This window comes from Plectrocnemia conspersa, unplaced genomic scaffold (genome assembly GCF_051122295.1).
Source record: "Plectrocnemia conspersa isolate PC_06_02 unplaced genomic scaffold, ASM5112229v1 ptg000014l, whole genome shotgun sequence".
Lineage (NCBI taxonomy): Eukaryota > Metazoa > Arthropoda > Insecta > Trichoptera > Polycentropodidae > Plectrocnemia > Plectrocnemia conspersa.
The window spans coordinates 7790185-8047362 of record NW_028277178.1 but is presented as its reverse complement, the minus strand read 5'-3'; the positions used below and the strand labels follow the sequence as shown (position 1 = coordinate 8047362).

Below are 257178 nucleotides of genomic sequence, written 5' to 3'. Positions count from 1 at the left end.
GGGGGGCGCGAAGGGGTTTAGAAGAGTGAATTTGCAAACGATTTGTATGTAAAAATTAGCATCGTTACTGATATTTCATCTACGATATATTATTCATCAAGTATGCGTATTTTATTGGGGTTCAAGATTTTTTATTGCTGTTGTAACAATGTTATTTAAAACCATAATAATATAAATTTACGCACTGAGTAAATTATTTCTAAGATATGCTTATGTAAATTTAGAATAAAGAAATAAAAAGTTTGAGGGCAAACCTTTTAGCCGAATAGGCGCTGAAAATTTTTTCAACAGTTTATTTTATAAACATATAAATTACGACATCGATAGAGAAGTATAGATACCGTTATCAAGCGATAAAATTAAAATATCAGGACTTCGAAGTCGAAGAGTTTTTGCTGGCGTGTCGAGTTGTATTATTGTCGGCTGTGATTTAATCAGCGGTCACAAAACTTACATACCCTATGGTTCACTAAGCTCAAAACGTTATATCCTGCGGACTATAACCATGCTTTCTTCATACAAGTAACATTATAAATATTAAATTGTATGTTTTTTGCACTCTATGGTTATGCAAAAAAATACAGTTTTTTACTTTAAAAAGGACAAGACGAAGAAAATATTTGTTTTAATATTACTTTATATAAATCAAAGTAGACACATTTACACTTGATTTATTATATGGTCTGCATTAAAATTTTAAATCATATTTTTATGTGATTCATATAAACACGATTGCGTTTGTATCTCATGCGTTATTTATTACATTACATTTAAAGCACATACATATGTACCCGTCTCGTAAAATCTGCTTTATACAATAATGTAATGTATACTGGTACATATGTATTGTGCGGAGGTATTTTGTACGACTTATGTACGATTTTCAGCCGAGCGTAGAAAATCTTCTCGAAGAGAGTTTGCGCGCCGGGTTTCGTGTTTATACTCTTGCTTTAAAGGAAACTTTGAAAAGGATTTTCTGTCATAATAAAGAAAAGTTTGCAACCAAAGAACGGGAGGAAATGACAGTTTGTAGGGGATGGCTATTATATTTTTCGTACGCTTCAAATGTATCAAACTTTCTCGGTTCCTGCTCCTTACATCGCGAAATTCAGCTTAATATATAGTAGTTTAATTATATTATAATATTCTTGATTAAAGATAGGTATATGAAATAAAATATTATTTTTTTTACAGAATCTTATAAATAATTTCTAATAAAATAAATACTCAAATAATAATATTTTTTTCAGAATAATGCATAGGAAAAGACTGAAATTTACCGGACGAAATAAATTTGTATTCAATATGGCCAGGTAAAATGACTCTAAGTTTCCAAGCACAAGCATCTTTTACCTTCTTACGACAAATATTACTACGAGTCATTATCATAAAAATGCCACAGAGGCACTTAGTGCTTCATTAATTACAAAACATTTAACTTTGAATGTATAAAGTAATTGAAAACATATAAACTTGGACTATTTTAATAATGAACGAACTTCGTTCAGTGATTCACTTTTTCTGTGATACAAGAAGAACTACTGCTGAAATTATTTTTTAAATGGCCCAAAACTATTTTTTTATAAAATATTTGATTTTTGGAAACTTCGTGCGTTTTGAGTGCTGAAGTAGCACTAAGAAACTCGTTCTCAGTTTTACTAGACGCATTAAAATAAAGGTTATCTATAAAGGTAATATAAATTAATCTAAAATTTAGATGTTTTTTTTATCTAAGCTTTTCAAATATCCCTCATTAAAGGTTGAAGCAAAACCACTTATTTAGCATAATAAAGCGTTTCAAAAATATTTATGTGTGTCGAATTGATTTTAACAAAATTTTAAATACTGTGTTTCCGCTGTAGCAATCAAAACACATGTTTGCCCCTTGGTTTTAAGTTTTTTTCCTGTTGTCCTTTCGCGTTTTACATGTGGGGGAGTAGCGTGTAAAATTATGCATTTTATGTTTTCGAGAGTATCGGGGAGAATCTGGCAGCACTTGAAGTGCGTTCTAAAAGCAGACGCCGCTTAAAATCCACTGAGTGCATTCCGCTATCGGAACTTTGAGGGGTTTTCTTAGAAGCGATTGTCTCACACTTTTTACGCCAGACCTTACAGAGGCCCAGAATCGCACATGTCTCCGGAAGATGTAAAATCCCCCGTTTCTTAAGAAAATTTCAAATTACACAAAGAAAGTCATAAAATGTTTCGGTAAAAAGTGAAGTAGCGAATGCTGTTCGGTATCCACTTATCTTTGTATATAGTATATAATATGGATTGCTCACTAGTTTTCCACATGCAAGCTTAGTATGCCCATGGGGCCTCTTGCGATATGTTTAACACCTTGACGACTAGTCTATCCCCATGTGCGAGTTTAACACGTTCACTCGTCGGTGGTTATGTACATATAAATTTGTGAAAATAAATTGTTTGGGGTTAATTAAGTAATGCTCATAATAGTTCAAGCCAGCGGTTTTTAACTGGGGTCCGCGAAACAATTTTGACATAAATAAAAATAAAAACATACAATGAGACATAATATACTTAATCGTTATGTATTTGTGGTAAAGCTAAAGCTACAGATTTTATTTTAAACATATTTAGTTCGAACATATTAAAATCTTTGATGTGCTTGATGATAAGATCCGAATGGATTGGCAACGCCGAGACTGGACACTTGAAGATTGGGTAGAAAGTTATTTGGTTCGACAAATCTAATATAAGATACATATGTATGTTTAAAGCAACCCTTGTTTGTATAATTATAAATTAATAACTTTATTCATCGTTATGGTATCTAAGATTTTAGGGAACCCTGGTATATTTAACCAAGCAAATGTATTAATCATATTCACATGCGAGTCTACGAGAAGTACTATTTAAAACCCAATAATAAATTTTCTTTGGATAACATTACTAATATGACCTACGCGATCATTTGATTCTAATAAGAAAATCATAATATATATAATATAAATCATAGTTTTGATTGGTCTGCACATGCACCAGTTTAAAGGAATAAGGTTTTTCGACAAAATTGCAAATACTAAAATTAGCCAAAGGTGAAGTGTATGAAATTGCCTTATTATAGAATAGATGAAGATGTATATTTAAACAAATTATGTAATAAATCTTGATATTTTTTTATTAATTTATAATACATATATATTCTCTTGAATTATTAAAATATACTATTTTGACCACGGCTTTCCTTTTCTTCTTTATTTTACCATTGCACTTGTTAATCTAACTTTTTCTTCAATCATACCTCACTTTCGTAACTTTGATATTCTAATTTAACTTTAACCATTTCTTAGAGATCCAAGCTGGAGAAATATTTCCAAGATGCATAGCTTCGTTCAAATCAAAAACACCTCACATTCCCGTGTAAGCTTTGATTGGTCACCATATTAAAACTTCCATATACGGCCGAAGAGAATAATCGTAGCTATATAGGCGTCGAAACGTTTGTACATACATACATACATATCTTATCCATATGTAAAATAACTTTGACAATCTTCTTGTCTGACGCCTCTCCGCTCGGTCCATTTACTCCACGCTCGTTTAACCGTAACAAGTTAAGAGTAAAAACCGCGTTCTTATCTTATGTGGTGGTAGTCTCTGTACCGGAGCATCCATGATCTTGACATGTGCTTCATACTAAATTAAACCGACAATTAGTTATCTCGCCCAGAGTCATACATCACCGTTTTTATGATGCAGATAGCGCTGGAAACGAGAATTAGAAAGGGTGTGTGTATATAAAAGAACGCGACTGTTAATTAAAAGTTATTTCCAAGTGAAGTCTCACGGAACTTTTTTATCTTTTTATATATTTTTTTGGTGTTGTTGTTGTTGTTGTTGTGAAAGCTCAGAGGTCGAGCCAAAATCACATTCGAGTATTATATTAATAATTAGTTTTTAGTGCGCAACAATATATGCAATGCGAAAATGTAGTTATAATTTACTTTTATTATGATTAGCTCTGTCTCTTTATCTTAAAATTATTGGTTTTCATTTACAAGTTTTAGTACAACAATATATTTTTCTCAATTATATTTAAAATTAAGCATGTCGTTATTTTCTTAGCATGATAGTTAAAAGTAAATTATTAGTTATAATTAAATACAACATTATGCTAATCAAAACTATAGTTAATGGTATTTTCTTTTAATATTTAATTTTAATAAATCAAATATATAATAACTAATCATACACATGCAATAAAAGTTATTTTTTAGTATTTAGTAAAAGCAAAAGTTTTTCAACAATATCTTAAAAACAAAAACACACTAGTGATCAGCGTTTAATTTTTCATAAAAATTTGTTTGTGGCAAAAATGAATAATTAGGTACTAAACACAGATAATTTTTATTAAAAAAATATTCTATACAAATTTAATGTCAAAGAGTCGTTTTTATATTTTTAACTACGATGTATGTTGATAGTAATATTAGTTTAAATAATAAATAACATAGTATTTAACACTTAAATATTTAATTGAAATGGTTACAATGTAAATCCTAGAGAGCAGAATTAATTACAAACCACAACTGGTTAAATTACATTTAACCTTAACAGTGGCAAGATTATTAATTTATTTTGAGACCCTTGTACTCGTTAACCTAAGATAGTATCTTATAGGAATATTATAAATCAGATTAAATCCTTAATAATTGGTATTTTTACAATATTTATTCATTAATAATATTAAAAATATTTTTTTCTCTCGTATAGTGGAGTCTAGAGTTTAATTAATCAACAGATATTCGTAAAATACGTAGTAATTAAAAATAATAGAGTATACAATATACAATTGAAAATTAAAAAGCTGTTGTTATTACTGAAAGCAATTTATTTTGCTTGAAATCAAATTAGATTAATAAATAGCATATAATGTGGGACTTTTAAACACCTATCAATTTATATTCATTTATAGGTAATTCTAATGACCATTTCGAGCAAATAAAAATAAATACCAACTCGTGTCGTAAACATCTATAAAAACTAATCTTTGTTTGGAAAGGATGCGCGATAGAAATATGTATTAAATCCAGTGCAAAATTACTTTTGTTTTTTACTCTTTTGTTTCCAATCGCCAAAGTCTATAAGTTTCACTTTTAGGGAGTAAACATATTTCGTGGGTGTATCCAAGAAGTGATACAATTGATCCGCTATCGTCCTTATTTGCAATTCGCCAGAGCTGCCTTGAATCAGAAATATAAAAGATGCGATACTTAGTCACATCAAGGAGACAGGCAGAGAATTATGAAAAATGAGACAGGCATGAATTCTAAAGAGTCCCAGCACAAAGCACATCAGCTGATACTCCAGCATCAATTTTTTTCCGGCACTTCAGCGAATACTATCATACATTTATATGGTATTTTATATATGCTTAATAAAATAAACTGTAATCAACATGTTCATCAAAACTAAAAAAAACTAGTAATATCAGATTTATAAAATGAGCACATTTTAATTAACAATTAGACCACTCAATAAAGAGATTCAATCGACAGGTACCAAACGGTCAAAAAGCGTTTAGCCAAATTCACTGACATGGGAATATAAATATTACGTTTTCAATTTCAATCATAAACACTGGTGATAAGGCCGGTTTCAGAAAGCCATATCTAAATATTGGTTTTAAAATCTAGAAAATCTAGAAAATAATTATTGCATATTAAGTCATAAAGTAGCTGCCATAAATCATAAAAATTAAATAATCTGTCGCTACTATGATGAAGAATGCGGGATTGCTGCTACGCAATCTGTTTAATCCAAACGGCCGTTTGTTATCTACTCTAACGACCAACAGCAGTCTGTTTCGAAACTCACAACAAAGTAACAAACACGCTTTTTAATTTGCCATTCCACCGAAAGAGGGTGCAAAACAAAATCTCCAGTAAAGGAGGCCATGGAGAATTAATACGGGAACGCAGAAAAATAACTACCACTTAGCAAGATACGCTTTGAGCTTCAATGCATCTAAACTACATCGAAGATCGAATAAGCTGCCGCTTCTCTCTTCGCATTATGCTTCAGAGACGCCAGGACCCTTCGAACGCATCGAAATGATGAAAACTTCACGTATAAATATTAACACATTTGTCTTAAACGAAAATAAACACTCCTAACTCGAAGGTTATGACAGTTGTGTAAAATCATGGGAACTTTCGCTGGAACAATAAATTAAAACATCTAGATTGTTATAATACTACAGAAACTACTAAGAAATTAACAGAGATACATTTGAATTACCGAAATGTACAAAAAAAATTAGAGAAAAATATAGACAATGCATACATATCACGCGGACCCTAGCAAAAACTGCAGAGTAATCATACGTTTTTGGGACGAGATCTGTACTTAGTGACTAATAGATTTTTTCAGTTTATACGACTGCTTATTTTATGCCAATTTAATTTAATATTCTGGATTTTTTATATTTTAATAAAATCATATATAATTCATTGCTACAAGCTGTATCTCAAATTCATACAGAATTTTTTGTGGTGCTAAAAATTTCATTTTCACAATCATTGGATAATATAAAAAGTATTAAACATTTAGAAAATTTGAATTAAAATATTGAATTATAGGCTTAAGTAATAAAGGCTCAATCAATAGAACAGAGATTAATTAAAAAAATCGGAATTAATTGAAAAATTCGCCCTCGCGTCAAATTCTCTCAATCTGCAAGATGAGCTCGTTAAAACTTTTTAATCATCCTGTTGCCGATAACGTAACGTTTCAATTCCGCGGCCAGCGATCGTCAACCGCGTCGTAAATTTAATGCAATTGCGGTAACCAGACAAAGTTCGCGGCACGTGTCACTTAAATTCAATTTGTGTGTTGTTTCGTTTCTAACTTGGCACCAGTTCAAACGAACGTTCGAAGTTTGCTCGTTCGCCGGAATTAATTCGACCCCGTAATAAAAATTTGCGGGCGCAAGCGAAATTTTACATCGAACAATGAGCAAAATCGTGAAAATCATACGAATGAATATGATATATAATCGTGCATCGTTACATAATTTTTATGTAGTTGAAGCTGAACGAATTTAAAGCTTCGATGTGATTTAATAGGCTTTAAAGCAACAAAAATAATGCCTTAATACTTTTATTTTGATTCAATATAAAATCAAAATATTTTATGCTATACTATTTACCTATAATCAATATTTTATATCTTTACAATGATCAATATCAAACACATTAATCCAATTTATTGACAGAGGCGCGTAGCGCAAGGGTTGTAAATTACTGCATTATCCTGATTAATTGCCTATGCAGTAGTCATTCCATTGTTATGACTACATATCAATAACTAATTGACGTGATTATCAATATTTTATAAGCCATAAATATCAGAAATATGACTGAAAATAATATTGTTTATTTGATAAATTCATCGGTGAAACAAATGTAGAAATAAGCATCATATAATCGATTCAATCAATCATTATATACAGTTATTATACGCAACAGAATTACATTTTACGAATTTTCTAAGCTTGTCTTAGGATATTTTTTTGATACTTAAAACCTAAGTTTATATGTATTGCAGCAAAAAATCACATATTTAGTTTATTAAACCAGTGAAATATACATTTTCAGGTTTTGAGGCTAAATGAATGTGATTTTGTAGCCAACATAGGTATTAAAACAACTAGTAATAATTTATTTTATTACCATATATATTTTATCACATATATAGATATTCTGCAGCGTGCTTCAGTAGAATGCGGACGTACGCTCCGCGCGCCTCTCGCTTCCATCGTACGCAGTCTGACTACCTACGTCACAAAATACAAAAGAGAAAGCCCCTCACTACCGCCATCAAGAAGGCACAAATGCGCAAGCATGCAGTGGGTACGCTAAAAGCGTTTCTTATGCAATCTACGACCACGAGCCACCCCCTAGACGCAGTTTTCCAAAGAAAAAATGAGACTATACACCGAGCAAAAGACATTAGTAATTTCGCGGAAGTGACTGTAACGTCTAAACCATCAAGGATACCTCTCGTAATAATAAAGATTACAGGAACACACGTCGAAACGACTGCCTTGATTAAATCAATTCTCAAGTCAGCAAATTTTACGCTGAGATGCATCAAAAAGGGCAATATTTCCGTACAATGTCGCTCGAAAAGGTCTGCTAGGATTATGCACCTTTCAAGCTTTAAATGTTAAATATAGAAAATACTTTCGACACAGTATAACACGACGGTTTGATTCATAAATTATACAAAAGCAAAACTCCTATTTGCTACGCTAAATACGATCATACCTGAAAAGTAGAATCTATTTTTCTCCACTAAATAATGATCACTCCATTCCGCGTAGAATTCCAGCTGGTAATCCTCAGGGAAGTTTTCTCGGGCCGTTCCTCTTTATCTTCTATACGAACGATATCCTAAAAATAAAAAAAATACGCGTTTATATATGTACATTGACGATATAGCTATTTTAACTAATTCTTATGGTCTTAAACCAATCGCGAATAGATTACAAAAATCTTTTAAAAACTTAAATAAATATTTTGAGAGGTGGAAAATTAAAATTAACCAAATTAAAAACAGAAGTAATTGTTTTCACAAAACGTAGATTAACTTTGCAAGCACAAGGGCAATAACGTTATATAAAAATAAGCGTTAAATACATGGCCTACACCTGGACTCCAATATTAAATTGAATTAACATTTTTTGGAAATTTGCTCTAAAATGTTTGCCGCCATTGCGGCCCTTTAGAGCACGTTAACTATAAAATAAATTTTATTTTCTAAATAATTATTTAGACTTATTTTAACATATGGTGTGGAGTAATACCAGTAATATTTATTTTTTTAAATTACAAGTCATTCAAAACAAAGCTACAAAAATAATATTTAATACACCTTTTTATACTTATGATATGATATTGGACGATCCGTGCAATATTTCCAATTATAACACAATTGTTTGGTCAAGAGATCTCTCTCCCATTGCTTAGTAAAATACTGTGTACACCTTATTTTTGAAAAATATTGTTTTTTTTTTCGTTTGAAATGGCTGTTAGAACGACCTCTAATTTTTAACAAAAAGTCATGTGAAATCTTATGGTATGTAATTAAGCTAGCATTTAACGTATAATTTATATTAAAAGTTTTGATTTTATGCAAGATGTAACGCTATGTTAATATAGTAAATTTTACAATACAGCATCTTTCATATGTCAAGCGACAAAAATGAGTCATAAATGAGAAATCACTCAGCGCCGTCAGTGAAATTAGCCAGACGCTGGAGAGCTTTTATTGAGCTTTCTCGCGAGCTTCTCAGCAACAAATCTTAGCGGGACGCCTCACAGTTTATTTTAGGTGACTTTATGATTTACTCCCGCAGATCATTACGCCTCGACCGACACGTGTTTTTCGGCCGTTTAAATCGCAACAAAAAATAAGTGAAAGCTCGCGAGTCATTATGACCGGCCTCTTTGTGACTGACCGGTCACAACATCAGTCACGACCGCAACACGAGCGCACCTCCCGAGGATAATTGGATGCGAAAGGTGCGATTTGCGCTGATTAGTACCGGGAAAAACGCACGCTCGGCCAACGCTGATAAATGACCGGGGAAATAGAGGCGAAATTGTTTTTCGTGGAAGCTTTTTCAAACGTAACGGCGCCAGGAAAGCTCAGTTCTCGGAAGCTTTTTTGTGTGTATGTGAGGTTGCGGTGCTAATTCATTACTTAGGAGAATCAATTGTAACAATGTGAGTATATGTATGCTGTATGATATATTTTTACGATGCATAGTCAATAGCTAAGCTATTTTTAGGTTTAAAAGCAGCTTAGTGAATGCATGTTTATTGCATAAAACAAAATAAGCTTACCAATAGGTGGAGTTAAAAATCAATGTTTGACATGAAAATGCAGGCGCTGGTATTCGAGAATATTTTCACTGGTATATACTCAGCTTATACAGAGTCAGATTACAAGCAAGTCTAATCAAATGATGTAGGTAGAATCGTTGAGAGTTGTAGGGTATTATTATCTCAGAAAAGAGTTTAGTCAACATCATAATTAATCACATACGGATAATTATTCAACCTATTAGATTAAAGTATCTATACTTTTAGCTAGATGCACCTTATACATACATAATTTTCTCTATGAGCTACGGTAGCGCATCACTAAAAATTTTATACCTAATATGTACGACCTAACTAAATTTAAATTAATCATCACTTTTAAAAGAAAAACAATTTTATTTTACAAAAAACTGCTGCTATTAAAAATCAATAAAAACACAAACCACTGGTCTATTTTTTTATAAATTAATTTTAATTATTTTTAATTAAAACTTGATCATTGTAAAAGCAATTAATATAAATTAAAAAGTTTAAGAAATACAAATATCATAATTTTACAAAATCCAAAATACTTCCTGTAAATAAAAAATAATTTTATTTAACAAAAAATCTGATGCTACGGCTTTAACCTTTGAATTGAAAAATCTTTAGTTGATAAATTACTTATTAAATGTACAAGAGATTTTACGATTGTCAAAAAGTCACGTGATGTAATTTTAAGATGAAAAGTGTAAAAGAAAGAATTCTAGATTTTTTAAAATACCCACAGCTAATATAATATGTATTAAGCATGTGTTTTTAATGTCAGGGAAATATCATTTTACGAATGAATACAATAATCTCCTACCTAAGTTATATTTGTTGCATAATTTAAAATTATAAAAGCAATATAATATTCTGTATGTCAACTACATATTATGTAAGCATTTATCATTTATTTATTAATCGTTTTCACATCTTTAATCTTAGGACTCGAGAAGCAGAATCAATAATAAAATCAATGTTTAAACAAGATATCTACGTATGTTAAACATATTAAGATAAATCTTATCATTTATTTACACTTTTGTCTCACGATAATTTTACTGTAAAATTTATTTTAAAATAATTTAAAATACTTAAATTCTGATAAATATTATTTAAATTATATTTCCTAATTGCTAAAGTTAACATTTTATTACGCCATTTTATGTTATAGGTATATTACATGTATAATCAGTGCTTTATTGTCAAAAACGCATTGGAACTGCGTTCCATGTTTTTCCAGGATTTTGAAAATGTTATCTATCGGATTTTTACCAAAAAGAATTATCATAATATTTTAAAGTAAAAATGCATGGTTATTAATAATAATGATAAAAATAAATCTGAGGTCAAAACTATTATTTTAATATTTTATTACGTTTTATAAAGGTGTATTTTAAATTTAAATAAAATAAATTTAAACTAGCTATGAAAATCAGACATTACATACGCACCACAATCGTAATAAAGTATAGTATTGTCGCTTACGAAATGTCGGATTTTTTTAAAGTTTATTTTTTAAGGCTCTTTATACCTGTTTATACTATAAATACATTTTATGGTATAGCACATTTCTCCAATAAAGTGTTTTATTTCCATCTATTCTGATTTTCTCTAAATTGAGGTAATTATATATTCAAGTTGTTTATTTTACTGGCCGTCTTACAACCATAGCAACCTTTTATTAATAATTAAATAACTTTTGTTACTCATTTAACAAAAGTTATTTAATTATTTAATTATAAGTTTTTTAATGGTAACTCTATAATATTTATTAAGATTTAAAATGGAAAATATTGCAATATTGATACAATTCTTAAAATCCTTTAAATAGAAACAGTAAATTCTTGCGAAATGTATCTTTTACAAACTAAATAAAACTTCAGCATTATTTAAGTTGAAACATTGAATATAAAAATTCCCTATACAATAAACAAAATATATTATTTACATTCAAATATAGAAAAGACAAAGAAACTCATATATTATTCATATATTTTTCTCACAAAATTTCCGTCATGTCTCACCGTCATCGCTCGTCCCAAATTTCCGGTTGTTCCTGCGAAAATATCGAAATTGGACCATGTCCTTATTCAAGCGAGCCGCCGTACGTGAGCAAGATCCAACACAGGGACCCTTCGCCAGAAATAAGGACTTGTCCAATCGTTCCGAAATGTCAGCCCAAAATTCCAGAAGCAAGGGAACACCGTTCCAAGAGATCCATGTCTCCAGAGCTAAGGTTTCCACCTGTGCTTCCCATATGTAAGCCTAATAAAAAGAAAATAGAACCAGTGGTGGAAAGGCGAGAGGAGTTCGATTATAAACCAGCTCCATTACTACCAGAATGCGTTTATATAGAGCCTGAGCCTGAACCTGAGACGCGGAAGATGGACTTTGAACCTCCCAATGTTCCAGCACCTTGCTGGTTGCCGAGATGCGTCGGACAATTACATGATATCGAATGGCCCAGTGAAAGGCTTCAAACGGAAGATGAACCGGAAAGGCCGATATGTAAATACTCTTACGTACATTACACATGTAAAAGATGTAGAAATCAAACGTGTAAGAATTGTAGAAAATAGTTTTATCTGTAGTTGTATGGGGGGGCATTAAGCTTGAGTTTGTATACGGTACAGCGATCGTATGTTAAACAAGTTTATGTTTTTCATATTTGTGGAGGTCAAGTGGTTGAAAAAGATACGCGAGTGGTTCTCCTTTAAATATCATTTTCTATAAAATGCTCAAATTTATGTTGTATAATATGTATCGGGATATATAAATGTAACGGAAAATTTTAGAGAGCATAAGGATGACGTGTAAAATTATTGTATAAATAAAATATTAAAAAAATATGGTTTTGATTTTTTATTTTTATTACAAAATAATATAACATTAGTAATAATTTAATATCTATTTTATATAAAGTCAGTTTAACACACTTATTTTAAACTTCAAGGCAAAAATTTAAGAACATGATAATCAGGTAAATATTGACTCTTGAAAGGAAATATATTACTATGCAGTTAAAGTACCTTTTTATAATAAATGAAACTAAAAACTAATAACATTAATAATAAAAGATACGATAAAATAATATTATAATAATTGTGCTAAAATACGATAAGAAAATATTTAATTTCGGCAAACAATATTTTTACACTCTTTGTAAAAAAAGTAACAAAATGGCAACGATGTATTGAGATTAAAATGATTGCTGTTTTTCTTTATATCAAATATTGTATACCATCCTAATACTATAATCATATAAAATTGTTATAAAATATTCATAGATAATATTAACACATAGAATTTTTTACATTTTTACAGTTTACAGAATGATTTTTTTGATTTTTTAATTACAAGTTATTAAATTTAATTTTTAGTTAATAAGCTAAATGTTGTTTTATTATTGTTTTTTTAATATGTAGTTCTTAAATAAATTTAATACAAACATTTCTGTAATTTATTTTGTGTTAAAACTGATATTTCATTATTGTATTATTTATTTGTTTACTACTCATTTGTCATGACCACCAATAATTGTCGCATTGCTTTTAGTTAATAAAACTCATAAAATAGTTAAAGTTACTCTCTTGTAGTTCTTAAAAATCAAATAAACGAAGCGAGAACTACCTTTGCAGCAAGTGTAAAAATGGGATCTATCGTAGCGACACAAACGACGAAACAATGTAGACTCCTAATGAACCTTAAATGCTGTTTTTTTTTTTGTATTTTAATCTTGAATTTTAGTTTTAAGTAAGTCAGTACCAACAAGATAAATTAATAAGTACACAATTAAGTAGAGTAGGACACAGTCTAAAATCAATAACATATTGTTAAAAATAAAATATTAATACAGTTCACAATGAGTAGATAAATGGCCAGTATTTTTAATAACCACGCATTTTTATAAATACAATTTTTAGGATCTGGATTATTAGTACAGTACCTTGTAGAACACGCAATTTCAACCTTACCCAAAATAATGTCACCGAGCAAACAGGTAGATATTCCACTGTTGCTGAACTTACACAGTTTAAATCAAATTCACCGTTATATATATATAGTGTAGTTTAAACAGATATTTATCAAAAGCAATAAATAAAAATAAATATATATGTTCCTAAATTATCAAGCGACGTTAAGCTTCTTCTTTTTCTTTAAACATATATAAGCCAGAAAGCTGCCACTTTTACTATAACTTTCAATTAGATTACTAGTTCGCTTCTTATTTTAAATATTTGAGATTTCAGCACTGTAATACAAATAATCAAAGTTTTCGCTGAATTGACACAGAGAGCTTTTATAGTTCAGATAAGCAGCACTTCCACTTTGATCTTTAGATACCTTGATTCTCCAAAAATTAAATTCAACACTTTAGAAAACTGAAAAGCTTTTACCTAATCTGTAATAATCGATAAGAAGAATAGTTATATATCAAATCTCCCAGACACGAACAAAATTTATAATTTAAGATTCAAACCGATTACTTTTAAGTGTCAGTCACTGACTATAACCACTAGTCTCTTGTGTTAGTATTAAAGCTTATAAAAAACTGTATTTTATGGCACTGATGCCAAAAGGATGTATCTTTGCAGACAAAATAGGTTCTTGAATAGCTGGTTACAGTTTATTTGATATTAATATGAATTATATGTTATAATAATTATATATAATTTTAATTTAATGAAATATAAAATTATAAATGTATATAAATTAACTTATACATATATATGAAAATGTAGCTGCTGCTTCGGCAATATTCATTTTTAAAAAAAAAATACTAAAATTTTATAAGGAAATTTGGAATAAATCGCTATTGATAGAATCTAGTATCAGACATATTAAACCCAATATCATAAATGAATAACACAAAAAGCCTAATAATAATGCGGTTGAACACACATTGCCAATTGTAACATCAGTAAACCGCATGGAGTTGTCAAATACCGCAGTTGATCGTAGACCGTGATAATGGCTGGAATATACCTGCCGAAACGTTGACCAAACGAAAGTGGCTTTTTTGATTTTGCAATTTAATAAGACTGAAATCGCCCAAATTTCGTCACAACCCAACTTTGCATTAATAATATTAAGATATAATTCAAAGGTTTTGAGATTTTATGTTCATGGCTAGTTAACCTACCTTGATAAATAAATCTATCTAAAATTTAACCATGGCGTTAAACTTTCATAACGTATAAATTTCCACCTCGCTCCATTGCCTCTTGTAATTTTTCAAATATTAAATTTTATCCGATCCATTAGTACGGATAGAAACGCTTTCGGAATATACAATATTGACTCTGGTCCCAGCTTTTTCCACCCCCACTTCAAAAAAAAGAGAGCTTTCGCGAGCTTTAATACCCCTCTATATACGCCATTGTGCCGAAAGCGCCCGCACCCGGCGAAATGACGGAGCATTCCGCCAAATGACAACATTTGTATTTTAATACGGCCTCGTTGAACACGGGGCCGGGGTGGGAAAAATTGTCAGTTAGACGCCTTCGGATTCGAGTCACGGCGCGTCGCGGGAGGGTTAAACCGTACATCGGCGCACAGTGCGGCTAAACGGACAACATCTCACCTAAAATAGTTCATACAAAATAATAGCTAATTCTATAAAAAAATTTCAGTGTATAAAAAAATACAGTCAAAGTGTTTACTTAGCCAATGCATACATTGACTAGATAATGTATACATTTTTAAGGTTTGAGAACACTAGGAGTGTGACTCAGAGTGGAATCTAGCTAGATTTTTATTACATTATATTTATATATGTTGCGACAGACGATAAATTGCATAATGTTTTCTCCGAGTGGTGATGGAGAAACTGGCGCAGGGATGATGTCCGTCGGAGGTCCTCAGCGAAAGTTGATCCCTCTCTGCTACTATACTGCTCGGTATAGAGGTGTTCCTCTCTAGATGTGAGCGTTCATGTCAGTATTTTGTCTGCGGTCTGCTGGTCTCCTTGAGTGGCTGCTGGTGACTACCTTCTCCTCATCGGAGTCCAGGCTTTCGAAAAATTGTCTATTTTAATAAAAATTGAAAATTTACGTATTTTTATAATGCTATAAATAAATGAAATAAAATGTATGTAACTATTGTCATTCTATCAATAATTATCAATGCAATGATATATGATGCTTAGCCGCACTGTGCGGCGACAAGGACGCATTCCATAAAATCCTCGACCCCGTCCGGGATGCGGGTCGTTTGGCCCTTAAATATTTTCAGATTTTGCCATTCGTATGGTGGGCTGGTGATTTTCCCTTTTGTGGATAAACGGAAATCAGGTGAGCGCGCGATAGGTCGCGCCTGCTTATGGCCTCATGCATATAAAAAAACGAGGATGTAATGGTAAGTTAGGGCGATTAAAGATAATACCAGGATATCTTTAAAACATGTATTTTTTATAAAAGGTACGTATCATGTACAGCATACGTAGGTAATTTTGCGATATAATTACTTACGCTTATGAGGTTTTGAAATATATTTAAATTAGGTGAAAATGTTTTAAGAGTAAATTGTTCATAAATTCTTAGATTATTGTATCGATTTTTAACGATACAATTATTAAGTATTAAGGACAAAGTATTTTCAATGAATAAGTTGTTTTGAATAAAGCCATTTTGGTGCAAATATTTACTCACTGTATTGTGTAGTTAATAATAAAAAAAAATATTCAACATTTCATTTTAAAATTTTCACTAAAATCACAATTTAATAATCTGGCAAAAATGTGTCATATAATCTATTATGTTGAAAATAATTTTAATGCTATTGTTTTGCTTGCTTTAAAGTGGCAATAGCATTAATCGAATATATGCAGCACATGCGTCATTTTTACTTATTAAAAAATATTTTTAATTTAGTTTATATATTACATGCCGTGCACGATAATATATTTTTTCGACGTAGGAAATTAAACTTGGCGATTTTTGCGCGCTTTTCCGATAAGCCGTTTCGCGTTAATTAAATAGGGGAACGATGCACACAACCGTGAAGGCCGATAAGGCAAAATGCTACCTCCGTTAAGTTGCCCGATAAGGCCATTGCCTTACACCTGATACAGGCCGGCGTTAATTCGGCGAAAAGCGGAAAAACAAATGAGCGGGAAAATGAAAAACACAAATGCGAAAGTGAAAATAAGCTGAGGTGTAAAATATTTTTACCCTCTGTCCCTATCTGCTCGACTTATCACCCCGTATTTCATTCCGTGTTAATATAGCCGCGGGCGGAATGCAAGAAAAATATTTTATATTTTTTACGATGCACACTTTAAATCCTATTATAGAGATCTGCGTGTTGGATTGTTAATAAAACGAGAGGCGTCTTCTTATTATAATAAAAATATTTTTACATTTTTGTAAATATTTTTCATTTTCTGTATATTCATATATACTACAGGCTTATTTTAAAAGTTTAAGTAATGTTTTTTCAGACAGTAAACATATATACAGTATGTTGATTTATTGAATAATGTATTTTTAGGTATGGTCTGTGGACGAGTAAGATGCGTTCACATACCATCTGCTCGTTTAGCTTACTATGAAACGCTATATTGTGTTTTATTCGAAAGCGCGATAGTTTGTCGTGGGATATTTTAGATTATTTTTAGACGGCCTGATAGGGAATCCCAGAGACGATCAAAGCAGAGAGGAACAGACATAAACTACACCACCATTATTACAACTACAAGTCCTCCGAAGACCATCTTCTGAACATCATCCCTCCGCCAGCTTCTCCACCACCACTCGAAAAATAAAAATACTCGCCCATCATAGTTTGTCGCAATATATGTAATATTATACAATTAATTATTACCAGTTTTTAATTGCGGATGCGTTACGGCTTATATACTATCTTGGAAAGAGAAGTAGATCAACGATTCTCTCTTGATCTTAAACGATTCAATCTGCGTTTTTGCGAAAGCAAAAACGCAGATTGCGGTCTGTACAAAAGCGATAAAGTAAGTAGAAATACTTACTTTATCGCTTTTGTACAGACCGCTTAAGTGGTTTTGATCGCTATTATATGATTATCTTTAACTAAATTTTATGTATTGGTATTCGTTCGCGATACGCATTTTTATAAAAAAATATTTAAAGAAAAAGCTTAAACACGTGATTGTTCGGTCACATTCAAGTATAGAATTTCACGTCTTCGTGAAGGATACAATTCGGTTGCAATTCAAACGAAGATATGCAACAGCTGTTGTTACAAGGGCATAACATTGAATGGAGAGCGAGCGTTAAATATCTGGGTATACACCTGGACTCCAGACTAAAATTCAATAAACATATAACTGAACTCCGGTCGAAAGGGCTCGGCGCTATTGCGGCTCTAAAATCAATATTTAATAGAAAAAGTGCGCTTACAATAAAAAATAAAATTCTAGTCTATAGACAATTAATCAGACCTGTTTTAACTTACGCTTGTTCAGTGTGGAGTAACGCGAGTAATAGTAATTTTAATAAACTTCAAGTAATCCAAAATAAAGCCATAAAAATAATTTATAATACACCGTTTTATACTAACCTTAAAAAACTCCACACCAAACATTTAATTCCTACCATTAAAGAATACTGTTATTATCAAACCGAAAAATACTATAAAAAAATCTCGCGAGACCACGCAAACCCACTAATTTCAAGAATCGGTGATTACGACAAAGCAAAACTTAAATTTAAATACAAACATAAAATGCCTAAGCACATATTGCTTTGATGCAGTTAAGCTCATCACAGTGTCATCAGTTTCAGGTCTACAGGGCTAGGTTTATTTACCTTTGTATGTGTTTTATTTTGTATATTATGTATTTTGTATAATTTGTTTTTCTCATCTGCTTCATTCTTTTCCAAAATTTTTTTTTTTTTTTTTTTGGATTTTTTTTTTTTAATTTGTAAAAGGTTTTATGTATTTTTCCTTTAATTTAGTATATTCTCGTATGATTTATTATTCTTTTTATGTTATTGTATAACTTAACAATTTGTAAACAATGTAAATGGTTATGAACCAGTATTGTGCATTTAATATATCTGTATGCTATTTTACCTATGTCTATTTAAGAAATAAACTTTTTTATAAAAAAAAAAAAAAACAGCTGTTGTTTGTGTTTGTTGGACACACATATTTGACATGGAAGTTACACCGAAAATACTTGGCGACAAATCCGTCAGCTTACGCGGGAAAATCCATCGGCTTCCAAAACTATAAACAACACACATACTTGAAACGAATACGATTTTTCTAAACAAAAATATTTCAAGCTACAATAATTACAAGATAATGGATATAAAATATTTGCCTCAAATTATCGTATACTGTGTATAACGTGACCGTGAGTTTAACATTTCAGGGGCGCGTTTGCCCGAAAGACACTGACACTTGAGAGGGAACCTGTGCACGTTATTTTACATAATTAATGGACCAAATGAAAGATAAATGATAGGGTCGCCAGGGTCCCTGTTAGTTGTCCGACAGACAAGGTGGCTAGAATTACCATAGTAAAACAAACCGCACCTTTTCGCACAGCTGACTTTAAATTCCGTCCCTTAGCGCAAATTTTTAATATGAATTATGAATATTCTTATTGCTTGAATCTCTCGCTAAGCATTCTGAATTTATTATATTAATTATACAGAATATTCACATTTATTTTCAGTTGAAAAACATTATTACACTGTACAACAGGATTTTGATACGAATTTATATGTATAGGTGAATATAAATGGTTAAATATATTTTAACAGCCATTATTATGTTTTAATAGTAAAAACATACCAACATTTGCAATTCAGCAAATTATTGTTATTTAAAATAAAACTATCTATCACTTCTGTCTAAACTTGCCATATAGATTTTTACAGAAGATAGATCGAATTAAGTAGTTAATTTTGATTTTTTTGCACATGTGATAAGTGATAATAGAGTAATAGTTAAAACATTGCATGGCTATAAAAGTTTTAAATGTTGTAAAAACGCATACTATATAAACAAACATCGATATATTTAATTCCTACAAAATTAAATTTTAATTTTATATTTTATATAACGAGTCTTTAACCTTACACGAGTAAATAAAAATTTATTTAAATTACCTTTACATAAAATATTAACAATACATTGATATATGTTTTAAATATCAATGGTCTTTATGTTTATTTCATAGGTTAAGCATATTTCCAATTGTACATCTGCGTTAATTGTAAATTTTGATATGACAATAAGTACTTCCGAGTACTGCTTAATTATCCTGGTACAAGAGCTGTCGTCCTTCGTCATCCCAGGGCCGAAATCAGGACTTTACAGTGCCCGTAAGAATCGGTCGCAAATGTCACCGGCGGTAATCCCAAAATAAATTCGTCCAACCATAATAATACTCATGGTATATATTTTATTATGTCCATAAACAGGGCTTGTTTATTCTCTCAACCGACAAATTTATTATTACATAAGCTTTGAGAATTATGTTCAACATTAGGGATATGTCAGAGAAAAGTTTGTGTGCAATAATGACGACTTTGTGGTAGCACTATATAATACGAACCACGCGCTTCCAATTAAGTGTTTGAAACGTTTTTTATGTTGAGCTTTTAACTCGTCAAAGTTCCATTCAATTACTTGCTTCGGCTGGGGCTTTTATTTGTGTTTTTGTGAAGCAGCGCATTTAAATTGGTGATTTATATTGAAAGATCATTCCGAGTCCATTGGTGGAGTGTTTTATACGTCCATTTGATCGTATAAATTGATAAATGAGCCAATCGTGCGAATGCAACGGGTACTTGAGTGTTTAAATAAGGCAGTTAAAATACCGCGATACATAAAGTGCATAATAAAATCCACACAATATGGTAAGTGAGAATAAAAAGTCGTTATTTTTTTATAATGGATTTAACAATAAATGTGAACACATACACATGTCCTCAAATATATAGAATTATGTGTATCGCGTGTCATTGGTAATTTTAAGGCTTTTCTGCATTCTAAGGCATGAAATGCCAAAGAAAATTGGACACCAATTTGGTAAAAATGCTTTACATTTATTTTGTAAAATCGTCTGCATCATATTTAATAAAAAATATGTGCATAAACAATTTATTTTAATATCTTTTTAAATATTTTTATATGCAATATTTAATATAATAACTTTTAAGTTAATATTATGCCAATCGTAATGTAAATCGATATCCTATCCGTTAAAAAAAATTAATATATAGTACATTAGTATATGTTGACCAATAATTTTCCATATTTATTATCCGTATTTTTTTATTTATATTCAAAGCGCATTTTAAGAATATTCTGCAGTTTTATTGTTGCATTTTATAAATACAGATTGATTATAGCATATGAGAATAATATTTATTATTTAAATATGTAACTGGCGACTAACTTTATAAATAGCCTATGTTTATAAAAACACTTTGTATGTACATAAATTGTATACGTTGTTTATACATAAATTGTATACATAAATATATAAAATATATTTATTAGTCCTTTTTATATTTTAATGCACGTCAATTTTGGATGCATAGTCTTACCCCTTCGGCCCCAAATCCCGAAAGAAGTATTTTATAATAAAAATACTGCTTTTTGTGGTATCACTTTACTTTTTAAAAATTTCTTACATCAGGAACCCATTTGGTTTTGAACCAATCTTCCAACATCTTTAATTTCTATCCACCCATGCTTTTTTTTTGGTTATAATAAGCAAAAGACATTTGTATTATATGTAACATAAGACACTCATTCTCATTAAAAAATGAATTTATTTCAAGCACGAATAACCCGCAAATCGGATTATCCTTACCCAGATAACCTAAGGTACACTGTATAAATACATAAACAATAGATAAAACATTTATAGTATGTATACAAAACATATTATCCAATAATATGTGCGTAAACACCAGTGATTTATTACACTTCGCCTCTATACATTACCCTAGAAGTGCACAAATATATTATTTAAACGCACGTTTTTTTTGCTTGTCAAGATAGATAATGTTCGGGAAAAATTACGGCCGAGCCTTTGGGCACCTGAGGCAAAAAAAGGGAAGACGAACAAAAAGGAAACTAACAAACTATGGGGCACCTGCTGTCGAAAAACCGGGAAAATTTAATATAAACCTAATTTGGCCGGATGAGACCGGCGTACGCAGAGGAGCTTTTTCTCTGAGAATACATTTTTATATACATACATACGCGTTTGTATACTTTTGTGTATATATTTACACGTACGTATACACCGGAACATACCATTTCTGTTTATTTTTCTAGCGTTCCTTTGTGAAATTCACACTCGAGGATGAAAACGCTCTTCGTATTCTTCTCGGTGTCGCTCCTCCGAACACATTTCTATAACATTCCATTATATATTATTCAATGCTTTCTTATATGCTGACACATATTCGCTTTTTGCATATGTTTATTTGCAGTAAGTGCTCGCTAAAGTAGTATTCATAAATATGCTTCAGGCGATTTTATTATTGTATTTTATATTGGCTGTAATATATTTTTACGCAGTATAAACACTATAAAAAAAATAAAAGCTGAAAATTGATAATGTAAAATAACGAAAATTGTTATTTACGTAGATCACAAAGCTATCACAAATATAGATAAAAATATTATTTTGCAATGAAAATACTTATCATTGTAATGTCATTGATATTTGTAATATATTCGGTGTGACAATTTTATTCCAGCATTAAACTTGCTGCACTGGAGTTAAATAAAATTATACAAATTGTGTATGTAAAAAGGATCATGCCATTTAATTCTCACGTAAAACATATTCCTAATAAGGCAGCAAAAATGTTGGATTTTATGATACGAAATTCAACGAATCTCAACAATGTAGGTACAATAATATGTTTTCCTAGAACGATGAAATTGGTTATTATTATTTAAGGAATGTATTTATTACTAAATAAATATTACAATAAAAATTAGTGTAAATAGATTTTTTATATAATCAAACTCAAAGTCTTAAGGATCCTGCAAAAGTGAACCATTAAAAAAATCTTTGAGAAAGCAAACATTCGCTTTTAGCAAAAGTAAATTTGGCTATTGTAGTTAATATCTGCATATATATATATAGTATACCTTATGTTTTCCATTTGTGTTGTTTTATTTATTTTATATTAATATATTTTATCCGTACTTATGTTCTTATATGTATTATATTATATGATACTACACCTTTATTTCTAGTGACTCGTTTCTATTATATATAGAGAATTTATTGGGTTAATTAAAGCTTTAATTACCAATAAACTTAATACCGGTATTTTGGCAGTTACAATTTCATCTGCGTATCAGATCCAATAGCTACAATATTTTTTAATAATTTATTTTTTATTGTAGACTGTAATTATTAAATACAATAAAAGCTAAATCATTTATCAGCTTGCCAATGAAGCATTGTAGATAATGTCTTGTATATAGTTTTGGGAAAGTGGGATATCGAGCTATTATATAATATTTTATATGATATAAAGGGCAAATGAATCCTGAAGTACATTACTAGAAAGTATCGATCTGGATATATGCCTTTAATGTATGAGTTATAAGTGTCAGTGTTTTTGCAAGAAATATGTAGCCTAGGAAAGTTTATTTTGAAAATTAAATAAAATATATTTTAATTATATATTATATAAAAATGTAAAAAACATACTTAAATTTTATTTTTATTTAAAAATTATCAGTATAAAACGCTGTTAAGGATACTGTAATAAAATATTTAAAAGCCTTTGTGTTTCGCTTTTAAACTTCACTAAAATATTATTTTTTAACGAATTTATCATAAAGTTTAATTTATTTAAAAAAAGTATTGTTTAATTTTAATAATATTAAAATACCGATGTCAGGATATGTTAATGAATAATTGTCAAAAATGTCTAAAACTTATTTCTATCCTTTAATTTACTATCAGGATTTTAATTGACGAATCAAACAAAAATCAGGTAGAGTACGCTCGGGATAAGGATGCCAGTTTGTTATTGTGTTCGTGTACATATATATGAGAGGGAGAAGCGATGCAGCGTGTATTTCGTTGTCTTGCTTGCTCTTTTAAGGACAGTCGCTGATTCGTCAACGCTGGTATTCGTCATTAAAGTGCAGTGTGGCACAGAAGTTCGATCTTCTCTAGTGATTTATTTTAAATAATTTTGTTTTGATATTGGTTTAACCCAGATATGCCCACTGTCCCATGGGTAGGTCACTAAACTCGTACTACTGTTTTTTATTTATAAATAAAATTTTAAGAGAAGAAAATTTATTGGGCATATCTGGGATAATTGATATCAAGGCTTCAAATATACACTGTAAGTTATTCGTTCTCTTACCCGTGGATTAAAATATTTTAATTATTTTTCCATTAATCCGTACGTTGTTGGTTTTTTTACGCTATTCTCTGTAAGGCTTAAAATAGTTATTATTCTTATCGTTCCGCCAATGATCATTTTTTAATTTATTCAATGGACTCTAATGATTTAATAGAGTCGCCGAGCCAATAAACAATCTGCGAATAATTTCTTTTCCCATTTTATATCTTTTTGCTTTTGAAGAATAGCTAAAGACTTCATTATTTTTTTGACAAGTGAAAGATTTTGAATTTTGCAAATATTTAATTAATGACGTCAATGTCTGGTTTCTTCGATTATATAATATATTTCTAATTGTCTGGTGAAATTTTCAACTTAGCTCAGATGTATCTATGTTAACATATATTTTCTTTTAAAATAAAAAAATTAAATATTCTGAGCGAAATTATTTTGAGCCACACAGTTCACGCACACAATAACAAACCGGAATCCTTATCCCGAGCGTACTCTATGTTTATTTATGCGGATTTTCATAAATAAAGTCAAAGCACTTGCATCAAAACCGTTGGACCCTACTTTAAAAATATATAAATAAATATATAAAATTATAGTTACGCATTCAAAAACAAATATAAACTATATAATTAGGTATTTTGCTACTAAATAACTTCTTAATGCCTCTATACTATGTACAAAGCTTAAATCGATTCGAGACTGTTGAGCTCTAAATTTGCATCAGAACACACGTTTATTTGTAGAGCGAGCCGACGCTTTCCGCACAACGTCAACTGGCAAGTATAAATATTTGAACATCTCATTACTTCACTTTAACACTGATTATAATGGAAGTATTCACGGGGTGCTCATGAATAATGCATCGCTGTGCACTCTGACGCCGATTCAGATGTAAAGAAGCTGCGTTCCATCATCCGGGAACGAGAGGAAGAAGGCGCGATAAATTTCCTCGAGGCCCTTGGATATAAATCGGCGCTGAAATAAGGGCCTGAGAACTTTGGCACATGCCGGCCGACAGGAAAGTTTATACGGCAATTTTTCATTATCCTCTTACACGTAATATATACTACGTGAAATGTGTAAAATAAAGTGTTTCGCAAAGTAATACGCGGACGAAGCGAACAGCGAGCTAAGTAGTAACTTACTGCTGAAACAAAGATTAAAAATCATTATTATGTTTTAAAACTCTGACTTATATTATAAAAGTATTTTTTACATTTTTATTACTCGTGTAAAATATAAAGCTGTTATTATGTTTAATTATTAAACTTGAATTGTTATTATATTGTAATAAAACAGTACGTTTTCAAATAAAATTTTAAAGCTTATTTCTAAAGGCTACTCGCTTATATTTTATCTACTTTATCATCACCCTTATTTTTAAAATGAGTAAATTTATAAACACTTATTTGAGTATAAACATTGATATAATGAAATACATTGAAGTTAATTTAAGGACTAGTAAACATGGATATATTACAGTCGTTGAGTAGCAGGATCGTCATTGAGTTTCCTAATATAAATAAATATTCAGGATTGTTGACCTTGAATTAATATTATGTATTATTTAAAAATCCTTTTGCATGTATTATAACTTATCACTATGTTACTTCCATGTCTAGAAAATATTATTGGCCTATCTCTAATATTCTTAACACCTCATAAATATTGAGATGAAAAAATGTCTTTATTTTAATGTCACAATTTATTTTAATTTTTTTTGAAAGATGCAAAATATCTAGATTAAATTAATTTTAATAATATTGTTTTTAATAAATATTATATTAACACATAAATAAATTAGTTTGTTAAATGCATACATTTTTCTTGAATTTAATTTTTATTTGCAATATATTAAAAAAAAAAATAACTAAATAATTAATTTAAAAAAAAATCATGACTTTATTATTAAAAAAGTAAATTTAAAAACATATTTTAACTGTATTTAAAAAAAAAAATATATATATATTGAGTTTTATTTTACTATATTCTGACATCAGTACAGATTCTTAAAACATTAATATTTAATTAAATACAATCAATATATTTTTAATTATTTATTGTGTTTTAACTGCTGTGTTTTTCTATTTATTCAATTTAGTATTTCAGTCTCCAAATTTTTAACCATATTTTGCATTTTTATCATTGATATATTAAAATAAGTCAATTATTCATTTATAACCTTATTTTAAAATCTTTTATTAAAATACATTTTAGACGTTTTATTATCTTTTTTAAATTTAAATTGTCATTTTAATTTACAATTTGATTAATTATTACAAATATTATTTAATAAGTCATATTGTTGTGCAATCTCTTTATTTATAAATGTATATGTAAATATATAAATTAAAGGTATAGCAAAAAAAATTCGTTAAGCATAAATAATATTTAAGTGTTGGCAGACAGACAGTTTCAAAGCAACAGCATCTGTATGTAGCATTTTTTTCCCACATATTCGCAATACATATCTACACCTATCTTGCTTGTACAACTAACCCACATAACATTTATTTGCTTACCTCTAAACGGAAACCTCCTTTGATCCATATATTTACAATCTTCCTAACCGTATAGCATTTGACAATCGGACGCCGCTTCCCACCTTTCATTGTTTATCCACGATCGAATCTCTATCGCCTAGAATCAACATTTATGCGCATACAAGGAAGGGTTCTTGCCCAAGTCTCGTTTTAAGGGTCTGGCACGTGTGCAAGAAATTCCCTGTAGGTGCACATTATTTGCCAAAGTTATAGGAAAGAGCGACAAGCAAGACGGCGGCTTTCTACACACGCACACCATCATAGTCCATTAAACGCTGTCGGTTATTTGCATAATCGTTCAGCACACCCCACAGCCCTGGGGCTGCAACCCCACAGGGGGTGTTACTCAAATAATGAGCGGCGGCGATCGATCGGCAATAACTTGCGGCAAGTGGCCCTCGAAAGCATCCATATCCACCTATTGCGGATGACGCCTATGGAAGCTGGGTTTTTATTTCATAAAACGAAAGCTCCCCTTAACGAAAGCTGACGGCTGAATCGACGGCGCTTTTCCGTCTCGCTAATAGGAAAATGTCAACTGTTGGTATTTTCCGACGCGTGATTTTATCTATTATACATTGAATGACGCTTTTTAACACTAAACTGGAACATTGTATTTGTATTAAAGTTGCTAAACGGCCGAATTAAAAATGACTTTGCTCTATTTACAGATGGCATTTGGATTTATTATATTTTGTTTAATTAGTTAAGTTACACTATAATTTGATTCGATTTGATAGTCGTACCTGCCAAATCAGGCTAGATTTTAAATTCTTTGTGGATCGCAATGCAACTCGAGCTAAAATTTGTTTAATAATTATTTTACCATGCAGCATTATTGTATATTTAAAACTAAGCAGAATTACCTGAAAAACTGCAACTTTTTTAAGAATTTTTAAGCTTGATTTAGTGGCAGTTATTTTTTTATATACATAACATTTTTTTAACATTTTACTTTTAAAAATGCTAAGCAATATTTTTGTTAGAAATAAATTACGAGATTTATTCGTTTCAATTTTTTTAAGCATATACATATATACAGTAAAACTAATATTATGCTTAAAGAAAAAAAATTTCAGCACTAAAAATAGAAATGCAAAAATTACAGAAACTGACGATTTTGCATGCAATATTATTTAAAAATGCATGTCGGATAATTAGGGTTGATTAAATGTGGTTTATATTTTTGTTTATATCATAAATAATAATAAATAAAATGGTTATATAATAATATTATCAGGTATTTAAGATATATTGGATTTTTGGATTGAATGTCTATAGATACGCTTTTTATATGTATTTTATTTTAAATTAATTTTAATATTTTTATTATTATATTCACGTTTATGCTTAGTTGTTTATTCAATTTAATGTATTTTAATTTAATAATTTTTTTTTTATTATATAATATTTTTGCAAATTTTTTTCTTAGCCTTTGCTCCGTTATTTATATATTAAAAGTTTGGGAAAACTAATTATTTATTTATAAATAATTATTTAAGATAAAAATTAATTATATTCACTCTTATTTTATTTCAAAGGAAATGTTTTTTTTATCTATACGCTTTCCCAAGTTCTAAAGAGCCGACGCTGCACATACTAGACATAGATATTAATAATTTTTTTAATAAAATCTATATAATAAATTATTATTTATAAAAACGCATCTATAGCCGTGCAAGGGGTCCTATTCTTAAAATTCGCTTTAAAATCTGTGACCAAAATATTTATTCAGCAATAAAGATAAACTAAACAATAGTGAGATCACTCAAAGGCCATCGTTACGACTAGAAAATAACACGCAAGAATTCCCCGGTACATTGAATGAATATTTCTTTGTTATGAAGCGGTCACGGGAAACAATATATCGCCATAAGACAAAAATCACCGCAAGGCCACAACATTCCCGTTGCACAATTTGACCTCAGAAATGTCCATCAAGCAAATGTCACTTAAGGCGTATAAATATTTCGTTGTTCTAAGAAGCGAGTGCAATCATTCGCTGGATGATTGGTCAGCAAGCTTTGCAGCACTAAATACATAAGGCTGGTTCCCAATGAGGACCAGGGAGACACCGATAGACTAGCAGACATCCGCCCGCGGACAACATACAATCATGGACGCTCACATACTGAGAGTAACTCCACCATTTTATATCGCGCATCCTTTCTAAACAAAGATTAGTTTTTAGTAATGCTTACAAGTGATTAACGTCTGATTCGTGAAATAAAACAATTATTTACGCAATTGCATAATTCTGAGATCTACTTTTATTAAGATGAGCTGATTTTTATTTTTATTTGTTTGAAACGGTCATTAAAATGCCCCTAAATTAATTGTGCAAGTAATTAAAACCCAGAATTTTAATTCAAAAAAGCAATTCTTCTAATTGTATACGATATTTAAAATGTTATCAAAAATATTTTATTGTATTTTTTAACTACACCACTTTTTGATTAAACGTTAACGTTTTTTACATGTAACCAAATATATCAAAGTTAGACAGGATATTTTAGATAATTTTCGTGCGTTTTACATAAATAATAACACGTGTAAACGAACGTCACATATGAGTGATATTTTCCCGCAATATGAAAACGCGTCTCCGAGTTGGCATTAGTAGATCGCATAATATTTAATAACGCGTCATATTTCAAGAAGACTGTCACGAACGAGAAATGGGGGAAATCCGTAATAACGAGGTACGTTGCGTATACAACTTTACGATACGACGACCCCTGATAATATGAACGTGTATCGAAAAACTTTCTGTGCTAATCACACTCGAATACTAAGAAATAATAATAAAATAGATTTAGATATGTAATAATAATTGTATATAACTAGGAATTTATATAGTTTGCGGAAATACATTATATATTAGAAAACATTAGCTAAATATTATTTTGCTTTAATTTGTATAATAAAAAACATATTTATTATTATATTTTCCTAGGCAATAAAATAAAAATAAATGCTCACGTAATTTTACGAGCTTTATATCTAAAGTAACCCTAATTCCCTAATATGTGTTTGCGTAGATTAGATTAATTTCTTCCGCAGTTTTATTATCAACACCATAAGTATTATTGCCCAATAAACCATAAACTGTTAACGACCCTTCCTGATAACTCAAATGCGTGTCATCGCGGTCAGCATGTCGATGTCTGTACAAATATTTACGCTATAGTGGCGGCGCTGTGATAAAGATATTTTTAATAACACGTATGATACAGATATGATGTAGCACGTGTATCTGCAGTAAGAGACTTCAGTAACAACACTAACTCAATTTTAATTTAACCCGGAAAGTTAATTTATTACTATAATTTTTTTAATTGAAAAACACAATATAACCGCCGATACATACTAAGAAAAACCATTAATATTTTATTTAAATCTCAATCAAACGGCAGGTAAGTTTGTCTTTCCTAAGTTCGAGACGTCTTTGCAATAACCGATGGAATTTAACTCGATTCGGATCCTTGCTTAACTTGACTCGAACCCGAAGTGCATAATTAACGAAGCTTTTACACGCGCATCCAGTATCGATCAACTGGCATGCGAGGGAGTGCGCTTCTGAATAAGTGATGATTTCGCAATATCAACAAGTTCTAATTGGAGTTTTGGAACTGCATTAACTGTTGAATTTGAACCGGCTATGTGACCCAAAGGGTGTATCAGCCAGGGGCGCCGCGTGCCTTAACTATATTGAACTAATTGGCTCGTAGCCAAAGGCACAGACTCAAGACTTGGCCAAGACACTCACGAGAAATGATTATTCAATGAATCGATTGTCGTTAAATTTAAATTGAAAATGACCTTTAGCGTTCGATATTTTTTTATAGTTATAATGGTGGTTCGTAGTAAGAAATCTTGGCAGTGTTGCATGACACTATATATTAATTAAAATGCTTTACAAAATATGTATATAATGTATCACTAAACTGGCAGTATAATTAATATTAATATATTTAAATAAATATAAAATACTTATTTTTAGCACTAAAATTATTGTCAGTGTGTTGCAGTTAGATGAACCAACACAAATGGTTATAAAAATTTAAAATCTTAATAAATTTAACTATGTAGTAACCACTGAATCCAATTGTATTAACGAGGTTCAAGCATCGATGTGTAAACAGTGCGAGACGTGGATAAACTTCAAAATTATGCAACACATACAAGTTAACTAATTAATAACACTAGCTGAATTTGTAATCTACGAATTTTCCCAGATTAAATAATCTATTAAGTTTATATATAGAGTATATGATTTAAAAACTTGGTATTTAATTTTATTATAATATTATAAATTTGATTTTATTTTATTATCTGAAAATCTAGGTTAACCTAATCACTCGAATTTATAATTTTAAAACAATCACTAATGACGAACTCCCAGACACGATGGAAATAAAAAAAACTGTTCAGCATCTTATACCACATTATTAGTCTATCGTGCTTGTTAAAATGTAAATTTTAATAAGTTCCTATAGAAGCAAAAGAAAGATTTTAAACGATTTTAAAATTTAAAAAGGACTGCGATAAAAATATTTATTGTCTACAATTTTGTTCAGAATTTTCTTAAAATAATAATATGGACCGCAGTATTGTATTTATATATTAATCAGTGGTTAAATTTGGGGTAGTAGTATTATATTTTATTTGATCGAGAAATAAATTCAAACAAAACCAAATACAAACATAGAAGTGTCGAAGGATATCGTTAAGGATGAATAACTGTGAAATAGAAAGGGTGAAATTTTTTAAATATTTACACACCACCCTCACTGACGACAGCAAATTATATTATATATCAAAATAATTAGAACAATCCACAGTAAAATAAAATGGCCCGAAAATTACGCTTAGCAATAGGTTGCTATAAAATTTAAAAAAAATTACATCATTATAATAATGTTAACATATTTATGTAAAATTTGTCTGTGCATCTTCACGGCCTTCTTAGCAACGTTTGTACCCTTTTTTTAAATATTTTCTTACACATAATTAAATTTTATTGCCTAAAACTGAATGTTACTTTTATGTTAAGTAAATTTTAAAACAAAAAATCGCTGAGCGTGGCAAGCACAAATTCTGCATCTAATATGGCTGACAAAATTGACATAAGCTTATTTTTTATATTTTTATAAGCCTCGTATTGTATATATATATAGTATATATGTTATAGTGATATAGTGAGCCGCCAACTTAATTGTCTAATTGGTTCAGAATGATTTTTAAGTACAAATTCACGAAAGCTAAATAGAACATCCAAGCCGAGACGTTAATCATCCATAAGTACTAGTAAAAAGCTACCTCTTGTTTGGAAAGGACGCAAGTTAGACATTACATACTAGCCTGCGAATAATACTATTGTTTTTATACACTTGGTTACTGATCGCCGGAGTGATCATCTGGATCGTTTTTCTTTAAAACGTAAACACAGTTAGAGGGATATCTAGGAAGTGACGCAATTGGCTCTTAAATATCATTAGAGCTGTCTCAAATCAGTGCTATAACATATGTGACACTTAGTCATAGGGGAGAGACGCGGTAAATGACGCCACACTCATGGCAGCAGAGACGAGCCAGGAGATTGCATTAACACGAGAGACACCAGCAGATCATCCAGAGAGCGTTCAAGTATACATCACAACAAAATCACAGCCGACAATAATACAACTAGACATGCCAGCGAAGATTCACCGACTTCCAAGACCTGTCATTTCAACTCCACCGCCTACTAGCATTATCTAAAGACAAGGTCTCAAAAAGGTCTGAAAATATTTTCGAGAAATTCATTTATATAACACTATTGATTTATAACAGGTGTAAAACTAGACATATTTTAGCTGAATAAATTTAAATTTGACATATAATTTTAATTCTCGAGGGAAATTTTAAAAATATTTTCGTGTTTCAAGGTTTATTTTATATATTATATGAAAAATTTCGTTAGAGGAAATTTTTAATTTTCAAATTTAAATTTACTTTAATATATATAGAATTATAATTTATATTGTCGATAATGTATTCGTTAATAATTTGCCTGGGGATTTGCATCACAAATTCGATCAACTCACTACAAGATTAATCCGTCTTACTCCTCCTCGTGGAGTAATTAGCCTAATTTCACCGAAAAGGCGTATCGATGGGGGGTCAGTTTAATTGTTCCCCCATCATGGGCGGTACATGGGAGGTATGTAGTATATACCCTGCGGACATTGCATAGGTGCACACTAATATGCTCCCCCATGCAATAGGGGTGCCAGGGGGCTTATTTAAATATTTCACGAGCCTGCTCTCTTTGTTTACATGGGACCGATGTAACTGTTCTCAGTGTACAATTTGCGGGGCATGAGGGCGCCCGAAGCCCACCCACACGGTTAACTTTATTTTATTTTCTAGACATAGTCCAGAATATGTGGTGTGACTATTCGCCTATTAGTCATCGGTTCGTTTTTACGATTTGAAAAAAAATACAATAATGAAACGAATTAAAAAAATGGCACACATGTGTTTCTGGAACGATTTTCTTTGAAATGCACCGCATCAAAGGATGCGAGATAAAAAACAGACTTAATGCGAATTAAATTTAGATAAATGTCCCACATGATTTAGTGTGGCTTTTGAAAAATGTACGAGGATGTATATTGTAACAGGAATATATGAATAATCGTCTCGGGTAATGTCGCAATAATTATCTCAACATGCATGTGTGCCTTACAAATTGCTTATTTTAATTTTGTACGTTGTGCTTTTTGGAGGATATAACATGTGTGTTAATATTTATAGTATATAATTTTATCATGTTTCTAATTATAACGATATTTCGGTATACTAACATCAAATATTTTTTTGATGTAAACAAGTACCATTACTATTTATATATTTCGCATACAAGATTATTTGCGTTAAACAAAATCTCTAGAGAGTAAAATTACTACCGAACAGTACTGTTGAAAGAGAGATAAATATAATATATAATTCACTATTTATACTTACTTTAAAAACTTCATAATAGGCAGAAATATGTTAATAGAAATACTGTCATAGGCGCTCAAATCCTGAGAGGGACTCCTCTATACGAGCACCACCGTAGCAGAGAGGGATCATCCTCCGCTATACTGTCGCTGCCATGCCACCTATGAGACCTCTGAGGATCTCTCACGGACATCATCCCTCCGCCAGCTTCTCTACCACTTTTTGGAGAAAACATCTGACGATTTATCGTCTGTCACAGCATATGTAAATGTAATCTAGATTCCACCTGTGTCTTACTGACTACGAAGTCACACCCCTTAGGGTCATAAAACCTTTTGGAATTTTTAAGAAATGTAATAAACCACTCACCAACTTAATATGCTAACTAAGTATATTTTAATAAATTTTAATATAATAAAAACAACATGATTATTAATGTTAGGCATAAAAAATGTTGTTTTGCTAAAAAAATGAGCTCCGAAAAATACCATTATATTTTATTAAATAAATTGCAATAATTTAAAGACATTTTTTCATAACCAGAATAATTATTTTCGTAAATAAAAAAATAAATTATACCAAGAAAACTCAAGTAATATTTTTTAACTTACAGAAAACTTTATTTAATAAAAGTGAACAAGGACACTGAAATACATAAAGAGCAAGTGTCAAATACCTGGTAGTAAATCTGGACTCCAAGCTTAAATTTATTACCTTAGCTCTAAAAGGCTTGCTGCCATTGCGGCCCTAAAACTGATAGTTAACAGAAGAATCGTACTAATTAAAAAATAAATAATAAATCATTTCAGTATATAAACAGCTAATTATATTATATCAGTAATTTAATGAATATAAATTTCACATTTTCTGCTTTATACATACATATGTATATGTTGCAAATATTTTTATAACATTCATTACATACTAATATAAAGTCATAACAATTCTAATAATAAAAAAGAATAACTAGGGAGTTTAAAATAGAGCGTAACTCGCAAATACCACTAGCTTTAATTAAAAAATATAATTATTTCAGAATTTTTTTTTCCTTTAAAACAGTGCTTATCAAATAATTTAATTATAAAAGCAATTATAAAAATACAATTAACTTCAGTTGTCCCATCTCACGTCAATCAATTTTAATAAAACTCGATTAAAACGTTCAAAAAATTACATGCACACATTTCCTATAACAAGGGGAGGGTTTGTTTATAACTCGACGACGTTTTTTTAATTGCCCCCACGATAATGGAGATAGATTGAAGATTGTATAATACAATACTTGAAAATTGAACCTTTAATTATGACATGCATATTAATAAAAATAACTGTCGTCTAGTGACACGATGCAATTACGAAAACTCGTGTCGACGAATTGAACTCTGACCTGGCGTCATACAGTAGTACTGCTACTGGTGCCAGTCACAAATCATTCGATAGCGCAACGCATAGTTTAGAAAGCTGGGACAATGGAGTCAGCTAACAAACTGGATGCAATTTGAAAAAGTTTCATCTGATATCTTTCTTTCTCTCTCTCTCTCTGTCTCTCTCCTACCGACGCGGGACGATTCATTATAATTTTCCAATTTAAAGTTTGACGGCAGCTACTCTCCAATTTATTTCTTTCAGCAGTAGAAAGTTTGCAATTTTGATTTATTTCTATTTATGCCCGTGGAACATTTTCATTAATGCGTTTTTCACAAAAAATGATACCTGTGGTTTGTGTATGTGGGAAAATGCGATTGGGTAAAAGTCGGTGCGTTTTTATTACCCTCCTTCCTTTTCCGCCCGGGGGTTTATACAAAACACACCTATTGAGTGTTTTTGCTTTTTGAAAAAAGCGATAACATAAATTGGGTTTAAATGGCTTTTTGTCGTAAAATATATATATTTTTTTTATTGTGACTTGCACTTATAATCGTTATCAACATATTTTAAACCAGCGTTAAATTTAAATTCATTTACATTTAAGCAACTTACAGTGTCTAATATTTATTTTTACCAGTTCCTGGCCAAAGCCATTTACCTGGGTATCTATTAATTGGTTCTCACTTTTATTTATTTATTTTTAGGACAAACAAAAAAAAAAAAAAAAAAAAGTAAAAAAAAAAAAAAAGTTGTTTCTTATTACGTTAGCTAGCACTTTTTTTTACAAATATTCATGTTACCTTATTAAGGTTTTTAACTAATGGGTTAGAATGATTTTTGTTTCTGTCATGGTAATTTACTTTAAGTTTATCGAAATAATCGCGTAAAGTGTCTATTTTTAAATCTTTATGTATATTTGAGTTTCGGACAAACCATTGGGCATTTGTCGCCATTCTTAGCGCAATATTTTGTTGCGTTTGTAGTGATTTCGAATAATTACGACTAAGTATACCACCCCAGACGGGGGAGGCATATGAAATAACTGGTCGGATGATCGATTTGTACAGGAGCAGTTTGTGTTTTACATTTAGTTTGCTCTTTCTGTTTAATAATGGATATAGACGAGCACGAGTTGTTTTGACTCTTAAAGTTATGTTATTTATATGGGATTTCCATGTTAATTTGGAGTCCAGAGTTAATCCTAAGTATTTGGCAGAATTTTGCCATTCGAGGCTTTTATCGTACATTTTTAATTTAGAGAGATTATTATTAGCATAAGCGTGTTTTCTCCTGCGATTAAACATTACAGCGACGCTTTTGTTGGGATTTGCTGTTATTAGCCACTTATCGAACCACTTTTGAATAGTGTTGAGTTTGTTTTGAAGATGAATTATTGCACGATGGGGGTTTTTATAAGAGCATAAAATGGCGGTATCATCCGCGAATAGGGCAGTAATTACTTTTTTATATGGCTTGGAGGGAAAGTCGCTAGTAAAAATTGTAAATAATAATGGACCCAGAATTGATCCCTGCGGAACGCCTGCCAGAATAGGTCTCGGACTCGATAGATGGTTTTCCAATTTAATTTTAAAGGTTCTATTTTTAAGAAAAGATTCAATTATTTTGACCAGTTCAGATGGAAATTTGTATTTTATAAGTTTAAATAGTATACCATCATGGTATACTTTGTCAAACGCTTTGGCTATATCCAAAAATACTGCTCCTGTTGTCATTTTTTTATTAAAGCCCGACTGGATGTGGTTCACAACTCTATGCAGCTGCTGCGTAGCCGAGTGTTCCGTTTAAAACCGAACTGTTCATTGGGTAATATTTTATTTTCTATTACATGTTTTAATAATCTACGTTGGATAAGCCTTTCAAATATTTTACTCGCGACGGGTAGGAGGCTTATGGGTCGATAGCTCGCGGGAAGAGTTGGGTCGGTACCGGGTTTTCTCAGAACTATCACATTAGCTTGTTTCCAAACTGTTGGAAAATACAGACAGTTAAATGATGCGTTTATGATATTAAGAAAAAAACTGATAGCGCTAGGAGGAAAGATTTTGAAAGCTTTACTAGGGATGGAATCGTTTCCAGGGGCTTTGCGGTTGGCTAGTGATCGAAGAATATTTTCTAGTTCAATTGACGTTACTGGTTCTATTTGGTTGTGTTTTTTTCCTAGAGTAGTTCTAATTTCTTTTTCTATTTTGTTTTTAAAGTCTACATTTATTAAAGATAAGTTAATTGTACATTGATCTTGGAGGCTATCGGCAATAGCTTCTGCTTTATCTTCTAAAGAATAAACTAGCACTTGTGAATGAGTCATAATTTTTTTTATATCTACTGGATCTCTACGTAAAATTTTTGACATATTCCAAAGGGAATTGTCTTCAGGGTTTAGGTCGGTAAGTTTATTCTCCCATAGTTCATTATTGTATTCTGAAATTGCAGTTTTTATTTCGGACTGTAAGCGGTTTAATTTTGATTTATCTGACTTATTCTTAGATTGTTGCCATTTCCTACGAATTTGATTTTTAATTTTAATAAGTTCGCGAATATTATTTGGTAAAGAAATATCTTTGTTTGTCTTTCTTTCGAGAGTAACTCGTTCTATCGATTTGTTTATTGAGCAAGTGAGAGTATTAATTTCTTCTTCTATTTCTACCTTGTTGTTAAGCTCTTTTTGTTCAGGAAGGGTTTGCTCTAAGTAATAAGGGAAGAAATCCCACTGTACTTTCTTTATGTTTCTTCTAATGTTAATATCAAAATTTATTGGAAGGCAAAAAATGACTGGGTTATGATCAGACGCGAGACTATTGTGGACCTCTATATTGCATGTGGGTAAGTTGTTTGTTATGGTAATATCTAAAATATCTGAAACACCCCGTGTTGAATAGTGGGTTGGATCTGTTGGGATTTCTAAGTTTATGTTATTATTATCTTTGGCAAATTTATTTAGCGTTCTACCATTTTTGTTAGTCGCCCTGCAATTCCATTCTCTATGTTTGGAGTTAAAGTCCCCTGCAGCAAAAATAGGTTGCGAATAGTTAAATAAATGTTGTAAATCTTCAATGGGATACGCCGGTTTCGGTGGGGTGTATACAGAATGAATAATTATGGGCGATCGAGCATCAGCTTTAACTTCTAAAGTTGTAACTTCAAGCTTATTAAATGTTTTTGTAAGCGCATCATTATGCTTTATCTCGTTTTTAATGTAAATTGCAGTTCCTCCCCCGGCACCGATTTGCCTGTCCGAGCGATAGGTTTTGTAATTAGCAAAGTTAATTTTAATCGATTCTTTTAGGTGTGTTTCGGAAATAAGAGCTATATCTATGTTTTGATCTATGAGGAATTGATTAAGTTCGAATTTTTTATCGCGAAGGCCATTAGCATTCCACGCTAATATCCTTAAAATTTTGCGGTGGTGGGTTTTCCCTTTTTTTTCGCACATCATAATGTTGGCAATAGGTGGGAACTGATAAATTTCATTTTTTCACTTAATTCCATAAACATCTTGATTATGACGTCGCGATTGGAGGGGTTCTCTGTTGTCACATTATTGATAGGAGTCTCTTCCGGGTTTCCTTTAAGTTTTTCGGCGAATGAGCAGCCGTTTATTTTATTATTAATATGGTTATGGGTTTTTTTATTATCTCGCGGTTTCTTGTAATCTATATTTTTTTATTGTTTGGGTTTTTAGCACATCCCCCGTAATTCGCAGGATGAGAACCGGCGCAGTTACTGCATAAGGGCTTATCAATTTTTTCCTCGTGGGAGCAATCTCTGGTGAGATGGGGACCGGCACATTTTACGCATGCAGGAGTAGCTCTGCAATTAATCGCAGAGTGGCCGAACAATTGGCAACGGTGGCACTGGAGAATGCCTTTTGGTCTATTCTGCTGCTCCACCGTAATACGCTGGTGCAGGAGATATCCCAAATTGTATATTGATTTATTGTGCTCGCTTTTTTTTAGCGAGACTGCAAATAATAGCATAGGTTTGCTTGACTTTTTATTTTTTAATTGGTTGATGGATTCAACCTCGAATTTAAGCGACAGGAGCTCCTCTTTAATTTCGTCGCAAGTAAAGTCAGCGTTCAGCCCCCGGATGACTACCCGAAGAGGTTTGTCTTCGGTTAGTGTGTAGGTATGAAAGGAGAATTTCCTTTCATCTAGCAAATTAGTAATTTTGCGGAAGTCATCGGTTGACGCCGCAATAATTTTTGCGCAGTCGGTGCGCTGAATAGAGGAAAACGACAAACCATTGTTGATAATGGTTTGTCTCGCCGCTTTGTAATCTGATGGATTATTAAGTATAATTGGCGGGATATTCGCCTTTTTTATTTCCGTTTCTACTATTGGCGGTGTGCTAGGCCGTAGCCTCTTCTTAGCAGGGGACGATTCCCTATTATTCGAGGGATAACGAGTACTCGAGGGCGCGGTCAGTTTATCAGCGAGAAATGTCGCGGGTGCAGAGACAGTGTTCAATGTCACTATTCCGGTCGAAACGTTACTCGCGGGTATCGCGGGTGCAGATGCGGTAACAACGATTGGTACCGCAGATACGTTTTGTTTATTATTTTTTTTTATTTGAGAAGAATATGCGCCTTTTAGAGGCGCAGAAATAACTGCCTCCGTTGCGGACGCGGAAGAAACGGAAGCCGTTTTTTTATTTGATTTTTTGCCCTTCAGGAGCTCGGCAATTTGCACCTCAAGGTAGATGCGGAGTCGACGTTCCTCAAGGAGTTCCTGGCGAAGGATCTCCATTTCCTCCCTGAGGTTCGTCAAGTCTGAGGCATGCTCACTTACTTGAGTGAACTCCATGCTTAGGGAGTCCACGTCAAAGATTGGCTCCGCCATGACAGAGCCGGTCGGAAGACCGATGAGTCAGCGGGGGAAAACCGTCGTTGGAGTGGTGTGCTCAGAGCGTGTATCTCGTCCGGTAGCCGAAACAAGAATGATTTAAGCAACTTATCTCTTCCTAACTAAACAATAACCTTAACTTTCTTTAATGTTAATAAAATCAAATAATTAAATATAAGCTGCTTAGCGTTCTGCAAAAAGCTCGAGAATTAAAAAGTATCATTTATTTAAGAACAAAATTAAAGCAACCTAAAAAAACGATGGCAAATTTTAATTAAAACATTTTACAAAAACGTTAAAAAACACATGATCTTTCAAAGCAATATAAACAATATAGCACCCAAAAGCTAAAATTACTATAAATATATATCTTATTGTTCTTGGCCCACTCCATAAAAGATTTTATTTTTCACCCCTTTCAGTGGAACGGCCAAAAGAGTAGCGAGTTTTGGACATTACAGCTAATTTGATAACAATCCTAAATACACGTGTTATCCTTTCTCAAAGCATTTGCAAAGGATACTTTTAATTTTTCTAATTAATTGCTGGTATTTCGACCTAATCTGCAAAAGGTTTTCTCACTGTGGTGTTCCATTTTAACAAAAAAAATTCCTCTTTTATAAAGTTCTTTTAAAACTCTTTTAGTCATTATGTCATGCCAGGTTGTCTTTGTTCTGATAATTTATTTATTGATATTATTATTCTTGATAATATTTATAAGACTTTAAGAAATACGTCATTAATTTTTTCTTTGTTCTGCCGGGTTCAGTAATTGAACTAAGTTTATATCACCTGACAAGCTTCTCCCTGAAATTTAATAGTGTTAATTATTCCACGAATCTCTTTATAATTAAAATGGGAGTAGTAAATATGTATAAATACATTACAATACTAAACTATCCTACGCAAGCGAGAGATTAAAGGCAAATTACTTTATTCCGCATAATTCTAGTTTTAATTTGTACTTACAAAACAATATTTTTAATTCTAAGGCTCTATGGGAAAATCAATTTCTACTTGGCGTGTTGAAAATTTCATCCAGGTCCGGCTTGTTAAGGGCATTAACGGCTTATCCCGCACTCCTCCAGATTTCACTGGATTCCCGGACGAAAATTCCGGATTACAAAACCAACTTGGTCGTCGGTGTCTGTTGCACTACGTACTTACGTTTTCCTGGCAGAGGGTGTTTTCAATTTGAACACTGACCTTAATTAGGTCGATGTTAATTAAAACACATAAACAGCGCACTTTTTAATTAACCGATTCACATATTACGCAAGAGGGCTTTTGGAATTTAGTGAACTTAATTGCTCCAATGCATAAAGGTTCCAGGGTTAAACTTCAAAAGGGAAATACTGTAATGTAATACTATTATATAATTTCATTTTAATTATGTTGTGAATAAAATTGTTTAGGGAGAGAACGTTATCTTATTAAAAAACACATTTAAGAAATCAATTACGTTTGTTTTATAACATTTTTTACAAAAAGTATATATGAGAGTAATTAAGGATTATTACAGTTAAAAATAAAAAAAAGATGAGAGTAATTTGGTAATTATTTTTTTATTCAAGTTAAAATTTTATATCAACTTAGCAATCAAGATTTAAAATACGTCTTTAAAAGATGATTTGCTTAGGCGTTGTATCTATATATCGTGATTAATCAAAAGTTTTTTTTTTGTTCTCGCCAAATTTACTAGTAGCTAGGCTTATATTTAAAAGTTTTGTGACAACCCAATAATAACGTTTATTGAAACGTAAATGCGAAAACATTATTTCTTAAATATTTTACTTAGGAAAGAATGATATAAAAATACAGTTTGCAATAAGGCAAAATATTTTATATACACTGCTTTAACACAGATTGACCGAGCCTTTGAAGCAATTATATTTAAACACCGCACATTTACCCCACCGTATTATACAAATATTTTATAAATAATTACTTGAATAGTGATTTCCTAGAGCATTTCTACTAAGCTTTACGACCGTTGCGCACCGCAAAACTATTACAGCGTGCATTATACGACTATTACACGCTTACCATGCGAATCGAAAGCTTCAAAAAATCATACCCCAACCGTAAATCACGGTTGATTTATTTACGCATTTCCAAGATCACACAACCGACCGACCCGACATTTGACGACGTAACGACTCCGCGTCGCGGTTCCTATGAATGTGTGGTCTCTTTGAAGAGTGCACCGATAATAAATTACACGTCACAATATTTCGCTACGCCCCCGTGAAAACATGAGTAATAATATGAGGAGTAATGCCCGGGATTTATTTGATATGATTTGTCTTGCGGCGCTGTTTCTAAGACTAAATTGACCGTAAATCATGGGTGTGCCTGGGGGGGCCTTCGCCCTTTTAACGTAAGGCCCGGTGAAAGTGGTCATGGATTTTTATTATTGTAGCTTTATAACAGTACAGTGTTATTAATTACTTACTTATTTTTATTGGTACATTTTAGTAAATATATTTTATTAAATATATAATAAAATAAAATATTTTCACAAAGATATTTTTGGTAAAAATATGATTCTTGTTAACCTTAACATCATTTAAAATTCTTTTTTTAAACTAGTATTATTTTATTTAATGAATTAGGTGTGGAAATATTTATTAATATTATATATACTCAGTTCTTCGCAACCTTTCAAATATATTTTGCTAGTTAAATTAAAAATAAATATAGATACGATACCCATTTCTTAACGATCGCCGGAACAGCCATCTATCAGTTTCACTTTTGAGGCGTAAACACATTTCGTGGGTGTGTCCAAGAAGCGATGCAATTGCCCCGCCAACATCCGCATCTGGGATACGCTAAAAATGTTGCGTAACAGCAATATAAAATATGTGGCACTTAGTTACAGAGAAGGGCAGACAGGCAAAGAGGAGCGGACGGTCAGGAAAGCAGCGAAAAGTAGATGGAGGAAGACGCACAGAAAAAATCAATCACAGCACAAAAACACATCATAGCCGATGATAAGTTAACTCGACACTGGAGACAATACTCTGACTTCCATGACCAGCAATTTCATATTCTCCTACATATTCGTATATATGTGTTAATCCTTATATGAATATAAAATAAATGTTACCAGCTTTTCCGGCGTCTATTTAAGCTGCAAAGTGACACTTCTTTTGCCTCAAAACACGAAAGTTCTAGTTTATTATTACTATATTCAATTTTCTTTTTTTTTTGATTGATTGATTTTGGTTTAAAATATAAGAAGCTAATATAATAATAGCACAAAAAGAGGTATAGTTACCTAAGATTATGCGTTTCTCTTTCACTCTTTCACATCTAAACCATTGATATGATTGATATTTATACTTTATAAAATATAGCATCACAGATCTGATAAAATTTTGCTTTACTTGGAGCTTATCTTAGGCGATATAAGATCGATGTTTTCTATCATTTCGCACCCCAACGCACAAGGGTTATTAACTTGCTCTCGGATAACCAAAGCACTAATTGTTCTATTAGGCCCAAATGCCTACGCAAATTGAATTGGCCGAATGTATTTCTCGAGAGAAATGCCTTCTATCCAAGTTTCTAATACGTCCAACACAAAAGAAAAGCGTTCTATCCGCAAAATAGATACCCTCAAAGAAAAACAAAGACAATCCGTTTAAGGTACGGTTTTCTTTTTCCGAAAATTTTATATATATCTCGCGATAAATATACCTAGGTTTATGTATATATATATATATATATATAGATAAGAATAATGGGGCGCAAAACGAGACGCTCCTTTGAATTATCCATTCTATTACAAAAGCAAATAATTATTATGAAGCTCGAGCGATTGTTCTATGGGGCAAAACGAAGAGATTTCTGTGTTTGAACACGGTACAGATTAAATTTAAATATTCATCAAATTTGATTCGGTAGATTATTGCGATTCATATTCAAATTTGTTACACTGCGGAATATCTTTATAATGTGGTCGATTTTCCAGGAAATGCTTTAATGTTTGAATAGGAAAAACAGAGGCACCCATGACCTGTCTATTAAAATTATTAAATTTTAATTTTACTGTTTTAGTTTTTTTTTTTAAAAAACTTCATAATAAAGTACAAATTCAGGAAAATTACATATTAAAAGTAACACTATTCAGGTGTGCAGTATCGCGTTGCAAACATTGGTTAAAATCTTACCTCAAATTTGTTGAAACTCGCTGGCACATTGCGCGTTTTTATTTAATATTAATTTTCAATTGGGCTGTCGTAGCTGGTTTGTTGTTGTAAACCTGACTATTTAAGTATCCTTAGAGAAAAAAGTCAGGAGGAGACAAGTCAGGACTCATAAGAGGCCATGTGATGCGAAATGAGTTTTCCTGCAAACATTTTATTTACGAAAGTCAAAGATTCGTTAGACGCGTGTAGAGTCTCCAAATACTCGAACCATCAAATACTCGAGTATCGAATATTAAAATTTTAAAATACTCGAGTATCGAATATTAAAATTTTAAAATACTCGAGTACTCGAGTACTTTCGACTATTTACCAAATGTACCAAAATAACTATTATTCGTGCACATATAAATAAATAAATAAATTACTTAGTATGTTTATTTTTACAATTATTTTAACTTCACGAACATACTTTTTAAAAACAATAATGCAAATAGTGTCTCGAATTTAATAAGACTGCTAACCTTTGGTTTTATTATTCCCGTTATGGAAAAAACCCTTTCCGTTGCTGTTGATGTTGGTCTTATTGTCATTAACGCGTTGGATAAGGCTTCTAATTTATATCTGTTCGCTTTTTATAGATATAAAATTTTTTGAACTCTCTTTTTATGTTCTCTTCTTTCATTCCCTTCTCTGCTTTTCTCTTATTTCCTTCGACTATTGACAAAATAGTATTTTGTAATTCTTCTTGAATAGATTTTTTTTCTTAACAATATACAATATTCTACTCCTTCTGATTAATGCGAAGAATTTAAATCTATATCCTTCGAAGATGTATTTGGGTGAATCCCTTTCCTTCTAGAGCTAAACGGTTCGCAAAGAACTGACTACTTTAAATGCCTTTAAAACACACAATTGTTTTGATTTATATTTTAAGCTGAGGGATCAGTATAAACAATTGACAACACTTTACGCTACAATTGCATAGTCATAAAACCTAAAAATTTTTTGTTGATATTTCATATTGTTCATTGCCATAAATTAGATAAGTTGGGACTGTCGAACAGAAAACACAAAAGAAATTTCTCCGTCGTACCCACTAACATAGCCGACGACCAGAACTATGCAACTATGGAATTATGAAAAAATTATACCTGATAGTAACCGCTCTAACTCGGGACTTCGGGCATAAACGCCAAATAAAAGAAAGACGTTTACCTTTACCGGACCGAGTTAAAGTTATTTTTGTTTCTGAAATATTTAAAAAAAAATTTAATTTCGAGTATTAACCGAGTAATTTTCAAAATACTCGATTATCAAGTACTTGAAGAATAGACAAAAATACTCGAGTATCGAGTACTCGATTACTCGAATTGGAGACTCTAGACGCGTGGCATGTGGCACCATCTTATTGCAACCATCCTGTTGTTGTAGGCTTCAAATTCTTGCAATTCCGGGATAAAAAATCAAGCAATGATGATTTTAAAATCGCTCATCTTTCTGGCGCATCTTGTACATACTTTACAATTTAAAATATTTATTTATAAAATATATATATATATATATATATGTTTTAGAAAAAATTATTTTTAATTTATGTTTTATATATCTGGCTACTACTCTAAATAAATGAAACAAATGTTATCATATAAAATTATTAAGATTTATTGATTACTTACAGTATAACAAAGTACACTATTCATTTTTATTATCACAGATATTTTTTACCATACAAAAATGCATTTATTTCGTAATAGAAACATATTTCATATATAAAAAAGGCGTTAATTTATACATATAAAAAAGTAAACATAACACTAATAGTATGTATTATTTATATTATAAGTAGAAACATATTTTTTATACAAACATATTATAGATTAACCGTTAACTTACACATTTGTTTATAATATAAAATTGTTGAATTTTTATTTGAATATAATCAATACAAAATATATAAAAAGTAAGAAAGAAGTCATAGTAGTAGCATTTATTGTCCGTTAGAAGCTTTCGCCGTAATAGGAATGTGAAATAAATCAACGACTACCATAAAAAATCAACGATTCTCTTCCAAACCATAGGTAATAAATATTTTAAGCTATAAATTACATAAAGCTTAATTCGGAGTCAATAAAAATTGCATTAGGTATGTACATATTTTTTTCATTTTCGTAACAGAAAAATCCATTAACAGCTCATATGAAACCACAAGTGAAGCGCGTAAATGAATAATGATATATTTTTGGTCGTTTTGTATGTTTTTATTTTCATATCATGAATTTAAATAACAATAAAAATCGACACAAGCCTTGAATGTTGATTTTAATTTGCATTCTTTCACAATGATGCATATAAAGTGTACGTTAAACTTTTTACGCGAAGGCGGGGACATGCAGTGTTAATTTATTATATTTAATAAATAAATAAATACACTACTCTCAATTATCCCCAAGATTTGCAGGATAGTTTAGTTTCACTGGCAATTTCGCTATTTATTTTAAATCATATAAAATATACATTGAAAAATATGGAAAAAATACCATTCTGCTACATGTAATTTACAGTTCATAATATTAAAAAAAATATTATTTTTAATTTTATTTTATCAAATGCAATATCATTTTTAGTACCCATTTATTTATTATTATTTAAATAAATAATAATATATTTAAAAAAAAATTATACTGTGGGATATTGAATTAAAAAAATGCATAAAAGTTAAAATGTAAATGTTAGTTAATATTGTATTTACTATAAAACTCAGAGTTTTTATCAATAGACTATTATTGACTATTCATAACAACATCATAAATATTATTAAATTAGAATAAAAATAATATGTTCAAGTCTTAAAATAAATTTAAATTTCAGAAGTAAAAAATAAGTTTTTTTAATAAACTTTTTTTTTATAAATTTTAAAAGGACAGAATACTGTATTAGTTTATAATAAAATTACTTTTGGAGATGTAAACTTATGATAGCATATGTATCAGAATAGATCAAGCAAAGTAAGAGTAGGGTAGGTTAATTTAATTGGTATTATTTTAATCAATACAGTTATCTGTCAAATAAGTCCAATTCAAACATAACTAATAAATGGCAATCCATTTCTATGAATATGCATTTTTTATTTATATTAAATATTGCAAATAAATGTGTTTTAAATGCTTTTTAAAATCAACACACAAAGATTTTTAATATAAAATATACCATTAAATACTTACAAACTTAAGTCGACCAATCACTCTTAAAGTACCTAAAGCCAGCTGGGACCCAAGCAAGATTCGATAATTCTCACGGCGTCGTTCCGACCCATGCTTCTGAAAATGTTGGCAAGGTCTGCCAAAGCACTGGTGTTACGGTGCCTACACTCCCACAAATCCAAAATGTGTTCCGTCGGAGAGCTTTTCGTGGCGAAGAAATTTATATACCTGTCCACGTTGAGCTTTTGAGCCAAGAGCCTCCAATCGGTGCCTCTGGCGTTCGGGGTGTCTAAACAGTTGCAAAGTTGTTTCTTCATCGTCTTAGAGAGCCTGAAAGGCGTCAGGTTATCCACCATGCAAGTATTGATCCCCTTATCGTTCACAGTCAAGCTCTTCTGCTTGATCTGAACATCATCGTCCAAGATCGATAACGACCTCTCCGGCAGCGTCTTACTCTCCATAAACCCATTGTTTGTTTGATAACCAAACGGAGAATCGCATCTGAAATCTCCACCAGATCTTACGCTAAACACCTGCTTATGCGAAGGGTTGATCTTTTGATAAACGTTAATCTTGAACTCTAGCTCATTAATGGAATCCGTCTGCTCTAAGGTGAAGCTGCAGTGTAATGAGTTGGAAGTCGAATTCCACACGTGAGGGAACGGAATTTCTTGATAGCTAGAATTCGGCTTTGCCTTCCATCCTACGCCAATGTCTTCTAATGTTAGACACAGATTAGAACCCCCGTCTTGAAACCATAACGATTTAGGATCGTCTACCAAAACTCCGCCCAATCTCTTCTCCTGATCCGAGCAATAATGCAAAGCACACGGCGTATCCTCAAATATATACACTCTTATGTTATAATCGCTCGTGTTATTAGACAAATGTGGAGCATAAGCCGCTAATTTTAAATTTTTCACAGCCTTCCCATTAAAACTCTCACCGGCTAGTACAAAAGTTGCTAGAAAGTCAGTCACTAAGAAGAGCCTATCTGAATCCAATTGCGTAAAAATCGGAGTGTTGATTGTCTCTTGACCCAAACTGATGATCTTCCTCCATTCCGATTGAAAAGAATCAGATTTGTGATTAGTTGAGCTTGAAGCATACACTGACAGATTCCAAAAACCGTGTTTTAAACTGGCGCAATGTGGGATTTGGACTATAGCCGCTTTGCTCAATGGTAATCCGGGAGGACCTGTCTTCACCACCGGACTCAGCTGCGTTGTACCTAAACAGAATAAAATTTACAATTATAAATTATACCCTTTGTATTTTAATAACGTGCTCGTTCTGAATCTGACACAAATGTTAATATTTATTTACATAATATTGCACAGGTATCGCGAAATTGATGACAGCTGCGTACACATGTATCAATTTTAAAAATGCTACAAGCTTTCGTTTTATATTGTATCGGATTGGATAACAATATTGACACGGGGAACAATGCAAACATAACCCTTTCACATCGCGCGCTTTACCGTATAAATTATTCAAACGTAAATTATGAACTCACCTATAGTTTTATGTAATGAATGATATGCTGTTATTTATTTTATAACAGCGATAAATAATATATAAACATATAAATTGAAAATGCTTTGTGATGATAATATAATTATTTATATAAATCAAACGGCTGCTAAGCAACGATATATCGTTGTTCGTAATAGCAGCAAATAACTAGATGCTTTTTGGAATTTGTTACCGCGTTAATAAATTTTATTGTTGTGTTATAAAGCAGGTTTTTTAAAAAATGTATTTAACTACACATATTTGACGTACCTTCAGGAAATTTAGGTCTATTTTTGTCGTCCTTCACAAGTCCAATGTATACGTTTTCTCTCTTGTTTCTCGCCAATGCGCCCTCCGGGACCGACAGGGCCAATCCAGCCCTGTCCAAGGCAAGCCTTCCTCCGGCTGTTGTTAAGGCCCGAGATGTATTTGTAGACGTGCAAGAATCTCCAACAACTTCGGCGAAAAGAGCAGAAACCGGAGGCGGGGCAGGTGGACCACCCAGAGTGACCGATTCGCTCGCAACGTCGAAGGTACATTCAGCTAAATTACACGAAGAAAAAGCAAGATAAAAAAACATAATAATAATTACAAATAAACAACATATTACAAGGATTATAAATTGGTCGTTAAACTTCAAACTCATCCATATTTACATATTTATTAATTCTAATGTAAATGATCATACATAATACATATATCTATAGCTCGATACAAGAATGTTCAATATCTAAAATACTTTATTTTTGTTTAATTTTAATAACATTGTGAACGTTTTATTATATAAGTCCAAAAGGCTAAGATTAAGATTATTTATAAAATAAGTATTCGATTAAATTTAGTTTGCGTAAGTCCATCAATTCCATTCCATGTTCACTTTACAGACTTTTTCAAGAACATCTAATTTCGTGTTTTGATTGTTTTTTTATTTTAACAAATTAAAAAAGTTGAGAAATAAATAATATAAGATTTATTTAATCATTAAAAATTCTAAATATGAGATGTGATATTTTTTTTTATTACACTATTTACACCAATATGTTAATTGTATTATTGGACGCATAATTTGTGTTTACCAGAAATTTTGTCAATCTTTGCGAAACCAATATTTTGCACCAACTTTGTCTTAAAAATTTATCAAAATGCAGTGAATTAGTGCAAATGTTACATAAGACCTTTAAGGAGAATGCTAAATACAAACATAGGGTTTATGCATAATACAAACGTTTCCAAAATGACTATGAATTCGTTCTTAAAAAATAAAAAAAACCAAGTAGTATTTAATCATCGCAGAATCAGCATTAGGTAGATTGTTAAAGAAGTTTGTATCTCGTACAGATCATGCAGAACCCAACTGTTGAATTTGAGCACAAATAGCAACATATAAAAATAGCTAATAAATTATTTAATGAAGTCTCTGGCGAACTAGAATTGCTCTTATACCTGCACTACACTCTCTGGAAGTTGGCCAAGGTTGACCAAGGACGGAGAATATAGTAGGTTACTTCGGTCGAGTTCGGTCTAAAATCTCTCGGAATTTGTCCGAGTTTACCGAGAACGGGAGGTAAAGTGGGGGTGATTCAGTCGACTTGGTCAGCTTCGAGCGCTTCCGAACATTGTCGGCAAACGGACCGAAGTCAAAGAAAACGAAGTCGGAGCTGCTCTTTCGAGCGCGAGCGGTGAGATACTTCCCCTTTCGCTCTCTCGCGTGTTAAGTAACGAGAGTGAAAGAGATATTGATAGGGTGTTTCGCAAACTAAAACAGAACGAGTAACTCGGTTCAATTTCAGTATGCGCGTAGGCGTCCTATGGTTAACACGCACGTCGAGCGCTGCATCGTGGTCACGTGGTCAAGTTATAATACCACATCCTCATCGGGAACTTCAATAGACTTTAACTGACATCTTTGAATATTTGAGGACACCAAAGGGGATTAATTATATTTTTGATTTTTGATAATTTCGCACGGTTATTATATTTTTTTTCATATAAAATTAAATAATTAGTGGTACTTGATTTTGTTAAAAAAAATCGTTTTGAATAGCCTTATGTATTTTCCTAGATCGGTTTATATAAATGGCACACCACAACGAATTCTTATTTAGAAACGATGGTGACAAATTTTAGGATAGTCACAGATGTGGTGTTTGTATTCTGAAGTATCATTTTTATGTCTTATGGCATTTTGCAAAAGCCGACAAAAATTTTGCGTAAATTGAATATTTACGACCGAAAAGTTTTCACTGATATTGTATTGGTGAGTGCCCACACAATCTTTTATAATTATCAGTAGCGTAATTTTAATTATATGACAATTTAAAAATTGCGATTAGTTGGCACATTTTTCGATCGCGTGCAAATATGCCAGCTGTACATGACTGCAGCCACCGTGCGTACGTCATTCACGTCCGCCGTCCGGACGGCATATGAAATTTGTGACAGTGTGGCCGCTACTCGGAAGTCGGCGACCATGGCCGACTTCAGTTGAACTTCGGTTCGGACATCTTCCAGAGAGTGTAGTGCAAGTATTATGCGTAATTAGAGGTAATGAACATAACCAAAGCACGGCAAGTTAAATTAAATGTCAATGTAATCTTTTTTGTTTTCTTTTAAAATAAGGATCTAGACCACTGCGATTTTTACTACAAGGTCATAAGTTCAATAAGAAAACGCCGTTTTCGTGAGACAGTTTGAACAAAAACGACACCGTCGTGATGCCGCAACAATTATATTCTCCAAATATTGCCCCTGCGATTATTTTCTGTTGCCACAAATAAAGAAGACATAGAAAAGATCACGTTTGCGACTTAAATGCCGAGAGAACTAAAGACTATTCACAAATACTTTGAGAATTATAATTACCAATAGAATAAATGTATTATAGCTTACACTGTCAACATTTGTGTATTGTCGTTATTTTTTTATCACATCTCGTATGTTTTATAAATTTATGATCAATAATTGTAAGAAAATATAATTAAACAAATAATAATCATGCATGATAAATGGATTTAATGATATTTTTTTGCATGGTGGAAAATTAAATTCAACTAGAATAAAACAATATAATATTTATGAAACGTAGACAAACTTTGCCACCGCCTCTCAAGTGAACATGGAAGTAGAGTACGCTCGGGATAAGAATGCCAGTTTGTTATTGTGTGCGTGAACTGTGTGGCTCAAAACAATTTCGCTCAGAATATTTAATTTTTTTATTTTAAAAGAAAATATATGTTTATTTAACATACATACATCTGAGCTAAGTTGGAAATTTCAACGGACAATAAAAATATATTATATTATCGAAGAAACCAGACATTGATGTCATTAATTAAATATTTGCAAAATTCAAAATCTTTCACTAGTCAAAAAAATAATGAAGTCTTTAGCTATTCTTCAAAAGCAAAAAGATATAAAATGGGGAAAGAAATTATTCGCAGATTGTTTAATGGCTCAACGACTGTATTAAATCATTAGAATCCATTGAATAAATTAAAAATTTATCATTTGCGCAACGATAAGAATATTAACTTTTTAAGCTTTACAGAGAATAGTGTAAAAAAACCAACAACGTACGGATTAATGGAAAAATAATTAAAATATTTTAATCAACGGGTAAGTGAACGAATAACTTACAGTGTATCTTTGAAGCCTTGATATCAATCCAAATATGCCCAAGAAATTTTGTTCTCTTAAAATTTCATTTATAAATAAAAAACAGTGGCACGAGTTTAGTGATCTACCCATGGGACAGTGGGCATATCTGGGTTAAAAACAATATCAACACAAAATTATTTAAAATAAATCACTAGAGAACATCGAACTTCTGTGCCACACTGCACTTTAATGACGAATACAGCGTTGACGAATCAGCGACTGTCCTTAAAAGAGAAAGCGAGACAACGAAGTACACGCTACATCGCTTCTCCCTCTCATATACATGTACACGCACACAATAACAAACCGGCATCCTTATCCCGAGCGTACTCTAACGTGGAATGGAAATCATGCGTTAAATTCTTGGGCTTATACCTGGACTCTAAGCTTAAATTAAATAAGCACATTTTGACTTGCGGTCATTGCGGCCCCCAGCCCGATATTTATTATAAAGAGCACGTTTACCACAAACAGTAAACTATTTAAGCAGGCTCATCTTAACATATGTGCATACTGTCCGTGGTGCAGTAGCAACAGTAATGCTATTTTTTTATAATTACAAGCCACCATAATAAAACAATATAATAATATATATATTACACCTTTTTATACTAATCAAAAAAACTTTAAATACCAGTAATAAAAGAGCCAGAAAATACTTTAAAAATATTTTGCGTAACAACACTAACCCACTAATCTCATGTATCGAAAACTACGATAAAAACGACTTTGAATTTAAATACTATAGCACATATGTATTGTTTTAGAGGTTGAAAAACGCATATCAATGGTTTTAGATCTTTAACTAAATATACTTAATGACACATAATCAAATGTTTTTCTTGTCTTTTCTTATGTCCCACTCATTTTGTAGGACTTATTTGATTTTCTCATTAGACGTTTTAATTTTAAATATTAATTTATATTGTCTCTAATAATATTTTTTTTTCTTATTCCTGAATACTTAAAAACTAATTCCATTAAAGTCATTGATCATTTAATGGTTATTGTCTTTAGAAATATGCCAAAATATAATTCACTATTAAAAATTCATTCTCACTTTTTCATCCAAAATAGTGAATTAAGCGAGTTTGATATCTAACGACACACACAAGAAGAGAAACATAAATATTATTAAATAAAAAAAATCACAAAATGACTAGCGAGCGTTTTCATCATTATCGAAGAGAACGATTAAGGTAAATTCCACACGAACGGTCTAGAATCGCTTTGGAACAGTTTATCTTAGCAAAAAGTATTTCTTGAGTATATAAAACGCGAAAAAAATTGCCCGCGGTTATTGGCGTGAGCGAATTTGATTTTTTCGCGAAATTGCGCGACTCCAAATCTAATCTGAGCATCTGAGATTTATTTTTAATGGCAGTATTGTTAAAGCTGGAAATGTGCGATTATGTGGCAATTATATACGAATTAAGCTGTTTAAAAAATAAAATATTTATTATGTTATATCGCGTGATGAATTAAATTTAATAGTAATTATTTGATTGATCACATTTAGTAAGAATTTCGCACGGTTAAACAAATATATTTCATAGCTTTATTATTTTTAAACAATATTAAAAAAATGGTTTTTGCATTTTAAATAAATTTTATAATTTCTGATGAGCAAAATAAGCTTATTTAAATCCCTTTTATTATAAATTATTACCGATCCATAATTTGCATACATTTTTATTAAATATTATATAATATAAAAATCTAACACCGACAATAAAACTCAACAATAATAGGAAAAGAAATGCATTAAAAAAAGCTCTGCTATTCTACTCACAACTAGAGAAGCAGCTGGTTGTAGAGTGTTCTGACTCACTGTAAGGCTTCTTGTCGTAATTGTCACTCTCACTTGAAGGGCTTATCTGATGATCCATTGGAAGGGCGTAACTGTAGGTATCAAAAAAAAATGGGTTAAAGCATATTGTAAAGAATTAAAAATAGCTATACACATATTATTGATTAAAATAGTAACATAAATTAGTTGAAAAGAATGTCTTATATATGAAATAATTTATCACTTTTAATCGTTTCTCAAATTTTCTCTAGTGTATTTTATTATCAAAAATAAAAAAGTATTGCAAAAATAAAATCAGCAAAATTATCACAAATTGTATGTATATTACATATACTTTTTATTTATCAATTTTTTTCGAAAACTCTAGATTCTAATTTCTCGAGAAATGAAAACATCGTGTAAACAGATTTCCTACACATATTTTTATCTTATGGTACATTTTTTTTTTAATATTAAAGAAAACAATTTTACTTTATATATTGCAGTAAAAGGAGAAACTTTGTCCTTATAATAGTATAAATTTATTTTTAGCTACATTTTTTTTGTTTAAATTAAATATATTATAAATTACACTTTTTTACAATTTCTTTAAGCAAATCTATAGTTGTTTATTATTTATTTTATTTAAACAAAAACCTAATTAATATAGCTTATATTAGTTAATATTTAGCTACCCAAAAAAACATTAAATATGTAACAGTGTTTAAAAGTTCAAGATAGCTTTATGCAATTGTAAAATAATCCGTAAAATTTAAAATAGCAAAAATTCGGGTTTAATAATTTTGATTGGAATTAACAGCTAATAATTTTGGTCTCATATTGTATTTTTGTTAACCACATCATTATTACAAAGATGCAACTATTTGTGCGTCGTTTCTTTATCCTACGTTACTAGCAATTTACTCTCACGCATGCGCAAATCTGTTACTATTTACCACTCTACTAACAAGTAACAATGTTTGATTATTTAACCTTTTTCGAATCATATATATATAGCTTTATTTCCCTATGCCCGTCTAACGCATCGACCCATGTCACTCGTCAAATTTAGCTCATACCTGTTACTCAGATGCGGCACGTCGTAGTGGTGTTCGCTGGTTCTCCTCGGAGGCTGCGGCGGAGGATGAGACGGAGAGTCTCCCCATGCACCCTGGACGGCCCCCTGGCCACCCAGTCCGTGCTGGGTCAGGTCCGGCTGCAGGGATAACGACTTCTTCTCGGGCTCTGGGTAAAACTCGGGCCGGAAATCCGCTGTGCGAATAAAACCGGAACTTGAAAAGCGTGGAAATACAATATAAAGCGCACTAATAACGCCGACACGTACACCAGACGACAACGTTACTCTCTTTTTGCCCAGCAATGGTATAAATACGGTACGTGATGTGAGATGTGTTAAGAGTTCAAATGAAAGAGAGCTGCATGGTACATATGTAGGTGAATCCTTTCAAATTTGTGTATAAAAGAGGTGTGAAATATTCTACTCGGTAATAAATTACCTATTTTAATAGAATGTATTATACTCGTATAGTAATGTCTGCCAAGGTTCACGTGATCAGGTTTTAGTCGCAGCCAAATTCAATCAAGTAAAGATTCAATTAAAGATCGACTTATTCTGTTACTGTAATTTATGGCATATGCGTTATGATATGACGTGAATTTAAAGCAGAAATAAGTGACTTAAAAGTTAAAAATACCCGAAAGTCCATATATTGTCAAAATACGTGCAATAAATTTAAGACAAAAGCATCTAACAATTTATAAACTTTTTGAAGAATAGCAAAAACTTTATTAAACATTAGTTTATCTTAAGCTTTGCGCGCGTTGGGTGCCAAAAAAGATAGCAAGCGCAAAAAATGAGAGCTATATTTTTATTGAATCCCAAAATAAATATTTTTATTTTTTTAAATACGTATAATCATAGTAATTCTATAAACTAACGTCATAATCTTATATTTAAAATTTACAAATAATACAAGAACTTGAGAAATTTCATATTTCATTAGAGTAGAAATTTCAATATACCAATACATAAATATATTAACTAAATTAAAATAAAATGATTAACTTATATGCGTTTACTTACAATTGTTCTAAAAATTGTATTAATATTATAATAATATAAAGACAGTTAAAAGATTTAAATGTATATAATGACTTTTATTTCTATTGAAAGAAATAAGTAATTTCTGATTTAAAAAAAGCTGATTTAAAATTTACATATATTCAACTACAATGCTTATAACTTTATTTTATTACCACAACTTATTTGAAAATAGACACTGATTTATAACCGTTTCTACTTCTATATTTTATTGTGTAGTTAAACTATAATTTGATATTTATTTAATACGAAATTTACATATTATAATCAAACTATAATAATATTTATTACATTTAGTCTGCATTATTATTTATAAAAATACTAACGAATTTAATAAAAAAAATATCCAACTATTTTTATTTGAGAGATTTAATATGAACTACAATAAACAATTATTGTATTTATTAAATCTATTTATAAAATTATTAATAGTATTTTTTTAAATACATTTTACTTACCAGATCTAGCCATATTGTACAAGGAATGATCTCTGTCCTTTTTTCTGAAAAACTTATACGCCAATCCTGCAGAAATGGTAAAAACTAGGGCTGCCACAAGCAGTCCTATGTACAAAGTCGCATCGCTCGAAGTGGCTGTAATAAAAATAAAAATAAAGATATACAGGGACCAAAAATATATCAGACGAACTTTCGATTATAACAAATAATAAAGAGAGCAATTTATTCTTCATCAAAAAGTTTGAAGCAACGCGCCTCTATATACATATTATCCTTTGCATGGCCCACGTGAAAAAGACGCTCGAGCTGCAAAGTGCGAGGATAATTTAGGACATTTGTATGTAAATTACGTTCTGAGTGCTTGTTATGATCATTTTTATACCCGTCCTTTCTTTTATGTGCACAATTATTTCTCGAGCAACGAGAAAACAAGGCATCTTCCTCGGCGGAAAGGAACAGTGACTGTTCAACTTTTCAACTCTTACATTACGAAATAACTTATTATATACAACAAACACACAATCGCACTCGAAAGGCAAACATATTTGATGCATTGCTAATAATGTATGTAAATGTTTTTCTCGTTCTTCATCTGCTCATGCGAGAATTGTGATAAGATAAAGTCGTTTGAGCATACTTACATATACGTGCTACCATTGTTGGATTTATGGATCGAACAATGGACGAGAATAAACAGCTCGTCATGTGTATCGATGTATTATTAATATTACAGATATGGCGATATAAAAATTATTCTCTATTGCAATGTGTCGGCAGATCGTATTAGAGATTAGTGTAACACGAGGCAGTAATTTGAATCATTTTTAGTACCTATCTAAGAACAATACGGCTGGGTATACGTTAAGTATAAACACGTCATTGTTTACAAATGAGAAACTAAAAAAATACATGATATAATAGGTTATTTGCTTGCTTCATAAGTTGAGTACTAAATTGTACTCAAATAACTATTTTTTTAAATCAACAAAAATTTTTTTTGTAAAATAGTCTTTCTTAAATATATTAAATTTGTTTTGTATTATTTCATTTAGGTAATACTTGGGCTTAAAAAAATATTATAAATGACATTCAAACATATTTTTAACATAATTTATCATTAACCATGAACTTTTACGACAAAAAAATAAAAAAATTGCCGTATAAATTTGCCGTATTTCACGCGTTAAAAGCACCATAAAGCAAATGCAAATTGCTGAGCTTTTAACAATTCCGGAATAAGATTTGTTATTTTTATTTTTTCAGATTAAATTAAGACCATCGTGGCTTAACAGGTTACCCTAATGCGCCACAATGGTCTAAAACAAATTTTAAATTCATAAAACAAAAAAAACGTATATATACATAAATAGAACAGTACTTAAAAAGAATAAACATAATAAAAAATTATAAAATATCAAAATTAAATGATACAAACTGGATCAGCTCCTCGTAGCTAATATTAAACAGGTCAATATGTAATGCCAGCGTATTAAGGAGCCGGATGGCCACAGCTATATGCGAGTCGGCAAGTGTGGACGTCCTTGCTCTAACGGCATCAAAAGTGGACGCAATCGTGATTTTCGAAAATGTTCCGGAACCCAAAACTGTAATTCCTCGAGAATAGCTAAATTTTCGACTGCACCTTTTAGTAATTTGAAAAAATGCTTAGCGACTTACAACTTTCTGCGAGAGCTCAGCGAATCGTATCCCAATGCTCCTAAAAGAAAGGCGCTGGGATATATGTACGGATAATAACCAAATGTTCTGTTGTAAAGGTATCTTAAATACCTTTTTTCAATTTTTTCCACTAAAATGGAATATTTGGCTATTCGGGGATTCCAAATTATAGATCTCGATTCAAGAATGCTACGAACTAATGTGTCATAGAGGATGCGAATAACTGACGGATCGTCAAAGTGAAAGGCATTCCTCATAACAAAGCCGAGCATCTTGGAAGATTTATCACAGACATCGTGTATGTGTAGAAAGAACCTCCATTTGCTTTAGAAAGTGATTCCGAGATCTTTAGTGGAAGTTTCTCTAGTCAAAATGTTACCACCGAGATGGTAGAAATAAGCTGATGGCGAATGGGATCGAGAAAATGACACAGTATGGCACTTTCCGACACTAAATGACAGACGGTTAACGGAAGCCCATCTCCATAGAGAGTCTAAATCACTTTGTAGAGAGAAGGAGTCTACAACAGATCGAATGCATTTATATAATTTTAAATCATCTGCGTACATAAGAAAACTTGAATTTGTAATTGCTGTATTTATGTCATTAATAAATAACACAAAAAGCAGAAGGTCCAGATTGGATCCTTGAAGAACCCCCGAAGGGGTAAAATATATCTTTCGACAATCGGATGAATGTATCTCAACGGCCGTTTTGGACCCTGAAAGTTTTATTCTATTACATTGACAAATGTAGGACATTGGAATGTGAACTGATAAGTGCAAGGTTGCCAAATTGCCAATCTGTTAAATGTTATACAATACAAATATTCATAAATGGACATAAAAACAGTTACAACTCCAAATATTTGTAATTGCCTATTGCGGTAAAAATGAGCGAGCAAAGGACCAATAAATTACGCCTATATTTTCATTATCCAAAATGTTTTTCCGGAAACACTTCATTAAATATGAAAAACTAGAACTACAATGATCTTTGACAAAGATAGAGAAGATCAAGAAAGCAGTTATTTTATTCTATTTTCACGTCAACCATATACGACGTCTAGAACCCAGAGATCCTTTAGACGCGTCTACGAAAACCCTTTTAAAAATATAATTAATACATTTGTAGATGAAGTACTTAGAAATATAAGTATTATATTTGTAGATGAAGCACCTATCTATATTAAAAAAAAATTAATTGCTGACTTTTACACATCAAAATTAATTAGGTACCTGTTTTTTTCAATGCGTGCGTTATTTACAGTGATTTGAATATTTAATCGATAAATAATCAATACCCGTAACATTTAACTAAACTAATGGACCTTAACCGTGAGACACTAACCGCGCTCGTAATTCAATAAGCAAAACGGCGTTTATTGTGTGTGATATTTTGAGTTACAGTCACGTGAGCGACTCTTAAAAAGCGTTCGCATCGCCTTGGCACAACAATAGAACAATGGGCAATAGAATTATTTTATATATAGTATGTGTATATTACATAAAGCATATAGTACACAAACACGCCATATATCTAAGCCCTACAGTCCTACGGTGCACACGGTATGGTACCTTAAGAGAGAGATATGTAAAATTGATACTTTCGACCTGAGAAAAGACAAACACGCACATAAATAATTATATGTAAAGAGGATACATAAATATTCAAGTTCGCTAGTTGTTTGGAAAGTGTTTGTTAAGGCAATGAAATTTGATCAATCTATTACCAAGTGGCACGAACCACTGACATTGAACTCTTGACACTCATCCCTCATTTTTGACAGCTACCTTACATGCTAAGTACATCCCTCTTTACATTTATCATATTCATATGTGCATGCATACCTTTTTATGCATTTTTATGATACAATATAAAAAATATTATTTTACAACTTTTTCTTGATACTGATATCTGGCTACTTAACTATGGTGAACAAATGATTGATGATGCTCAATGTAGCTTACGACCAAATGATACAGAACTTTAATAGAAATATAATATAGATTGAAGAACGGCTATTATTTTTCACACACGCCTTTGCCTTTCTCTCGGGTGGTCTTTTTTATTTTTGCCACAAGTGTCCTGGTTATAAAGACGCCACAAAGCGAAGGCCATTAGGTCATTCGCTCCGATGACATGTCATGTTTGTGTGTCTGTGTCATTTGGATTCGAGTTTCAAGTTCCGTTCCGACCGAAGAAGGTTAATTAAGATCCGATCTTGTGTATAGGATATAGCTACTAACTAATTAAAGCGGTCATGATTCTTGCCGTGGTGACTTCTCACGAAGCGACATGGGTGGCTTCGGATAAATGTATCAACGATGTGTACACATCATTAGATGCATCATTATGTACACAAGACGTCATCGTTGTGCGCGTTTTAACGGCGTATTACGTTACGATACGTATTATGTAAATATGATACATGTGGTTCGTGTTAATCGTTTAGTGAATGATGTTTATGGTGCAGCGATGGGCAGCAGAAATTGTCTTTATAAAATAATTTGACAGTTTTAATTTGTTGTCTAATTATGTCTTATATCACTACTAGCGAATGACATTAGGATATAATATTAATTCTAGTAATAATTAGAGGAATTAACTTATGCTAGTTTGACTTATTTAAAGAAAAAATAGTTTTTCGTTAAAATGGGACACGATAGGAAACCTTTTAACGGATTAAAGTACGCGCCATAAATCAGAAAGGATTAATATATCCTCCACCTTGAGAAGAGATTACCCGTGCATTCAGGTTAATCCTCAAATCGACCGTTACTGACCTGCCTTAGCGGCCAACGGAAATTCGTATTAAAAACAAACTCATATGGTTATCCCACCATAAAAGGGGTAGACATCAAAATATACCATGGAGAGAGCCTTTTGTATATATATATATATATATATATATATATATATATATATATATATATATATATATATATATATATATATATATATATATATATATATATATATATATATATATATATATATATATATATATATATATATATATATATATATATATATATATATATATATATATATATATATATATATATATAAATATATATATATACATACATAGTAGAACGCGAGAAACTATGGATAATTTCCACTTAGCACTTAGGACTACTTCTCGGAGATTTTCTCTAGCATTACTGATTTCTACACTTACGTCATCAGACTTTCAAGAGCCCTTTAATTTGTATTATAGTCGAGAAAATGCCGACTCAACATCAGATCAGCAAAAATCGCAGAAGCGGCCGCTTCTCTCTTCACAGTTTGGCGTCCGGAATCCAGAGCGAACTCACGTGCAGCTAATAGACGCACCCAAGTACAACACGTTTTAATTGTTGCGCAACAAACTTTGTCATAGCAAAATAAATGCACTGCCTTGAAGGTCAGAAAAATATGCTAGACATGGTACATAATAATATTTAAGTCTGGATTATAATTATAATGTATATCTGGTTGTTTGGCATAGTAAATTTTAGTATTTTATGTTATATTTTTTTTTAAGCACGAGTAATGTTTCATAATATTTATTTAAGTAAATAAAAATATCATTCAAAAAATGTTAGGTTTAAAAAAATAAATTAGGTTATAAAATCATTGTGGTAAATAAAAGCAATCTATTAAAACACTATTAAATTATTTATATGTTAGGGTAAAAATTATAAAAACGATTAAAACAAAGTTAGGTGAAAAAATAATTTAAATATATTACAAAAATCTAATTACATAAGTAATATTTTGATACAGTATGCCTACTAGGTTGTATTACATTCCCTAATAAGGTTACTATAATTTAAATTAATTAATAATTATAATACGATTTTAATGTATTTTGTCAGAGCGAAACTAATAAAAAAACAATAATTCTATAAGAAAATTATCAAAAATAAAATCTAATAAATGAGATTTTGCTTAAAACATTATTACAGAAATCTAACGATACCAATAGAAATGTTGATACAGTAAGCTTACTATACTATATTTGCGTTAACACAGTCAGTTCGAGGGCGAGGATTAAGAAAAAAATTATGTTGTAGAACATTTTAAATAATTCGTAAAAATTTAATTTTTAGCAAAAAAGGCTCTATGAGAAATGAGAATTCTCGAATTGGTATGTTTCTCTAAAATTTGAAAAAAGCAATAGTTAGTATTATCCACAACTTCGTAATTCCTGATCAATCGATTACAGTGGATGTATACAATAAAGCAGCTAATATTGGTCAATAGAGAAATTATAAAACAACGCTGCTGGATTTGCTTTTCTTTGTCAACCACCGCATATCACCAACTTCTTTCAGTCATAAGACTACTTCTTATAAGCTAAAATATTAAATTACTAACAAGCTGTAAATAATCATTTTAGAGATTTTCCGTGTGTCATGATAGAACGTTTGAACGTTTGAAAAATCTACATCATTAAATGGTGAAGCATAAAACCAATAGTAGGGTCAAGTAAAACCAAAAATCTTTAACGATGAGATATTATATTTAACATCATCAATAATCGTTCATCTGACAATTAAGGATGCTCTTTCAAGTTTATGATTTTGATATGTGTATTGATACGTCCTAATTAGCTTTCTGATGTTATGTTGTCCACTGTTTTGATTTTAACCGAAAATTAAAAATGTATTTTCGGTCGGTTTCTATTCAGTGAGTGAAAGATGCACTTCAAAGCATACTCAACTACCATGATGGGGGTCTGGGATTCGAGCACAGGAAGACATCCACACATAGAATGGGACTGGTCCGCGGAGGGCGCCCATGTAATTAAACCGGATAACAAAGTGAGCACTGATTGCGGTAAACATACCGACCGACTGCCCACTCGCCGCATAAATGCATAATGACGCGCATTTCGCCAATGGCGGATCCGCGGATACAAATGGCGAAAACGACTCGGGTCGCTAATTAAAGCCGGAGACCGAGGCCCCCCGGGATCGGCCGTTTTGTTCCAGATAACTCCTCTGAGGCTGTCTTCATTCAGAACAGCGCGACAGGGGTGCTCAATCGTTGAAATGGGGGCGTTGAAAAGATTGGCACCCACGAGTTGTTTCTGCCAATGGCGCTGTATATTATTTGTAAGTGAAATTAATTTTATCTTGGTGAAAGTAATGTCACTCGTTAACAACGTGAATTTTTTTTATTAAAAAGTCTTAAAGAGAATATGCTGAAAGACAATGTTACAATTTATAACTAAGTAATCTGCTGAAAGACAATGTTATAACTAAACTTAGAATAGTGCCTAGTTACTGGGAGAAGTTAGGAAGAAGGAAATGTATATTATAAGAATTGCTTTTTTTTTAGATATAAGCAGATTGTATTTTATTGAAAATAAATAATATTTTTTTAGATATGACTATCTTTCATATTTATTAAATATAATAAGCTAAAATATTTTTTATGAACTTTGGTTTTATATTTTTATATTAATTATTTAATAAAAAATCGTTTAACTTTTCTGTACATTTATTTTTTTAAATAAAAAAATAATGTAATCTACTTAATAACAAACTCGATCAATTTTATTTTTCATAGTAAAAACGTGATTTAAGAATTAATGGTCCGCGATTAAACTCGTTCACGGTTCGACGCACGTTCTCGTTTATTAATACAATTTATCGTAAGAATAAAAATAAATACATAAAATAAAATAACGTCAAAAGTTTACAATTTTACTTAATGACGTTCGAGAGCTCTAATTGCCGCGTCGAAAATTTACACAGCCCACCGAACCGAAAATTGCATTCGACTACATAGAAATCAGTAGAAACACTGACTAAAATAATAACAATAAAAACCTGAAATGCCCAATTACCTTCGTGCACCTAAATAGATACGGGGGGTATTTCACGTAAAATGGCATCGCCGAAAAGCGAAAACGTTAGTTAATAAAACTCGGTTAACGCCGGCGGTTAAATAAAAACGCATCGGTTAAACGCGGCCAACATCGATATTGTTCAATGAGCGTTAAACGTAACCGAGTGTGAACTAAACGTCAAAACGTAAAAAGTAAAAATAACAATCGCAACGTGACATCTTAACGTTTCGTGAATAATTAATTAAGGGGCATACACATAAACACAATGGCGAATAATAAATAATTCATGTCTTTATACAATCTGCGCCAGTTTTGAAACCCCTTTATAAAACGTGAATAAATTGATACGTAAATACACGAAAAATTTCATGGTTCACTTCATCGCCGATATTGATATTTTTTGTCAGTTTGAAATGGAATGTTTATGACAGCGTGTCGCATGAATAATGCATGGAGAACATTTTGTGGTGGAGGAAAATAAAAATGCGAGTGGCGCGCTTAAAAGTAGCCCTTGACGTCAACATTGTGTTATATAAAATATTGAATCATTTTAAATATACATTAAAATCGAAAGATATTTATTTTTAAGGAATATAATATACCGTAGCTACATAATTGAATTGGATAAAATATAAAATGAAATACTGATACAAATATTTGTAATAAAGCTGACAATTAACAAATTCATATGAACAGTTGTTTTTGAAAGTGGGGCAAGTCCATATTATGGACTTGATTTTTATGAAAATGTTGATTTCCTGTTTTCAAAAGTTTACTTGTAATGCGAAAAAATAGAATAATTTATTTCTTCACCTTTCTATTTTATTTCAACACTTTTTTCGAATAGGTGCTTTGAACTAAAGATTATTATTATTTTATAGAAAAGAGAGAACAGCAAAAAAGAAAAAAATATTAATTATATACATAACAACATAAATACAACACAATAAAATACCTAAAAAAATATTACTATTTTTTTTTAATTAAGATGGTGCAAATTTTTTAAGTACTTATGATGGGGTTGTGTTTAAGAGATTGAGATACTTCTCCTTTCGCTCTCTCGCGTGTTAAGTGACGATAGTGAGAGAGATAATGGCATGGTAATTCCGAATTCTTATTTAGAATCGATGGCTACAAACTCTAGGATAGTCACAGATGTGGTGTTCGTATTCTAAAGTATCATTTTTATGCCTTATGGCATTTTGCAAAAGCCGACAAAGATTTTGCGTAAATTGAATATTTACGACCAAAAAGCTGACACAGATATTGTATTGGTGAGTGCCCACACAAACTTTTATAATTATCAGTGGCGTAATTTTAATAATATGACAATTTAAAAATTGCGATTATTTGGCACATTTTTCGATCGCGCGCAAATATGCCGGCTGTACGTGACAGAAGCCGCCGTCCGGATGTCATTCACGGCCGCCGCCCGGACGGCATATGAAATTTGCGACAGTGTGGTCGCTTACTCGCATGGCCGATTTCAGTTGTAACTTCGGTTCGTACAACTACCAGAGAGTGTTTTGCAGACATAACATATTTATTAGACTGTTAAGCTCATCTGACCATCATTATAATACATTTTTATACTAATCGCAGCGCCTGTGATAAGCAGCAAGGTTATATAATGTCACTAAAATTAATCCGTCCTGGGATTGTTAATGCAATAAATTAACTATATTATTGTACAATGTCATAAAAAATAGTATGGTGCCTCATATATAGCATACAGCAGCGGTGGTTTAATCGTTACCACCGCCGCTCTATTACGGCTACCATTCCAGTTACCCATTTACACCCACAAACGGCTCTCTGGCCCACGACACAAAGCTCCACTGGGCATTCGTGTTAATTTAGAAGTTTATATCGGCCACTGTAATTAAACGAAGGCATTACTGCAATGACCGCGAGACTTTCAGGTTTGTGCGCTGGCCAGGTACTAAATTGTGACGAATACTACGTTAAAACGTCACATTTTGTGGCTGTTGAACTTGAGATATGCACATTTATGATGGTCATGACTACCCACGAAAGACTAATTTTAGCTCAAGTGTTATTAAAATACTGTAAGTTGCGATAGGACATGATTATATTCTATGCATTGCAATTGATGCGATGCAATGTAAATTGCTAAATATAACACAATAAAAACAGTATGTATAAGCATACTAATAAAATAAATATATGGCTATTATAATAACCCATGCATACTACATATTAATGCCAGCAAAACGCTAACAAAATATTTGACCCATACACACATATGTGTTCTTTACTATTTTACGACTTTCATTAGATTCTCATCCCTTTATCTTCATCTCACTCACTTTATGATTCTCGCACTTCTGTAAATTTCGCACGATTCAATAAATCCAACCGCACACGTTTCAGAAACGTCGGTTCCAGAAACATCATTCGAATCGATCACGATATTACACGGTCGGTAACTCAATAATGGCAGACATTCAATTATCCCTTGTTAACGCTGTACGTGTTGTGTACCTACGTTCGTATAACTCTGTTATGAAACTGACACCCCGGGATGCACGTGTGAATATATAGCACAACTATAAAATAAAATTCATCTGCGAAAGCAAATTTCAACAAAAAAATATGTCTGCCTGTCACATGTACTTGGCGATATGCTACGATGAAAATTCATGTAAAATAAACATGGAAAATTTATTATAATCTATTTCGTATTCAGCTTCAATACTTACACGAGTATGGTAAAACTAAAACCACTATTTTGTGATAAAAAATAGTGATAGTTATATATAACTTGATAAAAAATTCTTACGTATAATTTATACATACATAAAATATATGTAAGATATCTGAAATAAAGCTTTAAAATAAAATATAATTGTATATAATTTGTTAATGGAGAAACAATTTATTTGATGAGAAATAAAGGCTTAGTGACAGTAATATTACAGAGACTGCTCTACAAATAGTAATTAACAAATGGATAAAAATATGAAACCATTTAAAAATAAATTGAAATATATTTGACACACGGTTTGTGATTTAAAATGAGCCTTTAAAAAGAGTAATGCCTGCACTACACTCTCTGGAAGTTGTCTGAACCGAAGTTACAACTGAAATCGGCCGAGACATACGACATCGAGTAAGCGACCACACTGTCGCAAATTTCATACGCTGTCCGGACAGCGGCCGAGAATGACATCTGGACGGTGACTTCTGTCACGTACAGCCCGCATATTTGCGCGCGATCGAAAAATGTGTCAAATAATCGCAATTTTTAAATTGTCATATTATTAAAATTATGCTACTGATAATTATAAAAGTTTATATGGGCACTCACCAATACAATTTCAGTGAAAACTTTTCGATTGTAAATATTCAATTTACGCAAAATCTTTGTCGGCTTTTGCAAAATGCCATAAGGCATAAAAATGATACTTCAAAATACGATCACCACATCTGTAACTATCCTAGAATTTTTTGCCATCGATTCTTAATAAGAATTCGTAATGGTGTGACATTTATATAAACCGATATAGAAAAATACATAAGGATATTCGAAACGATTTTTTTTAACAAAATCAAGTACCACTAATTATTTTTTAATTATTTTATTTTATATGAAAAAAAATATAATAACGATATCTGTTAGAAGAATATACTATCAAAAATATAATTAATCTCTTTTGGTGCCCTAATATATTCATTAAAAAAACTGCATTCAATTTTCTAATACACTAACCCAGCCAGAAACTATGCCAACGTTCATAAAGTCAAATAGGGGTGAAACTGGTCAAAGACAAAGGCGAAATATCGACAATTCGCAGTCGAATCGGGTTCAGTGGGGCTATTACCGATTCACAGTCCCCACCTGGAAATGTTCTTCCTATAACAAGCACGTAGCTTTTCTATGGCCATTACCTGGATTGGTGAGCTTTCAATAATTCACGCCGGAGACTTACCTTAAGGCACACACAGACAATGGCAAATGATCGAACTCGAGAATTGGCCGTAATCGTTTTTATGTTCCTCTATATATCTATAATACACGTATAAAACGCACGCGGGTTGGTGGAAAGTGCACGAGATAAACGGACATATAAATGAGATTTGCCAGTTTATGACTTCCGCATATGTTGATACATTGGGGTCATAAATCGGAAAGAGCTAAATTGCGAAAATATAATGATAAAGACACAATATATGTTTGTCCAAAAATAGTTGTTTAAGATTTTTTGTCATACAAAATGTACTTACCACATATATAATCATATTCACAATTGCCTATGTATAGCACGTGGCAATAAAAGACCACCTTAAAGCACGAATATAAATTCCTCAACACGAAAACATCGATTCCCAAACGTAATTCCAATAATTCAATCGCCTTTATTAATAGTTTATTCGTTCGGTGTCGCGTTTCATTCCATACTGATTAAGCCCATTTTATAGCCATATTTTATAGCTGTTAAGCACCTAGCCAGGAGCTAAACGTCGTATGGCATTGTTGTAATTCAATCGACCGTTAGTCCATATAATCTATAATAGATTCCAGAAATGTAATCTCTAAATACAGAAGAAAAAGCTTTTAACTTTGCCATTATTTTTTAATAACGCCATAAAATATTTCGATTGATAATACGGACCTTTTAGTATATCATTCGGTCGTTAGCGTCGTAGCTCAATTAAGATTTTATTGTTAGCGAAACAATGTTTAATTAAATGCGGCAGTAAATTTTTGAAAAAAAAGCTTCATAGTGCAATAAAACGAGAGCGCGTTAAAACTGAAATTTATTATTATGGAACAATGGCGGTGAGTATAAAATTATTAAATAATTTATTGTTAGAGCTTAAGTGCGAGATGCGCACCACAATAAACAAACAAAACTATCTAGATAAATTAATCTTTCATATCTACCATTGTGTATTATATGATATTGTAAATAATAGCGAGTTTAATGACGTTTATGATGCTATAATATTAAAACTTATAAAATTCACTGAAAGGTTTTATATTAGGATTCTTAACATGTAATGAAATTTGATAGTTTGTTGTTTATTGCCTGCATTACACTCTCTGGAAGTTGGCCAAGGTTGGCCAAGGACGGAGAATATAGTGGGGAAGGTAAAGTGGAGGTAATTCAGTCGACTTGGCCAGCTTCGAGCGCTTCCGAACATTGTCGGCAAAAGGACTGGAGTCAAAGAAACCGAAGTCGGAGCTGCTCTTTCGAGCGCGAGCGGTGAGATACTTACCCTTTCGCTCTCTCGCGTGTTAAGTGATGAGAGTGAGAGAGATAATGATATGGTTTTTCGCAAACTAAAATAGAACGAGTAGCTCGGTTCAATTTCAGTATGCGCGTAGGCGTCATATGGTTAACACGCATGTCGAGCGCTGCATCGTGTTCACGTGCTCAAGTTATAATACCACATGCTTATCAGGGACTTCAACATACTCTTACTGACATCTTTGAGTATTTTAGGGCACCAAAAGGGATTAATTATATTTTTGATAGTATATTCTTCTAACAGATATCGTTATTATATTTTTTTCATATAAAATTAAATAATTAGTGGTACTTGATTTTGTTAAAAAAATCGTTTCGAATATCCTTATGTATTTTCCTAGATCGGTTTATATAAATGTCACACCATAACGAATTTTTTTTAGAATCGATGGCGACAAATTCTAGGATAGTCACACATGTGGTGTTCGTATTCTAAAGTATCATTTTTATGCCTTATGGCATTTTGCAAAAGACGACAAAGATTTTGCGTAAATTTAATATTTACGACCGAAAACTTTTCACTGATATTGTATTGGTGAGTGCCCACACAAACTTTTATAATTATCAGTAGCGTAATTTTAATAATATGACATATATACATATGTATATGAACTGTTTTAAAAGTTTTAAGAAATATAATAACATTTATATATATTATAGAAAATTATTTGTACACATAATAATAAAACTAAAATATCCGCTCTTGATATGCTAATGTTATTGCGACTGCGCATCTGTCTTCAATTTATGATTCCACGTACATAAATCTAAATAAATAATACCGTTATTGGTACGATTCGTGCTTATTATCTTTATATGGCATACGTTTAAAAAACTATCCATATCGAATCGACAATTTGTACGAGTCTAATTGCTTCATTATCCGTAGAGGTCCAGTGAGGTTACTAAACCCGAATATCTCAGTAATTACCGCTTCGGAGTAGGAAGGAACCAAAAAAATAACCTGCGGTCAAAACAGACAGAGCGAGGGTGAATCGAGAGCAAAACGAAGAACTAATGCAGTAATTTGGTTAAAAAAAATGTTGAAAATAAAATTGGTTAAAAATAAACCATATACACTTACAAGTTTAGATTCTGGTATGATTGAAAACTATTTCAATTAGTGAAGTTTGGTTTCGGGCCGTAAACTTTTATTGCTCCTAATAGACAGTTCGTCTGAAAAATCGTTATCTGTTGTGAGTTTGAAAAGGATATTGTGTCCGAAAGTTTTGCGTTAATAGTTCCCTTATCAGCCGTTTGCTCGTATTGGAAAGTTATACAGTATGCCTATAAAAAAATAATAATAAATATACAATGTTTCTTTTTGGCAACTATTATAATTATATTTTTTATTGTACCTACAAATATGATACTCAAAGAGCTACATTATAAATAATATTTAAGAGTAATTGTTGATACAAAATTAAATTTTAAAGAACATTGTAATTACATATTAAAAAAAATTAGTAAAAAAATAGATTTATTATCTAGATTAAGAAATATATTAAGTATAAATACAAAAAAAATATTTTACAATAGTATAATATTGCCCCATTTTAATTATTGTGCAACACTATTAAATATGTTAAATAAATTAGATAAACAAATGTTGCAAAAATTACAAAATAGGGCAATGAGAGTAATCTTAAATAAAAATAGATTAACTAATTGTAAAAGTATGATTGATAGATTAGAATGGTTGAATGTTCAAGAAATATTGAGTATGATTGTTTTAGTATTTATATATAAGTTAGAAAATAATATGTTACCAGAATATTTAATAAAAAATAAAGATGTACATAAATATAATACTAGAAATAGAGAAAATTTAAAGATAATTAAGTATAAGAAAATGAGTACGGCTAGGGGAATTATCTACGGAGGTTTTGATTTATATAATAGTCTTCCAAGAGAAATCCGAAACAGCAAAAATATAACGGGTTTCATAAATGGAATAAAAAAACACCTTCGTACATATAGAAATAAATTATAATATTAAGAATTTATTATTGTATATTTTTATTTTTTCTTTCTGTTATGTATTTTTTATATATTTTTATATATGTTTACTAAATTTGTTAGATGTAAAGATTAGCTATTAAGCTAAATAAATTAATAAAATAAATAAATAATAATAATTAGCTGTTTATGGAGGACATTCATATCGATTACCAAGATTAAGAAAAGCTTAGGAAGCAATATCTAAAGAAATTATAATATAATTAATAGTTAGCAATAACTCTGATTTTCCAGATTCAATAAGAAATTGCAATTTAGTAACTTGATTTATTACATATAATATCGCATTTCTTAATATTGCTTAAATTAAAATATAAAATATAATAAAACACATTTATTAAGCATTAATAATTGTATGTATTTAATACGATTCCGTATAATTATCGCTACAAAAATGGTTAATATATTTTTTTTTACCATTAGCATTTTTGTTATCGTAGTTATATTTATAATATATTTCTGCAATTATTTTTTGCAATCACTACTCGAACTCATAAAAACTTTAGATGTATTTGTAATTATTGATTGGATTTATCGAAACTTGTGAGTTATGATTGTCTGTATATATGTAGATCATTAAGTTGTTTATATGAAATGATTCTAGTAGTCATAAAGACATGAACTAATATTATAATGGCATAATTTTAAGTAAGCTATATAGTAAAGTATGACATATAACGGTGAGAGAGTGATATCTAATGGATCGATAATGAGAGAAGCTCTTGTTGTTTTGTTTTAGTATCTGTTTATCTGACATTTCAGTAAATTTACTATTATACTAATAATAAAAATATATAGTCTAACTATTACATTGTCCATTGCTTCCAAATAATGCAATTCTACAGCACCCAGAACCCGTATACCTTCGTCTAGATTTACGCCTCGAAAGATTAGGAGACCTTTGCGAAATTTACGCCCGGGTCCTAAAGACACTTTGGTCACGTGCCCTTATATTCGATATGAGTGTGTGCAATAAAAAGTCCCGCATTTAAATTTGAGCACGGACACGGGAGATTCGCTTTAATCTAGGAGACCAGCTCTTCATTCCCCGGGGTTTTAAGGACGCGGAGGAATGCGGTCATCTCTGAGGTACTCGTGCTCAAATGCAAATGGTTTGAAGGTTCCCTGGGGGAATTATTGTCGCCGAGAAATAATTCATTCGCAGAAGAAGAAGATTTCAATCTTTGCAAGCACCAAGGAGTTTGCTCGTTAATTATTCAAGGGCGCGATGAAATAATTGCGAATCTGAAGCGGAGTGAAGGGAGAAGAAGGTGCAATTATTAATGCTGCGGGGCTGTGTTAAGTCTTTAAGCGTTTCACCTCTACAAGCGCTTGAAAATATATTATTATATAAATAATTGTGCACTGAAACTAATTATAATTCGTGGGAAATATAAATTGTTCTAATTAGAAAGCGTAATAAGGATTAGCGTTTATAATATATTATTGTAAATTTTCACATGACAAAATTTTCCCACATCTGTTTTAATTTTACATTGTTGTAGACAGGTCAATTTACTTTACAATGATACGTTAATAAATGTACAGTATTACAGTTAAACTCAATGGATTAAGTATATTTATATAAAGTTTAATATTATTATTGTTTATTAATTATTAATTATTTAATTAATTAATCTTTCTAAAAAAATATAATTATAAGTAAATAAAGATACATCTACACAAAACATGTAAATAGATTATAAATATTTTTATTTAAACATTTGTTTTAAGAACATATAAGATATGAATAAGTAGGCTTGAAAAAATTTAGATAAACCTGATCTGTGATGATCTATCTAAATTTAAGACACGCAAAAATTAAAAAAACATTAAAACAAATGTATAAAATTCGAAGACAGAACTTTCAGGTCAATACTCAGCGACGTATACCACTCGTCTATCGTGCTAGTTGTTATTAACTACAATGCAATGAAAATATGAATATAAAATAAAACGTTGGTTGTTGAAATTTTGTAGAAAAAAAAAACAATAAACATAGTAAATACTAATTTAAGTACATATAGCTAAATATATGTTAGAATTAGGGGGTGCGGAACGCATGTAACGCACGCTCTTATCTTTCACTCACTCTCGTCACTTAACACGCTAGCGAGCGAAAGGGAAAGTATCTCACGGTAGGTGCCTGATTTTTATTAACAAATTTCTCAAGAGAAATCTGAAAAAATGTGCCATATAATTTTTCCAGTAAATTTTGAATGTCGAGAAATCATTTTCAAATGAAATACTTATGAAGTACAGCCAAATTATTTAACCAACGCAATATATGGATTTTTAAAGCTATTGATAAAAAATTAATGTTTTATGTTTTTCTATTATATCTTGAAGGTTAAGGTGATTATTATTAATTAAAATTCTGATCGAATATTTGAGATTGGGATTTTCTAGCTTTTTATGATCATAAATGTAATTAATTTACATGATGAAGCTCATTAGAGTATTAATAAAATATATGTGTATAAGAAATTAAACATTTTAAATTTTATTATCATATTAGTTAATCTGCCATATCCTGTATAAATATAAGGCTTTGCTCAGTTCTATTCAGTGAAAATAATTACACAGTAACAAAAATGAGCAGACATTCGAGCAGTAGCTTGTTAGAGAGGCGTTAACTGGCGTAATTAATCGTGCTCATTGGCGTTCGGCAGCGTCAAAGGGCGTCGCGGCGACATATTGCACCTCAGCTGGTAGTCCACCCACCCCTTTCCGCCCGCCGTCAGGGGTCGTGAAATATACCCACGGTCACGTGACCCCGTTACACGGTACACTTATTCTCCTCTGCCCATCCCTGAAACAGGTTGCGGCCATTCGTTACTCGGCTCTTGGTCACCAGGCCTCAACACCGCATAGATGAAGATTGGACATGGTGAGAATATTTTAAATATTCTATAAACTGGATAGACTTCAAGATCCATCTCATTATAATACTGATTTGTCACAGATGGTAGTTAACATGTTCTTGCATTAGAATATATAAAATATATAAATGATTAGTGTGTAAATAAATGATCAGCACCAGAGTTCATTTATCCAAATTTAGGTAAAAATAAAAAAATACTTCTATGACTCCCAAATATATGTCAGTATTAAAAAAATAACCTCACGTTATCATTAATTGGACACTGGTATACGATTGCACATCGGCCGTCGATCGATGGTGGCAGGCAGGGGTCGTCAACCGGGCAATTTTAAAAATGGACGAGCTAGCGCTGTGGAAATTATATCGCTTTGTAATTTGTCTGGACACGCCATAAAACAGTGAGGTTTTCGAAATTGCAGACGGGCCGGACGTAAAAATTGTTCCGAAGCTGGGCGCGGTGTTTTATGGACTTGTCTGACTTTGATGGGCGACCGTCCTGTGTGGGTTAAAAAACGTGCAATTATGACGAGTGTTTGTTAATTTTTAATGGATGGGCGAGCAAAAGTTGGTTACCCTTGACGCCAACTTTGACGCTATATGCAAAATGTCAATTAGTACATTTATTTTGCAATAAATAAATTATAAATTAATATTTTGTTTTAAATGACAGTCAATCGAACAATGATGAAATCTGTATTATTAATCAATAATTATTATTTGTAATAATATAATTTATAATCAACAGATGTCACTGCAGCTGAGAATGTTTTATAATATTAGCGCAATTTTATAAATAAAAATTTGAGTGACGCTGCCGGGGCTCGAACCTGCAACCTCAGAATTACAAGTGTAAGACGTTACGGACTGCACTAAACATATATTTAAATATGTATTTTTTCACTAAGTTTTAGATAATCAACTTAATTTATTACGACTAGTTTCAGCATGTAATATACAAAGACGGATTTCAAACGTCTAAGACAAAACCTTTTTTAAAATGAAGTCAAAGTACCCACCATGAATCAGCAAGATTAAAAGTATAACACGTGCTTCAGGATAATCATTCAAACGGCCGTTCATACTCTGCTCCGGTGGCCAACGGAATTTATTTTTAATTGGCAGTTCTACCAAAAGGGGCGGAAAACATAGGAAATAGTTCTTCAGACACTCCCTTAGAAGAGTCTGAATCAATACATAGTTCTTGGTTGAAATTTGTACGAACTTTATCTAAGAGAAAGCCAACCTAACTTACGATAAATGAAGATCGCAGAAGCCGCCGCTTCTCTATTCGCGTCACCTAGTCCACCTCGATATCGGAATCCAGATTTGAATCTAATTTGCAGATGTCTAAAGCAGGTATTGCTAGCACCAGAAAATTAAATACAAACGAAGCTCCAAAAAATCAAGTATAAATTCAGGGGATTCCAAATTATAGATTCATATTCAAGAATGCTACGAAGTAAGGTGCCATAAAATACGCGAATAACTGACGGACGTCAAAGTAAAAGGCGTTCCTCATAACAAAACCGAGCATCTCTGAAGATTTATCACAGACGTCGTGTATGTGTAGAAAGAACCTCCACTTGCTCTCAAAAGTGTTTCCAAGATCCTTAGTGGAATTTTCTCTAGGCAAAATGTTCTTACTGAGATCGTAGGAATAATCTGATGACAAACAGGATCAGAAATGCCATGGTACGGCACTTTCCGACACGATTAACGGAAGCTCATCTCCATAGAGAGTCTAAATCACTCTGTTGAGAGAAGGAGTCCGCAACAGATCAAATGCATTTATACAATTAAAATCATCTGCGTACAGATAAAACTTAAATTTGTAACTGCCGTATTTATGTCATTATTAAATAACATAAAGAGCAGAGAGACAAGATTGGACCCTTGAGAAACCCCGGAAGGGGTGAAATATTTTTTCGATAATCGGCCGCCATATGTTACAGACTGTCAATTATCGCTCAAATAACTCGAGTATAACCGAGTTAAATCATCCGAGAAACCGAGGTTCGACTACTTTTTTTTAATATTTACCCATGACAAACCTAGTCGAAGGCCTTCTCAAAATCTGTTTATACGACGTCTACTTGAATTCCTGCTTCAAGAGATTGATATTTAACAATTCACACTATTTTAAATAATTATTTTAATCGACTTACCAATTTGATTATAACAAGAAATATTTAAATTTATGCATAATATTGTAATATATGTATATAAGTTATTTTTTGGACTTTACATAGGTTTAATTAGAGCAAATATAATATTCATAAGCCCTTTTGAGTAAAAATTAATAATTAAAAAAATGTTATATTTTTTTATGTTGGTTATTCTAAAGCATATTTAATTAATCAGTCTTAACTTGCATCACTATAAACTTAAATATCTCTAAAAATTAAAGCTAAGACTCACATTTGTTTGTCTACATATTTTTTTATTTTATTTACAAAAAAATAAATAAATAAATATTATCAAAGCCTGATTTTATTTTATATTCTAACTTACTATTGTCTAGCAACATACATATATATCGTAATTAAAAATACAAAACCTTATATTAGTGTTGATGGTAAATAATAAAATGATTAAAAATATAATCTATTGAAGGGGATATAAAATAAGCAATTAATACATTGTTATTTTATAATATATATTAATTTATAAAATCAATACAAAAAAAAATCAACATAAAGTAAAACGTTATGGAAATTTTAATACTCCTCATTATAACCTAAATATCTTAGCCACTTAACCAGAAACGAGATCAGTTGATTTGGGTCTCTGTGTGTATTTTATTTATAGAAAATATATAAAAATCAATGTTTATAGCAAAACAGAATCGACAGTGATACGGTGAGATTTTCATCTTCACAAGCAAGGGAAAACCGTTTATGAGCGCCTTACACCCGACGAATATCAAAACCGAACGAAAGCGATCGTTCGGAAGAAAATCCACTCCCAGGTGAAATATGGTGAAAAGTCGTGCGGGACTAGAGTGGAGCACTAGTACGTAGATAGATAGATAGAGTATATCGCCAGCTACTGCATCTCTCCACCAAGACCATTTTTCCACGACTTGTGCCGCGACGCAAATTGGATGAAAAACGTGACCAGCGAGTCAAAGCAAAGAAGAATGACGGAGGTGGAAGTTTACATCAAAACTGAACAGTCGATGGATAGACAGGAGTAAATTTCCGTTGTAAAGGCGCGGCCATTACAAACGGGAAATTGGCCCAAAGGCCGATGCAACTGTCATCGGCAGATATCATTCTCTGCCGATCGTTGTATCGAAAGGCGGTGTTAAACGGCGAAACGTGATTCCATTTAGCAGCTATATTCGAAATAAGAACTGTATACGTGTATGTATATGTATTACAAAGGGCAATAAAATCTTGTCCTTGGTTTGTGTAAATTGGAGCGTCACGCGACGCGAGCAGTTAAAATAAACTGCTCGCCGCTCGCTAATTAACCCGAGCGCCATGCACTTTAAACCTTTCGCGATACCAAGCGTGTAAAAATGATAATAATTAACTTACAATGGTTAATGATATTTCTTATATTCAATAAATGCCCGGGAATAAAAAAATACTATATCGACAGTGTACTGCAAGTCTTATATTTTTAGTATAGCAAATTTATCACAATGTAATATTTTTTTACATGAGTTATTTTAAGGCTATGGTGTTATTTTAAACAACCTTGAGCTTTAAGTGAAAAGTTTGAATCGCAAATTCTGCGAATTAATTAATCCGATTTTCAAGAAACTTTCGCAATCGGATTAATTGAATGTTCATGAAAGTTATAAGCTATAAATCTAATTTACATTCTGAAATAAGCATTTTTAAATGTATATACAGAATTTCTATTTTAATTGTTCTAAGAAAAAAAATATCTGCAATGCACCATTGCACTCAAACAATACAATATACAAAAAAAACACGCTGTAATTAAACTATAAAAATGTCTGGCCCAATTGACGATAAGCCAATTAAGATGATTGGGCGAAATAAACCGTTCACGTTCAATAAAAATCTAATTGAATAATGGTTTTTATATAACGCAGATAATTGACAATTCAATAAAAAAATATAAATACCTTCTTCTAACTTCTGAGAGTCGTCTGTGCATAGTCCTCCAGAACAGGACAATAATTGTGTTGGTCTCCCAGAACAGGAATTTTCTCCTCCTCCTCCCAAACACTGTCTTCTTCTGACTTTTCTACAATCTCTTCCACATCTGGACCACTCTGACCAAGGACCCCAATGACCAGTCACACCTAAAATATTATTAAATTCGATAGAAACATATTATAAATCCATCTTCTATGTACAGATCTATGCTTTGTTCAAAAAAATCAATGTCATACATATCAAATGATAAACTATGATTGAGAATCAGACTAATAATTTACTACACATTATCTTTTTAATTTAGTTTATAAAGGTTTTGCTTTATTAATTTTCAAAGAAATTATTTTATAGGTTAATATTTTTAATAATATTTTAAAGCTTCCGTCTATTATAACTTTTAACATAAAATTTGTTTAATAATTATTTTTCTATGATAACCACAAGTATGCATTACAACCAAATCACTAAAGTAACATTTCAATGATTTATCTATTCTTTTAAAAAAGGCAATTAATTTAATTGTGTTTTTATAATTTAAAGCGAATACAATTTTCAGTCTTTGAACATATCTTTTATTATAAATCTCCATAGCAATTTCTCTACTATCATGTTCGTTGTCTGCTTATTTATGTTTTAGAAATTTAATAATAATAATTTATATTATTATATATTTACATCGTAATATTTTAGTTAACATACAATGTGGATAAAAATATGTTTTGATTCGGCTTACTTTAGATATTCTGTGAAATAATCTAGGAAAAGAAATATTAGTTGCTTCTGCATGGACCTGTACTTTACGCTGATTTAATTTTGACATTACTATAAATAAAATTGAGAAAGATAGTGTTATTGCTAGATAGTGACATTGCTATAAATAAAGTTTAGAAAGATAGTCATTGTGAAGGTGACATTGGTTGTTTTTTATATCAAACCATAGATATTGGTTTGAGTATTAAGTCATCGCTTTATATTGCTCAACAACGAAATTAGCCTTATATAGATTAATGGTTCACTCAATTGGTTAATTGTTGGCATTAAATAATGACCTTAAGAGAGCTATTTTCTTCACACGAAATTGTTATATCATATATTGTTGACCACTTAATACTCAATATATTATTTTAAAAGCGACATTAGTTAAGGAGATTAAGGATATTGAAATGCGCCAGCTCACGCCACCTGTGTGTTATTTAATAAAGTTAAAATCACCTGTCATTATCAAGTCGGTTCGGTCGTATTTGATCGCATCGTACGAAAATCCGTCTGAGTGCGTGAAAAAACAGTAAAAAATGTAATGGAAATTTTAATGGAGGATTAAGTCTTGTAATTTTGTGAGCGTACCGTTGTGACAGGGCAGGCAATCTTGCGAACGTTGAATGGCGGCTCCCGAACAGGGCTGTCCACCGTTTAATGGCTGGGGGCTCGTACACGAGCGAGTTCTTCTTTGTCCTCGAGCTGGTTGCCCAGGACATCTGCATTCTGTCCACTGAGACCATTGAGACCATCCACCGTCAACTGTTTTATATAAAAAAAAATTAATAAAGTTTATTATAAATACATAAAAAAACGTATTGAATTTATATACCATAAACTGTTAAAAGAGCAGGTTCAGATATTCGCTTTCCAGCGACGTTTTCCGCTACACAACTATAGTTTGCCATGTCCTGTGAAATAAATAAAAAACACATGTGATGAGTATGATTGAGTATTAATATGGTTAGATATTCATTGATGTTGAATTTACGAGCATTATTATAAAATAAGACAATACATTCTGTTCAGTAACACTGTGTTTTTAAGTGTGAAAGATTCATTCATTAATCTGTTTCTTTTGTACAAAATAGCAGATGGAGTCTAAATTTGTCACTTGATATTAGTATAAATGTGGGTAAATAGTATTAATTTAAAGTAGAAAAAAATTATAAAGGCAGTGGGAAAGAATATGTTTATAGCTTATATTGAAATATGAACGATAAGCTATGTTCAGTTTTAAAAATAATATGTAGTATACATTTTTATATTAATATTAAAAAAAATTATAATAGCCTACAGATTCCAACAATCAAAGATCATTGTCGTTTTCCTACCAAAAAATACTTTTAAAATACTTCGCGTTACTACACTAACCCACAAATCTCAGTACTTCAGGAAAATAAAATAAAATTAGCACATAATATTATTTTTTTCTTGCACTTAAATTGTACAATTTTTTTAAAGTTTTTTTATATTAAATTGCAGCTATCAACGATTGATTATATATTATTGTTTTAACTTTATCGTGGCTAATAAATATGTAAAAAATATATATAAACCTGTAACATGTATTGTATTTACTAGTTAAAATTCCACAAAATCCTTGTTTTTTCTTGCACTTAAATTGTACAAGTTTCTTAAGTTTTTCCCTCTTGAATTGTAGCCATCTAGGTTTGGTTCTATATTTTTGTTTGAACTATAGCTTGGCTAATAAATATGTTAACATAAAAATGGTTTTAAACCTAAAATAGTAAAATTAATTATAAACGTTTTATATATGAGCAATGTTCAAAGCTATTCTTTATTAATAACCTCTCACAAGGTAACGCCTTTAGCATCTAATCTGCTGCCAAATTTGTTTTGGAATTTAAAAATCAATAAAACTACTTAGTGCTTATTTCGATTAATATAGTTACTGATTAGCTAAAAAAATGTAGTCCTTGTGTACATTATTTTACGTAAAAAATATTTAAACTTTTTTTGAGTTTTTCTTACGAAATATTTAGGTTATGTATAATATTATAAAAAAAAAATACTATATTTACCTGAAGTGTAGCCTGCGATACCAACAAATGCCCTTCAGCCGACACTAGCATAGTGCTACTAGTACCGGGGATCAAAGGGTTCCCATTCTTCATCCACGATATGTGAGCAGGAGGGGCCCCTTGAGGTCCCAAGCACCTCAGCGAGGTCTGACCGTAAAGCTCCACGTTCACAGCGACGGGCGGGGTCACAAACTGCTTTCGTAAATCTGCAAAAAAAAAGACACGTGGCGTTCAATGATATGACCATTATGGGGATTTATCACCGTATAAAAAATGTCTCGTATAATGCGAATATGTTGCTAATTGCTCGCGATTACCGAAGCTTAGGGATGGTGGTACCTATCCCAAAGCCCTTGCAATGCTATTGGGCCCTTTAGATTACCCTAATTTGTGCGGGCAAGGGCCCCGTGCGTTGTTAGCATGCGGATAATTTATGGCGATAAACGGGGAGATTCGCGGTTTTTTTCCGTAAAGACCAAATTCGAAAATAATATTTTTGCGAGAGAAATAATTATTGTGAAAGGGTGAAAATTATTTTTATGCTCAGTCCTTGTGTAAAAAAGTGGTTTTATAATAGAATAAATTGCATATGACGAATAAATATTTTATCTTGAATCTAATTATTACATTTAATTAAAATACTATTTTTTTATTGCAGAAATAAATATTAAATATAATTATTTTAAGCAAACCTAATTGTAAAAACCTTATTTTATAACAATCATCAGCTTGTTATTCTACAAATAAATTGATTTATTTTATCTTTCTGTATAAAACAAAATTTTTTCTGTTTCTTTTATCATATCCTTAGGTCTCCCATTTAAAAATATCCTTGCAAATCCAAGAACGGTTGTAGATAAACATTACAAATTCCACTTTTATAACTTTAATATATTCATGACGCTAATTATAAAAAGCGCTCAGCGCAGAATACGAAAACTTTAGCCGGGTGTCCCGCAAAAACTTTTCAAAAGCACATTAATGAAGATTCCGAATTCAATTTGCGCTCATATTCGCTTAAATTTTCACATTTTACCTATTATAATTTTTATAAATTATTAAATTATTATAAAAAAATAACCATAATCATAACACATTAACGGCAGGGTTAGGTACGAGTGCACTTACGTACACATGCGTAGGATACGGTTTATGGTGGGGTTCCTTTTTAAATGATTTAATGGCAGGAAATATGTTCTTAATGGCCTGTGCGCATCGAAAAAAATGAATTATGCGTTTTATGGTCATGGCGTTTGATAATTTGAATGCACGCTTTTGGATTTTAATACGAGGTCATTAAATAACGAGATTAAATTATCTAAGCGGCGCAGGTGAAAAGTGAGGGCCCGAGCAATTATTTTACAATAGTTACGATCAATAAAATAAACAATAATCTCTAGGATAAGGCCATAATAATATTATATATAGTTGTAAGGAAATTAGCAACGTTTATACTTGACTAGTAATATATAATATAATAATAATTTATGTAAAACTTAGTTTGGAATTATTCCACAAATTTATTATATTCAAATAAAGGGTTTAGATTTATATGATTTAATTAGTTTTGTTTTCGATGCAAAGTTAATGAGCGTATTATTTTATACAAATCAAATTAAATACTAATATGTATATAATATATTAATTTAAAAGAAATATATCCTACACAAAGAAATACACAATAAAAACTTAGTAATGCAAAAGATTGTTACCAAAATTCCCATAATTGACAAAATTGTGCATTAGACTTATAATATTTCTTAAGAAAATAAGATTATCTGCAAATAGCAGGAAATTAGTTAACCTTATTTTATTGTACAATAATATACATTTTTTCAAGTCTATTGTTTATTTTTAACTATATAAAATAATAATAATATATTTATGTATGTATCATTACAAAATCTTTATTTATTAAAAATTAATATATAATTATTAAAATTAAAATTAAAAATATTATATTTATATAATTAAAATTATTATATATTAAAATAAATATTAAATAATTATTTTATAATTTAATATTAAATATTAATTATTAAAATTATTAATATATAATTATTAAAATTATTAATATATAATTATTATTATTATTAATAAAAATGAATATATAAACATTAATATTTTTATTTTAAAGTTTTTTCCAATAAGTATTTCTTTTTGAGAATTATTTCTCGAGAATTTCTCAAGAAAAATATTGATTTCTCGAGAATTTTCATAAATATTAAAAAAATATTTTTTACAAATATTTTTAAATGTTTTATAACCTCTGCATGTGTTTATAACGCTGCATAGAAAAGGGTAGGTCCGTGCCAGATGTTTTAACATATATATGCTTTCGTAAGTATTTAAATGGATTTTCTAACAATTTTCTGAACCACTCTTAGCTTTTCTAATGTAAGAACAACACTAATATTCAAATACAAAAAAAAAAACGCTCTGCATGGGAATTGGCAGATTACTAAAATGTATTGGGCTTTCCACAGAGTAGCGCTATAAAATTTGCAGCGAATTTAAATCTTGATTTTAATAATTCAAAAATATTTTTATCTTTATTTTGTTCGAAATATGCGAAATGTAAAGTAGAAACAGCTGTTATTGACATTTTTCTCTACGATTTGGTTATAAATACGGGAGCCCTAAATTATTTTGTAACTCGGCACTCTATAGTCGATCGAGGTATTTTTATTTATCAAGATGATAGGCAAATATTGTACCAAGCAAATATTTACAATGTGTAATGTAGAGATGCTACCTAAATTTTAAAAGTATTTTGCATTTTTAAAGGTATAATAAAATCAAATTAAATGATGTTATTGATACTGACATCATTCAGAATATGGCATATACATCGGCATGGTTTTAAGGTTTTGTTTCCCATCAACATAGGATTTTCCATCAAATACAATGGATCGTGTATAAACGTATGTTTTTACAAGTTCCAAACCAAAATACAAGCATATTTTTTATTAATAGGTGGCAAAAATAAAATTACAATGAGACAATCAAAATATAATGATTTGTATTAATTATAATTAATGGAACAGCTTCTGGAATCAAAAATAAAAACCGTCGTTCAAATTATAAGAGACTAGTCCTTATCACTTTAATGTACAACCACATTTTCATTATTATTGGAGCAAACTATGCGATCTGGTCTCTAAAATATATGTTAAAAGTTTTCCTCCGCTTTGAATCAAATTTGAGTAAGTAAAGATAATCAAACACCATTATATTCAATAACACAAAACATTTTTTAATTTCAAATAAAATATTCAAAGCATTATCTGCGCTTTTTGTTAGACTTTTGACTCTTTAAAATTAAAAAACACTATTGCATTTCCCGGAGAATTGTCGCGGCACCGATGCGCAAATCCCACGGGAGCATTCAGCAGTAGTTCCCAGTTATAAAAGGCACTTTGCCTCCGTTCTTCGTCTTTGTACTTATTAGCTATATATGCGCATAAGTTAACCACGGTTCAACTTTCCAAACAGCCATTACTCTGGTGAGTTTAAGAGACGCGGGATGTCATCTCGTCGCCGTTAACTGCGGATAGATTATGCAATTAAGGCGTTAACTTCTGAGACGACAAAACAAATATCCGTCTACTCCTCTCTCTCCTGTGGGCATCACTAATTTTCATCTGAGAAGATGCCCAAACGGGAATTGACGACAATTTATCATGACCGGCTCATTGCTCTAACTCTCTTGAGCGGATGGAATGTGATACACGGTTGACATTGTTTTTTTGTGTATGGTATATCAAGTGCCGTTTTATTTTTTAAAACTGTATTAAAACAATTAAGATATAAATATCTATAAATAAAATTAATAACTTTAATTGCACTTTCTGGCCTAACATTTTAATCAAAATTATTTACGCATAATATAAATTTGTTGGAACTTTTTATAACATATTTTATTTGTAGCATTAGTGAGAAATAATGTGAAAGCAACATTCAGATATAAATAAAATATTCCCATAGAATTTAACCGCAGCTGCAGTTTTATTTTTTGTATTAGTATCGAGTCTTCAAATTTGTACCTTTTAGTGTTTTATCGTTGATTCCAAAAGCCATATAGAGAAATCAAAGATTGCCATATGTAATACTTATGTATTTGCTTATAAAAGCAATTTATTGCATACAAAATGAGATTTGTCTAATATATATAATTTTCATTTATTATATTACGCTTTTACAGTAGCATAAAATTTTCTGTAAATTTGTATGTTTTATTATGATATTTATTCTCTGTACCTATTATTTTGACGTCACTGTATACATATATTATGCATCCGTATATTGTTTAACTATATCTTAATTTAAACATAGTTTAATTATTGAACTGCTAATATATGTATATATATTTTTCAATTTTCTTTACTAAAAAATTCTAAGTGAATTGCTGTCGCTTTCCCATTTTTTTGTATTGGAGTTTAAAAATAATGAGGCAAATGCTATATCTGAATATTACAGATAAATAAAAAAAATAAAATGCTTAAAAAATGTTAATCGGGAAAACATCGAGGTGTGGTTTGATCGTTATTTAAATGATCCGGATACGGATATCGTTTCTATTTTCACTCAAACAGTAGAGGAAGAATACAAGTAAAAAATACTAATAATCACGTTAGTAACAAGATGAAACTGAATTAAGGGATTCGAATATGACGATATAATAGCTCTCAAAAAAAAATGTACTGACATTCAAAATTATTGAGAGATCCTCAAAAGCATATGAGAATCAGAGATTTTTTTAATAAATAAAAATGCTGCTTATCTGTATTGATATTATATATTAAACATGTTTTAAAACTAAATAAATATCAATAGTTTGGATTTTCACTCCGGATAATCTAAAGTATACTGTATTTTAAAATATGTACGAATAAAATAATCATTCTTCAAACACATGGAAACTATATGGAAAGGTTTATAGTCAGTGTCAACCTCAAACCAAGAGTTGAACCAAGTTACAAGGCGATAGACACATCATTAAGAATAGCACTTAAGTCTACAGTGTTGGAACCGTTAGAGAAAACCCATAAAGATATCCAGCAAAGCAGCAATTGTGGGTTAAGTCAATGGGTAAACGATAAAGAAGCTTATTTTATATTTTGAGGTTGATCGTAATATTTTTAATAATGGATAACTATTATATAATAACCATATAAAGCACAAATAAAGTAGACCATCGCCAAGATAAATCACGAATAGATATAAATATATTGTATCTCTAGATGTTTTTTGCAATATCATACTTTGCCAGATTTTCTTTTTAAGAATTATATGTAAAAGATATTATTAAAAAATAAAATAGAAGTCTTAAATTAAACTTATTATTTTAGAATATTACTAAGCAATAAAAAATCAGTTTTTCCTTTAAAAATAATTTAAGAACTAAATGTTCTCCAAATAATAATGTGTACATATACAGAATTATACATTAAATAGCGTTATGATTTAATATTTTTATTTTTATTTTATATATTAAATTAATAATCATTGATAATAAAAAATGTAAATTTAATTTTAATTTTTTTTTACTTTTTATCGGTTAGTGATACTGTACCTAATGTATGTTTGTATCCAAAGTTTCACTAGAATTGGGGCTGGCAGGTCACACAGGGAATCAAATCGTGGGGGCATTCCTCTCAAATGGTAACTTTATACTGAATCAATTATATCCGCATCGGTTGGGGATGTCTTGACTTTTGGGGGTTGCCAAAGAAACTGCATTCGGTAGGGTAGAGTGCAGCTTGATTGATTGGATTCAAATGAAAAACGCGTGTTTGGATGGCTTTAGAGCAAACAGGGCGTAAATACGAATTGCCTGCTTACTACGTTCAACTAACCACAGTTTCCCAAGGGGAAAATCATAATTAAAAAAATAAAATGTATAAGGGGCAGTCGTTTTAATTACAATTTATATTTTATGTAAATACACAATGAAGGATATTTGGGAAAAATAAATAAATATTAAATAATAAAATTAAAAACGATTATTTCTATTTAGTTTTCAGTATCATAAGGTTTTATGAAAATGTTTAATGCGAAAGCAGAAACTAATGCTGATATTTATTGCAAATATGGTATCATAAATTCATAGTAAAAATACCTCGAATTGGTTTCATTTGTGATTATTTCTTATAAGTAAAAATAAATCTCATAAAAAAATTAAAAGTATTATCCAATAATATTACGTAAAATACTTTTTAGTATATATTTTTTTGTAATACAATTTTAAGATCAATTAAATAGCACCTCTGTACTCTTATAAACATATTTAAATGTTGGTATTATATGTAAATATTTTTATACAAAAGACGATAATTTTTGTAAGGCTACAATTAAAAACGCCTGATATATTAATTAGCACATTATCGTGCAACAACAGTACTCCTCAAATGACTTTCTACGTATTTTTCTATGATTGTTACACGCAATTTATGCAGAAGTAAAGCATAATATGTCACGTAAAATAGTATTTCAGTAATTAAATAAATTACTACCATAATAACATTATTTGATATTCGATTGATTTAAAAGTCGTATCAAATCACTATTGTTTTATATCGAATGGCAATCTATTCTATAACTTTTTACTTTAATTCAGAATTAATCTTTAAGCACAAAGTAGCTATTAAAAGGATTTTAAATAGTAAGTCTTACGACCGGAATTTTGCACAAACGAAAATTATGCATACGAAAATATCACACAGCGAAAATTCTGAATAAAGGCGACTATTTGATTGTCAAATATATATAACTGCTTAATATTTTTATTTATTATTAAGTATAAAATATGTAATAATTGGAAATGTATGTAGGTGAATGATATCAATGTAAATTACTAATATAATTACAAAATATTTTTAAATAAAATTATAAAATAATATTTAAAATAAATTTAAAAAAAAAACAGTACGATAGACGAATGGTATAAGTATCTGATTTACCTGAAAGACCTGTGTTCGAATTCCATATGGACTTTTAAATTTCTATTGTGTCTGAAGGATCGGAATTAGTGAATATTATTAAATTATAATTTCGATCGATCATCACAGATTAGGTTGACCTAGATTTTCCTAACCTCACGGATAAATATCGTGATGACTTATTAAAATGGAGCTATTGAAAATTCTCTAATAATGAGATAAAAATTAAAAAAATATATAAACATCTGTTATATATAGACATTATTTTTTATACATATATATTTACGTATCTTAAATATACATAGGTATATGTATGTGTATAAAAATTATCTTTGATCAGAATTTTTGTTATTTGCAATTTTACTGTGCGCAATAATCACTGAAGCAATATTCTTTGTAAGATCTGTATTTTTAAACTTTATTGTCAATCACTTAATACATATTATTCGATAATATTGATTGCTTCATTCAGACCCTCAATCTAATGATCTTTAATGGACAACTTAATGTTTCATTGTATATGATTCTTAAGAAAGAAAAAACACTCTTAAATCAATTTAAAAAAATTTTAGACTTCCTGCGTTTTCATTAAAAATATTTATTAAACAGTGCCGTATTATTATTTATTAATCTTTAGCATACGATGCTAATGCCAGGTACAGATATGTTATTTTATGTCTTGGCGAACAACTTTTGATTGCCTTATAATTTGTTTCTGTACTTTAGACATGTAAAGCGCAGAGACAACGTTGTGGAAATACACGTTTTCATTGTGGAAAATTATGAAACATAGTCAATACCGAGAAAAGCGCTCGCGTGAAAACGACAAATAAGCGCAAATTTTCCACAAACCAAAAGATACCATACACACGACGAAACAAAGCGTACTAACGGAACTTTCGGTCGATGTGTAAATATTTCCCCGAATAATAATTCATCCTTATATAATATATGTATATAGATGGGGTGAGAGAAAGTTCGGCTAACAAGAGCAGTTTGCGGTTTGTCAAGCGCACACCTCCGCTGTACACGGATTTTCCACGGAAAACAACGCAAAGTTTTTCCTTTTTTCACTCCCAGGCCGATTTTCGCGCGGCACGTATTCTGGAAAATGGCGTGACACGTACAGCCTCCCTTTTTGCAAAAAAAAACAATGAAGTTGTGCGACTCGCTTTCGGGCGTCGATATGCTAGATTGGAAAAAAAGTCAATATGTTGTCCACAATTTAATTTATGTGGTAGCAATTCAATAATTTTTTAATGTGTTAAGTCATTCATATTCTACTTAATAAAGCACATTTTAAAATTGCTAAGTGGCAGTATCAATAGCCTGTCAATTTCGTTGATTTTCGGCTTAAAGCCTAGAGTGCATTAGAGAGTCGCGATCGCATTCCTTATTCTTACATTTTAGGCCATACCGTCAGCGCTTGAGAACGCTTCTTTCAGATTCTCAACGAAATTTCAAAAAAAAAAGATTTTTGGCAATAGATATGAGCTACTAAAAAATTTATGTACCTTAATTGTCAAGTCATGATAGTCAAATTTGTGAAATAAAATAAAATAAATATATGAAGCTTATTAAAATGAGTAAAGAAATACACTGTATGCTATACAGAATATGGTAAAAACTAGATTTTAAATTATTGAGTACCTTTGCTGTAAATATTACAAACGCGTGGAGAAAGAATATGGAAAGTGACTATTAGTGAAAATTATGAGAAAACGGATCTACAGAAATGATTATTTTAAATTTAAGCTTTGAACTTCATCAATGTGATTCAATCGACTTCTTCCTTTCTTTCCGGTTCACCCACGCGACTCACAATGAGTCATTTTCAAACTTAGCAACTTTCATAATCGTCTAGGATTACTAATGCATTACAATATATTGCAAACGTACGCTTGATGTGTAAATATATACCCATAATTCCATTACCAACTTTGCGACAAAATCCTCCGGGGGCATTACCCGATATACGTTATACATACAACATTATCAGTTACATATTAATAGAAAGAGCGAAAATGTCCTACCATTGTTTGTTTCCTGAGCCCGCTGAGTTTCTACCTGTGCAAACACAGCGGGCGTTCTGAATTAAATTAAAAGCTGTACACGGGTGTAGGATTACAGTTTTCCTCGGTGACAGATCGAAATTCGATATGTTAATATAGAGGCATACAAACTTTGTGCATTTACAAAATTCGTATATGTGAGTGAATATATATACTCAAGAGGGGCAAACAATATGTATTGAATTTTTTCACCCGGGGTGTTTGCTGTGGGTCAACATAAGTCCAGTTCAAAATATAGGATAAATATTTAACGGGAAAATCATATAAAACGGATAAAATCGGAGATACTTTAAAACTGCTAGCATTTATAATGTAAAATATATTTTGAATATGTATATCATATTCTATTAAAATTAATCATATAAATCTAATCAAGTATTTTGTCAGAGAAAATATATTTTGTATGTACAGGTAAAATCAGCGTGTATTTTTACATACAAATCATGTTGTTATATTCCAAAGTTCTTTACTGTGTACATATATCCTCAACAAGCTCAATTGAAATTCGTTAAAAATAAACAAAGCTGTTTTTATTATTTTTCCAAAATCAGTTTATGAATAGGCACATGATCTCATCTTTTAATAGGCCAATAGACAATCCGATAATTGCGCGATTCGCTCGACGATTCAAACGTCAGCGATTAATTAGTCATCCCATTATAAACGGTTCAAAGCGAATTTTCGCTTCGGATAAACACAAACGAGAATTAATCACTATTGATCCATATCTTTTATACATTTTTTTTCATCATTTAATTTCGTACATGGATGTTTGACGAAGAAAAATTAAACAGGCTAATCTCTACGAGCGGAGCAATTTCGGCAGAGCAAACAATCTTTTATGCTGCCTCTCTGTGATTAAACACAGAAATTCTGGTCATCAAAGAAGCTGGCTGGCTGGCCCTCATAGCCAGAGCGCCGGCTAGGTACTCATTCAGCAAAAAAGGAAAAATGTTTATTTTCTCCTTTTCCTTTTATCAGCGTTTTCACAGGAACAGTCGGCGGACCGGAAACGAAGAAAAATAAAAAGGCATTAAGCAAGAAGCCAAACAGAACGATCGAATAGAACGCTCTCAGAACTGGACCCGCGCTCTCTATACGCCCATTATGTGGTACAACATTAAATTAATATTTTTAAAGGCTTGTTATCTTGATTTTCTCTAGGGAAACTCTGCTTACACAAATATAAGTATCTTCCATTTGCTATACAAACATAGAAAATAAATCCTTTTTTTAAGAACAATGTTATAAGATCGTAGTTGAATGTGATTGCGTACTTCTAGTCAATTCTCACTGCTTTCAAGCAAAATTAATATTAAATTAGGTAATCCCGAAATGAATGTTGTTTTTTAAATAGAACAAAAAATCACTTTTCTTCCTCCCTATGGTAAAAATATAATAAGAAAATAGAAACCATAAAGCAAAATAATAGGATTTATTCCATTATCATTAGGATTTAAAAATATTCTTAAAAAAACAATGTGCTTAATTTGTATGAAAGTTTTTACTAGAGATATTTATGCATTCTAAGTACATTGGAAAAGCAATATAAATTTTTAAAACAATTTAAATCATCCTAATAAAAACAAGCAAGTGTGCAAGAAAATAATTCTGTATTATCAAATGCTTCGTATGAAGTTTTCTACAGAATCGCAAAATGTAATGCCTGAACTACACTCTCTGGAAGTTGGCCAAGGTTGGCCAAGGACGGAGAATATAGTGGGTTACTTCGGTCGAGCTCGGTCTAAAATTTCTCGGAAGTTGTCCGAGGTTAGTGAAAATGGGAGGTAATTCAGTCGACTTGGCCAGCTTCGAGCGCTTCCGAACATTGTCGGCAAACGGACCGAAGTTGGAGCTGCTCTTTCGAGCGCGAGCGGTGAGATACTTCACATTTCGCTCTATCACATGTTAAGTGACGACAGTGAGAGAGATTATGATATGTTTTTTTGCAAACTGAGATAGAACGAGTAGCTCGGTTCAATTTCCGTATTTTCCTAGATCGGTTTATATAAATGTCACACCATAACGAATTTTTATTTAGAATCGATGGTGATAAATTCTAGGATAGTCACACATGTGGTGTTCGTATGCTGAAGTAATATGGCATTTTGCAAAAGCCGACAAAGATTTTGCGTAAATTGAATATTTACGACCGAAAAGTTTTCACTGATATTGTATTGGTGAGTGCCCACACAAACTTTTATTAATTTGTATAAAATAACAATTTAAAAATTGCGATTATTTGGCACATTTTTCGATCGCGCGCAAATATACCAGCTGTACATGACAGCAGCCGCTGTGCAGTCGTCATTCACGCCCGCCGTCCGGACGACATATGAAATTTGTGGCAGTGTGGCCGCAACTCGGAAGTCGGCAGCCTCGGCCGACTTCAGTAGAATTTCGGTTCAGACTTCCAGAGAGTGTAGTGCAAGCATAAAAAAACACATATAATAGTTGAAAAGCTTATTTTTCCAACAGCTATTGATTTAATTAAAATAATTTTACGTAATTCATATGCGACAGATACCACTTAAAAATAATACAGTAAAGAAGATTGCTGATATATCCTACTATCTCTGCGATAAGTTAGTTTCTTGACTATGTACATCAAAATTTCCAATACAACGACATAAGACAACATATGTAAATATAGATGCTCATTTAATTGTATATCTTCGATATATACAATAATATTGAAGATGTATGTCATTTTATAATTTAGTTTCTGGAAAAGCCATGTCCAAAGATTTTTTTTATGCAAATGAGATAAAGTGAAATAGCTGCATTAGATTCATATTCAATAATCAAAATTAAAATAAAGCACCCAAACTTATCTGGAAGCACTACATGCTTCACAGAGCAGCTTTCGTGTGGGAAAAATGTGAGCGAAGAATTTTCATAAAAGTTCTAAATTACATTATAAATAGTCCTTTAAAATTAAAAAGTTTGAAATTTGTTAGAATTTATAAGAATTAATACACCTAACTTATATACTAATTTAATGATTAATGATAAAAGGGAAAAATTTTCGATTTTCTTAATGAGAAGACCAAGAAACAAGCAATTTTATTTTAAAACAAAAATTTATTTTTAAACTTAAACATTTAGTTTATTTTATTTTTATTTCAGATAAATCATTAAAATATATTAAAGCAAGTAAAAACCACTGATGCATACACTTATCCAAAAAAACAGCAAGTGAAAGCTATGGAAATCTAAAATTACAAAAAAATATGTTTGACATGTTTCTTCTTTAGAATGACTTTGGCATCAAAAATGACATTTTTTTTACTGAAATACATGTATAACTTTTGTTATTTTAATGATCTTGATTTCACAAAATTTACACTGTGTGCAAAATTTATTTGTTGATAAACAACAAGATGCGTTTATATTAACAACTAGAGCTGAAAACGAGCAACTGATAAAATTATCATGTGATACTGAGACTGAAACTTTTGGGTAAATTAAAGCTATACAAGTGCTATTTATGCGAAACGGGATTTTTTACATTAATTGCTAATAAATCAAAGTATCGTTTTAGTTTTGTGGTAAAAAAAATCCGTAAAGTACTTTCATCAATAACATATCAATTTAATAAGCTTATGTAGCTCATTATAAACAAATTAATTTATGAACATACATATAAGTTAATATTAATTTTATTTGTTAATTATTTTTTTTCAATTTTTTTTACTATTTAAAAATGTCCTTAAAGATTATTTTTGTATATAGGTTGCGGTAACATAAGGTTTTGAAACCAGAGAATAGGACATTACCTACAAATAAATTAGCACAGTTTCATTTTTACTTGCCTACATGCCAATTTGTTGAAATTTAATCGCATAAAATTGTTATCATAAAGGTAACTTTTATTTTATTTACTACCCTTATTATGATCACTTAACAGCAATTTAGCATAACTACAACGATAAATGTGGTATAAAAATTAAAGTAAACAAAATATAGTGATCTTATGAATTGATTAGATTCGTGATAGTTAAAAATAATATTTATATTTCATAGCATAATAATAATTGAGACAATTTAAAGAAACGTCTATCGAGCTCTAAATAAATTTTAATTTACAAGTTAAATTTGGAAAATATTTTTATTGTACAAACTTTCTTTACGCTGCGCGACCAAAACCGTTTAAGAACCCTTATTATTAGTAATCAATACTCATTTTTTATTATAACGTAAAAATTGTATTTAATAGATATTTTATTACGAATATTCAACAAAAATATTAGTTAATATATTCTTACTCTAGCTACATTTTATAAATCTCAAGCACAAAACATTTCCTTTACAACTTAACAAGCACAACTCTGAAATATTACAAAACCAATATCAGCCTTATTCCGAGCACAATATTTTAATATAGTGCGCATCTTGAACAACTTAAAAGCTCACCCATTGATGTTTGCACACAACATAAAAATTATATTAAGCACCTCTTATATTGCGAAGCCACGTTTAGGGATATTCCCTTCGAAGCGTGTATGATCTGGGTGTATCCGCTTCAACCCCGCAATATTGAGTAATATGAACCACTCGTATAAAGAATTCATATTACAATTTTACATGTGTGTATCCCAAGATACACGTATGCAGTGTACACAGGTAGGTACACCGCAATCAGACGAGCAGAAGAAGGAAAAGCCCGCCGCATAAAGTATTTACGGATGAAACGAGACGCGCGGATCGATCCGAAGCCTAACCCAAAGTGAGTAGTTTTAATCAAAGTTTGGATATGTTAGATACCTGGGTGGTGAGTCTTTGTGGTTGTTTAATTTTGAAATTCTTTTAAAACGGTCGAAAAGTTACTGGAATATTATTATTATTATTTTTAGGATTAAACCTATAAAATATTTTCTATGAGTAATATCTAATATGTACGATCTAGCAAGATTTTAATTATTGATTACAACATTCATCCTTAAGATTAGGAAAGTATAGAATAATCTGTAAAAAGCTCCAAAACTGCTATGCATGTGAGTGATTTATTAGTGGTGATTTAATATAAATAAACATATAGTGAATTATGATGCTCTCTTTTTATTTATCGTTTACTCCAACCTCTTTTTAATTATATTGTTGTATATTTTTAAAATACGATTATTGACTGTTCCGTTAACTTTTTGGTTGCACTCTTTAAAAACGCAAAAAATCGAAACAAATCGCAGTAAGGGGTGCGTCTATCCCAGAGACGTTCGCAATTTAGGAATTCGTCTCAGATGGGGGAAGGTTGGAATATCCGAGTATTTCTCGGACAATGAAAGGACGAGAATTTATCGAGATGGCGATTTATGTCCTTTCATTGTCGGAGATGGCGTCTCCCATCCCCTCGCCCCTGTAAGATATTTGGCAAAACAAGATTCTGCAATAACCACAAATAAAGATATAGTTGCCGATTCTAAGGGCGTACGAATGATTTTTCATGTTAAACGCACGATTACTCAAACTTATCGCGGCAATTTGTTAACTCAACTCCGGCTAACTTAGAATGGTCGTTAGGGTTAAAATCAACAAAGGGCGTGGGAATACTGTTTTTTTTTTTAATTTAATGCAAATATTTTATTTTGTGTCAAAAAGTTCAATATTGACATTTTTTAAAACATATTCGCCACAAGATTATTTAAATGCCTTTGGTGGAAACGCTTTGGCTAAAGAAATTTTTACTTAAAATTAAAAAATCACTTTTAAGAGCGAGTGAAGCTTCTCTCTACACGTAAACGACTTCTGCAAAAAATCTTTTAATATATTCGGATTTTTTACGAGGAACGCGTTTGACTTCATCGATCCGTCAGTTATTTAACGTATAAAAGAGTTCAGTCCTTAGCTCGCATCTAGCGAAGTTTACGGTAAATTGACACAGGAATTAAGCCACCAGATCTTTGGGACAAATTGAAAATTTTTCATCACAGCTTCACGGCGCGAATAACGTATCACTTATCTACGTAATAATATACATATAAAATGTGCGCGAGTAATAAATTATATGTTAATTTTCTTAATTACTTATATCAGATAAACTCTTAATTTGAGTTACTGTGTCTAATAAAACCAGAACTATCTAATTATCACATCTCTGTTTGTTTACAGTTATTAAACCATTACATGCTCACATACGTTATTACATTTTATATGACTTAATTAAAATAAAATACGACCGAACACACTGCCTATTAAATTCTTAACAGCTTCCGTTGATACACGATATGCAAATAAAACACACTTCGATAAAGTTATCTCCGTAAGCTCGCCGAGTGTAAAATAACTTTCCAATATCAGTTTGCAGCAATTGTCGTCTTTCTGCGTCTGTTTTATGAACTCCAATAAAATTTCAGAGCACAGCTCAAATTTGTAGATAAGGTCAAAGTTTCAGATGCGCAAGGGTAGGCAAATACAATTTCGTATATTATACGTATACATATATAATAACAATATACATATATTCGTGGCAAACTTTACGACAGAAAATATTATTAACGCGATCGACGAAAAATATCACAGGTATACACGAGTCGTTAGGCTTCAAAACTATTTTTTTAGAATAGTAAATATTAAGAATAATAATCAAAACTTTCTTGGACATGTAAGCAACAAAATTTACGTGTCCATGGAATTGCAAATCATTACATTATTCACAAGATAAAAGTCTTTACATCACTTTCTAGTTAGTGTTTGCTGCGGTGTCTTTTTTAAACCCAACTTATAATATATATTTTTAACAGAACCGTGTTAACTAGAACAGCTTTTAGTTTCTAATATAGAAACTAGAGAAAGATATATCTGATACATCCACCCCTGATGTTTTTATGGAACTATTGATCATTTAAATAATTTACTTCAACAACCCTTTAAATTTAGGACCATAAAGGACATTAAAACACAAATAAATGATGCACTTCTATTTTTCATAAATGTAAAAAGATTCCCTGATATTTTTTCACCAAATTTATTATACGATTAATTTCTCTAGTGTAAAGTGCAGCGTAAATTTCCTTATTCACAGTACCTTTAAAAAATTACAAATACCTATTTACAATAGTTTTAATAAAAAATCGATCTTTTAATATATTTTCAAAAGCATAAAGTAACCCTTACAACATGGAAATAAATTTGATAATAAACTTAGGCATCATAATATTAACATTAGCCTCAAATCTGATCGAGATTTTATGTATCGGAAGTTGTGCAAAGTCGACGTAGTTGTGTACAGTTTTCCTTTACGCCAAAATCCAATAAGGGCTAAACTCTTGTTTGGGGAAAAATCAGGACACTCGTTAAGGGCAAGGGTCGTTCCGTATTGAGTTTTCTCCTCCAATTCGGACCGACCGGAGAAACTTTCAACGTTTCATCACTCCTGTTTCTTATTTCACGGCGTAACTTTTGCGATTTCGTCTCCGCTTTATTATCATTATATCTACGTCTACCTATCGATAATACATTTTCGGGTTTGCGTGTCCATCCCCCGCGGCAACTGCCGTTTTTACGATACACCCACCGTAATCTCTCTGGTTTTGCCCGCTTACGGATGTAAAAGTTCCAGGACGTAAATTACTCACGTGTCACGTATTATGTGTCATGCCAGGTACGTTTTATTATAAGTGAGTCGTCTAGTTTCAAAACCGTCGACAATTCTTTTAAAGCGGGCACCAAAAGTTCGACCAAAGGCATCCAAATACACGGTTCTCGGGTATTTTTCCATAAATGAACGGAGTACCCGGTTCGGTTTCAGGTATTATTTTACAGGATATTACATGCATAAGATTTTAATTTTTTTTAATACCAAAATAAAATTTATTAAAATGGTATCTATTTATTGCTGATATTTTTTTTAAAAAACAATATTTAAAATATCAATGCATCTAGTGCCTTTTTTTCGTGAATGTGGGACAATTTTATTATAAGAATTAGCTTATCGTAAAAACACGTTAAAAAACTCACCCGTCCCAATATATTATTGACAGCAAAAATGTGTTTCTACTATGAGTCAAATAATTAAAAGAAACTTTAATAACTTTAAATCATCATAAATTTATATTTATGAATCACTTAATTGTCCATACAGTTTTTACTTTTTTATATTTGTAAAAGTAAAAAATCAACATTTGTTTCTACTTCCTTAACAATAATAAATATTAATTATCTATTAAAATAATTTATGACTAAATCTTAGGTTACAAGGAAAAGCTTTTATAATTGAACGCCATTGTTTAACTCTTGACCCATTGTTAAATTAAGCAAAGGTAGTATTTTCACAATAAACATTATTATTCAAAGGGACAGATTATAGTTTTTCGACGCAGCTCTGTTTTTATTAAAACTTGCTCGCAAATTATTGTTGACTTCATTGCTTTTTGAACATTAAAAAATATTAGACATGAAAGGAAATATTCAACGAATATAAATTAATAGCAGTAAATTTAGGTATTTGAACTGAATTTTCAGATCGAATACATAAGGAACAAGCAAAGGACTAACAAAAAATCAACAACAGCACCAGCTAAATTATATAAATTTAATGTTTTTATAGATTGTCATATCAGTTATTTGACAACTGGATTTGTTGTAGCAAAATATATAAATAATGCATTCAGTTTCACGTAATTATTCCTAAACGAAAATCAAGACAAAATATTCTCAAATTAATTCCGAAATTTTTTTTAAAATATGTCATTTCAGTAAAATTGTGTCGGAATACATTTTTACCAGTAGATATATATTTTTATCAGTGAAAATTTAAATTATCTGGCAGAAGTCAAAAATTTAACGGTAAATATTATGAGTAGATATTTTTAATAATTTTTAATGCTTAATTAAAATATTTCGCATAAAATATGATTTCAGAAAATATGTCGCAACGGTGGCTAATTTTTATATTTATTTGTAGCATAGAAAGGGCTAACTTATACCTATTATTATTTATTTAAGAAATTATATTACGATGTTAAAAAATAGATAAAATAGCATTATTGTCATGAGGCCCGGAATCGTTGTTTTCCCAGGGCCCGGGTTCGCTCTCGGGGGCACTGCCGACTCCTGCGAGGAGCGGTTTTTTATTTAATTCATAATATAGTTAGCAAATTATTAAAGCAAACCATTCAAATAATTCTGACCTCTACTAAAAGCTTCCAAGAAAGCATGCATATTTCCAAACATCTGTCACGGACCTACATATACTTATGCAGCGGTATAAAAAATGCTGCGGTTGTAAATTATTTAACAATATTTGTACAAATTTAATTTTTAGCAAACAATGGCTCTATGAAAATTTGGGAATTTTCTCAAAAAAAGAAAGATAGAGAAATAATTTTCAAGCAGAAATACTAGTTAGTAGACCCACAACACAGCCAGAAAGCTAACGCTCGTTTATTCTGCTCTGATAAAAATGTTTTCATCGGTGGATATGAGGAGTTTTCTCTTGAGTCAAACAAGTTTTCACTTGTTTGACTCAAGCGAATGCTCTTTTTCTTCCTTTTTCATACATAAAGGTCCATTTACTTTTATTAAAAAATAATTATATATAAAATAAAAAATGCTCTAAACTTATCTAAACAACCCTGCATCGACGCACATACAAAATATATCACCATTTAAATAAACCTAAATATTTACCCAAATAGTGCACCCTCCCTCATCCCCAAGCTTAATATCGATATTTATTCTCACGCACCGACGAATTGATGTATGTCTACTACATTTTCGTGCCGGTAAAAATGGAAAAGCGTCCGTTTTCTCGCGATTTTCCACCCCCAATTCCCTCCTCTCGCTCGTCTGAGACATGAAATATTAATACACGATGGGGGCGAATTCGTTTCGCCTAGGCCCCGTGGGGCGGAAGAGCTCCTTTATTTACCACTTGTACCTGTCACCCCCGAAGAACACGTAAACGCTGCGCGTTATGTCCGTCATAAATCACATCTCGCTGTTTGCGCGGTAAATATGAACACACGGAAAGAACACTACACGTCCTCGGGCTCATGTCTAATGCACGACCCTGGCGTCTTACCCACTCTAGTCCTAACCCATTTCTCCGTATAAGAACGTAGGCATTAAACACACAGACATCCCTGTCCCGGATAATGGAGGTCTCTGTGTCAGCCGGAACGATATGTATGGTAACCACTCGGAGCGATAATGGCGAAGCGGATGTTTGATATCGACGTTTTTTTACTTTTTCTACATAAATTCACTTAAAGTATGCTTAGCCTCAACTACCCTCGTTAAACTAGTCCTTAATTAAAAAGCAACTATTGTCACAAAAATGATTTTTTGCAGGAGAGAACAAATTATATTATAAAATAATATTTTTACTGTTTAAATATAAATATTACTTAAATACCAACAATCACTTTTAATAATTAATTCAGGCATAATTTCACTCGCTTGATTAATATGAGAACTTCCTTTCACCCTTGCTATTCTAATTAATTTTTGTGTACTCTAATTTAAAAGGCGTTTTTTTCTTTGTACATAGTTAAACTATATGAGTTAAGATTAAAAGTTTTGTCTTATCTCCTCATTTTACAGATTATTACATTTTTAAACATTTAAACTTATTTTTTCGAAATACCTAATTCAATAATCAGAGTGATATTTAAAGATCCTTTGTCGACTTACATTATCATTTATTTTTTTACTTTAATATATCACAGGAACAACTAGGTGTTCTATATAAAATTAAAAGATGAAGACTGATAAAATAAACGAAACGATCTGCTCAAGTCAAATATACTAGTATTTATATATATACGTATATATGTGGCAATACATTACAAAAACAGTCTTATTGAATAATTATTATTCACACTTCGCTGATAAATATGACACCAATGGCAAATATTCCTTATGAGAAAGCTTGTAGGTGTTAATCTCAATGATTAATCTACACGACCAGCTTGTTGTTCCATGACTACGATTTTTCATTTCACAACAAATCCGCCGCGGAATTTTTAGACTATTCCACGGCCGCTTATTTCCAGATGTAATATTTATACAAAAGAGCACCTGCTGTTTCCATTTAATAAATCACTCTCTCTGGTGCAATAGACTTAATGAATTCAAGATATGTCTGGCGTTTTGTTCCAATATATGCGAAAATAGCTCGACCGGATTCAATTCTATTGCGGTCAAAGGTCATAGCAATCGATCAGGTATGTATTAAGCGTACCAACAGTTCTAAAGCACTGTATAAATAAAGTACTAGTGTACCATTTTTTTATAATTTTATGAAGCAGTATTTCATTAAAAATAAATCTATATAAATAAAACAATTTTTAAACACATTACACTAGCTAGAATTTTTTTAAACAATAGTAAAGAGAATGAAAATTTATAAGCCACTGCGAGAAATAAGTAGAATTTAACACAAATAGGAAGTAGAATTTAACACGAGTATTTTTTTGCTTTCTATGTCGCTCGTTTTTAGAATCTATAAGTATTATTGATTTATAGCAATCAGCTACAAATTCATTTTTAAATAAAGCAAAAATTTACATATATACTCAAATTAAAGCTCAAATTAAAAATTCAAAGCTTTAAGTTTGACGTTTTAAAAGCACTTTTAAATTATTGACTATATGAGTTATATTTGAATATCAATATTGCTCTTTAAATATTTCTTTTATCGTTTTCACTGCTTCGCATGAGAAAAGTTTTATGCCTGCACTACACTTTCTGGAAGTTGTCTGAAGCGAAGTTACAACTAAAGTCGGCAAATTTCATATGTCATCCGGACGGCGGCTTCTGTCACGTACAGCTGGCATATTTGCGTGCGATCAAAAAATGTGCCAAATAATCGCAATTTTTAAATTTTTATTTTATTAAGTCTGTGTGGGCATTCACCAATACAATATCAGTGAAAATTTTTCGGTCGTAAATATTCCATTTACGCAAAATCTTTGTCGGCTTTTTCAAAATCTCATAAGGCATAAAAATGTTACTTCAGAATACGAACACCACATCTGTGACTATCCTAGAATTTGTCGCCATCGATTCTAAATAAGAATTCGTTATGATGTGACATTTATATAAACCGATCTAGAAAAATACATAAGGATATTCGAAACGATTTTTTTAACAAAATCAAGTACCACTAATTATTTAATTTTATATGAAAAAAAAACATAACGATATTTGTTAGAAGAATATACTATCAAAAATATAATAAATCATTTTTGGTGCCCTAAAATATTCAAAGATGTCAATAAGAATCTGTTGAAGTCCCTGATAAGCATGTGGTATTATAACTTGACCACGTGACCACGACGCAGCGCTCGACATGCGTGTTGACCATAAGATGCCTACGCGCATACTGAAATTGAACCGAGTTACTCCTTCTATCTTAGTTTGCGAAATACCATATCATTATCTCTCTTACTGTCGTCACTTAACACGCGAGAGAGCGAAAGAGGAAGTATCTCACCGCTCGCGCTCGAAAGAGCAACTCCGACTTCGGTTCTTTTGCCGACAATGTTCGGAAGCGCTCGAAGCTGGCCAAGTCAACTGAATTACCCCACTCTACCTCCCGTTCTCGGTAACCTCGGACAACTTCCGAGAGATTTTAGAGCGGACAGAACCGAACTCGACCGAAGTAACCCACTATATTTTCCGGTTTTGGCCAACTTTGGCCAACTTCCTGAGAGTGTAGTGCAGGCATTAGCAATTTAAAATTAGTTCATAATTATATGGGATCGACTATTGTACTAAAACGACTAAGAAACGACGCAAATTGATTATTATCACATGTTAAATAATATGTACACATAAACTTTTTATAAGATATTGCAAGTATATCCTACGTGTGCAAAATCTCGATCATTTTAACCGCATATTTGCACAACAAGGCGTTGAACGACTAAGAAAGCAAACAACACGACTGGTACAGTTCTGTACAATAAAATCACAACAAATCAGATTTATCGCGTATCGATTGAGCCCAGACGGAATGATGCATCGGAGCGCGCACAGCATCCGGACTAGCAGATAAATCACACAACAAGAACCGCGGATTAACCCTCGCGCCGACTGATCCCGATCCCGCAAAACATTCATCATAATTCCATTCCAATGGCTTATCTCCGAATCGCACGCTTCGTAGCCCAAGTGTGTCCGTATACTCGATGGTAACAGGTTAATTATGAACGACGTGATGAATGGGAACCTTCAAGGCTGGAATTGTACTAAAAATGGTCGAGTGCAGCAGGTACTTGCTGGATAAATACGGCTAATTGAATGGCTAATGAGGCCGTGGAATGCAATGAGACTGTCGGCTAACGATCGGAATTTATTGCGGCTGAAAGCACCGCAGATTGCGACTGTAAACAATAATCAGCTTTAATGCCGATCAAGATATCCTTATTGATGCGATAGTTATCGGCCGTGATGAGACGACGGTTAAACCGTTGTATAAATTAATATAAAGCTTTGCATAGTATAGTACATATTATTATCTCGCGCGTATGATGCACAGATTTGTCGTATTTCAAACGTCAATTTATTTTACATTTTTATTTTTAAAATAATGAATAGCTTTAATTAAATAATTTTTAGGCATTTGCATTTTTTAATAACACACTGTAGTCCAGTCAAATAAGGCGAAATAAAGGCTAAACCTCGGAATGAAAGATACCAAGCTGAAATTTTGCACAGACCTTTGTTTTGATGTTCTAAGGACAGGGTGAAAAGTCTTATAAAATATCGTGTCTGCTAATCAAGATATCAAAGGTCACAAAATTTGTTTTTTTGCAAATATCTCGCGTTTTATGCGTTGCACGTCATTAGATGCTTCACAAAACTTGTAAAGCATAAAATTATCTACAAGTTCAGATACTATATTTGTTTTGTATCATCAACCGTTTTTGAGATATAGCGCGAAGAGTGGGAGGCGTACATCCGTTTATAGAATCCAGCGAGTATTTCTACCTGCTTAACTTGGTATAAGCTTTGAAAAAGTAAACAATCGTGAAAAAAGTGGTCTCGGCAAGTCGTTTGAACCATAATTTTATTACTTTCTTCATTGTATTATTAGGAATTAAAAATGAAATATTGCTCGACAAGAAATTTGTGCGAAAAAATTGAAAGAGTTGAGAGATGTCCTTACGGAGTATGTACCAGATGATAAGAAGATCATTTCCAAATTAAGAGAAAAATATTTAACTGATATTATAGTTATAACGAAGATTGGATCATTCCCTATTTTTTCTTTTCGCGATGCTCAAGCTTAAGTTTTATCAATAGCTTGGTATGAAAATAAAAAAGGCACTTCGGAAGAAGAACACTTGCGCGTAGTGGAAGCTGCTGCGGCGATTATTAGAGAAGATATTCGATCTTCTGTTGTTGAGACCAAGTCTTATCCGCCCCCGAGTAAAATATTAATGAAGAAATTCCGAAAACTTTATTACATTTTCTGCAAGAAATTATTATAAAGAACAGAAAAGGAAAGACGGGGCATTTTAAAACGAAATACACAGCTATAAGTAATGCTATAATGACTTCCATACGAAAACGGTCCTTTTCTTCGCAGTTATTAATAGGCCTATCTGTATTTCTTCATAGAAAAAATACAGATAGGCCAAACATCCAAAAAGACTTTTGGATGTTTTGTCAAGTTTAGGTTTTTTCGCTTCATATAGTGATACTGTAAAATGTTAAATTTTAGCTGTTTATCACCCACAGCCTCGTAATCAACCATCATAGTCAAGTGCCTTAGTACAGTATGCAGCAGATAATGCAGAAAAATATAATATTTATACTCTTGATGGCTATAATACTGTTCATATAATGGGAATGATAAAAATAATAACTCCAAAATCTGAAGTTATATCTGATGACCGCATAAAGAAATTTACAACAAAACCAAGTGCAAAGGAGTTAGCAGCACTATCACATATACCCCTTCTAGTGTATGAAAATCATGTCGTACCCGGATTGAGCAAGAGATTCAAGTTCAAAATTTTAATGATGTAGAAGAACTAACCCAACAAATATTTAATGTAGTTGATTTGTTGTGGAAGTACGGAAAGTGGAAAAATATCTCACCGTTGCCAGGGTGGAATGGATTTATTGAACAACTTACAAAAAACAATGAGAACTTTGTAACTGTTTCTTACTTTTATTCATCATCCTGTGAGTAATATGGACACAATTTACACTACATTACAGTGTGCTATAAACACTGCCAAGAAACATGAACAAAGAACATGCTTAATAACTTTTGATCAGCCGTTGTACATAAAAGCACGTGAAATCGTAGCAGCTTCAGATGCTAGCTCAGACTTGTCCAGAGTAGTTGTGAAACTAGGAGGCTTTCATATGCTTATGTCTTTTATTGGATGCATAGGGTATATAATGAATGGAAGCGAAATCAAGGAAGCTCTCAGTACAATTTATGCATCGAATTCTGTCGACAAAATGTTGGATGGTCCCGCTTTTGCAAGAAGTATCAGAGGCCATACGTATTACTTTTTGCATTATCGATGATGATTTTTGAAGATATGGAGATTGAAAGTTATAATGCTTTAGATGAGTTCATTCAGCAGATAACAATTTGCGATGTTTTCTACGAAACTGTGGAAGAATGTACAGGTAACTCTGGCTCCGTAGTTTACATAGCGTTATCCTATAAACGGATGCGCGCTTCCCACTCCCCGCGCTATATATCGAAAACCATTAACCATACGAAGAAATAAATTATAACAAACTTGTAGAAAATTTTATTTTCTATAAGTTTTGTAAAACATTTAATGACATGCGACGCAAAAGAGGCAAGATATTTGCAAAAAAACGATTTTTATGACCTTTGACCTTTAATATCTTGATTAGCAGACACGATATCTTTTGAGACTTTTCACCATATATTTAGAACGCCAAAACAAAGGTCTGTGCAAAATTTCAGCTTGTTATCTGTCATTCCGAGGTTAAACCCTTATTTGACTGGACTACTGTGCACATTTAAAAAATTGAAAGCTAAATTAGGTTTCAAAATAAGATTTAAAAATTAGAATAAGTGAAAAAAAATTTGCGAAGAAAAATAAAATTTCAATTTTTTGCAACCATATTGATAATATATATAAAAGGTATTTTTTATTATTTGGAAGTGCAATTTTCGACCACTTTTTCGAGCAGCTAGGGCCGTATATCAGCAATAGACTTCACATATATCCACAGAAAATATTCCAAAGGTGTTAAATCACATGATCATGGAAGCCAATTTACAGTTTCATTACGCGAAATTATGCGCTCAATAAATTGATTGTGTGGCATGTCTTGTTGAAACCAAAACTCTTCCACATTAATGCCATTAAATTATGTAACGAAAAAGTTAGCAATCATGGATCTAAGTGCAGGTCGGCATAATTTTTAATGAAATATGGACCAATGAATCCACCAGTCCATAAAGCAAATCAAACAGTGACTTTTTGTGGATGCAACGGCATCAACAGAAAACTTCCTGGCCGAAGGCCATAACAGTCATGATTTAAATAATAAATAATAAATCTTGCATTGTTTTAATTTTCTAAATCGACACACTTTTCTGAAATATCTATCATATATTATTATACATAAATTCTTATTGAATTTATTAGCGCATGTACGTATCTCATTAAATTATATTATGTGCCTAATCCATCAAGAATGATTGATATACGATAGCGGAAATCGGGCTACTGTTCTCGAAAATTTATTCGTATAAAAGAAGCTAAGAAGTGAGACTTATTGATATTGACAAATGAGTTGATAACGCATGGCAAACCCTCTTCACTCTCTACATAATCACGGCGTGTTTAACGTCCATCAAAACCTCCATCATGACATGTAAACATCAAACATTCAACAGCGCGATAATGGAACGTGTCAACAACGATCCAAGTCTGGATACGACTGGCAAGTTTTTCCTCTTTTTTACACACGCAGCAGAGAGAGGACCATTGTTTGCTAATTTCATAAAACGGATACGAATCCGACGTCACGGAATGACCGAAAAGAATAAAAGTAAAATATATAAAATAAAAAGTAAAATACGATAGAAAAGTTTTCGTCGACACGAGATTACCCAGAGGATTAAGTCTGTTCGAAGAGTGCACATTCGTGTTCAATCACGAAACTCTGCGAAGGTGAAACAAACGGAACTGACTTTTGCAGGCTGAAATATAAAGTGTTTTGCAGCTAATCTAACTTTGAGTTTTTACTCAAAGAGCGAGTGCACACTGTCTCAAAAAAAATTAAAAAAATATTTTTTTGTATTTTCCATATGTAATTCGATTGAATTTTAAAATGAAATAGAGTATGGCAATATTTTGAAATAAAATCACCTGGATAATAAGCAGTGCTTGAGCTCGGTAATTAGAAAAAAATGTGTTTGTTTTTCTTTTATCTATTGAGTTGAATTGGAGTTTTTTATGAGCTCTCGACTTTCTATATGATATTTTTGACTTTCACTGCTGCATCGAATTTTTAAACTAGAATTATTGAAGAACAGTTCTTGCGTATCTGCCATCTGCAGGTACATCTAAATAGCAATTAAACATCTGCTATGCATATGAAATGGTATTTTATAGAAAAATATACTTTTTGAATATTTTAAAATAGTTCATCGGGAACTTGAAAAAAAATCAACATTTATGAACAGACATAGTAATTGCAACAAATTAATACTGCTCTTTGTCACTACCTCATTTAATGCATCAAATTTATAAAATAACCAATCACAATGGGAAAAAAGTTGATTATATTAATCAAATAAGAAGTTAGGTCAGCTTAATCAAGTTTAGTTGAAAGAATCTGACATATTTTTTCTAAACATAACCAAGTGTTTATGTGCCTATCTGTATGCGGTGCGTATGTGTCGTTGCGCAGTGAACCGAGTGATTCCTTTTGTCTCCGCGTAAACAAGTCGGAAAGGGCGCGCGTGAATCACGGCGTTTATAATTTCCATATTTATTGAATGCGGCCCTAACCCCGACGCCCTTTGCTCCCGGTTCGATCGTGATAAAACAACAATCCACAGGGCTGACGCGGAGGCTGTTCCCTTTAAGCCGGTTCCTGAGATTTATCTCCAGCGCCAATCCTAAAAGACCGCATCAATTCTCATTTCTCTCTCTAGACTACGATGCTCTTCGCACTGCTGTGGGATTTCTCGTGGACTTTTTTACATTTATCAGTGAAAAGACATAGTATGTAACCATCTTTAGAAGACGTAACATATGCTATAATAATCATATGCTAAATACAATCAATTAATCACATTACACAAAATGAAATAAAATCTAAAATTATATGATTTTATTTATTTCCTAAATTATCAACAGATTCTGTACTAATAGTTTTTAATTGCACTTATTTTAATGCACTATTACTAATGTTTCTCATTTTTCGAGAAATGCGAAATTTCAATTTTTGGAGAAAAAGAAATGGAATATTAGTATCTATTTTTGTGTATGAATAATCATTTTACTGATTTAATTGACAATTTAAATCCATATGTATGCATTTTTATTTGCTAACAATGAAAAACATATCTAGTGTTTTTTCTCAACAAAAATTTAATTTTCATAGAGCCCTTTTATGCTAAAAAATAAATTTGTACGATTAAATGTTGTATTTAAACCGCTGCATAAAAAAAGTAAATCCATGACAGATGTTTAAAAATATGCATGCTTTTTAAAAGCTCTTAAGATCAGAAGTATTATAATGACAAAAAATTGTTTACGATTTTTTCGACTACTCGAATCGACTGTATCTTTGCTTTGCTAATCTAAGAACTACAATTGTAATCAGATATAAAAAAACTGCTTTGCGTGGGAATAGACAGATTGCTTAAATGTATGGGAGCCTAAAATTTAAAGGTAACTCGAGGCTCTATAATAAATCGAAGTAGATCGAACCGATCTGGTCCTTCAATTATTCACGCCCATTATAACAAATCATCATCCCGTTGAAGTTTGTTTTTTAAAACGATCATCCAGTTCTGTAATTATGGATAATATTAAAACATCTACAATACTATATTATATTATTATTAAATTCAAAAAATATATTTAGCATATAATTTTTATAAATAGAAATTTCTCAAGAAAATGAGAATTATCATTTCACAAGATATTAAAAACATCGAGAAACCAGAATGCCTACATTTATTTATTAATTCACACGAGTGCGGTTTCGATTATATGTTCTATAAATTTATATCCGTGTTTTAATGTACAAATTAGGTTTTAATTTACCACGGTTTTAAATATGTATGCTATTTATATGTTATTACTAAGAAATGTGAATTTATCAATTTTTTCTTTTTTTAGTACATTTTGTTAAATATATACAAAAAAATATAAATGAATAAAAAAAAATATAAGCAATTAGGATAAATTATTGTAGTGAAAAATTGTTTTACATAACAAAAACAGACGTTGAAGATGCAAAATAGAAAAATATTTAAACTCCTCAAACCTGAACTTTAATTTTTTCTAAAAAAAAATATTTTCGTTAAATTATTTTATTTAAAGGGGCATTATAAATATTTTTTGTACATTGCAATATGCATTGGGTCTAAAGAGGTTAATAATATTTTTTGTATATTGCAATGTACACTGGGTCTGAGGAAGTTAAAGAACAATAAATTTTATAGTTATTATATTAACTACATATTAGCTTATTACTTTTAAAGGGGCTTAGTTATATTTTTTTGCTTCTAGTAACATTATTGTTGTACTGTAAACAACTTTTTTTGAATTAAATGTTCCGTTGTAACCTGACAGGAATAAGCTTAAAGCGTTACAACAAGCAAATCTGTAATGCAATCAGACAAAATGAATACCTACAGTTAAGACTGAAAGTCTGGGTGTATTAAATATAAATTATTATGTGCTATATAATATATAAGCAATATATGTCACTACAGTTGGGGCCGCTTTTTAAAAATAACGCATAAATAAAAATTCGAGTGCCGCTGCCGGGGTTCGAGCCCGCAACCTCTGATTTACTAGTCTGAGACGCTACGGACTTTATTGAAAATATTGAATAATAAATTAATAATTAAATAGGAATCAACATTTTTTGCAGTTATTTTTCAGAACATATCCACCATGTAAAAGAGAGAGATTTTTTATTTGTGTCAATATTTTTGCGTGAAAATTAAAATATATTTATTAATTAAAATATAAATTATCGCGAAAAACATTAAAACATAATTATTAAATTAATAATTTATTTTAAATTTGTAGTGTGAATATTATATTTTTTGTATTAAAATATTTATAAACAGCTATTTTGCAAAAAGATCATATGATTTGTAGCATTTACATAAAAAAATTGACTGTTTTTCATTAATTCGACGATAGCGCCCTTGTCAAAAATTTAATAATTTAATCATTCTTAAACCATTGATCCTTGCATTATTATTTGTTTTAACCGGAATATTCTTAAGGAAGTCATAACAAAATATATGCAAGTCGTAATTCCTAAAGTTGGCATTAAACTGATATTATCGAACAATGTTTTCGGAGTGTTAATCGGAAATATCTCTTCGTACTATTATACTTTAATGCAACTGTAAATTTACTGTGTTTCAAAGACTATTTGTTTTAAAAATTGATAAAAAATTTTCAAAAAAATATGATTTATCAAATAATGATACATTTTAGACTTTCAACTTACTTGAAGCTATTTATCTAAATATTTTTTAATTATGAAATATAAAACTTTTGCTATTAAAAATCTATTATACATGAAGCTGTAACAGTTTACTATTTGTAATATTCTATCAATATTCAATTCCATCTAATTTAATAAAATTAGAAAATTCTACACAATCACTAGACTTTCGAAAATAGAAATATTCTGTGAAGATCGAGATCCTCTATAAGTCCCGCTTTAGACAAAGACTACTGTTCTTATTCATACTTATATAGTATTTTAAGAAGAGATGTACAAAAAGGGATGTGAATCATATTTAGATAATTTGATTTAAATAAGTCCACAATAGATCTGTATCGCGGTGCTCAAACATCAATACAACGCGAATTCACTTAATTTGGCACTCTAAGTCAGATTAATAACTCGACAACCCGCTATATCACTAAGATTAATCTGGATTAGATTAACCAAGAGTTTAAGTGACCAGCGAATTTATACTTCTTATAAAATAAATGGCATATTATATATTAAATAAAATAATTCAGAAAAAATATTTTCACAAACGTGTGCGTATATAATATTTTGTAGAGTTGGTTCAAAGATTTTTTTGGTTGAAGGTCGAATAAAAATACAACGAATAATACTCCATGCCCCTAAATTCGTGCCTTTTACAACTCAAAGCCCTCGCAGGGTCTTCTCGGGGAGTTTACGTCACGAGCCGTGACCGAAATGCCAAAATGCCACCCCCGAGTCCTTGTATGAAAAACGAATCGTTTTGCCACCGCAGCGTTGAAAAACAGCAGCGAGTCCCATATAAAATCCGTAATGTACAGTTATGGCGGGTCACGAAATATTTTAAGGTCTGTAAAAGAGGAAGGACACTCGAATTTATCGCCATCGATGCATACGTAACCGACGAGGGCCGAACGCGAAGTGTAAACCGAGCTTAATGACCGGCCTTTGCGAGTGTTTTGGGAATTGGATACGGCCCAAATGTATGCTATATGTTTATGCGTATGAAACCGCGACGATGTCGAAGGGATGGTTTTTATTTATTATTTTTATTTTCGCGAGGTTTTCCGGTGTCGGAAGCGGAAGCGGAAGTTGTTAATTGGGCATATGAAATTGAAATGAACGGTAACGTAATTAATTACGGTCGGTGATTTAACAAAAAGTGAATGACGGGCTCGCTTGTACGTTTAACGATAAGGTTGACAGAATTTTATATGTAGGGTCACTGAATGACCATTGAATATTGTTGCTTTTATGAAGGACATATTTCTATGGCTTGATACAAGAACAACCAATGACATGACTTGTAAAATAGATTTAGATATGGGGCATAATTTTGACAATTGTATTCCTAAAATATATTAATATATAAATTTAGCATTTTTTAAACTAATTGGTTAACTATATATTTTAGCAAATAATCATTCTATTAATTAATAAATATTTAAAAATAAAATAACATTTACGTTAAATTTGTGACATGTTTATAATCGTTTAGATGTTCAAGTATATTATAATTATTATTTATTTACTTTGCAGAATTTATAAGCGAAAATGTTTTATTTACACAGCGTAAATTATTATTTACAAAATAACGAAATGTAAACAAGAATTAACGTTGAACAAAAAACAAATTCCAAACTCGCTAAATCCTATCCATCAATGTCAATTTGGGGATTGAACTTTCTTTAATTGATTTCACCGCCGGCGAAAATAAATAAAAGGCAATAAGACAAGAAAAATCCATACATATGATTATGACATTTTGAGCTTTTTATTAAAGTTTTCATCGGCTTATGGAAACTTATTATCGGACTCGGATCCCTCCGGACCCTATAGACGTATTTTTCATTAATTCTAAATGAGTAATACGTGCCGAGGTTGGAAAGTACACACTTTCCACTTTTCACAGCGATGATTTCGTTTCATTAAAAGTTTTTTTTTCAGAATAAAAAAACGAACGGAGAAGAACAGAGGTACTTTTTGAGCCGAAACGCGAGTTTTGTGTTTGTTTTTTTGTGTGTAATTTCTCATTTTAGGCATCGTCCCTAAAGTTTTTCGAGCGAAAAGCAACCGCGAACGTATTGACACAAAACTTTTTCCTTTCAGCGTCAATGTTGTGCGAATTAAACAATTACTTAGTACGTATATATGAATACACAGAATCGTACAAATGATTTTTCTCCGAGATTTACGCTTTTATTAGTAGCATTTTTTACTTCATGTGTACATCTCAAAGAAGATAATCCATTAGACCTTTCCATATTCTGGCTTTAACTCTTGATTATATATATTTGATTTTTTTTATATAATAATATTATTATATATTTTTAATATAATAATAATATTAATAAAAATAAATACATAAGAAATGCCTCTTCAGATGTACAGATTTTTCAAAACAGAATGTCCTCTATACTTATATTTGTAATTTTTATAAATGGCATGATACATAATAAACCACAAAAAAACAACACAATTATATGCAAACAATAATATTATATTCATCACAGCCATAGTGACTCCAGGCATTTTAATAAAGAGATTTAATCTGAATGTGTGAACACTTTCATATAATAAATATTATAAGTTGTTAATTTTCGCATGTATGTCGTTAATTAAGAGCAAAAATTGGATCTCTGTTGTACTCTAAAATGAGCAAAATACAAAGATTGCCATAGCATATAAATTGCCAGCGGCGACTAAAATAACTCGAAAAACCGCAGTTGCCTAATTTTCGAAAAACTAGCTCTTGACAAACTGTATCAAATGCTTTTTGAGAATCTGTATAGACTATATCGACCTGGATTTTTGAATCATGGGATTTTATCACCGCCTTCGAAAGGCACAATAGTGAATGTGAAACGACGCGAACGAAACCCGTGTTATTGGTCTAATAGCGCTTGCCAAATTATGGATATATCTGTGAAAAAATTTAGCAAACAAATCAGCCGTGCCAAAGAAACGGTGACCGGTCTGTGGTTACATACATCTTCACAAATTAGAAAACAATACATTTTTAAGCTATGAGCTTTTAACAAAAATTGGTTGGACAGACCCCAAATCACATAAATCATGAATAACCTTAGAGTTCTGGACAAGATATATGAAAACTATGAAATACTTTATTACGTTTATTTTAAAGAAATTTTTATCTCATCCTTTTGTCGTTAATTTCCATTTTTTCATAAATATAATATACACAATAGTAAATTAATTATAAAAATAAACTTACAAATCTCTACTATAAATTACATTAAACGATACAAGTGGGAACTATAAACGTGTACCAGATTATTCTTGAAGCAAACAAACGACACGTGCGGGACCACGATCGATACTCTCTCTACCTTATTTTGATTTAATTTATAACCCTAATTTTATGTATTTACGATTATTATTTTATTAAAATACATAATGTATGCGCGGCTGCGTGAAAAATATATTAAAAATGATAAATTTTGTATCTTTATTCACAAGCCATAGCAATTTTTGGCTCGACCACCCCATGCGACAAATCTACCCCAGAGAACAGATAAGGCTTCTCTTTTTTAATAAAAACACCCCAAGTTATTGGATAATATTTCTTACGCGATATAATATCGCATGACATTTAGAAGGAAATCCATATTGGTTAACCCCGTGGTAAGCGCTGTAGGATATTTATTATTATTATATTTTTAATTAATTGTTTTCCTATTTCTAATAAATATCAATTAACTAATAGTAAATTTTAAAAATTATCATTACATGCTAAAATTAAGTAAATGATCTCAATATACTCTAATATAATTTTGACTCATCAATGTCAGAGAATGTATTTTAATTAATTATGTTTTTAAGAGTCATACATATGTAATAGTTAGTCTATGAAAACATCAGTCAAAAAAGTACAGATGTGAATTAAATTAAAGATATTTCGCTTTACGTATATATATTCAGTTTTTTCTAACATAAAAAAGTATACAATTTATTATTGTATCTGTAAAACTATTTATATGTTAATCTAATCAAGATATATCATATTAGGAAAGTTAAAAAAATGTATGATACAGTATCATAACATAAAAACATAATTTTCTCACATAAAATAAAAGGCATGTGAAAAAAATGCTAAATATACTATGAACCTATAAAAATATAGCAACACAATATATTATATTTAAGATACATATTTATATTTTTATTTTTAAATCTGAATCTTATTAAACTAAAATATATATTTTTTTTATTTTTCTGTTTATATAAGTATACCTATCAAGCATTTTTAATTTATGTATGTTTTTTTATAATATTACAGCATTATAAAAATCACAAGGAAAAAGTTATATATGTATTGTATAAGTTTTTACATTATCATTTTTTTTATGTTTAAGAAAATATATATAAATATATAAATTTATTTACTATGCATGAAAATCGCTGAACCAATTCATATATTATACACGAAACAAAAAATTCCATTGATTATTTATTGAAACACACGCAGAATACATTCCATACTCGTTATTTTTTATACAATCTTGTATAGGAGAGATATTTTCATCTTATTCTAGACACTTCCCCCCATCTCCGCCATTTCATTGTTTATTCAATTCCGTTCTTTACCCATCATATACCCTGAACAGAAATATATTTTGTATGTATAAAAAAATCCAATCCCTAATGCTTTGCCACATGAAAGGATTTTTTATAATGCGCAACTTTGACACACCAAAGGAAGAGTTACCTGTTTTGGGGCCATTTAATTTTCAAATGGCCCCATGGAGGTTTTCCGCATTAATTTCTATCGAGAGGATTGTTGCAGTCGCGCGTGAATTTTGATGACTCCGCATACCAAATGAAAAAAGAGTGTGCGGCTCGGCGCCTTTTCATTACTGAAAAAGTCCCCATTGATTGCGGAACACAAAAAAAAAAGTTTATACTCTGTTTGGTAGTAAAGCAGTTGGCCGCTTTTGCGAAAGGTATTTTTTATTCACCTTTACTAGACGTTTGAATCGCGTAATGGTGGCATAGAAATAAATAAAATGCATTAGTTGATTATTTATTTATGATTACTATCAGTGAAAGGGTAAAATATATATATAAACATATGCTATTATTATACAAATAACCCTTTTTTATAATATGAACCAGTACTTTTAAACTTGGCAGAATATTAAATATCAATATTTTATTAAAAACACTAATTTATATTATATGAAAAATAATTTCAATTTAAAAGATTTTTCTCAAAATTAATGTTTTTCTTACAAAATTTAATATATCATTATCATTAATTATTGCACCATTTTTTAAGTGATTTTAATACCAAGAATACATTCATTTAATTTAAAGCAATTAAAATATATTATTTCAGAGATCTGAAATTTTAGTTTTCCAACATGCCGCAACAGACTGCAATTAAATGAAAACGTAATAATTCTTGGATTCCATGAATACATTCCCTAAAAGATATATTTAGAAAAAGTGGTACTCTTATTCAGAGCTTATGTCTTCAAGTGAATTTGGACGCGAATTTTCGCAAATGAAAAATTTCCCCAACAAAAGCTTCATTGAAGAATAAAAATTTTACCACTTTTGTTCATCAAACTTGTCGAATCGCCACTTTTCGATCCTTTAAAATACATTTTTCTGGAGTTACTCAGAGAATGACACTCCTGCCGAGAGAGGAGGAAAGGGGACAAATTCCCGGGAACCTTTCTCCTTGAAGGGCCCAAATTTGGAAAGGATCATATCAAGAATATATTTATAAAAAAATGTAAAAATTGACCTTATGTATTTCAGGTATAAGTTCCTTTAGCCTTTTTTTATACATATAGCTTTGAATAAAAATCATTATTTTATATTCACTAAAATTAGGCACAATACAAAATGTATAATTCACAAATTACTGTTTTGTGTTATAATAAAAAATTGATATAAATTATTAATATTAAATAAACATATCAATAATATTAAAAAACATTTTAATCAATAAATTTAAAATGGCACAATTTTTTTTTCCAAATTCCTAAAAAAGCCGAAAATTCTTACTATTAATATTTTTATAATTAGTGTTTATATTGCAACACTAAGCATAAAAGAACGATTAATTAGCAAGTTAATATTATGAGATGTTTTTAAAAATTTATAATGCATAATTAAAATATTTCGCATAAAATATGATTTTAGAAAATATGTCGCAACGGTTGCTAATTTTTATATTTATTTGGAACATAGAAAGGGTTAGCTCGTACCAATTATTATTTATTCAAGAAATTATAATACGATGCTAAAAAATATATAAAAAGACATATTTGTCATGAGGCCATAGATACTAACAGCAAGGTAAGGAGCCGAGAAGATTTGTCAAACGAGCATTAGACAAAACCATAGAATTTTCTATAAGCATTTGCCTTAAACGGCTTTTATTAAATTTAAGTTAAAAATTGAATATATATTTTTTTTAATAAAGATGCGAGTTCCGGCAACTTTTTTTTACAAAAAAACAGTGATTTTACCACAAGATTAAATTAAATATAAATTAGATTTAAATGATATCTAAATAAATTATTATGCGATAGTAAACGACAAATTCACCAACGTACTATTTTATCGATTCGTAATCAAATAATAAATTTTTGGCGTTTTCTCCCAAATAAATTTCCCAGGTCGGGCCATTATTTTATACGCACTCTCAACGCTTTCAGGGGTTCGGTTTTCCGCACGTGGAAAACGCTATCCGTGCGGGTTTCAGATATATATTTTTCTAATCGCCACGGGACCTCACCCGTGAAAATGGCGTAGAGGGGTAAGCTCCACACCAGTAACCGAGATCGTTTTTCTCGGTTTATCCTTGCGAGGAGCGATGACGGCGTATGACTTCGGAAAAGCGTTGTTTACGCCTCTGCGCCATCGGACAAACACCGAGGAAAACATAATAAATTTTCCGATACACGTGGGACGGCAGAAACAAATCATCGCCGGACCGAGACCAGAATAAAAGCCTTCCGTCCGTGTAATTCGGGAAAAAAACGACCGCCGGTGCTTTGCTTTTGCTTCCAAAAATACACGTGGAATACGACCCCGAATCGTAAATAATTGACTATCGCCTTTCCGGGAATGATATTTTTGTGCTTTATTATCTTTTGATATTATAATATAACATAATATAATAACCATGTTATATGGCTTTGCTTTCCATTATTAAGAAAAATATATAGATATGTATTGTTATTTTATTATACATATAATATTAGTTAAAAATTAACAAAAAGTGGTATAAATATTCTTGAATTTATAAGAATAAATATTTCATATAAATAGCAATCAAAATAGCCCAAAAACGGACTGTAATAATATTGTGGTATTTGTAAAATACAACAAAATTAAATTTCTAACATTAATAAATATACAATATTTGTATAATATTTTATCTTGTAGTGCTACCATATTTCCAGTGCTTACTCAATTTATTCTCGGATTAAATACATTAAAATATATATTCCGAAGCTCCGCCACAGCATCTGTTTATAATAGAAATTATTTTTCTCCCTTTCTCTTGTCGGTGGGAAAATTTTTATTATTTAAATTAAACGAAAGCAAACAAAGCAAAATCTGTTGTTTCTCGTCTGTCGCATAAATTGCCTAATTTAAAATCAGGCATTATGCGAGAGAAAATAACCAATTTTAAGTAGAAATTGTTGCTACATAATACTTATATACTAGTTGATACTTGAATGTTTTTATGTCGTTTTTCCTCTTCAAGAGAATAACAAGGCTATGTATCTTCTCGATTTTCCCGCAGTTATAAAGAGTTGTCTAGTTGATGCCAAGTCTAGACTACGGTGTATATGAATGAATGGTGCGTCGTATATAAGCGTGCAAAAGCTATTAATTTTGCATCGTACTAAAATTTACGGTTACTCCTATGTGATTTTATAAAAAGCTAATATACTGCTAATTTGTAAAGTATGATGATGACAATTAAAGCACAAATCCTATTTATAAAAACTAAATAAAACTATTACAAATTTCTATAAAACAAATATACATATTAAAATAATATTGTTTATAGATATTTGGTAGTCCCAAAATAAATATCGTTTTTATTTAATTTAAGTTTTAAGTCAGTTTTGCTTTGGCATTCAGTACATGATTACGTCTATTGTTCAATCCGTATTGGAACAAATCTGGCGTTCACATTCCAAAATTAAATTGATGGTGGCAGAATTTCAACCAAATGAACCATTTATACAAAATTGTGTGTTTATGATAACGTTTGAAAGAGTCTTATTCTCAAAACTCGTGTTAATCAACAAGGAAACAAGACAATAGCGTGAAGGATTTGGACCACACAGCCCTCGTTACGACTAGAAAAAATCCCTAAAAAAACCTCACTGTAAATATTCTCCGTCATTGAGAAAATATTTCTTTGTTGCGATAATAAATCACTGGATCCACAAGATTCCGTTGCAAAACAAGACGACCTAAGACAATCTCCATTAAGCGAATGTCGCTTTCTAAAGGCGTATACCTTTTTCGTTGTTGTAAGAAGCGACTGCAGCGATTGATTGGATGATGAGCACATATGTAAATAAAATGTAATAAGAGTCTCACTGGCTACAAAATCATCACCTTTTAGGGTTCCTTAACCTCAAGTTTTGAATCATTAAAATAAAAATGAACATATAAAAGTGTTTTTTTTTTTGCTTCATTAAAAAAACGACATTCATATATTACAAAAAACATATACATATGACTGTTATTTAATTATTTTAAGAATAATTAAATCATAAATAAGGAATAAGTTTTTTAAAAGCTTTTTTCTAAAGTTTTCGGGTTAAGTGCTAAGAAGAGAGCTTTGAGCATGACATTGCAATAAAAAACTTGTTACCAGCTTCACTAAAATCAATCAGATTTATAGTGACTATTTCGATAAAAATAAAATGATATGTTAACCCTTTAATTGCCTAACTCTGATATATCGACTTTTACAACTGTAGCAAGAATTGAATCCAACGTCATTGAATAAAGCATCGAATACAATAAATTGTCTGTAATATATTTGAATAAATCAAAAGTAACGATTATTTTTCTAAATTGCTATATTACACCTGCTTGTAAACATTATTAAATATATAATACATATTTATGAGAGCTTTCAATACAATAAAACCCGATACTAGTATTTAAATTATCTTTTCAATACCAAAATACTTAATTAGCTATTATTAAGTCTCATACAATTATATTTTTTAACATTTGTAAGCATGAATAAAATGCATTTTTTTAAATTAAAAATAAGATTTAGAAGAATAATTTATTTGTAAGTTTTCAATTTAGTTAGTATATTTGATTACGTTAAGTACTGTTTGCCGACACGTAAAGCATACAAAAAGTAAAAGTTGCTTGAAACTACACTAATATTAAATATTTTATCTTACACTGATAAGAATGATGGGTTTTGTGCCTATTTCGACAAGTTGTTATTAAGTGCAATACTTTAAATATTTCATAACAAATAAATCCATAAAAATTAAATACAATACTTCAAAGTATAATATCTTTGCGTTGTTACTGAAAAAGTTTTGCCTCAGTAAGAAAAATGATATTGAGAGTAAGCAAAATATTTTAGCTAGCTTTGACTGTCAGTAAACTGCACCATTTTTTTGTTTTTTATTTAGTTATTTACGAAAATAATTTTTAAAATGTAAATTAATATATTTTTAAATATATTGTAGCAACTTTTGATATATAAACAAGTCAATAAATCCCGTACACCTACAAGTTTTGCGAGCGATACCGGCGGTTTAAGTAGCCTACTAACGTACATTGTGAGGATACAGCGGGACCCGACCCGATGCACTCGACACCACTACGCTTCAACGTTCAAACTATTATTTTGCTCCAAGTACTTATTCGACTACGGACTTCAAGACATGCAAACCACAAATACCGATTTAAGCGGAGGGGAAAATTACCTGTATGCTTGAATGTTTTAGCGCAATTGTATGTTATACAAATTTCATCAAAAACATTCGCCAACCACAGCAATAAGAAACATTGGTTCAGTTTATGGCAATTTATTGCATGGGTATACAATTTAAATTTAGGATATTTTTAAATTAAAGATAGACACCGAAATAAAACCTCGTATAATTGCATTTCAATACAGAATATTTGCTGAAATTGAGATAAATCCATATACTAGATGGTTATGATTTAGTATCCAAATATGCATTAAACAAATCTGAATGCTTTGAAAACATATTGAAGGAAACACATATGCCTTTTTTGCAACATTTATTGTAGAAATCGAGGATGTAAAATGGATATTGTCTGATAACAAAAAATAGCAAATGCAATAATTATTATAGAAATAGGTAGAAAAAACAACTCAAAACCAGACATTGCTCAAAAAAGTTATTATTATATGTTTGATGGGACATTTGTGGAATAATTAATTATAAAGACAAATATGTTAAAACATAAATTTATCTATATTACTAGAACAATGAATGCGTTGTATTTTTTAGGATTAAAAAAGATCAAAATGGACACATTCCATGTTTTGATTAAAATTGCATTCTCGGCAACCGAACTGAGTCAACGTCTTCATCCGAATCGAACATCATTCGCATTCTTTTCCCGTTCAGACTATTAAACGAGAACGTGCCGATGCATATCAGGATTTTCTGGATCTCATTTATATAGTCTCGTACTCGTGTGACACTTTGCATTGAATAAAAACGTCACATCTCGAGTTTCTGCGAGGCCCGGGCCATTCTTCACACGTCCGAGATTAATATCTTTCAGTGTTAGAACAGGAGTCCCCTTCTTGTGATTCTGTTCTTTTTTCGTCGAATATGTACCGAACAAAAAGGTTTTGAATTTCTGGCTTTCAGACTTATATATCTTGATATGATATTACAATTGCAATAATTCAAATCAGATATGAGATAAAAATAAAATTTATATTATGTTATATACATTTTATATTAACCCTACATTAATATTAATAAACTTAAATTTGTTATATTGGTATTCTAAACACAACAAAATAATTAAGTATTCAGACCCAAGCTTTCAATAGATTGATACGAATCTCTAAATGTCAATCATTCTAAATTTGTATCATATCACCGTAAACAATCAATATTTCTACACCGAATAACAATAACAAATATGATTTACTCACAAGCAACTTCGACGTACACAGGTAGACTCCTAATTTTTCCTCTGCCGTTCCAGGCCAAGCAATAGCAATGGAATTTATCCTTCCCGAAAAACTCTTCAACCTGATTTCTAGTCACGTTACACTCCGCCTCGACAATCCTGGCTCCAGATTGTGGATCGACAAACTCCTGTTGCTTGGAACCTTCCCATCGTTCCGAATTGCATCTGAAGTACACCTGGATTATAAATAGAAAAGTCAAAGATCAGAAGCTGTAGTTTAATTGCGAAGGCGATCGGCAAACAATGTCGCCCTTTCAACATCACGGCAAGGGGTATGTATGTATATTCTAATTGTTTGCCCCGTCTGAGAAACCATCCAATTAGCGAGATCTGAACTTGTTAATTGCGCCGAGAGGGATCTGTGTCGACCTCTCACGATAATCCTGGAAGAAAGACGCTCCAGGCCACGTGACTGAAAAAGATAAAGTTCTTTCACTATGAAAGAACAATAGTTTTGGTCCGATAGTAGCTTTTCAAATTTAATTTAAAAATACTAATTAAAACTATATAGTCAATCTAACTGGGCTCATCTCTAATTTAAATAGATTTATTTCAGATACATATGATGCTCAATGATGCTCAACTATAAAAATACGTTAGGAAATTAAATTTAATGTATATTTTTTTTAATTTACCTGTAGAGCATACGCCGCTCTGCACTGAAGGGTAGCTGGCTTGCTCTTTATTGCGAAAGCATCCTTCGGCTCAATCAGAAACACCGGAAGGTTATTGGCATTAGGCTGTAGCAGATGATCGTTGCTCACATGACCCAGCAGATCGTGATGATCCACCTCTCCAGCTTCCAGCTCGTCTTTGTCTTTTTCTCCGTGAGCCTTGGGCTCATAGTGATCGTAGTCTAAGTCTAGGTCCTCCTCGTCGCTTTTCATTGGAGGAATTTTATGGTTTGGATTGTAGGGATCGAACGGCTCTGGTTCAATCAACCCTAAGTGGTGAATTGGGTCTTCTGTTTTAGACGTTGTTGTTGTGATGTTATCGCGCTTGGCTCTCTCAGCGATTTCGTCCATGGATGGAAAGTGATCCGGGAGGAGATCACCTAAAAAGATAAAAAAAATACAATTAATATTTTTTTAATTAATAATTATACAATCTCCATTGTGTTTAAAAATATATTTTATTACAAATGTGTATCATTACTTGACAGGTATCACTAATGCGTCATTATGTCCATAATACAAACAATAATTATAACAATAAATATTTAAAAAAAAATTATGAACACCTAAAACAGATGAGCTCTATCCCACATATATTTTTCTAGCTACTTATAGCTTGTTTGTTGAGAAACTGGGTGCAAGAAAGGCGTTCTCAAGCGCTGACACCTGGTCGCGATGAGTAAGAATAAGAGATGTGATCGCGACTCTCTAGGGCAATAAAGCACGCAACTGAAGTTTCCGAACATTATCAGATTGTCCATACCACCCCATAGCAACTTTAAAAAGTGCTTTATTGAGTAGACGCTACGCCAAGAATGCAATGAATTGTATCGCAATTTAAGCTAAAGTTACCAAGTTTTGATAACTTTAGCCTAAATGACATCATCGAATTGCTTGCGGATAGTGCCTAAAATAACAAAAATTTAGATATCGCTAAAGAACCATAAAATGATCATGAAGCGAAAGAAAATTCGGTCCCTTTCACTGTACATATAATTCTGAAAGGTCTTTAAATTTGCAGTTAATTGAAAAATATGCACAAATTCTAACGCGAGCTTAAGAATTGTTTGTCCGGATATTAGGAACTGCATAAAAAAAATCCAGAGCCAGAAAGTGCGATTTAAATTCATTATATTTGTGTCTATGTATCATAACATATCACAAAAAATCAAATTGTGACTACTTATATTTTTTATTATTATATTACATAATAGATAAAATTAGTGAAATTCTTTTATATACTGAAATTTTAATTTTCAAATTAAAATTTTAATTCACTATATAGTTTCACCCTAAAATATTAATTTATGCTCTATATCTGTTAAAAACATCAATACAATATTATGGTAGAAAAACGACCTAAATTTCCATAAATTTACCATTGAAATTTGCATGACGTCACACGTATGCGCGTGGGGTCATTCGGTCCAACCGGGGCCAATGCGATATTTGCAGGGCAAACGGATGCACTTGCAGGCTTAATATCCTGCCCTGGTCATAACCCATAACCTGTATTGAATTCAAATGATATCGAGCTTGCGGTACGTGGATTTATGTCGTCAGTGCCATTTTCGATTCCCGGTGATTCTGGATTTACCGGCGTAATTCCCGCTTTGAAATATCAAATTTGATTGATGGCCAAAAGCTCTAGCTGCATGTATGTGTGTACATTGTACTATTGTACCGTTTAGATAAAACAATCAAGTATATGCGGTTGAACAAGTCTATCTGTCAAACAGCGAAAAATTTATTTCCGTATTAAATCTACATGAATATAGAGAACCTACTTTTATATATTTATATTATAACAATTTATCTTAACTAATACATCTCATCTTGGCCACAAAAGATTACCAAAACTTACTTATTAACTTTAATTGATTAGTATATTATAATTATTGAAGCAAAAACATAACAAAAAAAATCATTTTTTTTAATAAATAGGCTTTTACGTACCGAAAATATTTTATATTAATATAATTTTAAGGCGAAGTAAATGCAATAACAAATAATATTAAAAAGTGTTTCAATATTTACTAACTAGTTCTTTTCTCAGAAAAATTAAAATTAAACATATGTTCTGATTCTTGCAGTGAGCAAAAATGAAACATACGTATTTTCCATAATGTTACAAAAAAAGGTTATAACATTGCTTATTAATAATTACAAATTTCTAAAATAAATCATATTTATAAAGATGCAAACATACAGTAATATAAAAAAGACAATTTCAATATCGTTTGTTCCTAGAAAAACTCATAAATGTAATAAAAATGGAACAAATATAATATTTATTCCTCAAAAAATACTTTACAGAAAAGTAAATATCAAAAGCATTTTAGTAACTAAGTTATATAATACAGACTAGTGAATGTCATACAAATTAAATAAGCACAAAAAATATTTTATAGATGATTGTATATCAATCTAGAAAGAGACTTTAGAGCTATATGCGCTTACAAGGAAATGTAATAGATTAAGATAAAATAGAAATAAAACGTTATTCTTAGAATTAATAAAATATATATTAAGTTATATTGCTTATATTGTAATTTATATAAAAAATATATTTATTTTTACTGATAACCAATTAAGATTAAAAATAAAATAATGGTTATAACAATAAATAAATAAAAATTGTATGTTTTTTTTCCAGCTTAATTTACAGTTAAATAGTGAATTTAAATATATAAAAAAAAATATAGTAATGTTTTGCTCTGTTAACAATGATTATTGAAAAAATTATATAAAATCAGGGCTTGCATAAAATATAGGAAGCAATATTGGCACATCAACAAATATAGAATACTGAATTAAACATTTTAATAAGAAATAATTGATTCAGAGAAACGTTTCCATTTTTATTTTATTATATTTTTAAATATTATAAAATAAATTATATACACATTTTCTTCACAAATACTACGTAATATTATATATATTAAATTTGCATGTAATAAATTTTGATTTTAAACTGCGGCACGTTCCGTAAACAAAACAAATTGCACAACAAACGAGGCCATAAATTAAAAATAACATAAATTACCATCTTACACCGTAAAAGTAATTACGTACACACATTGCGGTGCAAATTACCCCAAAAAAGTTAACTAAAAAATAATAATACATAATGAAAATCGTTCGGGGCATTTACGACACTTGACGGTTTAATTAACTTTTGTGCGCCATGTGAAAATTTTCACGTCGTAAAATATTGCCTTTACAGCCTTTGGGAAAAATACGAAACACTTCTAATTGAGATAAGTAGTTTTTTCGTGTAATAAAATATAAATATTATTTATATACAATGTAGCCAAAAAAACATTGTTGATTATTTGCGCTGAATAAATATAGTGAAAATCGTTTTTAAATGACGGACATACTTTGTAATTAGTTGCGTTTTTATAACATAACAGTTGACAAAAATAGATTTTCATCTGATATAAAATTATTGATTATTAATCAAAATCACACACAATTACTGAGCAAATAAATATATAATATGCATAACAAAAAAAATAAGAAATATTTTATTGAAAATGTAACTTTTTTACAATTTAATTCAGAGCCTAAGACTTTGCTTTAATTAATATCAATATATACTTTTAATTATTTTATATCATAATGAATATTACAAACACAATAGAAAGGCAATTTTAATAGAGCAAAATTTTGAAAAAGATCGTTTGTCGAGAAAATGAGTCCTGAACTTAATTTTAATCTAACAAATAAAAATTAGATTATTGATTTTTTTCAATCAAAAATAAGTAAATTAGGATTAATTAAATTTCTTAATATTTTGACTTTTAATTGCTTAAAAGTTCAGTTTTAAATATTTATCGATTTTTTTTTATTTAGGCACTCTAAAATTCCTACTGTGGCGTTTTACATATATGCAAAAAAAGCATTGTTTTGGAAAAATTTCGATTAATTTCAAACCAGTAGGAATTTTAAAACCAAAAATTTAGGACTATTTCTTATTAGCCTAAAGTATTTTAATAAATACTTTTTCGATGGTTTTTAATTTGAGCTTTACATACTTATGTTTTCTTTTTAGAAAACTTTCAAACTACTTGTAATTTTGGTAAATAAAATATTCTTAATTTTTTTTATAAACCAATGAGTTACAAATTCAGAGTTAATGCATTTTAATAAATTAATTTTTGACTAGCTATTTTTAGGAAACTTTAAAAGTAGTCTAAATTCTGATGAATTTTGTAGTGTTATATCAACCTGATACACTCTGTATGTATTTATTTTTAGTTTGCCCCACTTATGTAATTTTTGGCTCCCACAATAATTAAGGAGTTCGGCTTCCAATTAAAGCGCTTCCAATTTTTTCTCGTTAATTTATGAACGGATTAATTAACGCGGCCGGAAAGTTTGAAAAGCGCTGGTGTTAATCATCGCCGACGAGCGTTGACGGAATGAAGTGTGAATTTTAATACAATTTGAATATTTAAATTGCTTTGTGATCACAACGTGAGCGGTTAACGATCCGGCACAACAATATACGCATAAACTATTTTTTAATTTATTATAAACACAAATACACATAAAATAACCTCATAGTTATTTTTTGTAGGTCAATATGTTCATAATGTAGTACATCATGAAAATATCCGGTTTGTTAAAGCGCATTTTTATGAGTATTTAATCGTACGGCTTTGGATGAAAGCTTGATTTTATCTCTGCATCTTTAAAGCTCGATATATGCAATGTTTAATATGATGTTGCATGTTAATATTTATTTAATGTGCATATTAATTGTTTAATTTAAATTAATTTAAAATCATGTTTAATCAAAAAATATTTTTTCATTCATATAAACATACATAAGTAAATACATCAACCATAAATTTAGTAAGAACTTGCTTAATGGAATTTTAAAATATAATATAATAATAACTTTTAGTATACGTTTTCTATGATAGTTTCCATAGTATCAAAATATCCTAGTAGCAGGTGCCAATGTTAATAATATCGCATTAGTGTCGCCCTTTGAATCAAAGGCGCCGCACATTATATACACACAATTACAACATCCGACAAACCGGCTGTTACACGCTGAAAACACGTGTCAAATTAATTTATTTTGACATTGTGCTATACACAGGTCGGTCACGAAGTCTTGCGCTTGATCGATAGCGCGAACGTGAAAAAAATCGCGGCGCACAATTTGCACGAGCAAAGGTCACCACGTGAACGTAGTGCGCCAAATTGGTATAATGTAATATATATTTTATAAATTATGTAATTACACTTTCGAGACAGCCGAAAGAGTAATTTAGATTTTTATCTTATATAGAAATAATTATAATGTATTTTCTTGCAGCACCTAAATGTGCAAAGAAATAAAATAAATTTAATTTAATAAAAAAATAATAATTTTACAAAGTTTAAAACCATGCAATTTTTTATCAATGCAATACATTTTACTTATTAACATTTTTTATTCACGTTTTTAACACAAACGAGAGTAATTTTTCCACGGCCGAAATTTCGAAATTTCGTATGTGTTTTTTAAGGGCTATTTCAAGAATAATATATAATGATCATATATTTTAATGTAAATAGTAATATAATACAAAATATTTAGGTGCTTTAATATGTATGTATATACAAAAGATAAAAGTAAATCGTTTGATCCCTTATCATATAAATCAATATAGAACCTTATACAAAAACTATACATCATTCAAGGATTTTGAATATACCGTGAAAGAGGATAAATGGCTTTCAGAGGATATATAAAGATTAGAAAAAATACACGAAATACCTATCAAAAGGATACCTTTTACGTCAATACACTTTTTTATTTTATATAATCTATATGTACACATAAATAAAATATGTATATATGATATATGATTTACAAAAATATTATTATAATAAAATATTTAATTAGCTTAAATTAGAAAATATATCAACCCACATTACCGCCTCGGCCAAAATATATTATCAAAAACAATCATTAACGTCGAACATTCGGTTCAGTTACTGTCTGTGGTTAATTAAACTATCCCCTATTTCGGCGACTATTATTTTTCATAAACGATTCGATGGCTTCCAATTTTCCCCATATACAGGGAAATTTCCACATTTTGATTTTATTTCCCCGCTACTCCCATGTGGGTACATATTGTGTTTAACAAAATCACTGCATAATTATCCCAGCAAAATATTAACACAACCCGGTGGGTGGTCGAGCTAAACACAAATTTCCCCCGGCTGTAAACAACCTACTGCTACACTGTATGAAAATATGATATTGTGGTCGCCGTGCCGTTGTGCCGTATTAATTATGAACGTTTCGGTCAAAGTGGCAATTTCTCATTAATAACGGTGACCACTGCTCCTGACAGCTCGTGTAAATCTTCAAAGACTCCAAAGACGCCTCCGACGTTGCAAGAGATGACGTTGACTGATTTCTGGGACGTGAGGCAAAGGGTCAATCAACACCCCCAACCAATTCTGGCTTAGGTGATCGTGAATCAACCATAGAATGAAATTTATTTAAGATATAATAAATAGTATATATGTATATATTATAATAATCAATATTTTTACGTTAATATAAACTGCTAATAAGCAATGAATTTAGTATTTTTTCAGTATTCCGAGGATCATAGTGTTAAAAAAATCCTTCTGTATTAATTAAAACCCAAAATAATTTATGTCTCAACAGTCAGTCATGCTTTGGCCGTTGATACCTGAGGACGTCTTTTGTTATATTCATGTTAGTATACATCTGGACTCTAAAATTTCCCCAAAATTTACGATGATAAAAAATCGCATGTAGTGAAATTCACTCTCAATAACATTTATTTATTTATTTATTTTTAGATTAAATTAAGACCACCGTGGCCTAACAGGTTACCCCAATGCGCCACGATGGTAGAAAACAAATTTTAAATTTATAAAACATAAAAAACGTATATATACATAAATATAACAATACTTAAACATAACAAAAAAATATAAAATATTAAAATGAAATGATATAAACTGGATCAGACCCTCGTAGCTAACATTAAATAAGTCTATATTTAATGCCAGCGTATTAAGGAGCCGGATGACCACAGCTATAGGCGAGTCGGCAAGTGCGGATGTCCTAGCCCTAACGGCCATCAAAAGAAGTCTCGATCGTGATTCTCGAAAATGTTCCGGAACCCAAAACTGGAATTTCTCGAGAATAGCTGGATTGTCGACAGCACCTTTTAGTATTTTAAAAAAATGCTTAGTGACATACAACTTTCTGCGAGAACTCAGCGAATCATATCCCAACGCTCCTAAAAGAAAGGCGCTGGGATATAAGTACGGATAATAACCAAATGTCCTTTTGTAAAGGTATCTTAAATACCTTTTTTGAATTTTTTCCACTAAAAGGGAATATTTGTCTATTCAGGGATTCCAAATTATAGATCCCGATTCAAGAATGCTGCGAACTAAGGTGTCATAGAGGATGCGAATAACTGACGGATCGTCAAAGTGAAAGGCATTCCTCATAACAAAGCCGAGCATCTTGGAAGATTTATCACAGACGTCGTGTATGTGTAGAGAGAACCTCCATTTGCTCTCGAAAGTGATTCCGAGATCTTTAGTGGAAGTTTCTCTAGTCAAAATGTTACTACCGAGATAGTAGAAATAAGCTGATGGCGAATGAGATCGAGAAAATGATACAGTATGGCACTTTCCGACACTAAAGGGCAGACGCTTAATGGAAGCCCATCTCCACAGAGAGTCTAAATCACTTTGTAGAGAGAAGGAGTTCACAACAGATCGAATGCATTTATATAATTTTAAATCATCTGCGTACAGAAGAAAACTTGATTTTTAATTGCTGTATTTATGTCATTAATAAATAACACAAAAAGCAGAGGTCCCAGATTGGATCCTTGAGGAACCCCTGAAGGGGTAAAATATTCTTTTGACAATCGTCTACTATAGGTTACAAACTGTCTACGATTAAAAATGATTTAAAATATAATTTTACTACGTAAAATTATATTTTAAATCATTAAAATAAGAATCATTATGAAAAAGTAATTTTTTGCACTACAAAACGACATTTATTTTGATTTACAAAAGATTTGATTACAAAAGATTTATTTAATTTTATATAAATATTATATTTTAAATTAAAATATATTTTCTATAATAGTAGAACGCTACTAAATACCTATATAAAAACCTACCTTTACTGAGCTTAACTTGATTGAAATTATTACAATGTCTTTTAATTAATAAAAATCCATAAATTAATAAATAAGAATTACATTACAGTATTAAATTTAAACCTATATTCTGGTAATTAATATTTAATATATTCATACCCCTATTAGCGTAAAATATAATAGTCACACCTGTGTGTCACGAATGTTTACAAACCGAGCGGCTAAAATTACTATATACCGAAATATACAACAGTTATTCCGCGTTATGTATTATAATACAGTTTACGCCATTGTAAACCGACTTCAAAACTTGGGTAGCAATTTAATGTCTCAGCCATTATTCCGCAGGCTTTTCTCACTATACAGGGGTTATATACATACATACATACATATGTATGAAATAACCGCAAAACCATACGCTGACACACAATTGGTAGTGAGCGAAGTTTAGCAACCGCAAAGTCGTCTGGTGGTTATTATTACCGTAGTTCGAATCTGGGAACCCTAAAAACGAACATATGTAACGTAAAAAGGTTGAGATACAGAAGAAAACAAATGGCGCTAGAAGTTACGGCCGCCCAGGTTGTCAATGACTCAAACTGGGAATGACACGACGCGTGACATCACGTATCCGAAGTTGAAACTTTGATCTTTTCCCACAGACGTATGTCGTTTTGTGTAATTGCGACATTATGATTTTACACTGTCGTGGTATTCGTGTCGCCGATTCGAAACGTTTGAGAACGACTGATGGGCGTATCTAAGCGGTTATGAAATTAATTAATGATAGACGCATCTCATTGTGGGAAGACGCAGCGGTATATAATTTATCATGTTAATAAAGCGAATCAAATTTGCTTCATAATATTTTTTATTTGTAAATCATAAGATACAGATATCCCTTGATTCACACGATTTCGATTTAACACGTTTATCATGTTTTTATTTACACGGTAAAATTTTGGTTGAACCAACTTTATATTTGTACCTTTTTGTACCACAAAATCCAGCTGTAAATTTAGCGAATTAAAAGCAATATCTATTTTTTTAAATGCAGCGGGTATAAACTATTTAAAATCATTCGTAAAAATAATTAACAAAAAAAACTACATGCGAAATTTCTCAAGAAATGAGAAATCACCATTTAGATTTTTTTCGAGAAACACCAACTATGACATATTGCATATTTTAAACTCATTCCAAGCTCTTTAGCTATATATTATATTTTGTATGTATATTATATAATATAATGTGAAACTTTTAATATTAAAACTTTTTTTGTCACTTATACAGTAAACACTGATCTTAAAGGGTAACGACGTAACTACGTCAAAGATATCAAGAAAAATGAAACCGCTTAATAAAAAGCAATTTCTTTAGACACCTTTTTGAACACAAAAACTTGAACAATAACAAGAAGTGTTGCAATAAAAATTTAATTATTTTTATTAGAAAAATAAAAAGTAAGTTATCTTTTTTGCATAGTATTTGTACAGAATCTATTTACCGTAAAAAAGAGAGTAGTGCTTCTCGTTTTTACTGATTTTATTCGCAACAATTTGGGTCAATATTAATGCATGTAAATTATGTATATTAAAGTTATTAATTTAAATATAATTATTGCTACAATATTTTTTTAAACTAAAGAGTATATAATTATTAAATAGTATAATAATGTTATAAATATGACTAAAATAATAAATAAAAGTTTAATTTTCACTGACATGATATTTTTTCTATTAATAAAGCTTTAAATAATATGTAATACACTTTTTTATACGGATTTTAAAAAAAGCCTTTAATTTTTTTTATTAAATTTTCCGTTGTAAATTGATAGGCGTAAGCCTAATGCGTTACAACAGGGTACATCAGATATAATGAATACCACAACCAGACAGACAGATAATTATAAATTATTATGGGGCCGGTTATTTTTAATATCGCATTTTTTATAAATAATAATTCCAGTGCTGCTGCAGGGGCTTGAACCTGCAACCTCAGAGTCACTAGTCTGAGACATTACGGACAAGGTATTCCGACAATTAGAAAAATGTCATTTTTACACTGGAAAATACTTTATTTTATAATATTTTTATTTTATGTAATAGTGAATACGATAAAAATAACATTAAATCTTAATACAAGCACAGAATACTGAAGCACATATTGCTTTAGAGGCTGAAGAACATATTTTACTTGTTCTTGATCATCTTTTCGTGCTTTTTCCCACTTAAATTAGAAAACGTTGCTTAGTTTTATCTCTTTAAGATGTAACCATCAACATGTCAATGGTATGAAGGCTAAAGACAACCAGCAAAAGATTCAGCTAAATGTACTCTAATTTATAATATTATAATAATACATTTTTCCCAATCTTTTTATTTTTTCTCCACATAAAATAGAAGAAGCTTCCAATTTTTTTTTTAATTATAACTACTAACGTTTAATTTTATACTTTTCTTTTTAAATAAATTGTACAAAAATGAAAATAATTTATAAAACTACAATAAGCGGTTCGTAAAAAAAGTCATTGAACATTGGATTCTGATTTTCTGTCGACCGATAATTTTTTAGGAAAGAAACAAAATGTTTGCTAGTCGTTATTCCTAGCGTTGGTCATAATACTTATAATGTCAAAAAATATTTTAATTATTAATTTAAAACAGCCGTGATTTTGGCGGATTTTTTAAATGTAGCGATTTAAAAATATTTAGATAAATTTAATTTTTAATAAAAAAATATTTAATGGGACTTCTCGATTAACGAGAAATCATCATTCTGCAGTTTTAACAAAAATAATCATTCAATATCTACATATATATGTACACTATATGTGAAAATTTACATAAAAAATTTAGAAAAATTGTGCAATTATGTTTAATACGTATTTAAAATATTTTATTCATTACACATACATTTTTTCCAGTCCAGTTTTATATACCTTTCAGTAATAGTTCCTAATTTTATTATTCATTTTTTATATGTTGTGGGTTTTGAAAGATTATAACTTAATTTTAAAATCAAAAATTATATAATGACCGATTCTTATTGAAATTAAAAATGCAATAATATGCAAAACACTAGTATTGTAGTTATTGAACATAATAATAAACTAATAGTTTCCACAATTAAATTTAAGAAGTATTATTATATTCACGTTAACATGGACTAAAGTGATTATTGACTTATTACTTATAATTTTATTTAAACTATTCTCAATGAAATTAATATGTGAAAAATTGTAGTATTATATATAATTTCATAAAGAAAAATAAGGTCGAAAATAAACACAATTGTAATGACTCCGGATACAATCGCTCTTTGTAGGTCAATACATATTATGTTTTCAAAGTTTGATGAATAAATAATTTGCATCAAAACACTATCTCTTCATATTATCTACAATATAATCACCCAAATGTAAATATCTAGAACAAAATCTCAAAACCATTCATGTTTACTTTTATGTTAATACAAGCAATATAATAAACGCACTTATATTTCATAACAAAAAAACATATGTATTTGTATTGTCTGTCTGATAGAATAAGTGATTCATTTACAAAAAAAATCAGTTAACTGATAGAGCATCTTTGATATTATTCAAATTGCATTCACTTTCTGCAAGTGGTTTTGCATTTATCCATACTAAATATAGTACTGTATTCGCTTTTGCATATTTTAGTAATTCAACTAGATTCAATAATAATTTTTATGCAAATAAGAAATCAAACCTATATATATATACACAAATTGTCATGATATATTTATAAAAATAGAATAAGAATCACATTCATATATTAGACTCAGAATACAATTATATATAAATAGACACTTATGACGTCATCGGAATACCAAAATCGCGTGCAACTATTTCAAGTTTTAATTGTTAGTCGCTTAAGGTCAGACGTATCGATCTTAGCAATGTGAAAATGCCTTTATAGCTTCGAAGGGGTAAAAAATGGCTCTCTATCGATCACAAAGCGTAATAAATTTGGCGTGAAAGGTTAATTCGTTACAAATCACGACACGATATTTGGCAAATGCCGCCGAATTATCACAATGAAAATATAATATATATATATACAAAAACAATATTTTGTAATATGCTTTTAAGAGCATATAGATATATTGTACTTTTTTCTAGTGATTCATCCAAACAAAAAGTTGTTTAAACACTTCGAAGAATCTCACAAGCAAACGTATAATTACACACCATCCGCACGAACTCTAGAGTGTATCTTACATCGAATATCAATTTAAACATATTTACACAAGTATTTCAAACAACCAACTTCTTGAGGTCAATTGCAGGATCTGAGAGAGCCGCCAAGCTACATGAATTGGATACTGGTAGAGGAGCACACTCCATTTTTTTAATCTCTCAACGTTCTATGAACTCTTAAGCCTTGAAGCGGTAATTGCCATCGGAAATATATTCAACGCTTGATTGAATTATTATAATAATATAAATATAACATGTTAGGTTCGATCGAATAGGCAAATAGATATTTTATGTTGGTATTTTTTTATGTGTAGAATTTATAGCTAATTTTGCGTTTCGTGCTACAGCGACACAAAGCATATAAAATAAGATGTCCTGTCGCACATAGGAGCCTTGGTAGTAGGAAATAGGTCAGACCTTATATTACGAAGGCTCACGACAAAATGCCCATCACCCTTGTGGAATATAAAATATGTTGACCCACATCCGAAATTACTAATGAATACTATGGTACATTTGGGTATGTACGAACATTCTATCGATCGCTCAGTTATACATGTATAATAGATAAGACAACGAAGTAAAATAATATTAGGTTAGAATATAATTATTTAGTTGATGTTTAGATCCTTAAAAACATTTGTTAAATGACAAATCATTTTTAAGGAAGATCTATTTCAATTAAATACGAATACCTAATATATAAATACTTAAAAGTGTTGGCCAGGAAGTAAGGTACAGTTATTTTTAGTCATTAAGGCTAATTACAACCACCTTTCAAAAGGCACACCATCAAGATTAATATCATGAGGCGTCACCTCAACACCTCGACATTAACCGATCCAATAATTACCGAGCCAGCGCTCAATTTGCATAGCAAACCTTTTACATCAATATTTGCATTTAAATGACCAAATGAGACCAATTTGTCTTACCTTCTTCCTCGTCGTCCACTGGAGTGCCAGTGTCTCCCCACACAAGCACGAACAGCGCCAAGAAGAGTAAAAGCACCGACTTTGGCCACATTTTGGTGTATCACTATAGTCACTTAACGTCACTGACAACTCGCCATAAAACTGAAACATTTGCTTCCGGGACTCGTCCGGGCGGACGTCATGTGAACCTCTTCGTGGCGAACAGCATGGATGATGGTGGTTATTAAAAAACTTTCACACGTCCACTTTTTTCGGTTTGCGCTTCTCAACACTTCATCAAACTGGAAACTTTTAGCTCGGTTATATCAAACTTTAGGGGCTCCTAATGGTCCTGCAAAAAAATAAAAAAATGGTTATTTGCTGAAAGTTTGCGTGTGTGTGTGTGTGTGTTGCTTTCGTTTGCAAAATGGTAGTAATTTAGGCGGTGAAGATTGAAAGAAGAAAAAATAACGAGTCAGACGTCGTTCCGTGCCCCGCGTGCCGATTCGATTGCAATTATGCCGAATCGTGACACTGTAATGGCGATTCCTCTTGAATAATTCAATTATTGGAAGAGGTGGTGTGTATGTTTGTGTGACTTGTAGTATCGAAATGTAGCTGTGATTTAAAAGTCAATAATGTAAAAAATATTGTATAATAAGCAAGATCGCCGGGAGAAGAAGTTGGTATAATTAAGGTGGTTAAATTGCGTATTTTGCGGCTAGAACTTTCAATAATAAAATACTGGTATAGACCCAAAAAAACACCTATATTTAGTACTAAAAATCTAAATAATTTTTTAATTAAAACAAAAATACTTCAAGCCTTTTTTACTAAACTGTTTTACGAGTCTTTTAAATTGTATTAGTATTCTCACTATTTTTATTTTATAAATGATCGTTGATCATAGCTAGGTTTTTTAGAGTTTTGTAAAGATTTAATTTAAATATTACTGACTATTTGCTTTTTTATTTATGTTTCTACTTTTAACTCTTTTATATATTTTACTAATATGATCTTACAAAATATATATTTTATCTAAATGTAATAAATTCATAATAAATAATTAAATTTATTTATAAACATACATACATATATACAATCACTGCATTATAAATAAAATAGGCTTTTTATAAACTGTAGCATAGTTTTTTGTGGCATTAAAGCTTTGTAAATTATATTCTTAAAATGGCAAAACATTCTTTCTAGCATTAGCTGCAAGAACTATATAAATTACATATTTGTGTGAAATATGTTTTAATCGTAGTTTAATTTTTTACTTTTCCTCTACCATAAATATTTTCAGACATGCAATATTTTTTCAATTGATACTATTTTGTAAAAGTAAGTTGGAGTATTATAATAGCAAATTCAAATTGGGTTGGAAAACTCAAATTTTATTCATACTACATTAGTTTTTTAAATTCATGTTTTTCTTAACATGGTGTATTTCAATTTTTTTTTTGCATTTCTAAAACTACATTTAAAATAAAATAAACTAAAATATTATTAACAAATAGAAAAAAAAATGTATTATTTTTAAAACATTTTATTTAAAAGTCCTGTTTCATTTATGTGATTTTATATATTATCAATACTGTGATGTGCATAATTATATTTTATAAATTATTGAAAAAGTTATATGTAATATAATTTCATTTATATTAATTTCGAGTATTTTGTATAATAAAGTAGAAAACATAAAATTGCTAGAAATGAATTATAATTTTCATAGTGCAAAAAAGGAAATAAGAGTCAATGTTTATTTAATGTAATAATAGAACAGTTTTATAATAATCATCATTGCTATAAAAATCGTACAGAAAGCGCAATTAAAAATGGCCTGAAATATTTAATTTTAAAATTTGTAAGGATTCAAAGGTTTGACTTTACAAATCACGTGTAATTGTTATGCAAAACACCTTTTATATTAAATAATTTTTTTTTTAAAAATGATCAATTAAACATTCTTACAGTAATCTATTCATGAGTTTCACTATAAGCTTAAAAAATTAAGATCGCCCAAAAATTACCACCTGGAAGTTATTATTTTATCAAGATATGTACCTGAAGCAGAGTTAAATAATAATAATCTAGATCCTAAATTGTTTTATTTTTTTATTGCAACCAGTAAGTAGGTATTGATGTAATACTTGATCACATCTATACCTACTTATTCATAGACTATCGTCACTAATTTACGCACTCACTCACTCAATGAGAATCAGAGACCAGATATACTTAATTTTTTACTCTTTTTTATCTGTCACTGCTGCCTAATACTGACCTCCACATTTTTATTTTATAATGGTTTAATCTTATATTTATTCTATAAACTGTACATATGTCTAACAGCTCTTAAAAAAATATTTTACAATGAACTGCTTAGTTTAGCTTTGTAAAATACCATACTGATTAAATTATTTGCTTTTTAAAAAACATTTAATTTACAAATATTGCTTGGAACTGAAGCACAACGAATATTGCTCGGAACTGAAGCACAGTAGAGCAAGATTACGCAGTGTCTGCGATCGACGAATAAATATAATTTATTCATCTTGAAGATAAGCTTACAAGATTTGTATAATAGTAAATTATATACTGTCTTTAATTATCTATATAATGTATTGTTTACAATAAATTCTGCAATAGATTATTATCATTGTAATTATAAACATCAATTACTTTTTATTAATTTTTACGCGCTTGAAAATGCATTTTCTCACTAATCGATTCGAATTCTCTCCGTGTGATGTCTTATTTATGGCCATTGTGTGCCCTGTCGTGCATTACACGCGACCGAATTACGACATGCCATCCTTGGGTACACCACACCGAGTACCTACCCCAGTACCCATCGAAGTACCTACCGCGTTCGTGTCCCGCAGGCGCGCGATATGGTAATACAGTTTAGCTCCAATATTCCGCAAGATGTGCTTCGAAAGGAGACTCAATTTGCTTCGATTTGCAGCCTCCGGATTGCTAATTTAAATACCCGAGCGGAGCTTTGAAACACTCCGCCTCTGAGGCTTCTGGGTAGTGGCAACCTTATGGGTATGCATTATGTACCTGTGTACCATGTGCCTCATACACTCTTAGTTGACTGATCGGTAATCGACTTCTCAGAGCGGTGAGCTTTATTTAAATTCAGAGAGTGACTTAGCGTTTAATTAAAATTTAAATAAAATGAAATTGTTACCTAAAGCGATATATATGGAGATTTAACAATATATGGAAGCTTTAGTGATCGATTTTTGAGGATAAGCTCTCAGGCTTAAAAGTCCGGAAAATGGCGGTAGCCGAAGCTTTTGTCGAAAGGCACGTGGAGCCTCCTTGACGGATTATAGGACTTTCTTGCTTGTTGAAGTTGAAAAACACTGACTAACTTTCGAGGATGCTTTAGGATGAACGGATTTTTTCTCGCGTTCATCATTTATGAAAGTGCCAAAAAGTTTTTAAGCGAAAAGTTTTCTCATATACGCTGCTGACCTAAAGTAAGAAATTGATTTATTTTACATTTTAATGAAAAAGGATTTATATAATTTAAAAATCATCGTATTCGTTAAAACGAGGGAGTCTTTATAATGTAAAATTTATTACATAAACGATTTATATTGTAATTAAATTATCTATGTTTATAAAATAATCAAATATAATATTTGCAAAATATAAAATCCTTATAGTAGCAAAACTAACTTATACGAATATACATATTTATATATATTAAGTTAATTTTGAACGTTACATATATTAATAAGTCGCGAAATAACCATTTACCACAAATCTTAACAAAATATTTTGCAATCAAAGTTTTATTGGTAATTTAATGGTAATTAATAAAATTAACTATACGAAAATGAAGGTAGATTTACAAATTTTCTTACGGCAAAGCCATACATTAATCAAAATGATTTTAAAAATGTGAACTTCTTTATTAAATACTTCAAATATATACCAAAAGGGTTAATATTTATGAAACAGCAAAGCCCGTGAAATATACTAAAATTAAAGGTATAATAATAAACTTAGAACAAAAGCTTAAAAGTAAATTTTTTTCTACATGTTTGATTGTAACAAATATGTCGACAGCGAAAGTTTTTTTACAAGAAGACATTACTGCTATGCTTTTAGTGTATTTTTAATTTAGAAGACATGTTAAACTATTTTTTATTTGGTCAATTTTATAGGGTAAAAGAGTGGCTGTGGAGTGAATAGGTTTTTCGTATATATTATAAATAGCAATGGTAATTTTATTTCGATTTTTCTCTTTAAGAAACCGAGTGGTTAACTGCTTAAGTTTTGACAGAAAAACAAAAAGGCTTTTATTTTACATTGAATCTAAAAAAATTATCGCATACAATTTACCGCCAGAAATTAACCGCTAGCAATTTACCGCCAGCAATTAATCGCTGTCAGTTCAGCGCCGTGTCAAGAATTTGCATAAATAATTTATAATCTATAAATTATCGCTAGCATATTTTACCGCCTAGAAGCAATGGGATGTATTTGTTCAAATCATAAAAAAATATTTTCTAGGATATGTATACTAGCAAATAAGTTATATTCTTTTCTGGACATAATTCTAAAAATAACATTTAATTTAAAATGAACAATGAGTTTATATAAATTTTATGTATTGCCTGGCGATAAAATGTGCTAGAATTGATCTATAAATTGACGCGGTGTTAAACTGCTAGCGATAAATTTCTGGCGGTGAATTGCAGGTGATTGATTTGTAAACCACTTTTACTGGACAAACAAAAGTGATTAAAAGCTTTGACAAATTTCAAAAACACCTATGAAGATACGTTTTAACACTTTTAGTTGATCGGTAGCAGAAATTATGCATTTGAAACCAAATTGTGGAACGAGAAAAATGATATTGCTATTTAAGCGTAGGCCATATAATATCTATATAATCTGAATACAAATATTGACTGAATATTCAATTCAGTTTATCCCAAGATACTTAAAAATGTTTGATTTTAATCAAAATACAAAGTAAAACACTGCTAAATTTGCTTTAGACTCCCAAAAACTAAGAAAATGCACTATTTAGTGAAAAAACAAAAATAATCTTGCCCCATTTTTAAGACGAATCCCCATAGTGGGTACATACATACCGACAGACGGTAATAAACGCCGGCAAAAAGAAAACTTTTACCGGTATCGAATGCCAGTAACTAAACCAATAACGGCCAACCCCTGGCGGCCATGGCCGTAATTACGGTGTTCGTCCAAAGCTCTCCACCGATCGCTTTTTAGCCAGTGGTTACAAAACCGACGCTTTGAAAGCGCCCCATTATCCGCGGAGCCTGCGGGCCTTGCGCAGAAAACGCGTCGGCCGAACAATATCAATGGCTCGCATGATGACATCTTGCCTTTAAGTTAATGCATATACTTACAAAGCCATTACCTCCCATTGCCAGCGATTGTACTTGTAAAAGCTCTCATAGAAGCTTTTGTGAGTTTTGCACTATATTTTTTAATATGGCAGTTAAAATGATATATAACGATGTAGAGAGAATTAAGTATATCTAAATTTCACTCAAAAACACGGCCGAAATATAATAACAATAACGAAATATAATAAATATTACAAGTTGTCTTAGTATAGAAAAACAATAGTTGACAAATGTGATGAACATATACACAAAGTTATATTTATACTAGATAATATTATATATTCTTATAAGGCTTTGTATTATAAGAATATATGTATTATCTCGTCTTTAAGTAGATTACCTAGCATTGCTGCTTCATTGCTAAAGATTGTGTGGCAAATATCCATTTTGTTAACAATAGGCTATTACTAAATTAGAGATTTCAAAAGTAGTATAAATGATTTAAAATATTTAAGGATAATTTTTGATGATAATTATTTTATAAATATTACTATGATTATTGTGCTTAAAAAAATTAAGTACGATAAGAAAAATTTTAAAGTATAGATTATACAAAAATACTCTTTAATACTGGCTCATCTATTTTATTTTTTATTACATCTGAATTAAATGCAAAACATACTATTTTCAGAAAAGAAAATAAAATAAATATACAAGAATTAAAAGCGTTGAAAACAATTTTTCGTTTTCAAGAATAATTTGAAAACAAGAGTTTTTTATAAGCAAATGTATACAATAATTTACATGTTTTGATTAAGTGGTATTAATTAAATATAACATCAGTTAGTTAATTATTTATAATTTAAGGTTAGCTCTGTTATTTTTTCAACGGATTAGATACTAGTTATATGTATAGCATTAAACCTCAAATATAATATTTAAAAATTAACTTGACTCAACAAAAAATCAAAATAAAATCGTTAGTACCGAGCTGTGCTGACAATGAACGATTTATAATGCGAAATTAGTTTGGTTATCTTAACACGATCTTTCTGCTGCCGGTAACCGAGCCACAATCCCGAGGCCATATACGAAAACGTTTTTTTTTTCACCTTTGAATCGTCCAAGACCGCTCTGCGATTACGTGGCAATTTATCAATGGCACAAGAATATTTGCACTCGTTTTAGTGCTAGCTATTAATTCATTATTGTGCGTCGTTAATCATCTGGTGATATTTACGTTGATGCTCTGTAAAAACAACGGGGATCGCCAATAATTACGCCGGTTTTATACATATAAATATAAGTGACTGCCAATAAATTATGTTCGAGTTTTATTGCATGCGTGATAAAAAAATATTACTGTGAAAGTTTTCAAAAAAAATACAATGTTAAAAAAAGGGAATGATATTCGATACGTTGATGGTGAATTAAGAATCATATGTTGAATGTTGAAATGATATATGCATACAACCTGCGTTAGTATAAATATTTTTTTTTTCAATATCTTATTAGTCGAATAGTTTTAAAACACGATAATGCGCGTCCCGATATGGTAAATAGACTCCCGATAAAATTAAGCAACTTACATGGAAGCTTTTATCTCATCCACGTTGTTTTCCAGAACTTGTTTCTTTCGATTTATGCAGCACTTCCTAGACAGAAAAAAAATAAAAATTCAAACGATGTTAAAATGGAGTTATCGAAATATTTAAAATCAAAGCCTCCAACATTTTATGATATTATAATTAAAAATAATAATGAGAGGTGCGAGAAGGCTATATCGTAAGAAGAAAATTATATACACAGACTTTGAAAAAGCATTTGATAAAGTTAACCATGCTTTACTTGTAAAAAAGTTATCTAATTTTGGGTTTTCTGAAGATCTCATAAATCTATTCTCAAATTACTTGACCAATAGATATCAATTCGTCAAGTATAATAACTCTTTTTCAGAACGATATAAGACCCCTACTGGAGTACCTCAAGGATCCAATTTGGGTCCATTGTTGTTTTTATTGTTCATTAATGACATAGAAACAGCAATAGAGCATTCAGATTTTTTATTATATGCAGATGACTTGAAAATTTACAAGAAAATGCATTCGATTTCTGATTCCCTCGACCTACAGGAGGATCTCAACTTTATATGGAAATGGGCTTGCTATAACCAATTGCCTTTCAGTGTAAAGAAATGTCACACAATTTCATTTTCAAGGTCGTTAACGCCGGCAAAATATTCATACCATCTAGGTGGATATTTTCTGGAAAGGTTTTCTTCAACTAAAGATTTAGGAGTGACTTTCGAAGAACGTTGGAAATTTAGCCAGCACATTGCAGAGACTCATAGCAAATCCTTAAAAATGCTCGGTTTTATCTTGAGAAATGCGCGTTACTTTAGGAATACTTTAGTATTGCGCACTCTGTATGATACTCTAGTCCGCAGCATACTAGAAACTAGCTCCATCATTTGGATCCCAGGCGTAATGAGTCAATGTAATGAATTGAAGCTGGAAAAAGTACAACGTAAATTTCTTCGATATTTATACTTGAAGGAATACGGGTATTATCCGTTCTTGTTTCCCAGTGCTTTTATTTTGGGAGCCCTGGGATACGTTTCTTTGTCGACTCGCAGAAGTGTTTATGTAATTAAACACTTCTGGAAATTGCTCAAGGGCATCGTAGACAATCCTTCAGTGCTCGAGCAGCTTCAAATGTGGGCTCCTGAAGGTGGATATAGTTCTCGGTCGCGTCCACTATTCTTGCCTGTTAAGTGTAGAACTGGAGCACTTGCCAACTCTTCTCTGGCCAAGGCCATTTATCTGCTCAATTCTGTCCATAGTAATATTGACATTTTCTCTTGCACTTATGGAGTTTTGGTTCAATTCGTATGGGACAATGCACACCTGTTGAGGTGATTTGTGTCTGTTGTTTTGTCTTGTTTATATTTGTATGTATTATGATGTATTAGTACTTTTGACTATCGTGACGCATTAGGTTTGCCTGTCAGGTCACGATGGTTATAATTTTAATAAATAAATAAATAAATATTATACATATATATTTAAACTGATTTTTTGTTTTATCAAACAAATTATTACATCATTATTTAATAAATATAAAATTGATTAAAGGATATTAAGAAAATAATATACAAGATTTTACGCAAAATATAATAATCTACTGGGAATCTGTTTATTTTATATGAAAGAAAAAACTAGTGCTTAACTTACTTATTAAATCATTTCTGTTTAGTCCAATTCCGTTATAAATTTATAGAATCATATTAATATTAATTTTATGCAAAACACTTTGACGTTCGTAAGAATATCTGCTGTCACTGAATCGATAAACTGAATTAACACTTTTAATAAATATCTAGAACTATTCTTCAAAAGATTAAAAAATTTTAATAAGACGAAACGCGTACCTTATATGATGTTAAATTATTATAGCTCGTTTCCATGGTGAGCAAATGAATTGTGAATGTGTTTAAATTTAATAAGAAAGTATTAGATTTGAATTTTTGTTATGTTGCCAGTTGAGAAACAAAATTTACACACACAATAAATATTAATCTAATTGTTTTAAAAAATAATTGTGATAAAAACAATATTGTTGAGAATCTTAGGGACCCGCTTTGCGTATTTATACACGTGCGCCGTGTGATATACAGAGCACAAAACGATTACGTGTAATTTATAGAGCCTTCCATTATGGTGGTTCGCAGCCGGACTGCTTAAGGACAAAATAATGCATTATTTTAACATATTTCATCGAGTGCTTTACATTGAAATAAAAATGTCAACGCCTACGCCACTGATATTAACCCTTTCCGCCCGAGGCTAACGGCGCATCACGACAGTAGGTCATCAACCGATATGCTTAAAAATAATATTTTTATTATTCTTTCATATAGCTCAACCAACGCTGGGTATAAGTAAGCACGTATTTGTTGTAAATTAAAATTGTATAAAAATTACTAGGTAACATTTGGCAAGCGTAGATTTATTTTTCGGGTTGCGATTTCGACGCGTTCATATCGCTGCGAATTAAAAATCTCCATTCTGAATTTTTCATTTTCTCGCCGTGCGTGACACGTTACGCCCAAAACAAATTGCTGTTGTAATGTGATTTTTAACCTTTTTATACCTATATGAATAAGTATTGGCATACCACATATGCAAAAATTTAAGGTTATTAAATAAATATTATTGCAATCATTTCATCATAAATACTTTTTTTATTATCTCTAATTCAAACTTATTAGACCCTACAATTATAATAAATATAAATATTTTTATATTTATTTTAATTTTTATATTAAAAATATATTTGTTTAAAGTATTTAAAATTATATTTAAAATATAATTTTATTATTTAATATTTAGCTTGATTTATACAATAAATAAAAAAAAATATTTTTAAACATATGATTAAAAATACTCGAAATTAATTTTCATATTTATTTAAAAATAGTATAAATCAAATAAAATCTGTAAAACTAATAAATAAATATTGTAACCAAATTATGCATTTTATCTAAGACATTAATACTTTTTTATTATAACTATTCAATTTTAGAGAGTCTTTTAAAATAATAAATAGATAAACTATGTTTATTTTTTATAATAATGTAACCTAACAAAGGTCACAGAACTCATATTATTTTGAAAACTTAACGACTTGTTGCTATTTTAGCATGGTAGTTAAGTAAGGTACTGTATTTTCATAAGTACGTATTAAATATTATGTAATATGTTTTACAAGAAAGTTTTAAAGATAATATAGTATGGTTTTTAAGATAATTTTATATAGATTTATATTCACTTTATTTTAACACAAAAAGACGTAACTTAGATGGTCACTATAAGTGTTACAATAAAATTTTAAAATTATTTAGATATAAAGATTTATTTTATTTAAAAAATCATAATTTAAATTAAAATCACAAAGAAATTTCAGATATTTAGTTTTAATTTTTTTAGATTTTAATAATTAAATATCATAAATTTTATTTCGAACTTTTTACTATTTTTATAATAAGTCAATAATAAAAAACAAAACTATTGAAAAGGCTTAAAACAATTATATATAAGATGAAGATTACACACACACATGTTTGGTATAGAACAGCAAACTTATATTACCGACATTTTTATGTATAATTATGACTATTATATAATATATATTCCTAATAAAAATTTTAATTAAAAAATATTATTTAAAGTGAAAAACCGTGAAATTTTTATATAAAAAACCATATTAAAATTTAACATTTTTTACTTTGAAAATAATTATTAATAGCGTCAAGCCCAGTTTTTTTAACAATTTTTTGTATTTTCAGTAATTAATAAATATTTTTTTTGTTCAGCAATACCCAGATAAAAATTTTTAGAATTTAATTTTTTTATTAATTTTACACAACCTTTTTATTTACATAAAGTCCACGGGCTACTTTTAGACGCCTCACAAATATCTAGTATACATTTTAACAGCATTTGTCCACCGACCAACGACAAGATCCGTATCTTGTCAAAACTAATTCCTCAGTTTCTGCACATAATTTAATGCCTTGCGACAAGATTCCATTTCCGGGTCGGTTCGTCCCTTCCGGTTCGGCGACGCGGCAAGCTTTGGCACCGACGGATATCGACGCCGGAAGCTTTTGTAAGCTATCCACGGCGTCTGAAAGCTACGAGCATTTCCGGTTCTCGTAAAAGCGAAGAATGCACTCCGAAGAAGGGTGCACTGACGAAATTTGACGATGCAATTTAAAAGGCCCAAGATTAATGTATCTCCCGTTAAAAAGGGAAACTTTTTTTGATAAAAAAGGAACGCCGCAGGATGGTGCTTATTTAAATAAATATTTGTTTTATTTATGAAAAAAAATTGACACTAATAAAGACTTTGGAACGGCGTTTATCTTCGTTGGTGGCCCAAAAATTAATTGAAAAAATCTTATTTACATATAAATACTCCCGAAAGATCGTTTTTGAATTATCGTGTTTATAAAATAAATTTATAAAAAATTGCGAAAAATTGATTAATATTTTAAAGCAACTCTTTTTAAAATTATTATTAAAAATAAGTACCCAATCAAATCTTTACTTTTATTAAGTAAAATTACCAAAGCAATTTTACATTATTATAAAAATATATTTATCTAGAATCTAATGTTATTTTACAAATATTTTATTGAAAGTTGAATAAAAAAATTAAAAGCTGTTCTATGATTATTTTCTAGTTTGGATATGTTATATACAATTATAAATACTTTGGGTGAGTGAATGAAATATTTTTTAAGCAAAGGTAAAGTTAGTAAAATTAAGACTATCAAGATATATTCAATGCTTGTTTTTTTAGTTTGTCAATTATTTATATAAAAAAAGACAATTTAATAAATTGTAATGATAAACATATATACATATATTTTATATACATAATATCCATTCCATAGAAAATATTAATTTGCTCTAATACCATTCTCTAATTCACACAAAACAACCAATTTATTTTCCTTGCGGCTAAGCGCTCGTTGAAAATAAAATAAAGAAAAACAACCCCATTTTCCTTCTTCGCCAAAGGGAAAACTGCTCGTTTAGGTCATGGTCCCGGCTTTGCCCAATTGCAGTACCGTGTATCGTTATTGCCTTATCGAATTAGCCAATAACCGTCAGGTCGGGCTTGATTCAATATTTTCCGCGGGACCGTTTTCTGGTTTCGTCTCTTATTCAATTTGCGAGCTCAGGAAAGTTATTCCGCCGCCGGGGATGAGAGCAAATTCTCTTCTTTACTTTTACTTCTTTTTATTTTTTTTCTTCTCGGAAACAATTTGGACGACCGGCTTCATAAGGGGGCCTATAATAAATTTACTCATCGGACTCGGCTAGACCCCCGCGGGGTTTCGGGTTACCTTTTAAAAAATAAATTGATGATCTATAGACAATGGGTCTTTGCGCTCGATTTGCTTTTATTGCCTGACATTTGTGAACAAACAGACGATGACGTATAAAATAACAGAATGACTACTTATACAAGTTTATTATAGTGGATTGAATTTTTTATTTTAATATAATAGTACATTAACATTTTATTCCAAGTACAAAATCCTTATGTATTTTTTTAAATAATAAAATTAATGTTGTTCTCAAGAATATGTATTTTTAAAATTACTTTAATGCTAAACTAGAAAAATTCAAAAGTTTTATACGAAAAATAAAATAACAGGTTATTGTTAGTAATATGTAAGATAATAGATACATATTTTCAACAGGTTATTGTTAGTAATATGTAAGATAATAGATACATATTTTCTATTATTAAAAATTTATCTCATATCATAAGACAGGTTTTATTGACAAATATATTCATGCACTTAGTGATGGTATTTGCATCACAACTTTGAGCCCTATATAATATAGTGATCACATAGAAACAAATACTGGTATAAGTATTGACTAAAATTAAAAAGATCTGAGCTTGCATCTCAAATAAAACTAAGTGTTTTTTTTATTTTTATCGTGTCTGGGAGATCGAAGTTAATGACTTTTATGTATATATATTATATATTAGTCTGTCACAAAAACTCCTCCCAAATGGTTAACAGCAGCGACGTGATATTTGCACATGTTATTATGGCTGCCTTTTTATGTCAACTGAGCTTAACAGCGACATAGTATAGTATATTTTTAATTCTGTTCTTATAGCAAAATTCATGTTTTCCTAGATGTTCCTAATCTTACTGATACATACTGTAATTAATAATTTAATATAATCAGATCAGTTCAAGCATCGTGACAAATTTTTTTGTAAGCTATAATAATAGTTTATTATTTGACTAATATAATTTAATTTTAGTCTGATGTTTCATTACTTACTTGTAATTGTAAAATGCATTTGAGCTACCTCTTTTGATTAAAAAAACTGCTATAAAAATTCGTTGTGATAAGCAACACTTTATATCGACTATATATTACCAATTTCTAAGAGTTTTGGAAGGCTTGGAACATTCCAGTCTACTGATATGGTTTAAAATATTATGCCATAATATTGTTTTTCTGTTTAAATTGATTTTTTATATCTTAAGACATATTTTCTTTTTATATAAATTTGATTTCATGTATAATACATATGTAGTATATAACTGAAATTTAGCTAAATTTTTTAAAAAGAAGAAATATGAAAATAAATATTTTTAATACGTTACATCATGTACATATTATACATAAATATTTAAAAAATACTATGTTTTACTAAATATTTATTAAAACATACTATTTATATTAAATTCATGCAACTATATTGCATGAGAATAATATTGTTGTATTTTTAAATATTTGTATATAATATTATTTTATATATATATATATATATATATATATATATATATATATATATATATATATATATATATATATATATATATATATATATATATATATATATATATATATATATATATATATATATATATATATATATATATATATATATATATATATATAATAATAGCTTTACTAATAATTTTAAACTAAATTATGTACACATATTATTGTAAAGATCTGTAAGTGAAAAATAATACGTTAATAATATTTTAAACTAGGTCTGTCTGAATTCTTAATTGCAGGAACGATGTACTTTCAGATACTTTTATCTATGACAATATTGATAAACTGAATGTAAGGTATTTTATATTACTAAGAAAATCATTTAAATATATTTTAGGTTTCAAAATATAATTTTATTTTTCATATACTAACTAACTTCTTCAAAATATTCCTACACCCCCCCCCCCTTTCACATTGTCTGCATTTTTATTCATCTTGGATGTGTTTTTTTTTCAGGGCTGTGGAGTCGGAGTCGGAGTCGGAGTTGGAGTCGTGGAGTCGTGGTGTTTTGGCCGGAGTTGGAGTCGGAGTCGGAGTCGTGAAAAATGAGCGACTACGGTCATTTTTTTAAATTACGAAATTTATGAATTTTTAATTGCGTAATAATGAATGTGTATAGCGTATGAATATTAAACGTGTAGAAAAACACCAAAAATACCTAATAAAATTAAACTTTTTTGAGTCGGAGTCGAAGTCGGAGTCGGAATCGGAGTGGAGTCGTGTTGTTGGTAAATATCGGAATCGGAGTCGGAGTCGGAGTCGTGTTTTTTTTTTAACGACTCCACAGCCCTGGTTTCTTTGATAAAAATAAATTGTAGAATTTTATAAAACTATTTTTGATGTTTGAGGAAATTAATAAATAATTTACCATTGAGTTGCCGATTTTTTTAAGGAATTCATATAGCATGCAATTTTGTAAAAATTGTAAAAAAATTTGGATCGTATATTTTAAGGCCCAATTTTTTAAATATCAGAATGTGGAGTTCATATTTGCACTAATACAGATTTTACAAAAAAAAAAAATACTCAGATATAAACGGCCAAATCAGTAAAGACTGACTGTTGAAACCCAAATATAAAAAAAACGATTTGTATAAGTGGTTAACAATCAATAAATTTATGAACTTTTAAGAATTTTTCTTTATGATACGTTTAAGTCTTACGAACACTGCTTAGGTTTGAGGTCCAAAAATAAAATAGTGCGATACTTTTATGAGTCTTGAAATAAAAAAACTAGTTGAGTAAATGCATTAAAATAATGTAAATTATAAAATAACTGTTTATTTTATATATAATTAAATTTTCAAACGTCTCTCATAGTATGTATGTATATATATCGTAATAATTCTTCACGTAATATTTCATTTCTTAAATTACGATACGACGCTAAGTAACCGACAGTAAAAAAATTGAAGACACAATTTAACTGATTGATTGCCACCAGACCTACGACACAACGTCGTAAATTGTCTCTTTAAAAAAATGTCTCCCCAGGTGTCTTCCTCCATTTACCACCCTTGTTCAAAGGCGACAACGCACATTTTTTATCACTCCAAATACCAGTATAAAGTAGTACGTTTTTCCTCCAAAGCAATTAACGCGCTTAAAATATTCCAACGAGACTTCCACACAATAAACTTTCACACACTTTATGCCCACAGAGCATGCAACTTTATAAATCATAATCAGTCGACAGCCTGCTTTTTTGCGCTGTTTACACGTTCGTGTTTACAAAGTCGTTTATTTACAAAACTATACACCGGCACATAGTGTGATGTATACATCAAGTAAATTACTATACAAGAATCTTATCAAAGTTGTAAAGTTTAACGCTCGTCACACGTGTATACATTTCATTATTCGCTCTGTTTGAACACTTCAAACAAACCATCTCATAAATGTTACCTTATATTATATTTATGTGCCTATAAACTAAGATATAATATACAAGAAAGCCGCGTCGTATTAATTTATATCAAAATGTAAACAAAAAACAAATACATAAATTACCCTTTAATGTCTAATGTATCAATTCGTTCGTATATGGAGGGATGTGTAATTTACATTTCAAAAGTATACCAATAAAAACATGTTCCCTTTGTTTCTAAGACCTAATTGATATTCTAGGGTCTTGTCCCTTTAACGTCTACAGTATATATTTGAATTTTTTATACGGTAAAATTTATAAATAATAAATGAACGGTTAAGCCGTTAGTGGTGTAGAAAAACAGTTCAAGGTACGTTTATGTTAAATTGTATACAGTGAAATAACCGATTTATAGTCAGTTAAATAATCGAGTAAAATTTGAAAGTAGAAGTATTTTTTAGATTTATTTTTAAAATCGAATTAAAAATTTTTTTTATATTCCTGAATACATATTTTAATTTTACCTAAAAGTATTTTAAAGCTTTTAATAAAATTATTGAGTAGCGCCGTTTAATTTTAAGTGCACTTACAATATCATACCAAAAAATCGATTTATAATAATATTATATAAAGTGAAATCTAATTTTTTTATATTATAATAAATTAAATGGAAGCACTGTTTAAAATAAAACATATTTCAATGGTTCTACAATATTTTTTTAGAGATAATTATTGTATCATAATTTTTTTTAGACAAATTATGATTTAAAGTATTGAATAAAAATTTGAAATTAATTTATAAATTCCTAATTAAAAAGTCCAATAAAATTCCCGAATTACATATATTAAAAAATTTGCGAAAATATAATATTAATAAATTTTTACGAACATCACAACAATGAAATCCCATAAAATTTCTTTGGCACAACTTCGCATCATTTTATTAAATTTTTATGTGGTAAAAAATGCATTCACATGTGCGAACTTGAAAAGGTTTTAGCACTAACATAAAGCTTGCACTCTCAACAAAAAAAGAAATAAATAAAATATCACTCGAGCTTAAATAAATCTTGAAATGACTCATCATTTGAGGTACAGAAAGTAATTCTTCAATAACCATACCATATCCATTGTCGTAAATCATTTCGTCAACGTGAACATAAAAAAGAGGCATTTTAAACGAATCTACATTCTTCGCCGGGAAAGCGGTTATTATTTGTGTCATACGAGCTTTATAAGAACGTCAATCAACGCTTGTGAGATACGAAAGTTTGTAATCTCAGTTTGGCGTTTGTGACATGTCATCTCTGAGATGAATTAGTCATCATCACAAAACCAATTTTGGAAACATCGCATCGTGATCCTAATTTCATATGCGCGCCTTCGTGTGTACATAATCTATTACATGTACAAAATTTAATACTTAAATGGTACAAGAAGTATCGTGTATTTATTTGTATCATACAATCATGCTGGAGAATATTGATTCATAGTGCTTAAATTAATATTGTATACTTACAAGTCAAGTGCACCAAAGGAACGATTCTGAAATAAATTAAAAAAATATTATTTGTATATGTTTTAGTATTTGGTTACGAAATAATAATTGTAATATTAATACGTTGTAAGTTTTATTTTATTTTATAGCAAAATTGTATCACTGGATGGCTTTAAAATGTCTTTAGAAACCACTGCAATAATCTATTCTGTGTTAAAAGAGATACAGACATACATATGTAAACTGAAGCAAAATTTGCGTATTAACGTGTAATGTATGCAATGCGTAACGTATGCATACATAAAAAGAGCATAACGCAATTTCCATCATGCAAATTAATTTTTAGCATACGGTATGCAGTACGGTATTCCATTTCATTTTCATAATTGCACACGGCCTGATATTATGGTAATCACCGTGGTGTTTCGTACGAAATACCGTTTAACAAAATTTATCATAATATCATACGAAAAATACGTTTTTACCTCTTTAAAATATTAATTTAATGCAAGCTATAACGGTTATACTGGTTCGTATAAAACGTCGCTTTGCCAGGGAGCCGGTGGCGAAAATTTTATTGTTTTTATTTTTTTGCAGAAGCCATAACAATAAAGTTTGTGAGAAAGTGCAATGCGAGCTAGCGACTAAACAAAAACAAGATTGCACACATGCCACCGGCACAAAAACGTGCTTGATCGCATATTCGTAGTTCCATAAACGTTTGTTCTTATATTATTTTTGCACCGTGTGTGGTGTAAACAAGTAGTGCTAAATATAAATATTGATTGTTTATGTACCTATTAAGTGCTGTACTGACATATTTATATAAAAAGAAAACACATAGATATGATAGGCAAATCACACCAAAAATGTTTCTCTATTATCACAGTGTTTTTGTTTGAAAAGTTTGAAGAGTTTATGACCTTCAAATTTGCAAATATTATTTATTGTCAATAATTAAATAAGTCAATTAAAATTAGCACTATAATCTGTTGATATATCGTGGATAAAGCGATATTTTATAACCCAAATTGAGTCAATCGTGAGATGTACAATACATATGCATGGTCATACATTGTCGTGCAAAAGAATTTTTGATTATCTGGTTTAAAGACTGACAGTTGTAATTTTTAGCTACAAATAAATTTGAATCAATTTTATTTAAAATAATATAGTATTAAATAAAAATATTATTACTAGTACTTCATGTAGTAAATCTTTAATAATAAATCAAATAAAAGCAATATTATATTTATATTTAAACATATTTTGCTATTATAAAATATTTACACATATTAATAACATAGGCATAAAATCATTAAATTGATTGATTGTTGATAGATTATTAGAAGACGCTGATTACATTTTTTCAAATTAAAATAAGGGCCATCTTTGGAGAGAGAATAAATTAAAAGTTCATTAATCTTCGAGGTCGTGGCTCAAAGATCAAAGATATTTTTTATTCGACCGACGTTCGAAAGTAAAAAAAACATACAAAAAGCTAATGAAGATGTGTACACAATGTCATTGAGTCAAAAGTTAATATTTTTTTGTTGGTTTTTGGCTGTCGAGCTGACAAGACGTCGAACAGTGTCAAATGGCAGAAATCCTTTCACGAACCATTATTTTACGACGGTACAAGACCGGTTTTATTGTCAGCTGAAAAGCAGCAGCCAGACATTGATCCCGCATTATATTCATCCGAACAAAAGGGATATCCAGCTGTTTATATCACAATTTTATTTCGACGTATATACTGAAATTTCTCTCTTAAATCGACTCCCTTGCTAAAAATAAAATATCAGACGAGAAAAGTGAAGTTAATGCATTAGTGGGAAATTTCTATAACATCATCTAAAATTCTTGATAAGAAAGTTAATTTATAAACTGCAAGGTTAAGTAAATTTTTATCGTATTTTTCCGGTTAAAGCTATGTAAATGAATTAATTAACTCTAACGTGATATTTTGTAGGAAAGTTAAATAAACGGTTTTCTCTTAGTGTTTACTAATGTTACATCTATATTACAACTAATATATCAACTAGTAATGCCTTTGAAACACCTGGCTTTTTAAGACACGTTTTATTTTCTTTATTAGCATACGAATGTGATAAGTAATCCATTAAAGGTTTATTTACACGTGGCTTTAATGGGATTATTTTATTGTATATATTGAAAAAAATTTATGATTTTTTCTGAATGACGATTCAATCTAATAATCTATAAATATATATTTTATACATAAATAATTTTTTATATAGGTTTTTAATTTCATCGAAATGTCTCATCTATTAATCTATAATATTTTAATCAATTCATAAAAAAAGTATATATCTGATTTTTCAATGTAAATAAAACTAAATTAAAAATTATGTATTAAATGATGAATATTATAAAAAATATTTTTTAAGATCATACAATAATTAAATTTTAAAATCGACTTATTATTTAATATATTTTTGTAAAATAATTATTTTAAAATAATATATAGTTTGTAATTAAATAGAATTCATATTATAATACAAGTATAAGCGAAAAAAAAATATTTTGTGTATTTTTCAGATGAAATTCTGATTGTTCCGGTCGGAATAGAGTAGTCTGTAAGATCTAGATTGGTAACAAAGAGACCACCGGTGCGAGCCACGGCAGTAGACTCGAATATGTATTTATAAAAATGCAGTATTATTAAAAACCGGCTTCAGCTGCAAAGTTATATAAATTGATAATAGATTAAATATGATTTTTGAGTATATTGTCAATTTTTTTTTAATAATATTAATAAATGTATTTTTTAGTAATATAAATAGCATAAGCGTATAATATGTTTTGTAGTCTGATTTGTCTTTGTTGCAAAAAATGCTAATTATATTTAATAGATATGCATAAGAACTGATTATGTTACTAATTATAATTTTTAATTACAGAATCTAATTAGTTTCACCTTTCTAACTGCAGCATGACGCACAGCATTAAAAAGCGCTGACAAATCTTACGCAACACTTTTAATTAATAAAAAGACACAATAAGTAAAACATAATTGAATCTGTTGAAATAGTATTTCGATTAAATCATATCCTATTTCCAAACAAGCAAATATCCATACAAACGCGAACAAATAGAAATCTTGAAGTGGCACTTGCGCTCTTCGAGTGTTTGAAAATCTTTGACCGTTCACGTTTATTTTTTTTTACCTTAAGAGCGCATACTACATAGATTCTCTTTCAATAATATTATATAACGAAGAGAAGTTCTTCTTCTCTGTAAAGCTTTCGCACTTGAAAAGCGCCGGTGCGCAATCTGTTCGTGGAAATCGGCGCGGCATCGACTCATCTAACGAAAAAGAGTCATTCTTTTTTTTTGTGTCGTACTCTTTTTTAATTCAATCTCGACTACATGATTATAATGATCATTGCACCTGGCTGTAAGATAACCAGTAAGCCCATTAAATCTCTACCTATATCGACGATTTCGTAACACAATTAACGCTGACTGTCGACGCCGCTTTCGAGATCTTATCACGATTGTTATAGATAGCTTAGCGGCGAGAAAATCACTCCAAACACACAAAAGGTTACACGAATATATTTATTATATGTGTGTGTATGTGTGTAAAGGAAAACGGGTAGTTTCCTGAAAAATGCCTTTCTTTTCGATAATTTACTACGAACGGTTCGCGCCTAATGGGCGGAATTCCCCATGATTTGAATCCAACATGTTTAGTCACGAAATTTCGGTCTAAAAATTTGATGGGGCGAAATAATGAAGCTCATTTTCCATTTAAGGGTTTTAGTGTGGTGTGATGTGATTTATATTGGATTATTAAAAATTGTGAATGAGTGACTGTATCGATGTATAGGCGTTTGCCTTATTAAAAATGTGGGTCATGAGATAAATCAAATAATAAAAAATATTTGGTTAAAAAAAATATGTAATATATAGACATATTTATTTGATTATTTTAACATGTTTTCAATTTCTTTAATTATTTTTAACCTAATAGGAAACAATGTTAAAATGTATCAATAAGTTCAGACAAAAATTAAAATACTAAATTAAGTAACTATAATTATTTATTAATAATATCACTAACATATTTATTATTACACATTTTATTACTATTAGCCAATTAAATGTATCATAACTAAATTTGTTACTGTTAAGAAAACTATTACTTACAAATATTCATTGAATATTGACTGTAAATACTTTTATGTCTATGTAACAAAGTTTAAAAATGTTAGGTTAAATTTAAAAAAATTAAGCATGATTATAACAAAATAAATGAAAAGCAGCTTTATTCAATTTAGTATATAATCTTCAACTCCTTTAAAAATTTTAAACAGAGCAGCTATTTTATAAACAGAAAAAAAAACAATTAAAAATATATGTGTATTAAGCATCATATAACCGAAAAATATCTATTTTAAATGAGCTTAAGTGCCAATTTATAATAATAAACCTAATAATCATTAGGATATTCTTAGCTATTTTATAGTCAAGTCAAAAGCCTACATATATAATAAATCAGAATTTATTACAACAATTTTAAAAAGAGTAAAGAATAACTAACTATAAAGCAATAAATATTTAGAGAATATTTTACAATATAAGCTATTAAAATTAGGAAATGTTTTTACTAATTTACTTAACATTGTAAATTTATATACCTTATAAAAAAATGAGAATAAATAAGTATATTATTCATTAAAAAAATAATTCAAAAGTAGTAAGTTTTAGTCCAATACATTACAGTAAATTAAATTATTGAAATACAAAAATATATAGTATAGTATACAATATAACATAACATACATTCTTTAGTATCCTCTCCGTTTTTATTACATCCCAGAAAAAATCTAAAATCAATATACAACAAATTATAATAATAAATCAAATGGATACACACATCATACATATTGAATTTTCCCAGAAATGTGATTTATTCAGGGATGGAATATTTCGGAGGGTTTTCCTCCGAAACCCTTGACCTCTTCTTTGGAAATGTTCTAAGGAAAACGGACTCTTGGCACCAATCAACGTCTTATCCGGTATATTAACTGACGTCATAATCTTATCTCATTCCTTAATTTGAAAGACAGCCGGAGCGTGATGCGTTAATCAAAATTCACAAGCAGATTGCGCTACGTAATCCGATAATGAGGCATTTTTAGGTTAAGTATACTTATATAAAAAAATAACAATTTAGGAGTTCAAAAATAAAAAAATTTATTAGGCAAGTTGAAAAGTATGATATATAAGTGAGCGCTCTTATTAATTAATGACATAGTTACCGAACAAAGATGAGTTCTTGGAAATCATGCCATCAAACTGGGCGGTCTTATTTAATGGGCGTAATAGGTTGTTCATCGAATGTTATATAGCATATATGTGAATCATAAATTCTTGATTAATTGAATAAACTTAAGATGAGTGTATTCTAACAATTAAATAATAACACCGCGCGTCGAATGCAGAGCATTAAGCTTAATTGAAACGTTCTATCTCTATATTTTTAACAAGTTAAATGTATAATTTGTGATGTAAATAAATTTCATCATTTCAATGAGGTCGTATTGTTTATTTTTAAAGTTCAAAAAGTCACTTTAACAAGGCACAATAATTGAAAAAACCAACGAGCAACAACAAACTTGAGAATTATCAAGCTCGCTCGAATTCAATTTGTAACTACAAGAAGTCAATTTACGAAATCGTGTATTACACGTTCTGCGACACACTTTCTATTCTACAATTTGTTTTTTTTTTCTAAGAAATAATTTTAATATTAAAAGCGATGTAGACATGCGCGAGAAAGGCTCAAAAGAATTTTAATGGGACAAAAGGGACTATGCGAATGTGTTGTATATAATTATTTTATTACAAGGAATATGCATAAATATAAAGGTATTAAAATTTAAATAGCGTATAAATTAAATTTATTATATTATCTTAACATGTTTATTTTTTTTTATTAATATATATATGTAATACCATAATAATGTTGTATTTCCTTTTGATATAAATCTAATTTTATTTTTTTATAGTAGTGAAAGTTTTAATTTTATCTAGTGACATGATCGACAATTATTATCAAAACGATCTTTTGTCAATCAGTTTAACTAAAATTAGGTCGTATTGGTAAATAATAAATATTACGTACATGAAAGTCGTTTTATTTGCCTAACTAAAATTTTTTTTAATAGTACTAAACTGTTTTTAAATTATCCCCACAAAGCTCAATCCAGTTTTTATAAATTTATTTATGATGAACAAAATATTTTCTCACTATTCTTTATATGTAAATATTTAATATAGGTAGAAATAATAATAAATTCTATATCATTTAAAGACACCGCTTGTAATAAATTTAGTACTAACTAGACCCACTTAAATCTTGATCGAACTTTAAAAGCGAGATTTTTTTTTAATAATAAATCATCTTTAACGGGTGCGGGGGCGTTCTTGCCAATTTGTAATTATTGCAATATTTTGTGTTATTATTTATATACTGCAAAATATAGAGTGCCTCATAAAAAGAATGCACAATTTATTAGTTGCTTTTTTACAATCGCGATAACCGGCCAGCGAATCTCCGAATTAGAAAGATAGCGTTAGGCCTGGAAAAAAATCACACTACTTAAAACCGATGCCATAAACGGAGCTGTGGTCATTAGCTCCCATTGTCGGTCCTCCTCACTAGGCCTATCTATGGAGCCGGTTTTCTAGTAGCCTTTGTCCGATTGCGCGGACAATGCAAAATTACGGTACCGAACGTGTAATACGTCCTTAATGACTCGCCTTTCGTGATGGAATCGGTTAAATGCTAGAGGATTCCCAAGTTGAATCATTCAAGATGCGAGTGGGCGATTGTATCTCTTCTAAGATAACTAATTTCGCTGTCAGATAGCTGGAAGATTGCAGTGGTAATCATAATTATGTGTTAAGCTATAGGCTCTATTCAAATCATTAGGAAAAAATGTAGTATCCATATGAAAAATTCAACTAAATAAACCTCACATATACATATATTACATTATAGCTTAAAGATTATCATATAAATTATTTTTATATCTATCTTGTCATATTTATTTCCGATATTTATTATCAATCCCCCGCCGCTTTCTAAACATTTATCTTATATTAATTTTAATGTTATGAATATTATCAATTTATTAATTAATTTCCTTATCATCTGCCTCGTTCAAATCTCGACATGTCAAAGTGTTCTTCCGCGGCAGAATATTGAAAACAGGTTTTTCTTCCTTCGCAGTTTTAACAAGCCAACAATCTCAGAATCGAAAATTAGACACGCTGGATCTATCGAATCGATTTGTATGCTTTCAAACGTCACGTTCTGTGACAAGTTGTCCGATATCATTTGCATATTTATAATATTCAAGACCATATAAAGAAGCCTGCATTTTTAATTGGCGTTATCAAAACGCTAAGTCTAAAGCTCCTATGTTGCTTTCAAAATGAGACAAATAATAATATTCTATATGCGATGAATGTCCTTAAATGTGTTATTTTTTATCAAAAAAGTATAAGAGCTTATGATATTTTATGACAAAATTTTTTTTAAGCATTTTCAAACACAAAAACATTTCAAAATATTTGAACAAATTTAATTATAATCTATATATTACAATACAATAATCTATATAGTATATTTTATTGTAATTAAATAGTTATGACTGGTATGAATACAGGAATACGACGGCCGGCGGACGATGCGCCAGCGGCCGTTGTAGTCCCGTCGTGGTCACCAACTAAATAAATCAACTACCACAGTAGCTTGACTTACATTTTAATTTAAAATTTATAAAATTTAACTTTTATTTTTTTAAATATTATATTATATTAAGTTTTAATAAATTAAAAATATAATTTATATTCTTTAATTATGAAGCTTAAATTTTTTATTTACTTTTTAAATAAAATATAAAATATTTTTTTTATTGTGTTTATGTTATGTATTTTATTATTATTTTAAATATTCCTAATATTAACTAAACAAATACTCATCTAGAATTTCGCAGCAGTACTTTTAATATTGTCTCTTCATCTAATTACACATTGCATAAAATATCTCCCTCAGTGTTTAAGAACACAAAGAAGAAGAAAATCTTAATACAGACCGTAATATTTATCAGTGTTTCCTTTACCTTTGCTAGGAATGCTTTATTTAAAGCTGTTCCTCTTCAGAATTAAGGCATAATCTACTTGCACCGCGAAATAAATTGCGCCTGCGAATCTAGCTGGGGCTCAAATTAAAAGTTTTGTACCCATCTGCTGCTCGACTCCCCTCCAAGTATCAGTTGTAAGCGGTTTGAGTTATTTTATTGCTCGAGTTTAACCTCGTCAACAGAGTACGGCCCTCGTGACTCTTTGCGGCCCGCGTGCACGCGTACTAGAAGCTCGCAAACACTAATGTTTAGTCATTATAATTTCTGATTACGGTACGTACATCAAACGCACTTAACAGTGTTTATCACACGTGAAAATATATGGTTATGTCACGTAGTTTAATGCCATTATATCTAATGTGCGTTACAATATAACCTATTATTAAATTAAATTAAAATATTTTCGTTAAAGATGTGACTAAATACTATGAAAATAATGTGATAATTACTCGGCTAGACCACCTAGCACTAGTCCCTATATGCCTATGCAAATAAACGAAAAGGTGTCTCTAGCCGACTACAGGATCAGTAGTCCTTCTGAGAAAACACATTTACTCAGTTGAGTGTTACTTTGTAAAACACACATGGGATTTGAATTTCTAGAAAATGCTCAAAATATAATGCGAGATAAACGTAATACCTTAAATTTTATGAAACACAATAGTAGCATTGTACCTATATAAAATTAAGTTAATGTCTTAATAATAAATGATTATTCATTATTCATATTCTAAATCAAGTTTTAATTTTAATTAAAGCACAATATTTACATCAAAATTAAAATAGAATATTTATACATACAGATAACATCAGTAACAATTTATATTTCGGTAAAGTCTGTTTTTTTAAGATAAAGATTTTGATTTCGTCTTTCTTTTCAAGATTAATTGCATTTTTATGACTGATATTACTATACTAAATTAAGTAAAATAAAAGAGTTTAAAGTCCTAAATAACAGTTATTAATTTTCAATTTGTTCCTAATTGTAGGTAAATGAGAGCTCAAAACTTAATAATTAATTACATTGATTAAATTTAGCTTATAATAAAAAAATATGAATACAACTTTAATCATCATGTGATTTTCACGTCATTTAAATTTTCTAAATGTTTTGAAAAAATCATTTCCGTACAATGTTTTTTATTCACGTAGAAAATCAACAGTGAGGTTAATCAAGGATATTAAATGTGTATTAATATCATAATTGCAAAAATATTATATGAAGGTAATGTAATGTCTTTCATCAATATTAATATAAAAAAATAATATTATATAATAACTTATTCCACAAAGGGTTAAATCAGATCATGATTGAGACGTTCAACCTGCAATAAGCTCTCCTGCTTTTTTTGCGATTATTGCTCTCAATCTTGTTGATCTTTTTTGTCGTGGTCTTTTTGTGGCTCTCCCTCGTCAAGAACCCGATGACGGTTGGCGTACACACATAAAACGAATATCATCAAGGCATTATTGCCTCGGTGCCCCTGCGGTGGAAAACACGAGCAACCATTAAGATGGGACCTGGTCTTCTGCGTGCAGCGGTGGCTCAATATCTTGGCTAAGGATCTGCGACGAGAGTGAGCCGGTGCGTGCCAGAAGGCAATCTCGCCACAATCAATGTTCAGACATTCATTAAATCTTCATATCGGATAAGAATGGTAAAACGCGTGTAAGTACCGATTCGAACTGTTTTAACAGACACTTAATTATCCTGGTGCTTTACACGACTATAGTGGTGAGCCCACGGTGGAAACTAGAACGAAGGATCGATGGGATAAAGGTGAATATTTAATATAAAAAAAATAATGAGATATCTAGTGCATTTTATAATTTTTGCAAAAAATACATCAAAGCACAACTTGTATCAATAGACTTATTAATCTGTGAAATTCAATATATTTTTAAAGTAAACATTACATATTCTTTTTATGAGAGAAGAAAAATGCCACTAATTGTGACCGGAAACTGATTCAGGGATACCGCTGAAAAGAACGAGTTAAATTTCACAGACTCTTCGTGTAACGAATTGTCAAGAGAGTTCAGAAAAAAGTACCTTTGGAACTAAACTTTTATTGAAATTATATATGTATGCATGGCTTTTTTAAACAAAATATGTACTAACATTTTACCAAAGAAAATTACATTTTCGATACAGAATAGAAAATTCAAAAAAAAAATATTATATTTAAAAAAATAGTTTTTTGCTTAGAAACAAGGTTAGTATTATGAGTTGATCGGCCCACCATACAAACGTTTACAAGACTTGCAATGTAGTTAAGGTCAGTATATACTTCGTTTCACCGATTAAGAATTGAATTTTGGTGACAATGTAGAATTCTTAAGCATCCTGTATATGTTTGCTATCAAAATCCAATTTGTTAATTTTTTACAAAATGGCTGCTAATTTAAAAACGTAAGCACTCATATCTCTGTAGGTTAAAATTCTACATAAAAGATTGGTAGATATAAAACGTTTAGAAGCCAAACCTGCATCGAAATATAATATAAAAATAATAGCTTTTTGCTTCAAAACAAGTGATGTATCAGCTCGATCGGACCCCCATACGAGCTTTTTTGAGACTTGCAATAAAGTTAACGCTTTTTATTCCTTTGTTTTAATGACTTAAAATTGAATTTTAATTATCGTGTAGAATTCTTAAGCACCCCCTTAATATTTGGTATGAAAAAAATATATAATTTTTTTTTGCAAAATGGCGGCAAATTTAAAAATTTAAAGTATCATTACTTCGTAGGATAAAATCCTACTGAAAAATGTTTTATACATTAGTGTTTAGAAGCTTAATCTGCATCGAAATAAAATATAAAAAAAGTTTTATGTTATATTGATCGGACTCCCATATGAGATTTGTGCGACATTACAGCTTTTCTTATGCCATATTTTTCTTGTAAACGAACATATGTAAAAAAAAAATTTTAAACATCATATGTGCGAATCAAAGTTATTTCCAAAATTTTGTCTAATTCTCGTCTGAAAAATCTCCTCGATTCCTGTTTTTAGTGTTGATGTCTATGGCCGAATGAAATCTGAGGAACCACAGATCAACGGATCGAAAGTGGCAAAGATAATCCGACGAGTTCGATGAAAGTGATCCGAAAACTGCCGAAACTGTTTTGGTCTGAAACGAAGATTTTATTGAGGTAATAATTAGATTAATTTGCAAAAACCCACTTTTACGTTTACTCAAAAAAATTGAAATAGAATTCAGAGCATATATCAAACGCAATATTTTTTCACGATGATTTTTTGAGAATGTATTCGCGAAATCCAAGAATCAGTTCTCCTTCGTTTATAGTAGTCTGATTGACATGTTCCTAAATACCATCTATCCAAATGTCGCTTGAACATCAAAATCTTCAGTCCAATATTTTTAGTCAAGTACCCGAGCCAAAAGTGCAAACTCTACATTTTTTCTAACTAGCATCCTATTTTAAAATGACTCTTTCAACGTGGAATAAAATGCTTTTTCATTTTTCATTCAATTTGTAGAGAATTGAATAGGCGTGAAAAACTACTAATATAATATAATAATTTCTATCATATAAAAATTATTAAACGAAAATATTTTTTGTCACTTTGTTAATTTAGTGATGAAAACTATTATATTATACATATACTGTAACACTACATGTATAGTTAAAAAAAGAAAAATTGTATTTTTTTGCTCCAATCTGAAAGTCATTCTTTTCCCTCAACCCAATGACACGTAACTTCTTAACGATCATTTTCTCCATTCATCTTTCAGAACTGTGGCGTGTACCTTCAGATATAATTCCAGACAAAAAGCAACCCTTCGATGACTTATCAAAGTCACTATATTGAACCTTGCCGTTGTAGTCTAGCCGTCTCGCATAAAATTTATAACCCCAACGCAGTGGAAGAAGACGAAGTGGAAAAAACAATAAATTACCATCTTTACCGGAAGTGTCTGCACTTAAATTTACCAATGATAAAAAACAAGGAGGGGCCGTAGGGGACCGCAGCCCCTTTTGCGGGGCCTTCGCATCCTTGATCGGTTTTACGACTTCCGAAAGAAAAGGAAGGCCAATAATGAGGGGAAACTCGCTCTCCATCCTCGGTGCAAATCCCTTTTTAAAGCTCCTCTAAAAGTCTAAAACACAAGAGCACGCAACGTCTGATGCAAGTTTTCAAGGGATTGAGACGCTCTTGGTGATTGATTGATTACGATCATCGACTTGATAGAACCACGCATGATTGGATTCAATCTCGAGTGCTCCTCCTTTTATTAAAAGAGTCTATCGACCTACATCTAAGTACTACAGAATATTTTTTATTAGACTGTAATGAAAAAAGTAATAATATATGTTAATAAAACTACGCTATATAACATTATTTAATGACAAGTTGAATAAGAAACAATAAAAAATAAAGTACAATTAAAAATGCGGGTTTTAAGGAGAAGGCACACCAATAAATTTTATGCTAGGGGAAAACATCGTGAGTCATGTGCTTGTGTATATAATTAAAATGATAGGATATGTATTAACGCCATTAATAATCTAACTAGATAATACTAGATCTTAAAATCTTAGTTAATAAATTATATTATTTTATTTACAATATTAAATTGATGCTCAAATTTTGCTCCATATTTACATATAATTATTTTTTTATTTAATTAATTATAATAATTCATTCATATCAAGAAAAAATAATTTAATGAATTAAATTGTGCATTTTTTAAAATAATTATATATAGGTAATCTATAATAAAATTGTATTTTTGTATATTTTTTCATAGTCAAAGCCTAGTATAAGATGTGAGATACTACTATGCAAATACTGAATCAGAAGATGTTTTGACTTGTCCATATAAATATTTATATTTAGCTTATTTTTCTAAAAAGTATAAGTCAGATGGAGAATATGATGGATGCTTGATACTAAAAACATTTCAAGACATCGTTAACACACGTAGTTTGTTTCTCAAAATCTCAGATTAATTTCGTTCATAAATTTTTATTATGTTTTTATTTAGTTGAATTTTAAAAGTACACCATATTCTTATTATCACTCCAAATAATATAAGAAGTATATTTATTAAACTTGTCTTTTTTTATGTCATGATTTTCAATTAGATCTACTGATCTCTGGAGTGTTTAAACGTAGGTCAGCACAAATCATAACTTGTTTACACACGCTATTCTAAAGTCTACTCATGAGGTAATGAAAAATATTTCATTTAGAATTCTGAAAATTTAGTATTGAGTCAAACTTTTTTCTCAATCTTACATAATATACATACACTGCTTTGTTACTGCCAAAACTATTTTTATATTGAAAAAATCTGTGAAAAAATTATGTGAGGCGTAAATTTATTTCAATTAAATCATATACTGGCAGAAATATAATCATACTGAAGAAAGAAGATATCATTAGCAGTTTTTAATGAAATTTAGTATTTTTAAATCATGAAATGTTTCAAAAGCCTTTACCTATTGATTTAATATAAAATAGCACATTCTTTAATTTATTTCATTATTTTGCTTACCATATAGTTTATAAGAAATGCGTAAACATCAAAACTACATTTTCTTGCCTTCTTCAAAATATACTAAATGTATAATAGTTAATAAATATACAATATTTATTATTTACTATTATAAGTTAAAAAAAAATATATCTTGATTTAAAAAAGAAAGTATATTATATATATACATATAGTATGTATACAATACCTATCATACAAACGTGAATATTTGGTAAGACTAGCTAAAATCTATTTACGAATCGTTCCAAACATCCTTCCCTTTTATCCGTTCTTATAATTCCAAGAACTCTTACACGATATACATATATGTGGTGAATTTATACCTAGAGCTTGGGTTAAATATATTTCCATATACACACACACACACTCACTAATGCGATGATATTAAAGGGAGATTATACATTCTGATTTGCTCTTAGCATACGCACGCTATAAATCATCAAGCGGTTAATTGTCTTTAAAAACAGGAAGGAAATCTCTTGGTGCATGATTGATTATAGCAATTGTGTCTGCATTTTAAGCTTTTCATAAATAATAGTACATACCGCCATATCATCACGCAATATTCTCCATCAACAAAAACATCGACCTTTGAGCGCCGCACGTCTGATGATAATGCATCAAAGTGTTCCCCCAAAGTGGAGGTACTACATCAGGGTGTATGCTCTTGATGGTATATTTATAATACATACATATATATATTTATACATTACATCAAAATAGAATCATACATACTGGGATTTTTTTGTCGTGAATAAAGAAATTTTGAAACTTTTGGAACTAAAAAAATCTCTCTTCGAAAAAACATTTTTGAATGAAGAAAACAGAATTTTGGACAGCGACGTCAATAAAGATTTACAGCTTTAATCTAGTTAGAGTTTTATGACATTGTATTTACATATGCTTATTAGCAAGATGTTTTCTCTGAGCGGTGGTGGAGAAACTGGCGGAGGGATGTGTGCGTTCATGATTGTATGTTGTCCGTGGGCGGTATGTGTCAAATTATCTGTAGTTTTAAAATTAAAAATAGTTTCTTGGGAAAATAAAGAAAAATATTCATATATTATTATCTCTCCTATGAAAAATTTTCATGTTTGTAATAAATTATAGCAAATTATTTTGTATACAATTATTTTGAAACTATGCCTATTAAGTTTTTGTTAATTTTGTAGTCTCAGGGAGTTTTAAACCTAATTGTATTACTTAATTAAATTTAACCAATTCCATTACAAATTATATAAATATACTTTTATAGAAAGTATACAATAGTTAATAATACAGTGATTAAATTGTATATATATTATCATGTAATTATGTTATGCTTGGCAAAATCGCTTTATTGCTAAGAAGCCTGTTTCGATACAACAACAAACTTTTGTCCCCGAAACTCCCTTTAGTAGTACAAAGTTAAGTGCGATAACAAATCCCACGTCAGACTTTTGGACGTATTAAGAGCTGTCTAGTCGTCGCGATTATCCAAATGCCTACGCCACCCCCAGTTTAACGGCGTATCATAATAACAAGCGTTTCGCCAAATCCACCCCAATTTGCGAGAGATATTAAATTGGAGAAATCTTGCCTAAACACATACGCGTATACATACAATATAAACAAGACGAGAGTAAACATCCAGCGCCAGAAATATCTGGCCATCTCCTAGGCTGAGTTGCCGATCTGACGTTGACGACGGAACAGGGATTATTTATTCACAAATCCCACATCTGGGATTCTAAATTTCATTACTCAGCCAGAAAATATGATTATTAAATTGCCGTTTGTGCGAAATCCTCCAGAGACACATTTTGTTCTATATATGTATGTATGTAGATATACGTTTGAGTGAGTCTCGGAGGATTGTCCAATTTCATCCGACGTAATACCTTTTTGTACTATCGCACATAAAAGCTAATATTATTATATGATATTATTAATAAAGATTTTAATTGCAAAATTTAATTAAAATTTAAAGTACAGTGTCAATACAATAAAACTATGTAGTTATTAAATTAATACAAAGCTTAAAAATGAATTTATATACAGCGCAAAAAATAACACATATCTCATTAATTTAAGCTAACATCTGGGAGAAGCAGTTTCCTTAGTTTGTCGGCGTATTAACACGTCATTAGATCCAATGTTATTTATGATTAGTGGTACATTGACTCTCGAGGTCAGTCGACGAGAAGATTATTCTCTCGCTGACCGACCAAGTTGTAGAGCTTCATATTGCTATAAATCCAAAGCCTAGTGTAGCTTTTAGCTTATAGGTACAAGATTGAGCTAATATTCACAGTACTTGAGCCTCATAATGAGTTATTTTGTATCCTCAACATATAGCATTATTTAATAAATAATAAATATGAATTTATTTTTATACATATTACCCTTACAAGTGCGGGGTTTACAATATTAGTTAGTAAGGTCGGTTCTTAGGATTCTATAAAAAGGCAAAACAAAAGGAAAGTTTGATTTTGTATTAACTAATAAATAAATATTATCTATTAAAAGATATGGTAAATTCAGTTTACCTTATTACCAATATTTTTATAAAATATATTGCTTTTCTATTAATCAAAGATATATATCGTATAAATTGAAGTAAACTAGTATCAAAATAATAAGACAATTATTTTGTAAGTGTATCAGAGACTATAAATAATAATTATCAGTGCAAATTTATTTTAGTATTATTACAACAAGAGCAATAATTTATAGTCATATTGTGGGTGTACAAGGTTAGTGAATGAAACACAACTGTGACAAAGTTTGGTGTTATTTTCCGTTATGTGGCCCACACTACGTCAAATAAAAATAAACAAAATATTTTAGAATAGATTTATAGATAGATAATGAAGCAAAATTAATTTATATATTTACTAGCTTAAATATATATAGACATATGTAACTGATTTAAAAATAAATTAACTACAGATTTTCAACAAGTTTTAAAGTGAAATTCAAAGCTTTGTTACTAATACAAAACATTAAAACTTCAAATTTAAAATTGTATTTGGTACATGTACTCTTAAAATATTTATCGCTGATGTCAGAAGTTTTATTATAATAGAAATAAATATTTAATAATATCTAAATAATTATTTAATATGAAATTCTAATCTTTTTATAATTTAAATTAAATATTATATTTCTAAATATGATTATTTTAATTATTTTATTATTAAAAAGCTCAACTTAATATATTAATACACATGCAAAGAGTAATAGTGAAAGTTAAATTTATAACTCAAGTTAAATAAATTAATAAAATATATAAATAAAAATATTAATATTTCATAATTTTCTTACGCACTTATTCGTTTTATATGTGAGTTTCTTAAATAAGAAAAAAATACATTTCCTAGATATTTACGTAAAAACGTTACAGTATCGGCCATAACTCGTTTCAGGGTCATAAAATCCCTCGGTGCCTCCTCGAATTGCCCGTTCAATCCGCTCGAGCATTTTATTTATTAGCGGCAAAGTGGATGAAGGTAATCAGCGGGGCCCTTCAGACCCTTCCGCAGACCCTAGGAAATATATTGGCCCTTCTTTTCACCAGGGCCGGCCCTGCGATAGCATCGTTTCGAATGCGTACGAACGTTCATTATAAAGCGCTTATCTCGCGCCGAATTGGAATTTTCAAACAATGCCCTTTAAAAGCAATCGCCGATAGAGCTTTTAAATGGATATTCGATTCTTTTTACTTTTATTTTCGTTATGTTCCACCTTTTTACCTTAGTCGAGTCAGCACCGTGTGTTTTTTACATGATATCGATGATTCTCAATCAAGAGTCACATTCTGAATTTTGTGGGAGTATTAACTATGTCGATAAACGTTCGTGTTTGTAGTATCACAATAAAGCTCCCTCTATTATTGTTAGTAATATATTATACATTATTAAGAACGAAATCCTTAAAAATTATAAATTAAATTGATTACAAAAAATAATATTTAAATGGCTATTATCATATTCATACAATTAAAAGCCATGATGTACTTTATTTTGAAAGCTATTCTATAAAAAATAATATAAGTTTTACAGTTGAAATAAAATCACTTCGGTCCAGAAACTTTTTTGCCACACTTTGTGTACGCATAAAACGAATATAGCAGGTAAAATACTGCGAAAAATATATTCCCATCTCATTCACGGTAATGTCTTTATCAGCGAATATCACAAGGAGAAATCTCTCCTCCAAGAGACTTTTATATATATATTTTTTCCATCTCAAAGAACCAATATATATGGTGATGGAGGAAAATTTCAATACCAGCCTCCGCTTTTATTGTTTAATACAGACACATACACATGCTAAAATATATATATAAATATATAATATTCTGATGAAAATATCCTCGAATCGTTTCGGTGTCCTGCGGAGACAATCGTCCGGTTTTATGACGACTTTTTAGTGGGCACTTAAAGATCCAAAACTCGCCTCCTAAAAGTTTCTTACTGCATTTTTATAAGTCATTAAATCTCCATGCCGGCCTTTCGGCACAGAGCAGATGTAGTATTAGTCATCATTTTAAGAAATATCATAGTAATATATAACACAAATTTGCTGTTATACCTACAAAGCTTCGATACGTATTAGCTGTGACTTTGTCCTCCACTTATAAACTTTACAAAGTGCTTATGTAATATCTCAACATTAGATTAGCACTTCTCAAGCTTTTGCGCTCAAAGTACCCTCGAGTATTTCAAAGTTTGGGAAAATAATGCCGCTTTGCGAGCGCCTTTAAAACTTTCAAAACCCCTGAGCATTCTTCTGTCGTATGTTGCGAAATTGTTGACATTAGTATTTAAGACATAAGAAGGTATAAAGTACATCTTTAAACTTTTAACGCTCATTGGGATCTACATATATACAAGATGAAATTATATGTATAAATGCTATTTTTTTAATGTAAATACTAACATTTTTCATTAAGCAAAATTTAATTTAATATCACTATTATCTAGTTCTAGAATATCATTAAAAACAGCATTTATTCTGCATATAATATTGAATCTGATTCGGCTAATTAATATTTTTTATATCATCCTAGTAGAGAAAAAAAAAGAATAAAAACTAACATAGATATAACGTAGCTATATATATAGAAATATATATTACTATTTATAGATAAATATAGAAAACAAATACCTATCAAAAGTTATTCGAACTTATTTTACTGCAGATTCGTAAAAATATTTTATTTAATTATAAATTAATTTATTTAATTAAAATGTATTTTTAAGCATTTATGCCAATTATTATTAATGAAATATAATATATTTTAAATTATCAAAGTAAGAATATTTTCTAGTATAATGTCATAATGTCGGAAAGACTTATAAACGTTGCATTAGAATTACTGTGTTATAAGTAATTAATTTTTGTCCTATGGATTTTTGTGAAAAATTTTTTTAGGTATCCATAAACAGTTTCAAAGCACTGACATATAATCTGTGGAACATACTTAAACAATGGTAAGGCCAGTGTCTAGAAAAAGTCCACTGAAAGGTCAGTGCCAGATTCGAAGTAATGCAGAAACAAAAATTGCGAACTTAGAAAATATCGGACAGAAAAAATTGTAAACAGCGAAAATTCCAAATATAGATTATTGCAGATATTAAAATTTAGCACATTTAATTTTTAAATTAAAATTCCGTACCCTATGATATAAATGTGTTTATTCAAAATTTACTTTTGCTAGTGTTAATTTGTGAAAAGTTTTTTTGTGTTATTATATTTTGTAGTTGACTATGGTATCGTTTATAAAAGATATTTTGTTGTCATGAATTGCAATTTACACGCATATTTTTTTTAGTAAACCAATTTAAAACATATTTTTTATTTTAAAAAGAGTAAGCTAATACATATTCACAAACTAAAATATAAATTGAACAAAAAATACAAAAAAAAAATACAATATATTTCACCATTTGACATATTATAATAGTATGAATTTTCAGCATCCTCTGAAAACCCTTTAATTACAGATTGACTGACCCAATACATAACAATTCACATATAGGTGTAGAATTATATATGTATTATATTATAACATTTGTTCTTATTAGAAGAAAAAAAAATTTGCTAATTTTCATATACAGAATTTTTGTTGATTCTCAATTCCGGAATTTTTGGGTCCGCAATCAGTGATTGAACCTAACGGCATTATTGAATATTTGTGAATAAACAGTTTCCATATCCATACTGTATCAATATAGACCCCATGAATATGCACCAGGCATACACTAGTTTATCCTAATTTACATAGCTAACTCAAAATAATTGAAAATGGCACTTTAACCCCATAGAATTTCCACCCTTTTTATCGGTACAAACCTTAAACATCAGACATGCATACATTCCGTCAAATATTTAATTTTTTTAATCATTACAAGACCACCCTCAAGCCATAAATCATCAAGTGGAGTTCTGGCACATACGATGAGCTGCACAGCATCCTTGTCATTCCCGCCAGAGCCAATTTTGGGAATGCGAGTCATTTATAATTGCGCCGTTAAATTTTATTGCGGCTGGCTGCGAGACGTTTAATTACAAAATGGGAAGGACTATCGCTATACCCAAAATGAAGGGCTTTAACTCGCATGAAACAAATCATCGATCTGTCGACTTTCACCACCCACGATGGGGAGTGGTGAAAATCCGCGTTTCGGTATCGCGTATTTAATCTTGAGAGAGAACGTTTTAGCAAAAAGCTCATAATCCTTTAATTAATATATGTGATTTAAAAAAATACTTACAAGTGAAGTGCACCAAATGTAGGATTCAGAATTCTGAAATGAAAAAAAATATATAAATATATCATATGTATGTAAAGCAAAGATATTATTATTTTTCTTAAAGTATGAATAATTTTATATTATATTTCAAAGCATGCTGTTGGCAAACCCTGACCAATACGGCCAGCTTTAATTAATTCCCGGTAATTGTTTTTATCTCAACATATTTTTAATTGCGATCCTCGGGGCGCTTTCGGATTTGGCCCGTGCGATCGTAATCTTCAAAAAGGCGAATGGCTATCTGCAATTTCGCCTTTTGCTCTTTGCGTTAATTGAAACCAAAGCGGCACAAGTCCCTGTTTGTTTGTCGAGAAAAAAATTAGATTCCCGTGACCCGTCAAGGATCGTCCTTGTGACCCCGAGACGCGTTCTGAATCGATAATGACAACATCCGAACCGGTCATAATAACAATATGGAGAAGAGGAGGAGCGAGAAGAAGAAAAAAATAAGCAAGACGTGACCGCAATGTAAAAGAGAAAATAAATATGTAATAAACAAGGACGAAAGTACGCGAAATGGTACCAAAAAAATTTTGAATATCGAAAACGGTATGCTAATGTTGTATACGCGAATCGAAAACGTTGCGGAATTGAAAGCAAACAAGTCTATAAGCCTATAAATAAATTAAGCAAAAATATATATGTAGATGGTAGTCAATAAGAAAATTGAATGAGGTTATTGTGTATGAAATTTATTGATATGAGAATCTCAAAATCCTTATTGTTATAATATTTACTGTCTGACTAGTCAAGGCACGCGACACGAGTGTGGGAATACAATAAAAATAATAAATGTATTGTTTGTTAATAAAACTAGTATTTTATTTCTTTGTATGCATATTAAAATATTTAAATCAAATATACATAGTATATAATAATCTAATAAATCATTAAGACCAATTTATCTAGTTTAATCAATGTATTCTTCTAATCCTTAACACATTAAATATATATATTTAATTTTCATAGTTATAACACACCTGGTTAATTTGCAATCCGATTATTTATATTCAAATGACGAAATAACGAAAATTATTGTCGCGTAACAAAATTTTATTATTAAACAATAATTATTTAAAACTGTTGCCACGGTAATATCGGCCATCTTGTTTTATATTTAAATGCTTATTTTTCATTGGTCGAAACAACAGAATGCATTACCGGTGCTTCGGAAAGCAATGAAGCAAATTCAATTTTTATTATTATTTATTATTATAATTAAATATATTTCTTTTGTTTACGTGTATTATACACCGTTCATACAAAGCGATACAATTTACAGAGTAGAGTTTCATTTTAAGTTATGCGCGTCCGGAAGCGGAAGCGACAGCTTAGAACAATTATTTTATTTGATACTAATAAACTCAAAAAAGGTTGAACTTATGATCTTATAAATTTAAAAAGTATGAAAATGTACATTAAACCCGCTTTGTTAATGGGTCATTGTATCAAAAATATATGCCACTCCTTGCAAAATATATACAATTCACAGTAATAATCATACATAAATTATTTAATTTTTTAATTACTACTTGTTCTAAAAAACACATAACCTAACAAAACAGATTTTTTTTTAATTTGTTATATATGTACATATGATACATATGTACTCATTTTTTATTCACTGACCAGGGATTTCTTGGAAAAACACTTGCTTCTTACATTGGATATCTAAATAAGATATTTTTTATAAAAATTATAAGCAATAAAAGTAGCCTTTATTATAAAATACATTGAAGCTGTTGTTTATTTTTATTTTTTGAGTATTTCATTGAACTTTTTCATTATCTCAGAAGTCAAACTTTTACATTTATTACATTAAAATTTTCCTTTGAAATTAAGCATTGATACAAAAAAGTAATTATTAATATTAAATTAACTGGTACATTTATTTAATAATTAATCTTGATATTTCAGCAGAGGTCTTTAAACCGGAAATGAACGGAAAACTAAAAACCAAAAAAACGTCATTTTTATGGGAACGAAAACCGGAGTTGAACCGAAAAATATATCGGTTTATTACGGTTCGGTCCATTTTTAAATATGCAACATTTTAAATTACAAATTTTAAAGAAATCAATTTCAATCACAAATGAACAAACACAATCATCCGATGAAAATGTAGACGATTTAGAGTTTTTTTTTAAGAAGTAAAGAATTGGCAATAGAGAAACACCTATTTCTACAGATGTGTGCATTGAATTCATATTGAATAATTTTGACCATGTACAAATATTAGACATAAAAAAACATAATAAAAATACATATTCTCATTTATACAAAATTACAATGGTGGTTTTAGGAGCTCCAGCAACACAAGTTAGTGTTGAAAGGGCTTTCTCTGGCTTAAAGTTTATTTTGCGAAACAATCGAAATAATTTAAATGAAAATACATTGAAAGATATATTAATAATTAGAGGAAAGTTTCATCATTTTGATTATAAATAAATATACCTAATAATCCTGTATACTTCAACCGTGAATATACGAATTTGCTTTGTTTACATATGATTCGTCGAATAAATTACGTATATTGTTATCATGTATTATATATGATATACTTATGATAATATATTATATATTAAATATTAACAAATTTGCTGAAATCTACGTTTAGTTTAAAATAATAATCAAGTGATAATTTCTTTGTGAAAAAAATAATGAGCAGTCTTTGTGAAAAAAATACATCAAATAGTCATTCTACGTTAATAACAATAAAAAAAATATTTAAAACAAATTTAGTCAACAAATTTGCTAGTAAATTGATACAGTTAATATTGTATATAAGTTTTAATAACTTTTCCTAAAAAAAATATATTTTAAGAAGTTCATCAGCTAGTTATAATTGATAGTTTTTCACTCCTTAGCGTATATTTTAAGATATTATTTTCTCAACCCTAAAAATATTTATATTCTTAGGTTTTTAAAATATTTTCATATGAATCATTGCGTTATATTTATGGGAAGCCCTTTTGGTCGCAGTCATTAGCGCCAATTTCAAGAATAAGATCCCCCACACTATATTTTACCAGTAAGTCGACGAAAAAAACGGATTTTTTCGCTGAGTGATGTGTTTTACAAAATTACAATTGTTAGTGGCGTACCATTAAACAAATAAATCAGGTATAAATATATGTAAAGGTAAAAATTTTAGTCTAGTGTAACAAAAAATGAATCATTAAAGAATAATCAAAATCTGCCATCGTTCATTGAGTTCGATGGGGGAGGAATTAACATTCCGTCCGTGTCATTTCTTTTTTTTTACTCTTTAATGACTCGTAAAACATTTAATGCCCAGTAATAACACGTCTGGACTGTAAAGGGCCTGGGCTCAATGTAAATATGCGCGGATGCTCAGTCCTTTGACGTACCCGCGGCTCCAATTAACCGGTCGAGTTCGAAAATGCCGCGGGCCGCGGCGGCGAACGGGTTGAATCGGGAACGATTGATTTGGAGACTTTTAGAATATTGAATCGCTTCCTGGCTTACTTTACTAAGTAAGTAATAACGTATTATATCTGATGCGTTATTCGATACACAGACAAACAAATTTCTCTCCATCTCAGAATGACATTTACATTGTAGTAACCGATAATCATTCATCACCTCGGTTAAATCATATTGTATAAATTTTATTCGCTTTTATTAGAAAAAATATTAAAGGGCAGTAAAGTCATGGAACACTATTTATTATTGTATTTAATTTATAAGCCCATCTGATTGCGTATTATTAAAATATGATAGAGGCGTAGTCCGTGAACTTTTGTGTCGCACCGTGTGTATATTGTTGCCCACGCGAAATCGAATGGGCGTCGTCGTCGTCGTTTCGCGATTATTTTTTATCATCATTATGATTCAAGGCGGATAATAAAGAAAGTCGCTTTTGAGATGGGAAGAGTGGTATATTCAACGGACCAACCCTCGCGGTTTTATGGGGGAATTTGGAGGAAAATGAACAAAATAGGCATCTCAAATAATATGACGGGCCATTGTTTGGCCGGACCCTCGATGTCACTGAAGTGACATGGTTTAATACAAAACGCAATGCGTGTTATTATTATTTTTTTATTATGTAATATGTGATCAATCTTATTTTGACAGTGCCCTGTTTAACATGATGTGGGCTTAAATTAAAATTGTTGATAAGTATTAGAGATATATTTTGGTTTTCATATTTCATCCCAAAATATAATGAATACATTTCAAAATGTTCATATACGAAAATTATTAGTACACTGCTCCATTAACCTTTAGAAGTCCAAAGACATGTATGTCATGCCCAAATTATTTTTCTAAAGCCATTTTATATGATACAATTTTTAGTATTTTATTTCATTAGTTACTTAGAGAAACTTCTATTAAAGATTAAGTAATTTATAAATATTTTACCTTGAATTATTAAATTACTAAAATTCGTAGTAAAATCTGTTAATCTATCGGTGGATTTTGGGAACAATTTTTTAATCAATCTGCTATTTGTAATCCGTGGTTCTCAATTTAATAAGTTTTGTTTATAAATTTACATACATATAATATTTGATTTAAATAAAATAAATAACTGTTTTTAATTCAGCTCTATATTTAGACAATATATTTTTAGTGAACTAAATTCCGAATCGTGAAGCTGATTTTGCCCAATCAATTGTCATATATTTATTATTTTGTGCCCTTAAGCTGAATATTTTATTTTAATCATGAGTAGCCCTTAAGTTGTACGATAATTTTTTGGGACACATTGTTCATGCTAAAGGATATCATATATAAAGAATGATCCATCTTTAATTCCCCAACATTAAAAAAAACAAATATCAAGTTATCTAGGATTTTTTTTATCAAAAATTTGCTGTATTTTATTAATTATTAATAATATTATAAATTAAATGGCCGCCTTTAAAATTTTTAATGAAGTTTTATTTTCACTAGTAGATATATATTTTTACTAGCGATAATATAATTTATCCGATACGCACTAGAGAAATTATATGCTGCTCTAAACTCTATTTAACAATTGTGAAACATACATTTTCTGTGCAAAGCCAAACCTAGCCTAATAAAGGTTTTGAAAACCAATTATAATTTTAGAATTTTCATTAGGTCAAGTATCGCATATTGCTCGATAGTCTGTCTGCACTTTAATATTACACTATGTTTTAAAAATATGAAAGCTATCCTTATCGATACTATGGACTTCTAATATGAGAGGGCCAATCAAAGTATATTTAAACCAAATCCTGATCAATAGAAGAGCGCAAAAAAGAATTATCACTTCTCAGAAGTCAAAAATTCGCGTAAAAAGCAATAAAATCGTGTCCGCACCGTGGGAAACGTTCCCACTGCGACTTAAAAAATCGCGAGATATGATCGTATGTGGTGCTCCTATTGCTTAGCATTGCGCTGTGACGTAACGCAGTTATAATTTGCAAGAGCTTTCAGTGCCCTATGTCACGATTTCTGTGATATTTTACTCTCGTTTATTAATCGTTAAAAATGCTATTACTAAAGACACGTATTTTGACCCTTTGAACGCGGAAAGCGACTAAAGATGCCCAATTGATTTTTTTATTTCTTTACGCAAAAATCAGTAAAAAAATGCTTTTCAAGAAAAAACTTTTTTTTGTGAATAAACATAAAATATCATTTTAAATAAATAAAAATTTAAAAATCAGAACATTTAAACACAGTATCAAGGTAAAATTTGCATTTTTCAAAAAAAAAAACAATAAAATATTATTTTTGATTAACGCTTTCAAAGGGTTAAGTAATTTTCGATTGATTTCATAAGAGATTCGAATAAATTCGATTAGGCAAATAATGCAAATATATGCTAAAATAGTAAATTTTAGATCAAATTTCGTTATCTTCTTTTTTTTTTTAAAGCTCATTTAAATCTTGCTTTCTGATCCATCGAACCTAAATATTTACGATTCCCCATTATACAAAAAATATTGATATACATACATAAATAGGTACATCGAGTATCTTAAGTCAAACAGATTTTTTGTTTGCTTAAATTTCATAATGATTATTACTGAAGATGTATTTATACATTTGATACATTTTATAATATATGTATATATATAAAAAAAAATTGAGAATCATTGCTTTAGTCAAACATACCTAAGATGAATCCATATACTAACCCAAAACCACACTAATGACTACATTAAAAAAATGTTAGGAAAGAATCTTATTCCAAAACCACATTCATATATAATAATATAAGGATACCCACATACACGTATACTTAATCCTTTTTTTATTATTCATAAATACGTAATATAGATAGTACATACCCAGGTAATTCTTCGTTATAGAAAGTGATTCGGCATCTGGCCGGTCAAGTAATACTACCTTATGGCCGCCGGCCCTTGGGCTCTATAATTTCGTGTCTTTAAAAGCGTTGACTAATACGAGTCCCCGAAGGAATTCTCGTTGGGCAATTTGCTTTCGAGGCCGTGGGACTGACAGCTCTAGCCCTACGCACCAAGGGGACCCTTGCCCTTGCAGGTGACACCAAATTCACGGGAACCCATCAAGTGTGTTCCCTAAAAACTTGTTACTGTCATAGTTGATATATTATGAATATGCATTTATGTGGATGTCGGTTTATGTTACAATAATCCTTATCTACTGTTAATAAAACTAAAAGTATACTGAACAACTGTGATGTCAAAAAAACAACGAATCTGATTTAATTTAGAACATTTAAATGGCATAATAAAACTTAATCATATTCACATCTGTTTTAACTTGATAAAATATTTTTTCGCTTGCTGTTTGATATGGCTGATTTTTACTCAACCAGAAGTAAACTGTAATTGGGACAAGACGGTTGTAGTAAATAACCATATATTATACTTATTTCACTACGTATGTTGTTCTTATTTATTTTTTTATTATCAACTTGTACCTATGGTATTGAAAAAATATTTATGAAGGCATTTTAGTACAGTTTAAACTGAAACATAAGCCATAAGAAACAATAATTTAGAATTTAGTGAAGGTACTGTTAGTCAAGGAGGTGTAAGACTTAAAGTCAAGAATTTTTTTGGCCACATTAACCTCGAAAGTCATCTATCTGCTGTTAATAAAAACATAATATAAATCCACAAACAACTGTTTATACATACTTAGAGATATCTCCTTATACTGTAAAGGTAATAAAAATAATAAATGGGTACCGCACGAACTTATCAAAAGACGTTTATTATTAAGAAATATTCAAACAATTTCTAAACATGGATTAACAGAAAATATCAATTACATTTCTACATAGTATCAGAAACTCAGACTTAAAATAAAATAAGAATAGTTTTAAATATATTATTAGTTAGACTTAATTAAAGTTATTTTAATCTTTGCTTTCCGAATATATATTTTACATTAATGCACTTTATTGACATATTTTTTAATTAATAAAATTATATAAATACTTGAAAGGACCTTTAACACAAGATAATATACGTTACAACATTAAGTTGATGCATTTTTATCAAGAAACTGATACGTTAGCTCAGAAGATTATCCCATTACTTATTATTTCCTTACTCTTACATTGCATAACGTCACAATGTTTCAAAATTTACGGCTTCTGTCTTAAGAGTATTTTTTATTTTATAACCGAGGATTACTGTACGCAAAACTTTTGCATGCACATCAACCGTGAGTTATATTCAATTTAATATAAATTAACGTTTCATGCTTTCGCGCCTGCACAAAATTATTATCGTCGCATTTTATCGCCTGCACCCTTAGCAGGGGTCGTAAACGTTGCGATTCTCGAACTTCGTGCAGGTGATATAACATTTTATTACGTCACGTTTACAGCACAATTTAAATTGTTATCTGCAATTAACATTTTGATAATGTCGACCATACTTTAAAAATATTTTAATATGTTGGCATACATGACTGTGATTTATTAATCTTAACGCGTTTTACTTTTTGTCCCTTTTATCGATGTAGTTGAATAGGATAAACCTTCTAATGTCTAATGCATAATGCATTCTAATATCATAGTTATACGCTTCGTTGGTATAACAAGTTCTCCATTAAAAAAATATTTAAATATAGTCATTAAATATTTATAAATATAGATTGTATGTAGTAGAACGGATGAGTTCCTCTACCTTGGTTTAAAATAAAAAAATGATCCTTTATTCGATTAAACCTTAAAAAATGGAAGGGTTCAATTCAACGCACCTGTAACTCGATACTATGCGGGAGAAGTGATGACTAACCGTTGACATGTGTCACACAGTGAAGGGTCCATCTATGTGTATTTTAATATATATATATATATATATATATATATATATATATATATATATATATATATATATATATATATATATATATATATATATATATATATATATATATATATATATATATATATATATATATATATATATATATATATATATATATATATATATATATATATATATATATATATATATATATATATATATATATATATATATATATATATATATATATATATATAAGCTATTCACTTTTTCTATATGCACAATATCTGCGTTTTGTTCGAAATAGAAGCAAAACCGCCAAAGAAACGTATCTGATGTCTCAGGATGAACTTATGGCTATGGGAAGTTGTATAAAATTCTATGAACAATCCAAGACAAACATAAATCCTATTCCTGGAATCTTTTGTTCCGCGGCAATAAAGTTTTGATCGTTAAAAAATGAATAGGAATATTTAATATCGCAACTGTCTACGGTTTCCCGAAGACTATCATAATGTTTTTAACGACTCTATAAAAAATATTAAAATTCACACCACATCGACATTTTAAGTATAATTGTAGGTTAAAATCGTAATTATGACAGTAACTATTATATTCGTGCGCGCTTATAATTAATTAATCTTTATGGCTAACTATAAAAAATAATGCAGGCTTTTAAAAGTGTTATGAATAAATTAATTTAATGCTTCAGTTCCATGATACTTTTTATTTTATAGCTTATAAATTAATTGGGATATTTTATTTTTAATAATAATTTTACACGGAAAATTAATTAAATAAATAATTATATAATAATATAATATAAAATAATTATTTGTTATTATTTATTATTTATGCTTTTTTACATGAAGTAGTATATCAAACATTGTATTATAGTATAGAAATATTCCGTATTTTTGGATTTCCGAGTAATACAAAAATACCTACAGATCACCCTTCGACATCTAAAATCAATTTTCGCCACGACACAACCGACAGCTAGGCGTTAATTGCATATTTAAGTTTTGTCTACCGTCTCCCGGGACAATATTAGACATTTCGCCTAGGGTCGTTAATGGCCTTCAAAAACAAGGGTGTGGTGCTTAATGAGACCCGTCAATCGATCCTTTTACACATGGCCCTCGTGGGGTTGTAAATTAGCAATTTTTTCCAACCCAACCTTTAGCTACCGTGGGTCAAGCATTCTGCTTGAGAACACATTAATCTTGAGCTCCTAAAGTGCAACTTGAGATATGCGTCCGTTGCAGCATCTTATCTGAACTTACCTGTGTCTCGGCTTCCAGCCATTATCTAAGTTAGCTTAATGCACTTATGGTGTTTTTTGAGCAAAAAAAAAATCAGCGACCGCCTTAAGTTTTCGCTACCATGTTATTTTCTTTATTCGTTAGCCCATATCCACCTGGCGATCTTTACGACATGATTTATTCAGCATCACGTATGCGTGCATTATTCATATCTGCGTGTGTGCCTGCTTTATTTACGGTGTGCATGTGTAATATTTTACATTAAGTTGTACTATAAGTTAACTGAGAATTCCATGATTTTAGTGAGCCGCAATTTGCGATAATTTTTTTGTATATTAAGCATCTGATCTGGCACTCAAGCATCCATTTGAGTTTGAGCTATTTCATCTGCTCTAGTATTTGGACTTCATCATCCAACTGAAAAGATCAGTATCTGATCTCTATCCACTAAGCGGCTGTTGCGTCTGTTTCCTGTTTTTACCAATTTATTTCATTACTTGCATATATACAATATTTTTAATCAGCCAGAATGACATGTGAAAATGTAACGTCGCTACTGCTCACCATTTGGGAAGATTTGTTGTGACAGACAGAAACATTTATTTTCTGTTTTATAGTATAGAAATTCTATCTATAATACTTTTTTACATTTAAGCTCCAGCTAATGTCAATAAAATAACACCATTCATCTATATGTATTATTTTATGTCCTGACATATTTCAAATATCCTTCTTGAGCCCTTTTTCTTGAATTTTGAAGCGCGTCGTGTCTAATAAATAATATTGACGATAAGGTTAAAACATTTTAATAATATATTATTAATAAGCTTAGCTGTTAAATAGTCAAAAAACACATGAATTCTGAATTCTGTTATGTTTTACAATGATACGTTTATTTGTCACAAAATTCTACTTTCAGTGATCCTAATTAACATAAGTTTATTAAAATAAGGACTGAATAATACTATGCAATAACAGTGTATTTTATAAACAATAGTAGAAGAAAACTGTTTTTTGAAGATCATTCTTAGACTAACAAATATTTTTTCATTGATAATAACGACAAACTAATATGCTTAAATTGCTTATAAAATATTTTAATGACAAAAAATACATTAAATAAAACTTTATACGAACACATATTTTTTTATGATATTAAACTTTGAATGGCGCTTATTAGCAAATTACAATCCAGCTTTCGTAGCTAATAACAAGTTAATATAAAAAATATATATGGGTTACTTAAAAAAATTAAAGTCGATTTTTTAGGACAACAAAACTAATTCTCAAGTGATTTAAATGGGGCATAATTTTTGGTAATAGCAATGAACACCATTTCTGATTTTTCAAAGCATGTTTAAAAATATTAATAAAGTAATACAGAATAAACTATGTGCGTAAATATTGGTCTAAATTTAATTTAACTAGATAATTTAGTAAACCTAAAATATAAAACATCAGACAAAAATCATTGCACTGAAAATTTTATTTAAGAGCTTTCACTTTAAAGTGTAATTAATACTAAAAATCATAGTTTTATTTTAATGTATGTTACACATTAATATATTATACAAACAATTGGACATAAAAATATAACGTCAGATTTTGGTCACATAATAAATATTTATTGATGTGCTTTATCAAAAAAGATTCGTTGGCTATGCTAAATTAGGGTTTTACAACCTTTTTCAAGCAATAAAATTGACCGGCACGATAGACGACTGGTATAAGTCTCTGACTAAAATACCTGGGTTTAAATACCATATATTTCAAAATTCTATCATGTCATGAAGATCGGAATTAGTGATTATTATATAAATATAATTTCGATCGATTATCACAAATTAGATTTACCTTGATTTTCCTAATCTCACGAATAATTATTTAAAATCGAGCTAGGTACAAAAATCTCTTCTTCTAGTCTGAGTAAAATTTAGTTTTTGTAACATCTAATTATAATTTTCTTAATTCACGCCACCCATAACTATCAATTATACATTTTTAAGTATTTCTACAAACGTAAGATAGAATACATAATTTATATATATATATATATATATATATATATATATATATATATATATATATATATATATATATATATATATATATATATATATATATATATATATATATATATATATATATATATATATATATATATATATATATATATATATATATATATATATATATATATATATATATATATATATATATATATATATATATATATATATATATATATATATATATATATATATATATATATATATATATATATATATATATATATATATATATATATATATATATATATATATATATATATATATATATATATATATATATATATATATATATATATATATATATATATATATATATATATATATATATATATATATATATATATATATATATATATATATATATATATATATATATATATATATATATATATATATATATATATATATATATATATATATATATATATATATATATATATATATATATATATATATATATATATATATATATATATATATATATATATATATATATATATATATATATATATATATATATATATATATATATATATATATATATATATATATATATATATATATATATATATATATATATATATATATATATATATATATATATATATATATATATATATATATATATATATATATATATATATATATATATATATATATATATATCTAGATAAATAGATTCTTTTAGAGCAAATTCCTAAAACAAAACGTTGTAATGCTAAAAGATAAATATACAGCGATAACGTAAAAAGCTTACCAGTTAAAGTATATACTATATCATTTTTAATTAACTACAAATTCCCTCAAGTCAGGAAGGAATCTTCTTGTTAACGTCTATATATATATGTATTATAATGCGAATCTGGCGATTTCATCTATCCGTATATATCAGCCGCGAGATGCCGATGGGCATACCTGTTGTTTTAGTCTTCGTTCTTTTTTTTGTGGTTTTCGATTCGATAGTCCTACATGTCTTTTGGGAGGTCCCTTTATACCTGGATCGTTCCATTGTTGTGTCGTTAATCGTCTCGGACAGGTGTCGTCAACAATTTGCTAATAAACCCATTGCGGCTGCCGTGGAGACAGGTACTCGATCTTGACATACGATCCGCTTTACCGGTTTTTTAACTCGTATATGCTTACCCACGGCTACTGAGGTGTTTTTATTATTTTTATGCTAACCATAAAATTGTTTGGCGAAGTCATAATTCGATGGTTTCGATATAATAATGTAAAATGGGCTTGCGTTTGGAACCTCTGCCTCTTTCGTATCACGTCGACAATTTCCCTTCACATTAACGGAATATTTATGTTGACAGACTTCGAATGTCATCAAGTCCGTGTCCCACTAAGGACATTATATTTTAATCATATTTATTATACTTAAAAAAACATGAAAGAGCATTCCACTTGTTATATCTTTTGCTAATCTTAATCTTTTTGGGTTGAATGATATGTTTTGGTATTTTTTACTTTTACAACGAATATTTTTGGGTTGATAAAACGATATATTATGTAACAATCTGTTTCTTAAATAATAAATAAATATAAATTTACCTGAATAATTTGCACTTTTATGTTCCAGTCAAAACTAAAACACAATATTCAGTTGGGTTTCGTACTTTAATAATTAGCAATATATTAAAATAATTTTGCAAGCGTTCCAGCTTCACGCATAATTTAACCGTCATTCTGCGCAATACTATGAGGGGTTTAACATTTGTCTAGATTTAATCTCGTTTGCGTACGATGCAAGTTTCGTTATTATCGTCATAATGCATGAAATCGCTATATGCAACAATTTAGCCCGTCGTCGTTTTTCAAGTACGCCTGAATAATTGCCAAGAATGCCTGACTCATGACAAGAGACGTGTAGATGCTATCTGACCAGTACGCATACAATAAACAATGTAAAAATTCATATCAGGACGAGCGAAAGGTTCTTGGGCATTGGGAATTACTTCTTGGTAAAGCTATCTAGTAAAAATTAAAATTATTTTTAATAATAAAAATTAAATATGTTATGCCCACTCAATAATGTGTCAATTTTTATTTCATATTAATATTTCTCAAACGTCAAAAAGTAACATAACGACTTGATAAAACAGTAAAAAAATATATAAAATATTTTAAATAAAATTGACCAAAATTTTATTGATGAAGAAAACTCAACACGTAATGTGAAATTCGACCTTAACGGTAACTAGACCCATGCGTTGGTTCCTAGTCTTAAACACAGATGAAATGTATTGTTTGAGATAAATATACAGTTGTATATCTAATGCCTGCACTACACTTCGAGTAAGCGACCACACTGCCACAAAAAAATGACGTCCGGACGGCGGCTTCTGTCACGTACAGCTGACATATTTGCGCGCGATCGAAAAATGTGCCAAATAATCGCAATTTTTAAATTGTCATATTATTAAAATTACGCTACTAATAATTATAAAAGTTTGTATGGGCACTCACCAATACAATATCAGTAAAAACTTTTCGGTCGTAAATATTAAATTTACGCAAAATCTTTGTCGGCTTTTGCAAAATGTCATAAGGCATAAAAATGATACTTCGGAATACGAACACCACATCTGTGACTATCCTAGAATTCGTCACCATCGATTTTAAATAAGAATTCGTTATGGTGTTACATTTATATAAACCGATCTAGGAAAATACATAAGGATATTCGAAACGAATTTTTTAACAAAATCAATTACCACTAATTATTTTTTAATTATTAATTTTATATAAAAAAAATAGAATAACGATATCTGTTAGAATAATATACTATCAAAAATACAATTAATCCCTTTTGGTGCCCTAAAATATTCAAAGATGTCAGTAAGAGTCTGTTAAAGTCCCCGATAAGCATAACTTTACCGATTAAAAGACCGATTACCAATAGCATTATTTGTTAATTTTTTATATGAATAAAATAGTGCCTATGTTTAAAAAAAATATTGAACCCTGACGATGACGACTAATGTCTCTGGTATTTTATTAAGTAAAAGAACACATCTCTCAAATTAAAGATAGTTTTGTACCGCAATTTCGTTATTAATTGTAACTACCGTGAGAAATAAGCTTCATTATTTTTTTACGTAAATACTTCTCCGTGACTATTCTTCTCTGCGCCCTGTCCCGCTTGAGATTCGGCAGTCAGGACAGGTTCAGCAATTACACGCGCCACAAATTCGACACAATAGTGTTTTTACATTCGGTGCAGGGCCTCAACTGCCAAACGAGCCGTGTCCCGGGGCGCGCCAGATTAACCGGGCGCATGCCTAAATGAACCGCTCTGCTCACTCTTTATTAATATGCTAATAAGGTGCTTTATCATGCTAATGTCCACAAATATCGACGGACTGACTATCGGCGTGTACATCCACGTAATATGGATGTAGTTAAGTGGTAAAGTGTTTGAAGATTCTTGCTCACTTTATATTTTAATATCACTTCGTTTATGAGTTTGCTCATAATCAGTCGCTCTGCGGTGGCAGAGAGAAGCGAGTTTAATTTGCCGCGGAAGTCCCTGAAAATGTTAGCTTTGCGATATTTGATACTTTGGTTTAACAACCGCAGCAAAACAGTGTTGGATGGTAAGGTCTGTAGTGGTGTAATGCTGAAAACGATATAATTGTACGTAACCAGTATGTATAATAATATTCAAGGGCTTTTCGGAAAATTGAGATACAAAGTCAGATACGCGTCATTAAACAGTAAAAAAAATATAAAATCATATTTAAGAATCACTACTATATTATGTTTTCTCAACTAAAAATAAAGCGATACAAATAATAACATTTACTTAAGAAATAATTAAAGAATATTGCCAATCATACTTAAAAAAACTATAAATTGTTTTAAAGACAATACATAATATTTAAACCCTTTCTAAAAATTATTAACTAAGCCACACTCTAATCTAAATGATTATAAGAAATAAATTATTAAAATAATTTTGCTTTAGAAAGATTAATTTAATTTAAAGTAACTCTTGCTTTCTATTGAATCATGATGAGATAGATACAAATATGTATAAAACTTAATAATATTTCAATATATTTTTACTTTATTATTTTGTCAATAAAAATAAAATTATATAAAAATTATAAATTTAATTTAATTAACCTAATATATTTCTCTCTATCTTTTAATAATGTGGCGATTTTTAAAAGAACCACAACTTAGGTTTATAATTTGTGACTGATTTTTTTTTAATATAAGAAAACTTTGCATCTATTTTTATTCAACTTTCATACTTTTTGTTATTGGTAATCTTAATTTAATTTATTAACTAGTACCTTAAACAATCATTATGAAAATATAAATATATATTTATAGTAATTTTTCTATATAAATTACTTAATTTATTTAAATAAATGCGTATTTTGTATCACAGTATTTTGTCAAAGCAAAACTTTTTCTTGTTATATTGCAATTAATATTAATCGAATTATTAGATCATTGTGTCAAAAACATATTAAATTGTTGTACAATATAATTGGATAATTAAACAATATTCACTAAATATCAAGAAGGCTTCAAGTCATAAAATTAATCGTGATTGTTTTCTAGAATGGGCAAAGGCGTCATTTCGCGCCGTGATGGTGGAATAAACGACGATATTAACTTTTATACGACGCGGAATGTCTTTGTTTAGCCATGTTTATAAAATTATAAATAGACCTTACGGCTTAAATATAAATTTCATTCTGTTCCAATTAACCTTTTCTTCTAGTTCTTTAAAAACGCTTATAACTACCTGAATTGACATTTTAACACTTGTCGCCATTTAAAACTCCTTCAAAGCGCTCAAATCGAGTTGAACTTTGGCAAAAAAGTTTAAAAGGGGGTTCTAATTTTCGACTCTTTTGAACGCACCCCTCGAGTGGGGCGAAAGCAGCCCTTAATCCTCAAAGTAGCTCTACTCTCACCCCGGGGTGTCACTCATTAGTTCCTCAGTACGCACCTGGCTTATTACGCCTAGTTGGAGTTTTCGTAAAGAAAGAAAATAATTGCATGCAAATACGGTGACCCTTGAGGCGCCAGAACTTAATAGTTTAGAATATATTCTCACGAGAAGCGTTAGATTTGAACTTTTGACCCTACGGATGACTCAAAGTATCGTTTAACTATTTACTAATCTGTCACAACCACTCAGTTAAGAAGTCGGTGAGCCGCTAATTTAAGATGAGCAGTATTCCAAATCTAGAATTAATAGATAAGTTGCTGGGATGTTTTAATTAGTATTTAATAAAAAAATTCGAGTACCTAGAATAAGGAAATTATTATAACAAACGTGACAAATAATTTATATGTGACAATATGGGCCTTGGGAAAACAATGATTCCGGACCTCATAACAAAAATGGCTTAACATCGTAATATAATTTTATTTAAATATTTACTCTCATTTCTAATATTTTTTAATCGTTTAAAAATCAATAATTTGCAAACAAATTTTAACACAAATTGATCCGCGTCAAAAAACTACAATCTGTCCCTTTGAATAATAATGTTTATTGTGAAAGTACTACCTAGAAAATGGGTGCTTTTGAAGGCAATGTTCCGCTCCTTTTATTTATTGTATGTATAAAAATGGCTAAGGGAACTTATACCTAAAATACATCAGTACATACATACATCTCAAACAACTGTTCATATTCATTATTTGAGGTCCTCAAGCTCAACCTCAGTTCCACCAACTTTTTATACGCGCTCTAACTTTCCTTTCACAAATCCATTTTTTACTAGGATATTGAATATATTGACTAGTGAATCCAGGACTGTTCTGCTTAATGCAAAATGCCTAGTCTTATCACACTAAATTTCTCCACTTGAGGCATTTTATCCAATGCATTATTTCAATTTTCTAAAATGGAAATTTTAGATCTAGATAGTGTTAGGTTATTAATTTGATAACATTCAGAGACCGTGGAGTTATCTGATCATCTCAAATCTGACCAAGACCAGTTCGGCGCCTTTGACACGGTGGATATAAGAAATTATAATAAACGTATTTACTACGTGTCGAAATGAACGCCTTATCGATAATTATGATCAAGCGATTCCAATTATTAGTAATCGATCATTTTAGGAAATATTTTCACGTATTTATAACGTAGGTAATTTTTAACGGTTAAAATTTATTACACTTATTAAAATAGCGATGAAGCATATTTATTTATGGTAATAGAACTATTATTCAAATACATTTAAGTTGCGCTTAAATTGTAGTACAATGCACCGGCCACTTAAACCATAAACGGATGTAATTAATTAAGCCAATTTGTATCGTCTACAATATGTAAAGCAAAGTTGTTTTTCATCTTCATTCTTTACTCCTTTCTAGCTAAAAATAGAATATATTTTTAATTAATATTTGTATCAAGATATAAAGCTTGCCAAGACATACATAAATTTATAAATTCTAGTGTAACTTTTGATTATAAATATACTAAATCAACACTTAATCCATATTCCATAAAAAAAATACATACTTGCAATTTGCGACTTGTTTAAGTTCGATATCCAATTGTGCAAAAAAATCTGTACAATAAATATTTTTCTTTGTGTTATATTAATGTCTATCCAAAAAATGGTTATTACGTATTATATCTAATTGGAGGCAACGGCCTATTAGTTGTTGGGACAATTATTTTGTGAACCCAAGACAGTTGAGTTATTAGTTAATAGATAGGTCCGACTATTACTGACCTTAGCTAGTTGACCCCTATTCAATTTACTTTAAATATTAATAGCAATGAAGGGATAAAGAATATAAAATGTTTTATTAAATAAATCCTACATGTGTATGCGACATCCAAAATCAATGGCAAATGTAAAAAAATGTTCTAAAATAGAATTTATTAATTAAAATATGTACATTAATTATAAAATGTAATTCACCCATCACTGCATTTACCTATGCCTCAACACGTCGTTTAACGGTTCTACAACATCCCTCAATTTCCCGCTTCGCCCGTAACTCACTCGCAAGGACGTGTAAACGCTCACCGGCGTTAATTGAACTCCGGTACGTCTTCCACGAACCGAGATAATTGAACCGCGGACGTTTACACGCACCACAGATTGAACATTACTGCATTAGCACGTTTCCATTGAAATATTGCTGCATCTCCCGTCATAAAAGCAAACGTTAACGCTCGCAATATAACAACCACTATGTAACTCCTTTACGATTCACCCATTGTGGTTTATGTTTTTGTATACGACACACAAGTCGTGGCCAATTTAAAGCTTTTATGATATAATATATTGCATGCTAATACCTGCAATGGCTACATTAATTATTAGATATATTTACCACTCACTTATGTACTATACAATGTATATTTTACATAATATGTATATAATTAATATTTTACATCATACAGTTTCTGGAAATGTATCAAGTACACCATTAAAATGATTTTTACTGTACTTTTAGGATGTTTTGTATAAAAAAATAGGTGATGAATTCAGTTGGCACATTGAAGCTACAAAGCGTTTGACGACGCGACGGAAAGACGTCTGCTTATCCGTTCTCACTAACCGGTTTGTAATATTAATGCTCATATAATATTTTATATTTCACACTAATCTTTGTAGTAGCAGGAAGAATCGTTTTTACTGTATTTGTGATTTATTGCATCATAAACAATAATACATAAGGAAGATTCAGTATTTTAATTGATTGAATGGCCTTTATTTTAGAGAACTGCACAATAGCTTTTCTCATCACTATAACTAGATACAATAAGTCACTTGAAGCTCTCTTTATATTCATTTAAAATATGCTACGATTTTTAGAATGCCCGAGAGAGTCGCGATCGCGACTTTTTTTCTTACCCGTTAGCGCTTGAGAACGCTTACTTCTCGTCAGAAAGGCACCACCCAGCTTTTAACGAGCTTGTCAAACACAAAGATGTTATCAGCGATAGTTATGAAGAGCTTAAAAAATATGTGGGACAAGCTCATATATTTTAGACGTGCACCATAACTGTTTTTTACGTTTGTATAAATTTTTAAATGCTTTATTTTATAATTAATATTGGTTTAATGGTCATTATGACGCATTAGGAAAACTTATCAAATCATTATAGTCAGATTTGTAATGAGATATAAAATATAACAAGTTATTGTTAAGTATAAATTATTACTTGGGAAGTTGTAAAATATAAATATTACAAAAATGGTTTCAGTTGAGTGAACCACAAATTTGTAAAAAAAATTACTGTTGCTAATTTACATTTTTATATTTTTAACAAGATAGGATAAAAAAAACTATTAAAAAAACGAGATTTTAAAAGCCCTCATACATTTTTTCAATCTGCCAAATTCCTACACGGAGCGGCTTTTTCTTAACTGATTATTTATGTAGTTCTTAGATTATAAAAAGTCAATAGAATAGTGCATAAAAAAAATAAAACAATTTTTAGCTATACAAATCTTTCAATAAAACATGCATATTTTTAAGCATCTAGAACGGATCCACCCTTTCCTATGCAGCGGTGTAAAAAACAAAATATTATTAGAAATTTAATTTTAATTAAAAAAAAGTTAAATAAAAATTCTCGAAAAATCAGCTAATTTGCCATTTTCTCGAAAAATTTTTGAGAAAAAAAGTAGTAAAATAAATATATCTGGAATTGCACAAGGAACAAATTTTTATCGGTATTTTTTTTTATTTTCTAGCATCGATACTTGCTATGTTATAACATTTTATCAGAAAGCTAAACATGCGATGTGAAGCGGATTTATCCGCTCTTCGCATGTAAAGGGTTAAAAGTAAAATTTTGAAGATCTTGCTATTTTGTTAATTTGCATTCAGATTTTTTTTTAACAGAATTTTACATTTTTTTCAAATTTTGCTGCTGAGTATTGGTATATATATATTATGCGGTCGACTGGTCGACCGCGTAACTATTCTTAGTCACCCGCCAGAAAGAAAATAAAATAACATATTGCTCTATTCATAAACTATGTTTATATTTGTATGAAATAATCATTAATATATGTTATTAAAATGATATTGAAAATGTATTGGTTAATTATGTTTATTTTAAATTTAAACCTATTACTGCTTTTCCTATGATCACTTAACATACGATGTTAGTAGACCGCCGCCAAAAATTTAAAAAGCAGATCGCCCGTAGTGATCAAAATTTTAGCTACCCCTTGTAAATATGTATATATTTTTATTTATATAAATATACATATTTAATTAAAATGTTGGTATCAAATACATAAGAGAAAAATCTACAATTTTTAAGCATGCATTCTAGTCTTATATTTAGTACTCGAAGTCTTTGATATGACTGTATCGTAGTGAGCTTTGCCACTGAAAAAAGTATTATTTGGACCAATTAGGTCGAATTGACAAACTCTGCCTCTCTAATGTACGCATAAGTATGACTACCGGATGTCTGTTTATAAACTAAGACATTGTAGCTGATTTCCGATGGCCCCAAAAATTACAAATACGAATAAATTTGTAATGAAAAATGAATGCTTTCTAATGAGAAAGTATATGTAATACTTTTAAATAAAATAGATAAATCCATCTAAATTTACACTTTTTAAAGTTGTTTATGTAATCAAACATTTCTTAATGATTTTTATATTCATGCTAAACTTTTTGCCATGGAATCACAGTCATTCAAATACATTCTTAAATTCCTAATCTGACTCGTAAACGATATATAAGTAAAATTAAATATATATATGTATATATATCATCAGGTATCAAGAGATAAGAATTTAGCTTGTTAATCTATTTTCTTGTATTACATGGGATATTTAGAAAACATTTTTACTAACTTCCGTTTCTTTAGAGATACGAATAATACTTTCATTCAACACTGATAACCTTATTCGATAAACTTTCAATTATAAAAATATTTTAAATACTACGACTCATCTTATCATAAATATTTAAAAAATGAATGATTTATAAACGTATTTTTGTATTATTTACTTGAATATTAATACGCGTTTATTATAAATGCAATTTCTTTTTACGGGAGAATCCATCACAATGTATAACAAACTTCGCTGGATCAAAATTTTCCTTTATAATATTCAAGATAAAGTTTTGAGTATATTTTATTATATATAGAGGTTATATAGCAAACGCACGCTCATACCAATATTGAAACCTACAACGTTGACTTTGCGCTAATTGAAGTTTAGTTATCGTTTTTGACATTGTCTAAGGAAAATATTGTTTCTTCGCGAATCGTTTAATCCGCCGCTATTATTCTTGCGGAGGAATTAATTGCGTGGCGCTCTGCCAAGGGATGAGAAGGGCAAAGAGAAGAGAAAAGTGAGTATTATATAAGATGACAGAAGAAGAAGGTTTGGTTCGGAGTTGGCGCCGAGACAAACAAAACTGGATGTTATCATAAAAGAATTACCACGGGCCGTTTCACGCAGCTACCGAAAGAGGAGGAGATGAGACGGAAACCAGTTTGAGGTCCACGTGCTATGAAAGTTAAATGAGTAAAAGTTGGGTTTTTGCACGATGGGGATGATTAATTAAATAATTTGATTTATATGTGTGTATAAATATACCTGAGTAATATATTATTTTTAATTTATGTACATAAAAATAATCACACTTGTGCTATTTATCCAAAAACATGTGAGAGTGTGAGAAAATGGTCTTTCAAGAGATGGACCATTGAGAACGATGAAAGCACAAATTCTTCCTTGTCTGTCGTAATCAAAATAGAGTAAAAAAAGTAGTATGATTGACATCGTTAATATAAACACCACTCTATTGTGAATTATAAAATAAATATTAAAACTACTTGGATATTCATAAACACGTATATCCCTTTAAAATTATACAATATGCTTTACGAGTTATTTCTCCATGCGTATTGACCATATCTTCACGCTCGTTTATATCCTATTCCAAGTCGATTAAGAGCGATACACACCTATAACATTTCCAGAGGGATACATTTATTTTAGAAAACCAACGAAGCGTTCTAACAGGAACTTCGCTGATGGCGTCGGCGGATAGCGGTTTATTTCTAGCCCTTCTTCTATACACGTCTGACAAATATGATTCTCATTTTTGACGTGAATACATATGCATATGTACGTCTAGATTTATTCAGAAATATATAGACGTTCTGTGTTGCCATTCGAGCGACGATTAGTGTCGAGTTTGTCGGTGGAACCGAGCGATTAGACTGCGTTTATTCTAGTTTGCCACGAGAAGGTCTAGAATTAGAACCTAAACCGGCCAATTGGTATGGCATGTTTGTGAAGATAGCTGGCTTATCATTTGACCTTAGGTTGCCTTTCGTATTGTAGATAGTAAGTTTTTACTTTCAAGAATAAATGTGTTTGATATTGTTTTTGTTAATAATATTCAGTTTGGTGCGAAACGTTTTAGGAAAAATGAGTGAATCTCTATTTATGTATTTTTGTACGTCCTTTTTCTTAAACTATAAAACTAGCTTACTGAGTTGATTTTATACGTAATCTAACTCATACGAAATTTAATAATATGTTTAAATATACACTGAATCATTAGATTTTTTTTATATATTATCAGTGCGGTTAAACGCGATATTTTAAGTTTAAAATTGATCATCATTCTTAAGTTACAACAGTAAAAAAGCCGTACAAATTTTATACAAAAAATGTGTATTATGATATAGATATGTAAAATATTCAAGTCGTTGCGAATCTAAAGTAAAGTATTTGTGTATGTTCGTTAGCAAAATCTAATGTGTCAATTTTTTGCAAAATGGCGACAAGTATAAAAATTTAAACACTCGTAACTCAGTAGGTTTAAATTTTAACAAGAAGATCGCTATACATGAAACGTTTAAAAGCCTAAACTACGTGCAAATAAAAGTTTTTTGCTTCAAAACAAGCGATGTATCAGTTCGATCGGACCCCCATACGAGCCATTTTGAGACTTTCAGAAGAGTTAACGCTTTTAACTGCTTGGTTTTAAAGATTAAAAATTTTTTTTAAGTATCTTATAGAACTACCGAGCACCCCTATACGTTTTGTATGAAAAAAATATAAAAATTTTTTTTATAAAATGGCGGCCAATGTAAAAATTAAAAGTGTCATAACTTTGCAAAATGAAATTCTACTAAAAAATGTCGTATGTAAAAAGTGTTAAGAAGCTTAATTTGCATTTAAAAACAATTTTTAATTTTTTTTTTTATTAAAAAAGAGTCTTACGGTAAATTGACCGGGCCCCCGAACGAGCTTTTATGCGACTTGGCATATAGTTAGCGCTCGTATTTGGTTCCTTTTAAAGATATAGACTTGAATTTTTAATACGAAATAGAGCTTTTGAATTATTCTGCAGCCATCATAATGTTTTGGAGAAACCTGTCAGGTCAATCATGACAGGTAGTTATGATTTTTTTTTTAGCTGAATATGTTTATTGCCACAAAAGTATAATAATCAGATTTATATGTTAACATGTGGAAAAAATAGCAAAAACCAAAGAACAGCATATATGTAAATAAATATATATTTTAGATAAAGAAAAATTTATTCTTGAGAAAAAAAAAATACTCTTATGTTTTTTTCTTTCTCAAGAAGTACGAATTCTTATTTTAACTTCCCGATTTTATCGTGAAATTGTTAAATAAAAATATATATGTAATATAAAGTGTGACTATAATAATATATAATAGTATATCATTGCAGAAATCTTTATATTTGTAAAATATCTTTACTGTTTTAATTTTTGAAATACTGTTTGCCAAAATTGTACCTATTATTTATAGTAAAAAATATATTAAAATGGTTGAAAAATATTAGTAGGAACATTATCACAATTTTTTTTTTATAAGTTTTTAATAAGCACATACCATCTAAAGAGAAATCCACCATTTTTATTATATTTTTTCTTGAGAAATTTTCGGTGAAAAAACTATGAAAACCCTTTATACAATTTTGAAAGATGACAATTTACACGCAGAGTGGTTTTTTTTAATCTGATTATTATTGTAAATATTAAATCAATAACGCAAAAATAAGGCTAATTAAAGTAGTTGAGAAAATCGTAAGCAATGTTTTGCTATTAAAATACTTCTGTCCTCTATCATTTGCACGGACCCACCCTTTTTTATGCAGCGATATAAAAATACAGCTATTGCATAACATAAAAATATTCGTACAAATTTAATTATTGACAAAAAAGGCTCTGTGAATTTTTTTAGAAATCTGCAAATTTCTCATGAATATATTTTTTTTTTAATTTAAAAAATTATCGAAAAGAAACAACAAATCAACGAAAAATAATGTTGCTAAGCTATTAAATATTTTTTTTAAATCAAGTCAAAGATATATAAAACTTTATAAAACTATAAAGTGAAAACAAATAAGGCAATTTTTCATATGTATCTATTTATTTTTCACCACCTATAGAAATATTCGATATATGTTTTAATTAAATTGTTTATTCTGCTCTAAACTATTAAGATTAGTAATACTAATTTCCTTTTAGAAATTCACGTTAAAAATTCAAGTAGTAACTAAATTGGTTCAGCTATATTTAAATGTTATATATATTAGTTAAAATGATAAATGAACTGTAAGTAATTGCTTTTTATTTTTCTAAGTAGAAAATAAAGAATAAATATTATTTTACAGCAGGTATTTATTTTTTTGCTAAAGACAAATTTCATTTCAATATAGCATAATTAAAAATAGCTTACAATATAGCACGGTCGTTATACTTTTCATTTAAAAAACGGTCCTCTCTAAAGTAGTAAAGTATTAAATTCGACGTGCTCAATTTGCACATCGTTGCTAAATGTACTATCATTAAAAAATATAAAACTGTAATTTACATACTTTTAAAGCACAGAAAACACGGTCATAATTCGAGCTCTTTATAAATTTGTCGCTCAACATCTTCCAGTGAAAATGGTCGGGAAATTGCATTTAAATCCTCAGTTGAGTGATACAAAATTGTCCTTTCTGGCCAACGACTCTTAAAGAGGCAGTAAATAGCGACTGCAAGTGGACAATTATTGCCGAATGCAAACCATTCGTACAAACAGCGTCTGGTTGGAGTGAAAACGGTCTGATTTATTGAGCCAGCCAAGAGACAAAAGGGGCATTAACATAATAACAATGTTTCAACCACTTACGCTCTGAAGGATAATATAAAATATCGACGCACTTTGTGTCAGAAAATTATCCACAGAGCACGTTGCATAATTCGACACAGAACTATAAATTCATGTGTGTTTACATGTATATATAATATTAGAATATCCTTTACATTGTATTTTTATTAAATTATTTAAATACATTATTATATTATACTAATATTATAGCTATATTGTCAAATGTAGATATCACTTTTATTTTGTAAGAATAACTAATACATACTAAACACTGTCGTAACGGCTCGTTCCTGAACTAAACACGTATCCATTTTTCGCTACGTGGTCGTTAGAAACGTGAAATTTACGGTTAGTTTTAAAACGCTGCTCTACCATAATCCACCGAAGCGATGCTCTAAATCAGGGCTTTTATCCCCGAGGGCTACTTCGTGATGGGGCCATTTCACTGTGACAACTATAAAGTTTGAATACTAAAATATTATATGCACGGAAGAGAGGTGTTAAACTTTTGCGTGATTAGCTGCTACTTTGTACGTTTTTAAAAGACGCGGAAAATGCGCTATAAATTTCATCTTTTCCTAGATTTTATGTAAAGTTAACACCACCAGTTAAAACTATACTTTAAACACAATTTCATGGTGTTACTGTTAAGCTATATAAATCTCTTTAAAGTTGACTAAAGAAAAGGTAAGCACCTAGAACGTTATAGTAAAAAGTTTTAAAACATTTAGTGATACCTCAAATTTATAACCCTGATAATAAAAATATTTTTACGTTTTAAACTATTTTTAAGATCTATATTTTTATATATTGATTTTATTACATTTATATTTTTAAGATCTATATTTTTATATACAAGTTTTTTCATACATAGAAGTGACTTATTGTAATAGAGTAGACATATATACTAAATACACAAATATCAATGTGAATATACACTACATCCAAACCCCACCTTGATTACACAAAATATACACATACGTGATTTCACGTAGTTGAAACCCCGTAGCGATTGAACATTTCGATACGTGGAACGTTTGGCATTAATTGATTTTCGTCATAAATAACGTTAACACGACGCACACTTGCCACTTTGATTTATTTAAACAAACACATACCCTGAATTATTATTATTATGTACACATATGATACATGGAAGCGTTGTTGGGTTTGCTACACGTCTCTCGAATTAGTCATATATTAAATTGTGTCGTGTGTAATTAAGTTGATTGATCAAATTAGCCTGTCGAATTAGTATGTAGCCGGATTGGCGGCATTCGGCTTGATGCCTTAATTTCGTCTTATTAAGATTGATCAATTGTGTAATTGCGGGATGTATGTATTCGGTAGTCGGCGAATATTTAAATCACCTAGAGAATCTAGCTTTATATGGCCATCCAGGAAGGACGAAGGCTATTTCAATAACTGCTTTTGCGGTCGAGAACCGGTTGCAAATTTAGTGTACTGATTAAATACAGTAAAATATGAAAATTCAGCTTAATCAAAAGAGTTTGCAACCGCTTTGGATAGTTCTTAACGATGTTGATTCAGTTTAATAAATTCCTATTCAATTTTTTTTTCATTAATTGAAAAAAAATATAAATCTACCAACATCAAACCAAATAATTTAATTGGATCTGTAGTAACTAATATTTGCATACTCGGTTATTGCTGATTTAGTCAAGGTTATTCATTTTAATATCTAATTTAGGAACAATGCGACTAAGAATGTTTATTATAACTATGTATATAATAAATTAAGTCATCCAATAAATGAAGACCGCGTCTAATGGCACTTGATGCTGGAACGTGACATGACCATCGGTCATTCAAAGGCCATTAAACGGACTGCCACCATAAAGCAATTTTATCGGCGGTTCTAAAACGATTTGTGTGTATTTGTTCGAATTTATAAGCATCCGCGTCGAGTACCAGTTAAATAATTGCGAGCTCGAGTTAAATGATGTTTTTGTTTGATCAAATACTGTGGGGTTGAAGAGGGTATACAGCGGCAAGATAAAAAGTGACGATTCAGCATATTTCTGTAATGCGAAAATTTTATATTTATTTAGGACCTTGCACGATGTGCTGTATTAAAATGTGGAGTTTAATGCAAGCCGTTTCATTTTGCAATAAAATATTATACAGGATGTTTCTAAAAACACAGTTTTGAAAAAATTAACAAAATATATTTGCCTAATTTTATGTTGTTTTTTCGGATGATCATAGACACTAATGTGAAAGAAAACTAAAAATAAGGTAAACTTAGTGCAAAATATTATGATTTTTATAGCAATGCTTATTACGTCATAATATAAAATACAGTATAATTTTATTTTTATAGCATGCCTAATTTTAATATTTTATGTAGAAACTTTAAAAAAAAATTTTTATCCCTATTTTTTATTTTCTTCCAAAATTTTGATAAATAAAAAAATGTATGCGATTAAAATAATACAGTATAATATATGAATATATTGGACATTCTGGTTTCTCAATGTTTTGAAATTTTTGAGAAAATAAGACTCATTTTCACTTCTCGATTTTCTAGAGATATTTTATGAATAAAAAAAGATATGTGATTAAGTATATTGTTGTACATATTCTTATATGTGTTAAATATATTTTAATATACAAAAATATCTACAACATTAAACTGTAATAATATAATAACGCGTATTATTCTAAAAATAAGTTTAATAAATGGCACATACATATGGAATCAGCCATCCTTGTTATTGCCCTATTTTTTTGGTGAACAAAAATCGTAACAATATTTCTACTATAAAATACTTCCATTAAAAGCTTAAAAGAAACATACATATTCAACATCTGGCACAGACCTACCCTTTCTTATGCAGCGGTAGTAAAACATTACACTACATATACGAGTCATTTTTAACATAAAATTACTCATATATGTAGTGTAATGTACGTATGTATTGTATACACTACACATATTTCTACATGTATGTACAAACATATTTATTTAAAATTAAATCAATTCCAATATAATTACATTTTCAAGATTACAATATTTGATAAACTTTATTCATGAAAAACATAAAAATGTTATTAAAAATTATTATTTTATTTTATTTTTATATGTTCGAATATAATATAAGATATTTTAATTACACATATTTATTTAATTTTAAGCAGAATTAAGAACTCTAAATTACAATAATAGATTTTTTAAGCCAAACATTAAAAAATATATATAAAAATGCTCAATGTTTTAACAAAATTATAAATTATTTTATACAAACATTTTTTTACAGTAACGTGTGACGGGTAAGTTTTATTTTTATTTTACTTAAATTACACGTAAAACTTTTTTCTACTTTATAAAATTCATTGCCTGATTATTATGTCAAAATTATTATACTATTTACATAAATATCTAAAAATATAAAGTAGCCAAAAATTACTAATTAAGCGAAATTTCTTTCAAAAATACGTATTAGTTTTAAATGTACGGTTACAGAAATATGTAACTTGCTTACAAATGACTAACGAAAATAATATCAAGTTTAATATTTGAACAAAACTAATAAAACTTATTCATTATTTTTTTTGTATAAAACTATCAAAAAACTATTGTGGAAAAATGTTTTTATCTGTGAAGTATTACAAATAATAACCTATCACTCTTATCCGTAAAAATATCAAGTAACATTATAATCACAGCATTATATATTATATCAAATAATGATAAGTTTATAAAAAAACAAACAAAACGATTGAAAAGCATAAAATCAGCTTTAACCCTTTCAACGCTAAGCCCGTCATATGATGGGCAAGCAAGCGCAAAGCACACCATTTAATTGTCTCGTTATTACACAACTTCAGAGAGATCGTCATATAAATGATACACTCTTGAAAAATCAGTTATTTTTTTTTAACGATTGTATAACTATGATTACTAAAACCAATAAATGTGAAGTAATCATTATAATAAATTAAATTTATAAAACCAGTGTTTATAATATTATGTTTTAATTGTAAAAAGATAGTACTGGAAATTTAGTCCGATGAGAAATCTGAAGCACTTGTGAAACACCGTGCTAATCAAGCGTCACGGTGAAAAGGTTAAGCACGTGCTATTTTTAACTATGATAAAACCGATTTTAATTAATAAAAAATATATAGTACTACCGCGTTATTGATAAAATCCACAAAACATAAAAAAAACTAACAAATAGCAGATCGGTTAACATACTATAACTATAAAAGTAAAAATAAATGTTTTAAAAAATATAAATTATTTGCTCATCGCGTTTTTTTTAATGCTTCAGTGATACCCTATTTTTTAACAAGGGATTACAGCAGCTTGACAAATTATATTAGGTCGTCAAGCCGAGCAGAGAGAAAAGCGCCCTTAATTTTTTTTCTTGTTCTGGAGCTGGACCAGAACCGCAGCGAGCCACAGTTCACCAAGCTCTCATCTTTGTCCGGGTGCCAACACTGAAGACTTTATTTACGACCTTTCGAGTTGCCCCCACGGAGCGAGGCCTTCTTTATAAGGTCAGCCAGAAATCTGATGAAATCTGAAGAACGATGACACCAGAATGCACCCGCCGACAAGAGCTTTTATATTTTGTTTGTCACAGAGTCGGCGCCCCATGATAATATGCTCCATAAACTGTATCTTCAGTGGCGTGTTTTAATAAAAGATTGCGCTTAATTTTAAAATTATCTTAATTGCGTCTTTAATGATACCCACGATCACAAAAGAGATATATAAATATATCTTAATTAATTGCACTGTCTATTTTATTTTTAGTATTCAAAATAAATTCAGTGTAGTAATAAAATACACTAAGAAGATCATAACAGAGTTGAGCTCTCATTAAAATTCGCTCTACATACTTTTTAGTCGGTAATTTGCTCGGCTGTTTTGCGGCTGCGCAATAATTATTTATTTTTGTATATAAAATATATATTATTATATAAGACGTTCAACTCTAAATTATACACACGTGTGTACAATTGTATACTATCTGTACTTCCTAATGAGCTTTTATCTAATGCGAGTTTCACGACCGAAACAATGACTATCCGACATCTTGATGTCTTTTGTTGTTATGTCATGACACATCTATTACATCTAAAAGTGCTCGCTTTGTACAGTTTAACGTGAGATAAGCGTAAAGATTGTTTTGAGAGAAGAACAATTAGATTCGAATGCCCTGATCGTTTATGGTGGTAATTCTACTCCCGGCACAATAAAATACTGACATTATATTTGGTTACCGAATTCCAACAGAATGAATTGTAATGTGAAGATGGTATGAATGTGTCATCCATAACGTTCAGTGTTATATCATATTTTCTAAAAGATTTACAAGTCCAAATATGGGTATCTGATCGACACAATTGCGCATATATTATATTTCACTTTAAGAATCATCGATCATAGTGCAGTGTCAGTGGTAAGTCTTGTTAAAACATACATTTAAGATTAATTAAATGCATAAACTATAAAGCGTCGTATCAATAAAAATATGCCATACAACATTTTTTTAGATACAACAAAATCATATTGAAAAGCCAATTAAACAATACGCGAAAATACATTTTCACTCAGTCGCTTCCCTCTTTTTGTACTTGGTCTTTAGTATTGACCATAAAGCGCTCAGATTTTCAATCTGGTTTTAAGTAATTGAAGATGGAGCGTTATTCTGGGCCTGATTTGTTTCTTGATTTAATTTTGAAGGGTTGCTAAGTCTCGCCGCGTCTCAATACTTCATCATTTCATGATCTTAGGAAATTCACAATGTGAATTTTTTCGTCATCATTTCATGATCTTGTGAAATTCAAAATAATTATCCATAGATACGTATTCAATCACTTACGGTATTTTGTTGGACCAACTGGTTTCGTCACGCCAGTGTCCTTAACAATTCAAGTAGATGTCATATATGCGGATTTTGAAAAGGTCTTCGACAAGGAATCGAACCTTAGTTACTCGGATACGTTTGAGTTATTTAAGCAGTCATATGGTGGCCGATTGTAGAAAATGTATTCCACCCCTTCGGTGATTTCTCAAGGGTCTAATCTGTGTCGTTACTTTTCTAGCTATTTATTATTGACATAAATACAGCAGTTATAAATTCAAGTTTTCTTCTGTATGCAGATGATTTAAAATTATTTAAATGCATTCGATGCGGACTTCTTTTCACTACAGAGTCATCGAGATTCTCTCTGGAGATGGACTTTCGTCAATCGCCTGCCCTCTAGTGTGGAAAAAGGTCATTTTGTCACCAGATTCGTCTGTTTTGAGATTTAATAATCACTTTTGAGTGCAAGCAAAGATTCTCTCTACACGTAAACGACGTCTGCGAAAAAATCTTTCAATTTCGCTATATTATGATGAACGCATTTCATTTTGACGAGTTGTCACTTATATGCAGAATTCTTGAATCTATGCAATACTTCCTCTTAATCGAAAAAGTTTAGAAAATGTTTTTGAAATACTTTTATAAGAGGGTATTTGGTTATTATCCGTTCGTATAACTCAGCATCTTTCTTTTAGAAGCGTTGAGATATGATTCACTGAGTTCACGCAGAAAGTTGTACGTTGTTAGGCATTTATTCAAACAACTAAAAGGTGCTGTCGATAATCAAACTATTATCAATGAATTTTCCGGAACGTCTTCGAGAATCACGATCGCGACCTCTTTTTCTTATATTAGAGCCAGGACATCCACATTAGCAGACTCGCCTATCCGGCTCCTTTAATACGCTAACAATGTACATTAATCTGTTTAATATCAGCTAATATAAGCAAGTCAGTTTGATCATATTGATGCATTGGGGTAACCAGTTAGATCAAGATGCTCTTAATCAAATGTAAAAATAATAATAAATAAATTGTCATAGGTTATTTTACTAATAAATTATTACAAACAGATTAATTTGTAAATCATTTATTACAGTTTAAATACTAACTGAAACAACTTGTGTATAAATATAAACAAACAGCTATATATAAGGTGTAATGAATGAATAAAATAATTTCGAATGCTATTTTCCTTTATATATAATTGTAATAATGAATGAGACAATCCATAAAAGACGTTTTCCGATATTAAATTTCCATTTACAGAAATATCTTTACTGAGCAATCAATCGAAACACTTGCCTTTAAATAGAATAACCATTGTAGGCTTTAAATAGCATGGCTAATAATAAATATATTTAAAAATGGCAAGAAAAAAGTAAGTGGATGATAAACTTTAGGTTCATTAAAAAAAACCTTAACAGAAAAGAGTGATTTATAATTTTAAGCCCTAAAATTAAAAAACATTGTTCGTAAAATGTTTAATTTTCTGCTTATGTACGTTTTAAAAATAAGTTTAAAAAAAATATTTTTAATTTGAAGAACCCAAATTAATAATATTTAGCCCTTTCACCGCAGCTGATATTTTTGCGCGCCTTTTCTAATTTTTTTAATATGAGGAAGAGGCTCCTATTCATGCCATATTTTTCAAAAGTATTATGGTTCAATAAATTTAAGTGATTTACAGCCTTAAATTATACTTAATAAATATATTATTAGGCTCAAAAGTTTATGGCACCTTTATGTACCCAATGAGTACTGGCGATTTTCTTAATGACTTCTGTAGAAGCCATCCGAGGTGAAAGGGTTAAACTATGTATGTGGTATTGTGTTTATTTACACTTTCACCTATTTACAATTCAATTTTAATTTTTTTTTAAACTTATTTTGCTATGCATATATGTAAATTAAATTCATAAAATAATAAATACATTACAGGCATCTGGAGAAATTTGCAGAAAAGGGAAAAAGTCACATTTTTCAAATTTTTCATATAAATGTGGTTAATGGTATTTTTTTTTCCAATATTCACAAAGTGTAGGAAACAACAATAATAAAAAATGCATATATAGTGACGATTGTCAAATTTTATGTCTAAGTTGCAATACCTTATTGCACCTTACCACTGAATTACCGCAAGTTGAATCAAAAATGAATTTAACCGCAAACGATACTTCCCATAAACGTTTAAACCAAACAAATATTATACAAACATACATACGTTTTTTAGTTAATTCTAGTAACACAACACGTGTGTGTCTTTATGTACATATATTTTTTTTATTTGCAATTCAAAACTAAACATTATATAGGTCACATTTAAGAGCACCACTGTGCCATTAATCTTAAGCTTTAAATTAGTTTCAGCTACAAGTGGCGCATTTAAAAGTAGCCTATATAATTATTCAAATATGTTTTGTTTTATTTATTTATGAGTTCAATTTGAATTGTATATATGTATTTATACAGCAAGTTGATATAAAACTATTTTTAAATAGTATTAGTATTAGCATAATACTAGGATAAAAACGTTTGAAACTATAATGATCCCAGACTTTCAGTTTGGTGTAGTTACAATATTCCTATGTATTGATTGTTACACCGTTGTAATGCATGTCATATTACAATGTTAATGTATATAATTGATAGTCACACTCACATTATCTGAAGATCAATGCAGATTTACCGCTTCCAGATCACATAACCACAAACGTCACTCCATAGAAACCTTGTCGTTTATTTAAACATAAAAACAAACGAATATAACACACACATATGTTTTTTTTAAATTCTAAAGTAACACAACACGTGTGTGTCAATATTTTTTACTTTACTAACTTCGCGAAAGTTTAACCGAGAGCGAACCGCGAACGGAGCGTACTCCCACTTCGGACGCACCCTGTATACTGAACAGTTCACCAAGTGTACGGCTCGAAACGCACACATGCGCTGTTAGAGCGAGAAAGCGCCATACAGTTTAACCGAAGGAAAGGGATGGAGATATGGGATTGTTGCGTCTACGTGCAATAAGCAAAATTTAGAAATGTTAGTACATGCGGAGGAAATTAATTGGAATTTGGACGAATCGCGGCGCCAGTGTCGAATTTTTTGCTGTCATCCTAATCTTCATAACAGAGAGAGAGAGAGAGCGAGACGGAAGTTGTGGAGGAAGACAGGGGGTGGGGGTGAAAATTTTATTATAATTTTGACACAAAACAGCTGATGCTCACGCGACGTCGGCGAATTGAATTTGTGTTATGGCTGTCAAATGTGCTTTCGTTGGGTGTAATGAAGTCGGAATGGCGTTATATATTTTGTATTCATATTTTACATTGTGTATAGAATTTTGTACATATTAAAATAATAATTTGTTATTATAAACATAGGTAAGTAATGCATTAAATATATATTTATTAGTTTTAAAGGTGTGACATATTATTACATTTAATCGAATATTTTGCCCTTTTCACTTTTTTCTCTAAGATTTTTGTAACAGAGTTACAGTTTTTATTTTTTTTTAGCTGCTGTTTTGATAACGGATTAGGTTGACTAATGAACTTAGCCGAAATATTTACAAGAGCATTTTATTTAAACAAGTTTCATGTCGATATTAATAAAACTACGGCAATTATCATTAACTCAATTTTCAATTTACATTTACAAAAAAAAATATATTTTAAAACGATTTTTACCTTCCCTACTTTGATCTCTGAGATTTTTTTCAACAATGTTACATATTTTATTTTTTAAATAGCCGCCACTTTTTAGCCGAATTTACAAGGTATATTTTGAGAAAAAGTTTCATGTCGATATAATAAAACTACATTGATCCTTTTAAGATTAACATTTTTAAAATAACTAATGTTGATTGTAAATGCAAAATAAAATTAATTTTATGCAATTGAGAATACAAGAGAAATACAAAAATAAAAATACTTCGTGGCATAAAATGCATATTTTTATTTGTATACTTAAAAAAATGTCATTGATTGCGGTCAGGCTTGTGCATTTGCTACCTGCTTCTATTCTCTCAAATTCAACAAATCTTATTTATTATGCATGCCTTGAATTAATTTCTACACCTGGAAGTGAGCTAATTTGAGGTATTTTTTCATAAGAATATCTGTTGTTATTTATTGACTATTATTTTATATCGCATTTATAGTAAATTATAGAAAAAAAATCAGTGATTCTAAACGTTTAAATCTTGTACGAAATACACATTCTAAAAAAATCCAAAATTTCATATCAAGAAAATTGAGATATTGTTTTATTTTTCTTTTTTCACACTGTCTATTTAGTTTTTTGCTTCTCCTGTAAAGTTGCCAAATGTGGAGCTAGAAAATTTTCTCTTTAAACCATCGATATGTAAATTTATAACTATCTGCGATACCTCAAAACAGTAAAAGATAGACCGCCGTACATGTACGGCGATATTCCTTAATGATTAAATGTCGCTTATAAGCAAGGGTTTCTCGAAAAATAATAATTTTAGCAGTAGAATCAAGTTTGATATTGTGGCTGATTAAATTGGCTTAAGTCAGTAAAAAACATTAGAGGGAGGTAAAAAATACTATGTATTCGGTATTAAAATATCAAAGGTAGTTTTTTTTAGATTAACGACAAAACACTCACATACATTATGTACATGACAGAACGTTAACGGACAAATTTTTCATACGACAGAACATTAACGGGACATCACTTTTATCCACAAAAAGATCAAGAGTTCAAATTCAATTTTTAATAATAAATTTGATAAAAAGTGTAGTGACGAAAAATTACACATTGTCATTTAATATTTACAAATTACAAATCCTATCATAATTCGTTTTCTTTATATTGATAAGGAAACTCAATAAAATAATATTATTTTTTTAATGAGGATCTTTAATATGCGCGATTTAATTTTTTTTCTACTTTTTAATTTTAGTACCTTATTAAATTGAAAAGAAGCATTTATAATTAAGACAGAGTAAAATAAAATAATGTAGTGACAAAATCAATTGATTTACTTTTGATTTGATAAAATAGTCCCAAAATAATTTTGAATTCTAACTTTATTTTATTTTTATGAAGCATTGTATCTACTTTATATTTAGATAATCACATTGAATACCACATAGTTACATATTTTTTACAATAATTATTAGTTTTTAATTTACTAACGTCTTATAAAAATGAAATGTGCGTAGAAAATTAAAACAGATCGATCACCTAAAAATATTTTTATCACAGTTCTTTAACCTGGTTTTTGCGAAAATCTTGAAAATATTTGTGTATGTTTATGAGTCAGATTACTGACACGAAATTCAACAATTGTTTTACTAAAACAAAAAAATCATCTTTGATTGGAAATATTTTTAAAGAATTTCCAGTATTTTTTTACTGGAAATTAAAACGAATATTCACAAAAGAACAATACATTATTATATTGACTAACCCTTTATGAATGAAAATCCTGAGATTGCTACATGAATAGTTTGATGACATTCCTTTGCAAATCTCAAGATATAAATATGCTTTGCACTAATAAAAAAAAACAGGCCCAGCCTAGCCTTTTTTATATTTAATTTGTATTAGTTAGTCCTTGTGTTTGTATATATTAATTGGTTTTATATTTATGTACTTCGTAAAAAAAATATTTTTTCTTTTCTATTGACTCTACACTATTGTTTCTTAAAAAATGGTCTGCAATTACGTTTTTTTTTCCGGGGATAGTCTACCCTCACGGTTGTTCGAGATAAGTAAAATAATGTTTAGGCGAAACTTAAGTAGATAACCAAAGTTTGAGAAATACTATCTTAAATTGCCATCTAAATTTACGGTTCCTTGAAGAATATTATAGACTAGCAGGGTTACAAAAGCTGTAGAAAGTTGAAAACCCTTGACCTAGAGATACAAATGAGATGGATTTGTTTTACTAATTTCATATTAAATAAAATAGTCACATCTTTAGCTAAAAGGCTAAATAAATTCGTTACAGTAAATACGCAGTTAAACGCTTTTATTTACAATAAATTAAAATGACAAAACGCACATATTTGTGCGTACGATATTTAATATATTTTTTTTAAACATTTTAAATACAGGTTAGCCAAAAGTTACTATACTATTAAAAAATTAAATAATTGTAAATATTTTGTCATTTCTATTTCACGACTTAACAAAGCATATAAATGTATTATCTACTGTTACTGCTTATATTCAATGATGTTTAAGTGAGTACGGAATGTCCGGAATATTTACTATAAGCAATTGTTATTAATATTAATTTTATGAATTTTAAATATTATTAAAAATAATATTTTAACATGTTATAATTTAAGTCAATAAGTTCAATGCCAAGCGTTTGGTATTTTTATATGTTGACTTGTGCACGAGTCGGTGTAAGCATTGAAAGGCAAATGTTTAGTCTACGTTTATTTGAATCATACCCGCCTCATAAGCACACATATGAAGAAATCATTTTTATAAATAAACTATATATGAATCACTTACTTTAAACGTTTATTATCTCAATTATTTATTATTCGTCCCACTTTTAACCGCATTAGCTTTTTTTATACTATAGTTCATTGCCATAATGCGAATTGAACAGATAACAGTAACGTAAACAAGAACAAGAACAAAGAGTCAAAAAACCGCAATCAACCAATCACGTGTATTTGTTTTGTTTTATGATACACTCTAGCATAAAAATGTTATGTATTATAAAGTTTTGTTTATTAGAATTACTTCAGCTTGTGGCAAGTGCAAAAAATCCAGTTATATTATGTCTGATTGTTTATCTGTACATGTTATGTCTGCAATTACACCAAAACTATACGACTAATTTGTTTCGTAATACAGAATGACTTATCGATCACCTTGTTTAAATGATGTGAATTAAATTAGCTACTGTTTGTCGGGTGTCTCTGGATTGTCAAATTTATTTAATTCGGTTTGATTAATCCGCACGGAATCTGTCTTATCCGACAATCTGAACCATTAACATCTCAAAAAATATATTTGTATACTTAATGGGTCAAAGAACCGGTTTGACCATCGGATATTCGTCTATAGAATGTGCCAATCATACGTTATTAATAACCTTCTACGGAGTGTCACTTTTTTCCGAGTCAGTGAAAAAAATAGACACGACATTTGCATTAGGCCACTTCACTAAATACGGACCTCCATGACATTTTATTGATCATCTCGATGACAAAAATGTAGTATTTTATTATATGGAAAAAAATTAGTATATATCCATTATCGGGTTAATTAAGTGCAATCTTAATGGACATCGGTGTTGTAGAAATAACTATAATTGTTAGAAAAGCCCATTGTGCTGACATGTGCCGCTTAATTATATTTAGATTTTAAGAGTGGATGCTGTTAGAATGGAACATTTCTAAAAATACTAAAACAGTCATAATTATGATTGTGAGCCACGTGTGTGCGAGTTTATTTAACGGCGACCGATGAAAAACATCCTCTTCTTTATGTATGCATATTTATAAGTAAGATTTGCTAATATATTGATGATATTCCATTTGTGTTACTGTCAATTTGATTACAAATTAGAAAACTACAGTATGAATACATTATAATACTTCCCAGGTGGCAAACGATAGCTCAAAGCAAAAATTAATAAACTTAGGACGTATAAACAAATATGATTCATAACATATTATGAATAATAATACTTGTATGTTCATAAAACATGAATTAATATTCATAGATATTTCATAAATGGAAACAATTAATTAAAATTAATAAAATAAGTAACACAAAAATATTAAATACTTGTTTTATATTGAATATTATTAATATTAAAAATATGTTTTTATTGTATATATTTACTACAAAAATAGCCTTAAAATAATTAAAAACTATTGGTAACTTTAATTTTTTAAATAAATAATATATTATATCAAAGTCACTAACAATTTTAAAATATGTTTTTAAATTATATTTAAAATAAAACTATTTTTGCTACTTTTTTCAATTAAATAAAAAATAATATTCAAGTTATAATACGTATCATTCAAAATTAAACTTTATAAAATTAGGTCACTGAAAATAACTCAAAAGGTATACAAAAATTTTAAACCATTTTTGGAATAAAACTAATATGCAGTGGCGTAGATTTGGGGGGGCGGAGGGGGCGGGCCGCCCCGGGCGGCATATTCGCGATGGGATCGTCTAGTGTGGTTCTTAACCCTGAATGCACTAAAACATTTATAAATCTATGAATAACAAAAGCTTCATAGTAACAAATTTATTATTTTAAGAAATGTTGATTTTATGACCCTGCAAAAATGTATGGGGGGGGGGAATTTTAAGGATCGCCCTGGGTGGCACATACCCTAGCTACGCCACTGCTAATATGTGCTAAATTTGGAATAATTAACTCTTAAACTAATTATTTTTACTAATTTACATGTATTGCTGGTTTGGTGAAGTTACATACATAAGCACAGATAAATTTCTAGTAATACATATAAAAATCTAAATATGAATGTACACAATTAATTTATATATTTTTCGAAAGTATATTTTATATGGCTATTTCATTCAGGAACAAAGGATTATAAAACATAAGCAATGGCAAGACTCGTAATTAACGCTAAAATTAAATATATTTTTATATTACTGTGAAGGCTCTAGCTAGCTATACTATATTTGCGTTAACACAGTCAGTTCGAGAGCTATCCATTTCATAATTTTTCATAATTGAAAGAAAGCTGAAAAGTTTGGGTTTATGCTCCTATTATGAGCTCTAAAGCACATCATTACTCTTGTTTATATTTTAAACAAATTCATAGAAAAATAAATCATTACTATATTTTTTATATTTATCAATCAATCGAAGTAATCATAAGTATATCGAACGTATATCCATTTCGTGTGCTTTAGAGCTAATAGTAGAGGCGTAAACCCATACTTGCCATCTTAGTCTTAATTATTAATAATAATAAAATATATAGCTCTCAAACTGAGTGTATTACGCAAATAGGGTATACATCATTAACTTTGAAGTCATTTCAATATTTAAAAAATAAAATAAGCAGCTCGCCAAACAATTGCGATCCAGGCTAGCACATCCGTCCCATTAATTACTCGGAACCATCGTAAAACTACACTTTTGTGCTATAGACAATGCGTCTACCTGCGTAAAAACCACTATTGTCATTCACTCCTTGTATTAACAACTTTCGAAAGTTTCACTTTACAGATTCATTTTAAGGCGTTAGCATATTTCATTGTGTGAATCATCATGCGATGCAATTGGTTCACCAAGCATCGGCAGATGATCAAACAATTCGAGACGATATGAGATGAGAGGTTAGTAACGAAATCAGACAGATTTTGAGGCAAACCGAGTTGTAACCAAATATAATTTATAAAACTGTTATTTGTTCCGATTACAATGCTAGTAAAATCTATAAAAACCTAGATGGTTATGCCAATATGTGAATATGATTTGATTTATATAAGTATTTATTTGTGAGAATATGTCATCGCCAATCGAAAGAAAGTAAACACAGAAGCGATGACCTCACAGTCCTAAGTGTGCTGGCGTAACTCATTCTGGACTGATAAGTCACAGCCGTGGGTTTAATTCCAGCAGAAAAATCTAATTTTTATTTATAATAAAATATGCTATTAACAAAGACTAGTCAGAGAATAACAACATATAATAAATTAATGTTGTATTATAAAATATTTACAATTAATAAAATATGTATTGATTGTTGACCCCGTAACATCAGAAGCGTTACAATATTAATAACGGTATTTTTAAATCACATATTTTATCTATTTTAAAAAAGTATAAATTAAAATATTGTAACTAATACAAATTATTTAATTAATAATGTACAAAAATATTATATTTTTACTAGTTTCATACACAAATAGCCCATTTTTATAATTAATCTTGACGTTAACCGACACTAAGTATAATTAACGCAAATACAAAACGTTGTTGAATAATTTTGAGGCATATTTTTGATAATTGCTAGTGACCCACGAGTCCTTAAAAAATGTTGGGGGACTCGTACTCATTGTGTGAACTTGGAAGAACCCTCTGGTTCTAATTATCGTGCGTAAACTGTATTATTAAAAAAATAAAAACAAGCAGGAAGCTACTAATGAGGGCCATATTCTAAAAAGGAATCACACAAATCAGTGTCGTTGCTATTATTTTCCAAAAAACAGCTTGCTATAAATTGGTTGTGTGAGCGTGACATATTGTGGCTATAAAAATCGCTCGAACGAACTAAATTTACTAATCGTGGTATACTATTTAATTAGGTTCGAGCGTTCGTTTGTGGTTTATGTCGATTTTATTGGTGAAAATTTGAATTTTACTTTGGTTTACCCATTAATTGGGTGATTTGTGTGCAATCGGACATAATGCGCGTGATGAAAGTCAGGAAAATTGGCTATAATATCTTGACATGTCATATTAACCCATTATAGTGAAATAAATCTATTTTAAATACAATTTGTATTAAAAATAATTGGTTATAAAAATGTTATGGAGTATTCGATAAAATAATCGATAAAAATTGATAGCATGATTATTTTATTTATTACTTTTTCTTAGCCAGAAGAAAATTGTAAATTACAATACACCCATACCTCGCTATACGGCCGCTCTTTATACGGCATTTCGCTATAACGGCCCTCTTCAATTAAGGCACGTTTTCGATATACGGCCTAAAATGTTTCGCTATAACGGCAAAAAAACTTTTTTTCGATGTCGATTTTAAAAAAAAATTAAAAATAGATTTAATTTGCATAATTTTAAAATGAAAGGTGAAACAGCTAGTGCCGATGAGGCCGCATCTAAGGAATATCCCAACATTTTAAAGGGAATTATTGAAAAAGGTGGTCATAAACCTGAACAAGTGTTTAAAGTAGACGAAACAGGGCTTTATTAAAAGCGAATGCCTGATCGCACGTACATTTCAAAAACCGAAAAATCTGCGCCTGGTTATAAAATGTCTAAAGAACGATTAACTTTACTACTTGGTGCAAATGTTGCGGATGATTTTAAGCTAAAACACTTTTAATATATTTGTCCGAAAATCCAAGGCCTCTTAAAGGAATAAATAAAAATCAATTACCTGTCATATGGAGATCCAACAAGAATGCTTGGATGACTAAAGTTACTTTTGAGGATTATTTCAAAAATCGCTTTTGTACAGAAGTAAAAAAATATTTGCGAGACAACAACTTAAGCAACAAGGCTTTGCTAATTTTTGATAATGCATCAGGACATCCTACTAAATTATCCGAACTATCTGAAGATGTCATGATTGAATACCTTCCGAAAAATACAACAGCTCTGATCCAACCAATGGATCAGGGTGCAATAGCCACTTTTAAGGCATATTACCTACGCCGAACTTTCCGACAACTTATAAGGGAAACCGAATGTAAATCTTAAATTAAAACATTTTGGAAAAACTATAACATCAAGGATGCTGTTGACAGAATCAGTGAATCATGGAAGAAATTAAAATTAACAAAAATTAACCACGTTTGGAAAAAAATATGGCCAGAATGTGTAAAAAGTACTGATGCAGAAGTTATTGCCTTCCTGAAATTAAGCAAAACATTTTGGATCTAGCACATGATCTCGGCTTTGAAGGTTTGAACGAATATGATGTGCTTGATTTACTTGAAGCTGATAGGGAACCCCTTTCATATGAGGAACTCATTCAGTTGCAAGCAGAACCGGCATTTGATGAAGAGACAGAGCCTGTTGTTTCCAAACAGCTAACATAAAAAATTGTCGAAAGCTTTTTCCTATTTCGAAAGAGGAATAAACATCCTCCTTGAAAACGATCCTGACGTCGAACGTAGCGCTAAAGTTTCTCGAGGAATTAACTTAGCCATTAGCTGTTATTAATCACTGAAGAACGAAATAGACAAAAAGGCAAGACAAACATCGTTGGACAATTTTTTTAAGCCAGGCCCATCCTTACCAGCGAAAAATGAGGACGACAGTGATCTGCAGGTTACCATTTCTTCATAGTCTTCGGATTAAAGCCATTTTAAAAAAATATGTATGTATACATACACATATTTTATGTAACATGAAGTTGTTTAATTTTTGTTTATGGATTATTGTTGGTTTTTGGAGTCTGTTATTATTTTATGTACAAATGTATGTACTTGTTATGTATGTATTTTTGATTTAAATGAAATAAAAAGATAAAATGCAATTTAAATGATAAACCATGTTACATTTTCAACAAATTTGGAACCGATCCCATTGAATTTGTATGAATTTGTATTAGAATAATTGATTCGTTATACGGCTTTTCGCTTAGCGGCCAAGTTTCGTGGAACGTATCTAGGCCGTAAAGCGAGGTATGGGTGTACAGTAGAACCTAGGATTGTGAGTTACTTGTTTTACTTTCGATCAATTTTGTTTTGATATACGAGCGATCTCTTGCAATATACACTTAAAAAGTATATATTGCAAGAGACTGTTTCTCATCAACTAAGCCAATGATTATTTTTGCAATGAATACATATATTCTAAAAAAATAATTTTCGGTTATGGATAATGAGGACGACTTACTGGAGAAATTTAAGTACATTAAGATCAAGTTTATTCCTCCTAACACCACTTCATCCTCCAGCCCGTGGATCAGCAGGTCATATTAAAGTACAAAAAACTTAGCTAATCGCTATTTCAGCGATGCTGTGAAGTGACCGAAGAAACCAGGCCTAATTGCGGGTTTTATCATGAATAGAAGTCGCCAATTATATCATGAGACTGGATGTGAATGAGGACGATATTACAGAGTTGATAAAGGAACATTGTCAGGAGCTGACCACCGAAAAACTAATAAAGACTAGAGAAGATATATCATCTGAGGAGGAGAAGAAAGAGTCTGAGAAACCCCTTACTTCAAATGATTAGGGATATCTGTGAAATCGTAGAGCAGTGTAACATTTCGTGGAAAAGCATCACTAAAGTGAGGTTGTAGCAATGCGAGCCAAGAATCTATTCAATGACAATGCAATGTCACATTATCACCAAATTCTCATTGACGTTAATAATAAATGTATAAAATTAAATATAAGAGTGTTCTAAGTATATAAGACAATTTTAAAATAGAACTGAACTTTTTATTTACATATGTATACATCTCATTACATCTCAAATATTCAACACTCGACAATAAAACACGTTAAGTTATTTCCTCTGAAAACTACAAAGTTTATGTACACGATAAAATAATGATTAACAATCGCTTTTAGTAATATATTAATTTAAAAGCACAAACATTGAACGTTGGTGTGAAATTATCAGATCATCTCCATATTTGACAACACACAAGTTCTTGTATCCTCTGGCAACAAATCGTATATCACACAAGAAATGACAGTGGGTGTGATTGATAAAACATACCATATAAATCTCACCTCAAATATTTATTTAAATAGTATCTTGTGATTCATAATTAACTTTCACGTTAAGACTAAACATATCATCAAGAAAAGTTAACTTTTTCACCATATCCTATTACTGAACCGAATCGTTCGCTAACGAACTTAACGGCCACCTGCTCCTCCCGTTAACTTATTAACGGCCGTTAAGAAGAATTCGTCGCCACTCTTGACCATAATATTATATTTTTATTTGTTTTTATAAGAATAATCTTCATAAATAAGGCGAACGGGGTTATTTTATAATTATGTCGAGAAAACCCGTTGCGGTCGTGATTTACGAGAGTTTATTAGACGCACAGCTGAAACATGATATTTATTAACGGTGACGGGGTCGAGACATAATTAACAAATTCGCCACTAATTTACTTTAATCGGAAATCAGAGCTTTATTGAGTCTGATAAGTGACGGCTTTTAAAGGAATATTACAGCATTTAATTTCTAATATTGTGTAATTTTTATTAATAGTTTATTTCATTGATTTTAATTATGACTGTTATGTGGAAAAAAATATCAAAGTGTAATATGATATGATACATAATATATTTTTTATTACTATTTCATTACGATCTATAAATTATATTGTGAATAAAATTATTATCATTAACGCAAAACATTATACATAAATTTATATTTATATTAACTATATTATATATAATATTACTAAAATATATAATCGCGTTTTATAAATGTACATATTTATGGGATTGATATTAGAAATATACTGAATCTAATTTAGTGTTCGATTTCATTTGAAAGGTTACAAAGTCAGCCATGCGTCAAAAGCTTATTTTTGATCTGATTCTTAAGACGTCCTCACTTATTGATTTATTGAAATTCACAAATTCAACCATATTCATAAAATGAATGACAAATTTTGAATTAAAAACTATAGACTAGTCGCAGAGTTTTCAGCTCCTATTTAATTTTTTTTAAATAATTATCCATAGATACGTTCCCAATCTCTTAAAGAAAGTTTTATGGGAGCAATAAATAGTTTTCGTTCCATTGTCACTAACCTCCTTTTTATCACTAAAACTGTGACAAACTGTCGTAAATACTGATTTTGAAAAAGCCTTTGACAAAGTTTGTAATGAATTATTAGTAAAAAATTGTCGGATCTTGGTTGCTCAGTGGTTGTTTGTAACAAAAGTGGGTGATTCGAAAAGTTCGAAAGTTTCTCAGGAATCGAACCAAGACCCTCCGCTATCCTCGTTATTTATTTATTGTACAACTTCCAGTTTTATATTCGATATATTGTGGAATCTTTCTACAGAGTGATATAGATTATCAATGTGCACCGTTTCCGAATTCCCAAAATACACGCGTTAGAGCGCGACAATGACGTCACGATGACGTTACACGCCGGCGCCGAAATCAGTTCCACAAATACTCACAGGCGTCGCTTCATACGCCGCTGCGATCACAGGATCAGTTAGTCATAGATTGGATGATGCTGGACAATTACAAGATATACCGAAATGAGAACATTCATTAAAAAAAGGTTAGGCTGTTTGGTTCTATAGTAAAAGTCGGCGCGAGCGGCAGCGAGGCGCCTATAAGACGACGCTAGAAAGAGACGAGCGAATGCTAGAAAGAGACGCGAGATGTGACGTCGATTCGTGCATGCATTATGGGAATGCGCGTACCGTTTATCCTTTAGTGCAGTGAACGTCAAAGCTTCCACTTTTTATCCAAAACTCACGCACGTTTAACTAACACAATCACACAGTAAGAATTGACAAGCAGCTACTGTGATATTACATATATATTATTTTTTTGCAAAATAATTGATATATTAATTTTTATAGCCGGATGTGACACAAACGAAAACCCTTGAAATGAGCATTGCCACAAGCGAGATAACAAATATTTTCGCATACATATGTATACGTAAACAATGCATTTACAAAAAGAATGCCGATGCACTATTGCAGTACGAATTTTTTATGTACAGTTAACGCAAACTGTCTTTGAATTCGGTACTCACACAATTTTTCACAGTGACTTTTTAAAAATTGAAAATGAACTACCAATCAGTCATGTTTGAACAAAACCAAATAATACTGCCTAAATGATATTTATTTGACATTATGTAAATATAATTTGTTTGGATTATTTTCTTCCTATCAGCTAAAATTTGCTTTTTATTAATTTTAAGATATGATTCCATTTTTACTAAATATGGATTTACCAATATCATACATGATGAGTATTCCTTTACAAATACGTCGATAATTGTCATAAAATATTCTCAAATAATTCGATGTAAGCTTTATTTAAAAAAAAAACACCTGTTAACATTTCATCCTGAATTGGCAAACAAAGACACCGATTTCTTTAAGCAAAAGGAACCTATTTAAATTAGGAATAATTTAAATATAAGTGAATATCACATGATTAAACTATCATATATCCTTTCAAACAGAATAGCTGAATGCCAAGTATCATACTGAAGGGATTAGATTTAGTAAAACCATAAATTTTAGACGCTATCGATATAGGTTTTGGCGAACCTTCTTTAACACAGCAATTTTCATGTCTTGCCCTTTCGACTTCTACAGTTTCACTTCGCATTAAAGCTCTTTCATTTGACATTAAAAGTCAATTAATCGATAGATTAAAAGCATGTCGATTATTTGCCTAGCATTATGCTTAGGATGGATGATATTATAGTGTGAAGTGGATATTGATTGATTCTGTACAAAAGGAAGTTAATTGTGTAGCGACTCCTATGCATCAGATACGAATTTTATAATTATTTTTATTTTAAGTATTTTTCACAAACGTTTTGATAAACGATAAAAAATTTAAATTATAATGATAATATATTATGAGATATCTTTAATAATACATGGTATTTATTATTTATTAATATTGCAGCTTGTAGCCATTAATAAATAATCAAAATCCACTTATGTACAAAGTATGTGTAAATATAACACACGTTATAATGTACGGAGTATATTATATTTTGAAAAGAAATTCCTTTTTGAGTGAGATGTGAGGACGAGCTTAACCAAAACACAATAAGATAAGAACTTAAGCCAAATAGTATGTGGGAAGATCACGACTTCGCCGTGGGGGGTTAAGTTTAACGGATGACACTTTTTATACACTCACATTATTATATATATGTATGTTATTCAATCCGGACAAAATCTGATACAATTTTTGCACAGTGGACCTATTTCGTATCAGATAATTTACACAAAAGAGCCATTATGTTGATTTGGGGACTTTATTTAATACTGTAATATCATCTCATACAAATACAGTCACTATGTTTCCGATAATGTGCATGTATCTACTTAAGGGAAAGTGTATATATGTCGTCGTATCTGAGCATTGAGACGTCGATTTTATGCGTGTCGACAAAGCGAGGCTCGTAAATTTTTAACTTTCATTAGATCTACACCATGTATTGTCATATGATTAAATAAAAATAAGTTGTAAGACACAATTCCGCGGTGTCGCGTGTCTCATATCGTCCCACGCGACAGTCGAAACCCTTTTATGTTAAGTGAATGTGTAAAACAATCCTATGTTGGTAATGATACTCCAATGTAGCTTTTCGTGGTGGGTGCTGGGGAAAGTTCCGATCGCTTAACATGTACACAAACTAAATATATCAGCATATATAATGGTTTAATATTCATAATGTAGTTAGGAGTTAATGGCGGTTTATAAAATTGTTTTCGTTTTAATCGCTTCGCGTTAAATTCCATTTTCATTACGGCGCTCGGTTAAGTATCGCATTATCCGTGTTAACTGGTCGTTGTCCTTGTTTTCAATATTAATAATTGACATTCTGATAATTAAAATATGAATGGCTTTAAAATGAAAAATTGCTCTTCAAAGCTCATTACTATAATATTACCATGACATTATTTTTGCACTTATTTTGCGCTACTACATAGACTGAAGCTTGACTAGCGTAACAATGTACAAAAAAAATTATCTATATTATTGATGTTTATGCATCTTTGACATAATTCTTCGAAATTGAACATAAACTGAAATTTACCAATAAAGATCACTATGCATACTACACCTATCACGATTTTATTTTTAATTATTTATACGTGAAATTTAAAACATCTAATAAAACCTAATTTATGATGATCGATTAGCATTAAAACTATATATTAACCCTTCGTTTCATAGTGTTGCAAATTTGCAACAAACTCTAAACTGTATATTAAAAAGTGCAACAAAATTCAAACTGATATTCCTATATGTATATGCCTTCATTGATTCATTATTTTCATAATGTTGCATATTTACCGTTTAATATTTTTTAACGATAAAAAATCATAAAATGACAAGCTAAAAACTTATTCCAATATATTAAATACGATAGAAATTAAAAAAAACTTATTATCCATACAGGATTTGAACTATGGCCTTTCAGGTTTTAGTCAGCGACTTACACCACTTTATAAAGACTACCATAAATCTCATTTGTTCCTATAAATGTCGCATAAATAAGTGAAAATTTTCTGTGAAAATATGTACTGCTACATGAATTTCTAACTTCATTACTATATACTGTGTGGCAAGTACATTTTAGCCAGCGACATTTAATTTTATTTTCGTTAAAAAAATAATAAATCAATTTAATAAACATGAGATCAAACTAATAAATATTTAGGGGTGAAACATATTTTTAATAAGGAGCACTAAGTATATTTTTAGAGAAGTTATATTTTCACTGGCATTTCAGTAAATTCATGATTAAATACATGTTCACTCGTAGATATATATATTTCTACTAGCGAAAATATAATTAAATTTATAGGTGCTAGTGAAATTATATGCTGCTTTAGAATATCTATAAAATAGTTGCGGTATTTCTATTTGCGGTTTAAACCCAAACCTAAACTAAACAATCCGAAAAATTTAAAATATAGCGGATTTTCTCAATGGATTAGAGAAGCACCTTCGTGCATTAAAAATAAAACATAATATTAAATTATATTTTTGTTGTTATATTTTCGGGATTCTAACCCTAACGGGTGTGACTTCTCAGCCAGTAAGATGCAGGTGGAAACTAGTAAGAATTTTATTAGATTATATTACATATTGCAACAAACTATGATGGACGTGATCGTTATTCTCCGAGTGTAGAGAAGCTAACGCAGGATGATGTCCTTGGAAGATCCTCAGGGGTCTTTTAGGTGGCAGTGACAGTGACTGAAGGTAATTTCCTCTTTCTGTGATGAAATGCTCAAGCCGTAGGGGTACGTCTGCCAGTCGGGCGAATCTGCGAGTGTCTGCCGATATCTGCCTGATCCTCATTGGAGACCAGCCTTATGTATTCAGGGCCGCAAACCTAGCTGACTAATCACAATCATTCGGTCCAACCAATCGTTACACTCGCTTCTTAGAACATCGAAATATGTATACGCCTTTATAAAGTAACATTTGCTTGATAGACATCTCTGAGCTGAGGTCAAATCGTGCAACGGGAATATTGTGGCCTTACAGTGCTTTTAGTATTCCAGTGATATATTGTTTCGTAACAAAGAAATATTCATTCAATGCTCCGAAGAATCCTTGGGTGCTATTTATGGGAAACCCTTTTTTCTATTCGTAACGAGGGCTGTGTGTGGTCCCGTCTTTTACACTATTGTCTAGTTCAGGGCTTCTTAAACTATGGGCTGCGACCCCAAATGGGTTCGCGAGATTTTAATGTAAAATATTTAAATACATGAATTTAAATTTAATGTTTTAAATCATTTTTCAACCTGCTCATTATGATCATATAACTTTTACTCACTGCCTTATTAATCGGAAGGCCCTTGCAGCAAAAAAATTAGCACCAGAATTGAAAAATGTGCTTCAGGATGCTGTTAAGATTATACATTTTATTAAGAGCCATGCCCTTAACAGCAGCTTATTTTCAAATCTCTGTAAGGATACGGATTCTCACTATACAAATATATTATAATATTACATGCAGAAGTAAGATGGATATCAAAAGGTCAAAATTTAAGAAGATTATTGTTATTAAATATTTTTAACCGAACAAAAATGTGATCTGTCAGATATTTTTGAGAAATTAAACGATATCAACTTGTCTCATCAAGGAAACAATTGCGATATATTTACATCGAATGATAAAATTGAAAATTTTATTAAAAAGAACATTTGGAAAAGTAGGGTAGAAAAGGATTAGTTCGAAATTTTTTCCAATATTGACAATTTTATAATCGAGAAAAATCATTGTAAAACTTTTATCGCAAAAATTATTATAGGTCACTTAAAAGCGCTAGAAGCACAATTTCGTAAATATTTTATATCAAATATTGCTTTCAAAAATCTTGGATTCAAAAACCATTTTTGTTTGGCTTGAGTGAGATTGATCACCTGCCATTTAAATGCAAAAAAGCCCTAGACTAAATTCTGGATCTAGAACTGAATTTCCCACAATCTCTGATATGGCATTAAATTTTCTTCTACCATTCAACACCACATATTTATGTGAACTTACTTTTTCTGCTTTAACACAAATGCAGTAAAAAACAAACACATCGACAATATATTTTGCTCAATATTATCTTTTATTCGTGTTATAGCAAAAATACAGTTTTGATGAAAAATATGGCAGATAATTTTTGTAACTATAATAATACAACTTTTTGTGCAATTTTTAATTTTATATTTTTGTATGTTTCTAAGCAAATTTTAAAACTATATTTTTTCATATGTAGTATGTATATTGCTACCTAATCAATAAATCAGCACAAAATATTTATATATATTTATTTTATATTTATCTGGGGTCGCAAAGAAACTCACAATCATGAATGAAAAAAGTTTAAGAAGCCCTGGTCTAGTTTATCCTTATTGATGAATGATAATTTTTGGTCACAGTCATTAACGCGAGTTTCAAGAATAAGATCATCCACAGTTTATTTTGCTTAAATTTGCTTAGTGTATAAGCAATTAGTTTTATTATGTAAATAAATTAATAAAATTAAATATTTTCACACCTCGTATGTCTTTCAAGATTATTATGCTTTATATCCTATAGATTATCCTGCATCAATAAATGTCGTTCGTTGAGCCATAAAAGAGCTGATTTAATTAGATATAATTGTAAAAGCTTTAACCAGTCATATGAGCATTTAATCAACATACGACATACTGTATAAATATACTAGCAGAATTCTAGCATTTACATCTCTTCTCTATGCCACATCGTACTTTATTAAATCAAATAATTCACCAAATGACATGCGTCAACATGTTTGTCATTAAAGCAATCATCAGAAATATTTCCATAATCATAGTTATCGACATTCAAGATACGCCCAGTAGCAGTTTCATGCGGGGGATCATCGCGCCATGTCGTATATCGATCGCCGTTTTATGGCGGCGTAGTGGGCCGACGGCTGTCGTGTTGCATCGCCGCAATTGTCCCGATAATATTGTTAACGACCTTATGCGACGGTGTCAAAGGCTAGAGCAATTATTTGGCATTTGCGCTGGGAGTATCGGTTTCAATTAATGTGGGTGTTATCGCTCGGGTCGTGTAAATAAGAGCCGGCGACCGCTCTCTCTCGCTGCTATTAGCTTTTATAAAGCAAGATGCTATTTTTTATAAGAAACTTACAATAGTGTCATCCTTTGCAAGCCATCAAAAACTGTCTGAGAAAATAAAAATATATTTTTTCATGGTTCATAAAAACCGACATTGATTTTGAACGTCGCACGTAGCTGAAATGCACTATAATGTCTACTAGTACAAAGTACATCCATACATTGTTTTAAATATTTACCGTGAACACATTACACAGTCGGCTCTTCGTAGAAGTCTCGTAAAGCGCGACGTGGCGTGTCACTTACACGAATTTATGACGAGTTTGAACAAATTTATGGATTCAAAGCGAAAGTTTCTCCCCGCAATTTCCTACTATTGGTAGACATCTCGCAGCATTTTTGCTCATTACCTAAAGTGGTCGCGCTTTACACGCCCAGCTATCCTATCCTTTACTTTTTTACATGTCTACATTTTTTGGGTTCAACGAGTGTGATCTTTTTTGTTCGAGCTCAATTACACACGTCAGTCTAGTATGTAGGATAGGATTGCGTCATCAGTCTTCTTATTTTCACCCTTTGACTATATTACTTACGATCGCTTACACCCCTTTCGAACGACGCGAATATGACACATTGATATTTGAGACGAGACTGCAAGAAATCCGTATGTATTTTTAAGCTTCTGATTTATGATGGGAAACGTAAAAGATTTATATATAGATAACTGTAACTCGACTATGGTTCAAATATTGAATCAAAAAACATAGTTTAAAAGATAACCTTTATATAGCATTTAACTATATTGAATAGCGAAGTACTCGCGATAATATCGATTTCACTAGACAATAAGCATTACCGACCAACCGCTTAATTGGTTTCGTTTTAGTATAGAAAATCAATAAAAAAACAGTTAGCAACTGTCATTTATTTTAATTAACAATAGTCATACTATTCCTCAAATTCTATTGAAATAAAAAAGTCATGTTTTATAGGATATTTTATATTAGCCACACACAATTAAGAATTTCAATACCTGTATTGGGGTAAAAATTTACCTTCGGTACAACCGGATTTACAAAATAAAATACCGGCAGTACCGAAAATATTTTTTTATATTATATTTTAAATCCGTGCATTTTATTTGTTGAAAACGATGATGCCCTTTTTGCTTAAAAGCTATATAACTATAGAATAAAATGATGCTATTTGTAGGAGATTAACTTAAGTAGTTTTATCAGGGCAGGATATCAAAGTAGAATAATTAGTCAAAGTGGGCTGAAATATCGGCCCATTCTAAGTATGCGAAAAATTCTAACGCCCGATATTTTGGAATAAATTTTAAAAATTTAATTTAGCATGTTCGATATTTTAATTTTTGGTAATGCGCGATGTTTTAACATAAATGAAATACATTTGATTTATCTCAGGTAAATCTAACGGTACCTAGTAGTGCGCCTTTATTTATGATAAGGATGTCTGGCGAAATGTACACAAAATCAGGTATTGCTTACACGAATTTTTTTCCACTATTTGAATTTAGATATATTTTTACTCAAATGGTTTACGAAATATGCTTCATTAAACATTAGTATTAAATGTGAATAATACAAAAGTCGCAATTATTATATTTAAATTAAAAACGTTTTAGAAAAAATTGCGCGAAACGTATTTTTTTTAAATAAAAATTGAAAATACAGGCGGCCCTCGACTTTCGGACGTTCGACTTTCGCACAATTCGCTATTTCGCACATTTAAAAAAAAAACAATTTTTTTTAATTTTTTTTTTTTTTTTAAAAAAATAAAATAAAATATAAACACGAGTGAGAAAAGAAAAAGCTTGTGTTAATACGAAAAAAAAATCAAGGTCTCATAAACTTCACACGATTCAAGACAAAGATTGAAATTATTAGACGTTCTGATAGCGGTGAATCTTTTGCTTCAATCGGACGTTCGTATGATACTAACAGGTCTACTATATGTTCAATTTTGCAAAATAAAAATATAATTAAGAAATACGTTCAAAATTGTGGGAAATAAAGATATATTTCCGCAATCTTTAAAGATATGTTTCCAAAAAAACACAGCAAAAAAAAACATGGATGAAATGGAAAATCTTTGTCATCGTGGATCGATGACCAACATCAAAAAGATGTCCCTCTGAGTATTTCAATGATTCAAGCAAAAGCTCTTAGTTTGCACAAAGATTAAAAGGATAGCTTAAAAATGATTTTAACACGGTTTTTCAAGCAAGTAACGGTTGATTTTACAATTTTAAAATGAGGTATTCTTTTCATAATATTAAATTTACTGGAGAATCGGCTGATGCGGATAAAGATGCTGCAAAAGAATTTATTTCCTAATTATCCAAAATTATTGGAGATGGAGAATATTCCTCTAGCCGAATATTTAATGTAGATGAGACAGGTTTATTTTGGAAAACTCTTTAACAATGAAAAATATTAATGAAGCCTTCACGCACCTTGACAAATTTTTAAATATTGTGGAAGATTGTGATCCCAATGGAGAACGCATATCTCAAGTGCGTAGGGCGATCAATAAAAACATAGCATGTTATAAATACTATATGAAGAAAAGTGGTAAACAGTTAACTCTTGATAACTTTTCAAAGGAAACACCCGCAAACCCCACTTAAACGTGTCTCTTAAACGCCTCTTAAACATATTATATTTACTTGATAAATAAATATTTTAAAATACACACAATTTCAATTTTTTTTTACTTCCCTCGACTTTCGCACATTCAACATTCGCACACATTTTCAGGAACCAAATATGTGCGAAAGTCGAGGGCCGCCTGTAATCTAATTTTTTGTTAAAATGTATTGAAGGGTATTTTTTAAATCAAACTTAATTTATATTTTAATTTATTAACTAAATTAATATGAAAAATATATGTTTTTGTTGTGGTAACAACCAAATATTACCTTACATACATATGTATATCATAATTCATTTGAAAATGCAAATCAATGATCTTAAAAAAAAAATGTTAGTTTTAGTCAGTCTCTAAAAAGCATTTTTTTACTTGATTCAAAAATTTGTAAAAAAAATAACATTAATCTGAAATGTTATGCTGCATAACATTCTCCCTAAAATAAACCTCACATAGAGAAAAAGAACAAAGGGAAATTAATTTACGCACCCAATATGTAACATTTTAGTAGGCTTCTCCGTCCGCACGACGCCAAAGATTGAACGCGTTTTCGCATCGCATTTTCAAGGCAATAGGCAAGGGGCGATGTACGCTATAAATTTCAGGCCAAAAAGGGGAAGGCCTGAATGTGTTGCACGTAGAAATTATGTTACAAGTACAAATGCACGAGGCACGTGTTTGAAAAGAGGGGATGCTGGGTGCTACACGCAGGAGATGAATCTGCGGAATTGGATGGCAATGAGGCGACCCCGGGAATTGATGCTATGACGCTGTTAGACCTCTAAACTGTATTGTTTTCCATTTGCGGGCTATTGGTCACTATGCAAAAATGAAGAACATTAAAAGTCCATCGACGGGTAATTTATGTGAACGGACCTCAATGATGGCGACACTGAACATTCATCGAACAATTGAGAAAATCGGCAATATAGGTCACATGTGTTATATTGGAGAATAGTAGAAATGAAATTGATTATTCATTTACATCAATAATGGTTAAAAGAGTTCTAATTTATTACCACATAATATGATTTTGTATAAATATAAATGAATTATATTGTGCGAAAGTGAAATGTTATTTATTTAAATTGTACAATAAATAACGTCCCATAAATACAATTGTTCGTGGTCACCCCATCCTTGGCAGGATGATGGGACAGACTACGCTTGCCTGCATTTGGCTTCCTGTGGTCAAATTTATTCATTCGTCCGGCAATGATACTTAAAGTAATAAAACGCTTAACTCGTTATTATTATTATGATGTTCATCTTAGATTAATGGTATTATTACAACATAACAAAAAATGTCGCATTTTTTTCTTGATTCGCCAATAAAATCCAATTGTGTCACATAGAGCAAAACACCCCAGATGATATTAACGTTTCTAGACGTATGTACGTTGAAGAGCACTTAAACCGGCACGTCTAATACCTTAAACTTACAAGGACATTAAAAGGTTTTAAAGCGCGGCAGCTGGTGATGCCGTTATTTATTGATGCCTATTCGAGAGGATTAAATCTTGAATTATGATTAGCATACACGTACAAGAAAGCACGCATGTCTCGTACGTAAGCCAAGTTTATCTAACGTTAAATATAATAATTCTCACGTACCTCTGAAGGAGGACCTGTCAACGCGCGCTAATCGATGGAATAAATTACATCGGTTATTCAAAATTAATACCTATAGGGTTTTAAAACTCAGTTATGCCATCTTTATAACTCTATCATTACGGTCACGTATTCGAAACTAACTATGAGATTATATTTAACCAACTAACCAAAACTATAATACACAACCAATATTTTTATTTTTACAAGTGTATCAGATTCCCACTTTTATTAAACTGTAGTGATTTAAACCACCTGCACAATTTGTTATAATTAAAGATAATTCTAACAATCATTTCGAATAAACCAAAATACGTCTCAAAAAGAGCCAACGTATTTTACACAACAATAGAACAGAGATCTCATGACCAAATTGCGTTCATAATATAACCATTTGAATTCCTATGTCGAGGTGGACTCGACATCAACAAAATTTGATAACCAGAACCCTAAAGTCGCAAAGGAACATAAGAAACGACGTATTTATGCAAAAAAATATCTAGCTCTCTTTAAAGGAAATGCTTTAAAAAAGTGTCACGCTTAATTATAAGAATTATTTTTTGTCAAATAAATGTTCAATATACACATTGAAGAATTGTTGTAATTTAAGCCTACTTTTATATATATACATATAGTATATTACAATCTGATTTGTTCTCCTTCAAACATAATTATTGATAAATTTTGGAGTCAATGAAAAACTTTTAAAAATGTCTTTGGAGTGCAAAGGGTTAAAATATAGCACGGTCCACTAAATAGCACATCCGTCTCAAAACGTTATTCACCCGTAACTACCGTAGAAAAAACTACTATTTGTTTGAAAAAGACGCGTGCTAGATAATACACTCTACCCTGCGCACATTACTATTGTTCTTCGAGCTCTTTGGTTACCGATCGCCAGAGTAGCCATCTAGACCGTTGTCTCTTAAAATGTGACACTTGATCACATCAAAAGAGACGTAATCACAGCAGTAGAAAGGAACATAAACAAGCCAGAAAACTTCATCGACATGAAAAAAAATCAGCTCCGGTGGAGCATCGTTAGAACACATCATGACAGTCCTTGCTAAAGACTCATTTGTGATACATTTTTTTCGGTGTCTACTAAGCTGCAAAGTCGCTTTTCTTTGGCTTTAAAAGTATTGTAACAGCTAATATGTGACAGACAGAAAAAAATCTAAATTTTAATGGTCGTAATAAGTTGGCAAGATAAGAGATGGCTCATATATCGCTGAAATTTCATATCTTGAACAGTCTAAATTGAAATATACAAACTACCAGCGTCTTTGGTCGCAAAAATTCCTCCGGACTACTAGCGTCACAAAGAAAACTATGTATGCCTCCCTCCCTTTTGAGTTACAGCAAAAATCACAGCGCAGAAGTTTTGCCTTTTGTCTATCGCTCCTTTCTCCTTCTCCTTTCCGACAGAAGACAAATCAGCAGAAGGACTGCCAGAGCCACAGAAATAAAGCCCCAGAGAGTCTGCCCTCTACAGAGAGTTTTCATCTACTCCCTCAGATACTACGCTTTCCATCCAGCTGGCATAATATTAAATTTTGTTTTAATTAGTTGTTTAAACATTTTAAAATGTTATTTTTGACAATTAATTTATTTGGGAATTTATTTATATACTTAAAATATTTTTAAGGGACTGTAAAGAATATTAATTTATTAGCAAACATTTATTATATTTATATTTACAATAAAGCTTGCTAAACCACACAATCTACATAAAAATATTTTTTACTTACTAAAAAAATGTTTGTTAAATCTTGCATTGCTAGGGGAGAGTAAATAAAGGGGCCTATTTATTCACTATGGAAAAAAATAAGCGCCACTCTAGTAACATTTACGGGACGGCAGCGGAAGATAACATATTCATTGGCGGATCTCGACTGAAAGACTGTGACCGGCGGTGCCTAGTCCGCCGATCGTACCATATATCGTCAATCAATAACATGTAAATAAACGCTATATAATATTATTTAATAAAATAGTATTGCAGCAGCCCAATTTGGTTACAATACCCTCGTATATGTATTACCAATAAATAAATAGTGAGCTAGATCGCAACGCAAAGCGTTTTATGAAGCAAAAAAACTAATTTTGTTAATATATAATATAACAAGATTTTTTTTTTTGCACCTTTTTAATTGTAAGGAATATTTTATTGTACAGAGATTATGTATTATACATCTATATGTTTAATGAATTATGACTGCAATGTTGGAGTTAACAAGTAAAATTAAGTTTCAACTAATAATAATTTCGAAAGTGTTATAGCTCTAGAACAACGTGAGCTATGTCGCTCGCCGGCGCTTTGCTCTAAAAGCTCCGTAATTGTTATGGGAATACGATGGTCGTAAACATGGAGTGTTATAACAATAACAACTGTGAAAATTGCTTCTTGCACTCGTAAACTCCAACCCCATTGTTGGATAAAAATTGTAGCCCGCTTTCATGTCCGATAAGTTTGATTGAAAATATTTTATCCAACATGTGTTGCACTTTATTAGTAAAAAAATCTCTTTTTTTAGTAACGCGCATCAAATGACATACCGCGATGGGTCCCTTAAATCTCCATTACATAGACAGCCGTCCGCTTGTCAATCTTACTTACGCTAGGTTTAAGTAAGATTAATTTGGCAAATAGCAATGCTGTGTCGATAGATTTGTATTAATCGGGCTTACGTGGATTCGATTCGTAAATAACTAACGTTAATTAAAATCGTTCAACTATAATATTTATTTATAAAGTGCAAGAACTCCAACTGCTCCATCAGATAAATTTGAATTTTATTGGTTCAAAACTCAATTTAACTCGAATATATGTACATATATTTGCTCGTTATTTGTATTCGCCGATCGTGTGTAATTTGAACGTATCCCTATTAATAAACCGGTTTTCCGAAGTTGCTCTCGAATATCAGTTAATATTGGACGGGACTTCATAATCCACGATGACTTCGAAGATTTGCCAAGGCGTAAGTAAGGAAATTGAGAGGAGGGTGCAAAGTGAAATTCTCAACAACCGCAAATTCCCTCTAATATATGTAGCTGCTGTAGTGCAAGAGTTTTGCTAACCGCCGACAGCGATACGAAACCGTTTCTACTTCAGTATAATTTAATTAATATTTAAACAAAGCCTGAAAATGTGTAAAAGAAGTCTGATTCGCTTTATGAATTATTTTCAATGTTAAGTTACATGAAGTAATTAATCTTAAAAATCGTTTTAATATGGAAAAATTCACAAAGTATATTTATAATAATCGTCTAATGAAATCTAAACATAATGCACATATAAAGAACATTTATATTTGGGCATCAAAAATATAAAAGTTTATAATGCGATACGCAAAACTATAATCATGTCGTGACAGTTTGATTCTAATTAAATTAGAATATTCTTATACGAGTATATTTAATTAACCGCTAGGATCAGAGTGACGTGGCAGAGTATACAAGGCATGTAACGCAGCATCGTTGTGCTTAAAATGGACGTTTCAATTACTAATTCCGATGATTTTGTGCAAGAAGTAAAAAATGCATTTTTTTACTAGCTATTAGTTGCAAGTATGTACTGAACTTGTAAAATCTTTTACTATAGAAAATTATCACTGAAGAATTCATGAAAAAATATGGAAAAAAGATAGAATAAATATACTCGTCCTTAAATTTTCATAAATGTATGCATCAAGCGTTTCCGTATTTTTTTAGCCATAAAGATACTATTTTCAATAAATAAAATTTACAGTTTATTTAATATAAGCTTTAGATTTTACTATAAATTATTGATAAAACGTAAATTCGAATACTGTGATAATTTTTATTAACCGCACATCATTTATAAAGAGCTGGCAATTAATCTTGCAAAGATAAAATATATATTTCGGTACTACCGTTATTACAAAATACCGGTAGTGTCGTAGGTCAATTTTTTCTGCCGGTAATACTGATATTGGAATCCTATTTTGAATGATAAATAAGGGGGTAGTATAAATGCATTGGGAGACAATGATATAATAAAATGCCTAATAAATATATTTTGATCTAAACTGCATCTTTTATCTCTTAAATATCGCTTATATTATATATTATTTATTGTTATTAAAAACACAAAGAAAATTTTTAATATATATATATATATATATCAGAAAAAATATGATGTTAACTACTATTACAAAAAAATGCGTATTGTATTAAAATAATACACACTGTAGTAATCACTATGCTACTTAAAATCACTTTATAAAAAATACTATACTTGTATTGTATAAAGCAAACCTTAAAATATTTTTTATTGATAGAAAATACACGAAAAAAATCAAAATATATTTGTTATGGAAGAAAAACTTAATTTTTTACGACTGCGGTTCATATCTCGAAACCCAATTTCCCATTTCATTTCCGAAATAAATACAAGTGTATACTCTTATTTGCGTTAACACAGTCAGTTCGAGAGCTATTCATTTCATTATTATTCATAATTGAGAAAAAATATGGCCGATATACTTATCAAAACTCCAATTAATTGATTGATTGATAAATATTAAAAATATATTCTTGATTTTAATTTTTATAAATTTGTTCAAAATATAAACAATAAGTATATAGAACATATATCCGTATCGTGTGCTATAGGTGCGTATACACAAATATACCATCTCTATCTTAATTATGAATAATGATGATATTGATAGCTCTCGAACTGACTGTGTTAACGCAAATATAGTATAGCGTGCGTCACAGACACTATTTTTTGCGTATTATTTCAGATAAACAGTGCTCGAATACATATTTTCGCAGTGTAAATAGTAAACGCAGTGCATCGCGGTTCGTATCTTGAATCTAGGTTCATATATTGAGGTCAAAATGAGATATTAGAAAAGTCCAGATACCACTGTATTGTACGAAGCTTACAATAAAATATGTATTATTATCGAAAATGTATCTTAAGGAATACAAAATTAACTAATAAAACCGTATAATGCATATGTAAAGGTCACATATAAAATTTTAAACACATTTGCATCTAAATAAATATTGTTAATAAAACCGTGAGAAATGTAATTTATTTATGATTCATAATTTTATTGAATTGCTCTAGCATACGTTTTATTGTATTTCATAAAAAAAACATACTGTATATTATGAACTATTCTCCAAACATTTTTTTAGTATTAAATAAAAACACTAAATAAAAAGTACTACAGTGAAAATAAACTACAAGCAGTTATAGTTTATTTGTCTAAATAAAACAAACTTATACATCATACATATTATTGCGAATGTTGCTAGCAACTGTCTAGTAACCGGCTAGGGGTAGGTTTTATGCGAACACCAATTTGAGGGTAGTTAACCCTTGGGTCCTGTACCGCGAAAGCGTGCGGTGCCAGTCAAATGTGGTACATTTGTTACTTATGCATGAGAACCTAACAAATACATTTAGCGGAAATACAATTTTTGGATGCGAGTTTCAAAGTACACTAGCAATAAAATATTATATGGCAAAAGTTCAAAGACAAGAGATCTAAAAATTGTGGTAAACTAGAACGACAATTCGAGATTTGCTATTTTTGACATGGGTTCTTCTACGACGGGGAATTGAATATACCGATTTGGTGTCTCCAGAGCGAAACTTTTCCAATTGATCAACTCATAAACGTAGTCTCGGATCACTTGAAAAATACTATACCCATACCGAGTTCCACTCCCCGAGGGAACTTCCCGAATAATTTCCGCGAATTTTTTCGACTAAGACGCGTGCATCGAACGAATCCTTCCTTAATCCCTAAAACGTGTTATGGGGAAATGCCTGAATGTATTTTTTTTTTACTTTTCCTGCTTTTCCCCCTTATGTATCGCATAATCCGTAGACGAGTTTTGAGCGGAAAAATTTCTATGGATCCTAACGAGTCCCTCGAGATGCCGGTTGGGGACTCTTCAGTCCAAAACTTCGATATTGATAACTCAAACTGCGGTCGCCTACGGGACAACTTTATGTTATAAATTGATTAAACTATACACATGTATCTTGTCAAATATATAGAACCTCTACTGTCTAATATTATGCGAAAACATAAGAGTAGTGATCATGAGAGAGCAATAAATATGAATACCAGAAAAGATATATTTTTTAATTGAAAAAATAATAAAATCACATTTTTTATATCTTAGTAATAAAAAAATAGTTACTCAGTGTAATCGAGTACTAATTTATATGTTACAATTTATTATAATAAAATTCAAAATGTTTGAAAGCCAATGATACACAAATCTCAATTTCTGACAGTCCTGAAATTTGCGATGGTGTGGTGGATTTTTTTTATAAATGTTTCTCCTGGGAGAGGATGTCTCGTATTGGAATGGATATTGATCGGAAAAGTGCGCCGATGCATCACAGTTGCAAGTTTAGCATCCAATAATGTCTTTTGTGGATTCATATCGTATTTTGTACCTTTTGCTATTTCTGTGAGTATTACGTGAGGTCCGATTTAAAAGTTTTGATACTTAAATAAATATTGTATAATAAAATGAAAAATGCTATACCGACCAGATATTAATAAACAACTTGAAAGTACTGCTAATGATTAGCTTTTCTGCATACACCCCCATTTTTTCTATATGAAACCATTTATAAAGAACGATATAGCTATATATGTACATACATATATACATAAAAAGTCATCTAATTAGTCAATTATACAGTAAAAAATAAATTTAAAGATTTAATTAAAAAAATTATAAGATTATATTCATTCTATGCTGAAAATATATTCACCTTCAAGATTAAATCTTTAATTTAATTTTTTACTTTTTGACTTTTATGAAAATAAATTCGGCACTTAAAAAATCGATATTGACATTTATTGTAATTGCAATAAAATTTTATTACCACCGTTTTTTGGATTATTGTAAGTAGATTGCAAAGTAAAATTAATTTTACTGCAATAAAATATTAATAATATGTTATGTACGTAAAAGTTAATTATCTTTTTTTTAATATTACAAACTAGTCTTTAATAAACGTTGTACCAAATGTCCATTAGAAGTTCTTAAAGAACTTTCAAACAACATAACATCAACAGAAATGTCTCATATTGAGATAAACTTGAAATAGATTGACGATTATTTATAAAACATTTTTTTATTTTATTTTATTACAAAGATACAAAAAAGAAAGTTATGAAAGTAAACTTCACACTAGGCAAGTATAAGATTACTTGTTTAGACTTTAAATATCTTTATAGCAAAGCTCTTAAATGTACCAATGATTTTAATTCATACTACGATTCAAGAGCCATATTATATTTAACGACTTTGTAAAGCTTATTTACTATTTAATATTTCACAAGCATGTTATTTTAGGATGTATGACAAAATAATTTATATTGTAATCATAATTGCAAGTATTATTTAAATAGCTCAAACTTTTTAGTCGCACGCTCGTTGTCCTCCGACCGGATAAATAATTTCCCCTAACGGAACTCCACCGCAGTCGCCAAGTGGATATTTTTCATCCCGATGGAAAGGGTCAAAAAGCTTTCGGTAACGGCCGATTCGGGACTATTTATTTTTTATCTCGACCGAAAGGCGCGCTCTCTTCCGCCGCCTTTACTCTTTATTTATTTCCCATTATCAAACGCTTTTTTCTTAATGCATCTTTGATAAGTGCATTCCCAAAATAGACTTCTTATTCTTCCCCTTAACACTTAGAGAACGGGATCGCTTCCACGGAATGCGCTTAACGACGCATCTCTGTCTGTCTGGGGAAGTCTTTTTTACCGCCCTAATGGCCATGCATTAAAACCACTAAAATTCTAGTAATCTCGCTTTAATTACTCGGTGTAATAAAGAAAGACGGAAATATGATAAAATTGAAGTGCTCCATTTGTCAGCGATCGTGAGCTTTCGAAGCTCTATACGAATCTAAATAGCGGATCGTTACGGCTCGTGTAATGTGTGTATCTGGCATGAAACATACATTAAAAGTTTATATGTATAATAAATTATACTTAATTTAATGCTTGGGACAGCATATATTATAAACTTAATCCTATATATATTTCATAATAAAACTACCATCTCCTAAAGTTACGTAAATGGCAAAAAAACCTCATAGTTAATACCATATGTTGTACAACTATTACACTATAAAACAATATTTTTGTTAATAGAGCAATATACTGGTTATAAACCTACCTTTTTTGTACTTATAATATGTAATATTTCGTACTAAAATTTATGTTTTTGCAGTTTTGCTTTGAAAAAATTCAGATTATTTTTTTTCGAGCTATTTAATTGAACCACCCTTCCATTCAACAATTAGACCACCTAATGTAGAAATTAAATCAGCAGGTCCAAAAAATGTTAAGAAACATTTAGGCAAATTTACAAACATGAGAATATGAATATTATTATATTAAACCATAAAAATCGGTAGTAAAGCCTTTGTTTTTGATTTGCCTATGCAAAGTTTTGCTCAAATGTAAATGTCAAAAAACTAAAATATTTATATTTATTGTGAAACTATTCTATATGCTTAATTTACACTATAATACAAAATATTTAAATATAGAACAATATGCTATTTATAAATAAATCTGTTTTTTACTTAAAATATAGTAATATGTCTTACATATTTTCGATTCGGCTCTTAAAAATTTGCGGAAAAATTATTAATTTTGTTGTATTGTTTTGACAAAATATGTACTCAATAAATATTTAAATGGCATTTGTACATTTATACAAACGTTATTTGTATTTTTGATATTTGTTTAACCTTATAATTATCGATAGTTCAATTATTAAAAATATCTAAAGAGTTTATTGCAACTGAAATAATTTAGAGCTCTAAGCAAAATATGCTATTTTTTATCGTTCAATATATTCATTCATAAAAAATAATTAAAAATGTTTATTATAGTATTTTTTCGAAGGAAAAGTGCCAAAATATTGTCCTAATCTTCGTGTCAGGGTTGTTCATGTTTTGTTTTTAAAGAGAAAGTTCCCTGTCATTTATTTTTTGCTTAACAACCGTCACATGCAATTTATATATACGATACAATTAGTTACACGTGACGATTTCTATGGCTCTATCTCTATCTTTAAAGCAAGATTACCTCTGTACTCCAGACGCTGAGCTATACTAAGAGATGCGAAGAGAGAAGCGGCGGATTCCGCGATTGACAACAACCAAGAGAAGATTGGCAGAACTTCAGACCATCGAAAATCGCAAAATCCGCCGCTTCTCTCTTCGCATCCTCTGATATTGACGAATATGTATGTATGAGTATGTTAATATATATGTCTCTGACTATTGACCTGAAAAATATGTGTTCGAATCATATATGGACATTAATAATATTTTTTATTTCTATCTTGTCTGGAAGATTAAAATTAGTGATTGTCATAAAATTATATTTCTAATGGATAATCACATATTAGGTTCACCTTGATTATCCCAATCTCACTGATGAATATCGTGATGAAAAATTAAAATCTAACTAGGTCTTACATATTAGGTAATGAAAATTATGTAATAACGAACTTTTTCAGCTCATAGAAAATATTTTGTATATCAAAAACAACAAAAATCTAGTACTAAATCAATTTATATGAACTTAGTGAGTCCAAGTCCAAGTGTGATTGTCAACATAAATGTCTGAGGAAATGATTTTCCACCCCTTTTGGCGGGACGGCCAAAAGGGGTGGAAATTTTACGTACATTTTTAATCAATATATGTATGAGTTACATTTGTCATGATTTGAAATTCGCATGCGCTTAAATTATTCTCTGTAATAGATCATATTGTTCAATTTTAACCACCAATTTTAATATAGCTTTTTTGTTGTACCTATATATAATATAAGCGCACATATTTTAATCTTAGTCTAAAATTAATTAAGCCCCAAGAACGTCAAAATCCATTTCACTCGCGCGTCACAAAACGTGACGCCTGTCATCAATGATTTCCGTGAAGTCAGTCGAAGAGCTCTATATCTGTGTCCGGAAAACAAAATCCATTCATCAACCAAAGGCAATTATGTGGACAACTCAGACGTCACCAGATGCCCAAACTCGGACCCTACTCATGCGAGGTCCGAAATGAAATGAAAATCTCATTCTGCTGACAATCAGTCTGTCCGCACAGCGATCCTTCCCGCGATATAATATACATTTTTTATTTAGTTATTCTCAAAGAAAATTAATATCCATTTATTTTATACACACTGGTGTCATTTTTCAAGCCCTTGTGTATTCAATATTAAAACATGGAGGTCCGCGATAGAAAAAAAACGTGACCATTATGTGATTAAGTGGTGATAATTATTAGAAACGAATGATGCGTGCAGTGTGTAATACATGGGGTGATTGTAAATTGCGCGACATTATAAAGCCCGCACCAAATGATGCATTGTGCATGATTGACACGTCACGTGATCGACACGTGCTCATTAATGCTGATCAAAGTGTTGTAAAAATGTATGGTAAGATGTGTGGATTATCTGATTGTTTTAGATGTATGAAAAATTAATTGACACTATGAGTCATCCTATTTCATGTAACCTTAATAACATATCTTAGATTATAAGAAAGTATTGTAAAATTCACTACAACAAAAAGCTAACCTAGCGCCAAATAAAATCGACTATTACAAAAACTAAAGCTTACACAAAACTATTGATTACATCAATACCATTAACATTATTATTATTTACAAGATGTTTGGTACAATGATAAGATATTCTTTTCATGTGTTTTCACTGTAATGGTAAGATTATTAGCATTTTTATGGTTCATTTTTTCAAACTATAATAAAGACTTAATTTTGAACATATTTGTTTTGAGCTCTAAATTATAATTTAAATTTGTAAAAATCTGTAAAAAAAATATATTTTAATAACAAAATAACAAAATATACAATTCATTCAATGATGGAGAATATTAAAAGTAAGAACACTTGCGTGCTATTTATGTGATATTTTCTGGTTATAACGAGGGCTTTTGTGCTACCATCTTTTATGCTATTGGCTTGTTTCCTTGTTGTTGAAAACAGTTTTTTAAGTCGAGTTTTAAGAACTTTTTCTTAATAATATCTCACTCAAGCACAAGCAAAAATAAATTTTAAAAATTAGATGTGAAGTGAACACAAATAAATGTTAATAATGTGTATTTTGTTGATTTAACAAATATACAAATCACATAATTTACTTCATATAATCGATATAACATTAATGTGATATATATTAATTAAGATACCTTACTTTTTTATAATGAAAGTGCTAGCAAAAAAAAAATATCAAGATTAAAAACTTTGGGTTGCTATTAAGAGCAACCCAAAGTTTTTGATCTTGATATTATTTTTAAATAGAACTTAAGTAAAAAATATAGTAAAATCCCAGATACATTATAGAAAATTAGAGAAGAGCTTTGAAATCCTTGCTAGAAATCATTGGATATTATGCAACCAAAGTTTGAAAAAACGTCTAATGTCTTAGACAAATACTACATATAAAGGGTGTCCCAAAATATTTTTTTAATATTTATTGATAATTTTCAAATAGTAGCAATAAATTTCAAACATGATTACAATAAACAGTTTATTTTTTAAATATACTTTTTATAGGAAAGTTTTATATTATTTTCTTATAAGAAAATTGTAATTAAATGGTCGTAGTGAGTTCTGAATATGAAAGTAATAATCATATCTCATGAAGCAAAACTGTATACAACTAATGTACAGTATTATAAATTTTGCTATTTAATAAAAAAAACAGGTAGTAAAAGAAAACTAATATAATATAAATCACAGCATTACTTAACACAAGTCCCATAAATACAACTTCATGGCAAAAAATGTTACGATTAGGGATTCCAATCCCGGGCCAAAATTTTGATCCCGGGATTTCGGTATTGCAATTAGTCGATCCTGGGATCCCGGGACCAGTCCCGGGATAATTTTCATGTTATTTTATCGATAAAAACAATTTAAAATGAATAATACAATATATTTTTACATCTGTTTTTTATAACGTACAATGTATAAAGTACGTATAATTTTAGTCTCGGACTTAAAATAGAAAATAATATAATAAAAAAAAAAAAGGGAAGGTCTTATATATTTATTTGAGAAGAAAAAAATGAACTTTTGACAATGTATGTACATACCTATGTACATTCATAGACACAATTAATTGAAAACATTATTTTGAATAAAACTTACGAAGTAACATCAAAGCATCAAGTGTTTTATCATTTAGCCTTGATCTGATTTTGGTTCCTAAGCAGCCTGCTGCTGAAAAAGCACGTTCAGACTCACAGCCTCAAAGATTCACAGATGACACGTGCAACTCGCGCAAGTTTGTACACGAAATATAACGATGTTGTCAATAATAATTCGATTGTGCTTGATAAATCAACCAATCCGAAAAATTCGGGATTATGTTTTATAATCCCGGGACTCATCGGGTATTGAAAATCGTTCGGGATCCCGGGATCCCGGGATTCGGGATCCCGGGATTGGAATCCCTAGTTACGATGTATTATCATTATGATCTCAAAGAAATTATCCATGTAACTCATTTTAAGTATGTGTAAGAAAAACTACACATACAAGAAAATTGTTTTATTTTAATTTATTTATTTATTTTGTAAAATATATACCAAGCATATTTTTAGCGATTTTTCTAATATTTGAAAAATATATACAGCGTACTTATTATATGTATAACTTATAATATGTATGTTAGTACATGTGATATGTTGCTAGCTACATATATCGTTATAAATATTATAAAATGTAAAAAATTATCAAGTAATTCTATTTTTGTGGTAAAAAAGTACCAATTTATTAATTTAAATGTTATTATATAATAAATTAAATAAAATACCCTCTCCATTTGTCCATATATTTTACTAATCCTCGCTACAATCATTGTTTGTAAAAATAAAAATATATACATATATTTATTTAGTATAGAATACAAGTACCGACAATCAAGTACGCAATATCACTTTGAGGGTAGAAAAACAAAGTCCTCCCTGTTAATCTTTCGTCTATTCAGAGAGAGAGAGAGAGGGCTTTTCTCTGCGGGGATGTCTTATCTTATCTGGGGGCGACTGTTTTAAACAGCTGCATTTTAATTCATCGTCGGACGACAGCTGTCCCGGCTCTTTGTCCAAACAATTCATGCTTGTAGCATTTGACGACTAAAAAGCACAAAAAAGCCACAAACAGAGTCACGACTTTGACATAAAAAAGGCTAAAAACTGATGCGTGCATAGAAACAAGACGTGTCGCGTTCAGAAAATGTAAAAATTTCCATACATGTCGCATGCCAAGGATACAAATTGTACTGAGCAAGCTATAATGTGTCCTTTGTATTGGATGATGATCATTTGGTTACAAATGGGTGCTATCTAAATGAAATTGACAGGTTTGACAGTACGATGGTGGTACTTAATTCTGAAATGCAAATATCCGATTGCATTAATAATAAACGATTCATGTCAAATTTCACTTTAGGGGGTTCAAAGCATTATTTGTTGCTTAAATTGTATGAATACATACAAAATATTAAAATTAGAGCAATATGAATTTTTTAAATCTGCTGAACAGCGTTATTATAATTAACATATCTAAAGGAAATATTTTCATAATGATTTAAAGAAATGTATTTTCACCTTATTGTATTCACAATTGCATACTTCGATACACGCATACAAAGATATTCTCATAATTAAAAAAGTAAAAGCTTATTAGGGCTAATTAGTTGTCGCCCTGTTCGTGACAGTAACCTCCACAAAACTCTTTCCCTTTTGTTTAACCTGTACAAGCAGACGCGTATTTATTTTTTACCGTTTGATAAGAAGACGAAGAAGTACAAGAAGACAAAAACTCAAAAACGTCAGCTGCCCAAGTCGCCCGTTTAATTAATTTAGAAATTCGTGAAAGTTTCAGTTTTTCTCGTCACGGGCCCGAAACGTCCGTTCTGGGAGTTTTCGCGAATTTTCCGCGTTTGTACATTGACAATGGAAAATTGGGGCGCAAGGTGTTTCGACAAATCGGAAACGAAACAGGGCGTTTCTTGATGTTTAATTTTAATTTCAAATTGGCCAAATTTAATTGTCAAGTTAATTCGGAGTCGAAAGTCTGCAAAGGAAACGGACTAATTCTGTGTAACAAAGGATTAAGCTGCGCGGCGTTGATGAGAATGTATAAGTATGCAATTTTCATATTATACTAGTATATGTATGTACATGTTACAATTTAATATTATATTAAAAAGTGTTAATAAAGTGTATAACACTGTTCTACGTGATTTGTAAATATAGTTCAATATACATTGATTTTAATTAAAAAATTCCCTAAATGTATACATACATATATATACATATATAAAAAATAAAACAATTAAAAATCAAACATGGAGGTAATTTTTTACATATAATATAAAACTCAAAATTCACTGATAAATATTTTCAATTTTTTAAGAAAGCAAATATGTATAAATAAAATGCTTTCACTAAAATAATTAATAGAAAAATACCAAAGAATTTATTTAGCAATAAAATTAATGCTAAATAAATTGCCTACATTATTTTGCAAAAAAATGACATATTGGATTTTGTCAGCAAACATATACAGGATGCTTAAGAATTCTACATTGTCACCAAAATTCGACTCTTAGTCGGTAAAACGGATCGTATACTGACGACTGACCTTAACTATATTGCAAGTCTTATAAACGTTTGTATAGTGGGCAGATCGACTCATAATACTAAACTTGTTTCGAAGCAAAAAACTATTTTTATGAGATAAATTATTTTTTTAGCTAATATCTTAAGGGTTATTGAGAGCTCTATTTTGTCTAAATTTTTAAAACAAACGAAATAACAGCGTTAACTACATGGGAAGTCGCATAAAAGCTCATATGGAGGTTCGATCAATTTAAAATAAAACTTGTTTTAACCCTTTGGACGCGGAAATCGACTAAAGTCATCCAATTGATCAAAAGCAAAAATCAGTAAGACAAATTGTTCTTAAGAAAAAACTTTTTTGTGAATAAACATAAAATATCATTTTAAATAAATTAAAATTAAAAAATTAGAACATATAGACACAGAATCAAGGTAAAATTTGCATTAAAAAAAATTGTATTTATTTTTGATTAACGCGTTTAAAGGGATGAAACAAAAAACTATTTTTTCACATTTTATTTCGATGCAGATTTAGCTTTTAAACACTTTTTGTGGGAACATTTTTTAGTAGGATTTTATCCCACGAAGTTATGATATTTTAAGTTTTTAATTTGCTGCGATTTTGAAAAAAAAATATATTTATTTTTGCTTGAGTTAATCAAACCTGTCCTTTATCATTATGATATTACAATAGCAATTTAAATGATTAATCGGTACTACTATATAGATTTGCCAAATCGTATACCTACGTGTTTACATCGACATAACGTACAAACCAAATGAGCTGTTAAACTCGATCCGGGCATTATTGAGCCGCAAAGACTAGCATCTTGGGGCCTTCGGCATAAAGCCAATTTATTAACAATTTAAACGCAGCCACCGAGCTTAATCAGATTTCGCAACATCCGAGGGGTCCAAAACTCACGGACCGCGTTTCTCGGCTGAGTGTTTGGCTTAATAATTTTCACCCCCGAAAAGCGGGGGATGGATCACCAAGATTGGGTCCCAAAAGCTATTATTGTACTTACGCATCATTTCGGCCCGATCCCCATCGCCGCGTATATCTGGGTTTAATATAGACAACTTTGAGTCCTAGATGATAGCCGTAAAAGGACGACGATAGCATCGAATGGATATTGGCGGATATGGAATAGCGACACAATTTGCGGTTACGAAATTTCCTTGGCGTGTTTATATCGATAATGGCAAAAGATCTACTGAATTGAGAGAACCCCGAAATTTTTCTCCAGCTCGGCGAAATATTAGAGATGCTACAGATGCACAATAATACAGCACTACCATAGTAAAAATAATAATCTAAAAAATATGTATAATTTATCATACATTTTTTTAAAAGATATATATTTATTTTTATTAAAACAAAGATGTAAAGCTAGGGCAATAAAAATCAGAGTGCTTTGAAAAAACAACTTGCCAATTGTTAAGAGAAGCTCCGTTTTTAGCCATGGTAATTGATGCCCTTTGCGAAAAGGTTTTTCGAGCGTCGTTTTGTAAAAGGCGTCAGCGTCGGTCGGCGAGACGTTTTAATTAAAATAATAGCATTATTCTTCTAAGGATCATTAGTGGCCTTAAGTGACGTCTAGCTATTTGTAATCATTACATGCGGATCTTTTGGCAATTAACCGTAATCAAATACAGACTTAATTTCGCAACCTAGAACATGAAATATATACATACATATGTATACGTGTGCGAATACTTATGAATTTAGTAGGGATGACACATAATATGAACAATATGTACATTAGAATGGTTTTTATTTTCAGTAAATAGCACTTCTAGAACGTCTTATGACATAACTGACTGACTAAATTAACGTGGCAACAGAAAAACTTCAATAACTCAATCATTAAAATTAATTGTTAACGTTGCTATTCAACAAGAATTTAAAACAAGGATGACCTTATTAACAAAATCATTTCCAAATTATTTGCCTCCTCTCCCAAGAAGGGAATACTTTTTTGGCCATACTTATGGATTATTAACGTCTCGGAACGGATGTACTAAGATGTACTAATTAGGCGGTTCATAAAATTGTTTTAATAATTACACGAGATATCTCTTTAATTGTGTGAAATACTGTTTGTGATCTTACTCTCAAGATGTTTTTTCAATTATACGAAACGGTCGTTAGAATGACCTCTGAATTATAATAAATTATGCAGGTAGTTGAAACTACCACAACTTTACCAATTTTAATATTAAATAAATAACAATATGTTTCATCGCATATAAGGGCAACCGATTTGGATATTATTTTAAAAGGACTACATATCTCATTAACATATAAAAAATATATGCCTCTAAAATGTTGGAATTTGTCTTGCGATACGCGCATTAATTAAAGAGGTCATAGTCATTTTTCTATCGTCTGGTTGCCTAACAATGCAACCGACTTATCTTTAATAATAAAATAGCCCTAAAAAGTATATTAGATATTTGTACTTATAGGAAGATAAATATTTTTCATTTTTATAACCCACAAAATTCTTATAGTTCATTATCACGACAGATCACAGCAGACAATAATTCAGCTCGACTCTCCATTTTGCCATTTTGACTACACTACCTAATAGCGGCATCTACATTTTATATAATACATATATATGGTTAAAAATAAATGCTTGTAATTTAATATATTATTAGCTTTTCCTGCGTCTATATTATTTTAATTGCAAAATCACAACCCTTCGGTTTTAAAACGCGAAAAACCTAATATTTAACTTAAATATGGTACGTGCCTGATAGACAACCTTGTATATATTGCAGGTATATCCGATCATAATCTAATTACGTAACTTTCCGTATCGTATGTACTGTAACGAAATTCCGAACAATTCCTCTTATCAACCGAAATCCGATTAGAGTTTCAGGTGAGGCGCTTCCAACATGTCTCGTCATCATACTTCTCGGCTGCTGAAATTTCATCTTAATTTGCAATCTTGCGCATGAACGGACCGTGGATGATACGAGTTTCAATTTTTGCCAATGGAGTTATTTGCGACAAGTGCCAGTACAAATAAGCAACTAGTTACGACCGACAATGCAGCGACTAACAACAGTGTAACGACTGTTAGAAACTCGGAGCGCTTTGAGGCAGGTGTAAGCAACTATCTACAATATATAATATTACGTATAAACTTCTTGGGGTAGATCGTACTAATATATATAAGAATATATATAAGATCAATACAAGAAGAGGAAAATTCTTTTATAATACTATGAAATAAATATGCTATGAAATAAATGTTGCTAATTGCTATAAAAATGTTATTAAAACAACATTGATGAATAGATTAATATTTATAAATATTGAACGTGAAAATAAAATGATAAATAAGATACTATTCCAATAACATTAACCTTGATTGAAAGTTGAAATTAATAAATAGCGCAGTTCACCAAGAAATGGCACCCAGAATGACATGTGCAAATGTCACGTTGCTACTATTTTAAGAGGAGATTATGTAAAAGTCTGACAGGCACATGTTTTTATGTTTTATAGTAAATATACTTTTTCTAAATAACCGTTTTTTTATATATGTATTTTTAAATAAAATAAAATGTATTTCCTTAAGATCAGTAAAATTAACAGTGTCAAACTACATTATGTATACAGTACATGAGCATATGTTCCATATTAAGTATATTGTATAGAAATGCGTTTTAATAATCAGCATTTAAATAATACGCGATAAAAGAACCCACAGAAAATTTCCACAAACTTGAGACTTTAGAAAACCCCTAACAATGAAGAACCCCTAACACCTTCGTTTTAACTAATAAATAATAAACATTGTGATAAAAAATTAAATAACTTTAAACAAATACACTCTAGACAAACACTTTTCTTATTCTTGATGCGCATCAAATGATCATAAATATTATAATGATACAACTTAGCCAGCTCTCTTTCAGTAGTTGCACAAAATAGCACGATAGTAATTTAGTCGGACTTTGCTTCAGTATACTGCTTGAACTGAAGCAAGGCCTGACTTCCTACCTGGGCTGTGCCGAGTGACACTAATTAATTTATACAGGTGATAAATAAATGGGAGATGTAGCGGTTATCGCGCTCCGCGTAGTTGAAAATCATTTATCGAATTTATAAGAACTGGTTTAACACATCTGTTGAATACATGCATACATATATTTGTACAGATAACGAAACGACACAGCGCTTCCACTGAGAAGCGTGCCACTAGGGGATTGAACTAATTTGTACTCTCTTCAGTGCCTTTCGTTTCTTTCTCTTTAATAACAACTCCTTTAAATCCTCCCAAAGAAGACATTCCACACAAATCCACGCAAAAAGTGTAATAAATAATAATCGAATATCTCATAGAGATATTCTCGAAAAGCCTATATTTTTATTAGACTGAAATAAAATCATTGATTAGTTATTTATCGTATTTTAATGTGCCCTCTGAAAGGGTATAAAAACCCTACTACGGAGTCAATATGGCTTGAGATGAACGACCCTTTTTAAAGATATTTCTCCGATACTTTAGCCGAAACAGCTCTTGTCGAAGTTATCTCACGGAGCAGCCGTTTTGTTTTTGAACTTTATGAATTATGGATCGCCTATCTGAGCGAAAGGCGGCTGCTGTGTGAAACTCGTCCGAGTGCCAGATGCGAAATATTTCAAGATTTACCTACAGACCCGCCAGCTAACACGATAGTGTTCCATTCGTACCTTATCTCGATTCCTACAAGTACTATTATTCATTGTTTTTCATATTCAAAACGTTAGGAATACATTGAGTAAAAATAATACATAAATGATATGATGAAAGAGAGCTAGATGGATCCTTCGAATTTCCAATAAAAATTTTCACTAGGAGTTCACAATTTTTTATTAAGAATAAAAATTTTATTTAAACGGAAAATCTACAATGAATAAATAAAGACACGTTACTGCTCAACATATTTTAATATTGATTGATAATATATAATATAACCTATTCAAAAGAAAATTGATACTTTACGTCTAAATATCCAAGTGAGCAAATTTTGAACGGAATATCTGCGGAGATAGATATCTCCCATATTTTGACTAGAACTGAGTGTTTTTATTGCACAAACGTAGTATATTCTTATTTATATTTAACTTTCCACGAAACTCTAGAATTATACAAATTAGAATTTCTAGAACGTATTTTTTTAGAATCTCAACTTTAAAAAAACGTTTGGTATATTTCGTTTTTATTTGTGAGCGCAAGTTTTTAAGTTGTTTTTTTAATATTTTTTTGTATTTTATATTAACACAAATAACAGTTTACTTAAAATTTATAAACATTTCTATCTAAGGCTGTTCCACCCAATTTTTTATATTATCCTATTTTATTAAATAAAAGTAAGATTTACCAAAAACATAAATATTTTTGTTACAGTTTTTTTTAACTACTCCCCTTATTCATATCGCTGGTATTTGCTTAATTTAAAAATACAAATACACACACCTTCATTTGAATATCACTTAGAGATTAATAAACATTTAAATAGTAAACTAGTATACAAAGCGAAAATGTATATGTTTTTCCATTGAAAACCATAACAATTTTACGATTTTTCACAAGAAATTAAATTCGGCCTAAATAATCACCTACCCTTTGAAGCATTTTAATTTAAAATCACAGATTTTTTAAATAATAATGCAGAAAATTTTTTTTAATTATTTTTTGAAACCGTTTGCCACTTCATTAGGCCCTCCAAAGAAGATAACGCCGTTTATCGGAATCAAATTTAAAACTGCTTTCTAAGAAATATGAAAAATTATTTGAAAAAAAAATCTGAAAAGGTTCTGAGAAACCCCGCTATTTTCAAGGCATCAGCCGCCAGTAAAAACCAATGGTATTTATTTACGCCTCAGGACATTAGATGTCGCCATCGACCAAACAGGGCAACGCAAATTTTTTTACGTGGATGTAAGATCCTAGGGTGTTTGGTTTGACGGACTTAATAGTAAGCTATTCACATCTGCGGATATTCACGGTCACCCTTGTTTTTCCTCAGCTTCAACCCGCGGGTAGCCCAACGACAAGCATTTTAGGCATCCTCCCCGTCGGTGTCGTTAAAGAATGCAGCTTTTCGAGCTGCATCCATGAAGTGAGGCTCTCTTTAAAAGGTCAACTAGTCAGTGTCACTTCGTCTTTCTGAGGACAACGACAGCGGAGCACGCCTTGTTGACCAGGTCTGTGCCCCCGGAAAATATGCCACGTAAACCGTGACTACAATTTTATGTAGCCTTACAATTTATTAGTGCTTTTTCTATGTATTTGTGTTACATAATGCTTGAATTGCGTTTCCTTTGGCGATCAAATATTTTTTAATAAATTAAATCCTAGAACTTTAACATATTTTTTCAAAATCTAATATCGATCATAACCACTAAACAGTGCAACGAGTGCATACTCGTAACTGTTGAGTACTTTTCTGGAAACTAACACCGCAACAACTTTATTCAGAAATTAATTATGCATTCACAACGCCGATTAGAGTAACGAGATGGAAAATACAGACGTTAATTTCGTTTTGCAAAAAACTGCACTCACGCGAAGCGCTATAATTGAAATAGTTGAAAATATTTTCAGTCTAAAAGTGTAAGAATTTCAATATACAAGTATGCTTAGAAATAAATCTAGCGAGAGAAGGTAAAAGGGTGAAAGGAAAGGGCGAAAAAACAACGCATCTACTGGGGGAATAATTAATGAAGTTTTTCGAAGAAGGGGAATGCAATGGAATTTTTATAGATTTTTTAACATAAATTCATATTAAATCGTCGATGAGATGATTATTAATAGCCTTTACAATATAATATAGACGTGCACATAAATTTTTGATAGAAAAAACTTATGGTCATTGGATTTGTGTTACGCCGAGTACGTGATCGGAATGTTCGACTGATCATCGTCGTGTTATTAAAAAACATTGAACTAATTCCGGACCAGAATTTTCTTTTATTGTATAATCAAAAACCGATTTCGGTTATATCGTTCTGTGGTCGAACGTGCGTCTCTTAATATGAAAAATATTACGACCAAAGCGATATATAAGTGAAATCTGATGCAGACAATGGTTGAACTATTGTATTACTAGATTGTTTGTATTATACAAAACCGATAAAATTGATTAAATAAATTAACTGTAAATACATTTGTATAAAAGGATTATGTAGCTTATTTTTTTATTTGAATTACATGTTAAATTTTAGCTGAATAAGTTTTTTGTAAGGTTTCGTGATTTATTTTTGATTTGATGAAATACACAAAAATTACATTATATATAGAATTCATTCAAAGCTAAATTTTAAATCTTGATTATTTATTTAGTCATTGTTATTGAATTAGTAATAAAATTATCTCCCAATAATAAATTATAGCAAAAATTATATTTTATACTAAAGGCTAAAAAACCATATTTTATTATATTATACAATAATTAATACATCATAAGTTTATCATAAGCAATAATCAATAATTAAAAAATATAGAATATTTAATCAAAGTAAAAATTGATCCTGTCATTAAAATTAGCTTGTACTTCAATACATCTATGTAATTTTTAAATAAAAGTATCTTTACGTACAGTTCCTGATCTTTCCGATTAAGAATTTACCAAAAACGTAAAATGTGGTTATAAGATAATTTAAAATAACATTAAGAAAAAGAGGATCGATAATAAAGTTAGTTAGTAGCATGTCATAAAAAAATGATTATAACATGCTACATATGCTTTGCTACCTTTGTAGATAATCTTACATATTTCTACGTTAGAAAAGCGTCATATAAACATAGGCACTGTATAGATCAATTATCATTTAAACAAAATACAATTTGTTATTACCCCTACAAATAGAAATCATTACAGATTTAATAAATAACTTTTATGAAACCATTTTAAAAGCATAATCATAAATGTAAATCATTGTGATCAAAATGTATATAATCGTTAGTCCCCACTGAACAATATAATGGCACTTATTCAAAAAAAATATGACACTGTCATGCTTAGGACAAAAACATAACTATTCAGTCACCAAGTAATAATCTCATATACGGATTGTTACCCTGTATAGATACACTTGTACAGAACACAGGGACGTTTATTAAGATGCAAAGATTGGCCCTACAGCCTAATTAGCCGAAATAAACCCGTTCACCATTTATCCAAGCTGCTCATTGAAACATATGAAAGGGTTTGCGGGAACTGGAAAGCGCTGAGAAATCTACCACTTCACAACTACTACATTATTTCTGATTTTAATGCCAAATTGTTGGCACTTTGCAGTCAAAATAGACCCAAAAAAATATTTAAAAAGTTTATTTTATTAGCATAAATAAAGAAAAAAAATGTGGATACTGAATCACTTTTTTACTACTAGTGTATTCATATTTTTTTCCTTTATGATCAAAGCACACGTCTTCATTTACAAACATAATGGCTTGATAATACACTTTTTATGATGTGTTCATTCTTATTGTAGCTCATTCAATCTAACTCGGCGCATAAATAAATAAACAGATAAAAAATACATACGCAACAAAAGATAAGAAAAGGAGGCGAGTCGCTTGTCGACATTCCTTCCCATTCCGTTCCATTAGGTCCAGATGGATTCTTTGGCAATCCGTTTTGCTTCATTTCAATTTCAACGGGGATCGAAATCACTTCTTCTCCACTTCCATATTCAGAGAGGTGCGCCGTGTTTATCCGCCTTCGACTTATTCAATATTAATGCCGGGCATCTCTCTCTCTTAAACACTTTTTGCTTATATCCTTTGCTCGAGCGTATCGCAGAATAGCTAATGCACTTTTTAGCAGCGCGGACCCTTTCGCTGCCGAAAGGGCCCCATTTCGATCTCGTTCAATTATTCAAAAACTCTTTTTCAATCTTCCCAATGTGATGTTAAATATCTCGAATACGGCGCGCGAAAGCATGGGAATGTTCAATGACGCCATTTTGATTAAATGTCCTGTTGGATAATTCCATTTTGGTATATTTAGTAACCAGATAGCAACCTCAAGTTTATCTCTGTTGCTTTTCCCTAATTTTTTTTAATTTACATAAGACTTTCGCAAACAATGTGTTTTATTTGAGAAATATATTAGACAACAGTTTAAGATATTTGATGATGTTTTTAGTAAAAACCATCGTTATAGTAAAATATATATAGATGTAGTCATAAAAGAGTTAGTAAAGTAGTAGTACTGAAAGTAATTACAGATAGTTCAAAATAAAAAAGATTTTTTACAGTGCGATACCAATTCCTGAAATACGCGTTTATTTTAAGTTCATATTATTAAAGTATAACACTTTCTGGTACAAATTCTGGCCTTAAGAAAATGTGTAAAAAAATAATATGTAGATATAGGCATGTGCATGAGTCACAAATCAAGTTAATTCATAGCAACTTAGAGGTGACAACTGGACTGGACCAAATCTAACGGCTGAAATGAGCCTGCACATCGGCGTCGATTTGGCGCAATCTCTACTGGATGCACAAACTATAGTGTAATTTCAAATTAAAACTGAAGAGATTTATTATATAAATAAACATCTAACTGAAAATCGTCAATAAAAATACTACTGCAGCGGCTCAATCTGCGTCTAATTGCCACCCGTCATCATCCGTCGCCAAATTGGTATTTAGGTCTCAAATACTGTTTCTTATCCAGAATTTTTTGAGAAAAATGCCAAATCAAATTTTTTCATTTTATTTCATTCATCTTATTTGGAAAATTTTATAGAGCCTTTTTTGTTAAAAATTAAATTCTTAAAGATTTTTTTTTAAATATCTTACAACCGCTGCATAAAATGGGTGGATTTGTGACAGATGTTTAAACATATGCATGCTTGAAGCTTTAAATAAAGGTCAGTAGTATTTGAATTGCAAAAAATGTTTAGTCTAATTGGCCTTAAATTTGCTTCGGTGATATAAAAACTACATTAATAATCAGAAAATATAAACCACTTTACATGGGAATCGGCAGATTGAAAAAATATATGGAGGCTTTCCACAGAATTACGCCATAAAATTTGGCTATCGGAGAATTTTATGTAATCTTTATATTGTTTGAAATAATAAATATGTAATGTACTAACTTCTGATATTGCTACTTTTTTCTCTACGATTCGGGTTAATACGGGAAATCGAAATTCCTTCGTAACTTGACACTCTGTAATCATCTTATTAAAGTTTGTTCTGCTCGGCGATAATCTAGTTATCCGTTTATCAACATATATTATAAAGATATCTACAATATTATACTGTATTATTATAATAACATAATACACATATACTTTTTTTTTAATTTCTCGTGAATTCCTGACAATGAGAATTGTTATATCCCGACAAATGAAAAACGCCAAGAAACCGAAATCCCTAATCGCAAGTATGGCAAACCCTTTAAAATTTCAGATATTAGATTCTCTAAAGCAAGTGCTTTTTTGTCATAGAACGAAACGGATTTCCCAAATTTTAAAAGAAAATTTAATGTTTTGTCTACAGAATTCTAATTGGATTTAAGATTAATGTGTAACGCTATTCAATAATTATCAGAATAGATACAAGGCAAATAATAAATAGAACTACTGCTACTAGCTTTTGAAGAAAGAAGACAGAACCTTAGGCTCTAATATAAATTCACTTTTGCTGCTGTACATGATCATCACTTCCGTACAGTTTCATTTCACGATTCAATAAAGAAACATTCCATTGACCCAAGTACATTTTATGCAAAATTAAAAAAGGCAATCAAAGAAAGATTGCTTGATAACAATGATAAGTTGGCGTATTGATTTTGCGTACTAGATCAAAAACATTCGCATGAAAATGTTAATACTCAACTGACATTTGACAAAAACTAGCTAGTCAAAGTGCAACTAAATGAAATAGAAATAATTTGTGGATACCGTGAATACATTCTTGAAAAGACAAATCCAGAAAAACTGTTGCATAAGACGACTTTCGGTCATTGATACAAACATTAAGAAGATTTGCCATGTGACAAAGATGTGAGTTCTGACACCTGTTTTCTTAAAAACAGGCACTGTTAAAAGCAAATTATACAAAGCTAATAGTATAATGCAACATAAATAATAATATTTATTTTTTTATATATTATATAACAAATTCTAAAATGAACATAAACAACCAGGATGACTTTGCGATTGTTGTTTTGTTGCTTGCCTCGCGTCCGCACATAATAAAAACGTTTTCGAGTGAAATCTCACAGGATATAAGGGAATAAATCAGATCTTGAAACTTTATCCGACGCACAAGATGGATGGTTATTTGATGATAATTTGTGGTAAGTTATTCGCATCGCATTCTCGGACATATGCCGGATACTAGAATAATACAAAGAGCGTCGCGACGCCATAGTAGAAACGCCACCGCACCATTCAATAACGAAATACTATTCATATAATATCAACACATTATAATAAATAAATTTAAAATCAACATTTTATAGCAATATCCTTATTTTTATCAATGCTGATTATAAGATTTCGTTAGTATTCTTTGAATTAAAGCATTTCAAACAATAAACAGGTGCAAAAAATAATT

At 30.2% G+C, this 257178-nt stretch overlaps 1 protein-coding gene across 6 annotated transcripts; it reads right to left on the bottom strand.

Annotated features, from left to right (window-relative positions):
* Positions 1-47045: 47045 nt before the first annotated feature.
* On the bottom strand, positions 47046-208496 carry LOC148226094 (netrin receptor UNC5B-like). Of its 6 annotated transcripts, XM_088204088.1 has the most exons (17): positions 208246-208496; positions 173985-174017; positions 153531-153556; positions 143344-143409; positions 136431-136761; positions 123055-123473; positions 122382-122595; positions 81532-81737; positions 80319-80397; positions 80075-80248; positions 79943-79996; positions 78697-78876; positions 56894-57028; positions 55393-55585; positions 54317-54426; positions 49138-49410; positions 47046-48580 (listed from the first exon to the last, which is right to left on the bottom strand). In XM_088204088.1, exons 5-17 carry the CDS (start codon positions 136519-136521, stop codon positions 47403-47405), a joined length of 3306 nt encoding a protein of 1101 aa, XP_088060214.1. In that variant the 5' UTR covers positions 136522-136761; positions 143344-143409; positions 153531-153556; positions 173985-174017; positions 208246-208496; the 3' UTR covers positions 47046-47402. The 6 variants fall into 6 exon arrangements, with proteins under 6 accessions (XP_088060214.1, XP_088060215.1, XP_088060217.1 ...); XM_088204089.1 differs by lacking the exon at positions 143344-143409; XM_088204091.1 differs by lacking the exon at positions 153531-153556.
* Positions 208497-257178: the final 48682 nt, after the last annotated feature.

Bases quoted from the DNA above. Each gene is read 5' to 3' on its own strand.
- LOC148226094 (XM_088204088.1), bottom strand. From the start codon at position 136,521: ATGTGGCCAAAGTCGGTGCTTTTACTCTTCTTGGCGCTGTTCGTGCTT. The intron at 123,474-136,430 runs GTAAGACAAATT...TTATCTTTTTAG, and splicing joins AGTGGACGACGAGGAAGAAG to GTGATCTCCTCCCGGATCAC. The intron at 80,398-81,531 runs GTAAATATAGTA...TTTATTTCACAG, and splicing joins TATCGCAGGCTACACTTCAG to GACATGGCAAACTATAGTTG.